At 39.9% G+C, this 243,793-nt stretch overlaps 13 protein-coding genes and 1 non-coding gene across 23 annotated transcripts in view; 8 read left to right on the top strand and 6 right to left on the bottom strand.

The window, feature by feature from the left end:
- Nucleotides 1-202: 202 nt before the first annotated feature.
- On the bottom strand, nucleotides 203-3,102 carry tomt (transmembrane O-methyltransferase). The gene is made up of 5 exons (XM_074679105.1): nucleotides 3,037-3,102; nucleotides 1,982-2,244; nucleotides 1,697-1,893; nucleotides 1,065-1,187; nucleotides 203-953 (listed from the first exon to the last, which is right to left on the bottom strand). The coding sequence occupies exons 2-5, from the start codon at nucleotides 2,241-2,243 to the stop codon at nucleotides 756-758; spliced, it is 780 nt and encodes a 259-aa protein (XP_074535206.1). The 5' UTR covers nucleotide 2,244; nucleotides 3,037-3,102; the 3' UTR covers nucleotides 203-755.
- Nucleotides 3,103-3,949: 847 nt separating this feature from the next.
- Nucleotides 3,950-6,624, bottom strand: sfrp2l (secreted frizzled-related protein 2 like). Its single transcript, XM_074680090.1, has 3 exons — nucleotides 6,075-6,624; nucleotides 4,731-4,811; nucleotides 3,950-4,535 (listed from the first exon to the last, which is right to left on the bottom strand). Exons 1-3 carry the CDS (start codon nucleotides 6,589-6,591, stop codon nucleotides 4,102-4,104), a joined length of 1,032 nt encoding a protein of 343 aa, XP_074536191.1. The 5' UTR covers nucleotides 6,592-6,624; the 3' UTR covers nucleotides 3,950-4,101.
- Nucleotides 6,625-8,316: 1,692 nt separating this feature from the next.
- lamtor1 (late endosomal/lysosomal adaptor, MAPK and MTOR activator 1) lies at nucleotides 8,317-12,520 on the top strand. The gene is made up of 5 exons (XM_074680302.1): nucleotides 8,317-8,566; nucleotides 9,651-9,790; nucleotides 9,890-9,967; nucleotides 10,459-10,582; nucleotides 10,822-12,520. Exons 1-5 carry the CDS (start codon nucleotides 8,525-8,527, stop codon nucleotides 10,912-10,914), a joined length of 477 nt encoding a protein of 158 aa, XP_074536403.1. The 5' UTR covers nucleotides 8,317-8,524; the 3' UTR covers nucleotides 10,915-12,520.
- Nucleotides 12,521-12,698: 178 nt separating this feature from the next.
- lrrc51 (leucine rich repeat containing 51) lies at nucleotides 12,699-15,285 on the bottom strand. 3 transcript variants are annotated; one of them, XM_074680301.1, is made up of 5 exons: nucleotides 15,106-15,285; nucleotides 14,665-14,724; nucleotides 14,068-14,273; nucleotides 13,830-13,978; nucleotides 12,699-13,206 (listed from the first exon to the last, which is right to left on the bottom strand). In XM_074680301.1, the coding sequence occupies exons 2-5, from the start codon at nucleotides 14,714-14,716 to the stop codon at nucleotides 13,071-13,073; spliced, it is 543 nt and encodes a 180-aa protein (XP_074536402.1). In that variant the 5' UTR covers nucleotides 14,717-14,724; nucleotides 15,106-15,285; the 3' UTR covers nucleotides 12,699-13,070. The 3 variants fall into 3 exon arrangements, with proteins under 3 accessions (XP_074536402.1, XP_074536400.1, XP_074536401.1); XM_074680299.1 differs by lacking the exon at nucleotides 15,106-15,285 and adding an exon at nucleotides 14,891-15,095; XM_074680300.1 differs by lacking the exons at nucleotides 14,665-14,724; nucleotides 15,106-15,285 and adding an exon at nucleotides 14,891-15,095.
- A 186-nt stretch (nucleotides 15,286-15,471) lies between these two features.
- On the top strand, nucleotides 15,472-31,499 carry LOC141797696 (uncharacterized). Of its 3 annotated transcripts, none has more exons than XM_074679326.1 (25): nucleotides 15,472-15,603; nucleotides 15,957-16,029; nucleotides 16,138-16,223; nucleotides 16,354-16,427; nucleotides 16,912-17,000; nucleotides 17,084-17,158; nucleotides 18,251-18,344; nucleotides 18,468-18,627; nucleotides 18,984-19,123; nucleotides 19,333-19,444; nucleotides 20,893-21,010; nucleotides 21,223-21,363; nucleotides 21,465-21,578; nucleotides 21,673-25,476; nucleotides 25,598-25,807; nucleotides 25,976-26,157; nucleotides 26,537-26,662; nucleotides 27,030-27,105; nucleotides 27,369-27,567; nucleotides 28,167-28,303; nucleotides 28,636-28,932; nucleotides 29,344-29,445; nucleotides 29,551-29,868; nucleotides 31,062-31,098; nucleotides 31,344-31,499. In XM_074679326.1, exons 2-24 carry the CDS (start codon nucleotides 15,991-15,993, stop codon nucleotides 31,092-31,094), a joined length of 6,726 nt encoding a protein of 2,241 aa, XP_074535427.1. In that variant the 5' UTR covers nucleotides 15,472-15,603; nucleotides 15,957-15,990; the 3' UTR covers nucleotides 31,095-31,098; nucleotides 31,344-31,499. The 3 variants fall into 3 exon arrangements, with proteins under 3 accessions (XP_074535427.1, XP_074535425.1, XP_074535426.1); XM_074679324.1 differs by having other exon boundaries at nucleotides 27,030-27,129; XM_074679325.1 differs by lacking the exon at nucleotides 31,062-31,098 and having other exon boundaries at nucleotides 27,030-27,129.
- A 662-nt stretch (nucleotides 31,500-32,161) lies between these two features.
- Nucleotides 32,162-41,918, top strand: nlrc3l (NLR family, CARD domain containing 3-like). Of its 2 annotated transcripts, none has more exons than XM_074678817.1 (12): nucleotides 32,162-32,508; nucleotides 33,243-33,440; nucleotides 34,140-34,232; nucleotides 34,581-34,749; nucleotides 34,860-35,007; nucleotides 36,699-36,791; nucleotides 37,119-37,471; nucleotides 37,573-37,776; nucleotides 38,029-38,204; nucleotides 38,336-38,606; nucleotides 39,036-39,251; nucleotides 40,943-41,918. In XM_074678817.1, exons 1-12 carry the CDS (start codon nucleotides 32,483-32,485, stop codon nucleotides 41,333-41,335), a joined length of 2,340 nt encoding a protein of 779 aa, XP_074534918.1. In that variant the 5' UTR covers nucleotides 32,162-32,482; the 3' UTR covers nucleotides 41,336-41,918. The 2 variants fall into 2 exon arrangements, with proteins under 2 accessions (XP_074534918.1, XP_074534917.1); XM_074678816.1 differs by having other exon boundaries at nucleotides 33,240-33,440; nucleotides 40,943-41,916.
- Nucleotides 41,919-44,168: 2,250 nt separating this feature from the next.
- On the bottom strand, nucleotides 44,169-58,670 carry naalad2 (N-acetylated alpha-linked acidic dipeptidase 2). Its single transcript, XM_074679606.1, has 20 exons — nucleotides 58,517-58,670; nucleotides 57,792-57,912; nucleotides 56,212-56,398; nucleotides 54,119-54,220; nucleotides 53,830-53,955; nucleotides 53,575-53,655; nucleotides 53,202-53,307; nucleotides 53,033-53,126; nucleotides 51,838-51,933; nucleotides 51,146-51,231; nucleotides 50,567-50,686; nucleotides 50,381-50,463; nucleotides 50,146-50,209; nucleotides 49,970-50,037; nucleotides 48,801-48,892; nucleotides 48,542-48,632; nucleotides 47,679-47,943; nucleotides 47,457-47,538; nucleotides 47,153-47,245; nucleotides 44,169-46,373 (listed from the first exon to the last, which is right to left on the bottom strand). The coding sequence occupies exons 1-20, from the start codon at nucleotides 58,596-58,598 to the stop codon at nucleotides 46,184-46,186; spliced, it is 2,229 nt and encodes a 742-aa protein (XP_074535707.1). The 5' UTR covers nucleotides 58,599-58,670; the 3' UTR covers nucleotides 44,169-46,183.
- nox4 (NADPH oxidase 4) lies at nucleotides 56,398-86,360 on the top strand. Of its 3 annotated transcripts, XM_074679607.1 has the most exons (19): nucleotides 59,752-59,786; nucleotides 61,287-61,562; nucleotides 62,511-62,606; nucleotides 67,867-67,977; nucleotides 69,275-69,359; nucleotides 70,789-70,886; nucleotides 72,006-72,033; nucleotides 72,379-72,451; nucleotides 73,985-74,065; nucleotides 74,496-74,655; nucleotides 75,746-75,910; nucleotides 76,120-76,182; nucleotides 77,081-77,141; nucleotides 78,832-78,913; nucleotides 82,102-82,221; nucleotides 82,326-82,434; nucleotides 82,955-83,023; nucleotides 84,743-84,843; nucleotides 84,925-86,360. In XM_074679607.1, exons 2-19 carry the CDS (start codon nucleotides 61,506-61,508, stop codon nucleotides 85,043-85,045), a joined length of 1,680 nt encoding a protein of 559 aa, XP_074535708.1. In that variant the 5' UTR covers nucleotides 59,752-59,786; nucleotides 61,287-61,505; the 3' UTR covers nucleotides 85,046-86,360. The 3 variants fall into 3 exon arrangements, with proteins under 3 accessions (XP_074535710.1, XP_074535708.1, XP_074535709.1); XM_074679609.1 differs by lacking the exons at nucleotides 59,752-59,786; nucleotides 61,287-61,562 and adding an exon at nucleotides 56,398-56,471; XM_074679608.1 differs by lacking the exon at nucleotides 59,752-59,786 and having other exon boundaries at nucleotides 61,124-61,562; nucleotides 72,385-72,451.
- Nucleotides 83,676-83,747, top strand: trnad-guc (transfer RNA aspartic acid (anticodon GUC)). Its single transcript has one exon. It is a non-coding gene; the product is annotated as a tRNA-Asp (tRNA).
- A 411-nt stretch (nucleotides 86,361-86,771) lies between the features above and the next one.
- Nucleotides 86,772-91,789, bottom strand: tyr (tyrosinase). The gene is made up of 5 exons (XM_074678926.1): nucleotides 90,962-91,789; nucleotides 89,801-90,017; nucleotides 88,466-88,613; nucleotides 88,143-88,324; nucleotides 86,772-88,053 (listed from the first exon to the last, which is right to left on the bottom strand). Exons 1-5 carry the CDS (start codon nucleotides 91,787-91,789, stop codon nucleotides 87,806-87,808), a joined length of 1,623 nt encoding a protein of 540 aa, XP_074535027.1. The 3' UTR covers nucleotides 86,772-87,805.
- Nucleotides 91,790-99,577: 7,788 nt separating this feature from the next.
- grm5b (glutamate receptor, metabotropic 5b) lies at nucleotides 99,578-180,129 on the top strand. 3 transcript variants are annotated; one of them, XM_074678924.1, is made up of 18 exons: nucleotides 99,578-99,666; nucleotides 107,515-107,901; nucleotides 108,452-108,901; nucleotides 109,039-109,153; nucleotides 122,011-122,085; nucleotides 122,490-122,664; nucleotides 156,694-156,929; nucleotides 157,765-157,886; nucleotides 158,022-158,146; nucleotides 158,261-158,429; nucleotides 158,693-158,819; nucleotides 163,371-163,488; nucleotides 163,643-163,829; nucleotides 165,256-165,414; nucleotides 165,792-165,917; nucleotides 167,484-167,666; nucleotides 169,191-169,357; nucleotides 171,416-180,129. In XM_074678924.1, the coding sequence occupies exons 2-18, from the start codon at nucleotides 107,749-107,751 to the stop codon at nucleotides 172,482-172,484; spliced, it is 3,756 nt and encodes a 1,251-aa protein (XP_074535025.1). In that variant the 5' UTR covers nucleotides 99,578-99,666; nucleotides 107,515-107,748; the 3' UTR covers nucleotides 172,485-180,129. The 3 variants fall into 3 exon arrangements, with proteins under 3 accessions (XP_074535025.1, XP_074535026.1, XP_074535024.1); XM_074678925.1 differs by lacking the exon at nucleotides 99,578-99,666 and adding an exon at nucleotides 100,975-101,092; XM_074678923.1 differs by lacking the exon at nucleotides 99,578-99,666 and adding an exon at nucleotides 101,053-101,215.
- An 8,167-nt stretch (nucleotides 180,130-188,296) lies between these two features.
- On the top strand, nucleotides 188,297-195,308 carry ctsc (cathepsin C). Its single transcript, XM_074680403.1, has 8 exons — nucleotides 188,297-188,578; nucleotides 189,260-189,411; nucleotides 190,083-190,237; nucleotides 190,900-191,055; nucleotides 191,437-191,555; nucleotides 192,784-192,915; nucleotides 193,312-193,544; nucleotides 194,207-195,308. The coding sequence occupies exons 1-8, from the start codon at nucleotides 188,419-188,421 to the stop codon at nucleotides 194,471-194,473; spliced, it is 1,374 nt and encodes a 457-aa protein (XP_074536504.1). The 5' UTR covers nucleotides 188,297-188,418; the 3' UTR covers nucleotides 194,474-195,308.
- A 541-nt stretch (nucleotides 195,309-195,849) lies between these two features.
- Nucleotides 195,850-203,759, top strand: rab38a (RAB38a, member RAS oncogene family). The gene is made up of 3 exons (XM_074679938.1): nucleotides 195,850-196,133; nucleotides 200,384-200,664; nucleotides 203,498-203,759. Exons 1-3 carry the CDS (start codon nucleotides 195,932-195,934, stop codon nucleotides 203,651-203,653), a joined length of 639 nt encoding a protein of 212 aa, XP_074536039.1. The 5' UTR covers nucleotides 195,850-195,931; the 3' UTR covers nucleotides 203,654-203,759.
- A 35,824-nt stretch (nucleotides 203,760-239,583) lies between these two features.
- Nucleotides 239,584-243,793, bottom strand: part of fzd4 (frizzled class receptor 4) — a 9,342-nt gene continuing 5,132 nt past the window's right edge. The window contains exons 4-6 of the mRNA XM_074680069.1: nucleotides 243,635-243,780; nucleotides 242,829-243,076; nucleotides 239,584-242,651 (exon numbers count right to left, since the gene is read on the bottom strand). Of these exons, the coding sequence (XP_074536170.1) occupies nucleotides 242,233-242,651; nucleotides 242,829-243,076; nucleotides 243,635-243,780 (813 nt within the window). The 3' untranslated portion in view covers nucleotides 239,584-242,232. The remainder of the gene's footprint in view (nucleotides 242,652-242,828; nucleotides 243,077-243,634; nucleotides 243,781-243,793) is intronic.

Here is a 243,793-nt window from a genome sequence, read left to right as displayed (position 1 = left end):
TTCAGGTAAATATTTTAGTATCTTCTTACTGTTAAGTGAAAGTAAAAGCAGCCACGTCTTTTCTGTTAACTGAAATGTGAAGACAGCACTAAATCCATCCTCTTTTCTCATGTTGAAATTGAGTTTTTGCCTACTGGAGCTTACATTATTTATATTGAATCATACAAATAAATTCTTTTAATAAAACTTCCTTAATCATTTTTTTGTAAAATGCATGTTTTGGAAAGGAAAAAGGTTTGCTGTTTATAAGTCAACATGTCGAACAATGGCAGATTTCAACAAGTAATAGATGGATTAAACAGTTCTTATAAAACATTAAGAACAGACGTGGCCCAAGTAGCTCAATGTAATGTACTGATGTTTGTCTTTTCTTTTGAACAACGCCTTGTGTTGTTCAAATGATGTATGGCCCTTTCTGATACTTTTTTTTACCAACTAAATAATTTCAAGAATTAGGAAAAGGAACAAAGATCCCAAGAATAGCTATGTTTGGATAGAGTTTCTCACAGAGGTGATCAGCTGTTTCTATCTTCTCACAATTCCCTGTTCTGACAGCAGGAGGTGCCGGCAGCGCGGGATCTCAAGTTACACTATATTCAATTTTTGAAGCGTGGACTTATCAGGGAATACTTCTCTTTTTTAATCAAAGTTTCCCTTAAAACAGTTTAATATGACAAATTCTTTCCTCGCCGTGACACTCCTCTAACCTAACTATGCATAATGCTTGTTGTGTGTAATATTCTATCCAACGCTATCTACTTAGTCCCCAGATACACCAGTTCAGCCATTCCATCCCTGATGCCTTTGCTGTACTCCAATGTGGCCCGATGAACCTTCCACTCATACAGCCCGCTCCTACGGATGTGTCTCAAGAACTTTGGTGCCCCAGGGAACAGCACATTGTCAGCTACAATCATAGTCCCTTTCCCCAGGAGGCCAGAGCCTTCCAGCATCTGTTTCACACACAGGAAAGATTACTGGAAGGTTATGATGGAATGGATCAGGACACACATGACAACAGCTTCAGCATAAACATGTTATACTGCTTCCTAAATTCCAGTCACCTGCAAATCAGGTGCATAGCATTTCTTCCAGTGGTCCATGAAGATGAAATCCAACCTTTCCAGACCATAGTCAGAGCGTAGTCGGGGTATAACCTCATCAGATGGATTCACAATAAGCTCAACCTGGAGAACAGAGCATGTATGTTACTAAAGGGTTGGACATGAAATACATTATATCATCTTGTGGTAGATTTGTGTTAAAGCCCATAAAGGTGGGGGCCTGTTAACTGCTTTCTTATTCTATTCTTTTCTATTCTATTCTATTGAGGGGTGTGCCGAGATGCACAAGGCATACTGGAGATGCATGGACCCACAGTGCATCACTTCATGATCCTAAACTATGAGTGACTCTCAGAGGAGGGACTACTGTTTAAACCCTCCTGTTGGGCAGAGCTCCAACAGGCTGCTAATGTAACCATTATATAATGCCACTCTGATGTGCCATTTTGAATTATACAGCAGAATGGTCCCAGCAGATACTTCTTAGGTTAGTGCCCCTGTTGTGCCATCCTAGACAAAAAACTTAGGATGTCTGATGGTCTTTGTCTTTGACGTCCAGGGGGGCTTCAGTCAAAACCCAAGTTGTATAGATCCTAAAATGTCTTAAATTAATAACATTATGTCTTTCTCACCGTGTCATCATCAAAACCTGCCAGGCGGATGACCTTCTCCGCGATTACAGCATTCCTCTGGTCCATCTCAACACTGTAGAGCCTGGCCCCTAAAGGCAGAGCTCTGGCGATCCGTACAGTGCTGTAGCCACAGTGAGCACCCAGCTCCAGCACTGTCAGGGGCATCTGCTCCATCAGAAGCCTATCAAGGATCTTTCCTACAACAACAAACACCCACAAGGAGAAAGTATGTAAAACCATGTCTCTAAAAAGTGGACTTGTCATTTCAGGTTATTTTCCTCCCACCTTTTTTAGGTCCAATGTTGCTGATATACTCCACCTTGCTGCACCAGCTATCAAAAGCATCTAGGATGCTGTCAGGATCTCCAGGGGTGGCATGAGTGAGGACATACTGGAAAGCTCGCTCCTCTCTACTCAGGCCAGTGACACAGTCCTTCCAAATCCTGACCAGGACAGCTCGATAGAAAAGCACAAAATAGTACCGGTACCTGATGAGCAGTGTCAGCAGGAGGGGAACAAAGGCCAGGGCGATAGCAGGAGACACCATTCTAGTGAGCAAACACACACCATGAGAATTACACCACAACTGTTGCCAGTTATTCTCTGATAGGTCTTGACTTCACGAATTTTACACAAATGTGGTAGCTGCACTTTATTTTGCAGAGGTATTCAGCAACGAGGAGTAAATATGTCTCAGTTCCAAAAGTGACTTGAACCAGCTTTTTTAATCCAATCTTTCATTCTGCAAGTCCATCCAGCTAAATGCCTTGTGTGTGCTTCTTATACTTGTATCTATACTGATTCTGATACCAAAAAACATGTGAATTCACTGAATCTTACTTATATTAAGAGACAAGATCCTCAGTAGGCTATTTCATGAATATGTGCACTTAAACTTAATAACTCTTCCTATTGTTTTAAAAGCTTTGCACAAAGTCTTGTTCATTGTAGGTTGTAATGATTGAAGCCTTGGATACTGAAAAAAAAAAAAAAACCACTCACACGAGCCCTTATTAATGCAGTACACAGGAAGAGAGTAGTAAAAACAGCCTTCATGAGACCACAGTGAGAATTAACACGATAGTGGGGTTTTGTAGAATGAACAGTCATTTCTTTTTAAACACACATTAATAAATAAGCTATTCTTGTTTGTGTAAAATTAGATGAGATTTTGACAGGAACCATCTTTCATGTTTATATTCTTCCTGCAGCGGAGCTGGCAAGTGCTGTGCTTCTCTTAACATTCCCTCTCCCGTGGGTTACTCTATACTCTGCACAGGTAACATATTTGAACCAAAATCAAGTTTATACAAAAGCAGTACAAAAACAGATGTACTCACCTTGTTTGGCGATCTAAGATGATAGTGGCAGTTCAGCTGAGGTGAGTGAAGAAAGGTAGAGTGGCTTCATACGTGTGCAGGAGAAGCTAAGAGAGCTAAAGCTTTGAATAATTCATTCACCACGTGCATGACGGTGAACATAGGGTATTTATTTACAATTAACATACATAAACAATACCATGACTAACACTGGCTGTGGAATAGATGTTATTAATGATTAGGCAGCCTTTGTTCAGATATTAAAAAGTTTAGTACTGAAGATAAATGAAGAGACAGTGAGACAGTGAGGAGCAGATGAAACAGACATTTGATGTATCAAGTTAACGTCAACAGGTGTGTCTGTGTGGTTGTGAGGAGTCAAGTTTCTAATTTTGCAGTGTCATGGTGGAAAGATCCCAAATATATTCCAAAAAGAGAAAACAACAGTGAGAATAATAAAAAGTGTACTCATACATTAAAGCTTTTCTTTGCCTAAGCTTATTTAAATCATGATACTAAAAACCAGAAAACCTTGAGTAGAAGTATTTAAGTAAAAAAAAAAACATCAAAATGCAGAAATTCAAAGAAACAGATCTATATGATTTATCATTCACATCACAATTTAAAAGAGATACAAAACATGTTGGCCTTGGTCTCATCATCTGTGTATCAAAGAATATATGATATGGTTTTAGAACAGCGGTGAATAAATATAGAGGTGTTTTTTATTTCTGCATAGACAAATGTACAAAAATGCCTAACCCACACAACTGCACAAGTATTGCACCTGCAGGGTTCATCGTATCACATACACACCCTGTTCAGCAGTAGCTTTCTATACAGCTTTGCCATGACCTCTTTTTCAGGATAATTATAACTAATCATGAAAGTGTTCTTTATGCAGATGTACAGCTGTATGAATAATTTCTTAACAACATTTAATTCACATATATCTTTCTTAATTTGTATTTCAGAGGTTAACTGAGTTTGGTTCAGACAGAATTCCCTGATGTGGCCCCTGTTACTTTCCTATTTTGTGAGTGTTTTTATTGGCTGCTCTTGTCCTTTGGGCATGCTTGTTGTGGATTATTTAGTCCCTGCTGACAGTTCAGGGCAGGCCTGTTTCAGCAGAGCTCTGATGAACTTCTTCAGCTCTTTGTCCCCTCTGCTCCACCTCACCACTCGAGTCAGCACCAGTCTTCCTTCTTCAGCCTGTGCCAGGGCCAGGAACCATCCAGCCGGAGCCTTGTTCCCCTCCTTTCCACTTTCTTTCTCTTGTCTCTTATCCATCTGATCTTCCTCCAACCCTCTGTTTGAGGTTACCTCCACAGAGTCTAAGCCAGGACAAATGCATGTGCCCCCTTCTTGGAGCCACAAAGCACTGTGAGCCATTGCACCTCCGACTCCTTCTGCCCTCTCTGCACCTCCCCCTGCCCACCTCAGGATGCGACTACGGGCCACAGGCACCAGCTGACGGTCCCCTCCCACTGTTGACACACTGCCCAGACGCATCTTGAAAGCTGTAGCAGACAGAAGAGTGCTTTTTATTAGGTGACACTTTAGACACATTAAAAAGCAACCTCTCTATCTCTAGAAAAGTCTGTTTGATTGGAATCAATTATGTTGTTTTTCATAGAATTGATTACAGAGGTTTTTGTTATTGTGCTCTACTATATGGTGATAAAATAACTGGGACTACATCAGTGTGTCCTCACCATATGGACTGAGGCAGAAGTTTTCCTGGATGTCAGTCTCTCCTTCAGCAGCCAGACTGCAGGCATCACAGATAACACTGCCTGGGGGGAGGAAACAGGGAGAGGATTGGCTTATGCAAAGGAGTGTCTGCAAAATCAACAAGGTAGGCCCAATAACTTCAAGATAAAATGAGATAAATTGGACAAACTGAGATTCATAAAAGCTAAGTTTGGGATATTTAACTTTTTAAGCTTTTGAGACACCAGGCTTGGAGAGATTTTGAATGTCTCATGTTAAGCTAATGTCTAAATTGCTTGACCTTTTGTCATGGTTTGAACCAACCAGTAAAGCTACAGAAGTATTATCACATGAACAAAAAACTTGATACATGAGCTGTGATGGAGATATTGAGTTACCGAGCCAAGATTCTTCCCAAATAAAAGCACAACACATCTATCAACAAGCAGACACAAACCCTTTTACCAAAATGTAAAGAAATCTAGAGTTATAGGTTATAGAACAGGCTGATGGTGTATTGTTGTTTTATTCTCAAGTATCTTGTTTACTGTAACAGGACATGTGTGGGCCCACCTCAAACTTTTCTTTGAAAAAAAAAAAATATATATATATGTATATATATATATATATATATATATATATATATATATATATATATATATATATATATATATATATATATATATATATATATATATATATATGTGTGTGTGTGTGTGTGTGTGTGTGTGTGTGTGTGTGTGTGTGTGTGTGTGTGTGTGTGTTAGAAGATACCCTGTCTTTATGAAATGAGCAACGTTTGGCATTTTTTAGCCTGTTGGTAAAAAAATATGGCTCATTCAGCATTGTGTTATATGGATAACACTAGAGAATGATTTTTAGGAAGGACTGTAGTTTTTTTGTCTTTTATTTAACTGTAGTTAATGTTGCTGCTCTTACAGCCTATACTACATAGAAAGTTGAGGAGGTGCAGCCCATTGGGGTGTTAGAGCACTACTTTTTGGCTGATGCCTTTGAGAGCCATTGCTCTGATGCACTACAACTTGATCAAATCTTAAAGGATCAAAAAACAGCCAAATCTGTTTATAACATACACAGTAACAGTACTAGTATATCTATATAGTAATAGTTATTAACTAACTTTTGTAAACTAAGGCCCACCCAAAATTGGTTTAGCCCACCCAGTATTGAAATCCTGGCTCTATTCCCAGACCATATCATTGTGAGAGGCTTTAAAATGAAACTGACTGCGACAGGAGAGAAAATGTTTGTCCTTCATACGGTTACAATTTAAAGCACCATAATTCTAGGAAAATGAAGAGAGATCGAATATTTTTTCCTCTGACCTTTCCGTGCCTCCTCGTCCCTGACCTCCTCAGCTGTCCGTCCCTCCTGCTCTCCTGTTGCCGCGATGCAGAGCTCGGTCCCGCGCGGGAAGCGGCTGCAGTTAAACATCTCCGGCCAGGGAAACCCGAACGCGCTCATGACGGGCAAGCAGCCATCACGCACCACCTCGCACAGACTCCTGCATGGGCTTACGGGCCCGCTGAGGTCAGGGACACAAACCGGGGCAAATAGTGAGCACAAGAACTTCTTGGTGTCCCGATGGCACAGTTTGGAAACGAGAGGCAGCCAGGCGGCGGACTGCTGCTGGGCCTCCTTCAGGGTATCATGACCGAGCAAGTTGGGGATCCGCATTTGTCTGTAGCCGATCCCGTGGCACAGAGACAAAGTACTCGGAATGGGTTTACACACCGAACGAACCGATGAGCTGAAGCCGAGAGACTGTGGCACTACAGCCACGTTGTCGGATGCAGAAGAAACTCCATAAAAAAGAATACAGCTGAGCAAATGAACAAACATTTTGTTGTTGCCACAAGAACAGAGTGAGATCTGCGGAGCTGCCACACTTTTGCCTGGACTTGACCGGCCTGAAGGTGTAAACAAAGGGGTGTGGAGGAAACGGGGGGTTAATGAGAGGGCAGGCGCCTCCCAGTCATCATCCTTTCCCATCAGACTGCTGTCTGCCTCTGGTGCCAGAGGGGAGGGGGGCGCATGTTTTTGTGATGTGGTTTTCATGCTTATACTGTGGGCTATACACACAATAGAAAAAAACAAACAAACAAAAAAGAACTGAATAAAATCACAACACCAGTCAACACTTTCTTTGTTCAGTCCAGAGAAGCATGTCTTGCGGGTCAGAGCTGATAATGTTCAAAGTTAGTTACTGAGTCTCTCTGTGGTCTATTTGTAGAAACACTGGAAAACATTGTAGTTTCATCGTCTGCACGTCTTTGGAAAACATTTGAAACGAGGGCAGTGGAAATGAAAAAAAAAAACACCACTTGTGTTACTACATCATCTTACTCAGCCAGAGGCATTGGAGACTCTTTCATCCTAGCTGAGTGAAACATGCCTCATCATGCTTACTCCTGCTGTCTGCTGGAATTTTGTCAGTACTATCATATGATTAACTTAATCTTCTATGAAAATAAAAAGTTACACTGCGTAAGTAGAACTGACATTCCAAGCAAATATGGTCAGGGGGGTTAATGTTCAGACTTGGATGAAATATAATCCATGTAAGTTCCTTATTAACCTTATTAAATCCTATGATAGTACTTGCAGATTGATGCATCAGAGAGCCAGCACTTGACGCAATTACTGTTAAATTGCCTTATAGTGCAAAAGAATGGAGATCCATGCAAAAGTCTGACGTTGGTCACACTTGCCCATATTACACCACACCGTAAACCGTGTAGTTTGCCTTACAATGACTAAGTTTTCAGCAACCTTACTCTGAAGCTTTATTAACATACGTCCATATTGAGGACCTGGTCATTTATTCACTCATGAAATGATATACTCAGCTGTTTTGTTTCTGTTTTAAAGTATGTATGCATGCAGTCCAAGTCCTCCCACCAAAGGCTCCTCTTTGAAAAGCTGTAAAACCATTCAAGTTTTTCAGCTTTTCTGTGAAAACCCTAAGCAGGTATTCAGCCAAATGTTTTATTTACCCAGTTTTGTGTATTTAAGGATAATTGCAGGCTGGCCCCTCAGGATTTAGACTTCACTCCAAATGATAAGAAATCACATTTATTTCATTCACTTTTTTTGTTTTCTAGAGTAAAAGTAACAGGTCTATCTATATCATAAGAAAAAGGATATATATTTTTTTTCTATATCAAGAGAAAAGCCATTCAAAGTATAATGCCCAAATGACTTTTTTTATTCATAGATATCAAAAAAGCACACCAAAATCAAGTAATGTATGAAACTTTCCTCTCTTAAAATAAAGGATTAAGGCATACTTGGAAAGCCAATGGGAATTATTTCTGTTTTCTATGAAAAGGAAAAAAAACACACAAAAAAGGAGTAACTCAAATGTTTGGGTCAGGTTTGTCAAGGGCTTCTGAACTTCCTGCCTTGTTCACTAAAATACCAGTGTAATGAAAAAGAAAAGAAAAATCAAATTCCTTATCAAAAAATCACTAAACACTATTTTCTTCCCCTTTTTCCCCGGAGCTGGTGTTTAAAAACTCCCCCGTCACGTGACAAAGGCCACAGTAGCCTCTGAAATAGCGGAAGTGGTCGTTTTGTTGTTGCACCAGAGTTGCTGTCATGTGATAGCTCGTCTGAGGAGCTGCTGTTGACAGTAGCTTCCTACTTTTAGATGAAGCTAAAATAAAACAAACCAGGAGAGAAGTTTTATGTTTTGGCAGAAGATAAACGTGGCCTCTATCTGACGGTGAACAGGAGAGCTGGGGTTGAGTAGTTTGGCCCCTCGGACGCCGTCATGGGTTGCTGTTACAGCAGCGAGAACGAGACTCCCGAGCAGGTAGTTAGCTGCTAGCTAGCTTAAGATGTCCCGTTAAATATGCGATTGTTATTGTGTTACAAGCTATGATATGATATTTCATCCGTATGGAATACTTCTTATACAAACTACATTTAAGTTTACGCTGTTAAGCCAACAAAATATTGTTATGGATGTGTTTTTGAGATATGTCACCTTAATGAAGTAGCTTTAGCTTGCTAGTTTTAGCCTTCGGGGGGGAGGCCTGACTCGAACAGGCTTTAAAGTTAGCTCATGAATTTAAAAAGCGCTCAAAGTTAGGAAGAGGGGCCAAATTGTGTTTAGATCTGTGAACAAAGACTCACAAATAGGCTCTTCATAGAGATTTTTTGTAGCTCTCACCATTAAAGCGTCCAACGACATTATAATCTTTAGATCAGCTAAATTCTTATTTTATGCCAAAACTCTCAGAAGTGTCCTTGTAGGACACCAACAAATACTCAATAATGACAAATTGGCCTGTCAATTAAATGTGTTTGACATTCTGGATACCACGGTCTTGTGTGTTTTTCTGTCACATGACCCTTAAACTCCAAAGCTATATTTAGAGTATGGAAAGACGGGAGTTCTTCTTTTATGCTGAATAGTTTCCCTCATTTGAACTCCGTCTTATTTCCTACAGAGGCGCAAAGACTTTAGGAATTTAGTACTGTTATACTGAAATTCTAACAGTTAGGCTGATAGCAAAACAATTTTTGTGAGATAATCATCAAGTAAACAAAATTATATTATGTGGTCCTAAGCAGTGAGGAATTGATTAGTTTTGGAGGTTTACTTAGAAGTCAAGCTTTACTGGGAACAGGTCACTCTGTATTGGATAAGAGATTAATGTTGGTTTTAGCTGTTAGCTGATTGGTATTACAGATATGGTGTGAGTGGGTGGTTGGGTTAAGTAGTATCCGAAAGGAATGTAGCAACATGTGTCACCATTTTTACTATTCACTTGTACATGGCTGAAGCTATTCACTGGAGCCTTCTGTCACATCCATTTAAAGTTATTTCTGTGACACAACTTACTTGTTGGGCTGTCAGACTGAAAACTGAAACTTTTGCTGATCTGTTGTAGGACCATGATGAACGAAAGCCGCTGATCCCCCCTCCAGATAGCAAACCCCCAAATGGGACAGACTGGATCACTACCAGCGTCCCCTCAGCGCGAACAGATGAACAGGCCCTCCTTACATCCATTCTCACCAAGACAGCACAGTAAGACACTCCTTCATGCACTTATTCATAGTCAAGACTTAGCATGTTTTCTATAAGAATAAAAATGATATTGATGCTCTTTTATTTCCTTTCTGTTAGGAACATTATTGATGTCTCAGCAGCTGACTCTGTCATGATGGAGCAGCATGAATACATGGACAAAGCTCGGCAATACAGGTATGAAGGTGTTGGGTGATAATTATTATAGTGTACTGTTGCTTATTGGCTGGACTACGTTTCTTTTGAAGTGTTGGGGTACGGATAGGGTGTCAGTTTGGGTGGGTTCTGGCCTTTAAAGTGAGGTTTCAACTGATCTAAAGATGGCTGTCTCTAACTTGCTAAACATGCACGTGGAGAACTCTTCTACTCTGAAGATAGAATGGGTGCATTACTTAACAGAGCCATTCAATGTTAAGGTTCACAGTTTACAAAGATGTCAATCCATACTTTAAACTTTTTAGAGTATTTGGAATTGGTTTAAAATAAAATGCTTCCTCTGCATTACACAACAGTGATTAAGAAGCATCTGGAGGCATCAAGGGACCTGTGTGTACATGTTGAAAAGTGGATAAAACTTTAGTTTTTCAGGACACAAGAGCATTGTTTAATGTGTTTTTAACTTCAACTGCAGCTTAGCTCAGTTAGCTTGTGTTTTCTTTTTGTTTCAGTACAAAGCTGGCTGTGTTGAGTAACAGTCTGCCCCAGAAAAAAGCCCTTGCGCTCCCCTCCCTTACCAGCCAGCCCCACCAAGTGCTTGCAAGTGACCTGGTGCCATACTCAGATGTTCAGCAGGTAATCCCCCACCAGAACACATGTAGAGCGGTGTTAAAATGACTGTGTATAATACCATTCTGTACTGTGCATTGTTGTCATTTTTGGCTACATTTTGCACCTGAGAGCTAATCTTTAACAGTGAAGCTGGGTGCCATTTTAATGTGATGCTGGGTCCAACTAAATGTGTGGCTTAAAATAGATCCACAGATGTCTCATGCTTTTATATTGATGCTGTTTTTGTTCCTTTTCTTTTCCAGGTGTCCAAGATAGCTGCATATGCTTACAGTGCAATCTCCCAAATCAAAGTGGATGCTAAAGAAGAACTGGTGGTCCAGTTTGCCATTCCTTGATTTTTTTTTTAGTTCTGACCTGCCTGCTGTTCCTCCCATCCTGCTCTCTTCATGTCACTGTGCATCCTCACCTTCCAGCCCAGCTATATTATAACATCTTGGTCCTTGTGAATCTTAGCTTTGCCTCAAACTGCTACAATGACAAAGATGAAGTAGGATTGCACCATGTGGCTGTCCTGATGTGTATTGGAATCATCGGTCATCAATTAATTGACATCATAAGCAATCATTGAGGTGTGTAATCATATTTCAACAAGGCTTCTATATGCAGCCTATGCATCCCGGGCTTTGTTATATCCAGCGGTGGGAAAGTCTTCAGTCATCCCTCTCAGTGATCTCATTTTAAAACAGAACAGCCATCCTCTGTGTCTTTATTCTTTCCCCAGGCTGTACTCAGACAGGCATGGCATGTGTGACGCCCAGAGTGTTCTCCAAAGCTTTAGGACTGTAATGGCTCTTGCTGCCAATACTTGATTCGGTCTCAAGTGGAACAAGAGAATTGTGGAATCTCTTAGGCATGGAGGAATACAAATGATCACAGTTGCAATTCTTGAAGTCCTGTACCTGGTTAACTTGCAACATGACATAAAAACTAAATTTTCCGTCTTTCATTCTTTTCTTTCATTCTGAATTGACACTGCTTATTTTCTAGTTTTTCCCCTTGCACAGAATGAAAATGTTGCTAAAAGAGGGTAAAATATCTTGTCTTCAATGAGGAAGATCATGACATGAATGAGGTGGTTGTAATTTCATTTGTGCTGCACCACAAACCAACGTGACATTACAACCTTAACGTGAATAAGTAAATCAACACACTTGATTTTATTGATATTTCAATGTAATATTGTGAAAAAAAATGTCCATAAAACAAGCACTCTGTTTTTCCATTTGAGGCCAAGTTAAGTAAGGCTGTCCATGGCTGGTGTCTTCTGGTGGGTGATGATGCAAAACATAAACCTTGAGGGGGATGCTGGATCCTGCAGATGTCACTTGGGGGCAGGGAATGGAGCTTCTTTGAGACATAGGTTTCTGCTGTTTACAGGCAGTCATGTGTCTTCTGCAGTTTTCAAGCACTAACAAAATGAGTTTGCAGACTCTTTCAATCAAATCCAAGTGTGTCACATATTCGATAGCAGCATAAAGAGATGAAGGGGCGGGTGGGTGTGGAGAGTGTAAGGATTCTTGCATACTCATGCCTTTGTACAGAATTTTCTGATTGAATATAATGCAGACGTAATGTAAGAAGTTCCTCTTTTGTTGAGAGTTCATTGTTCAGGACTGGCCAAGATCTTGTGATGATGAAAAGTTTTTATGAAACACAAGAACACTTTTAAGGCTCGCCTATGTTAGCTCTTCAGATTGCATTTTGTTACATGATCAAGTTGTCCATATTAATCAGAAACTAACCGCTGTAGCAGAGTGGGGGAGCATTAACAATCTATGTACCACTGCAGATAAAATGATTCAAGACCTTTCTGTGATTATTTATTTGTCTTTTTTAAATGTGTATGTGCTCTTTGGAGGAGTGCATGTGACAGTGAGTGGCTCTTTAGTCTCTAAGAAGGGATAATCTGCAAGGCTGTGATTATTTCAACCGCGCAACTAATTTGAGCTTCTTTTTTTTTTTTGCAATGGGTTCTTGGCATTTTTCTGTTTGTTATTCTCTGATGTGTAATACTACCTGAAGTATGTTTGTAATATCTTAGGCTAGTACCAAAAAATTTTAAGGTTTTGAGTTTATTTTTTGTTTGTTATTTGGTTTAATTTCTTCATTAAAGATTTTCAACATAAGCGGTTGTGTCTTGCCAGTTCATACACATGTTCAGAAATAGACAGTAATCAAATTAATTGTTGATCTGACAATTAACAAAGTTTTTACATCTAAAAACCATCTTAAGATGAAATCAGTAAAGAAATTTAGAGAAATTTTATCACAATTCTTTAGTGACCCATGTTTCATTTCAAAGCCTGCTCGTGACTTATTTAAGAACAAATCATCAACATTATTCCATTTTAGATCAACTGAAGCAAAATCACATTTATAATAACTGATGAATTCACCACATGCACATGGGCAAGCACATTCAACTCTGATCTGCAGGAACTGATATGGTGCAGAGAGCATTTGGGTAACTGTGGCTCCAACCAGCTTGCTGTCATTGGACGGTCTCCTTTCTGCCCCTGGTGCGGCTCTTGTTGTCATGCCAAATTTTTGCCAGCTCTCGCTCCTGGCGTGTCACAGCACTGAAGTCCATTGTTTTTAATCCCGGAAGAGCAGAAATCACATGATTCCTAGATGTAGAAAAAAAATATTTCAGTGTGCACAAATGTTGCATAAAAATTGATCATTCTCGTGGCCCATATCCTGTACTTACAGCTACAAGTTGACTTAAAATTGTGATACTACTCAAGAAACAAAATGTCAAAAATAAAACAATTAATTAGATTAAAAGTTCACATGGATCTTGTCCTGCAGTGTGTGTGTATGTGAGGTTGTTTTCCTCCACATTTGCGACTGGTGTTGCTATGCAGACAAGGATATGAAACATGAACTTGTGCAACATTTTAGCACCTGTTGCGGTGTTATCCAGCTCCAAGCTTGCCAAGTATTCATACCTACCCGAGACACTCTCAATGTCGGGTCACTCTTGCAGCATGAGATTAAACCCGCCCTCCGAGTATGGGAAATGGGTGGCTCTTTGAGGTGCTGACAATGTGTTAAGTCTCTTGTTTTGTACCCCTCAAATTCCCTGCTGTCTTAGAATAATACAGAGTACCTACTATTGGAATGTTAATTCCATTCAGCTTATTGGTTTCAGCTTTTACAAAGACCAACACAACAAAGACCAGTATCAAAAATACAAACATATCACAGCTTAAATTACTGTGATTAAAGCTGTCTTTTAACACCACACCTGTAAGTCTTGTTGGTTTCTATTGCATTCCCATGCAGAGTGATTGTGTGCAGATGCGGGAGCACCCCCAGCCTGTCTACCTCAGACAGAACAGAAATGCTGTTGCAGTGCAGATACAACACACGCAGCTCTTGCAGCTCACACAAAACCTGGAACATGAGCACACATATAAATTGCAGGCATCCTGTGACTGTAAAAAGTAAAGACAATTTGTAAGCTATGGAGGGATGATGCTCACATGAGTGATGTGCAAGATTCTATTGAAGGAGAGGTCCAGCCAGGCAAGCTGTGATGGCTCAGCCAGGAAGTGAGTGACAGTCATCTGGAGGTCATGAAGATCATTAATGATGTTGTAACTCAGACGGAGAGAGCGGCTTTCGTATTTCATCTCAGGGCTTCTCTTTATAGGCCGCAGACCCCTGTTTGGTTCCTCTGCCCATGTGTCTGAAAAGTAACACAGAGGTGATTACACTTTGAAAGTGATTCAATTTTATGCAGTAGTGAATTTCTTAATTACACTTTGCCCAAGAAAATATGAGGGACTTAAAAAATGAACTTTGAGAAGGTTGAATATAAATTCATATGTAAAACATTTCTTTTCTTGGCAGAAAAGTATCTATAGCCCCTATGCAGAGGATAACCAGAACTGCATGCATTGAAAATATCTTTATAAGGTGTGCTTGTCGATTAGTTAAATGGACTACTGCAAGCACACTGAATATTGAGAAATGTACACATTTTGGAAAGTACAGTTAGTCCAAATAACCATCAGATTTATGATTTGTAAGTAGAGTATCAAGCCTGGATGAAATGTAATGGAGAACAAGTTGAATACCTGCCAAATTGGTGATGTTTTTGAAAGATAAATCCACCGGAGGTCCATACATAGTACTACCTGTAGCAGACAAGCATGATCGTTTATTTATAGATAACTTATTGTTATTTATAAACAATAACACTGCCAGTGAAGAAAGTGTCTACATTAACATATAACTAAGAACGTAATGGAATAAAATGTAATGACAATAATATCACCCAAAGTTCATGAAAGAATAACTTACCCATAAAACTGTCTTGTGTTTCCAAATACACTTTCCATATTTTATTTATTTGTCCATTGTGACCCGCTTTAACGTACGCTTCAATATACTTTTCCCCTGGTGCAAGCATCAAACAAGTATAAGGAAACTAATATAAAAACAGGCTTGTTAGCTAGTGTTAACTCAAACATCCGTTTCTTGATCCTAAACACTCTTGATAAAAATAAAACACCTACCATCTAACAAATCGTTTCCAAGGTAACGGCACGTGATGGGACCCTGTAGATGGGACTTGTAGTTTAATTGCGACTGTATCCATGACTGTATTGTGAAATAGTTATGATATCACGGTATCATTGTAGACATGAAGTATAAGACCAAGAATTCTATATGAAACATATGGTAATTATAATAAGCTCTAAACCAGTAATAGTTCAAACACGAATGCATTTTGAAATCACTGGGACCTCCTCTTTTTGCATCCGATGTACGCATATTTCATTTCCGGCTTCTTAACCAATCATTTTCATCCCTTTTGAGACGCGCCGATACGTGCAAACGGATTGGCTGGTTCAATCCACTGCATCTCTTTTGAATTTCGTCTGGTGCGGTGGCATGGGACTGTTTATTTCTTAGCGAACACGGGCATACATAGTCGAAGGAGCTGCGCTTCTCATACGAAAACGAGTTTTACTGTACAGGAAAACTGGACTAAGTCTTACAAAGCTTTTACGGTGAGTCAGTGCTTGGGAGCATTGTGTTTCATAGCTAATCGAGTAAAGAAAGGCACTCACCTATTTAACGGACAGTTCGTGTTGGCGTAAACAATATAATAGCTGTTAACTGATAGTACAGTTTAAAACTGCATTCGTGTAGATTTGTTCACTCGGGCGACAAGTCTGTTAGCAAATTGAGAATAATGTTGGGTCGGAGGTTTATAATGTAATTCTTAATTTCCACAGGTGGTTGTAGATCAAATATGTCGACGTTAAGGGGTAGTTTTAGTAGGTTGTGGTCACTCGTTAGCTTGACCTCGTTCTGCTCTTGCTGTTGGCTTCTATTCTCACACCTTGTTTTACTTTTCCAGGTTGAAATCCCTTTGAGATAAAGGGTCAGCCAAAATGATTATAAACTTGGGCGTTAAGGCTCTCCTCGGCTGGGTAAGCCAATTAAGTTCCAACTGAAGTTTCGTTAAGCTAATTTTAGCAATACTTAAATGATTTCTGGTCCATTTTTCTAATTTTAAACAATGCTGTATTTGTCTGCAGGTTAACAGCCTTAATCTGTCGAACAAGGAACTAATGATCGAGGATTTACAAGATGGATCAGTCTTGCTGAAAGTTGTCCATATGCTGTAAGTACAGCAGGTTTGGCCCTTGTTGACAGGAGAAGGACATTGAGTTTCCAGCAACCGAACCCGCTCATACATGAATTTATGGAGATACCCACCTCTCTCTAATCTATTCTTGTTTGTGTTATCTCAGGAAGAAGGAATCCAACTCCAACCTAAGCGGTTCTGTTGAGGAGCCCTTACAAGTTGTTGCAAACTTTATAGAAAGTAAGTTTTTGCTCTGCTAAAAGAAGCTTAAGCTTTGTTTTTTTGTGTTTTTGTATGATTTTATTTTGGGCTCAATGGAGGATTAATTGAAGAATGTTACATTTTTGTATTTCATAACTGGAAAATGGAACCCTGTCAGATCTTCCCACTGTGCTACTTACAGTCCTTTAGCTCAGAAGAACACTTTGCTCCACTCTGAACACTGCTTACTGAAATTACTATTATTTTAACTTGAATGCCTCTGTGGGATTTGTTTCTCTGACTTACATATGTGTTGCACCTTTTGCCACACCTACACTGCTGTTGGGTGTGTCCTGTTGCAACTGTCAAGATGCCAGTAAATGTTAAGTTTTTTTTTTTTTTTTTTTTTTTTAAATCTAATCAATAATAGCTTTATGTGAATGTGCTTTAAAAGTTGTGACTGCATGTGTTCAATGCTGCAGTGTTTTAAAACTCACTTCTCTTTATTTGTGTTGCCCATCAGGGGATTGCAGATTTAGGCCATCCAATGGTACTTCATTATCCTGGAACAACATAAGAGATGGAGTCAACTTTTCTGTAGAAATTGCAAAGGTAAAAGGCAAAGAAGGAAATAGTTTTAAAAACCTCAAACTTTTACACAGATCTGTTTTAAATCTTCCTTTTGGTACCACCAGGTGCTTTTGTTGCTGGTGTACCACGATGTAATGAATGACCGATGCACTCTCAGCACATTGGACTGTGATGTAGAGGTAACTATGAACTGCTTTGTGGATTCTCTTGTCCCCCAATGTTATGGATCACATTTCTATCATTGTTGCATGTCTCTTATTACTGTTTAATTATGTTGAAATGCTGACTCAGCATTTCAACATATTGTTATCCTGTGACTTTATTCCACTTCTTCTTCTTCTTCTTCTTATTCTTCCGTACGTTTTTTGGCTCTTTTCACAGCCTTCAAATTTTGTCCGATTTTCACCGTTCAACTTTTAAACTATTCAGCTTGTTTAGGAATAGTGTGCTATATCTTTTCACTTTTCTAACTATTAAACTTTTTGATTTATTCAGCTTTTTCCAAAAAAATTTCTCTATGTTAAACAGATGGGAAATTTCAGCTCCTCTGACTAAAATCTGCTTCAACTTCAACAAGCTCTAACTTCAGCTTACTCCCACTTACAGACTTCATTTTTGCTTTAAAATGTTCACTGATCTTTCCACTATTGATATCTGTAATAACTTTTTTAATATCTTCAACTGTTTTTGAGATTTCACTGTATAAGCGACACAAACTTTTCACTCTTTTCACCTCTCCTCCTGCTCTCAGAGGGCGGAATGTTTTCAATTTGACTGAGAGAAGCAGCTGCTGCTACTGAAAAAAACTGCCGATTAACCTGCCATAAAATTCTCAAACTTGACTCAAATCAAACAAAAAAGGCTGCTACTCCTTCAACTTCAACTGCTTCTACCTTTTGCAGACTTTGACTCGAGACTCTGTTCACACATTAAACTGGTCCTATTCTCCTCATCTCATTTACACATTAATCATTAATTTCTGCTTTCTTCTACATTTTTGAGATTTCACTGTTTGGTTTCTCTCTCTTTTTATTTAATTATTTTAACTTTTGTAGGCTGATTTACATTTCCACTGTATCCACTTTCTTTATCCACTCATTGTCTTTTCCTCATTTCTCTTAACATTTTTTTTTCCTTTATTTTACATTTTCAGTTTTTTCCACTTTTATTCAAACTTTTCCAGCTTCAGCATTTCAACGCATTTGCTGCAAGGAAATGCAACTTCTCTAGTTTTGTACTGATGTTTGTATTTGCTTACTTTTTTCTGTTAGCGAGAGATAGCAAACCTTACTGCATCTTATGTGATGGAGAGTGAGGGCTATGTTTATCTGAGCACTGGACTTGATGCCTATTTGGCAAGAAGACGTAAGTCACAAATTTATAAAATCTTTTTACCAGTGATATGTCATATTAATAATCAGCGGTTGCTCTGTTTAAGGAGAGTTATTATCTTCAGTTCCTCTAAGAGTCACTCTTCTTATATTTCAGATTTGTCTGTGTCTCGGGAAGTATTTACGCTATCTCCAACCACCTCTACCTCCAGTGTGTCATCTACTTTGTCCCTGTCAGACGATGAGTCCCCCGTCTTCTCCCGCAAACAGAAAATCCAGTTTTTGGACATGCACACTGTGGCTTCCTCCTCGGTCAGGTACTTGTTCAAGTAAAAATCTTGGGGCTTAGTGATGTCTGAATATAGCAATATCTGGACAAGTGTTGGTATAAATTCAAACAGTCAGTGACTTGCTGGACAAAGATTATCTAAAAAATATTATTTTAGCAAATATTATCTTCAAAGGTGTTAACAAATGACAAGGGATGGTTGTCTGCTTTTATACATTATTTTTTCCTTATATATGTCTATCCTTGTATGCTGTTGTGTTATAAAACTTTAAGATGCTTTACATGAGAGTCATTCCTTGCATTATTTTAAGGTTATTGATGGTTTTTGTTGGATTTGTTTCTAATCCTTTGTCTTTTCTGATTTCAATTGTCTTTCCCCTGTAGCAAGTCTCCCCTGCAGGATATCATGAACACACCCAAATTTCAACTCAGGAAAGTCCAACGACAGATGATCAAGGAGAGAGACTACAGAGATGGGTTGGAGAGGGAGCTGGCCAGCAAGCTTGCACTCATTGCTCAGAGAGGTGGAGTACTTTAGTGTTTGTGTCTTGATAAAAAAGGAATCATTATAGTTATGGGTAAAAGAAAAAGGGTGAAGCTTGTTTAGTTCTTCAGTTCTGCATCATTTTTATACACCTTAAAGAAACAAATATGAAGTGTTCCACAGTGAAAAAATGCACATATCTGTCCCATTTGTCTTTTGTAATGAACTTCTCTGTTTTGTTTTCTGTAGAGTCCCAGATCAACCAGTTGCAGTACCGTCTAGATAAACTAAAGGAAAACCAGGGAGATCAGGAACAAGCGATCGGGGATCAAATCAATGAACTTGAGACCAAGAACAACATGTAAGTACCCAAAACAAGGATAAAGAAGTTGTGATGATTTTTAAAACTTAGTTTGGCGTATTTTTTTAATGCAGAACAGAGAAAGAATTTATTAGCAAAAGACATTGTATTTGTTTACTTTGATTGCTCTGACATAAATTCTGGACCACTTTGTAGCAAGAATATTTGTCTTGATTAAGGGGCCGTTTACACGACAACGGTTTTAGGGTGAAACGCAAAAGTTTTGTTGCGTTTCAGCCTTGCGTTTACAAGGAAACGGCGTTTCAGCCGACCTAAAATGCAAACTTTTGAAAACGGCCCCCAGAGTGGGATTTTTCTGAAACCCTGCCGACACCATTGCCGTGTAAACAGTAAGCTGGCGTTTCCAGTGGAAACGCTGACGTCACACTCTACCTCGTGCGCGTGCATACAACAGGACAGGAGTACCGTTGTTACGATCGCCGTGAACTACAGTGTTGTGCTTGTGCTGCTCAATCTGCTGAATCTGCTGACTGTCTTTAAACAAAATGTGCATCTTTTGCTCCACTTTTTAACTTAGTATTGTATACAATACACCAGACGACAGACTCAACTGTACTTCGGTGGAGATCTCCCAAAAGCGGCTTCTGGACATGACAGTTATAGCACCACCTACAGGCCTGGCGTGCTTACTACAGCGTTTTCAGTCCATGAGCGTTTCCGTGTAAACGCGGATTTTTTTTACTGCGTACTAGTGTTTTCAGATGAAACGTTGTCATGTAAACGGGGCCTAAGAAACGGTGCTCAGGCAAAATCACTCTAAGTGAAGAGCCACTAACAGGCACATCTACCCTATCTCGCCTCACCAGCCCTAGACACTGGAGAGAACTCAACCCCTCCTTCAATTCAGCTCCCTTTAACACTTTCCCACAACAGTTACTAATAACACAGACTCAGAGTTTAAGACACATAGATAAATATTTCCCCACTAACAGACAGGTGCCCATTCTCACATTCTTCCAAGTGAGATACATGTACATATAACTTAATGCGCTGTATTGATAAAAATGTAACGATAGATCAACGTTAACAGCAGGGAAAGAGTAAAAATGATTTGTACACTGATTTACAATCCAAATCCAAAACAAGTTACAGCAGTCCTTCAAATTTACCCAATTTCATGTCCCTACTCATAGCTCTACATCATTCACAAAAGATTACCATACCTTCCACTTGTGTGTCTGCTGTGTGTTAGACAGGGCAGCAGTCCTGTGCGAACCTTCCTTTGCATACAGGCTGTGATATATTTACATAACATTTTTTGCCTTTCGAATGTAGCTTAAAATTAGAAACTGGTGTGTACGTAGCATGTTTGACAAAAATATAATAAATATCATTTTTTGGTTTAGAAGAAAGCCATGCAACCTTACAAAAATTATAAGAACTGGATATAGACAGGATATAAGATGACTTTCTTTCTGCTGTCTTAGGCTACAGATGCGTCTTAATGAGATATTGAAGGAAAACAAAGACTTCAGGAGTAACTCTTCACTTATGGAGCATAAAGTGGATGAGCTGACTGAAGAAAATGGTGTGCTGTCCTCCCAGGTAACAACAGTAGTATAATCAAAAAGTTTCCAGCTCTTTAGTTGAATGTTTGTCTTCTAACCCATTAGGGGATTAGCAGTTAAAAACAGTTATGTGAAATTACTGTGTCCTTAAAAGTTCATTAGCAGCTAGCCATGTGTAACGTGTTTATGTTGGAACAAATCTTCCTTCCTAATTTCATAATGTAAGGCTTTATTTTATTATTCACACAGATGAGGGCAGTCTGCTCACAGCTAGCTATCTTTGAGGCAGAAGTTGGACAGCTGACAGAAACCCATGCATCCGCTCAGGAGGAATGGAAAAACAAAACAGGACTCTTGGAATCTGAGCTCAACCAAGCCACTGCTCAAAAGGTAGATATGACCTCAGAATAGGAGTTAAAGTTGGAGTTCATTTGCAATTTTGGTTTTTATCCACAACAATGGGCCTTTAACGTATAATCCTCATTTCTTAGGAGCTGCTGACTGAACAAATTCAGATCCTTCAGGGGAAAATTTCCTGTTTGGAAGACGAAATAAGTAAAGCCACTAAGGAGGAAGTTGGAGAGAACATGGGGCCAGTGATTGAGGTAAAGTTTACAATATATTCCAAGAAATATTCTTGAGATTAATACAACAACTTTAGAACAGATGGTTGCTCATGTATTTTCTTTTTGTTATTAGACAGCAAAGTTTGAGGCTGAAATAAACAGTTTGAAAAATGAGCTTGAGAGCACTGTTGGCTCCCTGAAAAAGGCAGAGGTGGAGATCCAGGCCAAAGAGCAGCAGCTGGCAGATTATCAGCAAGAAATGACTCAACAAAAGGATCTTTTAAAGCAACAACAGTCTTATACTGAAGAAATTATTCTGGCAAAGGATGGCATTTTAGAGAAGTTACAAAAGGAGGTTGCAGAGCAGAGAGCCACCCTCCAGGAAGAGATCCAGCAGCTCAAGCTTCAGCTTGAGCAAACGGAGCTGCAAAAAAACGAGCAAATGGCCAGACTGCAGCAACACATTGCTACATGTGAGGAAGAAGTTGAAAAACTAAAGGAAATAAAGAAAGAGAAGGAAGACCTCCTGCAGCAAACAGAACAAAAGGTTAAAGATCTTGAGAAAACGTTATCTACCACAAGTTCCCTCTTGGCTGATAAAGAGCAACATATAAGCAGTCTCAGGGGAGAAGTTGACCTCCTTATGGATGAAACCAAGAAGAACAAAGATGAAATCCACGCCAAAGAGGAAATGCTTGCTAATTTACTTCTGGAAAAGTCAAATGAGCAAGAAGCCCTTCAACAGACAATCCAGACATTGACAGTTAAAATGGATGAACTAAACTTTGCTCTCAGACAGGCTGAGCAGGAAATCCAACATAAGCAAGACCTCCTGGCTAAAACCAAAGAAGAGAACGTCCAACAGAGAGAGGAACTCCATCAGCAGATTGCTACCTGTGAAGAGGACGTTCAGAGGTTAAACCAAGAGATTCAGATAAAAAATGAGCAGCTTGTTACTCTGAAGAAAGACAGCTCACAACAGTCTGAATTATTGGAACAAGAGATAAAAGGTCTGAAAGGACAACTAGATAGTCTGAATGATTCACTCAAGAAGGCAGAAGAACAGATTCAGGCTCAAGAAGCTATGCTCACAAAGCAAGCGCAGGAGAGTTCACACCAAAAGGAGCTGCTGCAGCAACAGCTTTCTGCTTCTGAAGAAAGGGTGCAGAAAATGAACAAGGAGATCCAAGTTAAAGAGGAACAAATGAACATGTTGAAAAAACAAAACTCAGAGCAGTCAGAGTTATTACATCAGGACATCCAAGATTTGGACAAACAGGTTGAAAATCTTCGCTCATCTTTGAAAAAAGCTGAGGAGGATTTACAGTCCAAAGAAAATCTGTTTGCTGAACATCAACTGCAAAGCACCCAGGATATTAAAGAGCTCAAAATACAGGTGGCAGCATCCCAGGGTGAGGTGAAAAGGCTGGAGACAGAGATTCTTGAAAGAGAGCAGCAGTTCATTCTGCAAAAGACTGAGTCTTCTGCACACTCTGAAGGACTTCAAAATGAGATCCGAACTTTGAGGGATCAGGTACAAATTTTGACTGAATCGCTGACTACCACAACGGAAAAGTTACAAGCTAAAGAAAATGTGTTGACCGAGAAGGAAGCAGAGATTTCTCAGGAGAAGAGAAAATTTGAAACCATGATGACGACAACTGAGGAGGAAATGAGAGGGCTTAGGGAGCAAATACAGACAAAAACGGACCAGCTTGTCACACTCAAACAAGACAGCTCTAAACAATCAGACATGCTGAAGGAAGAGATACAAAATCTAAAACAGCAAGTAGCAGATATGACCGAGTGCCTCTCAAATGCTGAGGGACGAGTTCAGGCTCAGCTGGCTGTGATTTCCAAACGGGAGGAAGAGAGTGTACATCAGAAGGTGCTTCTCTCTGCTTCTGAGGAAGAGGTGAGGAAGATCAAACTGGAGATAGCGGCTAAAGAGGATCTGATGATGCAGCTGAAAACTAGCAGCTCAGAGCAGAAGGAGCTACTGAATCAAGAGATCCAAGATCTGAAGACTCAGACAGAGAATCTTAGTTCCTCTCTGAAGGAAGCCGAGGAGAAATTACAGTCCAAGGAAAATCAGTTTTCTGAACAGCAACAGCAGAACGCCAGGGAGATGGAGACACTCAAGATGCAGATAATGACATCCCAGGAGGAGGTGGACAAGCTAAAAGCAGAGATCCTTGCAAAGGAGGTGGAATCAGCTCTGCTTAAAACTGAGTCTCAAACACATCATGGAGCTCTGCAGCAAGAGATTGAAATTCTGAATCAGCAGATAAAATCTGTTAGCAGTTCTCTGGAGCTTGCCAAGGACCAGGCTCAGGCTAAAGATGTTATGATGGCAAAACAGGAGCAAGAGAGCACTTTGCAGATTGAGGCACTTAAAAAGCAGTCTGCTTTGCTGGAGGAGGAGGTTAGTCAGCTGAGAACAGAGATTCAAGCTAAAAAGTCTGAGATGGACTCCCTGAGGACTGAAAGTTGCAATGAGTCACAGAAACTACACAATGAAATCCAAACCCTGAGAGACCAAGTACAAAATTTGCACGAGTCTTTAAAAACAGCCGAAGAACAGGTACAGACAATGGAAAATCTGCTAACCCAGAAAGACGTAGAGATCTCTGAAGAGAAGAGCAAATTTGAAAACATGTTGACAACCACTGAAGAAGACATGAGAAGCCTCAGGGAGCAGATCAAGGCTAAAGAGGACCAGCTTGTTGCTATTAAACAAGAGGGCTTCAAACTTTCAGACATGCAACAGCAAGAGCTACAATGTCTGAAGAACCAGCTTTCTAATATGCAAGAGTCCCTCACTAAGGCTGAGGAGCGGGTTAATACTCAGCAGTCTGTGATTACTAAACAAGAGGAAGAGAGTGCCCATCAGAAGGAGCTTCTTTTGGTTAAAAACGAAGAAGTGAGAAAGATAAAAGAGGAGATTCAAACCAAAGAGGATCAGGTAATACAGCTGAAGACTGAGAGCTCTGAGCAGTCGGCTTCACTACATCAGGAGATCACACTTTTACAGACACAGGTAGAAACTCTGGGTTCCTCTCTGAGCAAGGCCGAGGAGGCAACGCAACTCAAAGAAGAACTGCTGGCTCAGCAACAACAAGAAAATACTCAACAAAAGCAGGCCCTCCAAAGCCTACAGGAGAGAGTGAAAGAAGTGGAAATTCTGCAAGGACAGATTATTTCACACGAGGAAGAGATTCAGAAGCTTAAAGAATCAAAGAGTGAGAGAGAGAGCCTCCTCCTCACTGCAGAGCGGCAGCTCCAGATAACACAGGCAGAGTTTTCTGCTGTCAATGCACTATTAGCTGAAAAAGACCAAAATTTGAGCACACTAAAAGAGGAGGTCGCTGCCCAAGCTAATTTGGTCTTGAAGGCAAAGCAAGAATCCGAAGCCAGTGAGAAGCTGCTGATTGAGATAAAGGAAGCGAGTTCCATACAGACGGTTTCCCTTCAGCGTGAAATACAGGATCTTAAAGAAGCGTGTGAAAACATTTCTCACAAGCTTCTGGCTAAAGAGCAGATGTTAACTGAAACCCAGCGGGAGTCCTCTCAGCAAACAGACCTCCTCCAGAAACAGCTTGTCTCACTAAAAACGGAATCCCAAGCTGCACAGGAGCTGCAAGTTGAAACTTTTAAGGAGAAGGAAGGGCTCATGGTAAAGGTCTTCCAGTTGGAAAAAGATCAGAAGGCACTTGAGAAACAACTTGAAGCTTCAGTCTTTGAAAACGAGAGGCTCACTCGAGCTATCCAAGCCACGGAGAGAGAAAACATTGCCTCCAGCAAACTGGAATCAGCGCTACACCAGAAGCTGGAACTATTGAAAGTGGAGAAAGAGCGAGAAATCGAAATGCTGAAGAGAGATCTGCAGGGACAGCTCTCAGCGAAATCAGAGGCCGTAGAACACTACAAAGCACAGGTTAGTGTGACCACATACATTGTCACTGCATTAAGAGCTCAACGTACCATCAGATAACAAATTTAAAACACCTCTTTTGCTGCTGTGATTGATTTTTTCTGAATGTTCGACTGCTTTACAGATGGAGAAGGCATACAGTGGCTATAACAGCAAGAAGCAGCTTCTCCAGGAAAGCCAAGGTCAGGTGGCTGAGCTGAAAAATTCTTTAGAAGTCAGAGAGCGGGAGGTAAAAGCTGTTACCATGGAAAATAAGATACTTCAACTGGATCTGGAGAAGGCCCAAACCAATGAGAAGAAACTGAGCAGCATGGTGGCCAGTTTAGAGGCACAGGTTGGTAGTATTATATTATATTTGTTAAATGTTATAACCGAATGTACTGAAAATGAACACACAATTAGAACACTGATCATCTCAACTGCAGCAAAAGAAAATTCTGATTCTGACTTTTTTATGCATGTCACTGGGATCATTCTCACTGTATTTTATGTTCACCTTTAGCTGGCCTTTGCTGATCGTAAACTGCGGGCACAGGACAAGATTCATGGAAATGAAAGAAGCGCTGTAGAGTCCATGTACTTGGAAGTTCCCGGTGGTCCCCTTAACAGAGTAGAGGTGAAGAGGGCCTTAAGCTCTGACAGCCTGGACCAGAGCAGTTTGGAAGACTCTTTAAACAACACAAGGTAAAACAGATCTCTGAACAAAATCTCGACTTTACAACTATTTAGGCTCATGAAAATCTCAGTATAGTATCTGGCAAGTAGTTTGATTTGTATGAAGAGCTGCGGTGTATTGAAATCATTACCAGAAAAATTTTGAAATGTATAATTGTTGTGATCAACCTTTTCTTTTACATCACAACGTAGTCTTTTCTCAAATTGCTAAACCTAGAGTCAAAGATACTTTTTAAGCAACTTCCGGTGCTTTCATCTGCCAGGGTTTGTGATTTTGGACCTACAAAGTCAGATTAATGTCTTTTCACAAGAGTTAACCATAAAGGAAAGAGTTTTAACTCTTGATGTGACATATTTGTTTATCAACACTTAATGCTTATTTTTCCAGGAAAATTTCTGCGCCTGATGAATCAAGCACCCCACTTGTCCGCAGTTCAGAGCGCTTGGCAGCCAAACGTCGAGGTCTACAGGCTGAATCTCTGGAAACCCTTTACTTCACACCTATAAACAACAGGTATGTTACACTGTAAGGACTAAAATGATAGTTCATGGAAACGCCAACACCAAGTTATCTGTCTAGCGAACAAGTAGTTTTCAGTTTGAAATTAAACAAATAAGAGTCAAGTGTCTTTGAATTTTCTGAGCTGTGTTCATTCAGGTCAGTTGAAGCTTATTTTAACATGTATGTATTCAGTTTCTTATACACTATCAGGATTGAAAGGCAGTGCGATTTCATTTATCGACTTAAAACCTGTATTCAAGAAAGGATTTTAGCCCCCTTCCTGCTAGATTTTTCAAGCTAGCTCCAGATCTATATGAGATGTTTATACTTTGAAGAGAAATATAAATCTGATTCTTCCTGTGTTTATTTCATTCCATAGGACGGACACAGCAAACAAAATGGATTCATCACGTAAAAACCCAACTTCATCAGTCAAACGTCGCAGGACCACGCAGGTTATAAACATCACCATGACCAAGGTGGAGGAAACTCACTTGCACACTAGTTGCATGTTTTTGCATGTTCACAGCTGAACTCACTGTTGAAAAGGCTTCATAGATAACTCAAAATGGTATCTGTCTTGTTATATTCTGCTAGGTTATTGTTGGCTGAGTTTTCAACAGACTTCACTCTGTGTTATGCTCTGATTATTAAGCTGTGTAGATAAAGATTGACATAGCTGAACCGTAACGTTTGTCGTATTAACGCTGATCTGTAGAAGACCCCAGGCGGCAGTGATGGTGACGAGTCTTTCTTTAGTCTGGCTTCAACTCGCTCCCAGCCAAACCTCTCCAGCGCCAACTCTGCTCGGCCCGTGTCTGCAGAGCTGTTTGACACGCCTGCCAGGATGACTGGCTCTGCCAGCGACCAGCTTATCGGACTACCTGGGTACAGAAGGAGCACAATCAATTCCCAGCGTAAGTTAAAACCACTGCATGATGGTATTATGGAACTGGAGCTGCAGCCAACAGTCATTTCCACTAGCTGTTGACTTTTTTTTCAATAAGTCAATGAATGTATTGGGCTGTAAATGCACAAGGAAATTATTTAACAGTTATTTTGTTGATAAGTTCCTGCTGTCAAAGCACTTTGTAAACCAATGATTTTAAAAGTGCTATACAAATAAAGTTTATTATTATTATTGTTATTATTATATAAGTTGACATTGCAAGCATTTAGTGTTACAGCTGCAAACTAAGCCAGCTTCACTACCCTCCATTCCCCTCTCTGTAACATGTTTTCAAATAGTTTTGGCGTCAAATGACACGATTCAATGCTTGGGTTTGAAAATGCTTAAAGCCTGCATCAGAGTTATTTTGTGGGTTAAAGTGGTAAAAAACATGTTGATTCCTCTATAAGTTACAATTTTACCCCTAGATTTCCTTCACTTAATGATAATTTTTAAAGGGGGAAGCTCCACTAAAGAGTTGTTTAGTGCAACAGTTGATTGCTGATAGGAAATACAATGAGACTAAAGGTTTGTAATGACTCCTTTTATCGTTGGTCTGTTCTTTAGCCACGAGCACATTCTGTGTGGGGGCGGAAAACGAGCCGGAGAGTGGACCTGATGATTGGATGAGGATCGCTGAGCTGCAGGCCAGAAACAAAGCCTGTCTCCCTCACCTCAAGAGCAGCTACCCTGTTGAGTCTGAGGTAGGTGGAGTGAGACAACTAAAAAAAAAAAACAATAAAAACAAAAACAAAGAAGCAGTTGCAGTCACACAGTTCAGATATTTTAAATCAGTCGTCAAACAAGGCCTGAGTGCAAACTACTTTGGCACCCATGAATAAAAATCTTGAATCATTTCTGTTCATTTTGAAACATGTTTTGCGGAATAATGAAATATTCAACCATCCCTCTAACCTTTTGAGTCTGAACCAGGAGGTGTTTTAACTGTAAAAGATGTTTTGAGTATAATACTCTGTTTGCCTTCCTTCCCTTTGTGTTTTTCCTGATGGTGGGATTAATTTCCTCTCTCTGTCAGGTGGCCGGCTTTGGTGGTGGCTTCCGGTTCACAGATGAAGAACTCCGCATGGGCGATCCATCTGATACAATCCGGCGAGCGTCGATGTTACCAGGCCAGCTGCACGACTCTCTGGCTTCACATCGTTACTCTCTCGCACCGGGACGCTCGAGTACAGCAGCCAGTACTTATTCCAACCGTCTCTCTTTGATGCCAGGACAGCTTTCATCAAAAGCTGTCAGCTCATCTCAGCTGAGGAGCCCAAAAGGCTCAAAGCGATCTGCATCCACGCTGACTGTTCACCAAACATCACCTGAGGTTGGTTTGCATTGGAATTAACTGGAATATGTGCTGCATCGTGACCTGCACAATGTCTGACCCACCATGAATGAAACTCTTACGAGCCAATTTATTTCCTTTCGAATAAACTTTTTTTATCCACCTGTAAATGGAATTTAGTTGTAAGATATTTAGCTTAAATTTGGCTTAAATTACAAAGAAATTTCTGAGATTAAATGTTTTCCAGCATTTAATATCACTGCTATCATAAAAAATTAAGTTAATTCTGCAGGAGAACACAAATCTGTAGCATACACTTTGAAGTTATTAGACTGTAAGAAATTTAATGAAAATATCAACCAAAGCAAATGTTATTCACAGAAATACCCTGTTTACGAGTTTTGTTTCTTTGTTTTACCATCTCTCTCTTCCTTTGTTTTTTAAATGCAGAAAAAGGTAAAGGCCAGCTGCTTCCCCCGTCCTCTCACTCCCAAAAACAGAAACGTTGTGACTGGACCCTCCAGCTCTCAGCTGCACCCTGCTCTCAGCCCAGTAAGTTTCAAACAGTGACAAAATAGTGTTAATGGTGTTGTTTGCTACTGAACTGTCAGGTATTGTAATCGTTCTTCAACAATAACACCTCATTCTTTTTACTAGGCTGACCGGAGGCAGTCTATGATGTTCACTATCGACAACACCCCAAAGAACAGCAACTACCTAAAGAAAGGGCTGAACAAACTGCGCAGCTCCACCCGAAAGTCTCCTGGCAAAAACTCTAAGAAATCTCCAGCACAGAAATCTGCTCACAGGTACCAGGAGAACATTACCTCAGGAACTGCACCTACAATGGCTGGACGAGCTGGCAGGTTTGGAAGCTCGAAGTCACCGCAGGCGCCAGCTAAAGGACTGAGGAAGTCTCCTCGAGCAAACAGCATGACTGGAAAGTCTCCTGGACTGACTTCGAGTGCCCGCAAGGTACATACAAGATAAAAACATCCAAAGAATACAAGGACAGACTTAGGGGATTCTTTTTTTAGGTAGTCATAGAAAAGGCATGTCTGCCTCATTTACAGTGGCAGCAGGTTGACTGCACTAGCGCAAACAGCTGCCACTTGTGTGGGTGTTGTATTCTATTATTTGATCCTTTTACAGATTTAAAATGTTCACAGAGCAAAAGTTAACTTTCCTTTTGTGTCAGAAACTTCATGTGAGGCATGTAATAGCCAGTGTTGTTTCCAGTTTTGTAGGTTTCTCTACCATCACATGGTGACATTTGTCAAAGTTAGCTTTTGAATTTGCAAGACTGAGGAATTAGCAGTTTCATCCAATTAGCACTTTGTAAGGTTTTTGGTGCTGAGCCATAGAAAAGTCATTTTTAAGTGTTTCAGAGACTGGCAAAACTTTTTTTTTAGGATTTTAAAATGTTTTGTCTGATTTGTGCTTTTGTGCTGACTATGCTACGTGTAGGTTTTCAGTCATTCAGGCCATGGTAATTCACAGCTTAATTCAAAACGACAACTGGACATAGTGGAAAATTCTGGCAGTCATTTTTCCTCTCTGAATGGCATTACCATGTTGAAATGGACTAAAGGACAGAGCTAGAAAATGTAAGCCGGTTTGTTGTCACAAGGAGCGTTAACCAATGTCTTTCAGGTCACATGACCCCTGATATAGTAAGCATTTGTTTTTTCAATAGAGAATTCACAGCTGTGTTATATGTTGGTGATATTATGTGTGTTAGGGCAGGCTCTCTACCAAGTTATGGATGTTAAAAGTTAGAACACAAGATAACACCTCTTTCAAATCAAGTCTCCTCTGTTGACAGTTTGGACTTCGCTGTCCTCAAGAATGTCTTGTTCTTAAAATTCACATTTTTAACTGAGTCCTAGATAAAATAGCTGGCTCTTCTTTGCTTGGCCATGCCTCTGTGGAGCGGTTGCATAGTTTTACAAATGTGCAGTTCCCTGCTGTTTACATTTCCCTGTTTATGAAACAGACAACAAAGATCTCTCTTTGGAGGACACCAGCTCCAAACAAAAAATGATTGCAACACTTGATTTATTCTTTCATTATTACAGTATAATTGTCTGGACCTGCTGTATTAATTGGTACATGATTTGTCTTCTATTATCACTTCTTAGTAACTTGAGGAAAACTTTTCTTTTCAGAACATAAAAGTGGAATCTGTAATGGAGATCTAAACAGGTCACTGCTCATTGAAAGTCATTTTGCTTTTGTTTTTGGGGGTTGGTTTCTTCCCACTGGCTGGTTATTGGTTGTCACCTAAAGCTATAATAACCATGGTGAAATTTTTTTTTCATAACCACTCAGAGGGTGTCTGCATGTGTGTTTAGCCACACTAATCTCAGCTGTAATAAAATATCATATTGATGTTTTCATTGAAATCTTTCAGAGATCCTAAGTTTAATCAGCTTTGTTTTACTCCACAGATGATGAGGAGGATGAAGGTGTGAGGACTGGTTCCCTGACTGGAGAAATGATCATCATCGGTTCTACTCAATCATTTTTTCCCCCATGATTGCAATTTTTTCCTTTCAGATTTTTTTTTCACAGTCTTGTCTTAATCTACCTGTATTATATTTACATGTGTGTCAATAAACAGATTTGAATGACACTCTCCTCCTGGTCGTGCCTTAAATTGCAAACATAGTGCAAACTGCTTCAAGGAAGGATATTCCACAAATCATTCCTCGAGTCAAGGATCCCTTTTAGTGGTGGTAATGGTTCGAGTCAAGGACGGTTGGGGCCCCTCATACTGGAAAGTGATCATCCAGCAGCTTTGAGGGATCATCTTCATGCATACTATAATGTGTTAAAGTATATTTTCTCTAGTGTTACCTTAACCCCCTATGCTGATCTTAACATCGATGAAAAGTAACTGCTGTTTACACAGAATACGATTTGGATAGAATATTTTTTAAGGGAAAGTCCTGTTTTTTATTGGGGTACGGTTCTCTATTTTTTAAAATTAAGTGACTTACTTTTTCAATGAGCCAGTTTTGCGGTTTTTTTAACCTGGTGGAAGCTAGCTTCTCCCTATGACGTATGCAATATAATGAAAGCATTTGTATGGTGATACTCGTGTTTCAAAAAGCAAGCATTTATTTGCATTTGACGACAGGAGCACATCGTGTTGCCGCATTATATTTTCCTGTAATAAATATGAAATATTTCATCTCCGGGCATCTATTTTCTTTCATGGTTTTATTGTGAAGGGTTTTATCCGGAAGTTACGTTTCGACCGACGGAAGAGCATTTGGGTCAAAACCGAAAGTCCGCTCCAGGAACTGTCAACTTTCGGAACGAAGTCGTTTGTTTGTCCTTTAAGACTGAATAAGTGCTCATTTTACCACTTTTTTTAAACAGGTGTAACATTTTAACCTCGTATAGTAGTTGTTACGCAAGGAATGTGTACGTAACATTACGTTTTTAAGATGACGCTCGACAACAACGCCTCGAGTGTGTGACAGCCAATTATTTTTGGATGTCCATCCTCTTCAAATCATAATTTCAGGTGTAGACAAATATACTTGACGGATAAAGTTTCTTGAGTGGTCTACACAAAGACATGGACTCTGACAGTGAAGAACGGAGGTTGGTGCATCATTTTTGTAGCATTTTTCCTCTTAACCGACTTTCCTATCTGTAACTTATGCGTTTGTGCGTGTAGTTTGTTTTTCTGTTGGTGTCATGTTATTTTATGACAGTTTAACCATTGTTACCAACTGAAGAATCAGTCCCATCAAATTGTCTAATGATGTAACCACTAAAGTACAAGTATTAAATATCCGCATGTTATACCCATGTACAGTGACAATCACAAAAGCCAAAGTCCTTCCTTTGTGGATTCTGTTGATTAGGTCATACCAAATCAACCTTTAACTTTGTTAAATTTTGACCTTTCAGGCACATAATGCCCCTAGGCACCTGGATGTAACAAAATCTGTTAGCCCTGACAAGTTGGGCCCTATTTTTCAAATTGAGCTGCTGATTTTATCGCCCCACCCTTGATGCACATTTTTAACCTTTCTCTTGTGGCTAATGTGATTCCTTCAGTCTGGACTGATTGTAACATGTTTGTCTCATCAATCAATTTGCTGGTTTGTGAACTACCTCTGAGATAAATTGCAGTTTGTGCCGGCTGGTGTGGCTTTCTAGAGCACACTTTTTGAATCCAAAGGTGTGGTACAGTTCTAAGACCCCTCTTATTCATTGTTCACATCAGTAATATAAAGCTGTTTCTCTTTTTAATAACAACTTGATGCTTGAATTTTGAAAAGATTTAAAAGCAACTGTTTTCTCACACATTTTCATTAACCCCACAGCAGAATGGATGATGAAGAGGAGAGGAAGAAGTGGAATAGGCCTCCATCCAGCTATGGTTCAATGAAGAGTGACAGTGAGGAGGAGGAAGAGAACGAAGAAGACAAATATGCAGATGGAGAATATGATGAAGAGGTTGCTCAAGCCAGCACTTCGTTCTGTCCTGTGACACCACCTAGCGAGCCTTCTGAAAATGCAACAGGGTATGGTTATCTGAAGTAAATCATTGTATCGTTATGGTGTCCTGGCTAACCTCAATCTTAAACCAAACAAGTCTTCACTTAACAAATGTAACTGCTTGAGATGCATTCATGTACACGATGCATCATGGCTGTGCTGAGGGAAAATGATAAATGCAGTCCACAACCAAGGAAAGCTTGTGTGGGTTCTCTCCGGGTACTCAGAGTTCCTCCTACAGTCTAAAAACATGCTTATCAGGTTAATTGAACACTCCAAATTGTCTGTAGGTGTGAGTGTGTGCATGAATGGTTGTCTGCCTGTGTGTCAGCTCTGTGACTGGCGACCAGTCCAGGGTGTACCCCGCCTCTCCTCTAATGACAGCTGAGATGGGCTTCAGCCACCTGCGACCCTGAAAAGGATAAGTGGTTCAGAAAATGAATGAATGAATGAATGAATGAACCAAGAATAGCCGTTCTGAGTTTCTAATGTCAAATCAGCTGGCAAGAGAGTAAAAGCCAGAAGTCTGCCTAGACAAGCTTTTCAGCAACACGAGCTGTTAGTACAGTTTTATATGTGGCTAACCAGGTTTTATTCCTTGGTTTTCTGAACAATACAGCTTGCTGTCTCACATTTCAAGAATCAAATTTGCTTCTATGGCTTAGAAATTGCTCACTGTAGGTAAACCAACTTTATGTGGTCTATTATTCCCTATTTTTTTCTAGGGTTCAACTGAATCGCTCATACTCTCCAGAGACTCTCTGCACCACTACCACATGGCAGACCCAACCACAAGGAGCTATTGTCATTGAAGACAGGTTGGAAAACATACAAGCACCGTAGTTTTTGTTGAAACTGATTGAATCAGAGGTAGCAGCCGTGATTTCTTTGGATACTTTTTGTTGACACCACATGTTTTGTTTTATTTTTGCTCATGGTAACAGCTTTGATCATAAGGATTTAGTAGCATGGGTTATACTTATCTCAGTACAGGAGTATTATGATACTTACTTTCACACTTAAAATGGATGGAATAATGGAGCAACACATGATCTATATCTATATAGATCATGTTCTGATACATTATTCATTTTCCACCATCTTCATCACTATCTGCCTTTGCAGTGCACTTTATGACTCTGCTGTGGGGTTTTCTTGTGTTGCAGTAGTGATATTGAGATTGACACTGAATCAGAGGAGGCCGAGGATGAAATTCTCTTGGATCATTCCCCCGAACCACCCGAGCCTCTTGAGCTAGAAGATACAACGCAGATGGATGAAAATGGCCAGCCAGGTAGACTCCACCCAGAGCAGGACCTGCCCTATGTATTTAAGGTTGGTGCAGCTGTTTTGGTCATCAGTAGAATTGCTGATCTCTGAATACCCAAAGAGCGCCTACATAAATCTTGTGCAACAACGTACTTTGTTCTATATTTTCTCTGCAGAATATCCAGGAAACTGTGTCAAGACTCTCCAAGGAAGAGCTTTTTAAATTCAAGATGGCGCTTTATCAATGGGAGTCAAACCTAACTCTGCAGCAGGTGATGGATGGAGACATTCTTGATTTCGTGGACAGGATCATTGAGATTCTTGGTAAGAAATCACACTGGATGTTAGGACTATCTGGAAAAAAATTGTGTTTCTGTGGGATAAAGACTCAGTTTTTTTCATGAGCACTTGCACACACTGTTGTGAGGACATGGCTCTTACTAAAGTGTATGTTTGTTTTAAACCAAATGAATATGGCGGAGATTTTCTTTTCAACACTACTTTTCTTTGTTTATGGAAACTTTTTGCCACGTACATGACAACAAGCAAACTTTGTAAACTGGTTTAGGACGCGGTTATATTCTGCACTTCTCACAGCCCGGTGCTCTGAGACATGTCTGTAACACTTAACACCAGTGGATCCTGGTTATTTCCTTCCAGTGCTCATCTATTAACTCCAGCCTCACCAAGCAAAGCTAACATGACCTCACTCTTCATTTTATTGATAGACTCTCAAGTTTTAACAGACCACTACAGAATAACTGCTGCATGTGGGTTGAAATGAACATTATCAAAAACAGCATTACACTCTATTACTCTCCTGTTTAGCTTTCTTCCGCTCTTCTGTCCGTTTTTCTTTATGTCACTCAAGCTCCAGTGTTTATTTATTTATTAGTTAGTTATTATTTATTTATTATTACAAAATAAATCCAAGAAATCATTTTGTCATCATTTATAAGTGTATCTTAGGTCTGTTTCTGTCTATTTCCTCAACCACATTGTACAGAAAAATACAGAAACCCATAACCTTTGTTAACAAGATCTTAAATTACTGTCTGTTCTAAGAGGCAGTACTGAACATGTGATAAAAGCTTTCAAGTTTGCTCTCGCTGGAACGACCTACAAATAGCATTGAAACTTGATGAACTATGTTCGTTGGACACTTGTAAGCGAAACTTGAATGCTTTGAAGGCAGATGCATCTGTCTGCAGATGTTTTATGTATTATGTATTTTATGCATTTTTTATGTACACTTGGTGTTTTGAGTGTGATGTTTATATTTGTGTCTATTGTAACTTTGTGACTGTGCTGCTGCCATAGACTGTAAAAAAAATGGACGTCCACTTGCTCGGCTCAAAGTGAGTTCTCCACAAAAACTGCTCCCCCTAGCTGCTGGCTGCAGTATAGGTTAAAAAATCTGGCTTTCCAGCCATTCCAGATGGGCTGTGGTCAAACTTTAAAAAATTAATACACCTAGTAGAAATATTTCTCACGTCCGATTATTGTGGTGATTTGAAGATATCATTTGGCTTCCTTGTATTCAAGTCCTCTTTCCTCTGAAAAGTTTCATTTTCATTAGTTATACAAGGTTAAAAACGAGGCTTTACGTAACGTTTAACAATGATTGACAGCTGCCTTTCTCGTGTATTTTTTCTGGGGATTGTAAAATATGTTGGGAGGTAGAGTCAAGAAGTGATTAGACTCTCAAAAGAAAAAAATAGTTATTATTTTTGTCCCCCAGCTCCACTCAGATTCTCCCAGAATCCCTCATCGTCTCTACTGCACAGACTCTGGCTGCAATTGCTACCAATGACTGCACTTGTGACGGGGGTATTTTGGCTTCAAAACTGTACAATGATAAATGGCAGAGCCATGCTGTCCACTCTATATACAGTCTATGGCTGCTGCCTGTCTTGACCAAGACACTCTTAGAAAAGAGATTTTTAATCTCACCCTCTTGGTTAAATGAAGGTTAAATTTAAAAAAAATTAATATATCTGAAATTCTTTCTACAGGAATGGATCGCTCTTTGTTCCATACAATAAGTACCCTCAAAAGCATCGGCAAGAAGGAGGAGGCAGAACAACTGCAGCAAAAGTGCAAGAGAGGCAAGTCACCATTGGTTTTATCTAAACACTGGTAACAATTGTTTGTGTGAAAATAGTCCAGTTAAATGTAAATTCCTCATAAATTATATTTGCCATACAAGTTATTTTTTACAAGAGGCAAGGATTGCTGATATCTTTCTGCACAAATTTGAGTGAATAAGCTTTTCCTCTGCTCTGAAGCTCCATGAATAGATACTCAATGCTTCTTAGCACTAGTTTTGTGGCAGCTACTAAAAGTGCCTCCTTGCAATACCAAACTTAAATAGGAATGAAAATAAATAAATGAGTACTTTTTTGACTGTTTTTTTCCTCTTTCTCTGAAACCAGCATTGATCCGTTATCATCTGAAGCAGCATTTGACCAGGAAGCACCAAGTCATCCGCGAGGGGGTGGTTCGAGCTGGAAGGCAGAATCTTTTAAATACCGTCTATGTTGAGCCCCAGATATCAACCTGTGGTTATGGAGGAGTTGACCCCTGCCATGAACTCAGACCCCACCCTCCATCCCCTCTCCAGGTCCCCAGCCCTGACACCTTTGTTGGCTTAAACAATCTGTTCCGACTAGAGAAAGAAGATGGCACACCGGTGAGGACAGTAGTGACCACAGGGATCCCAGGAATCGGCATGTCCGTGTCAGTGGGGAAATTCTCACTGGATTGGGCAGAGCAACGTGCGAATAAGGTGATTTCACAAATTAAATGTCATTTTAAAAGTCAAGTAAACCACATATGCTCCACATGTCCTGCTTCACTTGACCCTTTTCCCTACTTACCTGCTTTCAGGATCTGCAGTTTGTCATCAAACTATCGTTTCGAACTTTCTGGCTTCTGCAAAGCAAAGGCCCTGCACCGACAATGTCCATCATGGAACTGATAGAACACTGCCAGCCTGAGTGCAAAGACTTAACATTTCTTGAGGAAGAAGGCTGCAAGTTTCTCATCATTATGGACTCATTTGATTGTTACCTAGGTCCTCTGGACTGGAAGGTATCCCTCCAGCACATACACTCAAACACCTAAAGTGATGTATTTAATCAATCTCATACCTGAATTTTAAACATAACCATGCTCAAAAAATATAAGAAAAACTGTATTTGGTGTGTGCGTTTGTGCGCAGGCTATATTAACTGACTTATTGCCAGTTAACTCAACAAATCGAGATCAAACACTTTACAACAATAAAAAGACGTGTTGAAAGGAAAGTGATTAAGGTTTTTTATGTCTGTGCTTTCTCTCCAGAATGCTCCAGCTATCAGTGACAACACCACCAAGGCACATCTCGACGTGTTGATTGTAAATATCATCAGAGGAACGGTGCTCCGTGGTGCTCGGCTCTGGATCTTAGGGCGTCGTGCAGCTGTTTCACAAATCCCATCCAAGTTCATCGATGTTGTCACAGAAATACAGGGGTTCAGGTGTGTGTTGACAAGTGTCATTATGAGGGTTTTTTTTTTAAGTTTCTGTAAAACTGTGATGATATCATACAAAATTCCCTCTCATCTCACAACTATGACATTCTCTGTTCATCTTTCCCTCTTTTCTCTAGTGATGAGATGAAAGATGACTACCTGAAAAAGCGCTTCAATGCAGAGCTGGCAGCAAAAATTGTGGCACATTACAAGCGCCTCCCAACACTGAGGATCCTCGCTCACCAGCCCTTTGTGTGCTGGATGTTGGCCACAGTGTTTGAACGCTGCTTCCGTTGTCTGGAATATGGGTCGCACCCGCCCAAGCTGACACTTTTCTATTCCAGCATTGTGATCGTCCAGATCAATCGGAGGCTGCAGTTCTACTACGGGAGGGCGGAGAACGAACTGGTAATGACCTTTTGTCATAGACTGTTTAAAAATGGCTGGTTTAAAGCCTAATTTTGTTTTTAAAAATAGCTTTTTTTTAAAAATGGGTGGCTAGCTTTTCCTGTACTTTGTTGTTGTTGTGCCAAGGCGAGTCAACATACTTACCACAGATTTTCTTTACTTTTACCTCTAATTAATTGTAGTGAGCCTCTGGTTTGTTCTTTCATTTTGGGTAGAAGATGCAGTGATAAGAAGAGTATAGAATCATGGATTCCCAATTACCTGGTGCAATTTAAGACAAATATTTGTGTAACAATATGAATATCTTCAGAGGCTGTAGTATTCATTGAGACTGTTCTTTTGCCACACTCTTAAATCCAAGAGAAAAAAAAAGCCAACAAATGGTAAAATTTCAATGATTTGCAAATTTGATGTCCTCTCTTTTTGCAGAAATGGTCCAATGACGAGAGGAATCTTTTGACAAAGATGGGTAGGCTGGCCTTTAAGATGCTGGAGAGGAACACTGGTGTGTTCTTTGAGGAGGACGTGAAGGAGTGCGGCCTGAAGTTGACGGAGGTGGCTGTGTATTCTGGCCTGTGCACTGAGCTCCCCACTGCTGCCCCAGATGGAAGAAGAAGATTCTGCTTTGTCCACCTCTCCTTACAGGTAAAAAAAAAAAAATCTGATCAGAAGACCCAAGACACTGTGGAGAGTGGTTGTATGAGGTAACAAAGATAGTATTGTAGATCTAGTGTTTCAGAAGAGAGAGGCCTCACGATATGATAGTGGTGGGAATTAAAGTTGTTTTTTGAGATGTGTGAAAGTTATCATTTTCTCTTTTTCAGCATCATTTAAGTTTTTCACAGCAAGGATGAAATTCCCCTCAACATGAGCTCACCTTTGAACTTTATTTCTTTGATACAACTGTAACAAAACAGGTACTGCGATGTGGTGAAAATGAAATGGAAATCAAACCAACTTTTGACCCCTCATGAAATGCATTATTGAGTAAAAGCGAGACTGGATGAAGTTCCAAAATAATATTTATTCTTCTTTCCATGTGATAGAGTATTATTTTATTGCCCAGGATTGGGTGGAGTGTTGTGAATATTGTAGTGGTTCACTCCTTCACTTACTGGTGATGAGGTAACTGCATGTAAAATGTAGCAAGCTAGCCTACCACTACTTTAAAACTGAGCTATGCTTTGCCTTGCTGAAACTACCCACCAGACGACTGTCTCTAGATGAGGAGGATTACATTCATGCAATAAAGCACAAGTTGTTGAAAACTACTGATTCAGAAAACACTGATACTGTTGACTCATTGACGGCACATAGTAACAGTACATTAAATATTTTTGAAGCCCCCTGCTGCTCCTTTACAGAGTTGTTAGATCAGGGGTGGCCCACCTGCGGCATGTGGGTGTTTGCCTTTCCGTGTGTGGCTCTTTGATTCTTTAAACCATTCATCAATAAATAAATAAATAAATAAATATATATATATATATATATATATATATATATATATATATATATATATATATATATATATATATATATATATATATATATATATATATATATATTTAGATTTATATATTTAGATTTATATTTATGCCAACATTGGGATCAGTATTGATCAATCAATACTTGGGTGATGAGATTGATGCTTGAGTTTCAGTTTCTCTTCTCTACATGTGCCCCTCTCAATCTAAATGTGCTCATAGCTTTCTTTCTAGATATATCGGGTAGATAGATATACAGGTAGACATACAGAGATAGATAGATAGATAGATGGATAGATAGACAGATAGATAGATGGATCTTTGTGTCTTCAGCTGTAAAAACAGAAATTTGTCTTTGACACGGCTTTAAGTAGGAATTGAAACACAAAAACACAATTAATCTAGCTTTGAAAATTGGAAATTTTCATTTTATATCATTTTGTTGATGTGTGAGAGGAAGTGCATTTGTGAGACCACATGTGTGATGTGGCTCTTTGTTGTACCACGGTAATTTTTGTAACTCTTTGTCTCTGACTGGTTGGCCATCCCTGTGTTAGATGGTGATCAGAGAGTTCAAGGTAACATAGATCTATCCAAGGTCCTCCAGAGTTTTAACTCCCTAAGGTCACAAGACACCACTGAGGCATCGTGTCAAGTGAGGTTGTGTTTTCTAAGCAAGTTTACATTACGTCTTCATATTAGGTTTTATTTGATTAATGTTTGTATATACCAAAATACTGTAAATGTTTGTGAGACAGGCCAAGAACGCCAATACAATAATCCATTCAGTAACAGGAAGACCATCTGTCTGCCTGCAGAAATCCAAAAGCAATGTCTTTTCTTCTCTTTTAGGAGTTCATGGCTGCTCTTTACGTCTTCACCATGTTCCGCACAGAGTCGAAGAATGTTCTAGAGTCGGGGGGTTTGCCCATGAGGCTCTTTGCATCTAGGGATCAGAACAAAACAGCAGCAGGCTTGGTCCATTGTGCCTTGGAGCGAACCTACAAATCCCAGTTTGGCCACTACGACATGTTCCTGCGCTTTCTGTGTGGCATCATTTCCCCATCCTGCCATGACAACCAGCTGAGACGATATCTCTTCCACCATGATGCACCAAGGCTCGGTGGACAGGACGAAGTGCAGCAGCTCCTGGAGCAGACGATACAGACCGCTGAGGAGAAGTACAGGGACCGGGTGGACAACTTAAAGGAGTGCCTTCGAGAATTAACCCAGGAAGTGGAGTGAGCTAGGGGTGGGTTAAAATCATGCAGTCACTTTTTGGGATGTGATGGATGTAAGAAAAGTACCAGTGGCTTTGAAAAGACACCAAAGATTCAGTATTCTGTTCTACTCTGTGCTCAGGTAACGTCCAGTTTATGCTCTTGTTCTGCTTGATGTTGATCATGTCTTACAACGAACCCTGGTAATTCTCCCTAAAGGATTTGCTTTATTTTTGATTCTGTGAAACTTTTATCAGACTTATTTTTCCTCCTTAATTCAGAGAAACGAAAGAATAACTATTTGAAGTTATTCTCTCAAAGAAAGGTGTGAATTTTAAGTTTACAAAGACTATCATGGTGCAAAGTATTGTGACAAATGAATGATGAATTTTACATTTGAAACTGTTTTGCATTAAATCATATTGTTTGTACCTGTGTCTTTTGGTATGGCTCTTTGAGAAGCTTTTAGAGGTTTTCTTATCTGCGTGCCACTACAACCATTCATCAGTGCAATGTTGATTGTTTTCTGGGCATTCTGTGATGACTTCTTTGTTGAAGCACATGCAGAGTTATCAATCAGTTTGTCAACCTGTTCTATAATTTTTTTCCCTTAAACACTGTAGTCCTGAACTTTCACTTATTAAAGCGTATTCTTTTTAGGATTGTCCATGATGGGCTTCCTTATCAAATGTGTGACTCTTAAAAATGAATGATGCAAAACAAGAAGAGAAAAGTTGTTTATTGGTATGTTAATAGTAGTGAACACATCTTTAACTGTTTACAATGTTTGAACAAACTGGTGTTACAGAAGGAATAAGAATAATAATCAGCTGTTTAAGGACAAATGAAAAGAGAAAACAAAAATTCAGAAGTTCAGGAAGAAGTCTTTGTAAAACTGGAAAGCAATCTATTATGATGATGAACTATCATCCTCTTCACTGTGTGTAAAGATAGGGAATCAACAAAAGGAAGTCATCAAAGACAACGTCATAAAAATAATTTTAGGTTGGATCTTAAGAATCGGAATGGCTGCTTTGGCAGATAAAGGGCAGCTGAACTTGGCATTTCTCATCTTGAAACTTGAATCCCATTTGGTTTGTATCCCAAATGATTTTTCCACAGTGGTTGTTGTAGGGGTCTTTGGGGTGACTGTTCAATGAAAAGTTGGGTGGAAGTTTTTCTCCTGAGATCCACATCCAGGGAGGGGAGCAGCCAAAGATGGACCTCTCCAGACCAATCCAGACCCCTTTTAGAATAGTTTCTTTGGAACATTTTTCAAGGATTTCTTTCACCTTGTCCTGGTTTTCATCAGAAATTTGGACCAGGGAAGATTTTTTGTTGCGGCAGTACTCAAAGGCATCAATCCAGCTTTTGGTTTCACAGTGAAGCTCAGGACCTGCATCAATGGGAAAAAAAGATGAGAATGAAGGTTTGCATGTCGCTGGGAAACACAACACATATACTCTATCTGCATCCTGTATCTCTACATCTGCCTCTTATTTTGTTTTCTTTACTACAATAATAATCGTATAATGATAATAATAAACTTTATTTATAGCACTTTTTAAAAACAAGTTTTCAAGTGCTTTACATTTAAAAACAAACAGTAAAAAGAAATAAAACAGGTAAAACAGAAATGTGAGGAAAATACATAGAAATATATAAAAAGGCTAAAGACTACCACCAAATGAAGGAAAAGAAAGCATCCAAACTTTAAAAAAATGAAAGATTAAAACAATTACAACAACAAAAAAGGATTTAAAAGCCTGCCCATCAAAGTGTCAAAGAAAAAAGTAGAAAGTAAAAAAAATAAAAGCTGTATTTTGATGATTAAAAAACGCTCAGCTAAAATCTCCATAAAAGCATATTGATAAAAATATGTCTCTGAAAGAGATTTAAAAACTGACAACTTCTGATAGGGTAAATATAGATAATACATAACTATGCTGGCTGTTAAATGAAATTACTTGCCATGGTCACCACTGTTGAAGTCGATCAGAGAGGAAAAATACAGACCTAAAAGAAGTCAGGTAACTGTTAGAGTTTGGATACAAACAACATAAATGATTTCAGTCTCAAAGAAAAAAGAGCCAGAGCAGAACATACCGAGCAGCAGTAGATGGATGAAGTGTGTCATGACTCCCAAACTGAACAAAACATTTGAAAAATCAAAAAGTGCTTAGCCCGGTTCACATGAACTTATTTCATGGTTATCAGATATAAACATTAATACTGTTGAACCCTGCTGTCTGCATTGCAGGGCTTCAACTGTCAAGTACTTTAATGCCCCAAAGCACCAAAACATAAAACTAACAACACTGATGTAAACTTATTTAAGGATCATTCTTTTGATCCTTTCCTGACAGTCATACAGCTTTCCATACATGAAAATTAGAGTTTATTCATAATAAAACACTGCTTAACTACTTGTTTCATAATACCTTTCCTTATTTCTACAAGTTTTTCCATTTACTGAATGTGTAACCTATTCAAAAAGCAGTCGCACAGAAACACCCAAACAGCTTCTTCATTTGTGTCAGTGCAGACAACAAACTTACCTCATGAATGATGAGCTGTCACACTCTTGAACTATTATGGAGAGTTGGGTGAGACATATGATTAACAGCCTTTAAATCAAACAGTTTACCAACTCCACCCTTCACCAGTAAGACACACCCACCTCAGTTTTATTAATTTAACACTAACAGTGACTTTCAACCACATAGACATTTAGATTCATTGATGACCCAGACTGGATGACCTTAGGTCAGATATATTGAACTTGATATGTGTTAAGTTTATTTTAAGGACTCAGCAAATGTGATGTTATATAGTGATTATTTTTATTATTATTTTTTTTATGATATTGAATGTCCAGTATACATAGTTTGATCTTGATCTGCAATCATTGATGATTTTTACTGAAGCTTCTGATGCACATCAGCCAACCTTACTTTTTCTAGTCTTTCTGTCTCTGTCCCACACACCGTTTCCCTCTGAATTCAGTGTCAGAAGCAGGAAGGCCATATCAAAAGTTTATGAACAGAGGCCTGTGTGTTCAAACAACAACTTCCTGTTTCCTTGATTGCACATTCAAATCCTAGTTTAGGGCCATGACAGTGAGAAGGGGTTGGTAAGCAGTGTAATATGCAAAAAGCTGTTCTGAGGAAGATGCATGTAAACATGCCGGAGTATCAGGTGATGTGAGCAGAATACGCTAGAAATTACTGATTTTATCACCAGTGTTGACATCAGCAGGACATTCAACCTCGAGACACAGTGTGTCTGTATTTTCTTTGTACCTAATGTTTATTTCAATGACTGATTCTTCGAAGGCCTTTGAAATTGAATACTCTTTTCTTCATCACAATTTAAAAATGCAGTGATCATTTATGAAAGTTGAGTCTTTTTATGAGGAGAGACCTAAGTACATACTCAGCACTGACATAAATAACAAAGAGACAAGATTAAACAGAGTTACCCCAACCCCCAACAAAAACAAACACAAAAAACACATTCCTTTAAAGTTTATAGTGATACCTGAGTCATATGTATCAATGTTAGCTCAATGAGTATGAAATGTGTAAAAAATATGGTCCAGGTCCATTTCTATTGCAACCCTGCTGAAAAAGTGATACCTGTAAACATTGGCTGAAGTCCTGTATGCATATGTGTGATTATTTGCATTATCTCATTCTTCTTCTTCTTCTTCTTCTTCTTACTATTATATTTTTCCATTTTTATGAATATAATATGGGAAAATTTTGTTGAAGAGGCAGTTTATTTCTTTGTTTGACCTACCCTTACAACTTTTTCTGTAACATGTTTTCTTTTCTTTTTTTGGAAGGTCACAGTTGAGGTGGTTGTCTAACAAGAGTCTGGTTCTGTCTGAGTGATAGGGAAATGGAGTTGAAGAAAACAAGTGGGGGAGATTCACCACAGGTGTGCACTCTTTCATCTCTGAGTTTAGACTTTGTGACAGCTCCTTCAGACATTTTTATCATCAATACCAGTATTTTTTTAAACTCTTTTTGCTTCTAACACGATATCAGTGTATCAAACATGTGTATATATCTTATCTACAACTTAAAAATATACATATTCTTCTTGCATAAAAACACTTTTGTTTTTAATATTCCTAATATCATTCTGATTCTGCTCATTGAATCATTTTAATGGTTAATTTTGTATGTATTAAGTTATGTGAAAATTCTAAAAAGATCTTATGTAGTTTGAAATTTGGTTTAGAAACCTACTTTAGAAACTATGACTATGATCCAGGTCAAAACTGACCCATACTATACTGGGAATGAATTAAAATATTAACAGTATATAGAGGTAATAAGTATCTGTATATCTTCATTATAGTAAGGCCGGATGTCTCTAGTGGTTTATCAAGCGTGCTTGATGTCATACATTATAAGTCACCCAATGTTTGGCGGCTTTACTTTTTCATATTTACAAGTGAGAAGGCTAAAGCAAGAATAATAGATTTAAACACTGACATGTAGGTATGTTAAACTCCATATTCCATGTATGGCATATTCAGTATTATTCTCAGATCATTACATGGAGAAGATATTTTTTTCTGCTGCATGTAAAGGAATGATTGGTTTTATTTAACAGTTTTTCGCAAGATACATTATTTAAAAAACACTATGAAGAACAAAAAAACCTTCATAAATTATACCTAACCACAAGACAAATAAGACATATACAGACAGCACTTTTATGCTGGTGATGAGACTCAGAAATACTGGGAAAAAGCTACAATAAAAAATTGGATGCAATACTTCTGTTTTTTTTTCTGCCACTGTTTGTATAGCGTTATTGCCAATAGGTGTCAGCCACAGACCGTCAGACTGTCTGTGCGTCACGCAGGTGGTGTTAGAGTCATAGCAGCAGCGTGGACGGTAAATGCTGCGATGCTGATTTGACGCTTCACTTCCTTCCAGGACTTCTGTGGGTCAGCTGAGTTCTGGATGTCAAACAATGCATCGTAGATCCCTGGGAAAGACTCTCCTGCATATTTATTATGGCTGCTGGGAGCGAAAATCACATGTCTGAAACAAAGAAGGAGATTTGTTAAAGAATGCACAGGAGGCTTTAGAGTAAATATCTTTATGCAGGAGTCTATCTAAACAATGTCATTGTTATCTTTAAAAGGTAGCACGATGTCTGAATGGTATTCTACAGGTACCTAAAAGGTCACTGGTTGAGGGACTATTTAATTTTGAATTCAACACTAAAACATCTAAAGCATTTATACACGAGGCATCAAACAACAGTACACAGTGCCACATGCACTGGATGGTACTTGTTTACTCTTAACTGTCGTCATCAAAACCTAAAAAAAATCTTGCTGTGTGTGCAGCCAGTGTAAAAATCTCAAACTTTATTTTTTAGCTGGATAATCTGAATCTTCATCTTTCCCCCTTACATGATAAACAGCCGAAACTCTTTGAGTCAGGTGCAAAATCCACAACAAAATTCTGCCATGTTTGAATTATTAATTAGAAGATAAGTGAAATATTTTTGTAGTTATGAGGCTAGTTACTAATACTTTTTGTGGGACAAACAGAGAGGGTGAAGTAGAAATACAACATATCAAATTAATTATGTTTTTCAAGAGCTACTGTACCGTCATTTTAAAATTCACCCAGAGAATTTTTTGCAAGATTAAAACTATTCTGTAAGCAAACTGTTACAAGTTTGTTTGCGCTGAACTGGATCATACTAAAAATTTGAAGTTGAACACTGCACATGACAATGATGAGCATGTAATTGGCATGACAACTATCTGTAGTGTGTGTGTGGTTGTTGAAGTGCATGTATCACTTACCTATAGAACGGTCGACCAGGTAAGCCCAATGGGTCTATGAAGGCTCTCTCCAGATACATGAGCTGGTCATTCATAATACGGACCTGCAGAGGACTGTCACACACACACACACACACACACACACACACACACACACACACACACACACACACACACACACACACACACACACACACACACACATACACACACACACACACACACGCACACAGAGTTAGACCTCTCAGTGAATATCATCATTTTTGATTAATGCATCTCTTTCAAAAGGCTAATACATGAATGGATAATTGTTAAACCCTCTTACTCTGCTCTGTTAAAGGTCTGTAGGCGCTCGTGGAAGTCACCAGCTGCAGCTGTGAAGTTTTCCACAGCAGAAAACAAAGAATCTAAAAAGAGATGGGTGACGTATTTTAATGTTACTTTCTCAAATGAGGGATTCATGTATTTGCAGGATTTTATCCAGAAAACAGTTTAACCACTGATATTTGATTTCAGACTAAAAACACAGTGACCAAAATCCACCCACCAAACGACACGTCATACGTCTCCATCTCTTCTGGGTGTCTCTGTGCCAGCTGTGAGATACTCAGTGCGTACTTCCTCAGTGAGTCTGCATACTGGTTAACATCGAGAGGGAGGAGCTGGGAATCAGCCAATAGGAAGATCAGGCCGCCTCTCACCTGGGCCACCGCCCGTAGCCTCTTGAATGACGGGTCGTAATGCTTCTCCACTACCTCAAAGGTTTCATACACGCTGTGATAGACCGGGTAGCTGCTGTAACGCTCTGTTTTCTATGCACACAGACACACAAAAGTCACATCAAACTCAACACATTTCGGTCAGGAACACCAAGGCCAATGGCAAAAATATTTCCCCAACAATCCTCCAATTGATGAGGGATACCTCAAATCCCGCAAACAAAACTTAAACATTCTTAGAAAAAGTAAAACTGCTGTTGTTTGAGAAGGTCAATCTTTTCCTAGATTAAATTACTTGTTATATTCAAGGTAAGTCTAACTGTATGATGTGGGATTACTTTAGAATCTGAAACCCTAACATAACAGACAAATACAGTGTTGTAGATTTTTCTTTAAACATACATTTGATTTAAATCTCAGCTTAAAGTCAGAAGAGTACACAAATAAAAACTAACCAAAAAACTCCTCACATGTGCAAACTTTTATATAGCACATGAGTAAGCCTAATAAGTTAAACTTTTTGGGCTGACTACCGTCACTTAAAAACTTAACTTGAAATGTAGTACATAAGATGAGGTCAGCATAGCAGCCATGATACAAACACAATCTTACATAGATAAAATAATACCTCAGGATCAATTAAATATACGCTGTCATATGCACATCTAAATTTAAGTGCAGCATGACTCACCTTGTTTTTGGTGTATCTTGCTCTGCCTGCAGCGATTCCCAAACGGATAAAATAGGCCTCAAAGTCGCTTCCTGACCCCAGTTTACTGATTCTACATAACAATAGGGTGACAAGTAGAAACAAATAGATTTAGTTGTATGTTGTTTGTTTCTTTCTACATATTTTGCTTGATTTGTGTGGCTGGATCAGTAAGTTATACAATCTGAATTTCTTTTACACAGCAACATGAAAAACTGGTCACAAGGTTTATCACACGTACCTTGGTGCATCACGGTCATTCGTCCAGTTGTCTCTCTTATGCCAACTCTCATACAGAGAAACTCCCTCCTCATGTTCTTCTGGACTGTCTATCTACATCCAAACATGGAGGGACAGAAAGACAGGAATGCAGCATGAGAGTAAAAAAAAAAAAAAAAAACTTTCAGCATTACTTATTTCTACGCTCTATTTCTTTAGTGCAAGGGTTTGCAATCTGCAGCTCTGAAGCCTCATGTGGCTCTTTGAATCCTTTGCAGTAGCTCTTAGTAGCATTGAAAAATTATTATTGAAATAAAGAATTTTTATTTTTCATGCAGAAGGTATTGATGGTTGAAGATACTGACACAAAATAATCTTGCGTTAACAATATGTTAAACTAAGGATGCATCACATTTTGCAAAATTTGTAATTTCGAATGTTTTTTTGAAACATTATTTTTTTTAATTAACTTTTTTTATTGACACTTGTAAAAAAAAGTATATAAACCTCATATATGTACTTAACTTAAATGTCACATTAATTTTTCCTTTTTTTTTAAACATAAAGGACACAAGAACCAAAGATAGAACAAGGTGGGGAAAGATCATGTCTTGAACAGGAAAATCAAAAATTTAGAAAAAAGTAATAAAGTCTGGCCTGAGAGGCTTTATATAGTTTACCCAGTTTTCCCAGCTTGAGTCAAAAAGTTCCAATTTCTGATTAACACATGCTGTAATCTTTTCCATTTTGTAAATATCTATTGTGATGTTCATTCATGTTTTTAAAGAAGGGCTCTCCTGGGATAACCAGTTCTTTGTTACTGCCGCAACCGTCAGTGTGTTCAGTAAATATTTATCTTTTTTTGGCAGATCTACAGGCATAAGACAGAAAACAAGGTCTGAAACTTTAGTAATTTTTTAAATAAAAAAAAATATGTATATTTTTTGCATTTTTTGGAATTATGAAATATTTGTAAATTTTTGCAAATTTATTTAATTTAAATTTTTGAAATTTGCCTTTTTTTTCCAAAATGTTTGCATCATCAAAAATCATGTACAATTTCATAAATTCCCCAAAAACCTTCTTGTTCACATAATTATTCAATAGATTTTAACTATGTATAGAATTTGAAACATTTTGTAGTCTTTATAGTGAATATAAAGTAGATTTAGTGTTAATACATCTGCTCACCTGTTTAGTGAGGTCATACACTAAGGTGTGTAGTGATGGTGTGCAGTCAACCCTCAGAGTGTACATGCCTGAAAATGGATATAGTCATTCAGTAGGGTAAAGTAGTGGAAAGAGTAGTGTAAAAATTTGACCTGAAAGTTGTCTGTAAATTATCGGGAATAGGAAAACACACTCACCCTCTATGGCAGAATCAGCATTGATATAGGCAACAGCTCTCTCCTGCAGCAGCTTCGCATTGTCCTAGAGAGGAGAGTGAAGTATGGAAGTATTGTCTACCAGTGTGTGTGTGTGTGTGTGTGTGTGTGTGTGTGTGTGTGTGTGTGTGTGTGTGTGTGTGTGTGTGTGTGTGTGTGTGAAAGAGAGAGACAGACAGACTGTGTTAACATTTAAAGGTTCGAGGGATCTGAGAACCTCTGCCCATTCAGTAGATCCCTGCAGTCCAAACTCCTCTGCATCCCAACTTGCAAATATGATAGTCCTCCTCGGCCTCCAGCCTACAAACACACACATGCACAAATACATGGAGCACAAAACACATTATGACAGCCACTTTTCTATATACCACAGGTCTCTAGTTACACATTTGCATTGCTGTACCTTTACTTAGTAGCTTCCCAGCACTCCTAACAGTTTCATGGACCACTGCAGCACCAGACATGGGATCAATTCCTCCAAATACCCAAGCATCCCGATGCCCTCCCAGGATCACATACCTGTCTGCACAACAAGCAACAATACATGATGGAAGCAGAGTAAGAAAACAGAAATATAAAAACATCCTCACATTTATTCAAAAAGTTTGGATATTTTCATTTTTAATATAAAAAGTTGCCTCTTGAGAATGGAATCGTCATCAAGAAAGAAAAGTATGAGGTGGTCACTACGAGCATCCATTTGTGCCACAATGCAAGATAAGTTAGGAGTTTTTCTATGTTTGTTTCTGCTTTTCTTTAAAATACAGGTCACGACTGTCTGTTGTTAGGCTGAGATTTTAGTGACTAATAATTAATAACAGTGGGAAAACAGAGAATTGTCGGCGGATACATGTCCGCCTCTAAGTCTTGTATGTTTTTCCCCAATTATTGGAGGATTTGTGTCTATATTTACAATATCATTGATATCATAATGTTGTTTCAAGTTTTCCTAAAAGGGTTAGAGCAGGCTGAGTTGTCCTACCTGGCTCCAGAGCTCCTCTTATCCTGCCAATGACGTTGTAGATCCTGGATACCTGGTTGTTTGTGTAGATATTCATTCTCACCTTCCTTTTTGAGACACAAAACACACAGGGGAGAAGAGACAAATAAAAGGCGAAAGAGAAATAGATGATTATGACTTTTACTTTTACTTTAGGACATCAAAAACAGAATGCAGTATTTATTCACTATTTAGAAAAGTAGCAAAGAGCAGCCTCAGCCCAGCTTCATACTCTCTCAACTATCACAAAACCTTGACTCAGTTTGTTTTAATGAAGACTGTTTCTTTAGTAACTACCCCCAAAAAATCTGTAATTAAGCAGTGAAGGATTTAGCTGTTGTTCTGTACTGGTAAATGCTACAAGCTTCATTTGTGCAGCCTCTGTGTGTTTGGTTGTGTATCTACATATATCTCTCACACGCCAGAGAAACAAGGCTCTCCATTGTTCCTCTGTTGGCTAATTGCCACATGGGCCATTGAAGCTTAACAAGAAAAAGAAAGAGTAACAAAAAGGAAGCTGCTGTCCAAATACTAAAACATAACAGAAGTGAAGGAGAGGTGAGAGAGGCTACTGACTGTTGGGTAATGTTTGAGTACATTAAATGACAGGTTAAAGTGAACACAGGACATAACTTTGACTCTGGGCGTGAATAAAGGCTCATGACGACACCTACTGGCTGTTGAACTCATCTATGAAGCCTGGACCAATCCTGTAAGAGACATTCAAAGCTCCTTTCCAGTTGTTTGGTGGGATTCCTCCTCCCATGTTCCTGTTGAAAAGTGAATGATTCAGTTACTTAATTAATACAATCTTTCAGCTTTTGATTTCTTTCATTTTTATGTTCTTCCTTTTTTCAATTTTCTGTTCTTTATTCTTATCTTTTCAACTTTTTCCTCTTTTCTCTTCCTTTCTTATTAGCAGTCAAAAATTATGACATTATGACACTTAAATATCCTGCAGGTGACAGATGTGGTAAGGGACATAACTACAACCATTTTATTTCTCTTTTCTTAAAATCACACTCATAATACGCAAAACATTTTAAGATGATCTTTTTTGGCTTATCACATTTGAACATTTCACCTCCTGACACCATATTTGGCTTTTTTCTGTTGTTCAATGTGTATGCTGCACTGATGGCTGTTTCTTTAAGAAGACACAATGGCTTGGCCTCAGTTTTTGGTGTCCTACTTTTTCAGGGGGTACACACTTTGAAAGTAAGTAGTGCTGTTGGACATTTATCAGTGAATCCCAAATATATCACGATAGCAATTTTTCCATCCCTCATGCATGGACAAATTATAAAAACAGTTTTATTCAGGTCAATACAGTATTCATTGAATTCTTTACATTAATGGTTTTGTGTCTTAGGTCTAAAGCTCAAGTGAGGGACTTGGAGCTGACGTGGAGGGACAGCTCTGAAAAAAATTAAGAGTCCACTGCAAATTTTTCCTGAACCACCATCTCTACATGTGTCTGTTAAATATCACATAGGCACACCGATCTAAGGTCTGAATGCCTTGCATCTTGTTGGCAATTTTGACCATTTGGCACTAATGACAATATCTTTATTTGAATTTTGGGATAAATGTAGTCAATAGGTAATTAAATAAGAAATGAATGTTCATTTTACTCAAACATATACCTATAAAATGTAATATCAGAAAAATAGAACATTTTGTGGTGGTCTTTTAATTTTTTTTCTAAGAGCTGTATTTTTTGAAACAGACACTCCCTTTAGTTAAATCAACAAATGTGTCAAAATTTGTATCTGTATTTTTCTACACAGATTGACCAAATTATAATGTAGAAGGAAACCTTATAATATAACAAAGAAGGGTAAAGATATGTTGATATGTGAGACATACTTCAGAAGGTGAACTGCATCATGGAAGCCAATGGGATGAACAGGAATCTTGGGAAGTCCCACTCCATCCTCTGGGCTCAATCTGTAGGTATACTCTGGAAATGAGGAGACAGGTAAACTCACACATGTAATCACTCATACAGGCTGTACAAGCTTACAAAGACACACACCTTTAGCGGGGTACCCTGGTGTTAGTGGGTCTCCTGCTCCATTCAGGTTGAGAACATTTCCTCTCTGGGCTCCCCCTCCTGGTAGATTCCAGCCATTGGGGTAGGGCTGCACATGGAAAGACACAAATACTCTGTTTGAATACCCAGATTCAGTTTTTGTATCATCTACGATAGAAACTGTGGCTGACTCTCTTGTAGAATATGCTCCTCTTTCTAACAATAACATATGGAAATACATTTTACTTTATCATGATTCTTATTTATTTTTAGATATACCCACTGATCAAAGCATGTTTGGTAACAATATTTTGCTGTTTCAGTGCAGTTTTATCGCCCTTAAATGCTTCAGCTCTAGTTTCACAGGCTCTCTTACCTGGACTCCAGCAGCCCAGTAGTCTGCAGGGTCTGAGAACATAATGATCCCTTTTGCTCCAGCTAATATGGCGTTCTTCACCTGATAGTTTAAAGTAGAGACAGAGTTAATCCTGAGAGCAGTTAATCCTGTTTTTGCTTATCCTTCTGTCATTTTAGATTAAAAACATCGTTTGAATTTGAGATAAAAAAGCATCTTCCTCATTCATGCGATTTTTCTTTCAAAAGCAACACAGGACGTCCTCCACTCTCCTACCTTATTGCCTCTGAATATTTTCCCATATCTAACGATAACAATCTTCCCAGTGGCATTGATACCCATCTCCCGCTGTAACTGTAAAAAATCTTCTGTACGACCATAGTTCACATACACCAGCTCCCCCTAGAGAGAAAGACAAAAAAAAGAGCATTCCCGGGATGCTTTACTATGAGACAGACATGAAAGGGGCATGACAGGAGTATTTTAAAACTATGATGATCTCTTTACGCCTGATATTGTGTGAAGTATAAAGAGGCTACTTCAGTGTTTGTGTGTGTATGTGTACCTCAGGTTGTCCTTTGGAAGAGAAAGCACTGTAAGGAGGCACAATGTTAGAAACATCTTCATACCCCTCTGGAACAGGCTCAGCCAAAGAAGTGTTAAACACCTGTCAATGAGATGATGTCAGTGATGATGATTGTTTATGTTTTAAATCTAAAAATCCTCCTCAGCTGCAAAAAAGAGTGACATGTCTTAACAGTGGATCATATACTGTTGCTCCAAGTACAAGTTAAATGATCTTTATAGTTACTTGGTCAGTAACCATAAGATACATTTTTTTCTGAAGTCTGGCTGCTGGTTAGTTTTCAATGTAGTGTCTATGATAAAAGCAATGCCTATAATTAAACTATACTACAGTGTTTATGTAAAACTTTTAAAGCTGGAAAACTAACTTTTTTTCTTTTAGCAGTTTTTTTTATTTTTTTTTCTAACAAATAATAAAGTATCTTTTGCTAACCCAGGTATTTGGAAAGGGTTAGCTTAAGAAAAGTGTTACTTAGGGTCAAAGGAAAGTGTGATGGCATATCTCTGAAGATTATCAATGAATCAAACTCAACAACTCTTGAACTGATATCATAAAATACTAAACACTACAACCTTAACTACCCTCAACAATACAATGTTTCTGCATTCATAGTTCAAATTAATTGCAAAAGTCCAGTGCTTAAAATTAATTTTCCTCATCATAGTCCCATAAAATTAGGAGTGCAGTTGCTGCTGTTGCTTGGGTTATTTTTCAAGTCTAAGTTGTGTAAATGTTACCAAATGAATTCCAAGTCAGCGCAGATATGAACTGGTCCTGCTCTTTGATGATCTGTGTCCCTGTGTGCAGTCTGACCTGGTCACTGGACGAATTAAAGCAACTAAATGAAAAGTTTTCAGCTGAATGTGACACTGAATTAGCTGAGGACTAAACTGAATTTTAACTGCACCCAGCATGATTCAAAAAGCTGTGTAAACCCTGCTCAGTTTCCCTTGTTTTCTCTTGACCTGTACTATTATCTAAATTTATAGGTTTTATCTCCCCACAGGGCCATAAAATGACCTTGGACTTGAAGCAGCTGTAATGTAGTTCTGAGGTTCAGGAGATAGACATGAGCTCTGGAGCAATATTCAGCTTTTTAATGCACTCCAGATGTCCACATGCAAGCAACAAAAGTAGTTGTTGTTGGTGTGTGTGAGAACATTTTAAGTCTCTTGGAAATGATCTTTTCTGGTAGGGAGAATCACACATTTCTTTTCAATGCTCACTGTGAAATGGGATTAGTTCCACAAAATGTTTGGCATTAATAAAATCATTATTTCATTTACTCAATGTGACCAGAATGGTGAAGTGCATCTGTATGAGGCGACAACTTTCATAATGTGCAATAGATAAACAGATTACAGAAGCGTATTACATTCACTTGAAAAAAAAAAAAAAAAAAAAAAACTCAGGTTTTTCAGAGTAATTTATTCTTCGGTGTGTTTTTTGTGGTAATTAATTTTGTTTTTCTGATTAATATTTTTTTATTGGTTTGTTTTTTGTTATAATTATTTCTGTTTTATGAGTATTTTTTGTGGTAATTAATTTTGTTGTTCTGATTAATATTTTGTGATTGGTTTGTTTTTTATTATAATTTTTTTCTATTTTCATGATTAATTTTTTTCCTCCTGTTTTTAGGAGTAATTTTTTTCCTTAAGTATCGAGCTACTTCGAAATCCCGCGAGAACCTCGAGTAATTTTTTTTTCCTGAAGTATCGAGCTACTTCGAAATCCTGTGAGAACCTCGAGTAATTTTTTTTTCCTGAAGTATCGAGCTACTTCGAAATCCTGTGAGAACCTCCAACCTGCAGACGACTCCCGTGGATGTGTGGTGGCCCCCCTGTGTCCCGCACATAGGCTATATGCCTTATCCTCTGAAAAACCTGAGTTGTTTTTTTTTCTTCAAGTTAATGCAATACGCCTCCGTAACTACAGATACTATCAAGTTAATAATAATGTATTGAGCATGTTCCCAGAGGCTGCCGCCTAAAAGAGGCTGAAAATACATGTGGGAAAAAGTTAGGAGCCTGACAGGGTCAGTGATGTAATTTAAGAAAATTAGGTAGGCCTACCTCGTTGCCGAGCTCATCCACTATGGAGATATAGTTCGGCTGTGATTTGTTGGGATAAGACAACAGGACATCATAGGGCACCATCTCCACCGAGTCCAATCCAAACTCCAACCACTCTTTCTTGATCTGTTCTGCATATTTCAGGTTCTGCTCGGTACCAGCCAGGTGAGGGAGCCGCGTGAATGTCCTGAAGAGATGACGTCAACAGGTAGTGACAGGGTAGCAGTCAGTCACTTGCAGGATGGAAAGATTCAGCAAAGGTGAGAGAGAGCATATACTCTACATAAAGTTGGGTTGAATTAACATTTTTGCTTGCACATGCAGCCTACCCAAAACATGAAATGAAATTATACATATAAAAATCGTATGTAAGATGGGTCAGTGAGGCTCGTATCATGCGAGAACAACGAGCTAAATGGTACACAGCCATTAAAATTTGACCTTACACACGATGCTTTCTGTGTTGTCCTCTATGAAAGTAACTTTTTAGTCAGACTCACATTTGTTTGTATCATCACTAACTTTTGAGGTCCTTGTAGAACTAAACTGGGATTCTGTGGGTTCAATAATGAATCAGTGAGGTGAATGGCAGCACCATCTGTGCTGCCATACTCAGGGGTCTGCAACCTGCGGCTCTTAGACTCCTTTGCAGTGGCTCCTTGTAGCTTTAAAGAAATATTATTGAAACAAAGATTTTTTTTTTCTTACAGAGGATATTGAAGATTATGACACTGACACTAAATGAAATCACGAGTTAACATTGTCCTAAACTAAATCTGCATCACATCTGCTAGTAAAGTCTGCCACTGCTCTACTTCACCCCCTCCAACATCAACAGCCCACCAACTTTCCATGCACCTGTTGCTAACCTCAAGTCTTACCACCTTGGTAAGATAACTAAATCTACAAAAAGGGCAAATCTGGAAGAAAATAGAGATTTTAATTGTGTGGATGAATTCATTTAACTGCCAATGTGCTGGCTCAATACACATGTCTGCTATGTGGTAAAAATGATCAAACAACACAAAAATGATGAGTTAAACAACAATTCATGTTATCAAATTTAAGTCTTCTTTGTAGTTCTAAAATTTTATAAAATCCCCCCAAAATCTTGTTCAAATAATTATTCAGTATTATCTGAACTGTGCATTGAATTTTATATACGATGTTGGCTTTATTGTGAAGTTAAAGTCAATTTTGTGGCTCCAGAATGACTTTAATCCAGGTGAGATGGGTCAAAATGGCTCCTTTGGTTTTAAAGGTTGCAGACTCATGACCTAACTGATTCATCTACTATGAAGCCACTGGGAATAAGAGGTTGTCACCGGTTTAAATTAGACCTTTGTGTGAAAAAGTTTGACCTAATGCTTGTTACAAGAAAGATCAGGATAACAACAATCATTCTTGTGCCTATAAACATGTCTTGTCTACAACTGCTGCAGAGATCTTACTGTGATTAGAAATGCTTTGTTTAAGAATAACCTGCATTAAATAAAGACCACTATTAGCTATTACAAGTTATCATTGCCTGTAGGAACAGAAATGGATGTTTAGATTCAGTTGGTGTCTCGTTTTAGTACCTTAGATGCTCCCTGATGTGTTCTGGCTTCATTTCATCCAGAAACTGTCTCAGGTACTTGACGGATGTATCTGTGCTCGTATCCCAGTCATTTGAAGACTGTGTTGGCTTTGCAAACCAGCCTGCAACACACACACACACACACACACACACACACACACACACACACACACTCACACACACACACACACAGACACACAGACACACACACACACACACACACACACACACACACACACACACACACACACACACATGAAAGTCAGTGTTAGTTTTCTCAGTAATGATGTTACACACTCATGACTTCATAATGCGATTAAAATGACCTCTTACAGGAACAAATTACAGTGTTATACACTGGAAAGAGGATGCAACGTACAAAGTGTCTGCACGACTCATTTTGAAATCTTCCCATTATGGCAAGGCATTTTCAAGTTGTGGTTATAGACAGTGTGTTAACCTGCTGTGAGCGAGCAGATGTAAAATGTGCCAGAGTAGTGACAAACTGGGACTCATACACTGTTCAGAGTGAACCTTCAGGATTATATATTAACAGCTCTGAGTGGATTTAATTTACCATACTACCTTGTTATTTTCATTGTTACAATGCAGCTTAACAAGAGTCTTTCACTAAAACCAAACATGTAAGCATAATATATAACAGTTGTGCCTTCCTGTCAAACATCAAAGTCCAGATATGGTTTCTGTGAGGTTAAAATTACTCACCTATGGTAAAGCCAAGAAAAAACAATGCTGTAACAACCACAATCCAACAGATCCACCGGATTAACCTGCTCTCTTTTCTCATTTTAAAAACAAGTCTCAGAGGCTCCCACACGATCACGCAGCTCAGACTGACGAGCACAATCCCAGAGATACTGAGCAGTTCGTTTGAGAAAGCAAGAGAGTGGGAGAAGGAGATAAAAAAAGAGAGGGGCGGGGGCTGGTGACAGTCTGTGGTGAAGAAAGAGGCAGTGAAAAGTTGGAGAGGACTACAAAGAGGGAGCTGGTCATTAGTGCTGTGTTTGGCCTGTGTGAACGGATGCCTGTGTTGTGCACCTTGGCTGCTCCTCTGCTGACTCAGTGTTATTCAACCTGAGACTAGATGGCAAAGGATCCACTCTAAGCCCTAAAAAGCAGGATAAAGATGCATCCATGACTTAGATTTATTTGTGGAAACCACGTTCAACAGGTTATACATGCTTAGCAGAGCAAAACATAATGATTGAGAGTGGAGAGTACCATGACCAAAAAAACTATTGAAGTCATAAATATTCGTTATTATGATTGGACCCAACGAAAAGACGAAATAAACTTAAATTGGAGAAATGAAGCTCCAGTGTATGAAACTATGATGGGATTTTTTTCTGATACTTTAATCTGTCTCTGTTAAAGTTAAAGTTTGGCAGATTTCCTGAAAAAAAAGTGCATGAATACAAGCAACATATCTATATGGAGCATACTGATCATTAGGAATACTTGAGTTATTGTTGCCATCCATCTCTTTCCTCTAACTGAAGCAGGCCTCCATACATCCCCTTTTCCTCTTCTTTTACTACCGCTTCAGGTGACATAAAGTGAAATTTTATGAAACAAAACAAAACAAAACCAAAAACCCAAAACACACCCCCACACTACAACAACAACAACAACAACAGAAAAAAAAAGTTTCTTATTTGTATTGAAAAAATAATCTAGTGTCTATTCAGAACTAATCAGAGAGTGTTAACCACTCAGTTCAGGTTTACAATCATCTTATTTTTGGATCTATTAATGCTCTGTGGACATATTTTCCCACGCCATCAGACATACGGATCCTGTTTTTTCCCACCCCTCCTAGTTCTGTGAGCAGCTGTGTGGGGTGAAGGACGCCTCTTTCATGCGGTGGGCTGAAGCGTGAATGAGGAAGGGGCTCTCTGCTCTCTGGAATGTTTCTGCACAAGGGCAGATCATGTAGCACTCTATCTCATCCTCAAAGCTCTGTTTATCTTCAGTTGTAAGTGGAAGTTACTTTTTTTTTTTTAAGTTTGAGCTCTGCTGTTAGTGTTCCTCAGTTGTTGGTTTTACCTATCTAAAAAACAGTAAAACACTGTAAAACAACTAAGTTATAAAATCTTCAAGCAGGTTACTTCAGTGGCATTCAGAGTAAAGTGATTCATGCGTAGACTCCATACTCCATGCTGATGATGTGTTGATTGACCTCCCCAGAGGAAGCCAATCAAGTTTGGCCAAACCCCCCCTCAAATTCCAGTTTCTGAAAGAGCTGGCTCTAGAGAGGGCCACCTTAGCTTTGTCCACATTACTGGAAGAAAACCTTGGCAAATAAAACAGAATCATCTTCAGGGAACATTTTCAGTCACAGTCCCAAAGAACAAGAATTAACGTTATAGACTAAACCTTTGATACAAAGTTATATACTTTACTTGCAGGGTGTTTCAGGATTAACACAAAATACAAAGTAATGCACAGAGGAATGTAATTTCCAAACTAAGATAATGCACATATGTCTGTCAAGTCTTTTATTACTGGTCAACTATAAGTCTCTTCTCCTTTTTCTCCTCTCGAGCTAAAATACATTTCTTATCATCAACACAAGGGGGAGCTGACAGCCCAGAGAGACATTCAGTGTAGCTTCAGATGCACTTTTAAACAGCCAAACTTGCAAACTCTTCTCCCTGAAAATAAGTATATAAATCCAGATGTTAATCAGTTCTCCAGTGGTGAATTCTTAATCCATTATTTTTGTTACTGATGTCAGAAATAGAAATTGCAAACAGATGGACAACTAACTAAACCTTAACCAAGTTGCTTTAACCAAGATGGATTCATTAACAGACTGTTTATAAGAACTTGTTTTAGTTCAACAGGTTGTAAAATTCCCTTTGGCAGGTTGAAACTCAAGTTCAATAGGTTATAAGTGAGCTTAAACAGCCAGGTTTTTTGTTAACAAAGAGTTATAAACATCAAATCTGCACTTTGAATCTTACTACAGATTTGATGCATTGTTATTTATAGCTCTTAATTGTTTTGTGGCATTTATTTCACGAAGTGTTGCTTAAAACAGGTTATTAAGGACATTTTTAATGGGTTATTAGTTATTAAAATGGACATTAGCCAATGTTTACACAATGGTTGTGGCCAAGCTAATAGAGTAGTAGCTTATGGTGTCATGTAAAATGAATTGTTGAACAGCTAAAACATTTGACTTTAATCCTCAGTTATTCATAACAGTGCCATCAAGTCACCTTAACGTATTCACGTAGGTGCACTTTAGTAAGAAAAGCTAAACTCTGGTGCCCTCTACTGACAAGCTACAGCAATGGGAACCCGGTGGAGTAACGTTTATTGTTCCTCTGTCTTTCTTGGTGGTGAACTGTACTCGGACAACTGTCATTTTAAACACTCTTTATTTTATGCTAACTACCCATTAAGACTAGCTAAATGAGGCGTTAAGGGGAGATCGTGGTGAGTGTTTCAGATACTCCTCGCTGTTTAGTGTCGTTTTGAAGAGGGGATGAAAAGTCGCTCAGGGCAAACAGGAGCGGCGTAACGGGGGAGTGCAGGAAGGACGGAGCAGACACCGGCCGGTCTGCAGACGTTGCACGCACAGAGACAGTCAGAGACAGGGCTTCTGGCAGGACAAGTCTTCAACCGTCAGCAACACGCCGAAACCTGGCTGCTAAGTTCGGACGGCTGCTGAGCTAGTGAAGGCATCATGGTTGGGTCGATACGGAGCTGGGTCGCCAACGAGGGAGGAAAGCACTTGGTCCTGGTGTGTGAAGGTTTTTTTTTCTGTTAATGCTCGTCGACTTCACTTTAGCGTAGTCTGTGTAACAGTTAAACTTTGTAAGAGCGTTAAAATGTGTTTTGAACTCTTAAAAGAAAGGTTCACGATTATATGTAGCACTTTTCATCCATCCTGACAAGTTTGACAGTGTCTGTTGTTTGTTGTATTTCTTATACAAGCCTGATTCAACTAATAATGGCAAGGTACTTTTACTTACTTTTAATATTTTACATTTTAAAGTTGAAAGCCTCTAGATATGAAATGTAAAAAAACCGGAAATACTTCCTTGAGGCAAGTTGAATAGTAGTGTAGAAAAAATGCATAGAAGATTCTGTTATCAATTTTTTACATTAATTTTATTCAACAGGAAAGTTTCCTTTATGTTCACAAGACTCTTTCTTTTATTCTGTTGTATATCAGATTAGATTAGATTAGATAGGAACTTTATTAATCCTTTGGGAGGATTCCCTCAGGAAATTCAGATTCCAGCAGCAAGTAACACCATAGTACAAAAAAAGATGTGCAGAATAGATAAGAGTAGAAAGAAGATAAATAAAAACACAGGTTCTATACAGCAAAATACAAAAAAATACAAACAACAGCAATAATAATAATAAAAATAATGACAATAATAATGATAATGATAATAAATATAATAATAGTGATGATGATAATAAAAATAATAATAATAATGATAATAATATCAATAACTACAACAACAACAACAAAAACAACAACAACAACAATAATAATAATAATAATAATAATAATAATAATAATAATAATAATGATAGTTATGATAATAGTTATAGCAGCAGCAGCAATGGGGATTTCCAGTGTAAACCACAAGTAGAAGTCTTCTATCTTGTGTGTTTGTGTGTGTGTGTGTGTGTGTGTGTGTGTGTGTGTGTGTGTGTGTGTGTGCCCGCACAGATGCTGTGGTTGGGAGCAAACACCTGGCTGTTTCTGAAAACCTTCCTCCTGTACTCCACTGGAAAACAGTACCACTACCTCTACAAGATGCTTGGGGTAAGTCCTGACATAGCAACTCTTCTGAGACCAAACTTTATTTGTCAATCTGGTATCAATCAGAAGTGGAGACAATGCATTAATGTATAGATTTTTTAAAATACCCAGTTATCCAAATTATATACTGAAAAGGAGTTCAAATATCAAGATGGGGCTTGATAGTTCACTTCAAAATACTGTGTCTTATGTCACTGTCTTATTGTTAAGCACTAAAAATCAAAGTGCATCTTGGAAGTAGTTTTTTGTTGGGTGGTGTTGGACTTCTCCATCTTGTTAAAGCCACTTCACACATATGTCAGTGGACCACAGATGTGCTGACTTTTTTCTGAACAACAGCTCAGCCCTTAAGCTCTGCACTGAGTCATCAGCATAAAAACTTTTGTGACACATTGTGTGGATAAAGGGGGAAATCAGACTTTAACTATCACGAGTCGTATTATTTGCTGTGAAACAGAGAGAAAATTTTAAAAATATGAATTGATAAGTACTATGAGCGACTGGTGTCTTCATCAGTGTGGTAATAAAGGGACCTGCTGCTTCAGGCCTCACAGACTTCTATTTATAACACAGGAGCAGGCTTTGCGATGGATGGCCGACTGTCACATGCAGGTTTAATGAGTCTAAGTTGAAACTTTAAACTCTGTAGTGGCACTTACCAGTATGTGTGTTTTTACAGATTTCTAATACTGTGCTGGCTATTATTGACATGAGCCATGGCATAGAGGCAGAATCAGGAATTTCATTTTGCCCGTTGATTCACATGAGGGTTGGTTTAATTGGTGTCACAAGTTTAGGAAGGGTGCAGTCACTGAGAAAGTTTCTCTTTATAAGAAAAAAAATCACTAATGCAACCAAATATGTAAGGCTTGTGTATGTTGAGATCATTTGTTTTAAACTATATACAAACTAATTTGACAGTTTAATATGGAAATATATAAATACACATTTTTTTAGAAGATACTCTCTAATACTGGCATGTTGAGTCAGCAGAAAATGTACTTTAAAACAACACAAAGAGATGCATGCTGTATGACAGAAGACAGAAAATAGGATGTGGCAGAGAGCAGCATGTGTGAACTATTCCTGCATTGCCCGTACAGCAGGAGGTGCAGGGAGAGAAAGGGGCAAGTGTGGGCACGCCACTGGCTTTGACTGAATGCCTTGCCAGAGGGCTTAAGTTTATGTGTCTGTGTATGTGTGTGTGTCGATGGATGTGTGTGTGTGCAAGATGGAGATGTATTTCAAAGCTTTTATGCAGCTTCAGGGAATTAGATTAAACTTCAAAAAGTGTCCGATGCACGTGTGTGTGTGTGTGTGTGTGTGTGTGTGTGTGTGTGTGTGTGTGTGTGTGTGTGTGTGTTCTGACATTTCATAGTGTTTAAGATGTACAGAAGCAGGATATCAGATCTCCTTCTTGTGGTTTTGCCATCAGCTGCTGTTTTGTTCAGGCAGTGTGAGAGTATGTGTGTGGTAAGTTTTTAATAGTTGTACATGTGTTAGCTTTAACTAGCTGTGTGAAAATTCTGTGATCTGTTTTTTTACTTTTTCATTCTGTGTAAGTATACTTAACAAGATGTCCAAGCCAGCTTTAAAGGAACCAGTAACTATACAACTAAATACATTCTCTCACTGACTGTGCTATCTGTCCCTCAAGTTCCTGTGAGCACTTGACCAGTTACATTCATGTAGATAAGAAAGGGGTGACAGCACGCTTGTTGTTCATGCATTTCAGAGTTCAACCCCCTTTAAAAGTTCTTATGATTGAATGTTTCATAATAAGAATAGCCTTTAGAGAAGTTACACCTAAATCTTTTACTTTGTTCAGCTTTAACCAGTGGACAGGTAAGGGATAATGTTCAGAGAGAAATGGATTTTGTGAATTAGAATTTCATAGTGAGGCAGTTCTGCTCAACATGTCAGGATTGCATAACCACCTGCTCACTCCCTATTGTTACCTGGCTGCCTATGAAATATTGATGTGAAATGATTTCAGGGGTTTTGAAGTGATTTTTTGAAGTGAGAAATAGGGATGGGTACCGAATTAGGTACTTTTATAGGTACTGACCCAATTCTGTTAAAAGTACCAGGTATTGATTCATGTAAAATTGAAAGGTACCATGTTAAGGTACCTAAATGCAGCCTTGTGACTTTGGGGGAGTGGAAGAGTAAGTGATTTTCCATGCTGGGAATGATCACAGCATTGCAAGGTTATATATTGAAGAATAAATATGTTAAATTGAAAAAGAATTATACTTTACCATTAACAAAATTGATATATTTTACCACATAAACACACACAAAAGTACCAAAATTAGTACTGTCGAGTACCGGTACCGGTTGCCGGGTACCGGGCATTGGTACGGTGTTGTTTCAGATGTGAAATGTACCCATCCCTAGTGATTTATATATACAACGTTAAAAATTTTTCCTCGGTAATGCTTTGGGGCAACCAACCAACCAACCAACCAACCAACCAACCAACCAACCAACCAACCAACCAACCAACTAACCAAATCCATCCATCCATCCATCCATCCATCCATCCATCCATCCATCCATCCATCCATCCATCCATCCATCCATCCATCCATCCATCCATCCATCTATCTATCTATCTATCTATCTATCTATCTATCTATCTATCTATCTATCTATCTATCTATCTATCTATCTAGCTATCTAGCTATCTATCTATCTAGCTAGCTAGCTAGCTATCTAGCTGGTAAGCTTTAGAAAGTTTCCAAAAACTCCCAGATTAGGTTTCTATTGCTCTGCAGAATGTATAATCTCTCCCTGATTGGAATATCAGTTGTGACACTCGTGACAGCTAAGAGAAAAAAATCTGTTAGCACTATTTAAACACCTTAAACAGGCCTTAAGAGACAAGTATAGTATAGAATTGAGCATTGTAAAACTGTCATGTACCACTGTCAAAAGTTGGTAGAGCCCAAAAGTGGAAGTTTTTTGAAATTGAAACATACATGGCTCTAAATTATTCCCCTAACTGCTGATTATGGTGTAAATCTCTGTGTAAAACTAATGGGATGTGTTTTCACTACCACTGAGAAGCTGTGTTTTTATACAGTTAATGCACAGGTTATCAGATTTAGTGAATTAACTGATACTTAAAACTAAATTACATTTCAGTTACTGCACTGAAAAGTAAATCATTCACAAAGAAAAATTTTTGACAGTCAACAAAGGCAAAGGGTTTAATCCTAAAGGATTTACCATTGGATTATTTCTAAAAATATGGGATTACAGTTTGCACATGACTTCTTCTGCTCTCTCTTTGAACTATACACTCACACACCTCCATCTCTAACACTGGATGTTTCACTGTACGAGGGATGATCAGATCAGACGGCACCTGTGGTGCTCGCAGGAGTTAGCCAAGAAGGATCTTGAATGAGTTTAGTAGACCTCATAGAACATGGCTTTTTTCTGTGTGATGAGCTGAAGTTCAAAACTTCTATGTTGTTGGATTACATAATAGAGGTGAGTATTGGCAAGAACCTCAGGATACGAGGGTCACGATCAATAATATCACAATATTGGGATATATTGCAATATTCTACACAGCTAACTATTTAATTGAAAACAGATTTTCTATAATGGTTGAAATAAGGACAGTCACATGCAGTGTTTCATACATACATACATACATACACTTTACTTGAAAACATAAACGTCAGGTTTGTCCCTTAAACTGCTGTTACATTAAACTAGTGTTGCAAAAAAAATGTTGGATTAAAGACGTGGTCAGTTGATGAAACTGATAAATATCACTTGGTGTACCCATTGTTAGTCATAAAAATCTAATATTACACAAATCATGACTATGGATATTATTTTATCAGTCTACTGCACTGTAAAAATTAAACTTAAAATCATTTTAAATTAACTGACCCACGAATAGAGCGAAAACATTGATGTTTACGGCATCAAAACCCACATCAACAAGTTTAAGAATAAAATATTTTGAACATGCTTTTAGATTATGTTTATTATACAGTGTATGGGCAACATACAGTGGAATAGCTCTTTAGCGCCATCTACGGCAGAAGGACATATTGTATTTCCATCTGGGCTAAAATATTAATCTTTGTTTTAACAAAGTATCAATATTAAGAGTTGAAATATTGATATTTCTATCACAGGTCAAATTGTTGCGATATATTGCAGTATTCATATTTTTTTCACACCTCTATTACATAACAGGTACCTCTTCTACTTTAGGTTAACTGGTGCCTTTCCTCCTGGTGTCTGCAGCTCCATCAGCCCGAGGATGTTATAAGTTACAATATTTCTGATGCTGTCGATTAAAGTGTGGAAAAGTAAACAATTATAGAGTCAGATGAAGTTAGCACTACCAGAGTTATATTGAAGTACATCACACACAGTTATTTTGTCAGAATTACCCGGGAGCATTTGTGCACAGAAAGTAATTAGACCAAAGAAAGTGATAAAACACCTCAGAGGATGTATGTCTTCAAAATATATGTGTTGTCAAAACTAGAGCAGTTATTTTCTACTTACAGATCTTGTCAGGGAGTTTTTTTTTTCAACCTGGATGAGGAAATTTAGGGAGGCAGCACTGAACTAGCGACCACTTTGGAGAGGAACACTACAACTAAACCAGCTGGAAACATGGAATGACAAAGGAAGGTGAACAAGGACATTGAATTGTTGGTTGACTGATAACCAAACTAGATTCTTTATCGAACTTTTCTGTGCCTCAGGAGTGGAGCCCAAAAAATATGACAGATATCCAAAAATTAAATGAACAGTGAAAATATTTGGCTGGATGATCAAAATTGCAGATTTGCACAAAATATTTACTGCTACTAATACTACTTATAATAATAATAATGGTAATAATAACAACAACAACAACAACAACAATAATAATAATAAGATAATAATAATGATGATAAAAATAATAATAAGATAATAATAATAATAAATCCTCAAGTATTCCTTAAAAAAACTAGTTAATACCTAAAGTAGTGCAAGTCTTACCTTCACATCCTGAGGAGGACAAAGATGGCTTAAGCAGCGCTGTGTGGCAGGGAAGTTGTGCTTTAAGCCTTCATTGCACTCATTGAATAACCTGAATCTGAGTAGAAAGCTCAAAAGATTTTATCTCGCTCCACAGGAGATTTATCCCTTGACATCCCCTTAATCAGGGTAGATCTCACAGTAACTGGCAACAATGTGTGTGTATGTGTGTGTGTGTGTGTGTGTTTTCTCTCTCCAGCTAGGGTTGTGCATCAGCAGGGCCTCTGCATCAGTGCTGAACCTGAACTGCAGCTTAGTGCTTCTGCCCATGTGTCGCTCTCTGCTCACCTTCGTACGAGGAACACACACGGTAAGAAAGACCCAGGCAAGTGGAGGGGAAAAGGAGGGAGGGAAGAGAGAGAGAGGAGTGACAGGAGGAAAGAAAAAGAGTAATCAGGTGGTTTGTCAATTTCTTAACTTAATGATAACTGAACTGGAGTAGAGTGAAAGCATTAACATGAAGCATTATACTAGCTTCACACTTAAGAACAGAAATTCAAGATTCAAGAAAATTGAATATGATATTGAAAAGCGGATGGTAGTGGGGGAGCGAGTATAGCCTTGTGGTCTAGGTTGCGCACCCACAGGGGAAGCTCATTTTTTCCGGCCTACATCCTAAATTTGTTTATTTATTTATTTAAACGTAAATTCAACCCTCCGTTCCTTTTCAAGAAAATGATCTGGGACCCTGTCGTACCAACCAGGTGTTTTTTTTCAGGGATTTTACCAGTGTTCTCTCAACGCTCGTCGTTTTTGAGAAAGTTAAACTTGCTAGGGATCGATGAAGCCTCCGGATCAGTCTTGAACAAATGAGAAGATGCTCCGGTGGAGGGTTATACTTCAAGATCCCTGGCTGGTTCATTTCACTCTGTCAATCAAAAAAAAGGATTCGGCCTCAGACAGATCATCCAATCATCATGTAGAAGCCCAGCGTCCAGGCCAGCCCACTGCCTCATAGACCCCCAGAGACGCTGAGCGTCCGATGGGCGGGACAAAGCCCAGGGTTTATCCAATTACTGTCCAGTTTCCACAGTGGAACAACCCACTCTACGCTTTCCCGCTGAAGTCAGAAGACGCTAAGCGTCCGACTGTGTCAAAGCGCTGAGACGCTGCGGGGATGAATGAGAAGGAGGTGGAGACAGTTACCTGTGATAGGTAGCTGATTCTGAACAAAAGATGAAGGAATTCTAGCGCATGTTTTGTCAATGAAATGCACACACAGCAGTACATATCACCACTTTTTTTGGGAACATTTTAGAGGAAGCTGAGATTCCCTTGCAGTCTTAGAGCTTACCCTGCTGTACCACTGTCCTATCCTCTGATTATAGACAAAAACATGAAAAAATAATACTTCAAAAGAAGAAAAATCCAAAGTGGGGACCTTGATTTTCTTCATGAAAACTTTATTTTTTATAAGGTCCAAACATCTGAAATGTTCTACTTTCCTTGAGGAGAATACAAACTTTTGATACATAAGAAGAGGATTGTTGTGGTGTATTTTTAATTCAGATAAATTCTCTGTGAAGGGACAGAGGGGGTTGAGTCGAGATGATGTGTGTTAGTAATTTTCTCCCTGTTTCTGTATTTCAACATGCACACTCTTTTAGGTATCGAGCAGAAAGACCCGGAGACTTTTGGACAAGAGTAAAACCTTTCACGTGGCATGTGGGGTTGCAATCTGCATCTTCTCTGGTAAAAAGTGTCACTTATCGCTACAGTTCATAGGTCCTCATGTTTCAACCTAACTGTGTGTGTGTGTGTGTGTGTGTGTGTGTGTGTGTGTGTGTGTGTGTGTGTGTGTGTGTGTGTGTGTGTGTGTGTGTGTGTGTGTGTGTGTGTGGAGATAAATGGACCCAGGCTGGCTCAGCATTCCTGGGGTACCAGCTGTGATGTCTGTGCAGCTGGTAGTGTGTAGTTGTGTGTGTGTGTGTGTGTGTGTGTGTGTTATTGTTCCTCTGATGACATCATGAGACCCTCGAGCAGCTGGCTGCCTACCTGGTCTTTGGTTTACAAGCTTCCTCTTCTTTCTCATTCATGTCAAGATTTGAGAGCACAAAAGTCACTTTGCATGGTGAAATCAAAACACAAATCTTTTTTGTGAAGGCTCTAGTCCTTAAGGTGGACAGCTCTTTGCCTCATCATTCTTCTCCAGTCTCTCTTTTCCAAGTTTCCTGCTCTATCCACTCTTCTAAACTCTAAGTTATGGTACAGAAAAGCTTGAAATATGCCCTCAAGTGTGTCAGGTTTACTATCTTCAATTCAGTGATCATTGGGTTTAGTTGTGGAGAGTAGTAGAGACCAAGAGTCAAGGATTTTTGATCTCTCAAAAATGTCACATGACTTGAGTGGAAATGGTTAACTGTGGTGGATGGGCAGATGTAATTCCCAAGCATAGAGTCAGTACCACCACCACAACATCAATAAAGTATGTTTCATCATAAGTGTTAACATCCCCACCCACACACACACCAAAGACTCCTTCACATCAGACAAAGCTCTCATGTAACAAAGTTCCAAAGTTCTGACGCAACAAACCACGATGAAGACAGAAAGACAGCAGGGAAAGATGATAGATAAGGGAAAAAGGAGAGAGGAGGAGGAGGTGGAGGAGGGGGGAGGGGTGGGAAGCTGTGGGAGTGAGAAAGGATGTGAGTGAGAAAAGAGGACCCTTGTGTCCCATGATTACACCCTCTAATTCCATCAGCTGTCCAAAGCCTGCATGTTTAGTCTATGATGTCAGGAGGAACTGTGTGTGTGTGTGTGTGTGTGTGTGTGTGTGTGTGTGTGTGTGTGTGTGTGTGTGTGTGTGTGTGTGTGTGTGTGTGTGTGTGTGTGTGTGTGTGTGTTTGCGTGTGTGCGCACCCCCATGAGTCAGGAGAATGTTTTGCTGACTTTCTGCTGAATGGACAAAGAAATGTTTGTGAGAGTGTCTGCCAGCAGTTCATTTTGACCTTTATAATTAACTCTGTGTGTGTGTGTGTGTGTGTGTGTGTGTGTGTGTGTGTGTGTGTGCGTGTGTCACTGTGAGGCAAAAGAGATGTTCTCTTTGTGTCTGCTGGTGCGTTTGCCTCGAGATGTGTGTTTTCAATCAGTATTATTACCCGTTTCCTCTCTCCTGCAGTTGTGCACGTGTCTGCCCACCTGGTGAATGTTGTCAACTTCAGTGTGAGCTACTCAGACGACTTTCCTGCTCTGAATTTAGCTCACTACAGGGGAGAGGTGAGGTTACTTCATACTTGTGAAATCATTTAATGACCTAATGCTTTGCTTAATGCTTAATGCACTTCTTCTTAATCAAAATCATTTGAATTTAATATCACACACAAATTCCCATGATGCCATATGGTTCACGACAGCTAATGTAGACCTAACCCATATCACATTATTGTGTGTGCCATTGTGTTGACTATCAGCATTGTTGTAACTGTCGAAGGGGGCTGCTGCTACTGTCCATTAAAGTGATACTCCAGGATGGAACAAGTTGGGTCCTATCACAAGGTTTAGGGCAGAAATTACCCCTACAGCAGTGTTTTTGTGCAGCAGAAGCCCAGGGGGCTTGCACCAAACGCCCCCTCCCTGCTCCTCTGCTGGTTTCCTCTGCACTCAGACGGGGCCAATTTTTACTTGACCAAAAACACAAATAAACGGACTCCCACCGAAAAAATCTGATATCGGTCTGCATTCACGATTTATTTAGAGAATTTTCAGCGCATTACATTCACACAAAAACACCGCTAAATAAGGCTCTAGTTCTCATCGTTTCTCTTCGTCCTGGCAGACTACATGCGTTTCTTTGTATCTGGCACGCTGCGCGTGGACTGATACACTATGCTGCGAGCGCCTCGTAGCCAGCTGTGGCTCTGCAGCGGAGGTAGCGCCGTTTTACGCCATGATGAGAACTAGAGCCTTATTTAGCGGTGTTTTTGTGTGAAAGTAACGTGCTGAAAATTCTCTAAATAAAGCGTGAATGCAGACCGATATCAGGTTTTTTTGGTGGGAGTCCGTTTATTTGTGTTTTTGGTCAAGTAAAAATTGGCCCCGTCTGAGTGCAGAGGAAACCAGCTGACGAGCAGGGAGGGGGTGTTTGGTGCGAGCGCTCTGGGCTTCTGCTGCACAAAAACACTGCTGTAGGGGTAATTTCTGTCCTAAACCTTGTGATAGGACCCAACTTGTTCCATCCCGGAGAATCACTTTAAGTCCTAAAGGTAGTCACAATGTGCTGATACTTTAAACAATAGGACGTGTTGCCTGATATTGCTTTATACAATAGTCTTATAACAACACACCATAGTTTATGAGATCATATAACATTTAATCAATTCTGTGTTTCTATCCTAGGACCCCAAGTTGATCATTTTGACTACAAGTGAGAAATGCTTCTCTTGCTTATCCACTGTTTGTGTGCATGTATGTGCTGGTGTGTTTCTCCCCCTGAAACAATGTCAGCAGTAAATGTGTTACAGATTAGAGTGGCTTTCTGCCAGTAAGACAGACAGAAGTCATGCTGTGTTTAGTCCTTTCTGTCTTCAGTTTTTCCTTTCTGTGGAAAGTCTTGAGTCTTCATTAAAACAAAAAATCAGGATGGCTAACAGATTCAAGACACATTGTTAAAATGAGCAGGCATTTACTGGTAAACTTGTGTATATGTTTATCTGTGTTCTGGTATTTGAACTCATCTCTTTCTCTGTTTTTTTACTTTTTTTTTTTTAAGTCCCAGGAGTCACTGGTGTCCTGTTGGTTCTCATCCTCTTTCTCATGTTCACGTCCTCCTCTCACTGTGTGAGGTAGGTCAAACTGAATCACAATACACATTCATTATCATTTGTAGCCTAAGAGCAATTCTAAACTTTTCTAAGAGATAATCTATGTTTCCCTGCTTGTCCTTTCTTGTCATGTCTTTGCTATTGTATTTCTGTCTGGCCTCACCCCGTGTGTATGAGATGTCAGAGGGAAACCATGTGGAGACATGCTAACAGGGGCTGCTTGCAAAGAAAATCCTCACAAAGTGTTCTCCTCACAGCTCTGTCATTAAGCAGGTCATGGTGGGTCACCCACTCTGCGTTTCTGTTTGTGTTGCGTCATGCAGGTGCAGGACATGTGCGCATGTGCTTCCTTTGCTTACTTAGGCAATTGCACAAAGGATAGGGGGCCTTTTAAGACCCCCTGAGGCTAGATAAGTGTTTGGGTAAGTGGCCTGAGACAAGAGATGAAGGCGACTGTGTGGTTAACCTGCTTTAGTTGACACCAGAATTACAAGTGGCGTTAACGTTATTATTGTTAGCCTGAAATGATGACCGGTGCAAGCACAGTTGCTAGCCAGTGTTATAGCTTTGGTTGAATGATGACGATGCAGTTGTAAAAAGGAAAGAAGCGCTGGCGTGTCCTATCATGACTTGGTTTGGAATTTTTTTTGGAAAATGAAGTTTAAGTGGTTTCAAATTGTAGATTTGTTTTTCTCTTGGTGATAATTTTTGTGATGTCTGAGTTTCCTTTTTTTCTGCACTCCTTGTAAATATTTGAGTTATTTATAGATATCTGATTTCAGTTCAGATTGATGAATGAATGCCTCTAGTTTTAACTACTCAACCTATTCAATGGAGTTGTATTGAGGTTTCACTTTTAACTTATTTTATTAGAAAAGATGATTCTTCCATAAGTTACACGCCAATCTTCCTTTTTTACTGTTTTTTTTTAATGGAGGATAATTTACACTGAGAATAGAACAAGTACTAAGATTGCGCTGGGAATTAAACTTGTTTTAAAAAACATTTTTGGTTTAGAAAATTATTTGAATTTAATAGTTTGTTAATGTTTAAACTACAATATGAAATCATGTTATTCTTAATCAAGATGTAAATAAATGAAATGGCAATTCCTCCCACATTTGCCCTGCTTGAAGTCTCTGGGTTATCAGGCACTGACCTCTGAGCCAGGTTGAAGTTACACACTCTGATATATAGTGACGCTGTACAGAAACTGGCTGAACTTAAAAGAAACAAACATGAAAGAAGTTGCAGTCAAAGAGGATGAATACAGGGCCTGATGATGTTCCCCATTTGCAGGGTCTATAGAGAGGGTTAATCTGTGTAAAGACTCCTTTGATATTGCCCTCTGATGTCCTGCTTACTCAGACTCTGAGGTGGGAATCTGTCTGTCTGCTGTCCCTGGACCAACTCCTCTTTTATTAACCCAGCTCTCCAGTTCTTTACCCTCTTGTTTTCTTACACCATATTGCACATGACTTCACATTAGCATATGTGTCTTTTGTTTCTAAGTCTTCAAATAAGATAATCATACATGTTGAATACTTTTTTCAGGGTGTCCAATTACGAGATTTTTTGGTACACGCACAACCTCTTCATTGTTTTCTACATCATCCTCATGGTGCACATGGTCGGGTAGGTGTGGGGCTGCAGAGGGTGTGGGTATGTCTGTGTGACAGTAGAAGTGTCTTCTGTCCAATGTTTCACCAATTAAACACAAGTTCTTGTCATTATTTGATTTCAAGAAACATGCAATGTTTTACTGACATTCATCACCTGAATGTGGCATTATGACCTGTCCCATGTAACATCAGTTGCTTAACACTGAGTACATTTTCTTTTGTTATTCCATATTGGTCTAAACATATGAGACTATCAACACTGCAAACTGCTATAGGTTTATTTGAATCTTTCCTTCCAAGTCCTCATGTGGTTGTTAAAAAGGTATCATCAGTACCCCTTAATGTGTACAAACCTATGAACTGGGTTTTGCTTTTGTTGTCTTTTTCACTCTCTCAAGCTAAACCATGACCCTGATCACCTTGATTCTTTTCTGTACCACTAGAGGAGCTCTGAAGTATCAAACTAACCTGGAAGCCCACCCCCCTGGCTGCCTCCATGCCAATCACAGCAGCACAGAGCAGCAGGATGAGGAGCTGAAGCAGAGTAAGGATGAAGAGAGAAGATGCAGAGAGGAGGCTCACTTCCAGCCACACAGCCCCCAGGTCTGTCTCTGTCTCTGTCTGTGTGCATGCAGGCAGTGTGTGCTGAAAAGTAACGCATTTGCATGCCTGTTTGAGCTGAGAGTAGTGCTCGTGCCTGAAAGTGCGTGTCTGATGTTGTAGGTGTGGAAATGTTGTACCTGTGTTTAAGTATCTGGGAGGTGATGGAGGGAGTTGGTCCCATTTATTAGAGGTGTTGGGCTGAAAGGGAGGGGCAGGCATCCTCTTTCTTCTTCAAGGCTCGCGTTTGTATGAGTTTCTTCCTGCATGTGTGATTATGTGTTTGCACATGGTCGTTAAGCAACAAGCTGGGTCCATAAAATCCCCCTTAAACCTGATGGGGCTGTGCAGGCTTTATGGAAGCTGTGAGCAATTAGTCAGCTGCAGGTTACTGCCAAAATAAGAAAACAGGATTACCACACATGGCAGGGGAAAAGAAAAGAGGCAAACCCAAGACTTATAATTATTCTCTCAGTATGGCAGAGTTTGATACACAGCCCTTTGTGTTTTTATACCCTCTCAAAGCTTCTTGTTTGAGGTCTAATGCTGAGTGCTTTTCATATCACAAAGGCTGCCATTACAACAATCCTTATGCAAACCAAGTTAGCAAACAAGTTGACCATTTTGGTAAGGATTCAGGTATCTAAGATGTGCTCAGTTTGCAGAAAAAACATTTAACTTAACATTTTATAGTAGTAGTGTGTTTTAACCCTTTGATACACGTCTGTGACTTTCTAAAAAAAAAAGAAAAAATCAAAAACCTTTTTTCCATGCCCTAAGTGATCACTATGTGCTATACGATAAAAGGAAGACTATGTTTTAAAAGATTATGAGTCACTTTAGTGTTTGAAGTTGTCACTCTCTCCGTGTATTACCTTTTTAACGATACTGAGAATAACCCATAAAGAGATTTTATCAACTGTGGTTTTTTATAAAATGTGATATTTAAATATGTGACGTTTTTCTCCTTTTAACACTTGTCTTTCTGTTTCACACAATACTCTTACATGATTTCATAGAACGCCTCAGAGTCATTACAAACTTCCTTTGGTTTGGATTTATGTCATGTTCGTTCTCCTGTATGTACTTGCAGACTTGGCTGTGGGTGTCAGGTCCTCTCTGTTTATACTGTGCTGAGCGTCTCTATCGCTACATTAGGAGCAGCGATCCTGTTACCATTGTGACAGTCATCAGGCACCCCTGTGATGTCTTTGAGTTACGCATGCTGAAGAAAAACTTTAAAGCTCGTCCTGGACAGGTGAAAAGACATACCCTCCTCTCAAAATGTTTGGAACAGATTACTCTATAAGAATGTTATTTGCAAGTTGTTTCGATATTTTTGAGAAGAGTTGTCAGTGTTTAGTTTTAAAAGTTTGTCTTGTTCCTTATTTGCCTCCACATGCTTCCTTTTAACCCTTATCTCTCTCTCTTCATCTTTTCTCCCCATCTTTGTGTGCCCCTCCTCAGTATATTGTTCTTAACTGCCCAGGTGTCTCTTCATTTGAGAACCATCCCTTCACGCTGACAATGGTAAGATGTTATGTAACACATTCCTTACTTATGACAAAATGTATGTGTATATCTATACACACAGGCATACACATGCACGTGTCTATTTATATATGTAGACACACACATACTTTTACAGTTTCCTGAACTTTCAATCCCCCTTGGCTAGGAACGTGCGGTTCTTTGTCTTTCAAAATGTCCCGCCTCCTTTGTTGCTGGAAAAGGCTTGGCCAACAGCTTCAGTGTCCATTAAAAGCCTTTTCCCTGTTTATGCCAATATTCAGGTGTTCAGAGTTAAGCTAGAGTGTACAATATGATAGATTTAAAAAAATGTGTGAAAACTTTGATTCAAAAACATAGACTCATGTGTACAAGTTTAGTAATGCACACACACACACACACGCACGCACACACACACACACACACGCACACACACACACACACACACACACACACACACACACACACACACACACACACACACACACACACAAACACACACTGCAGAATGTGCATGCCTTTGCCTGGTGTGTTATTGAGCTTTGAGGAGGACGGCAGAGAATCACACTGACAGAGAGCAGACAGACCCCTGAGGCTAGTAACGCTGTCTGCCAACAGGAAGGCCCTGTGTGTGTGTGTGTGTGTGTGTGTATGTGTGTGTGTGTGTGTGTGTGTGTGTGTGTGTGTGTGTGTGTGTATGTGTGTGCGTGCTGTGTATGCGTGTGTGTGTTTGTGTGTTAGAGAGAAAATCTGTGTGTTAGCGTGACCAGAGTTGAAGCTAGTTTATGTGTTTGTGTCGTTGTATTAGACTCACGTGTATATCTTTCTGCTTTTCAGTGAAATGTACCGTGTATGTGTGCTTGTGTGTGTGTGTGTGTGTTTTGTTGTGACTCACTGTCTGCTCTCTTACTCATCGCAGTGTCCCACAGAGAACAAGGCAACTTTTGGCATCCATCTCCGGGTCGTGGGAGACTGGACTGGTGGGTTTGCTCACAAGATTACACACACACACACACACACACACACACACACACACACACACACACACACACACACAGATACTGAGAATGCTTACATGTGGAAAAACGTGGATAAAATGAGACGTGCAGAGTTTTTCCTTTATATCAGAGTTGACAGTTAGGGAAGTTATTTTGTGTTGTTATCCTCATTGCTTCCTCTCCTGTCTTGAGATGAGGCGTTAATGAAAGAATACATTTTTGCTGTTTGTTTTTTTCAGTTTTTTGCCATGCTCTCTGTGTTATGTTTTATTCATTTTACATATGTATATATTCATTCTCTCCTTTACCTTGAGGCTAACACTGTTCATACTTTTTTTGCCATTTGGCTGAAAAAAATGTGTTAGATCCTGCATTCTTAATATATGTCAGTAAAGTACGTGTGATTCCAAAAACTGCAACCACCTTATTTTGGTGGAGTGTTTTTTTATGCCTAAAGGTAGAGAAACAATTTTACCTTTGGGCCTCTACCAATGGCGGACTGGGACTGAAAATCACCCCTGGATTTTAACCCGGCCCAGCCCATAACAACGGGACGCGGACTCTGGGAAAGAGACAGTGGACCCAGGGAAGGCCAGTCTAGCTCTGAGGAAGATGAGTTACAAGGACATGGAGGGCCCCATTGACTGGGTTTGCCTTTGGCCCCCAAACCACTAAATACGCCCCTGATTTCTGCTTGATGGTTGTATCGCAACTTTTCTGGGTGGAGAGCGATGGAGAGTAACTTTGTTTACCTCGGCCAATCACAGCGCGCCCAGTGCACACGTGACTTTGCTTGTTTATTAGCGAGTGGAAGAATCTTTCCCGAGCGTCTACGTAGTGGTAGCACGACAAGCCAACGCAATCTAAAAACTCGTTTTGGGCACATAGAGAGCAGCACGGTACAAAGAGCGACGCGAGTTGACTTTCTACTGAGCAGGTATGTGTCATATAACTCAGTGGTTCGCTTGTGCTTATATGCTAAGTCCGGTGCGCTCTTGAGTCCCTCCCACTTAGAAACGCTATGCTGCAGGTGGTTGCTAGTCGAGCGAATGTGTTAGCGTTATCACGGTCGGAGGCTGTGGGTGTACTTTGCCACAGGCACTGAGCCAAGGAGGAGAAGCCCAGTTTGAATTTGTGTTCCCTAAAAAGTAACAAAAATTCCTACAGACCCTTTACTTTGTAGAGTGAAGAGAAAAGAAGTCATTGATTTTATTCCACTTCCCTTTGTTTTGAACGTGTTTTATTGCATGGCTTCAGTTGCAGAACGCCTCTGAAGAGAATGTGACAAAAGCAAAAACACAAACACTCATTTCCACTCGCTACTGTACACACACACACACACACACACACACACACACACACACACACACACACACACACACACACACACACACACACACACACACACACACACACACACACACACACACACTTTTAGAGCACAGGAAGGGAAATGGGTTTGTTTGTATTGGCCCCTTAATCTGCCATGAGTACATGCTGTAAGTTGGAAAACATTAAACTGGAACATATAGACACTCCCCCTTTGGATGTATATGTAGAGAACACATGTTTGCATTAAAATCTGTTCAACGTTGTTCATTTTTAAAGAGTTAGATCAGCGTTTAACGTCATGCTGAATTAAAACGATTCTCCCCTTTTCTCCTCTGGTCAGAGCGGTTCACACAGCTGTTACTTCCTGGTCTGAAGGAAAACTTGGAGATCCTTCCCATGGTGCACCAGAGGAGATATCCCAAGTATGTTTCTGTGTGTGAGTGTGTGTGCTTCTTGAGCGAAATTGGCTGACATGATTTCTCATGAAGGCGTAGAATCACATCGGGGTCAAAGGTTTTGACCTGCTGGCCTTTGACCCTGTGCTCTTCCTGCTCTCTGTTGTAGGGAGAGAGATAGACAAGAGATAGAGAAAGAGAGGGAGAGCGGGAGGGGTGGCTTTGAAAAGAAGGAAAGTTTGTTTTGTGACAGTAAACTGGAGTTAAACAAACCATCAAACCCCCCTCTATAACATCTGAGTAATGTTCACTCCTGGTTTCTAAGTAGACTGCTGCCAGTGTCCCTCAAAAAAAAAAAAACCCACAAAAATCTACTTTACTCTTACTTTTCCTGAACATGAACATGAACAAAAGCTCTAATAAGTACTCACCACTGCAGCATTGAACTGATGAAATGATAGAGTAGATTTGGTAAACTGCTATTAAAGTCTTAAAGGACTAGTGTGTAAGAAATTGGGGGATCTTTGGCTAAAGAGATAAGTAGTTACTGCCAAAACTTGCTTTTGCAGGTGGATAAGCAGCTCGGAGGCTTTTTACAGATGGATTATGTGACCATCATTTTTTACTGTCATATTTTTACAGTAGCTCCAAAAAAATATATATATCTCTGGCTTTTTGTGTTTTAATGAGTTTTGGGGCCACCATCTTCCTTCTACTATTTGCTCTCATTGAGATGAAGAATGAGGAGGCAGCTAGTTTGGTTTCATTCTCTAGCCACGGGTTGCGTCCCGTGTCCTTTTAAAAAAACATTATTCTAAAGGTTAAAGTTGCATTTTTTAGCAGATCAGATAAAAAAATAGGTTATTTTGTACAGTAAAAAAATAAGTCAGCACAGCTCCTGTTACAAAAAGCCAGCTTCAGATCCTATCAAGAAGCTAAGTTATGTACCGCTGCAGACTGGGACTACATCAGTTTGATGTTCTTATTAAGAATCCTACATTTCACCTGAAGTGTACACTTTAATCTTGCTGTTCAGTTGTTTTGTAAAAATAATGTACTTTCATTTATTTGTTGTCTCTTCTTTCAGTTGCCAACCTGAACAGCTGCTCTGATACTGTGTGCTGACTGAGAAATTGTGAAGGAATGTTTGCAGATAGTTTCATGGTCCAGAGGAAAGGGTTTTCAGAGCGCAGCGGTGAAAATCTTTGAAAATATGAGCACGCTCTCATGCTGAAATGTTGGATCATTTGCAAACTTGTGGCAGGTCTGTCCCAGTCTACTGCAGTACATAGAAATTTTCTGTGTAGGAACTTCATCTGACCTCTCAAAACAGGAGCTGATGAGTTTTATCTTGCATAATATATAACTCCATTCCAAAATTCTGAACAATCCTTTAGAGGGCAGATTGTAGATACTTTTTTTTTTTTTTTTAAATTAACACTTAACATTGTCTGCTAATGTCAGTAGAATAAGTCAGTCATTGATTTTCATATGTTAGTCAACCAACCAAGGGCATACACTTAGAGGGAAGAAGGCTGTTTTAAACGCTCTTTTTTAACATCCCGTCATATGATGTTGTATAGACAAATCGCATCCCCTTACTCCACCTTAAACAAATGTGAATCAAAGGTGGTAGTGAGTGAGTCCGGACATTTTGAGTCATGTTTATTGTGTTTCTCCCTAAGTATTATTTAATTAGACTGTTCATTATGATGAATTAGATGCATTTGGATGGATGGAAGCTGAAATACTAGCTTAACAGGAAACTGATGTTTCCTGTTCTCTTCTTTCAAAATGTTACTTTTAGGTTCTTTTACTATCAGTTGCTTAACTGTTATCTCTAACCTGCAAAATGCCTTTCACACGGATTTGACTCATTTTGACATTTGGCAGCAGTAACAATATCTCAAAGGTCATCATTGTGACCTAATATGTGATGACTGTGACCCAAATACAGAAAACTGTACATATTTGAGGTTTTAATCTCATATTCAAGTACTACAAACCCAGATCTGTTGAAGTATGGCTTAGATCATCCAGTGTTTAAATCAAGGAAAATGGGGGTTTTAGGAAAACATTGAAAATCTGAAATTGCATATGTCATGTTTGTTGGTTTGCTTTTATAGGCAAATGTGACAGAGTTCTGGGGGGACCTTAACATTGGTCCACAAAGAGATCAGAAATCATGGTTTGTTCCATTTACATTGGAACTGGGACACATTTTTTTTTTATGTACTAACATTGAACAATACTATGCATTCGGCTGATTTAGTGTGACAAACACTAGTCAGAAATGCTCAAATAAGCTGAATATTACAGGAGCTTAATTACCGTCTACACCAAGGGCAACTATCTTTGATTGTGGATCCTGGAACATCCTGGTAGTAAATTCCAACCTCAGGGGCCCTTCCGGTTGAAATTTCCCACAGGTAACTCGTAACACCTGACTTGCAAATGCAAATGGAATGCAGCAACATACTGAGGTCACTGTCATAAGACCTGCGCCTGCAATGTAGAAAAAAAATCTAAAAATTTACTCCAGGGAGAGGAAACCCAAAGAGCAGACCTGAATGTCATGATGAAGACATCGCATACCAAAATCATTTAAGGTTTGAGTTTTGTTCACATGCAAACACTCAGAAAAGAAAGTCTGTGCTAGGGTGGCTAGGTCTTTACAGAGAGGTTCCCAGATATGCTTAGCACAAAGACTGGAAACAGGATGTTGGCCATGAAAAAGAATAATCACAAAAGTGTTCCTGAGATCACAGTGTGTTATGATGTGTCAGCAACGCTGAGCCAGACCTAACTTGGCCTTGTGGTGTGTGTCAAGGTGTGTAAACTGTGCTTCAGTGTTAACGACCATTTCAGAATATTGATTTTTAGTTTCATGCCAACGTTTGTCTGAATGTGTTTTGGAAATATTTTATTAATACAAAGAAATGTTAAGGCTTGAGTCTGCTTGGTGAATGTGTGTGTGTGTGTGTTTTGTTCATTACACAAGTGTTTGAGCAGCTGTTGAGGAGATGACGGCTGTGTGTGTGTGTGTGTGTGTGTGTGTGTGTGTGTGTGTGTGTGTGTGTGTGTGTGTGTGTGTGTTTATGTGCAGGATGTTTATCTGCTCACGTGTTTGGCCTTGAGGGGAAAGTATAAATATGTGAGTGTATATTTCTCCAGTGTCTGCTGTAATTGTGTTTTCCTCCACACTGTATATTCAGGCTTTATGTCGACGGCCCATTTGGCAGCCCATCAGAGGAAGTTTTTAACTATGACGTCAGCCTTTGTGTTGCTGGTGGGATAGGAGTGACGCCATTCGCCTGTGTTCTTCACGCTCTGCTGTGAGTTGTGAGATAAAAAAAACATACAGTGACTAAGTGCTCACATTTCTGCATTAATGCTTGAATGTTTTTACTTTCCTCCGTCCCCCCTGCTGCACATTCAGAGATGGCTGGGCCGGTTTCAGGTTGCAGCGTCTGTACTTTGTGTGGGTCTGCAGGGAACTCCAGTCCTTCTACTGGTTTGCTGAGCTGCTGTGTGCCGTGCACCACAAGGTCAGGGTGAAAAGATATAGAAGTCTTTGAAATATAACCCAGTGGAAGCATCAATGGTGTCATGCTGTCTGTAGCTTTAACCCAGAGAAACTGATCTTGTGTGGTTTGCAATTAATTTGATGGCAGTGTGCAAAATATGGGGGGTGTAAGGGGGACCTGAGACCCCTTATTGACATAAGAGCACCCCTGAAAGCCTCGGCGGCAAAATTTGGGGGTCTCTCCAGAAATACATGTTGCCACACATCAGTTGGGTTCTCTGCTCCTAAATAATGTAACAACTCTGAAACGTGCCCTATTGGAGACAGGTATCTTACACACTGTTTGTTGGTGATTTGAAAAGACAGACAATTGTCTGTTTTGCTCTTATTGTAACTAACGCCATCTGGTGACTGTTGGCCCAAATTACCTTGAGATGTGATGTGAAGAAGTTTTACATTTTATTCTTTAGTTAATATTATTGAATCAAGGGATTGCTTTACAGCATCAGACACCAAAATCTCTGTATCTGTCTTTCCTTCAGCTTTGGAAAGAAAACAGACCCGACTACTTTAATCTGCAGCTGTATGTCAGTCAGCCAGACAACCAGCAGGTAGGTAAAACACACAACCACAAACCCAGTTTGACTCAGAGTTGATTTTTTATTTTTATTTTTTCTTTTGTTCACATTCATTCTTCCAGTATCTGGCACACTCTATTTTTCACTCTTTCAACACTAGAGGGCAGCATATGCCTGAGACTGAATGAGGTTTTATATTCATCTCTTGATTTATTTTCTAAAACATACAGTATGCATTATTATGAGTCAGAGTTTTTTAAATGTGTGAACTTCTAAATTTATTTTTCTGTCTCATACACTCTTCAAATACATTTTAAAAGTGTCAAACTGCTTTTCTGAACCAAGATAGAAGATCTTGTACATAATCAAATTAACATTCAAAACTACATTTTCTCTCTCACTCTAAAAGATTTGACTAACGAAAGCTTAAACGTAATATTTTTTGTTGTAGGTGGTTCAATATCATGCTATAATGTGGGCCTTCTTTTATAATAGCAGCTAGCCTATTCTCCAGTGTTTATAAATGAATGGATATCTGCGACATTAACCAAACCATGTTACCCTTCTTAAATGTCAGGACTCAATTAGATGAAGGTAAATAAACATAAACACTTCCACTAAAAAAGTCATGGTGTGTCCTGCAGATGTTCCTATTTCTACATACCTAAATTCCTTACACTACCACTCCTCGTTAGTATAGTGGTGAGTATCCCCGCCTGTCACGCGGGAGACCGGGGTTCGATTCCCCGACGGGGAGGGAAAATCCTTTTCATGGCTCAGGGCTTGTTCACAGAGTGTGAAAGAAGCTTTGCGACTGCTCTGACACAACATATGGGCGTGTCCAGGAAAGCTCACTCCTGCTGGTGAACAATGCCGAGGATTCCTTGAGGCACTTTGACTTTTCTGTGCTTGTGTTTCTTATTTGCAAGGGTTCCACGCTCTGAAACCTCTCAGCTCTTCAGAACAGACCCCTGAAGAAGTAGGAAACCAGCTGATAACTTCTACTGTTTCCTCAGTTTTTGAAAGACATCCTGATCTGTTGGCTAGTAATTTAGGGTCAGTTTAAGATTTTAAAGGATAAGTTCAGTTTATATAGCTTTTACATTGTTTATAGAATGAATTAGAACAAAATACTCACTCAGAAGTCTTTCCTGATCCAAGCAGTGCTTCGGGAGATATTTAGATCCACAATCGTGCAGCGGATGTCCGTATAATGGGATCTATCGAGGCATAGACAGCACCGCTCCTAAAACTGCATTAATCGTCCAAAAACTCATGTTTTTCACCAAAATTTGTAGTAATGGTATACACAGGAGCTGGACTGGCAAAAAGAAAAAGGAGAGAAGAGGAGGAGAAAGCTAAATGGGAAAGTGATAGAGCATGAACTAAAGGCTAAAACCCTGGCTAATGGCTGAGACATGGGCTGTTTGTGATAATGTTTGTTCCAACCCACATCTCAGAGCACCGGCCTATGAGTAGTGCTAAAAAAAGCCTTTGCTTTGTATGTGGTAAAAAGTTATCTTGGACAAAAAGAAGAGCTGAAAAAGGATCTGCTCTTCATTCATTTGCTTCAAGACAAACACACTTTGGTAAGAGTCACATCCTCATAACAGTAGGTGCTAGTGCTCATGGGAAACAGAGTCTTCATCACAGAAAAATACTTTTTCATGTAGTCCTCACAGCCCGCTTTACATGATTATCTTTAAAATACCCATTTAAAGAAACCTGCCATGTGGTGTGTTTTGTTCTTAGAGCATGTCCGAGGAGAGGTACCGTCCGCTTACATCAAGACTGCTGGTTGGTCGTCCTAGATGGAAGTTACTGTTTGATGAAATTGCAAAGACCAATAGAAAGTGAGTAAAGCCGGAAAGGCCAGCAAAAGAAGAGAAATCAAGTTTCTATGTTCACCGTTACTTCTCTCTTTCTGGTTTCAGTAAACGGGTTGGGGTGTTCTGCTGTGGACCAAAAGGCATCTCCAGGACTCTGCACAGACTGTGTAACTCTGGTCAACCCACTGGTACAACATTTGAATTCAACAAAGAGTCTTTCAGCTGATCAAGCTCCAGGGCTTACACTGCAAGCCAAAAAGACTTGAAATATTTCCAGAATACTTTTTCACTTGTTTATGTGCATCCCTGCCCACCAGGATGAGACCTCATGATTGAACATGAGGCTGTTTCCTCTTCAGGGACTTTTTCCCACCTGAGAGCAGCCTGATGACTTTTGACGAGGCCCTACAACTTCCAACCAACCTCTGAGAAAAAAACCAAAGACTGTGATACTCTAACTTAATGTTCAAATTCTCTCCTTGATGCAACAGTTTTAACTTTTTGCCTTTGGATCACAGTGGAGCAAATTGCTCTCTCTTCTCTTCCAGTTAAACGTGGAAAAGGTTTCACGGTTACCCTGTGAAAAGAAACACAACAAAGTACTGATGTATCACAAGAAGGGATTTAGCTACTTGTTGCCCACAGCTGAAACATCATGGCTTTATGAACTTTTTTAATGTCAGTAGTAACTTGATCTAGCTGATCTCATCTTGACTCTAAATAATTATCACGTGATCAAATGATCAAACTTTTAAGTCAAAGTGTGAACTCCCACCTTGATTTACCACAGGGTAAATGCTGTCTCTAGACTTTGAATCCAAACACTGGACAGAGTATTTGGTTTGTCTGTTGGACTGCCAGTCATTAGAATCTGAGGGAAGCTGTCAAACCAAAATGGACTTATAATGGACTCTTGATTCTGGTGTTAATTTTTAGTTGTAAGCATCTCTTCTATCAAATACATGTGTTAAAGCAAACCTACACTACACCTCACAGCAATATTTTTATTTAGTTATTGCAATTTATTTATATGACTAAAGTTATTGTATGTTATGTAAAAAGAAACTGCTGGGCTTCTGCAATTCCTCAAAAAGTCTGTTTGGTGATATCTGAAGAAAATGAAGGTATTTACTGAAAAATGAGACTAAGGATGGAATAACAAGCAGTTAATTTTGATTTCTTTTTACTTTGATGTGTTCTTGTTGTTTTTTTGGTCTGCTATTGTTTAAGAAATGCACAAACTGGAAACAACAGGTTCCCGCAAAAAGAAAAAAACCACCTTAGACACCATAGTTCTAATCTTTTTGACTGAATTACCAGTGTTCCCCAAAATTTTGTTAAGCCACAGTGTATTTACTTTTTTTTCATTTGAAATGTATTTATAATTTGAACTGTACGTCTATTTTCAGGGTTGTCGTCTTCTTTGAAGAACAAGACAAAGCCTGAAATAAAACTGGTTTTGTAATTATGGTACCTTGAATTCTTATACTAAGGTTATGAGAGAGTCATTCCTGTTTATTATCCTGTCATTTACATTTTTATTTCATAGATTATTTAATAAGGATTCGTTATGGTTCATAAGACCCATAATGAAAGTGTTGTTTTGACATGTGACACTGATAGTGTCAGTACCGCGCACATTTGTTATTCCTTTGTTAAACTGACAAAAACTATCAATCAACGGTACATTCAGACTTGGTTTTACAGGATCAAAAAATATGTCAGTGCTGGTGTGTGTGGCCCTCGAGCCGGTAGGGTAGTAACATAGGCATACATTTATTAACAGTTGGCTCTTATAAGACAAACTCAGTGTGTACAGTGGAATGTCAGTCAAGTTTATAATGTCAGACTCATGACTCCCCACACAAAATAACCACAGAGAAAATTCAATCAGATCTTCATTTAATGCATTATGTACAAATTCATGATTCATTCATGTCTTCATTGCACTGATAGTAGCTTTACGCACTGTTCACTACACACAGTTGTTCTTCAGCATCAGTGACAGCACGACAGAGAGTTGCAGATTTGGTCTACGATCTCACAAAAGTGAAATAGAGGTTTACAAACATGTAACCTAATACCACCTAGTGTAACATCTATGAACTGTCTAAATTACACAAATTCAAAACTGAAGCAAACAGACGTACCTCTCAGACACTTTCTCCAAAGAATCTTGATGTTTCTATAAGAGCTAAAAATGTATTTTGGTTCTCAGCTAATCCTTGGATTATACAACAATGTGTTTTTGATCATCCATCTGTTTTTATTTTGTTCTTTTTAAATTTGTTACACATTGATTTATCAACTATGCAGGTGCAAATAATGTCACTCTTACACCCTGAGTTGTCTCTAATTCTACAGTATGGCAAACCTGGCCGTACTTTAAATGATCTTTAACTCTACCTTTGCGTCTTACTTTCTTTAACTTGAGACATTTCATTTACTTCTGTAACAAACAGCGTTCATACAATATGTTATTTGTTAAGAGTATTACAGATAGAGTCCCAAACAATGAATTAATAAATTATATGATATAAATCTGTGTTTTAGGTCAGAAGGAAAATACCGGTCATATCTACTTTCTGGATGATCAAAACACGACTGCAGTGAAGCTCCTGGCAGTATCTAAACTTTGTTGTGGGTGATTTGACCTGCCACAAGTCAGTTTAAAGATCCATATTGTTTGATGTTTGGTTTTGAACACTTGGTGGCTCTAGGATCCTGTCAGTGTATATGAATATATCCAAAAGATGCATCATATAGATAGAAACTAACCTGCTGTGTAAAGATGCTCACGTGTTTGTGCCTTTATTTATTTTTCAAAATCAAAATATTTTTTCATATAGTTTTAATTAGTTTTGGGAAATCATTGAGAAACATAGTCTCATAGCTGTGTTTATCTCATTCACTCTTCATGAATAAACCCAGTGTCCCTAATAGTTTGTGCATCCACATACTGCTGTATTCTCAGTATCTGTGTGTTTTACAGAGTATTCTGGTATGAGGCTGATCCATCGTCTGAGCTGCTGTGCAGAAGAGGCTGTCTCTCTCCGAAGCTTGGCACCCTCTTCCTCCTTTGGCTTCGTTTCCATTTCTTTCTAACGACAACAATTATTCCTGCAATGATTGCAGCAATCAGAGCCCCGAGCATCCCGGCTCCCAGCAGCCACTGCCAGATCCTCTGCGCTTGCTCAAGGTATGGTGTGATGAACTCCTGTAGGAACCTCTGACCTGTGATAAAGACACACGTGGTGATGCATTTTCACTGAATGAACATCTTCAGAAGCATTTGCATGCTGGACATTATGTTTTGTACGGACCAGGGTCCAAAAGGTAGGAATATTCAAATCCTAGGGCCTTGTTGGACAGGAAGTAGTCTCCATTTCTGTAGAGAGGCAGGAATGGCACCATGTAGTACCCGTCATTGTGGCCAATGGGAGCATTTGCAAGAGGATAGATGTTTCGAACTGGTTGATGTGTCCTGAGCCAGCGCTCAAAGATGCTGTGGGGGAATTAGAAAAAAAGATTAAGGAAAAGGGCAGAGTAAATATTTAAAAAAACATTTCACTCAAAAATTTCAAAATGCTTTAAAGGACCCAAACTGACCCAGAGGTTACATTTGTGTGTTTTTAAATCACTGTACCTGTCAATGAAAGCATGGTGTAGTAGAAATATGGGGTCATTGGCTGACCCCTGAACTGAGGACATGGTTCCATTCATGAAGAGGTGCAGGGCGTTGTGCATGGTGCTCTGGCCTGGTACTGCCATACCAGTCTCTGGACTGGCAAAACCTGCAGGATAGACAGACAGTGAAGAAAACAGTGCACAAGAGAAGAAACGCAGGCAAAAGAGTATTAATTGGTTCATTCTTATTATTTATCTCTAATTATGTACACAAAGAAACTCAAATATTGTGTAACTCTCCTCGGGTTAAACAAGATAGACAAAGAATAACCAGTTTCAAGACTTAAAGGTCCCATATTTGCAAAAATCAGTTTATTAAGTCTTTTAGTGGAATTTGTGGATCTTTGGCTTTCCTTCCAGCCCACAAAATGTGATATTTAATGGCAAAATCTGTACTTAGTAGAGCTTGTGAATGTAAAATCCTGACCTAAAACGAGCTGTTTGGATTTTGGGGATTTGCTGACATCAGCGATTCCCTTTTTTGACCAATCAGGAGCAAGTCTGACCTGATTGGTCCACCCCTGAAGCCCCTCCCGCCCACTCCCCCCCCCCGCTGCTGCTCCAGCAGCCATCACTGCTCTGTTTTGGGCTGTAAACAGCCACATAGTTCCATGCACAAGCTTCCCATTTTGGAGAAGACAAGATTAAGTGGCTAGAGTTCATTTATGAGGGAAATGTGCCAGCTACACTCAGTAAAACTGTGCATGTGTGTGCTAGTCACTTCACAGCCAACTGCTTTTCCAACTTTGGACAGTACAACAGAGGGCTAGTGAATAGACTGGTCCTGAATCCAGGCGCATTACCAACCATCTGTCAACAAATCCAGACCCTGGAAATGTGAGTATTTTAAATGCTGTGTGCTGTGGAGCAGATGTAAGAGCTTTTCCTCAGTGTCCCCCCTGTTTCTGTGTTAGTTTCAGGATGCTAACTTTAGCTGTGGTTAGCCTGTTGTTTTAGCCTGTTATGTTACGGTAAAGGAGCTTTGCTGTTTTCTAAACATTGAGCACTCGGAGCTCGTGGTGCTGCTCTCAGTGACGCGGAAGAGCAGGGCGGTATCAGCGGTGGCTCATTTACATATGAAGGTCACGCCCATTAAATCAGACCGTTCTGAACAGAGGGGCTATGAGAGCCTGGAAACAATGCTGCTGTGCTTGATTTATTGGCTTTTTGGACCAAAACATGTTACTACCATTTCATGAAGACATCAATGAGCCATATTAAACTGCAGAAAAGGAGCAGAATATGAGAACTTTAACCAAAGGCAAGCATGAATGTACCAAATTTGAGCACCTACCTTCTAGAACATTCCTAAAGCTCATATTAGCAAAACGGTCCATGGGTCCCGTCTCATACATGGGGAGCCCCACGGTGAAGTCCACATCCGGTGACGTGGGGATTCGTGGAACACGGGCCCGATCGTGGTTTCCAGGGTTACGCAATAGTGGACCCTCCCCAGAAGCGTCACACAGCACCTCTCTGTTGTTGTAATCTTCTGGCTGAGTGCAAATCACCTTAACACAGTGACACATCACAAAGATACAATAATCACAATCTGTAGATCCAGTCAAACAACAATCATCCTCAGGGACCGAGTAATGTAGATTACATACAGGAATATAAACCTCTACTCACTCTAGGACTTAAAACTCATAACTATGTTAAACTTTATCAATCTAGGCTGAATGCTTTACAAAACACCTTGCTTTGTATTTGTTTTAGCATGTTATTGATGAAAATGGAAACCCAATAGATAGTAATTACTGTTTTAAGAAGCTTCATAATACAACAAACTGTTAGATAGATTGTTTCAGCTGCTCACAGTAAAGTGTCTGTCATAAGAAGATTTGCTGGGACATGAATACAAAGCCTCTGAAGCAGGATTTTCTCTCATCTGGATCACTTGAGAATAAATTCAAAGCTCCCGTTTCTTAGCTCTAAAGTGGAAATACAACAAGCCGTTGTTTGTTTGACAGGGAAAAGAATTTTCAGTCCCAGACTTGAAAAAACTGAAATCAGTAGAAAATGCCTTTTTTGACTTATTATGTGCCACATTCACCCTACCAATTTGGATTTTTTTAATTATTTCAAGACATTTAAAGACAGAAATGAGTTCTAAATGTCTTAATACAAGTAAAAAATCTGCCAGTGGAACAAGAGAAAAGTTACTTGTATCAAGACATTGTTCTACTTTTAATCAACTTTCGAGCCAATTTTTCTTGTTGCATTGGCAGATTTGTCTATACTTGTTACTAGCAACTCAGACTTAATTTTTGTCTTTGAATAACTTAAAACAAGACATTTCTCTGCACAGGCCAGTTCAATGTGGCTCATGTAAAATATAACAAGACAATTTTTTACTTAAGATAAAAGATAAACACTTGAAAACAATTCATTTTTTTGCAGTGCATAACAATACAGAAGATCTGCACATACAAGCTTTATGAATTTTTCTTACCTTCCATGAGGAAAAGACAGAAGCAGGGCTGATGTGGTTGGGGTTAAAAGGGCTGCGCGCACCCATCAGGGAATCGGTGCACACCTCACAGGTCTGGGCATCCCTCCAGTCCCAGTATGGGATGGTGAAGTTGAAATCTCCTGTCATCTTCCTAATCTCATTCTCCCACATCAGCAGGAAGACTCTGTGCCAAGGCAGAAATGCTGCAGATTCATGAGCAAAGTCAATGTCTGCCCAAACATTGCCTGCCCCTCCCAAGAAGGCATCGCGGGACACGTAGTAGTGCATCCAGACAAACAGATCATAGGTGTTAATGTTAGCGAACATGGGGTTCTCTCCATTTGGACCCATCTCGCTTCTTGTTCCTGTGGTGATGACAAATTCTGGGCTGATGGTGTTCTTGGCCAAATTCAAATAAGAAATGAATTTCTGCTGCTCAGCAGTTGACATGGTCAGGATGTTCCTGCGCACAGATACCCTGTACTCAGCACAGTTTGAGCCCCAGTAGCCAAACTTGCATTCTCCACAGTTATAACCTCCATAGTTTCCAGCACAGCGACATGTCCGGTTGAAAAAAGCCAAAGGCCAGCGCTCTCTGTCATCAATCCCTCTGTGTGGGTACTGGGGCCCATGGGGTTCATCTGAGACCACCACATCAGCGCAAAAACCACGGCCTGTGAGGGCTCCGCAGGCTGAGCCGTCACCCTGCCACACCGGGCAACACACCTTGGTCCTTAGGGCCTCTGAGTTGGCACATGCTCGGGGGAATTGGCAGGAACAGATACCAATGAGCTGCAGCAGAACTGCAGAAACACACAGGATCCTCATGATGAAAAGTCACAAGTCCAATCTTGAAACTGAGTCCAAACACTTTTAAGGTCCTGCTTAAAAAAAAAAAACCTGACACAACAGTGTCTGCCAGACTCAGACTTCACATATGACAGCTCTTGACTCGACTGGAGATCCACCTGTAGCTTGTGGAGGGATGAAAAGGTTGTATTTTCTGACAAACTTAATCCAGTAACGGCTTCTATGGTTGACTGAATGCAAAAAACATCTAAACACGCTTTTGTTACTAAATTTAAGATACAAAAAAACTGTTAAGTTTTAAAAATACAGCTTGTAGGTTTTTGAAGCTGACTAATCCTCTATTTTATCTTCTAACTCAGTAGAAAACCTCCTTCCAGCTCTTTCTTGCACCCAGCCAGCGGTCTCCAGCTCTCCCCCTACTCACTAAGACGTTTTAGGGGCTGTCCTCTGACAAAGTGTGTGATCTGATTGTGATTGCACACACACACACACACACACACACACACACACACACACACACACACACACACACACACACACACACACACACACACACACACAAACACACACAGCATGTGCACTCACAAACCATCACATGCTCAGGATAATATTCCTGATTCCCCTTTCATTTTGTCTTGGGACCAGCTGACCTCTGCTCCACTGTACCTCAGGGAGATGTGGGTTTTGTGTTTGTGTGTGTGTGTGCGTGTGTGTGTGTGTGTTCTCTCAGCCTGCCTGGAATTTCTGAATGATCATGTGTGAAGTTGGAAAGATGATGAAACAGACAAAAGTAAAAAGATTAGGAGGTTGAAAAATCAACATTCCACAGTCAATTAACCAAGTTCATGACGTGCGCCTTGTTAATCAAAAGTTTTTACTAGTTTGTTCTTCTCCGTTGAAGGAATATTGATCAGTTTTATTTTATTTAGTCATTTTTCAGTATGTGTCTCATTGGGCTTCTGGACTTTTTAGTTTCTTTTCTTTTTTTTTTTAAGAAAGTTTGAAAGAAGTTTCCCATAGTTTTCTGGCTGTGGTTGATTGTGTGAAGCGTATGCAGTGGGACACTTAAAATATCATCCATTTGCTTTTTTTTTAGATTTAAAATGAAGCTTTTATTACAAAAGAGGATCAAAATGCACTAAATGTGACCTGTAAGTCCACAGAGACCAGATCAGGCTGGAGCATAACATTTTGTATCATCAGTGTAAAAAAAAAAAAACAAGCTGGTACTGGGAATGTTGTTCATGAATTCTTAAGGATAAAGAAAAGACCTTTGTAGGATATTTATGTTAAGATTTGGAAACTTTTGACTGATTTCTTTCAGAGAGAGGATTGCAAGACCTTTCAAAGACCGTTTTACTAGAACAGTCTTCTGAGAACAGTGTTTGGACGTGCAGAAAGAAAGAGTTGTACCAGGGAATAGAGCAAGAGATGGGCAGGAGTGACAGATAGACAAAGATACCCTTTGTGGTGTTTAACAGAGACATACTCGCCAGTAGGTGGAAGAAAACTGGATAATGAAAAAATATAACATTATTAATTGGCATCTGAGCTCAAAAAGACAACTGTAATGTACCTTATTCTCAGTGTGGCTTTACAGATATTTACAGATATTTACAGGATGAACATCACTTTGAATATATAGGGACATTTTGAGATGCAGGGAACACCTGTTTAAGTCCATATGCTTTTATTGGTCGTGTTGATATAAAGCAATCCACATTCAAATGTGCATGTTTTTTTCAGTTTCACTCTCATGTTATGCCAAGTTATTGAAAATCAGGTGCATCTGTCTTTTGCTGTTTTACAACATAAGCAGTGTCAGAAAATTCCCTATTGGTTTGTTGACTCTTTGGCTGCTGCTGTAATGAACTGACAACAGCAATTCAGACATTATCTTTCTCCTTCATTGGCTTATCTTTAATGATTCTGTTTTAACTTTAAACCCTAAGTTAGAATTCCTTTTCTTCTCCAATGAAACTCTTAATAGCCAAGCACCATGATGTCTTTCAGAGCTAATAAAACTTTGCACTTGCAGAATGTAGGCATTTTTATTTGATCAATTATTTTCTCTAATGATAACTACTTAACTTCACGTTGAAATTGAGATGTCACATTTGACAGTATGAAACAGACTCGCGGTCTCCTGCACATTCAGAAATATAAAACATGTGGAAACCTAGCTACTAAAGCAAAAGAGTGAGAACAAAGAGAGAGCGATATTCTGCTCCCACAAGCCCTGTCTCCTCAGGCTCTGCCGCCTTGTACAGTCCGGCTCAGGGGCAGACAGTCATCTGCGCAACCCTGTGGATCACAAGCCGGTCACATGCTGCCGTAGCCAGGCACGGGTTGCAGCTTATCCCGGTGCAGGAACGCAGTAGAGCGCACAGGAATGACCATCACAGGATGAACCTGTCCGCAGGGCTCCTCTGCACAGACAGCGCGCGCGCATGCGTGAGTGACAGATAATGAGCTTTTTCATTGAACTCACTGAGAAATTCACCTACTCTTATGATCCCAAGTTACTCATGAATAGTTTAAAAACCACGTGAAACCCAAACATAAGCAATCACTTGTTAATCCTTTCCTCTGTCATCTCAGCTGGTAGCCACTAGAGGGCACTAGAGGGTTTGAGGAGAGGTATAACTGTGAATGGATGTCACAGCATGGTTAGTGCACCCAGTTCGTTCTCATCATTTGTAATGAGATAGCAGAAGAGGAAGAACACTGATTATCTTACCAGCTGGTGGTGTGTCTTGTGGTTATTTCTGTTTTTTTTCCTCATCTAAGAGAGATCATTCAAAATCCACCCAACAGCCCTGAAAGATAAAAGGTAAAATTCTACCACAGAGAAGAGACATAATTTCCACCTTGTTGCCTAAAGAGATAATTTGTTTCTTAGCTCTAAAATCAGCTTGAAAATTGCTTCTCAGCCAAAGTCCTGTAAACAGGTGCAGCTGTGTCTGACTGCTTCTGTACTCTATGAAAAATCAAGTTAGCAGCTGGCTCACAGGAGTGATGGAGAGGGGGAAGTGTTGATACAAGTGTTGATCAAGGGTGTGTGTGTGTGTGTGTGTGTGTGTGTGTGTGTGTGTGTGTGTGTGTGTGTGTGTGTGTGTGTGTGTGTGTGTGTGTGTGTGTGTGTGTGTGTGCGCTAGAGAAAAAAAATCATGCTTTAGATGTGTATTACACGTGTATTTGTGGCTCAGGATCAAAGACGTTCAGAGGATACAACCTCACCACCCCAGACTGGACGCTCTTCATGCATCCAGACATGAGTAAGAAGATAGATTACATCAGCACTGGCTCTGAAAATACTTTAATGGGGCTTTTAAGGGGGTTAATGCTATCCTTAGACTAAATAAATAATCTGTTTAAATAAGCAGATAGATATTTTAACTAAAATAATCATTTACACCCCCAAGATTAAAGTTCTAATGGTGTCCTTCTAGTCATTTCTGCAGGCTAACATTGCTGCAGCATCCCCAGTTTGTGTGCTGTCCCTGATATCAGGGTGTCTAGAGACAGCATGGCAGCTTGTCAACCTGCACTGACAGTTAACATCGACACAGAGGCAGCTTTTAGTTAGTATGCGTCCAGACTCTGGAACAGCCTGCAGAAGGATATGAGAACATTCTCACTCTACAAAATGCACCACATTTACATTTTTGTACTTGAAATGTGATAAATAAACAGAGGAATGTTTGGCATTACATACTTGATACATAAGTAGGCTTCTACTGGAAATCTTTTCAAGCACTGTCTTTTAAAGTCAGCTATAGAAATAAGACTTTTCACTTAATTACAGTGCATTTCAAGTGGTTTTAACAAGTCATGCAAACAATGGTAGAGTAGGTGGACTGATTTCCCTTTGTGTCATATTGCAAAAAGTGTTTACAAGCAGCATTATTTCAACCCACTGATTCTGAGACTTTTCTCATGATGAATGTGTGTAGATGGTAAGTAGATGACGTAAGCAAAACTATCAAGCAGACTGAAGATATAAATAATAAAACCAGAGTGGATCTACCACTTTTTGTGATGCAGCTAAGCAGCATTTACATTCAAGTTTTTACATCTTTAGTGAAAAATGAATCACATGGCACAACAGTGACTCTTTCATAACCGTTTCTCCGTTGGCATGATGCAGCCGTAGTGTTTTTTTCTCCTTCATTTGTCCCACTTAGTGTGGGAGTATCACAGTCAAATGACAACCCTGTAAATCAGCTGTGTGTCTATGGCAACCATGGGCATCCACTGTTATTTTGAAATTCCATTGAATAATTGATTTGCAGTCTGTGACACTGACTCTGTTGTGCTTGTGATTTGTGGAGGAGTGTGGTGAAAAGAGAATTTTACCCTATAGATGCTGAGATGCGTGTGCTTCACATTTGTAATCTGGCTGCACATGAGCCACGCTCACACATCCACAGACACACAGAACAGTAATAGTGTGTGTGTGTTTTTTGTTGCAGTTGTGTTGCTGTAATCTTGTTTTCCTCCTAACCTACAGACCTGTCGCATTGTGATGAACTCCACTTTAGCCCACACACTCTGCTTGGCAGTGTTAGATTACACACACTCATTGCGCTAACTGGATGATATTTATCTCTCTCACTCCAAATCTCCATGCTTTGACACACTCTACTCTGTCACATGTTTCAATATTAATTCAATTATTGATCCTAATTTGCATCAGTCAAGCTCCAGATGTCCCTACTGATTGATGAGCCCTGTGTGTGAGTGTGCTTGTTGATTTTGTGTTTCAGTGAGAGGTTTCCATGGAAATGTGACCCCAGATCATTTTGACATTTCATTAGTCCTAAACGGCTCAGTTTAGAAAATTAAAGATGGGATGTGATACGACAGCAAAAGGAATCCCTCTATATTCAAGTCTCTAAACTGAAAAGATTGTGCATCTGTTACACTTATGACCTCTGCATTTGATCATGTGTCACAACACAGCAACAAACCTGTTACATTTTAGAAACATCAACCCCCTTTTTTCTAAATTAACAGGACACAACGAATGAACGACTGCAGCCAAATGAAGCACATAATCTGTATATTAGCTTTCACAGTGTATGCAAGGTATGCTTTTGTTCCTGTGGTCATTAGTCAGCTGTGAGTGTGTTAAATAACCCTGATCAATACGATCAATATTAGTAATAAACTCAAGTGTTCTTGTGAGATCACTCACAGTAATGTTAACTGAAGAACTTGACAGCCAAGTGAGTTATTATGAAAATGAAGAAGCAATAAATATACTATAGATTGGCTCCTTTAAGAATGTCAGTGCAAATGAGTGAGCTGTTTGCTGCTTTCTTTGTCTTAGTTAGATGCAGAATGGCCACCAGGTCCCTGGAAACATGACCTCTGTGAATAAGTGTCTTATGCACGTCTAGATTTTTGACCAGGGTGGCTCCAGTGCCTGAAGTAAAGACACCCCATGATGGTTACCTGGTTGCAAACACGGTAAAGACGCTAAACACACCTGATCAAAATATACTGCAACTGTTCCTCTTGTGTTGTTGCATTTCATTGAACCATAAAGAGGATTTTTTAGGTAGTGTAACATTATCTGAAGGCCCTGATGTACTGCTAATCAGGAAGTTTGAGTAACAGATGGCTAATTGGCAATTAACTAAAGATCATCCAAGCCACAAGCATGAAATCATAATGGATTTTGACACCTAACCCTATGAGAGGACGTGTAAGTGAAAAAGGTGTTAAGCTGTGAGAGCAGTCACTGCCCATTGGGTCTTTTTTTATTTAAACTCCCACCAACAAGTTAAAAGAATCAATAAACTTTGCCAAAAAGTTAGCCTGGAGTCTTTCAGGGCCCCTGGGGGAAATACAGCTTTGAGGATTTTTTAGCTCAGTTTTACTCTTGGAAATGTAAAAAAGAGTTACTACTGATCTAATTCTTAGTATTTTGACCAGGAGGTGCAAATTTACACACGCACCTTTGTTATTACATTGGGTGGTGGCCAAATTATTACAGTACTTGGCATATTTACAGTTTTTCTCAGTTGCTTTGGTTCATTTCCCAGATCAGAATAGAAATTCTCAAAACTACTAGTTGGATCTTCACAACAATGTGTCACTTGTGCACACCCAAAAAAAAAAGTTACTTATTTCTTTGATCAAGTTGGAAATGCTTTGAGACATCCATGTAAATGATTATTTACAATTCTCTGCTGAGATGAGGACTTGTCATTCTGATGGCACTGACGTGTTCACTGACACTGATATTTACTTTTGAGAGATGAACTAGGAAATTTGAGAAAGAGACAGGCTTTTGCAGGTGATACATGGTGTTTTGCTGTTTGTACAAACTGTTTTGAGAAATGCATTTACTGTTTTGCAAATGGCGAGGATGATTTGAGAAATGTACCAAAGCGACTAGGAAAAAACTGTAGGAGGTTTCACTGGTTTTCATTGAAGTTTCCCTTGCTGTAGAACAGGGGTGGCCAACCTGTGGCTCACAAGCCGCATGTGGCTCTTTGCCTTTTGGTGTGTGGCTCTTCGATCCATTCATAAAATATATGTTTAGTTATAAGTAGTGGTGTGCCGATCAATCTAAACTATATATATGGATGCCAACATTGGGATCAGTTGGGATTGATACTGAAGTTTCAGTTTCTCTTCTCTTGTATGAATTTCAACACACAAACAGTGAATCTCACTTTGAAAACTGGAAATGTATTGATTTTCATTTTATGACATTTTGTTTATGTGTGAGAGGAAGTGTGTTTGTAAGACCATGTACGTGACGTGGCTCTCTGTAGTACCATGGTAATTTTTGTGGCTCTTGGTCTCAGTCTGGTTGGCCACCCCTCACCATAGAAGTTTTCCTTATAAAGAACATTGAACATGATGGACTGGCCTCCTCAAGTCTGGACCTTGACCCCGTTAAGCACATTTGAGTGGGTTGTACAATAAAAGTGGACAGATTGTACATTCAAAGGAAAGCTTAAGGCTTGAGTTGCAGAAGTCATGAAAACATAAGTGTTGAAGTTCTCAGGAAATACACTGACACTTTGCCAGAAACATGTGCTTCTGTAATTGCTGCAAAAGGTGCAGATACCCAATATCAAAATTAAAAGTAGATAGAAACAGCAGGACTGACTTCATCAGATATTTGTTGTGCAAATAAATCTGTATTTTCGGAACCGTCAGGGTATCTAATAAATCTGGCCACCACTGTATGTTTATTGAATAGGTGGACTGGTATGTCTGCCTGTTTGCTGCATGTGCTTGTGTCAAAACTGGCTCAGAGAACTGAAACAGATCGACAGACAGTGAGAGATATAGAGGTCAGGGTTAGTAAGGCTATCAGCTAAAGCTGCGTGTGTATGAGAAAAAGGGTGTGTGAACTTGTGTAGTTGTGTATGTGAGCAGTTGCTTGGGTATGTCTATGCTCTTTTAATGGCCTGCTAATCCCAAATGCATTTGGCTGGCAAATTAATCCAAGCCTTGTCATAGCCAAGCCCTAATACCCCCTCTTCTATCCCAAAGCCTGCATGCTCCCTGTCTCCCTCTCCATCTCCTACTCTTCCTCTCGGGCCACTCTCGATCACTATCTTTCTCCAGATGGTATCTTGGAGGTAGGTGTGATATCGAGAGAAAGACAGAGACAGGGAGTCGGAGTGAGTGTGTGTGTGTGTGTTTGTGTGTGTGTGTGAGAGAGAGAGAGAGTGAGGGAGAAATGGTGGCTGACCTGTGACGAGAACGAAGCCTCCTCATTGGAGAGACAGAGAGGGAGAGAGAGAGCAGGGGGTTTATTTGTTGCCATAGTGAAAAAGTAGATTACCCGCCGCCAGCATGATGCCCTGATGGACGCGTGAGGGATGCTGCTTCTTCAGGAACAGTCACCTGTTCTGCATGCTTAGGTATGTGACCACGATCTTTGCTTTACATTCCTGCAGGGAATATATCTAGTGGCGCGACCGGGTGTTGCAGACCAATTCTCGGGCTTTTCTGTTTTTCCTAGCAGCCAAGTTCGTGATCGGGAATGCACCTCAGAGTGACAACAGTGAGGGACCACTGCCTCAGATAACTGCCTTTACTGAGCCGATTACTGATATGTAGGAGTAAAGCATTAAAGTGAAGGGTTCTGTAGAAGCTGTAAGAGAAGAAAGTGAAGACCAAAATTATGAGATGATTGTACAGTGCTATCATTCTAACTTTTGCAAAATTTATGCAACGTGACATGCTTTTTATGGTCAGATTTTTAGTGGCCTGTTGTTTCCCAGAAGCATGATTTATTTTTGTAATGTACTATCTATCTATCTATCTATCTATCTATCTATCTATCTATCTATCTATCTATCTATCTATCTATCTATCTATCTATCTATCTATCATATTTATTTATTGAGTTTTTATTTATTTATTTTGCAGGGAAGCAGGATTAGATTTGTATTGAGTTGCAATATTTCATGATTTGATATGTGAGGGTTTTCAAGTTAGGCACCCAGGAGCAGCTTCATAAATTAAAGGCTCCTCACTCCTGTAGCTTCTCTGGAACTTAAGATGTTATTGATCCCTTCTTCTGACGCCTTATTCCAGCACTCAGTGTTGGTCTGGGGGCTGAGGGCAACCTCAGTCATGCAAGAAAACCTACTTTTACAGCAGTTACATGTTATTGCACCATGCTGGGTTACCTTTCACTGGATGGTTAATTAAAAAGTGGTGTACATGGTGGTGCACTTGAGAGAAATGCACACTAAGGTGGACCAGGTCACTCAAATCATTAACTTAGTTGGACACTCACACTGCATGTGTCCTGCTGTTTCTGCGAGTGTTTCTGTTGTGTTGGAGAAGCTTTGGCCAAATTCCACCAAACAGTTTTCATTTCATCATGTCAGTTAGTCAGACTGGACTTTATAAAACTGAAAGGGACATGTCTTCAGCTCTAAATGGCTGAATCATGATGACAGCTGTGGTCAGTGGTGTGAAAAGGTCTACAAACAGATTTTAGTCCAGGTACCTGTCAGAGAATAATGCTCATTTGATGGCTGTGAGAGTGAAGGGGGTTTAGGTAGAGAAGATTGGGCAAAGTTGAATTCTACCACATCTTGGTAAGGAAACGAAACTAATCAATGAGCCTCCTCCGCACCTGGCCAGTAAATGTGGGATAGGGGACGTGTGGGGAGATAAGCGGAGGGAAAGCGGGGAGAGGGGCTGAGAAGAGGAGGAGCAGAGAAGAGAGGACAAGGGGGTGGGTTGAAGGAGAGAGAGGGAGATGTTTGGAGAGAGGCTCAGGTGTGCGTGACTGGAAAACGGAGGAATGGGCTCGGAAGCTACACAGCTCCGGTGAGATGACATTGGATTAGCCTACATAGTCTCTGCATTGTCTTATTTTCTGTGGTACTAATTTGAAACCAAATTATCCAGCGGCACCTTTCAGTGACGTCAGGGGGAAATAAATCCTGTAAGGTAAGACTCAGAGTGAACATTTGACTGAATTATACCCTTCATTAAAGATCATCTCAATCATTTCTGATGCCTTTCTTATGAATTTGCTGCACTTTATCATTTTATGTCCTTGAAAGCTTCCTAAAAAGACGCACTTGCAGCGACAAGCTGGTTATCCTTGAATGATGCTGTGAGGTTATATCCCGTAACTGTGTAACCCAGTTAAAGAGGGGCAGCCAGTTGCATAGTTGGAAAGGATGCATACATTCATGCCATGAGGCAGAGATGGCTTAGAAACGCGGATCTCGTTGATGCATGCTTTAGTCATGTTAATTTTAGACGTTGTCTCTGTCATGTTTTGCACCGGACGTTTGTAATCAAACCACGGGTGTTTCATTATGTGCAAATGATAGACGCCGATCTCCCATTGCGGTTGACGGATGCAGCGCTGCGCCAGTCATTGTTGTTGTCTCCGGGTTTTATTTCTCCTTGGAGAGAGGCAGTTTGACCAGGGGCTGAGCGAGCATTTCAGTGATGGAGTATGGGTTTACAAATATCTGATATTCACTGTAATGCCAGCACTGTGAAACATCAAGGTAAACAGAACAGATAAAGCAACACCGGCACAATGGGGTCGTTGAAATCCCATGATTGACAACGCTCCCAGTGTATGCTGCAAGTCCTTGTTAAAAACATTGCAGGGTGAAGTGATTTAAGGTCAGATCTTGTTTGTGGGACTTGTGCAGACTCTGTCACACCTTGTCTGGTGTGTGACTGCTGCAGGTCCGTTCCTGTGTTGGCACTCTGGCAGCAGTATCCAAAGGTGCATAGAAGACAGTAGTTAACTGCAGCACATTTGCAGTGACATACTTGTTGGTGATCTGCTGTGGGTAATAGCTTTTTCTCCACAGTGCCATGGTTAAAGAGAGATTTTGATGGTGTTTGACATTGTCATGCCCTCAACTGTCTCATAAGGTCCTGCAGTATCACACCACATTCATTTTGTAAGACATTTTTAAAAAATGAATGTTGTAAATATTTGTATCACTTAGCTGCCCTTCACCAGTTAAGGTAACAGTTAAGGATGATAGAAATATGCATGTTAAAATTCTATTATATTTATCCTAAATATATCTATGGAATGACACAAAAACACATTAATGATGCCTGTATGCAATGTGAGCAGAAAGTAGCATTTTTAAAAAATAAATAACAAATTCTTTGTTGTAGTTAGCTTATAGTACCTGTCAAAACTGTAATGCTGACACCCAATCAAGAGGCAAAAAAAGAAGTATCTACACCGCTCCTTATTATATGTGTTTAAATGCACATTCTTGCTTGTGTTTGTCTGTGTGGGTAATCAGGTTAGTATTTGTCTGGATGTAAATTTACCCTGAAATGCTTTCCTCTCCCTACATTTTAAAAAACACAATACACAGTCTGTAAAGTTTCTGATAAGCCAAAAAAGACAAACCATTGCAATGTAGTCCAGAAACTGCACCCCTCTTCTCATGTTATTGAAGTCCCTGAGAGGAATTTGAAAAGTCTCACTTCTAGATATATGTCTGATCGTGATCCAAAATTTAAAATGAGATTATCAGCCCCACTATAGGTTTTTTCTAAATGCTATTTCTCATCTGCCCAATCAGGATTGGTTTATGGTACATAGAAGTCCCCTAACAACACCACGCTAACCAACAAAGTTTAGCATTAAGACTAAATATCTGTTTTTCTGCTGAAATTTTTTTATTGGATTCATTTTGGTGTGAAGGTGGACACTGAAGCTGTTACAAGGAAAAAGGACATAAGGGCAGAAGAAAGCTAAATGGGAGAGTGATAGAGCACGAGCTAAAACACAGGCTACACTGTTTGTGATAATGTTCAGTCCGACCCTCATGCAATAAAATGAAGAACTAGGTTACGTTAGCTCTGAGGTTGTAGTTGAAAGATGTTGATGAGATGTTGGTGAGAGTCACATCCTTATGACAGTGGGCGCAAGTGCTCATGGGAAAACAAATCTTTAGTCCAAAGTCCAGGTCGTTCTCGCAGCCCCTTCATTTTAAACAAATATTTTTATGAACATAGATGTTTGTCTGTGTCACACAGGTCAAAGAGGAAACAGATATCTTTGTACTTTAGGGATTATTCATATCTATCATACTTTCATTTTAGTCCCCTGTCATTGTGTCATACATTAAATGCTCTCCAGTGAAACTTACTAACTCAGAAGGGGGAGCCATAATGCCTTTCTGCCTGTGCTGTGTGTTAAGGTTGATGCACAAGTTTACCTGGAGGGTTTTATAACATCATTGTGCAGTTTGGATGGAGCTGTAGATATAAATGCCTAATGGCGTGTGCTAAATGTTTGCTCCTAGAATGAGGATTTGATTTTCTTCTCCTTACAATGAGAGTTTGGGCCTACGCAACCAGAGACAGACACAGAGGGGAGTACGTGACTGAGAGTGTCAGAGAGAGACATGCTGCAGGGCTGCAAATGAATTGGTGGCTGATCTCAGGGAGAGGAAACATATGGTAAAATGACTTCTTATGATTGAGAAGAGAAGTGACATTTTAAGTGAAGGGAGTTTGAAATATTTGTAACTTAACATGAATACGGCAGTAACTGTCGCGTCACAGTGAGCACACTGTGTGTCTCTGTGTTGGAGGGAGCTGAGTTTGGTTGGATTTTTTCATTACTGGAGCAGCAGTTAGCCCTGTTGCCATCCTGACACTGTTGTGTTAATTATGTTCAGTGAGACTCTCTGTCCCTTGATGCTTTTTTTTTCACTCTCCTTCTTCTCTTTCTTATCCTAATTCCTTCTCCTCTGTCTCTTTTCCTCTTCTCAGAACTTGTTTCCATCCTCTCCTTCTCCCATTTTTCTCTCCTTTAATTTTTTTCTTTTTCATAATCTCTCTCATCACATCTTCTTCTGTTTTCACTGTGTTTGTGCTGGTTCCTTCCCCTCCGAGTGCACTAACTAACAAAGTTAACTGGCCAGCTCCCCTGTCACGACCTTGATCCTGTTTTGCATAAGCAGTGGAGGCCACCCTCTGCTGTTTAAACTGTAAATTGCTCCATTCCAGTTAACTTGAGCATCTGTGTTGCTCCGAGGTTTAGTAAATTACAAGACTTGCTCATTAATGCAGAGGAATGGCTGCTTGAAACTTTACTTGAGGGAGAAAAGTGATGCCCCCTCCTCTTGTTTGATGACTGTTAAACACCAAGTGCTTGGTGTAACTCTTCTTATATTGTAGCTTGTTGTGTTCTGTGTGTGTTTGAAGTGTTCAATGAGTGTCTGACCGGGCTTAATTTTGCAAAAAGATGTATCCTAAAATTCACAGCACATACAATGAAGTGGAATACAAAATACCCCAGATTGAACTTTCTCTTCCAAAAAAAAAAAAAAAAACCTTCAGCTTAGTTTTGATCTTTAAAATACTTTTAACTCTAATTTGAACAGTGAGGTGTTATGGTTAGTCCTGTTGCCTTACAGCAAGAAGGTTCCTGGTTTATTTAGGAGGGTTGCATGATCCCCTTGTGCATGTGTGAGTTTTCTCCAGATACTCCGGCTTCCTCCTTTTTTTCAAAGACAGCCAGATTGATCACTCCCAATCTCCCATGGGTGTGAGTGTATGAGTGAACGGCTGTCTCTGCATGCTAGCCCTGTGATCGGATGGTGACCTGCTCAGGGTGCACCCTGGGATATGCGTCAGCCCCCACCCTGACACCAAGAGGGAAAAACAGAAAAGATAATCCATGGATAGACAGACAGAGCTATGCACAGTGTCTCATTAATAATAATAGTATAGGATAAAACACAACTAGTTTGATTAGGGTAGAGTGGAAGAGTAGATACTTGGGGAATAATATTTGGTGCATTTAATTCATTTTTAGTTCCCAAACTAATAGATACAAAAACAAAAGTGTGACTACCAGCAGTTTTATCTGGCCTGGACAGTTTCACACATTCATGCCTGGGCGCTGTGAGAACTTGTCAGACCACCAAAAGATTCTTCATAGCAGCTGTGAAGTTTGTTTCAATGTTGAGCTTATGAATGGGAAATGGTTAAATTTTATTGATACTTATACCACCATTACTTCTGCTAAAAAATACACTTCTGTATCCACTCCATCATCAGCTCATGTTAACACAGGTTAGGTCATAAATGTCTTTATGAGTCTGCTCTGCTCTGAGAACACTTACTTGAGGGTCTTTGTTAGCTATTGAAAACTCTTGCGAATTACTTTAGGTTTTATGTTTGTTATCACATTGGAAAAGATAAACTCGGATGTCGTGGTGAGGATCAACAGCTGTTGTAAGTGTCAACCACTGATTTAGCTGTAAGTGACTAGATAACAGGGTCACTGAACTAAAACACTGGACAAATGTTGCTGATATTTCCACCCTTGCTTGATACCACACAGCCATAGACTTTGCGTGTTGCTTATAGTCACATATTTTTTTTGTAACATAAATGTCATGGTTTGGGTTTTTGGTTCATGTTTCTCTAGGTTTTCTTGTGTTTTTGTCCTTTCGTGTTTCTTTGTAATTCTTGTCCTGTGTCTCTGTGTTTATCTTAGTTATTTTTGTTGAATGTTCAGTGTCTCTTGTTTTTGTCTTAAGTTCATGCTTCTTGTGGTTTTGGTTTGGTTCTCCTGGTGTTTCCCTTGTGGTTGATTACCCCTCAGTGTATAAAGGCCATGTCCACACGTAGCCTGGTATTTAGGAAAACGCATATATCTTTATACGTTTACGCCTGTCATCCACACGAAACCGCATTTTAATGTCACCGAAAACAATGTTTTCCAAAAACTCTGGCCAAAGTGAAGATTTTGGAAAACAGGTTTCATGGTTTTGTGTAGACGCCGGTATACAGAGTTTTTATGGTTCTTAAACGTCAGAAATTAATGACGGGGGCTCATTCTGGTTGGCTGACATGGGTTTTATGTCTGGAAATCACTGCCCATTATGGGTTCGGCATGCCTCAAGCCGCACTCACCGGCGGATTTACCCACTGCGTGTGGAGGTATTTTTAAAAAAACGAGGGGGATACTCGTTTTTGAAAATACCCTAATACCCTGCTAAGTGTGGACATGGCCAAAGTCTCTGTTTCCTTTGTTCTTGGTTGGTCCATTGTTTGCTGTCCATTGTTTGCTGTTGCCTCGTATCTTGCGTATTCAGTGCCTCTTGTTTTTTTCCTGTAAGATTTTCTAGTGTTGTTGGCTTGTTTCTTTTGTTGGCTTTGTTGATTTTTGGTTTTTGAGTTTAGTTAAAATAAAAGCTTTTTTAGTTTCAATCCGCATTTGGGTCCATCTCTGTTGTTTTTTCCCCAGGTTTCATGACAATAAAGGTACACTCAAGACTTCTTCTGTCTGCCATACTTGTACCCAGGACTTCTTGATTGTCCTTGCTTACTGCCTCTCACAACAACGTTTTTTTGCAAAGCATCCCAGAGTTAAGCACAGATAAGGGAACTATTTAGCTTTAAAGAAATCCCAAGTTGCCATCATAGTACTGCTTTTGCATCACTTCTGTGTAGTGCTTTTGTTTCTTTGCCACAGAGGTGGTGACTATGGTTTTTGGAGCCAGTGCTCCAGTCATCACATTAAGCTTCATTAGAGAGCAAACAGTTACTGCTCATTATGTTGGTCACCATTATGGCTGACTCTGCAATCATTATGTTGATTTCACTTGCACAGTTTGCATTCCCATTTTGATTAAACACAAAGTGTGCCGCTGAGATTTACACTTTCAGTGAAACAGGTGCACACGATGCCTAGTGCGAGTTAACAACATGGACTAAAGCTTTGATTTACTCAGGTGGAATCCTCCGGTAGTAGACTAGAATATTAGGTTCAAGAAAAAAAGACACAGAAATGAAAACTTTCACGAATTTTGGCTTATTTTGATTTATTTTGAACTTTGCAGAAGTTGAAATATTGTATGCTTTACAAGAAACAGCTCTGCATTCAAGGTTTGCATTAGAATCCCACATAATCTGTAAAGAAGCATTTACATCAGTATAACCTTCAGAGAAACAAAATAAAATGTCAACATCAGACTAGAACTGATGTAATTTGAAGCTTATTCATATCATTATAAATGCTTTTGTGAAATGTATGATTCAAGTAAACATAAGGAAAGGGGATTTTGTTCACGGACTGGTTGCGCAGAACCTGTTGAATTGCAGAAAAGATCGGAAAATTCTAACAAAGTGTTTTCTGCTCACAGGCTCATGTGCACGTACCATGTAACCGGGGAAGCCTGAAGTTATCTCAGCCACTGAGACTAAGCCCAGATTTTTTTTGAATTCCTCAGGTTGCACTGCTGCACCTGTCTCAGCTGTTGCAGCGATGGTCCCACCTTGAACCCTGAATGCAAGGAAGTTGGAAAAGAGGAGGATATTGAAACCATCCATTCTTGAGATCTTCTGCGTCACCAGCACTTGCCCTCGCCATGGCCAGGAAAAGTGTTTTTCAGACATGTAGTTTCCTGTGACGGCTAGAAACAGCATACCTGTGATCTTCCTCTTTGATACCTCAACGGACCAAGATGATTCCTCAGCTGCTGCTGCTTCTGTCTGTTTGGTTCTGGCCTGACCCGGCTGACTGTGCGTCCAATGAGCGGCGAGTTGTAGCACACATACCTGGTGACATCATTATTGGAGCATTGTTCTCTGTCCATCATCAGCCTCCAGCAGACAAGGTGATGCTGAAATTTCATGACTGTCAACATGATTTTTATGACTTTAACATGGAAACCTGTCTGAATTTGAAATAAGTGCTTTGGAATTATTGCAGAGCAGAGCCAGAAATGGGAAATTTTCCATTTGGTTATACAAACTGTCGTAATGATCCGCTGCTTATTAAGACCTGAAGAACACATTCAATTTGTAGAATGGGTCTATGAACCCACAACCTCCATTAGCTACCCCAGGAACCTGCAGACACACACTGACATTTTAGATTTTTTCCCATCTCATTATAGATAATTGCACACTCTGGAAAAAAATGTCTTTTTCGCCATGGCAGCCATGGATATAGAGCCAATAACAGTTCACCAATGAACCACCTATGTTGAGAGTGTGTCATTTAAAAATGTGGTTATCCAGTTTACTCAAAAGTAAAAATGTTAATGCCTCTGTCCCATAATGACCAGGTTTTAACAACTTTATTATCTAAATGTTAAATCAATTCACTCAATTTCTTTTTCTTTCCTTTGCCCCCTACCCCAACACACCCACATACCCACACAGGTACATGAGCGCAAGTGTGGCGCAGTGCGAGAGCAGTATGGCATCCAGAGGGTGGAGGCCATGATGCACACGCTGGACCGCATCAACACTGACCCGCACATCCTTCCCAACATCACCCTGGGCTGCGAGATCCGGGACTCTTGTTGGCACTCAGCCGTGGCTCTGGAGCAGAGCATCGAGTTCATACGAGATTCCCTGGTGTCTTCTGATGAGGCCGAGGAGTGGGGTGGAGGAGTTTCCTGGGGAGGTGGGGGAGGAGGAGGGGGAGGGGGAGGAGCAGCAATGAAGTGCTCGGATCCTTCAGCCACTCCAATGCGGGGAAAGAAACCTATTGTGGGTCTGATTGGACCAGGATCCAGCTCAGTGGCCATCCAAGTCCAGAACCTCCTACAGCTGTTCAACATACCTCAGATTGCCTACTCTGCCACCAGTATGGACCTCAGTGATAAGGTGAGGCCTTGCCCTTTGGACGAATATCAAGTTGTACAAACTTAGGCCAGTGCAAGGACAAGGAACTCTTACAGAGGATAATTGAGCTGCTTTAGTGCTTCTGTGTGTTCCTGATTTTGTCTCCATTGCCTTTCCAGAGCCTTTATAAGTACTTCATGCGTGTGGTGCCTTCAGATGCCCAGCAGGCACGAGCGATGGTGGACATTGTCAAGAGATACAACTGGAGCTACGTGTCTGCTATCCACACTGAAGGTACAACTTCCCACTCTCTTTTTCTAAACTTTTTAACTTTTCTTCAGACGATGCTCACACCCACTACCTCCGCCTTATTATGCTGCGTTTCAATCCTTTTTTACTTTTATTTACCCAGATCTGAAAATTAACAGAGCTGTGAGTCAGAAAGCCATTGATTGCTCTCAGATGATGAATTCAGCAGATGTTTCTTACGCTTCACAAAAGGGAACTTTGTGAGGTTTCTGAGCAAGGCAGAATAAATGTGTTTTTTTTTAAGAACAGAGAAGCATTCCTGGCCTCAGGACAAAGAGAAAGAGTGAATAATGTTTCAGACAGGAGTGTTGATGTCAAGAATGAAATGAAGATAGAGAGGGAAGTGTTTCAAAGAGATAGGAAAAGGGAGTTTTCAGCTTAAAGTAAATGGGATTTAAAAAGGATTCATGGCAGCCAAGGTAGAACTTGCCAGCTGCCAAGAAGGTGATGAAGCAGTGGTGTCCCAAAAACAGCCATGTAGCCCAGCGGGGATGAAGGGGTGAAGAGAGTCATAAGAACAGGTGGTGGCCACACTGCTAGAACATCTGAGCATCTCAGAGGGAGTCAGATTGTGCCAGTGGGCACAATCAGAGGAAGATAAAGTGGCTGGTAACCTTGTGTTATTGAGGGTATTCAAAAGAAGTGTGGTAACTTGCCTGAAATAGCCTGCACTGTTGTTGCAGGTAATCTGTCAATGGAATTAAGTGTATTAGACAAAGCGTAGAAATTAGGGATGCACAATATTGGATTTTTGTCGATATCTGACATGCCGATATATCGAAACCCCTTTTGGCCGATACCGATAATCACAAGTTTGTTTGTTTTTTTTACTGTAAAGAAAGCTAAGTCTATCCTGTACTGGCATTTATATGTTACTCTTATTGTGACTGTCTTATTTGTTTAAGAAACACATAAAACAAGACAAAAAACATTTGATTTGACCATAAATAAGAAATGTATTGTTTTTTCTAACTCAAGACATTCAGTATTGAAATACAGAAAAATAGTTTCTTTAGATCACATGAACTTTAAATGTACAATGCATTTTTAAACATAACCAAGTTGCATTTGATTATTTTAGAGCTACTGTAACAACCTGGTGACAGACACAGAGCTCTGCAGTGCAAATAAATGAAGTGCTACATTTTATTTAAGGAGCTTATTTTTCAGATAGAAAATAATAATAATCTTAACTGAATAGCACCTTATCAGCTGTGCATATTGGCAGAAATTTTCATATCTGCAGGTACCCATAAACGTGTTATTAAGCTTTTATCAGCCGATACCGATATTGTGCCGATAATATCGTGCATCCCTAATAGAAATCCACCTTGCTCACTCAGTCATTCACACACTTGGTCTCAAAGTGAGGCCATATGTTTTGTGTGTGTGTGTGTGTGTGTGCGTGTGTGCGTGTGTGTGTGTCAAACATAAAAATGTGTGGTTAAGAGCAATAACCACGCACTTACACAAGCTTGCCCCCTTGCATGCACCCACGCGCATGCTGAAGACCTTAGATCCCGGCCTCGGGTGTTGCCTGAAGGCTTAACTTCAGTGTATCAGTTCAGTTATGAGCACTGTGTCAGTGGTGTGTGCATTTAGCATTTACATATAAGTGTGCATATTGAGTATGCATGTCTATATTTAGCATTAGTGTGTCGAACGTGTGTGGAAGATGTTAGTTCATGTATAATTTTAAGTTTATACAGAGCATACAAAGAAACGGACAAACCTTACCACAAGCGTACCGTAGTGTTTAATTAAAATGAAATTCTGGCGTTATTTAACCAAGTAACGCTTGGTCACATACAGGTGGGACATGTGTTTCTAGGAATTTGTGCCAGTGAGAGTGGTTGTGCCTCTGTGAGTGTGTGTGTTTGTCACGAAAGTATTAGTCTTCGTATTTCACCAGACAGGCAGGTTTCACCTTGGAACTGGTCTTCAAGGTCGGCAGCTGCCTTCTCAAATACAATCATTATCAAACACAGAGAGCAAGAGAGGGAGGGTGGAAGAGAGGAGACAGAATTAAGAAGGGATAGAAAAGGGAGAGAAGAAGAGAGAAAGATAAGGATGAGAGGACAGTGATAGGGGTGGTATGGCAGAGAGGGCCAGCACAGAGGGCTGAGAGACAGAGGAGGGTGGAAACTGAAGGAGGGAAGGATGAATTGTGAAAATTTTGGGTTATAAAAAAGAAGAAGAATGTTGGATGAGGGACAAGTGCGAGTGAATCGGGGGAGCTATGATAACACTGCCAGAAAACCAAAGAAGATGGAGTTTAAGGTGTGTGTGTGTGTGCAGATAGAGATAGATGTGCCCGTGCTTTGGATAGATAAGAGAGCAAATGGGAGCTGCAGAATTACTGAAAGATGGGAGGGAGTGGGGGGAGTTTATAGAGACTCATTAATTCTCTGCATTAACATTTTGCATCTGGAGGCAAGAGGCGACGGATACTGATATGCAAGAAACTGAATAATACATGTAATATCAGCCAAGTAATTACACTGAAGTGATGAAGTATTATTATTGGAGGGAGGAACACACTGAATATCACCTTCTTATTGGGAGATAGTAGCTTTTTACAAGCACGGGTCTGATTATATGTATGAGACGTTTGGATGTTTCATGGAATACAAAGAAGTCTCTCAAGGCTTAACTTAAATCTGTCAGACACAGGTCATGATGCAAAAATACATTCATTTCCCAGTTGAGCAATTTTGGTTGATTAGGTTGATAGCAACTTTTAACAACTTGATTTCCAGTATTAATATTTTATTAAAACAAAAACTCTTCATATTTTATCTGGAGCAACCTAAATAGTGAGAGTTTAGTCGATACATCTTGACTAACAACTTAAATTAACTTAAGTAAACAGCATGTTTTATGTTGTGTAAGATATTTTTAACCTTGTTCTGTTGTTCTGGAAAAAAAAACCAAATGACTCAGAGCTGACTGGCACACTTGCCTGTCTTCATATTGTGAAAATAACAGTCCTTGAACTGGTGACCACAGCGCATTCCTTTGTTTTGGAATAATAAACAAAATTAATTGCTTTTTTTCAATGACTTATTTTTAGAAAAAAACAATTAGCAGGACAAACTCATTCAAGTGTAGTGTCTGTAGGGAGAGCTACTCTTAAGGTTTTGATCAGACTGACCTCAAAAACATGAAAACTTAAAGGTGTTTGTTTCAATCACCAACAGGAAAGTCATGAACATGTTAGATTAATCTGAATTATTAAACAAAAAAGCTTATTAAGACTAATGCAAGATACACAAAATGAATCTGATATGAAAAACAAGGCTTTGGTTTTTGGACTGTTTTTAATACCACTAAGCTCAAAACTTGTTCCAATAGACTCAAAACAGCTGAGCAGAATGAAGCACTGCACTATAGGAGGTTTTTTTAAAGGTTATGTAAGAGGTTATTTATCAGAAACTTTTTGAGGTGCATGCCTTATTCAAAAAAAAGTATAACAGCTCTCCTAAGAGTACACAGGCCTGGTATCTACTACCATAATGAAATGAGGTCAATCAAAAACTATGGTACAAAATGTAATTTATGTTCAGAATTTCAAATTGTATCATTGCAGCCAAAATGAATTAAACGTAATCTAGAAATTGGATATCTAAACAGGTGCACAATCATTAAGGTTGGGAGCAGTTGAGGCCTGAATCCCCGATATCATTGTATGCAGCAAACACTCTGGGGTAGACCTAATAGAAAACCAAACAACCTGAGTATTGTGTGCAAGACAGGGTTCCCTGGACTGGTTGCCAGTCTATCAAAGGGCCAGCAGCATGGAGGAACAGAAAACCAATCATGCAATTCAGAGAAGCCAATCAACCTTTTTATTAACATACTTTGTCTTTTAGGCCATAATGTCAATTAACATGAGAGAAAGACAGATCGATGGATCGATGGATAGATGGATAGGTTAGAGCATTAATACATGCCATAGACCCATTGCAAAGAAGCAGCAAATACACATTTTGTACAATAACCATTATAAAGTCTGAAAAAGGATCAACATTGTTGCCCTCAACAGCAAATGTGAATTACCTTGTTTCACTCCTCCTCCGTCTCCTCATCTCATCCCTCCCAGGTGTTCAGTTCAATTTAATTCAGCTCAATTGGTTTTATTGACATGAAATTTGACATGTGTTAACCGAGCACGCTCCGACAGAAATTGATCAGCCTTTCAATAACTCAAGATGTCAACCTCTTCTCCGCCTCTGCCTATTTACTGCCTCTTTCTTACTTTCTCTCATTTCTTTCTAACCACTTCTAACCGTTTCTCCTTTATTGCCTCTTCTGACACCCCTGATTTTCTCTCCCCTCCTTGTCTGTTCCCTCTTTGTCTCTTTCTTCCATCACCCTTCTCTCAGTCTACACAAGGAAGATGACTTGCTCTGTGCCTGTTTAACTACCAGGCTCTCTACAGGATTGAGGAAGATGAAAAGTGGAATGGGTTCAGAGAGAAGTGTTGAGAAAGGAATAATGAAGGAGGGGAAAGAGATTGACGGGATCTGTACAGATTTTCCCTGTCGTCTCTGGCAGCGCTGCCAAAGGGTGCAGGATTCAAATGGGTCAGGGACCAGTTTCTGATGGGTCCCTGTATAACAAGAGTTGTTTTATGTTTTAATGAGCCTAGGTTGTAGGACTGTGTTAACTTGGATTGGCTTGGACTTAGATTTAAGAATGTATATTCTTGGAGTAACAGCTAAAGCTGAGATAGAGAGATGGATGACTCCTGCTGCCAGGGCTCTATCCCTGCTAATAGTGAGGGAGTATTAAACAGAGGTTTACTATTGGCACATTTTAGTTCTTAAAGGTAGGGTCTGCAAGAATTGTCGTTACTTGTTAGTAAACAGAAATTCAAACTGGGCTTCTTCTTCTTGGATCAGTGCCAGCAGCAGCGCACACCCACAGGCTGCAACCGTGAACACATTCACTAGCCCAGCAACCACCTGCAGCATCGTATTTCTACGTGGGAGAGGCTTGAGAGCCGTGCACCTGACTTGGCATGTGAGCACAAAGTTATGATGGGTATTTGACACATACCTGGTTAGCAGAATCCCAAGTCGCGTCGCTCTTTGTCTGAGCTGCTGTCCAAATGCCCAAAAGAGAGTGAAAGTCAGGCTAAGCTTCCCCTGGGTTTACTAAAAAGCTTAATCTATTTGGCGTTTTGTTTCACTTTGTTGCGTGTTTCTTGCTCCATGCTACGTTCATTATTGTAGCCGCTCAGGTTACATTCTTCCACTTGCTAGTGTCAACATGCAAAGTCACTTATGCACTGGGCACACTGTGTCAGGTTGAGGTAACGACGCTTACTTTCCACCCAGAAATGTCCCAATACAACCAAAACATCAGCATGCAGGCAGAGAAGAGGGTTCGAGGCAGACACTGACACAAATGTACAGAGGCCCAGAAGTGATGACTGAGCAGATAATTTTTTAAAAAAGATGACATTGTATGTTTTAGAAAAAACCCCACAGACTCTAACTTTACCAAAGAGCGGTGTCAATACTGTCACACTGCAAAAACTGAAATCTTATCAAGTGTTTTTTTCTTATTTTCAGTAGAAAATTCCTTTGTAGATTCAATATGAGCCAAATTCACATGACCAATTCAGAAAAATGTCTTGTTTAAAGTTATTTAAGGACAAAAATGAGGTCTGAATTGCTCGTAAGGAGTAAAAAAAATCTGCCAATGGAACAAGAGAAAAGTTACTTGTATTAAGACATTGTTCTAGTCTCAAGGAAATTTTCAAGCAATTTTTACTTGTTCCATTGGCAGATTTTTTTACTGGTTACAGGCGACTCAAACCTCATTTTAGTACTCCGATAACTTGAAACAAGACATATTTCTGGATTGATAAATTGAAAGTGGCTCATATCGAGTATAATAAGTCAATTTTTTCTTAAAAAAGACAAAAAACACTTGATAAGATTTCAGTTTTTTGCAGTGCAGTTAGAGCATATGTTTGCAGAAGGTGAAAAATGGTCAGAAAAACAAAAAGAAAAGATGCAGGATGTTCTCAGGAGCCTGTTTTTGAACTATTCGTGCTGGGCGCTTCAACCCAGCTGCCATTAGCCATGTTTTTTAAATGTCATTTGATGTCATCCTAAGGTTGATGAGTGAGTTTCAAATGAGCTGGCAGTCATCCCGCTCAGTGGAGAGTTGTTTTTGACCTCTGATGGTCTGTAGTTTTAATATTCCCAATGTTTGCTTTTTAAGCTTGTTCTAATGAGATGACACCTTAGAGGTTTGGATGGAAGCAACCTGACGCTCACTTTACTCCTCTGCCAGAAAAGCCAACATTTAACCCTTCTTTGGCTCACTCAGAAACTTTCTTTTCAACTCTTTTGGCATGATCAATAGTTGCTTTTTGATTCCTAATACTTTTGAGGTACTTCTAAAACGGTTTGTGCCTTCCAGCTGGCCCTACTGCACAGAGATCATGATGACCACAGTATTGTTTTTAATACTTTCTCTCATTACCTGAAACAAATCTCTTTTAAGAAGAATAAGGTGTGCCTCTTTTGACATGTGGAATGAAACGTCTGACATACATGTAGATGATGATTATGAAAGATTTTGCTTAATTTATCCAGAGCTTTATTAAAAACACTGAGGCTATGGACATATTTAAAATTTCTGCTTGCTTTTTCGAAGACAAGATAAAGGAAGATAAAGGAAGATAATGAAACAGTTAAAGGTTGATTTGGATTAAAACCATAGAGAGAAAGGAATACCAGGGGTATGGCGGCAACACTATCTGTGGTTTTCAGCTCTTTGTGAAGACAAATTTGATGATGAGACAAAAGCAAAGAGTCTTCAACATGAAAAAATCAACAGCTGGCTCCGAACAATCCTGTAATGTGAATATCCTTTGATGTTTTAAAACTCAATTATAGTTTTATAGTTTGTTGATTGGACTCAGGAAGCTGGGAGTGGTGGTTTTCAGTGTAACTTTCTCAGTCTGTTCATGTCCAAGTGCTACTAAATGTTATGTATGTTTGTGGTCTGTGTCAGCCATGTTGTTCTCCACCTTATTTCACTCTGTGTCTGACACATTACATGTGTTACTGAGCATCTTCCTCAGGGTATTCCTTTATTTGACAGTTAACGGTGCCTTGTTTGATAACCGCAGATGATACAGGAGGCGTGGTGTGTTTCCTGAGGAATGTGGAGAGCTATGGGAAAATGTACTAAAGTGCATAATAAAACAGGGAATAAAAGGTGGATTCCCTCCTTTACTATTGTTTAGATTGTACTGCTGTAGGGGGTGCTGAGGAGGGGGAGCATCTACTCACTGGGAGGACAGGGAAATGGGACAAAAATGTAATTGTATGTAGTGCACCTGATGGGAATGATAAGAGGGTGAGGATGGTAATTGAGAAAGATGGAGAAAACGTGAGTAGGAGAAGAAGGAGATGGAGACGAGGGTGGTGGTGGTGTAGGTGGTAACAGGGGGCTGAAGAAATGTCTATGTGAAATGTTTCTGCCATATTGCTGCTAATAGATCTGGGATTTAAGAAGTAAGGGGCTGGAGGGGGCTGAGAAGGACCAACATAGAGGACCCTTCAGCTTTGCATTTGATTGCATGTGGTAAAGTGTTGCAATGTCCTGGATCAGGAGGGAGAGATCAAAGCAGAGGAGGGCAGCGGGGGGCATTAATGTGAGGAGCACAGGGAATTTGGCTGTAAGCTTTCCTCCAAATTTTACTGTAAGCTGTTTTTGTCTGTGTTATTTATATTTGAGATTATGATTTTAAATACAGGGATTAAAGAGAAATACAGTGGTGCAAAAGAGGTAAAAGGACTGATGGAATAGAAATGAAACAGACAAGCTGAAATGAGGGATCTGTTTCACCGGTGGTTACATTTGCTTTCATTTGTTTGTGACAAAGCAAAGAATGCCATCCAGAGGTTGAAATTAAGCCAGGACAGCTTTTTTAAGAACATCGCCCCCTCTATTGTAATCTCTGGCCCATGGACATTACTTTTCATCCATAAAATAAGAGTCAAGACTTGGGTACCCCATTCAGACTGACAGGAGGGCATACAGGCACAGATAAAAGAGAAATATTATCATGCACGATCTGTTTGCCTTTTTGTGTCAGCAGGTTTATGTAATGGTTGGGTAGCATGTTGGATTACACTTAGGACACGGTAACACTGGCAATCTGTATTGCGCTTAAACACGCTTCAATCCTTGCAGTCCACATCGTTTGACCAGTGTGACTGCAACTGTTCTGTGTTTGAGCATGATTCACTTCTCTGCTTTGGCACGCTTCGGAGAGGTGGGCTTCAGCCCGGTTCACTTCATGCACAAGCACAAGCACAGGGACATGAGGTATGATCATAGACTGTAAAAAAAATGGACATCGGCTTGCTCGGCTCGAAGTGAGGTCTCCTCAAAAACTGCTCCCCCTGGTGGCTGGCTGCAGTACAGGTTAGAACATTCGGCTTTCCAGCCATTCCAGGTGGGCTGTGGTCAAACTTTAAAAAATTAATACAACTCGTAGAAATGTTTCTCACGATTGTTGTAGTGATTTGAAGATACCATTTGGCTGTCTTGTATTCAAGTCCTCTTTTTTCTGAAAAGTTTCGTTTTCATTAGTTAAACAAGGTTAAAAACGAGGCTTTACGTAAGGTTTAACAATGATTGACAGCTGCCGTTCTCGTGTATTTTTTTTCATTCTGCATGTCGGGAGGTAGAGTCAAGAAGTGATTAGACTTTTGAAAGAAAAAAAAAATATATTTTAGTCACCCAGCTCCACTCAAATTCTCCCAGAATTCCTCACAGTCTCTACTGCGCAGACTCTGGCTGCAACTGCTACCAATGGCTGCGCCTGTGACGGAGGTATTTTGGCTTCAAAACCGTACAATGATATATAGTCTACGGGTATGATCCATGATGTATGATTGCTGCGACTGCTCCTCTCAACAATCATTTTAAATAATAGTGAAGCTGTTAAAGGGCTGTGTCAGACCAAAAGCACTTAAAATAAGCCAAAAGGTCACTCAAGTTGTAACAGTGCTTTCTGATTCTCATGGCACTAATTATGATGAGATTGCACTGCATGTAAATAGACACTTCATGATGACGTAGGCGGGCCATGCGTGTGCCAAAAGTCTGGTTCCTGTTGGAGTAGTGTGACCACTGGCTGTACTCTCCAGCAGGGGAATGGTGCTGTGGGGGGTAATCATGCTTGAGTATGGCACGGATCAAATGGCCAGTGAGAAAATGATCCTCAACATCATTAATTCTGTAAAATACTGTTGTCTGAATTTGCAGATTTCTACAAACTGTGAGCAAGACTACTTTGTCTTTTCTATACTCAACTTACTTGTCCGCACATACAGGCACAGACTAACAGAAGACCACATTCTTAGCAGCATGACATTCCAGCCAACTCAAGGCGTGTGACTCTACTGGTGGTGATTTTCTCTTCCTTACATGTTGACTTTAACCAGGAACCAGTGGTTTTGAAACAAACCAGCTAGGGAGAAAACTGACACCACAGCCAACATCCTTGTATAAACCTCCAGTGTAGTGAGAACATTGACAGCAGTGAAGCTGTCGGCACTGGCTCCATTCAACTCAAAGCTTGTGAAACAAATTCTGAAGCAGTGATTAACTCGGTGACAAGGACCACTGCGGAAAAGCCTTCGGATCACAGGAAAATGACGTTAGCAGGCTAGTGAAACGTGTAATCAGCTGGCCTGGACTCTGTCAATCATGCACCCAGGCCAGGGGGCCACTTATGGTGTCAAGCTCTGCCTTCGAATCTTAGAGGGCAGCTTGAGGTTGTAATGATAATAACAGCAATAATAATAGTAAAAATAACAATAATTCTTCAGCCCCTTCCAAAGAGGGGACTGCATCAGAGATGGGGGTCAGAATCTTGAAATCCTTCTGCTGAAGGACGGAGGGGGTGGTGTGATCAATGGAGAGGGTCCTGATGATGACATGGGCAACTAAGGCCCTGACCGGTTGAAGTTTATGGATGGATTTAAGAGAGGCACCACAGGGAATAAGAGTAATCAATGGGGTACTGTTGGGTGTGAGGGAAAGGTGGTGGCAATTAATGCCACATAGATGGATATGTGTAGACCGAGTGACATTGACGTGGGTTTGGAATAATAGTGCTCTGTCAGGGATGACCCCCAGACTCTGAGATGGGAACGGGTGAGAAGCTGAAGAGTTGTCAATTATAAGTGGAAAACTGTCAAGCTTTGATGCAGAGGATGTAAAGGTAGATGTAGTCTGTGTTAGAGCTGAAACGATTCCTCGAATGATTCGAGGTACTCGATTACAAAAAATACTCGAGTAATTTTCTCCGCCTCGAGGAATCATTTAATTTTAAAAAAGATCAAAGAGTGGTATTTCAAATAGAGCTGAGGCCATATTAAGAGAGTTTTCAGACCCCTCAAGCTAACTCTTATACAAAATGGCAACTAGCAACAAATCTAGCTTCTTTTCTGGAGTTTGGAGACTAATGGGTCATTCTTCGAAACGAATGCCATTTGGGTCGGCAACATTTGATGAGATGTACAAGGCACAAAAAATGTGTCAAAGTGTGTTTACAGATTTTGGAGCTACCAAAGCAAGTGCTCTTATTGACATGCTGTATCAGAAAATTTATTTCTTGAAGAGAAAAATTTTCACTTGAAAAATAACTGCTCTTTAACTAAACAAAAAATGTATTTCAGTAGATTACTCGATTAATCGATGGGATTTTCAGTAGAATACTCGAATACTAAAATATTCGATAGCTGCAGCCCTAGTCTGTGTATATGAGGTGTTATTCTCCATGTGGAGCTTAAGATAGCTTTGGACAGGCGTAGATGTATAAGAAGTAATAACCCAAACAAAATATGTATAGATTTCACCTATGAGACAACACACTCAGGGTGAAGTGTGTGGATGACCATTATTGAGGTACTGAGGCAATGCACTGCAGGTGGGTGAGTTTAATAAAGCAGGGTGGATAAAAATAAACTGCAGGAGCAGAAAATTGAAGGAATTCTTTTTTTGTCAGGCTTTAAAGATGATCATCCTTGGGGGGGATGTTCAGTGCTCTGCTTTGTGTTAGTGTCTTTTGTATTTAATCATGACCATTTAGATATTTTTTTTCCCAAATCATTTCACATAAACATACAGTTAATATAATTTTTGTAATACTATCATGTCAAACACTATGAATTCTTAACTTATGAGTTACATACAGAGGTTTCAAACCAAAGCACAGATGTGTCATCTTCCATGATATCACTCCATATAACAGAGACAGGGAGAAACGCAGCGCTGACAGAGGAAATGCAGACCTTGAAACGCAGCATTAATCTATATATCATCTTGTTTGCAATACATCACAACACTCTCCTGTGTGTTTGCTGTAGCTGGAGACTGGCAAACACCCCTCTTCAAGTGACTTCCTTGAGAAATGGCCTCAATACCGTCATGTCTGGTCGGTGTATCTCCAAATGTGTACACATTTCATTGTCACAGAGTCAAGTTAATTTGTGGTGTAGTAGTGAGGAGGAGAGGATGGGCTGACATCTGTTTTGTTTAGCTATCGCCTAGAGAGGATCTCAAATTGATGAATACTTGTAAGTGTGGGTGGTTTTTTTTTGTGAAATTCGAGCACAAGTGTGTATTTGTGTTAGCATTTATGTGAGAGTGTGCTGGTGATGTAAAGTAGCACAGTGAACATGCATGTGCGTTTGAAACGGAGTGATGAGGAAACACATGTCAGGCTCGCTGAGTGATGGAGAGACAGAGAGAGGTCTCACACATAAATCCCTGATGAGACCAGAGTGAAGTAGGTTACAAGCTTTATCGATTCTGATGATGGTAATAGTATGAATGTGTGTGTGTGTGTGTACACGTGTGTGTGTGAGTGTGGGGAGGGATGGTCTGTACCATCTGTCTCCCAATCCTCTCACTGAGACACTAATTACAGGACTTTACACTTTGCTCCAACCACACTCATCATTGGCTTGACTACGCACACACACACACAAATTTTCTTTTTCTTTAAGTGCGTACTGTCCTTCCCTCTCTTTCCCTGATTTTTCCTCCATTCACTCCTCTTTACTGCAATGGTGCACCAAACCTCTGTCCTTTCCCTTACTTGTGTCCTCTTCACATTAAATGTTCTGTTATTTCCTCTCTTTTGACCTCTTCTTTTTCCTCATCAGTTGAGGCAGAGCCCAGATCAGTGATGCCTAATTAGCACTCATTCTATTGTTGATAGCGCCATCAGTACAAAGGAGGAAACATTAGAAGACACAGCAACCTCATTGAGGGAAAAAGAAGAAGAGAAAAAAACTGGCAAAAACTGTGAAAACCAGAGGTCTTTGATCTTTTCTTCAATCAACACACAGAAGGGAGAGAGATAAAAGGGAGAGGAAGGGAAATTAAAAAGGGGAATCCTATCATGTTCTTTGCCAGTGTGTACAACCCTTCATTCGCATAAATTCCAGGTCACCCACTTTCCCTGGCAGAGAAATGGGTGCCACAGTGGGGAGACGCTTTCTCTGACATAAATTCACGAGTAGTGCCGTAGCAAGTGATTTACTGCACTGGGCATTCTTATAAAAATCCGAAGGGGGAAGTCTTTGAATGTTATCATTTTGATTGGAGAAAGTCTGGACATTTAAGATAAGTTTCAACTATTCAAGTCAGTTATAAATGAGCAAATCAAGTCAGTATTGTTCCTTCCTTTTATCTACTTGTATTCACATTCATCCATGTTTCTTTCAAAGCTAAGTGAGTAATTTAAAAGCAGAATAGAGTTCATTATGTACCCTCATCTTCATCTGTTCCAGGCAACTATGGTGAAAGTGGGATGGAAGCGTTCAAGGACATGGTGGCCAAGGAAGGCATCTGTATTGCTCACTCTGGTAAGAGACCCCGGTTAAGACAGCTGCAGTGAAAGAAGTGACATGGATCTCATGATAAACAGCAACAAGCAATGTACAAATTAAATTACCCTGGACATTTTGTCAGACACATTGCAGCAACGGTAGTAAAATGAACTTACTCAGCTGTTGTCTACGCCTGCAGACATTCATTAAACAGGTACACATCCTGTACAATAGGTTGGCCTCTTGTTTAATTACCTCGCAGAGACTTATGTTTCACACATGGGAAGTCAGACGGTAAACACTCAAGCATATGAAATTATGAAATGGAGAAACTGTGGAGTATAAAACACATCTGAAACTCTATGATACACAACAAAGGATCAATAATAACAGAACCGTCACAGTCTGTGTCCCTGTTTGTCCAAAATGTTTTCTCACAGGCAAAATCTGGAGCAATGCTGGAGAACAGAGCTTTGACCGTCTACTGGAGAGACTGAGGGCCCACCTGCCCAAGGCTAGAGTGGTGGCCTGTTTCTGTGAGGGCATGACCGTCCGCAACATCCTCATGGCCATGAGACGTCAGGGACTGGTTGGAGAGTTCCTCCTCATTGGCAGGTCAGTGGAGACATGAAGTCAAACCTCAGCGTATGATGGTGAACAGTGCTTCAATGTGTTTTCCCTGTGAAATTACATATTAGGTGAAATGCTGTAGCTGACACGTGTCATTGGGCTCTTTGGTCTACATTAGTTTTGTACACACTGTCATTTATGGCATTTCAGTCAGATTGGATTACTGGGAACAGTGAAGACTGTTTTTCTTACTCGTGTACTCCACATTAAAAAGCGAAGCAGCTGTACTCACTGCATGATACATTGGGGATTTCAGCCGCTGGATGTTTTTGAGGGCAGATGGAGATGAGGAGCTTTATCTCTGCACTGCAAAATATCCTCTTGCAGTCTTTGGTTAGAAACACACAGCACTTCTCAGCTCCAGCAAATTATCTTCATGTAATGTGTGAGCAGCTGGTGATCAACAGTCTTAAAACCTTAAACCTTGTCTTTTTTACATATAGTGCATTTTGCCCAATAATAACAAGTACGTTTAGACTTTTTTTTACCATTTACATTTTCACCAGGACATACAAACACACACAGACACTTGTTGAAATGTTGGAGGTGGTTTTGATTAGACGTACACTGATCGATCGGCCTACCGATCAATTGGTACCAATTTCCTTAATTTTGGGGGATCTGTGATTGGCCCATCCTTACATATGAAACTGATCTTCTTTACCTCTGGGAAGGCCTGACAGCCAGCCATTGTTGCTTTTTGCTCTGAGACCTAAATCTCAGGACACTTTATTGGTTGTTTAAGTTAAAACATAAAGATTTTATTGTTTAAATGATTTTTCATAAAATCAGATTGGTACATTGAAAGTATATGCTGTTAGTTATGAAAAAAACAAAAAAACAAAAATCAGTATTGGCCCAAATTGGTATTGGCAGGTCAAGCTTTTTTAAAGATTGGTGATCAGTGATCAGCCTGAAAATTGTGATTGGTGCACCCCTAGTTTTGATATACAGCTTTGCTTTTGCTTTGATTTATTTGTCCCATTGATCTTGTTCAACAATAACTTCAGTCCATTTGTATCTTGCATCTTTGCATCTTGGTTTGAGTCCGTGTGTTTTTTTTTTTTTGCATGTGAGTAACAAAAGTTGTCTCCAAATTGATTTGAACTATTCTCATGTTATCATTAAATGCCATCAATATGTTTCTGTTTCACTTCCCCACAGTCATCTATGTTGTGTTACTTAAGTGTAACCAGCGTCAAGTTTTGTCATCGCCACCATGATGCTCATACTCTTCATCCTCATCCCCATAATATCTTCACCATCATCATCATCATCATGCTGAGATTCAGGTAAAGTTAAATACAAATTTTTTCATAGCTGAAATCCTGAGAAAAAGGCTCAGTCAGAGGGAAGAGCGGACAAGGAGAAGCCAAAGTCCAAACCATATCACGTCATGTGTTGTGCTGTTTTTTCATTGTCTCCATTCATAACACAGAGGGTTTGATTGATTGTGCCAATTGAAATAGTATCACACCACAACACATCTATTTTGAGTGTTTGCCCGAGGCTAAAAAACAGAGGAAAAGCCCACAACTGTGCTCTCCCCTCTGCTAACAATTACTATCAATTCTGCCTTTAAGCAAAATGCCTAACCTCCAGCTGGTCCAGCAGAGCTTTAGATAAATGAAAGCCCCCAAAAGTGAATTTATGAAATAGATAAAAGTCAGACCGGAAAGATAAACAAATCATTATTTGTAGTCAGAGTTAAAGAGTCTCAACACTGTCATCCGCCACACAGAATCCACAGCAGGTTCCTGCAGCAGGAGGCTTTGGCTCATGAAGGAGGCTGTGTATACCAGTTGATCATTTTTAGATTTCTCAGACTTTCCACTTGTTTCTGACGTTCATGAGAGAGGGGATGATAGGGGAAAAAAGTAGCTAATTCAGATTGAATCAGCCTAAGTTTGTAGGAGGGTGACAGCCATTTTTGAGCTTGTAAGGCCGCCAAGCAGTCTGGGTTGGTTCAGTACGGTTTGGCTCGGTTTGGTACAGTTAAGCCGGATCCCGTTTGCATTTCCACAGCAAACTGTGCCCTCTCGTGGTAGGCAGCATGTAAGCTGGTTGCCGCAAGCCCCAGCTGGTAAACAATAGTGTGACGCTGTAGCAGCACGACACAGTTTGCTCCGCTAATAAACCCAACGAAGAAGAACAACGCAACACAGTAAACAAAGAGCATAGATAGAAGACATGCAGCATTTCGTCCTCTCTGTGATTAGCATGTAGCGCTTTGATACAAAGTGCAATCAAGTTTTGTTTCAGAGAAGTCTGTTTCTCCGCCAGGAGAAATGCAGCTGCCAGGGGGTAAGTGACGATTCTTTTGCCCAATCAATGGTCTGCAGTGTTGTAGCTCCACCTTCCGAGAGTGCTTCGGTTCAGTCCGGCACCCCTACGGAAGGGTCCCAAAAAAGTAGGCCGGCTTGTCTCGGTTTTTGGGGATCTGTCCCGGGATAAGTCAGTGGAAATGCCACAAGTTCGGTACGGTCTGCTTGGTGGAAACACAGCTTTAGTAGTGGGACGTTTCCATTAATTGATATACAACCCGAACTGATAAATTCTAGGGATGTTCAATACCACTTTTTTTTAGATCAATACAAGAACTTCATCTTGAGTACTCACCAATACCAAGTACCGACACCACTAGTATTTTCAATGCATAACATTTCAATGCACAGTGACAGATCATTTCAAACAAAGACACCACCATCACACGCCATTCAGTCCCAAATAAAACACAAACAACTCTCTCTGAGTTTACTTTTTGTTTTTGATATGGTCATGGTGTCACACCACAATAATGTAGCACCATTACTAGCAAGGACGACCTCCTCAACGTAAGATTTTTTGCCTTGTGTATCAGCTGCTGGAACTGGCAGCCTCGCAAGTACCGATACCTTGAAATAAGGCTGGCATTGGCCCGACACCAATACCAGTACTTGTCCATCCCTGAAAAATGCGAACACTGAATAAACGGTGTGTTAAGATTGATGTATTTCTTTGCATCAACACCTGCCGTCCTCTGCCGGTCTGTTTTGATTAAAACACTTAATTGAATATCAGCCTTCCTTAGCATCAGCACCATTAACAGACTGTAGTTGTAAATTGGTGACGGTCATGGGTCAGTGCTCCTCTCACACAAGCTCTGTAAAAGGAAGTTCTGATTAGCTGAGCTGGTCAGACACTGGTCTAACATGATAATTACATTCCCAGAGGAGCATACAAATGATCATTTAGTTATCTCAGGATCAGATCTCGACAGTCATTAGCTGAGCATCACACTATCTCCAGGACCCAAGATTTTATTGTGTTACTGCTGAGATAAGCCTGTTGTATCAAAATTTAAGATGCCTGTAGATCTTAAACCCCCTTCGTCTATTTTATCATCTCTTTATTATCTCTGCCACTCTGTAAATTTATCTCTGAATTGGTCAAGACATTTTATTATGAATCCCTTGGTTTGATTTCCTTGACTTTTATATATCCTTCAACCTGTCCTCACGCAGCATCTCTTTCAAAATGAAGCAATGAAAAGAATAGTCTGAATTAATTTGAAACTCTCTTCTTAATCCATGGATAACTCTCGTATTTGTCTTGGCTCTACTAAAAAAATGCTTGAATTATTTGCTGTTTAGAAATATCGATGTTAATGCAGTGACATTTCACTCTTAATTGACTCATTAATTCAGCTAGTTTAAGTGTTTATTATGCTTTGAGTTGTTCAATCCTATCTGTTAGAAGCATTTTCAATGAACTTTTAGAGTTAATAGTGTAAACATGATGATTGAACAAATCTTGTTTTGCTTTTAAAGAGGGTTGTACTGTATATTGGTTGAGCTGTGATGTTGCTTGGTAGATTTCTGATGTATCAAAATCTGACACCAGCACCTTCTGCTCAGCTTCAAGGCCCTGTCTCAATGTGGATAACTGCAGCAGACAGAGGGGGCGTTTCCTCCAGTGTATATGTTTCACTTTTCCCATATTTCAGGTTCTTTCTTCAATTAGACAGTTTGCCTGTTGATTGACCTTTTCTTTGCAAAGAAATAAGACCTTGCTGGCCGGCAGAAGTCTCTATTTTATTCTTCACCAGTAACAGGACAATCTCCACAACAGTATCCACAGTATTGTTGTTGCAGGTTGCATTGATGCAGTTATGCTGCAGTTTGTCCATTGAAAAGCCTTAGAGGGCATTAAATGTCAGAGTGTGTCTAGTTTTAGATTTTTATGTCTCTCTTCTAGAAATAATCCTAAAAACGTGCACCAGGGGTAACTACTTCATCACAAAGACCCATGTCAGTTCGTCTCTCTCCTTCACACACTCATACACACACACACACACACACACACACACACACACACACACACCATTTACAACAAATATAGCACACAAGCAGTCTGGATCTGGAGCCTGCGTATTGATCGCTTCTGTCCCATAATTCCTCATGGTGCCAGCAGGCTACAGACCTGTTCATGAATAGCCGGGCAGAGATAAATATCTCACGTCTCCTGGGACGCACTAACACACCCCACACGAATGCATCTGCACATCCATGTATATACACACTTACCTACCAGAACAAATCAAGCCCTCCTGTGTTATTAAATTTTCCTGAATTATCTTAATTACCTGTGTTTTTGACTCAAAATGAATAAAAAAGCTCCTTTTGAAATGGTTATAAATAATGACAGACTAAAATGGTTCTGTTTCTGCTGCCACTTGTAATATGTTGCAGTTCCTCCTTCAGTATTTTGCATTTGTTCATAAGAAAGCCCCCATATTACATAAAAATTGCAGGAAATTTAAATCCAGACAATGTAAGAGCAGCGGTAAAAGCTCAGATTGATTAATTTGACTATACATCTGTGTATTTCATGGTCAGCCATCATAGTTTGAAAACTGTTTCCCCCACAGGCAGTTTAGTCCCATAGAGAGACCACAGCTGCAAAAAAAAAAGGTAAGAACATAAGTAGGAAGATAAAGTTTTCAATGGAAAAACTAAACAGTATGTTTAAACTAACCCATGGAGTTAAAAACCTTTGGTGTAAAGAATTTTAAGTCCAGCCTACATGCAACCGAGGCTTGTTTTCATGGTGTCACTAAAAGCACATGTTTACGCTGGGCTAAACAAAAAAAGACAACACTAGTGAATGAACTGAAAGAGAATAGTTTGAATCAAAAGTCAAAAAGCAGACTCTCTGGAGATCATCCAGCACAAGTCTGCACCCCTTCTGCCTGCTGTTGCCATGGAAATATCCCTACCATATTTGGATGACTTCAGCACGGCAGCTGTGGTGAATGTGGCGCATGCGCACGTGTTTATGTGAATAGCTGTGTGCATGCGTGGGTGCACCAAGGTCTGTGCGTGTAACTGCCAAGGAACGTGTACTGTATGCTGGGTTTTTATGTCATTTTTAGAATCAATTGAAACCATTGAGTCGTGTAAGATGAAGGGATTATTGATGATGCTAATAGCCATTTCAGTGAAATACAGGATTCCCATGCTAGGACTCCCTCTTCTTATCATATTTCTCTTGTTCTTCCTCTGTATCCCTCTTTTCTTTCTTGCCAGTTATGTCCTTTACCATTCACCCCCTATTTTTGGGTCTTTATCTCATCCTCTTACTTTCTGCCACTGTGTCAAGCTGCTTACATTTTGTCAGCTAGTAAGAGTGTGATGCATGAGAACAGAGACCCTGAACTGATCGTTTAACATGGTTCATACCCCTGCGGTGTCCCACTTCACACTGCAGCTGCCTGTTAAGGCGGCACTTTCTTATGAATTCAAATTGAAAGAGTTTGAAACAGAAAGGTTAAGCAGCGTCTCATGGCAAAACATCTGAGCAACTCAGGATGTCTCAAAGCTGACACCTTGAAAATTGATTTTTTGCACCTGCATCGTAGTGATCAGGGATCAAAGACATGGTGAAGGCGGAGAAGAGGGAACGGAGAGGAGAGGGGAGGGGCAGGAAAGCTGCAGAAAGGCGAGGAACAGAGAGGTTGGTGGAAGATGATGAAAAGAGCAGAGATTAGCTATGGAGGGCAGAACATGTAGTGTGTGTGTGTGTGTGTGTGTGTGTGTGTGTGTGTGTGTGTGTGTGTGTGTGTGTGTGTGTGTGTGTGTGTGTGTGTGTGTGTGTGTGTGTGTGTGTGTGTGTGTGTGTGTGTTGGGAGGGGGGCTTCAGATAGTAGATTTCACTTCAGACAAAAAATTGAGTCTCAGGCCAGGGGACAACTTTACAAGCCTGATTTACATTTCAGATGTATCAACACTTAAACACAAAGAAGTGCATTACACACACACACTTACATGTCCTGAAGATGCTGAACACTGAGTCTGAGTTGGACTCAAGTGACAAAAGGAAAACCAGAGTGGAGTCCTCCTTGTTACAACAATCATTATTTGTTTCAAAGATAGCTTTAAAGGTCCCATATTCTGCAAAATTCACTTTATTAAGTCTTTTAGTGAAATTTGTGGGTCTTTGGTTTTCCTCCCAGCCCACAAAATGTGATATTTAATGACAAAACCTGTACTTAGTAGTGCTTGTGAATGTAAAATCCTGACCTAAAACGAGCGGTTTGGATTTTGGGGATTTGCCGACATCAGCAATTCCCTTTTTTGACCAATCAGGAGCAAGTCTGACCTGATTGGTCCACCGGAGCAGATACCCCTGAACCCCCTCCCTGCCCACTCCCCTCTCGCTGCTGCTCCAGCAGCCATCACTGCTCTGTTTTTGGCTGTAAACAGCCACATAGTTCCATGCACAAGCTTCCCATCTTGGAAGAAGACAAGACTAAGTGGCTAGAGTTCATTTATGAGGGAACTGTGCCAGCTACACTCAGTAAAACTGTGCATGTGTGTGCTAGTCACTTCACGGCCGACTGCTTTTCCAACTTTGGACAGTACAACAGAGGGCTAGTGAATAGACTGGTCCTGAATCCAGGCGCATTACCAACCATCTGCCAACAAACCTCGGACCCTGGAAATGTGAGTATTTTAAATGCTGTGTGCTGTGGAGCAGATACAAGAGCTTTTCCTCAGTGCCCCCCTGTCTCTGTGTTAGCTTCAGGATGCTAACTTTAGCTGCGGTTAGCCAGTTGTTTTAGCCTGTAATGCTACAGTAAACGAGCTTTGCTGTTTTCTAAACATTGTGCACTCAGAGCTCATGGCGCCGCTCTCAGTGACGCGGAAGAGCGGGGCAGTATCAGCGGTGGCTCATTTACATATGAAGGTCACGCCCACTAAATCAGAGCGTTCTGAACAGAGGGGCCAGAGAGCCTGGAAACAATGCTGCTGTGCTTGATTTATTGGCTTTTTGGACCAAAACATGTTACTACCATTTCATGAAGACATCAATGATCCATATTAAACTGCAGAAAAGGAGCAGAATATGGGACTTTTAACTCAATATAACTGACTCTATGAACCTGGACTGACTGAGTGGGGCCTTCGGGATGTTCAGAAATCAAGTTGAAACCACTATCAACATTCAGTGTAGGCTAATTTTAGCATCTCAATTTTTTTGTTTTCACATCCTTGACAGACGTCTGTTGAAATTTGCAGTTGTCTCTGTTGCCTCCTTTTTTTTCATGTCCAACTTGTTGCACAGCTCGTTTTTGTTTTTCACAATCTCATAATGTTTGATGGCTGAGAAAAACAACATGTGAACATCTAGCCCTGAACATCCCGTAAGTCATGACTAAAACCTGATGACTCATATTCCACTCAAGTCCTAATTTTCAGGACTCATGTCTTAATTTGAGATCAACTTAGATTCACTTCTGTCTGTGTTAATACAACAAATTCACACGCGCAAACAAAAGGAGTCTATTACTGCTTGTGAATCAAGATGGGGTTGTGTTATGTTTCCCAGTTCCATGTTAATTAACCCTTAATTAAAACAAGAAGTACTTTGTGTCATTTAATTGGCAAAATGATGGAAATTAATTCTACTGTCTTTTCATAGCTTTGCAGTGAAAGATTCAGATAATTAAACACAGGGGAATATGGAAAGGAGTATGATGGATGGATGGTTTTGAGGGGAGGAAGAGAAAGACAGTGGCGTGTGAGACTGGGAAAGAATTGTATTTCATTTATTCCAGTACATTTGTGCGGTAATAGCAAGGGGTGATTTGTCCACACACCAGTTGGTACATTTACCTTAACTCTACAAGGGGGAGTAGATATGAGACACATTGACTGAGTGTGTTTAAGTGAGGGATTGATTATCTATAGTGTGGTCTCAGATGTAAAGGTAATGAAATCAATAGATCGTCTGCAGCTGTGGGTTTCCATGTGAAGGCTTCATTCAGCTGAACACAGACATCTCTGCTTTCATACTGCATGTTTTTAATTATCTGTACAAAGAGGTTTGAAGTAGTTCTTTTTAAAAACTAACATGGAAAAATCTGATTGATGAATCTTATTCTGATCTGTGTGGACATGGACTTCTAGCTTAAAGACTATTTCTGTTTTAAGGATGCAAATTTGGATTTGAAGGACATGCGTTTCTTGCTCTTCAGTGGGTATTTGCTCATCATCATTTTAAGTGTGTTGTTGTACTTTACTTTTTAGAGAAGTGGGACATATTTTTGGTCAAATAATAATGATTGATATGAAGAGAGCCAAAATCCTGATGTTATTTTCCCCTTCGCCACAGTTTGACTTTTGTACTTGGCCCAGTAACTCAGTCAGTCTCTTAAATCTTTTTTGTCAGGAACCAAAGAAACTATTGCTTTAAAAAATGTCAGAGCATCAGAATAGAAACACACGAATCGTCAACAGAGACAGGAGAGGAAATGTGGAGACTTGAGGATGGGGGAAGGGTCGGGGCTGTCATCAAACCATTGACTGTTGTGATCAAACCTGTCGCCTCTGTGTATGGCGTAGGTTTTAATTGCAGGGTCAACCAACTTGGCTCCGTCTTGATACAACCGCATGGATTAAAGTTGCTTTCAGGTCAAAGCTTTATGGGTTGAACCACTGGCCTGATTCAACACGACTCTTTGTTACAACTTAAAAAGCTGATTTTCATCTATTCGAAGTCTGGGTTGAATCTGATTTGTTTAAGGTGTTTTCCATGTTGGCCCTGGAGTGTCAAGTACGGAGATGTCCATTTGAGATGAGGACAGCTAAATTGACAACAAAATTGAAGACACAGCAGCAATCAAGAAAACAAAAGTAAGAAAGTGTATAGAAAGTGCAAAAAGGTCCATAAGAAAACAGATGATGACAGCTTGTCCATCATTCTCCAGTTCAGCCAGCCTCCACCTCCACAGGGTCCAGGACTGAGCTTCTTCAGTCATGCTCCATCTCTGTCTCCTGGATCCTGTCTGCTCACAGCAGGTGAAGCTCTTCCAATGTGGCGTTGGTGTCTGATGTTAGCTCCGTTAGCCATGTCTGTGAATAGCATGATGCTACTCTGCCCTCTGGTGTTCCCTCTGTTGCTGGGTTAGCACAGCTTGCTCGTCCATCTTATAGGAGATAGATCTTACGTTCCCAATAACGATGGATGGAAGGACAGGTCCATGTCGTCACTTCTTAGCTCACATCTGAGAACCAGCACGTCGTCCTCACCTCCTTCTCCTCACCTTGAGGGAAGACATCAGGCCTTATGCCAGTTAGCATTGACATGCTACAGACTGCTAACAGCTGAGTTCACGTGTAAACAATGCAGCCATGGTTACATGTAGGATCTCCAGAGAAACACAGGAGAAAAAGTAGTAAAAATATCACTGAAGACACAAAAAGTTTGGTGTCCATGACCAACAAATGAGCCATACAAAGTAATGATCCACTTCAAATACAAAGATTATGAAAAAGAGACAAAAAAATCACAAGAAATGGACAAAGATAAGAGAGAGCTGCTACAAAAGGCAGCCATAGCCAACAGGGCGGCACCTAGCAACAAACACAGTTACCTGCTAACAAACACCTACATGAAGAGCGATCTGAAGTATATTCAGATCCATCCAGACTAAGTCTACCTGCTCCATGGGTCATGACGGGATAAATTATTCAGTGTTTCCATTTTTTAAACTAAGATGGGTTGTAACATTATAGTAGAAACCTTAATAGACACTTTATTGACATGATGGTGAATGTAACAAGTTTAATTTGGCTCCTACTTCCTCAGACTTCAATTTTCTCTCAATATAAGAAAGATTTTGTGGTCAATGGAAAGAAAATATTTTAATTTTACTGGTATGAAAGTATCTGCCAGCTCATCATATACTGACCCTTTAGAAAACAATATACGTTTCTGATCTTTGAGAAGTCTCCGTGTGAATTTCCTCTGTTATTAAAACTGGGTACGTTGGTGATGACCACTGCTCTGCAGCATCGAACAGTGAAATTTGATGTGGGAGGATGTTTGTCACTAAGACTTGGCCCCTTGCTCCCACTGGTTTTCCTCCTCTCTCCTCAATCTTTTCTCCTGCAATTTGCATTAAGAGCTTTGGGATGCTCCTCAGCAACAGCAGATCTGTAACTATCACCAGATTTGCTGAGGAGAGAGGAAATATTTTAGAGAACTGAAACACACCTTTGGTATTTCCAAACTTGAACTACCGCCACTCATTTTCTTGTTTTGTTCCAACATGATGGGTGAGTGAATGCCAAGTGTTTTTTCGCCAACCAAACAGGATTTTGTACACTTATAAGACATATCTTTGAAACTCAGAACAAAACTCTGTATCTCTGAGGCTGTGGGAAATACTCAGTTTTGTTTTGTTTTTTTGTTTTCTTATGACAGTAAAGGAGTTATCACCTTTCAAGTGATGACAGTATTTTCTTTTAAAGACATTGTTTGTCATTGCTATTGGCATTCTTTTGTTGACAAAAGAAGAAAGTTATGAAGCAGGGAGCCTTGGATGTCTCTCTTCCTTGGTGTCAAAAGCATCAACCTCTTATTAAAGAATTCTGTCAGTAGGTTTATATCTTCACATTATAAATCCCAAATGAAGGCTAGCACTTTCATTTTTTTGTCGTCAGATTTTGTGAAGTCCTCCAAGACAGCCGATCAAAAGACTGTTGAACTGAAACAACCCAAAATCAAAGGCAATTTTATTCAACTCACAGGTTTTTCTGTCAGAAACTGTCTGTCTTTTCTCCTCCTGCTCTTTTCTTTGTGACATTTTACCTTTTTCCTGTGCTGTCATTACTTTTTAGTGTTTCCTTTCTGGTGCCTATGTTAAACTTGAGGAGGCGGTCTAGTCATGAATGTTTCACAGGAAAGACTCAGGGAATCCAACACATCAGCTTTCTGTTGCACATAGACCCCTGTATTACTGTAAGCGTGAAAACACTGGTGTTACTAAATCATCCTTTTCTGTCTCAAACGGCTGTGTGCACTGTACTGGTGTTTTGGTTCACAAGGTCAAAAAACACAACACTCAAAATAGCTTAACCATAAAACTAAAGCCTCATTTCTTCCAAATTAAAAAAAGAAGTCTTAAAACCAGGCTCCTAGGTCCTAACTGTATTTTGTATATTTATCTGTTTTTGCCTATAGTATGATTCTATTTACAACTTATTTTTCTTTGGTGAGGATTGCATTCTTTTGTATGGTTGCTTGGTTGCTGTAGGGAACACTCTACTATATTAAACAGTAAAGATAAATTCTGTGTAATCACATTTTAATTTTAGCTGACACAGTTGTAAAACATGTTGCTGTCATCGTGCTTATTTCCAGCTGGTTCCTGCAGAAGGACCATAACATACCAGTGAGCTACTCTAAAAGGACACACAGCTCCAAAATTTGCAGAATGTTAAAGCTGTCACTCGTGGAGCATCTTTGCACAGTGAATGATGCAAGAGCTTCTCCTTTTGTTTTTGTTTGTGTGATTGAAGCTCATATATAAGCATCAGCAATTTCAGTCCTTATCATAACCATCCAGTAACACTCCTCACTCAAGTATAAATGTAGGGTCTGCAGGAATTTTTGTCACTTGTCAGACCATGACTACATGAACACACTCACTATCCCAGCAACCACCTGCAGCATCGCATTGCTAGGTGGGAGAGACTCCAGGGCTGCGCATCTGACTTAGCATGTTAGCACAAGCTAATCACTGGGTTATTTGACACATACCTGCTCAGTAAAAAGTCAACTCTCGGCGCTCTTCACCCCATACTGCTCTCCAAGTGAGCCAAAATGAGTAAAAGTCGAGGCAAGCTTCACCCTCATTTAGGAAAAAGCATCATCTGTCTGGCGTTTTGTTTCACTTCATTTGTGTTTTTCTTGCTCAGTGTTACGTCCATTATTGTAGCCGCTCAGAGTAGCTTCTTCCACTCCAAGCAGCAACCTCCAGTCTAAGAATATGAGACAATGTGGAAGTGATAAAATCTGCTGTTTCTCGAGAGTTCGCTTGAGGCTGGCTCTGGAAGTACCAGAAGTCACATACACAAAGCAGAAATTAACCCATTTACAGCCTGGTTCAAGTAACGTCTCCTGTCTGAGTTGCTAATTTTACCATTAGCACACACTGTACGGTGGGTGAATTTTTTTTCTAACTTGGCGGTTCAAAAGATATTAAGGTCGCAAAGCCCTTGCCACTAGCAATATGGCTGCCATAGTCGATGTTCTTCATTTTCCGTTTCAAAAACAGTTAGGTGACATTGGGGAGACTACGTCCATGTTTTATACCGTCTATGTTCCACTCACTATCATCAGCACACAACGTCACTTGTGCGCTGGGCCTGCTGTGATTGGTTGAGGTAGCCAAGTCTACTCTTGGCCCAGAAACGTCCTGATACAACCAAAACATCAACAAACAGGCAGAGGAGGGATTCGAGGCAGACGCTGACACACAGGTAATGAGCCCAGTAGGAGACGATTGAGCAGGACTGTTCCTGAAAAACAAACAAACAAAAGAAAAAAAAATATATAAATTGCTTCATGTGGACATGTCAGTAATTTTGCTTATGTTTAATGTGGAGTATTTCAGGTTGGCACTGCACACAGATACAGTACGAGGGGTTAGACCTTCAAAGTCAAACTTCTGTCATAACACAAAGCAAAGATCAATGACTGCAGTCCCTTCTGCCTACAAGCTCACCATCCCCTTCTATACACAACACCATGAGTGATTTCTTCAGCAGTTTTCTGAAAATCAAATTGTTTGACTGTTCTGTTACACATTCTGCGTCACTTTCCCTTCATCTTTCCCCTCTCTCTGCTCCTGCTGTTGGAGTCAGGCTGATTAATGACTGTTAGGACTCGCTCTGCCGCTTCAGCTGAAGAAAACATATGGTGATTCAAGAACAAAAGAAGAATTTAGATGAATTTAATGTATTTCCAACTCTCAGAGGTTCTAGACAGGGAATTAAGAGGTTTTCCATATGTAGGGCATACCTACAGGCACACACACACACACACATGCACACTTAACCTATGCCAGCATGCAAATAGATGTACAAATGATTTGAGCAAATTGAAAAAATGTATAAGCCTGTACAGTGATGCACATGGTTACCACTGTGTGCATCATACAAGAAATTATGCATGTCCACAAGCCACACACGTCGGCATGGGCTGACACACAAACACATCTACATACACATATTCATCCTCTTATTGCTCTCACAGGGAATGGCCTCATCCTCTTACAGCACTCCAATGGGAAAAGTGCAGCGAATTAGAGGGGGTAGGAGGTGGGGACAGACAGACAGGCAGAAGAGACCGGGACACAGCAACAGTAGGGAAAAAAAAGAGGAAGAAAGGAGGTTATCCACTAAATATATGTCTGTGCTTGCGTGAGTGTCTGACTTTGTGTGTTGGTAAAACAAACTGTTGTTGATGCAGTTAGGCTGATGGAAGTTCCCAGTTTGGCATTTTACTGCTCATTTTCTGAGATTTACACTGTGGGATTAAACCGACTGTTACGTCAGTCAGCCCAGTGGCTCAGCAGACTCAAATGCAGACACGAGTAGACATGTACACACACATACATGAGCAGATGCAGACAAAGTAAGCCTTCTACAGTTATTGATATATTAGTCACACAGGGATAAAATAGGTTTCTTTCATTTCAGGATTTTTTTCTGATCTTCTCAACATGAATTCATATGTACTTTTAGCTCGCCGTTACCGGTTTGAGATTGATCAATAACAACAGTACAAGCGTAGTCTCATCAGGATGCAAGGAACCTTGTAGATTTTTTTCTTAGTACACTTTCAGCTCTTCAAATGTTTTCAGTTTCAGCCGTCATTTTCTTCCTCTGCATTTTACATAATAGTCTGAAGAACATTTTCTTCCTCTTTTAATTCTGATAAATGCACTTGCCTCTCATCCATCACGTATCTGAAAGGCCATCTGTAATGAGTAGCCTTGCTGTCTCCTCTAACGTAAGGACAGGGAATGAATAGGCCCTTAATTTAGCTCAGACACTGAACCAGGCAAAGGTAATTAAGAGAAATATGAACTGTGATGATGGGCTGAGATATGTCAGACCCCTGGTAACCCAGGAGAAGATGTGAATATACCCACACATCGAACCTTTCTTCTTTATTGAGTTTTTTAAGATGTCAGCTGTTTTTTGAGCGAAACAGATGCTTGTACTGATTCATCAGGCATTTTGTTCAGTTGCCTAATGTGTTAATGGGTTACAGCAAGAAATGGGTCAGAAGATTTAATTAAATATTAACAGAAAATGGGTTGCCTTGGCTGGTTCTTGCAAATATATGAAGGAAAAGATTGTGTTCTGTTGGTTTCTGAAGTTGTTCTGATAAAAATGAACAACTCTGTCATGAAAAAAATTGCAAGATGTTTGTTTTTGGTTGAACAGAATGCTGATATTTTTTTTTTCAAATGCCCTAACATTATAGTCTGAGCTGCATTAATACATTAGCCTCACATAAATGATTACAGTGAATAATAAAATCAATAGAAGAATGCATGAAATCTCTGTTCAGCAGTCCCAATTCGTTTCAGTACAAACACACACTGCACACAAGAAGCACGAGATGTACTAACACAAACCAAGCAGGACTCGAATAAGGAGAATTGTAGATAGCACAGAGGACGCAATCTTGGGACTCATTAGCAATCATCTGAGGATTGTGTGCAGTCTGGGCGAGACTACCAATTTTCAGGCATCCATTGCAGCCAGAGGTTACTCAGATTAATGATGAAGGGTATTTGAGCCAAGATTTTCTCTTCTCTTGACTCAGAATTGATTTCAGTCAAACGAGCAACTTGAGAAAAAAGAATCTAGGATGAAATGTCAATGATTAGATCATGAGAGGGACTTTAATGCAAATGTGTAAATGCAAGGATAAAAAAGCTAAGTTGTAGTTGGATGACAGCCAATGTGTCCCACTTCTTTTGCTCTGAAAGCTAATTATTTTCCTCTGTAGATTGTCTGCAGGATAGCCACTGGGCATGTGCCCCTAATGATGCTACATCCACCTCAAATGGAAACAAGACCACTAACAACTGCAAAAATCTTGTCCCTTGAACACAAATTTACATTTATTTTTAAATCAGTCCCTTCAGGACTTAGTGGAGTTTCAGTGATTGTTACTGAATTTCTGGGGTGTTCAGCTAAAGTGAAGATTAATATGTTGCATCGCTGTTTTTAATAATCCACTCACACTGTACAGGGGTGATTTTTTTTTTTTTTTATAACTCAGTGGTTTTAGCCTGGCTTCTACCATAGGTTTCTCAGGGTTATTTGACTCTGATTCAGCCCTCCTGACAATCAGTGGAGAAAACTGGTCCCGGACCTCCTCATTGTTTTGATTGCTTCTTTTTCTGAAATTTGGCTGACTGATGGTACTGCTGTTGTTTATGTACTGATTTGCAATAGGCTGCAAGAGGGTTGCACGGTTTTCTGAAGAGGAGGTTTGTAGAAAGGTGGAAGGAATGTCAAGAGCCTTTCTTTAAAATCCCATCCACCCTCAGAACAGTATCCAGTTTGGTTTTAGACATGCCCCTCACTGCGGGAGATCTTTAAAGACAATTAATTATCACTGTGAAGCTCAGTTTTTTTTAGGAGGGAGGGTGTTAAATGCCACTGTCTTGTTATGAACCAACAATTTAGCAGTTTTAGACCAGAGATGGATAGATTTTACACACCCTTAGGCACAAACGCTCGCATTTAAAATATTTTTATGATCTTTTGGATGGAGATAACATTTCTAGATCTATATGGATCCTATAAATCTTTGTCCTTGCTTGGCAGAGGGGGGTGCTTTGTTAGAGCATGCAGAAGGAGTCATTATTCTTTGGTAATTTCATCACAATGTATATAAAGAAATGTTTAAATGTACAAGAGTCAAACTGTATACCATCAAATGAGGCAAAGCATATAAACTGTGCAATATAACTGGCACCCAAACTCTGTTGTTGTTACATGACCAGGACTACTTCCTTTGCTCCCGCAACGACTCTTGGACATTAGAATAGAATAGAAAAGAACTTTATTATCATTGTAACAAGTACAACGAAATTGAAGTCACAGCAGCAATCAAGAAAAACAAAAGTAAGAAAGTGTATAGAAAGTGCAAAAAGGTCCATAAGAAAATAGATGATGACAGCTTGTCCATCATTCTCCAGTTCAGCCAGCCTCCACCTCCACAGGGTCCAGGACTGAGCTTCTTCAGTCATGCTCCATCTCTGTCTCCTGGATCCTGTCTGCTCACAGCAGGTGACGCTCTTCCAATGTGGGGTTGGTGTCTGATGTTAGCTTTGTTAGCCATGTCTGTGAATATCATGATGCTACTCTGCCCCCTGGTATTCCCTCTGTTGCTGGGTTAGCACAGCTAGCTTGTCCATCTTATTGGAGATAGATCTTACGTTCCCAACAATGATGGATGGGAGGACAGGTCGATGTCGACACTTCTTAGCTCACACCTGAGAACCAGCAAGTCATCCTCACCTTGTGGGAAGACATCAGGCCTTACACCAGTTAGCATTGACATGCTACAGGCTGCTAACAGCTGAGTTCACATATAAATAATGCAGCCATGGTTACATGTAGGATCTCCAGACCAACACCGGAGAAAAAGTAGTAAAAATATCACTGAAGCCACAAAAAGTTTGGTGTCCGTGACCAACAAATGAGCCATACAAAGTAATGATCCACTCCAAATACAAAGATTACGAAAAAGAGACAAAAAAAATCACAAGAAACGGACAAAGAAAAGAGAGAGCTGCTGCAAAAAGTAGCCATAACCAACAGGGCGGCGCCTAGCAACAATTAGCAATTAGCATGCTTTGTGAAAGGGTACACCTTCAGAGTCTGGAGGAATTAATTTGAAGATTGGTTTTCTCACACTGGCAGCCTACTTGGATAATGTCAGAATATTTTGGAGAATTCACTATAGAAACTTATATGGGCAACATTTTCTTTGTCACCAGATGTTCCACATGTATCAAATGATCAGTGCAGGCTTCCGTCCATACCTCTTTGTATACACCAGGTTAAAACTTTGTATTGATGAGGATAACTTTAATTTCCTCAGTTAAATAACTAGGAGATGCCATAACAGTTATTTAAACTATCATTATGATCTTGTCAAACGAGGTAACCTGCTCTGACTCCGGAGCTATTTTATAATTAATAACCATACCTGTGTTAAATTACATCATCAAATTGAGTGGCATCAAGATGTAGCTTTTGACAGTGATCTGCAGGATATCTGTGGGTTTCCAGCCGTGCATACACAAACCTTTCCCCCATTGGTCTTTGTCTCCCTCACTTTCTCTCTTCCGGTGAGCTCAGTGAGATGGGTGTGATGTGAGCCGCATCACAGCCCCCGCACTTCTTGTTACCATGGCAACACAGGAGACAGAGAGCCAGAAAATTATAGAAAGTCAGAGATTCAGTGAGACAGAAGTTAGTGTGTGTGTGTGTGTGTGTGTGTGTGTGTGTGTGTGTGTGTGTGTGTGTGTGTGGGTGTGTGTGTGTGTATGTGTGTGTGTGTGTGTGTGTGTGTTTGTGTGTGTGTGTGTGTAAGGGGGAGGGATCAGGATGTTTATTTGTGTGCTATTTAAATGCCTCCATCTGTGTCCTCTTATTATAATGAGGGCAGTTCCCAAATTCTTTACCCACAAATTTACTTCAGGTCCGGTTGGAGCCTGGGGCTCATCATTTTGAGCCAGATGGCCAAATTCACAAGTACCAACCTGTTCAGGTGTGAATGAGTCAAGCCCAGTTTGGCTTTGAAACAAAAGTCATTTTCCATTAGTTAAATCTCTGGGCCTGCATTCACAACGCTTCTCTGAGTCCTCTCAGAGAGCTCCTAACTTATCCTAAGAAATGCTAACAAGGAGTCTTAGCTTAAGAGTGACTTAGAAAGTCTCTGAGAGCAGCCCTGAGCAAGGAGGGGACAGAAACTTTGATCTCAGTGAGAAGGTGTTGATGACCCCGTTGCTACAAATGACATAGTCTGCCAAAATCTGAAGCAATCCTGGTAATGAATGGACAGTAAAACCAACGGATCGCATAACTCAGACTGTATACAGAAATGTTTAATCATGACATTAATTTTGTATAATCATGATGAAACTCAGCTAAATTAGATTAACTGTGACAGCTTCAGTGTTTGAACATACCTCATCATACGTCCATTGTACTGATTTTCTTATTGTTCTGTTTCCTGTCTATCCTTGTAATGTTACAACTCAATGTATTTGATTTTAATGGTGGGCACGGACTCAGCTGTCAGCACTTCCTGAGATTAGTGATGTTCTTTTAAAAAGTGGTTTGATTTGGCAGAACAACCAAAACAACAAATGACATGGATAAAAAAAAGAACTACACAGAGTTCATGGAGGAGAATAAAAGAGTATTAAGCGGGAACTTGGGTCTTGGGATCAGGGCACAAGGGAAGGGGCAGACTTGGGAGCTCATTGCCCAACAAATCAATGCATCGTTCTCCCTCCTTGCGCCCACATTGTGCTTGGCTGTGAGAAACGCTGTGCTGCAATCCCAAGTGAGAGCGGAGATTACAGCACAAAGTGAAGTTCTTCTCATACAGTGTTGGAGGCTACCATTTAGGTTATGGCTGCTGACATCGGATTCTTTGATATAATTGTTTGATTGTTATAGAGTTTTGTATGCTCATTTACTGGACCGTTAAGGGGGTGGATCTCCAGCTAAACAGCTGTCTCAGGTGGCAGAAATTGTGTTTAGTGGGTTGGGAAACTCCAACACCATTATGAAGCTTTAGGCTTTTTAAAAGTCCTCCTCTGTCCTCTGATCAGTTCTTCACCTTAGGCTCTCTTAAGGCTTAAGACGCTTTGTGAATAACTTTTATCTTACCAAGGGAAAATTTGTACTTCATTTATCTGAATCAGAATCAGGTGATATGAGGAGTGATACTTTTTATTTACTGTGTCCTCTTCATGAAAAATGAACTGTATCATCTTGGCTTGGTGGAAAGAACAGTATTATCTGGTAAACTCTCTTTTCAGTCGAGAGTTCAATCAATTTCCAGTGCTGCAGAGGAGCTTTCTGTTGTGAAAGGGCCTTTTACGTAACTGTGAAATATGAATTACATTTCAGTTTGATGCAACCTAAACTTCTTTTAAACTCTGGCAGCCTAACCACTTACTGTTGTACCATTTCAAACTATCTGTTGGACCTAAACTGCTTCACTTAAAAAAAAAAAAACCCACAAAACTGAAAAAATGGTTTGTTCTAAAACTTTTAACAGTAGTGTAGGTTTTTTAAGTAAACTAATTACATAATCTCAGATAAAACTTTGTATTCTTTGTGTTCATCTCTTACTTAAATTTTGAGTTAATTATTTGTTGCTTTTTAACATGTCGCATCACATTTAGGGATGGGTACCTTTCATATCTGAAGCGATACGGTACTGATTCCTGGTGCCTGGCAATTAGTATCGGTACTCACTGATACCAATTTTCGGCACTTTTTTGTGTTTATGTGGTAAAAAATATTAGTTTGTTGAAAAATAAAATCTCATTTTTTTACTTAAACATATTTCCACTTTAATGTATAACCTAGCAATGTTGTGCTCATGTCCAGCATAGAAAATCACCTACTCTTCCCACTCAGTCCCTTACAGTCACAAGGATGCATTTAAGTACCTAAACATGGTACCTTTTGATTTTACGTGAATTGGTACCTAGTACTTTGACTAAATTCAGTCGGTACCTATATAAAAACCTAATCTGGTACCCATCCCTAATCATATTTGTAACTATAGCTCCATTGTTCAAAACAGCACCTTTTCTGGTATTAACTCAACAAACACAGACAGGAATGACTAAAGAGAAAGAAGAGAGCAGAGGTGGGAACATGTGCCTTTTAAAGATATGAGGGAAATCTACAATAACATGAAGCTCGAGATCAAGATCTGCACTCTCTCATTCCTTCTCTCTACACACACATACATGCACACACACACACACACACACACACACACACGCACACACGCACACACACACACACACACACACACACACACACACACACACACACACACACACACACACACACACACGAACACACACACGAACACACACACCCGAACACACACACTAACACAGACACGATTCTGTGGGCGATAAGCTGGATGTCTCGTTACTGGGCATTAGCTGCACCTCTCCTGTCTAATCCCTGCTGTCAAACAGACAGGCTTGTAGTTTATGTGTATGTATGTTAGTGTGCTTAAGTGTGCTCACACAGCACATCCAGTATAATTATTGCCATTGTGTAAAGCAGAGAAAAGCTCTGGCTGCTGCTTCTAAGCCACCAGTCCATCATTAGGTTACACAAGACTGTCCATTAAGGGCTGTGTATTTGCATCTGTGCAGGAAGGAGTGTGTCATGTGAGTGTGTATGTGTTTGGTGTGAATGGGGGTCTTTACATTTCTATACAGAGGTGGCGGCTTTGAATTGAAAATCTTGAAAATTCCTTTTTTTTTTAAGTCTCGATTTTCTGTTTGATTTTTTTTTTATTCTGTGTTTTTTTGTGTTTCTACCTTACGTGATTATTTACTAAATTCCCTTTTTTTCTCTCGGGTTCAAAAAATGGAATGTGTGTGTTGTCAACTATAAAGCCAGCTGTTTAGCTTCTAGTAGTATCCACATGGATGACAACCTGAAGCTGCTCTGTAGTTATCAACACAGTACATACCGGACATATTCTATCAAAATAGACTTTATCTTAAAGGGGCTGTGAGGAGTTTGAAAGTGATCTTCAAAAAGTCACAAAAGTATTTTTAATTGCTATTTTTCAGCTTCCAGGTCGGTTCGACCAGGACTGGATTGATTTACGGCGCGTCTAGGTCTCTATGACAACACCACGCCGGCTGACAAAGTTTAGTAGTGAAAAGAGATAAAACAGAGATATTTGTATTTTTCTCTGCTAAAAATGATTTCTGTGATTAATTTTGTAGTGATGGTGGACACAGGGGCGTAACTGTCAGACAGGAAAATGACAAAAGAGCAGAAGAAAGCTAAACAGGAGCAAGATACAGCCTGAGCTAATGGCTAACACAAGGCCAAGCTGTTTGTGATAATGTCCGTTCCAGCCTACATGCAGCAGTTATTCTGCAGTGGTCTGTTTGAACTTGAGTGTCTATCAATAAAATGAAGATTAATTTTATTGGTATTAGAAATCTAAGAACTGACTTTTGGGATGAAGAGACAAGCTAATTATCTTGCAATGGCCCTTGTCATTTTTTGCACAACAAATTCACATCTCCATAGACAATATTTCTTTCAATGAACATACAACATTTAGCAGATAATAGACAAAGAAAAATCCTGACTCGAGCCTGTAATTTTTTATTCTTGGCTGATATGCAACCTGGATGACTTTCCAGAGAATACTTCTTTTTCACATTCAGTTGCAGTGCAGCTCCAGGCTAGGGCAGCGCCTTTAAAGTTCAGCTACATGATTTAGGTTTGGCACGCTGGTCTTTGAATGCAGAGATAAAGAAGTAAGGGAGAGCCGGGAGAAAAAGAAAATGATAGAGAGGAGGTTTGAAAAGCTGCAGAGAAAAGGATGAGAGAGTGGGAGATCAAAAGGGCGCCCTGGTGATAAAGATAAAACAGAAACAATAGCGACGGGGGAGAGAAAGTGATGTTGTATTGGTGGCGCATTACCTCAGCGGGTGATATTACAATAGGTGCTGTGCTGAATATGAGAAATGACACTTTTATGTTTGGAGCAATAAAAAGTGATGAGGCCAGACCAGGAGGAATAGACAGAATATACAGCCTCTATCTCTGTAACTCATTCCCCCAAACATCCTCCTTGCTTTTTCTCTTTTTATGGGCCCATGTGCGTTGCTTAACTCTCTTCTTTACCTCAAACTCTCCTCTGACCTCACCGAAAACGCAGCTGTCCAACCTTACGAAACACTGCTGTCTCCTCCCTGATCCTCCTCTCTCTTTCTCTGTCAGTCAATCTATCTCTCCCCCTGAGATCATATCGGTGTCACTTTATCCTCTGCCTGTCTGACTCTCTCAATCCTTTCTTATCTCAGTGGATTTAGTTGTCTTTAACCTCACCCCCTCTTTGCTGTGTTCTTTCCAGGCTCTCATTGTCTGTGACTTGCTCTGCTTCTTTTTCTTTAATCACCCCCCACCAGTCAGTTTTTCCTTTCTCTGTTACCTCACCTGATGTTTTCTTTTAGTGTTTTGTTCTCTCTGTAGCCGATACCGAGTTCTGTATGAGGAACTAAAATAAAAGAAAGAGTCACACTTCAGCAGCTGTTTTCTACTTGAAGTAGTGACTGTGAAGACATACACTGTGCTAAACAGTGTATTTATTTGCTGTTTTTCAGAATATATGTGTATTGTGATCCTTGATCCTGATCAGTTTGAAAGAGATTGTAGTGCCGATTGGTGCCGTGTTCACACCATAGACTGTATAAAACATCGACGTAGTCTCGCCGACGTCACCTGTCTGTTTCTGAAACGGAAAATTAAGCACATCGGCTATGGCGGCCATATTGGTAGTGGCAAGGGCTGCGCCATATGGCACCTCTCGGTCACATGACCCTCAGCTGTGCCTCTTATTGGGGGAGCTTGCAATCTTAATATCCTCTGAATGGCCGAGTTAGAAAAAAATTCACCCCCTGTACAGTGGGTGCAGGTAGTAAAATTAACGACTCAGACAGGAGACGTTTTTTGAACCAGGCTGTAAATAGGTTAATTTCTGCTTTGAAAATGGCTTTTTTGGGGGCTTGGTGTGTATGTGACTTCTGGTACTTCCGGAGCCAGCCTCAAGCAAACACTTGAGAAACAGCAGATTTTAGCACTTCTGCATTGTCTCATATTCTTAGACCGGAGGTTGCTTTGAATCCACACTGTGGATCACTTGCTTGTATTACCCCTCTCCTTCTCCTGTCAGTTTTTCTGGGAGTGAATCTCTTACCTGTTTCTGTCATTCTTTTGACATCAGTGGAGAAGTGTTTTCCTGCTGCTTTTGATTAAGAAGCTTGATAGCTTGATAACATACCAGTCCTCTTCTGTAGAATAACAGATAAAATGTGACAAATGGGGTTTAGGGTAGAACATAACACACACACACACCCTTTACTGTCCCTCTGTCTTTTTCCTCTGTGCTTCTTCTGCTCTCTTTTTGTCAAAGCTGTGATTAATACCTTATTTCTCCTTCTGAACCTCCTCTCTTTACCCACTTGGCACTTAAACTGATTGAGATTAAATTTGTTCAGTATGAAAACAAAGTGAATTGGATGTTTTCTCATGTGCTGCCTTCAACACTGTTCCACCATAGCATGTCCTCGAGAATAAAAGTATGAAACCCCAGGGGGTCCCTCTTTTTTTGCTGCAGCTTATTCTTGAAAACAAGTCATCCCCATTGCTTTTAAGACATCCAGGACATTTCCAGGTGGAGTGAGTTTAGAGAGGTCTTTGGACCTGCTTAAGAACTGCTACAGTTAGCATGCTAGAAATGGAACATTTTGTGTAAAGAAATCACTTTCACCTCTAAGAAAGTAGAAAGTAGTCTTTGTTTCTGCCACTTTATTTCCTCTCCCTCTTCCTAAGTGGACTTCACTGAGCTACAGCTACTTCAGTGACTCAGTACAAAATGAATGAGACTGGGCTGTCTGAACATTGCCGCCTACTGTTCAATAAAAAGGAGTATAACAGTAATCTAGGGAAAATGTTTTACTTGCTCAGAACTGTGAATGGTTTTTCTTTCTCTTCCATCCTCTTCTTGTCCCTGCAATAAATTTGACTTTTTTTTCACACCAATTCATCTCCCATTCTCTCCCCCTGTATCCTTCCCTGACAGTTTTTTGTCTCCCATGTCATAAATCAAAGATAAGTCAGCTGCCTGAAGCCTGAGGAAAATCAGAAAAATCGCCAAATTTTGAGAAGCTCTGTTTGCCTGAAACAAGTCTGAACAAAATGTGTGTGGGAGACTGTGAGAAGGATTGGGATGGGGAACTTTGACTGTATGACCCATCTTCACAGACAGTTGAGAAAGTCAGGGCATGTCAAATGTTATTTAGCATACTGTTTCCTTTAGAGCTATGGTCTACGATCGGAAACCCAGTTTGGCTGATGAGACACATTTGAAAAACGCAGCTCCAATATTCAGTCTCTGTTGGCACCTGTATCGCTCATAATTCTTCCTTACTTCAGCCTTTTCCTTGAAACTTTTTTGTATTCTTTTCTTCCCTGTGGAGGGTAACAGTAACAGCTTCCTGGTTTTGGTAATATTTTGCAATCACCGGCCCATGAATGAGACATCTTCAAGGGCCTGTGTCCACTGGCCGCATAATCTGGTGATGGCAGAACCTAGGGTCTATTTGACATCTGCAGTTCAGTTTTTTCATACCTCATGTAAGAGTCAAAAGACTTTCAGTGGTTTTTGTTGTTGCTGTGCTCTTAATTGAAAATAGTTTAACTTTTGGATTGCCACTCTTCCCTCACAGACTAGTAAAATCAAGAAGATGCTGGGCCTCTGTCATCAACTTCTTCACACCAATTTGTAAGCTTTGTTGACAAAGAAACTGACCACACTGCTGTTTTTTAGAAACAGTTTCCAGGTCAAGAGCTAATACAGACTACATTTCAGTCTATTTTTCAAAATCTTTTCAAACCCGATTGAACAAAGGCAAAAATGAAGCATACAGAGCATTTTGACCTAACGGTAAGGTAAGTAAAGGAAGCAAAAATGCTCTCAGATAGCTTTCATATCCTGGGAAAATAATAAACACAGACAGACAGATGGGCAGGCAGACCTATCTATCTATCTATCTATCTATCTATCTATCTATCTATCTATCTATCTATCTATCTATCTATCTATCTATCTATCTATCTATCTATCTATCTATCTATCTATCTATCTATCTATCTATCTATCCATCTATCTATCTATCTATCTCTTAGTGTTTTGCGTGCGCATGTACACACACACACACACACACACACACACACACACACACACACACACACACACACACACACACACACACACACACACACACACACACACACACACACACACACACACACACAGTGTTAAGTGTTGCTCTGTTTGACATTTTGCTAAATGGGTTTACTCGCCATCATCGTGACCTTTGACCTCAGTTTTTCCTGGCTCTTGATAGATGTGGTCTCCTGGCTTAGTAGAGGTTACTACTTTCTTTTCAGATTACAGTTCACTCAAACCCATTAACCCTCTATTTTATTTTTTTTAACTGGTTCTCTATGTCATGACTGTAACTTTTTTTCCAAACTGATTTAACAACATTACAAAGCCTTAGTTCCACTCGAGGGTTTGAAGCTTTGCTTGGAGAGCAGTGATTCTGATAATATCAGCTTCTTTTGGACACTTTGAGACCATCCTGTCTTTCTGTTATGTATCTGTTGTGCACAGTGCTAAACAAATCTTTTAGACCACCTGTTGCAAAAACAAGCAAACCTCTTAGCATCATGAAGTGCTGACTCTTTATTTTCCAGAGTTTCAAACTGATGTTATGATTTGCACCCAAATTTTAACCAGATAACTGAAATTCCCTGAGAGGTCAGATATGAATCAAAAATAAATAGAACCACTAAAACACACTTTTCTTTTCATGAATGAAAGTAAATAACTGTAATTTTTGAATCAGTAATATTAATAATGTGCTTGACAATTTTTTTTTGCTTTCTTGCTAAACAGCAAATTTGGAAATTCATGGATAACAACAATTATTATGTTTTTGCTTTTAAGACATTTTGATTGAAGAGCTTGGATACTGCTAGATAAACTGGAAAAAAACATGACGGATATTTGGGTGATCATAAAATTACTGTTAATTCTGTTTTGCTGCCTGGAGAGTCCTTACCTATAACCCATTTAATGTTGGCCTATAGACACCAGCTAATATTCATGCCATCCTCTGATAACGTGCAAAGCAGAGCCGCATGTGCCAGAGTTTGATGTTCAAGGACATTCAGAGCCACAGAGTGGCTTATATTTCTTGTTTTTCCATCCATTATTCATTCTTTCTGCTTGTAACTGTCCATGTGTGTTCTTTGTGTTGTCTGTCCAGCTAATTAATGCTGTCAGGTTTGGTTGGTGGACTGCTGGTGTGTGTATTTGTTTGTGTGTGTGGCTACAGTATGGTTGTAAGCAGCAGATGCTCATCTAGAATCTCTGCCAGGTTGCCATGGCAGCTAGAGAGTGGGTGGGTTGGGGTCGGGTGGCATGTTATTATTGAACCCCAGCATTAAAATCCAAAGTGACCCATTGACAGCACAGCTTCATATCAGATTCTTACATTTCACCAACACAGAATTTCTGAATGTTGTTTTTTTCAGACCTGGACTAATATACAGTTATTACAAAAACAAGCAAATTTGTACCCCAATGTATATTTATTTAATAGCTCTGAAACAGAAACTCATGTTTCCATTCACTACCCTCTCATTAAACACTGGCAAGCATTCGTTTGCCACAGGATCTGAAGCTGTACTGTGGCTGAGTGCAGCACGACTGAGGTCAAAGGAAAGAAGAACACAAATGAACGTTTGCTTTAATCTCCAAACACTGCAGTTCATTCACTGATCACATATAATTGACTAACTTTCACTTAAATAAAGGCTCATCAGGGGTGGCCTTGCTCAGCTATAAGGTTTGAAATGTACTACCAGATCTTCTTTTGAGTTATCTATAATACAAGTGTCACCATGTAATTCTTTTGTACTTCTTAGTTTACCTTTTGCTCGCCACCCACAACCAGATCCAGACATTCTTGGTTTGTGTTATCCAGACAGTCTTGGTTTGTGTGCAACAAACCATGTTTCCTTATTTTCTAATTGAAGAAAGACTTATTTTCCACAGTCTTCACTCTGCAGTAGGGATAGGTACTGAATTTGGTACTTTTATAGGTCCGACTGAATTCTGTCTGTAGTACCGAGTACTGATTCACATAAAAATCAAGTGGTACTATGTTTCAATTCCTAAATGCATCCTTAATACTGTGAATAAGTGGAAGAGTAGGCGATTTTCCATGCTGGATGTGAACACAGCATTGTGGTACTGAAAAATTGTTTTGGAATTAAATGGAGATTGGATGGAAGCAAAATTTCTTTGTTGAAGACAACTTTTTACTGGATACAATGTGCCAGGGTAAGATATTTATCAGAACAGTACATAGTGATATGGTTTGAATAGTGACATCAATTGAACGTTGTTGTAGCTGGCCACATGTAGTGCTATCAGCAGCCTGGTGCTCCATTGTATCTGTAGGCTATCTGTAGGCTGTAGCTGTATCACTCTCCCATTTAGCTTTCTTCTGCTCTTCTGTGCTTTTTCTGTCTGACAGTTAGGCTCCTGTGCCCACCATCAGTACAGAATTAATCACAGAAATAATTTTCAGCAGAGTAAAACACCGATATCTGTGTTTTACCTCTTCTCACAACTAAACTCTGTCAGCCGGCGTAGTGTTGTCATAGAGACCTTGACGTGTCGTAAATCAATCTGGTCCTGGTCGGCCTGAACTGAAAACTAAGAAGTTGTAATTTAAAATAACCTGTAACCTGCAATATTGGTGCTGATAATCTCATTTTAAAATGTGGGTAACGGTCAGGTATAAATCTAGAAGGGAGCCTTTTTTAGGATCACTTTCAATCTCCTCACAGCCCCTTTAAAATGCTTAGAAATACAGACTTGAAATCAAGCTCTGGTTTGTGGTTCTCACACAATTTTTGTAAATCCTCTAAATGAATAAAACAGTCTCCCTCATTTATTCACTAATTCATTTTCCAGATGAAATTACTACAAAACTAAATTTAAACAAAAGAGAAGCCTACCAGGAATACAAATAAGAGACATGAAACTTAAACACCTGTTTTAACATCCTGTTATGCAGAAAGAACCAAGATCTTTATTAGAAAACAAATAAATTAGAGCACAAAGAAAGAAGTTACCATTTAAAAGACAGTCAATTCAACCAATGAGATATGTAAAATAGACCCCCCTGGACAGAAAAAAATCCACTGTGAATCACACTTCTGAGTTAAGACAGACTGCATAATAAAGAGCGAACCAGCCAAAAACTATTAATTATCCACAAATGACTTCCACTTTCTATTTATACAGTAATGAAGAGAGTAGGAAGGCGATAGCCTCTGGCCACAGTGTGCAGAGCTGGCTTTCTAAAGCTGTGCTTAAGGTAGTGTGTTGGCCTCTAACACTGGCATACTGTACTATTATGCAAATAGCGTTTTCAATATTGGTTGAGACATCTACTGTTAATTGGATAATGAAGTTAAAAAGTCAGTCTGTGTGTGTCTTTCTGTGCATGTGTGTATGTCTGTGTGTGGGTGTCAGTGTGTGTGTGCATACTCTAACGAGACACAAAGTACAGACAGCAGGTTGAGCGTGGGCTGGAAACCATGACAACGGCCTTGGGCTTGGAGACATAGAGAAAGAAGGGGGGGGGGTACTAGGATGTCATTAAGGACAGTTATCTTGATCAAAAAAGAGTGATGTATCAGCTTGATTAATGATCTCTTTCTCTGTCTTACACACAAACACACACACACGCACGCACACACAGATGTACGCAGTTGCTTAGCTCTCCCATAAACACTCTTTCCTCTAAGATCTTTTCGTGCTGATGCAATACCCACACAATAACAAACTGCGGCTGTCTGTAGATCTGTAAACATGTTTTTCTATACCACCCTATAGGCGGCAGTTGTTTGTATTGAAGGAGTGCAAGTCTGACTTCTCTGCATCATTTGCAGATGTGTGAGGTTGTTTGCTTGTGGTGTTTGTGAAGTTGGAGTAAGATCAAAATTGGGTCGGACAACAGACCATCAGTTCTCATACATTACGAGTGTGTAAGTCAGACCCATTAGCTCCTCTCATCTCTTTTAAAGCCGTGTTCTCTCCACCTCCATGTACTGACACTTTGTAATTGAACACAGAGTTCATTGTCCAGAGAGGATAATAAATACTCCTGTCCTTGAGGTGCTGAGTCCCAGCTTGATACTCTGCAACACATAATGATGAAAAAGGTGAAACACATCCTCAGTCTGGAACAGGTACAACAGCCGAAAGTTGACTTTGATTGTTCAAAGATGCTTTAAGATTGGTATTCTTCTTGCACACTTTTTAAGTTATGTTTTGAGATGCTCATGAACTATAAGCAGTTACTTTTTCTAGGTCAAGATCATGAAGACTTATTTTGAGCTTTGTGATAAACTTTGACGCTAAAATGAAAGCTTTCTATATAAAAGACTAAAAATTTAATGTGTTATTCCCTAGTGATGCAAGGCTAGTCAGCGATATAAAAAACAAGCCCAGGTGAAGACAGACCTCTTTGAACAAAATAGTCTAATTCTCTAACATGAAATCATCAGCTCGTCACTAGGTACTTACTAACGATAATGAAATAGAATTATTATTAATAAACTCCTTTAATAAACAGATACCATTGGGTATCTTTAACACTGCAAACACAGCAGGGCGTGGGAACCAAAACAGGAACAAGAAAACAAAAATGGTGGTTTAATCATGAGACAGATGCTGTAAATAAGATCCAGAAGGAATGGGGTTGTTTTTGTGTTGTCCCAGCATTTCAGTGCCACTGTGTTAACCTGGCAAGGATCAAACCCTCATTGTGGGGCTATTTTTGCAAGACAGAGAACAGGAACAATCTGGCTTTTACAGCTTGTCTGGAAAAAAGTAAAATCTGTTAAAATTTAGATTAAACGCTAAATATATTTTTGCATCATGAGTGCCTTCACTTGTTTTTTTTTCTGATTCCTAATCACTGGGATCATTGTTCTCAAAATACTTTTGCAACACATGGCTGATGATTAATTGATGTGGGGTTGTGAGTGTGCCCGTGTTGTTGTCAGTGTTGCTTGTCATACATTCTGAGGAGCTGCAGGTGCTAGTCGAACAAGCAATAACTGAATGAAAGAAAGAAAGAGAGGAAAAAAGATTTCAAGAGGAGAAAGAAGGAGGAAGATAGAAAAAAAGGGAGCAAGGGAAGTTATGAGAGACAGAAGGGAAAGAGGAAAGACGGAGGGAAAGAAAAGAAGGGACACAGACAGAAAGAATATGAAGGTTGGAAGAAATAAAGATGCAATACGTTTTTTTAAGTTTTTTTTTTTAATTCTTGCAAATGTATTAAAAATAAAGAACTAAGTAATCACATGTACATAAGTGTTCACAGCCTTTGCTCAATACTTTGTTGATTCACATTTGGCAGCAATTACAGACTCAAGTATTTTTGAATATGATGCCACAAGCTTGGATCACCTATCTGTGGACAGTTTGGTCCATTCCTCTTTGCAGCACCTCTCAAGCTCCATCAGGTTGGACGGAGAGCATTGGTGCACCTTCATTTCATATCTCTCCAGAGGTGGTTGACAGGATTCAAGTCTGGGCTTGCAAGCTACTGCTACCACCATGCGTCAGTGTAGGGATGGTGTTGGCCAGGTGATGAGCAGTGCCTCCAAACATGACGCCAAACATTCACATCAAAGAGTTCTTTGTCTCATCAGGCCGGAGAATTTTATTCCTCGTGGTCTTGAGAGTCCTTTGGGTGACTTTTGGCAAACTCCAAGCAGCTGTCTTGTGCCTTTTACTAAGGGTGGCTTCCTTCTGGCCACTCTACCATACAAGCTTGACCGGTGGATTGCTGCAGAGATAGCTGTCCTTCTGGGAGGTTTGTCTCTCATCGGACGACTGCTGGAGCTCTGACAGAGTGACCATTGGGTTCTTGCTTACCTCCCTGACTAAGGCTCTTTGCTCAGTTTAGACGGGCGACCAGCTCAAGGAAGAGTCCTGGTGGTTCTGAGCTTTTTCCATTTACTGATGATGGAGGCCTCTGTGCTCAGTTGGATCTTCAAAGAAGCAGAAATCTTTCCGTACCCTTCTCCAGATTTGTGCCTCGGGACAGTCTTGTTTCACATGTCTACGAACAGTTCCTTTGACTTATTGCTTACCGTCTGCTCTCACATGCACTGTCACCTATGGGACCTCATATAGACAGATATGTGCCTTTCCACACCAATGCCAGTCAACTGAATTTACCACAGGTAGACTCCAGTGAAGCCATAGGAACATCTTAGGGGTGATTGATGGAAAGAGAACACACCTGAGCTCAATTTTAAGACTTGCGTCAAAGGTTGTGAATACTTGTATAGGCAATTTTTTAGTTTTTTTGAATAACTTGCAAAAATACAAAAACTTTGTTTTCACCTTATCATTATAAGTGAATTTACTCCATTTTGGAATGAGGCTATAACATAACAAAATGTGGAAGAAGTGTAGTGCTGTGAATTTGCTGTGTTACTTCATAGATGCAGTCACTGTGCAAAAAAAAGACGAGAGAAGCTTTTAAAAACCAGGAAGATGTATTTCTGGATGGAGTACAATGGAATTCAACCCACCTTGAGGATGAGAAGAAGGGAAACAATCGACAACAGTTAGAAAGTGAAAGAGAAAGCAGAAGATGTTAATGACAGAGGGAAATGAAGGGGAAACAGGGAGAAAATGTGCAAAGGAAAAGGAGGAATCTATTGACCAGATGTGAGTGTTGATTAATGATCATTGATTGTTTACCTCTGAATGTGTCTTCAGCCCATCTGCCAATCTCTTTGATTTTTCTTTACTTTTTCTTCTTTTCTCCTTATCCTATCTTTTTTCTATCTCCTCCACCCACTGTGTCCGAAAGTGTCAATAACAACACTTCGATAATGACAAAGTCCTCAGTGTGACTCCAGAGACTGAAATGGTCAATGGCTTGGGCAGCAGTGTGGATCTTTAAAAGATTCAGCAGTCACTGTCAATACTTCAGGAGGAGACGCCTAGTTGAGGCAGAATGTAAAACTAAATGTGTGAAGTTGAGACTGAATTCAGTGCTTTTTTGAAGTATTGATATACGCATCTACAAAAGAGGTGTGATCTCAGATGTTTATTCAAGTTTTTCTTTGAGTTACATGACTCTGTGTATCTGAGATTTTAATACCTCCACAGCCATCCTAAGTAAATGACACAGTTCATTCACACACATCACGTGCAAACAGGCCTTTGGATTGTTACATGTGTGCCCAGTCATGTCACCTTTCTGCAGTTTCCATCTTAAATTGTGGGCACAGTTCAGACGGTGACAAAGACAGAGTAAGGCAATGTTACAGAAGCACATATAGTGGCAGATACACACACACACACACACACACACACACACACACACACACACACACACACACACACACACACACACACACACACACACACACGCAGAGTTTCTAATCAGACTAGGGCTGGTTGCACGCTGTAGAAGAAAATGAGTTTTGTTCTCTGGAGGCTCCTGGAGAGAGAAAGAAAGAAGAAGAAGAAGAAGAAACAGGAGAAAGAAGAAAAAGATTGAAAGAAACAAGAGTTTGGATTGGAAGAGCCGAGAATCATTGTCTTGCTTGAGGCCATGTTGGCAGTAGTCATGAAAGGAGGACAGAAAAATAGTCATTCTCATCCACTCTCCTCTCTTCCCCTTCCCTTCTTCTTATAATCGCTCCTCTTCCCTCTCTCATACACACACTGTGCAATCTGTGCTTCCAAGAGGAGAAGTAAACCCTGATTTTACCCCCTAAAAATGACAATTACTGTTAAGTTTTCTGTGTGTGTGTGTGTGCGTATTGTGGGGTTATTATATCCGTCTTGCGAGTGTCTGACAGGGCATGGCTGCTGAGCTGCAGCCAAAACACTCCATTTGACCTAGATCATCGCAGCACACGGCTGGTGTGTGTGAGTGTGTGTGCGTGTGTGTGTGAACAGTGTTTGTGCCTTTTTGTCAGCGATATGATGAAAGATTTTGGACTCTGCTCATAATGATGTAAGAGTTCCCTCCCACATGTCCTCTGACTCTCTGCTAATCACTCTGTTTGTGCCTCCTTCCACAGTATCTGCTCTAACTGCTGCCTCTATCTCTGCTCCACTGCTTTTCTCTCTATCATTATCTTGGTGTGTCTTGTCTAAGGAAAGTGGAGCTCTCATCAAGTACATGTGTTAGTGTTTGGGTGATGACTGTGCGTGTGACAATGAACATACATCCTTACACAGATGTTTAAATCCACACAGTAGCTGACATGAGTAACCATCATCTCTGCATCCCAGCACATTTCAGTTTGCATGAACTTTACGTTTTCTACAGTTCAAGTTGTTGAATAATTAATCAATTAATCAGATAAATTAATTACTATTAGAAGTTCACAGCCTCTCTTAAATTTTTGCAATAAGGAGCAGCACACCTACTAGAGATTTGATTTTTGTGATCCATAGTTTGATAGAAACAGAGACTCTGTGAGCAGAAATGCTGACTGGCTGCTTTTTGTTGTAGTGGTAAGACCAAAAAATACTGCTGCCCATGCAGCGGTGCAGACACCTTGTGAATGGGAGTATGATCAAGCGATTTTGCACTGTATTCAGACAGGACCAAGCAGAGTTTATTTAGACTGTGGACACTTTTCATCCTCATAGATTAACATATTCAATCCAGAGTTTGCTGAAATGGTTGTTTCTCTTTCTTTTCTCCTTGTTTTTTTGCAGTGATGGATGGGCAGACCGGTATGACGTAACAGACGGCTATGTAAGGGAAGCTGCTGGCGGTATTACCATCAAGCTCCAGTCGGCTGATGTGAAATGGTTTGATGACTACTATCTTAAACTCCGGCCTGAAAACAACCACAGAAACCCCTGGTTTCCAGAGTTCTGGCAGCATCGTTTCCACTGCAAACTGAAAGGCCACCCACAGGAGAGCAGCAAGTACAACCGCACCTGTAGCAGTGAGTAAAGAAGTACACACACAAGACACAATGTCGCCTTTTTTGTGCACTCAAGGTTTCACAGTAGTCTCTTTCATGGCAGGTTGATTATAAGCTTGTTGAGTTGTCAGGAATATTATGGGATAGTTTGTGAAATGTTGATCACCTGTAGCAGTGAGTGTGGGCTGAGACAACACAAGGTGTCTGAGTTACAGCTGTAAAGTGTTCCTGTTTTGACTACAACCATCTGCAGTGGACAGAAAAAGAGGAGGAATTGTTTTGGGTCAACAAAACCGGTTATAATACCAATCTTCATTTTGTGGACAGAAGATGATACAATGAACATGCACTCTCAACATGTACAAACAAGCTGGCTTAGCACAACCCACACACCTACACACACACACCACCACATATGGATACACACAGCTTTCCGGTTCATCTGCAGATATCCCTTGTGGCTGTGAGTGAACCCTCCCTTTATTTCTTTGTGTTGGTTCCCAACCATCTCGCTCTTCCTCTTTCATTCCCTCCATTCATACGCAAAGCGTTGTGGGAGAGCAGCATCAAAGAGAGGCATGTCTCATGTATTCTAATGAAATGAGACATGAAATACAAATGAACAGGACACAAAAAGAGGCTGAAAGAAAAAATGTGATAGGGAGGTGGGAAGTGGCTGATGAGAAGAAATGAGAGAAGGAAGAGTGCTCTTTGATGTCAGGGAGGGAAAAAAAGCATTCTGCGTGTCATAAAACTCAAAGAGAAATTAAGAGTTTCTCTGATACACCTGCCTTCCTCTTTACAACCCAATTCATCCCCTCTCCTCTCCTCTCTCTGCCCAACCACCTGTCTGCAGAGCGAGAGTCACTTCGGCAGCAGTATGCACAGGACACCAAGATGGGCTTCGTCATCAATGCTATCTACTCCATGGCTTATGGCCTGCACAACATGCAACGGGCACTCTGCCCAGGTTATCAGGTAAACACTTTGCTGATAGATAAATGATGGGACAAGGAATGCTCACAGGTGTATGTAAGACCTGGTGGTTTCACTGCTGCAACAATGTTTTTTAAACTGTGGGTCTGAATGTTACTGACTGCTGATGCTCTCCAGGGCCTATGTGATGCCATGCGACCTATAGATGGTGCCACGCTGCTGGACTTCCTGATGAAAACCAACTTCACTGGCGTGTCAGGGGAAGGTATCTTATTTGATGCAAATGGAGACTCACCTGGCAGGTATGTGTCATCAGTGAAGCTGCCATGGATTTCTCATTTAGTTCAGGTTCATATGGCAAGATTTTTTGTCTTGATGTGTCTTATAAGTATAATAAGAACACTTTTAACCAACAGGTATGAAATAATGAACTTCAAGAAGATGGGAAAGGACTACTATGACTATGTGAATGTTGGCAGCTGGGACAATAGCGGCTTGAAGATAGATGATGACGAAATCTGGCCCAACAAAGACTCAATTATAAAGTCAGTGTGCAGTGAACCTTGTGCCAAAGGACAGATTAAGGTAAGATGAAAAGTACTGATTAATAACCTGGTAACTTTTTTAGGTGTTGATGTTTAATATCAAATTATCCACAAAAAAATGGATTTAAGTTTACATAAGCAGGATAGTGATCCCTTATTCAGCTTTCTGTGGAGTGTTCACTGCTCTTAGCTAGTTTTCATACATGAAATGGACTCTATACGACTTTGTCCTTCAAAGGTCTATAAAACCTCCTACACAAAGGTACAGCTTCACTCAGAAATTGCTCATGTTGTTCCTTCCAGGTGATCCGTAAAGGGGAGGTGAGCTGCTGCTGGACGTGTACTCCCTGTAAAGAAAATGAGTTTGTGTTTGATGACTACACATGTAGAGCCTGTGAACTGGGCTCCTGGCCTACTGATGACCTCACAGGTCAGTCACTTTGTGTGTTTTCATTTTTGTGTGTGTGTGTGAGTACATGTGTGTGTGTATTGATTCAAAGCATCTTTGTGTAATATTAGATCAACTTTCTCTCCTCTAAGAAAAAAAATTAATGAGTAGTTATAAAAACCATAGACTGTAAAAGAAAAAAAAAAAAAGTTGACGTCATTTTACTCGGTTGAAGTGAGGTTGCCACATAGATAGACGAGGCCTCCGCGACGTCACCCGTCTGTTCCTGAAACAGTGAAATGAAGCCAATTCGTGGACGCAGCCACATTTGCTATGACACCATCTGTGAGTTTTTCTTTGGGGTGCCCGCTGGTCACGTGACCTGAGCTGTGCCTCTGATTGGAAAATCAAACAATCCTAATAACATCTAAAGCACAGAGATAGAAAAAAAGTCACTCACTGTACAGTGATGTGCAGATGGTAAAATCAGTGTTTTAGACCCAAGCCATTTGTGAACCAGGCTGTAAATATGCTTTTTAATGCTGTAAAAAGTCTGTTTTTATGGCTGGGTGTATACGTGACTTCTGGTCTTTCTGCAGCCAGCCTCAATGAATAGCAACTTTTAGCACTTCCACATAGACCTCATTTTTACTATAGGAAGTTGCTCCTTGGGTTGCCATTAAAACTGCTCCCTCTGGTGACTGGCTGCAGTATACATCAAAAAATATGTCTCCCCAGTCATTCCAGAGGAGCTGTGGTCAGACTTTGAAAAATAAATACACCTCACAGAAATGTTTCTCACATCTGATTGCTGTGGTGATATTAAGGTATTATTGGGCTGCCTTGTGTTCAAGTTTTCTTTTCTTTGAAAAGGTTTGTCTTCACTAGTTATCAAACATTAAAAATAGGGTTTTACGTCACATTTAATGATGATTGAATAGTAACATACGTCAGCAGAGAGAGCCAAGAAGAGATTAGACTCATATATGTTTGTCACCTGGCTCCACCCAGATTCTCCCTCAAAGCCTCCACTGCACAGACTCTGGCTACACAATGGTAGAGCCTGTGGCAGGGGTATATTGTCTTTAAAACAGAACAATTGTAAGTGGCAGAGCCACACTGTCCATTCTATAAACAGTCTATGATAGAAAATTGTGAACATGTTTTTCTGCATCTGTCCCATTTTGATCTTTGGAGTACAGTGTGACATTATAGCATCTTTACATAAAGAAAATCCTGCAGCATATACATAAAAAACAGAAGCTAAGACGATCCATCTGTCCCTCAAATCCCTTTAATTTTCTGCCAACATGCTTACCAATGTTTTAATTATTCTGCATCAAGAGAAGTTTTCAATGCAAATATGTTTCTGTTCATTTTCTTCTCCACTGCTGCTTGAAACGGTTGACTATTGCCTTGTTATGTTCTCAGCTGCTCATTATACTGCTTGCTAGCTTCTCAACATGCTCAATGATTTAAACATGAATCAAGCCCTGCTAGAAATTCAGATTGAGCTCTTTGCTGGAGACAGAAGTACAGAGAGGGAGTTGAGAGCAAGAGTATGATTGAGGTGTTCTGTGCATGTTCACGTGTGTTAGCATGTTCAGCAACTTATTTCATCATCAAGTGCTTCCTGTCCCCACAGCAGAGCTGTACAAAACAGTAATAACAATGTTTAAACAAAGCTGGTTGCTCTGTAACTCCAGCAGATATTTTGATGTCTCCCGCTTAGGCCAAAGAAAGAGAAAATACAAAAGATAAAAAAGAGCAATAAAGAGGCAGAGAGAAAGGAGTAGGCAGAGCAGGGTCTCTGATGGCAGGGGCAGAGGTACAGTCAGTGAAAAAAACATTGAAAGCAACAGAGAAGGTTTGAAGAAAACAGAGTGAGGGAAAACTTAGAGGAAGAGAGAAGTGGTTCAGAAAGATAGAGAGATGGAGTTAAAAAGAAACTCAGACAGAAGCAGCAGCCAGGGAGAGTGAGAGAAGCAGAAAAAGGGGAGGATTAGCTTTGGGATTTGAGCCTCTCCACTGATCGGTAAAGTTCCAGTCTGAGTGTGAGAGAGTTTAAAGAAGTTTGTCTCCAAACTTTATATTGACTGAACCTTCTAAATGATTCCCCAACCCCTAATGCAGCAATTTAGCTCCAGGTCAAACACGACACTATTTTCTGCAGGTTTTGCAAGCTAATTAAGTTTCATAATGCTGGCGTAGTCTCACTGGTTTTCCCACTGTTGTAGGAAAACCAGTGAGACATACTATTATCTGGGATTTCTGGCCTTAACATCAAGACAGATAATGTGAGTCCGAGTTACAGGGGCGAAAGTCACAGCTAGTAAGTTTCCTCACGACTTGCATTGTCACGGGTAGGTGGTCTGTTCCCCGCTGCACCCCAGTCACTGTCGCTAAAAAAATGTTTATAATAGTTTGCCTTTGTGACTTTTCTAATGCTGATTTTATTATGTTTTTATTTTAATTTAAACTTGAGCAGTTTTTTGTTTTTAGAAATAGTCTTTGGATATTTTTCCAAACTGTGTGGCTGTAAATGATCCACCACTTCTGCAGACTAATTCAATTCGACTAATTTTCAGTTAGTTACCATCCTGTTAGCTCCCACTCAGAAATGAAACTTGTGTCTGTGCCTGCAGACCAAACCAAATTCCTGATTTGATTAACTCTTTGGAGAAAATCGTTAACCACAGGTTCCTTGACTGCCTTTGCTCTTTCTCTGTATCGCAAAGATTTGCAGCACTGTACAAACAGGTGTGTGCTCGTGCAGCTCTAAGACAGAAAGATGAAGGATTATTGATGAACTAACAACAAAGAAAAGGACAACGGGACACAAAAAGAAACATGCAAAGATGTTTAAGAACAGAAAGTTCCCCAAGAGTTTGTGTGTTCCTTTTTAAGTACATCAAGACCTACTGCAGAGATAATCTCAGGAAGTGTAAAGTCACGTCGTAATTAGACCTGTCCCTTTAATTAATGACACTTTATCTTTGTGCTTGGGAGGAAGATAGAGAGGCAGGCAAGGAGGAAAGAGAGGGGTAAATTAGGAGTAAAGGTTGGGATGTGGACGGAGATAAATACAGGGGATACTGGTGTGATAAGAGAGGCAGAGTGATGAATGAGGTGTTAACAAAAAGGGCAACAGGAAATAGATTTAGAAATCAATTGACAAGGGTATGAATATAAGGAGTTGAAGGACAAACAGTATTATCAAAACATTTGTGTTTAGGCTGTCAAACAGTTAACTGTGCTATCAGGATTAATCCTATGAATGTACATTGTTAACTTTAATATTAATTTTAATCTCATCTGAATTTACCTAAAAGGGATAAACCACTCACACTTTCACATCCGCAGTAAATGCAAGTCACTGGTCTTGCTGCAACAATGATCTAGCAAGGCTTTGAGGCTAATCTTACCATTCAATAAACCCATCCCTTTATCCATTTCTGCTTATGGAGTGTTTTTTTCTGCTGGCCCTCCTGCACCGTTTCCTGGTTTTCCACAGGATGGGTCATGATCACGTCGCATGCATCTGTAATTGTATCAAAAAGATGGACTCCAAGAGGAGTTTGCATTGATGAGTTATTTTCATGTTAGTTTTTACAACCCTGGTTTTTAACTAAAGCGGACCAATGATAGCTTAACTTAAGTTACTGACACAACATGGGAGCCTTAGCTGCAGTAGTTAAATAATTTTCGCGATGAAGGATGAAGTGCCGCCCCTCGACCAATCAGGATAGAGCCTCAGGGGCTCTTCTGATTGGTCAAAGATACCTGGAGCGGTTGAGAATCCTTGTCAGCTCATAACAGAGACAGATGGAAATGCTGCGACCTCGGGGTAGTGCAATTATACTACACTCATAAAGGGTTATCAATGGATACTCTAACATTTAATCCAAAGAAAACACAAAAAAAAATTAGCATTGACTAGCTAAATCCTGCCTACGGCACCTTTAAGAGAAAATAAAATGTCTAAAAAGGTTGGTATTTTGTCAAACAGAGTTTATAGTGTCCGTTTGCTGAAATTCATACAATTGTAATAAAAGACCTTGTGTAAGGAATCATCAGGAGCAGGAAACAAGAGGGGGCGGGCCCAGTAGCAGATTTAACAAAAAGGTTTTATTTAACTAAACTCGAAGTCAAAAAACTCGTTCAAAAGAAACAAAATCCAAAACTCTAGAAAAACTCACTTAGAATTCCAAGAAGCATTTGGACAAGACACAAGGGAACAGCAACCGTGATGGAGGACAGCAACACACAACGAACTGACAAAGAATTCAAGAAACACCAAGATTATATAGACAGTGGGGTGACCAACGCAACAAGACACAGGTGAAACACAGGAGGGGCAATGAAATGAGAGGGAAACACAAAGCCAGGGAGAAAAACTAGACCAAACACAAACAAAGTGAACAGGGAACACAAGCGACAACACATAGCAAGGAAAAACTAAGATTAACATAGGGAAATAGAGAAACACAAGACACTCCAGAAGACTTGGACACAAGGAAACTTAAACCCAGAAACCCACCGTACGAATCATCACACCTTGATTAATAACGCAGCCTTCACTTCCTTCCTCAGGCTGTGATCCAATCCCTGTGGAGTACCTGCGTTGGGGAGACCCTGAACCAATTGCAGCCGTGGTCTTTGCATGCCTCGGTCTGATGTTCACGTTCTTCGTCACTGCAGTCTTCATTAGGTAACTAATCTCTTAATCTTTCTCAGAAAATAAGAGAAACATTGAAGCAGTGTGAGGCTTAACAAAGATTCATTGTTGTTTTTTTCTGGCAAAGTTTCTATCTCTGTTTTCACTTTAAAATGTGTAAGTCCTATTTCTGACTGTTTGTGTTCAGGTTCAGGGACACCCCAGTAGTGAAATCTTCAAGTAGGGAGCTGTGCTACATTATACTGGCAGGGATCTGCCTTGGGTACCTGTGCACCTTCAGCCTCATAGCCAAACCCCATGTTATCCACTGTTACCTCCAGCGGCTGGGAATAGGCCTCTCGCCTGCCATGAGCTACTCTGCACTTGTCACGAAGGTGAGCACTTTGTGAATGATTCGTGAATATGCATGGTATGCATGGCAAATGCAGCTGAAGATACAGAAGTAAAAGAGTACAATGTGGTTTGACCCTTCAGTTAATGTAGTGTTTATCTGCCTTTGATCGTCATGGGTCCGTGGGGAAAAGCCACAGATATTGTTCAGATCAAGGTTATAACATTTAACTCAAACTGAACTAAAAACAAAAACTTAAATTTAAAATACGTTGCAGTTAACTCAAACTAATAAAAACTAGAAAAGAAAACGGAAACGATAAGTAAATCAAAGCTGTATCTGGTGTTCACAAAACTGACTGAAACTAACCAAAATTAAAGACAAAATGTCCTTCATTATCGTTTCTGACAATATTAATAACCTTTAGGATTTAAATTAATCGGACACATTATCCCAACTAATTTTAGACAGTTTTGGGCAGTTGTCAGTGCCGTACAGCACCATCATAGCGACGTACTGGGACGTGCTTGTTTACTGCACTGACTGCACTGTGCTGCGATGAAACGTAGTGGAGCAATGAATTAGAGCATCTGTAATAGATGTGAGTCTGCCTTTATTGTTACAGAGTCCAAGTTTCTAATTATTCAAGCTCATATTATATTGTTTTATATAATTTATGTTTATATTTCTTATGTTAAGTTTATATTATTCTCTTGTGTTTAAGGCAGCAGCCAACAGTTCAGTTCCAGCCTTGACTGAGCAGTGAGCACTATGTTGGACTTGAAAATAAACAGTATGACAAAATATTTACTCTGACCTTTTTGAATCCTGCACCTGGTTAATAAGGTATGAAAAACTAAAACTAAACTAAAATTAAACTGAAACTAAACTAAAACTAAACTAAAACTAAACTAAAACTAAACTAAAACTAAGCCTTGTTGCAAAAATCAAAACTAAATAAAAACTAGAATACCTGCTCTAAAACTAATTAAAACTAAACTGTAATGGAAAAAAATGGCAAAACTAAGTAAAACTAAACTATAATGACAAGTCCAAAACTATTATAACCTTGGTTCAGATACTGGGGAGTTGGTAGCAGCAGAACTGTGAGCAGAAGAAAAACTTTCATCATGAAGGAAGCAGCTGTTTGATATTCCAGATTATTTGCTTTCATGCTTCATCATGGTCGGAGTGAGACAATGTAGATGCCAAAACAAACAAAGGGGGCATAGAGTTATTAGTTCTCTTCTTTCTAAAGAAACATGAACACAGAAGGCAGCAAAAGTCTTCCTATCATAACTGACCTTAAGTTTATCATCCTAGATCATAATGAATAGATTACCTATCTGGATTAAGACTCCCATGATTTTCTCAGAACAGTTAAAACATCAGTCTAGTGATACAAAAATGTATAGATTGAATTAGTTTAATCAAAAAGTCTTCAATCTATTTGTGATCTAACCCTCCAGACAAACCGCATTGCTCGGATCCTGGCGGGCAGCAAGAAGAAGATCTGTACGAAGAAGCCTCGCTTCATGTCTGCTTGTGCTCAGCTCATCATTGCCTTCCTCCTCATACTGCTGCAGCTGGGCATCATTGTCGCTCTATTCCTCATGGAGCCACCTGAGGTAAGCTGTGTGTGCGTGTGTCTCCATGTAGGTTTTTCAGTGTGTGTAGGAGAGAGCGGCTCAGTGACAGACAAATTACTAGAGAAGGAGACATGAAAGATGAATGAGATGAATGAAAAAAAAAATATTGCAAGATAATGAGGCCTTTTATCTTGATTATATAAGGCTGTTTATTTTAGACCAGTGGAGTCATTTCAAGTTCAAACTAAAGTGTTTTTGTTGTTTTAATCCAAAGCTGATTAACAATTATGCAAGTACTTACCAAGAGAGCTGTTGAATAAACTGCATATTAGCTTTTTGGATTTTATTGAATAAATGTATGATGCTTTGCAAGATTTCTGTTATTGGGATGTCCTGTTTCTCTCCTGCTTTTGTAGGTAATCCATGACTACCCCAGCATCCGGCAAGTCAACCTCATTTGCAACACCACTAACCTTGGTGTGGTTGCTCCTCTTGGATACAATGGCCTGCTCATCCTCAGTTGTACCTTTTATGCCTTTAAGGTACTTGCTCTACTTCATTCCAGCTTGACTACTGTGCATTTCAACTTAAAGCTACTATGAGGAGCTTTGAGTTTGTGTTAAGTTTGGTGCCCCCCAGACGAAGTGTTCATTGCTGATTCTGTCCTGTACATGTAGAATCGGTGTATCTTGACCAAAAGATCACCCACTGCTCTCTTTTCACTGTCTTATATATAACTCATGGAGAGTCTTAGATATAAAATATGTAACTCTTTAAAGGCAGGGTCTGCAGGATTTTCCTAAAAAAAACAGAATGTCAACTTTTACAAGAATAATCCTGCTTAATCATCTCTTCTGGGCCTCTATACATGTGTGTCAGTGTCTGTGTCTGCCTCGTTCCCCCTCCTCAGCCTTGTATGATGATATTTTGATTGCATCATAATGTTTCCAGTGCGCAAGTGACTTTGCGTGTTGATGATCGCAAGTGTAAGCTAATCAGAGATGCTACCGTAGCGGACGTAGCACAGAGGAAGACAAACACAACCAAAGTGAAAAGAGATGCCAAACAATTAAAACTTTTTCCTAAATGAGGGTGAAGCTTGGCTCAGTTTTCACTTGCTTTTGGACACTTGGAGAGCAGGTGGGGACGAAGAGCGACATGAGCTGACTTTCTGCTAACCGAGTTTGAATGTTGTATTTACTAACAAGTAACCAAAATTCCTGCAGACCTTACCTTTAAGCAATGTGCAGTGGTTTGGTCTGACACTTTCTCCAGTAGTGGTTTTAGACATTTAAGATAACAGCTTATTAGTAGTCACTCCTCTTATTAGTAGTGTTTCTTGCTTCAAATTAAGACACCTGTTATAAATTTGTTCACTTTGTAACGAAAAAAAAAAAAAAAAAAAAAAAAAAGAACAGAACAAAACAAAAAAACGTGTAACATGGATTTTAAAAATCAGAGCTTGTGATTACTTTTCAGTTTTTTACTTCAACCTGCCTATGGGTATGCTGGCCATACCGGGTGATAGGATGCAGCCTGATTTTCTCGTGACATAAAGCTAGTTAAGGTTCATTTTATACATTGCTTTTTATGGTAGATGTATATGTTGACATCTTACTCAAAGCTGTTATATAAAAAAAGTCACTCAGACGTGACGTGAAAATCAGTGACTGAGGCACTGTTAATGTTTGGTCCTCTACAACCTTTCAGCACATAAATAACACTTTTTTTATCAAACACATTATAAAGTGAATGTTTGATTATCAGTTGCCTGCAGCCATCAATTTTCTGCAGGATGTGGAAACAGAGTGATAAAAGAGACCACAGCTGAACTGAACTCACTCTGTTAGTACAGAAGCAGAGAAAACACTCCTGCTGGTACGATGTTATAACCCCATTTATTTGCACATAATGATGTTAGGATCAGAGTTACAGTGTTGGTGCAAAGGAATTAGGTTAGCTGTGTTTATTGGGTTTCTGTAAAGGCTAACAGGGTCTTCTCTTTTTTCTTTTTCCTAATTTATGGCAGAGAATGATTGAACTGTTTAGAGAAATGTGTTAACGTATATCCCCACTTAACCCTCTGACTCTGTCTCTTTCACCCTAAGACCCGCAACGTTCCTGCTAATTTCAATGAGGCAAAGTACATCGCCTTCACCATGTACACTACCTGTATAATCTGGCTGGCCTTTGTACCCATATACTTTGGTTCCAACTACAAAATCATAACCATGTGCTTCAGTGTCAGCCTGAGCGCCACTGTGGCTCTCTGCTGCATGTTCGTACCCAAGGTAAGGCTGAAGATCCACAGTTTCCACCTCTCACTCATTCACTGCTTTGATCTCTGTATTTCTTCATGTATTCCAGTCTCCCTGAATGCTAAGCTGCTGCTTAAACCTCTAAAAATACCTTTTTTATAAGTGCTTGTCAGGGATCCATTAAAAGTGTATGTTAGGACACTCTCGTTGAATATATTCCAAAACAGTGCACAGATGAAATTAGACAGCGGGTAACCATGGCAACAGTACTAAAACCTTATGGTTCTCTATCAGGTAAATGACGGTTAAAACATTTTTAATCATGTCTTAAACTCACTACAACCTTTTAAGGAGTCATATGTTCAGACACTTCACTGAGTATTTAGGTTGATCTGTATTTTTTAGTAGGAGCAGTTTGTTCCTCCTTTGAAAAACTTTCTGAACATTTCTGGTAAATTTAATGTTCATCCTGCTTTAAACTCTCATGATGTGAGTGCCAGACACCATTCATTCTGTACGTCCGATACCAAAATCAGAATTCTAAAAAATGACTTTTTCTGTCCATCTGGAAAAAAAAAAAAAAATAATATAATTATAATATAATATAATATAATATATATATATATATTTAATTTTATTACGTTTTTCAAAGGTTTTTTACAGAGTATAAAGAAAAAAAAGTCAGAAAAGAAAAAAAAAAAAAAAAAACAGAACACAACAAACAAATCAGGGCTTCTGATTTTATGTTACATTGCATTACTAGTTCAATATTTCTTGAGACAAGTGTTTAAAAAAAGGTAAGAGGTAAGCGGTACAATCAATTACTGTCCAGCTCTGTCAAATCAGGCCAGATATTTAATAAAAGGCTGTCAAATGCTGAAAAAAATAGTAAGTTTGCCTGTCGAGCCATAATGGATTTTCTCCATGTGCAGTACAGATGTGAGGTCAGTTAGCCAGGTCTACCACACCATGCTATACTTGATTGTACACTACACAGAGAGACTTTGATTACATAAAGATGGAGAATACCTATATGATGCTGTTTCAGGATCTGGTTTGAACACAGCCATACATTCAAGAAAAAAAATATTGAAAGTCATTCTTTTGATAGTGTGGTAACGCTGAGGCAGAACTTACAGAAAAGTCCATGTAATTGAAACTGAGGACTGAAGTGAAGTCTGTGACTAACTCATTTCAAATGCCAGGTGGTATTCTTTTTAAAACCTGCACTGAAGCAGAAAGCTTATTTAGAACAATATCAGGTTTTCTTTTTCTTATACAGTAGCATCTTGATATTTCTGTGGTACTTTAAAGAGAAAGTTTTTGAATTTTAAATCCAGGCAATAGATTTAAGACCTCTACCTTTAATTCACACAAAAATGTGTAAGTCATGATGACTTCACAGAAACGAATGTAGATCGTATAACGTAATATTGTTGGAAAGAAAAAACGTAACAACTTCAAACAACACTGATCACTTTTAATTGTGAGATTTGACAACCTCTGTATTGTATATCTGAATTTAAACAGCATGTGTGATGCTTGACTTCATTTCAGGTGTATATTATTCTGGCCAAACCAGAGCGAAATGTGCGCAGTGCCTTTACCACAAGCACAGTGGTGCGCATGCACGTTGGTGACGGTAAATCGTCCTCAGCTGCTAGCCGTTCTTCAAGTCTGGTTAACCTGTGGAAACGCAGAGGCTCGACTGCAGAGACATTAAGGTACCAGTATATGTTTGTGTGTGTGTGTGTGTGTGTGTGTGTGTGTGTGTGTGTGTGTGTGTGTGTGTGTGTGTGTGTGTGTGTACTCTAGAGGCTTATTGGCCAGGTTAATTCCAGGTTACTCTTCAGTTACAGTCCAAGGCGCCATGTCTGTAATGGCCCCACTCAGAGACCATTTATGTTGTGCGTGTGTGTGTGTGTGTGTGTGTGTGTGTGTGTGTGTGTGTGTGTGTGTGTGTGTGTGTGTGTGTGTGTGTGTGTGTGTGTGTTTAAGCTCTCTGAGAGATTGATTCTCTGAACTCCCCCGAGTCTGCTTGACCGTCTTTCTGACCCTGACATGAACTGCAGACAATTGCCTAATGGAGACATGGCAAAGATGGAGAGAGGGAGGAGTTTACTGAGAAAGGAGGCTGGGGAGAAGTTTGGAGGGACAAATTAAATACAAACATAGGAGAGGATGAATGTAAAGGACAGAGAGATGAAAAGCTGGATGATGGGAATAATAGAGGAAATGCTCATAGGATGGTTTGAGAAGAAAGAACACCATAACTTTCACACCCAGCTCAGTCATCTACAGTGACTTGGCAGCTATCAGAAAACACAAAAGAAGTGACGCACAACCACTTGCTCAAAATGAAAAGGAGGAAAAAGGACAAGAGCACATTTTCATTTGTCAGCAGGTTACTCCAGCTTGCCATGCTTTGCAAGCAAGATTTCGATCACACTATTATAAAAAATGTCAGGAGTGTTTCCATCTTTATTCCTTCATTCCCTCTCGTTGCTCCTGTCTTTTTCTCTGAGTGGTTGTAATTGACAGGGCTGTCTGTTTCCATAGTGCAGGGCTGGAAGCTGCTGCCTCTGAGCTACAGTCATGGTATAGTCTAAAAGGATGCAGTCGAAAAACCAGCCAGAACAAGTGTAAAAAAATATATATTAGCGATGATGTTTTTATCATGAACTACTGAGGTCTGCATGACTTAAAACCACCAGCTTCAAGAATATGATCAGTGGAGATTGACCATGAGATTCAGTACAAACATGTGTCTCAGCTGGCTACAAAATCGTCTTAATGGGATCATGGTCATGTCTGTGCAGGTGATTTGACTTCTATTCACCTCAAGCCACTGTGATGTGAGGTTTAATCAGAGCGTCCTCCACAGATTAATCACACTAATTAACCTGACAAGAGCATGAGAGGAGGGGTAGGGCGCTGTGACTGATGATGAGCAGAAAAAGGTGGAAAAAATGGAAGAACAGAGAGTCTGACAAAGAAAAATTGGGAACATATTTTGGGGGAAAGAATAGATCAGTGAGCTCACTTCAGTGGAATCACTCCACATACACCTCCAGCTGATTTTCAGTTTTTGAACCGCAGTGAATATGATTACATGTCTGTGGCATTCCTAATTTATCTCAATATCTTCGATCAAATGTAGACACAGTTTATAATTTTGTTCCAGTGTTGTGGCCTCATTGCCTCTAAACGAGTTCTCCTCAATTTTCTTCTCTTCGTAACACAACCAAGTGATGTTGTGAAATCTCATTTATTGCGTTGTTACACACTGAAATGCAATTAAGATAGAATTGAAATGTTAAACATCACAATGAAATTATGCAAATATAGGCTGCAGGGCACTAATTGGAATACAAGTTCTGCAACTTGGATTAAAAACAAACCCAATATGGAAAAAAATAAGTTGTTTGTAATTGGAAAGTTTTCTGCGATATATTTTTGATGTTAGTTGAGTGTAAGTCATGTCAGTGTTATCTACGGACTTTCCTGGACCTTAAATCATTTAATAACAACCTTACAAAAATACACTTTTGTTGCACCCACTGCTTAAATCTTCTCCTTTCAGATAATATTGAGTCAGATATGAAGGTTTTCGGAAATGTTAACGAGATATATTTGATTGTTCAGCTGACAAAAAATAAAAGTGAATAACTGTAGGTGTGTTCAAACTTTACATGCTGTTTTCTAACAATACTAGCCCTTTCCTTGTTTTTGAACATCACTCTCTTTTTTTAATCTCTTTTCCCTTTCCTCTTGTTCTCTAGCTCCAATGGTAAATCAGTGTCTTGGGCGCAGACAGAGCGCAGCAGCACACGGGGTAACCACCTGTGGCAGCGGCTGTCTTTCCACATCAAGAAGAAGGAGAACAATCAGACTGCCGTCATCAAGCCCTTTTCCAAGACCTCTGAAGAGCGCTACTGTGGCAGTGGGGACCTGCCCCCACACGAGCCTCTGCCATCCCTCCCCTCCATGTCCTCTCTGCCCACTCATCCTGACTCTGTCACTGACAAGACCCTGTACGACCTCTCGGAAGCTGAGGAGCGCTACTCCATCACCTACCGACCACAGACTCCTTCACCTATCAGTACAGTCAGCCAGAGGCTGGGGGCGGGATCAGTTGAGGAGCCTCAGATGACTGCAGTCCCAAAGTACCCGGGCAGCATTTGCAGTGCTGGCAGTGGCAGCAGTTGTGGTCCTGCCAGTGGCTCTTTCGTGGTTGGAAATGATGGTCACTTGATTGCTGTGGATGATCTTTCTGGGGTGCCACAGAGCAACCTGATGGATCAGATCAGCTGTGTGGTAAACCGCTTCACAGCCAACATCACTGAGCTTAACAGCATGATGTTATCACCTTCTCCAACACACTCGCACGCGCACAAACACACGTCTCCTTCTCCTCACCCGCCTGACCCATACCTGCTCCCCCGAGAGATCCCAATGCCCCCGACCCTCACAACCTATGCTGATGTCCAGCCCCTTCCACCTGTTGAATCCAGCCTGGGTGGTAGGGGAGGCTGTCCAATTCATTCTATTCCTCATTCGCCTTATCCCCTGCCTCCTCCTCACCCCCAGACCTCTCCCACTCTCTCCCCTATTCGAAGGGGCCTGATCAGCTCTTCTCCTCTGAGGAGGGCGGAGTTGGAGGAAGAACTTATCGCTTTGACTCCGCCTTCACCTTTCCGTGATTCGCTTGCGTCCAGTAGTGGCTCACCTGTCTCAGAAACGGGCCTTTTTCTCCCTCCAGTGCCCTCCCATCCTCCCCCCTCCCCGCCTTCGCCAAGGTACAGCAGACTGACACTCAGAAACTACAGTCAGAGTTCATCCTCACTGTGAGCTGAAGGGAGGAAACCACAGAATATAAGAGGAGCACTTGAAACGCTTTGGTCAACATGAGAAAGGGAATGTTCTGGAAGGACTTCCTGCATGGAGTAAAATCCTGGAGTCAAGGAGTCATAGAGGCTGGTTGGTGAAGACGCCAAGTCATGGTACTCTTCTGTGTTTGTTTACATGTTTGCAGTGAGACGCAGGTTTAAAAGCTTGCCCTTGGTGTGTTTTCTTAGTGCTGTTTCCAACAATTGGGACATGAATTGCTGCAACAGTGGCCACTAGTACTGCAGTGTTTGGTGTCTGTGAAGTCAGAGATCATACTCCAGAGGTCTAGAGCTATGTATAGTTTAGGTTTGGTTTGTGGCCTTAAGGTAACATGGCTATCAACTAATTAGAGATTGTGAATGTGTGTGGCTGTGTGTATGTGTGTTTGTTTTTGTATGGGTATGTCTTTGCTGATTCTTTGCTATTGACAAATAATGGTGACATGACCGTGAAGAGTGCTGAAGAGCTATGACTCCTAAAACCTGTAAGGACTAAACAGAGGCTAATAAGGGCACACACACATATGTATATGATCACTCACACAGACACACATCAGTGTGGCACACACTAACAAACTGTAAATATATGAGAGGTTTGGATTTTTCTTTTATGGTAAAATCCATCATGCTTCTATCAAAAGTGCATTTGTTAACATACCACGCTGTATGTTACTTCAAAGAACTCTTTTCACAAAAACATCATTTTATTCACTCAGCTCTTCAATTTTTTTCCTCACCACGGCTTTATTTTCTGAAGTTACTCTTCCTGCTTTCTTTTACCTGCCTCTGTTTTAGTACTTTTTACTCTTTCACTTTCATTTTCTTTAAAAGTGTGAATGTATAATATTTTCTACATGATTCCTGAGGAAGTTGGGACCAAAACTTTTGTACCTCTCAGTCTGTGACTTGAGAAAGGGGAAAGGGAGCAACTGACAAAGCCAGGCCTTTTTTTTCCCATTGTCATCTTAATTGAGGTGGATTCTTGGCAGAAATCATACTCCGGGCTTATTTTTAGAGTGTGACATTTAACAGAGGAACATGTAAGGCTTAGCTGGATCACAGTGATGACATTCATTCAGACTGGCAGTCAGACTCAGGAGTCCCCCACTTTAATAAAGACAGTGCTTTAAATGAGATTAATACAAATCACAATCATGTCTGATGTTGGTGGACATAAGCTGATTGATCCATGCTGGGACAGAGCCCCCCTAGCCTATTCCCCTGTCACATTGATGCTTAGACCTTTTCAAACCTATTAACTGTTTTCAGAGAAAGAAGAGCAGGAAAACGCAGAAAGTCATTTTGAATGGATGGATATGAGAATAGTATCAATCCCATTCTACAGGAAAGTCAAAATGTCAATCCATAACTTTAAAGTAAGGTCTTTCCTTTTGAGACCTACTCCAAATGTCAAATTAGCTGGATTGAGATAAATGTTGTACGAAACATGATTTTGTTTGTATCAAAAAGGTTACTGTGTTGTATTAGACTCAACATGAAATCAATACAAGGTGTTTCTACGTTTTAACATTCCAGTTGTAAATGTCAAGGTAGATTGACAAACAGATTCACTTGGAAGAGACAGCAACACGTAAAAGATTCAATTTAATATTTTTGTCAAAAGCAAAAAGAAAAAATAAGAAAAGAAAAGAAAAGAAAAGAAAAGAAAAGAAAAAAAGAAAAGAAAAGAAAAGAACAAGAAAAGAAAGAGAAGCCGTTGTGCTTACATTTGCATCCAGAGTTCTTGAGTTCTTCAGAGACATATTGTAAATGTGCTGATGAATGCATTCAATGAGATGCTTTTGAGAAATGGGGCTCTGGCTTTGTCTCATCACCCTCCCCTGAGAAAATAACCGCAAAGAAACAAGACAGACAGTGGTCAGAGGGCTGTGATACACACACATTTCTAGATGTTTCATTTGAGGAGTTAAATCAGCAGCAAAGACGTGAAGTGGTTCCAGCTGACCTTTCTTAATAATAATTGGGCTACGCTATCACAACAACAATCAGTACTCCAAAATGTTGCCTGTGTAATATCATTCCTAACACTCTCCATATTTCCTCGGCATATGCATCTGTCTGCTGTGACAGATGACTGGTGGAGATGCAGTTCATGGTCAGATTTCAAATCAGTCAGTGTTATTTTCCTGCTCTACGGTAGCCAGCAAGAACAAATTCAGACAAAGTGATTCTGTAAATACTAAGGGCATGCAAAGACAAGTTCTGTTCTGTTTCCAATGAGAGTAATTTTCTTTACATATCAAAAAAGAAAAAAAGAGATGTTTTTGAACTATGTTATGAAATCTTACAGTACCAATATGTGTTAAGACTACTGAAACTGTGTTACTACGCTGAATGTGTGAGTGACCATTCCTATTCAAATGTCTTGTAATTCAACAATATAATAATTATTGATATTAATATGATTATTGTGCCAAAGGGGTTAGGGAGGGTTTAGCTTATTAGCTTGTGGGTAAATCAGTGGTTTTGTAAAAAAGGAAAAATATTAATGTAAAACTGTTTCTAATGTTTTCGATATTTTCTATATAAATACTCCACTTTTTTCCAGTGTAAAAGCAATATTATCCATAAGTATACAAGGTGCACATGTGAGGGGTTTCTAAAATCATGAACTATGTTTTGAAATGATGTTATTTTTCATCCTTGTGTAATCTTTTACTGGACCTTTCAATGAGGATAGTATGGGAAAATGACATTTTTCTTTGTTTACATAACATTTTGGGCATTTTGTTCTTATTTTTCCCAGTTTAATTAGGTAAAATGTGACTCAGCACGAGGCACCATGCATCATGAAATATATATTTCAGGCATATTTGGATACACATTGAAGTCCTAGAATGGCCACTGATTTAAACCTTAAGATAAATATTGAGAAAAAATCTTTAGTGTGAGATATTTAATGTTTCATTTCTTGTTTTTTCTCTTCTTCAGTACCTTAAAGCTAAGATACAGGGCTTGATTGGTCTACAGAACTCAACTACAACTCAGAGGATGACACAAAACAAATCTAGGCATGTGCACGACTAGTACTGGATGTTGTGCAAATACTTTTCCCTTTGACATGTCTTAGGATTTGCTCTGTCAAAAAGCATTGTTCATTAATGTCAGAAGCAGTGGTCGCTGTCAGTAAGTGCCGTCTGTGCTTCCTTACCTCTACATCTCCTCAACTAATCTGAACAATCTGGTCCCTGACCCGTGCTTTTGTTGAGATGTTCGAGGAGAGTAGCTGGTTTATCTGCTGCTGTCACTGACAGTGTTTTAAACATACTGAGGGAGTAACAGGGAGCTTGCTTCAGCACTTGAGCTGCGTGTTATCAGCCCCCTGGGTGAGGCTCGACAGTTCACTACCACCTCTGCAGAAACAGACAGGATCAGTGCTTTCATCTACTGTTGTATTCTTCACTGTAAGGGCTCAGTCCTGTGACACCTTATTACATTAGAAAGCAAAAAAATGTCATTATTAAGAATACACATTGTAGAGAAATGAAAATGGAAACAGCATGATCAGGCAGAGTAATTATATCCTTACAGATGATTCACTTTAGAAAATAATGCACATATGACCTCTATATTTAAACTAAACTTTCAAAACTGTTACGAGTTTTTGAGGCCCCTTGCACTTACATCTTAGTATGGAGGATTTTAGACCTGTTTTTTATTTCACATTTTTATAGACTTTGTTAATGATAGAATGTATCTCTGTATTTAAAATGAAGAAAGTCTACAGTAGTATTGAAGCCCTCTCTGTTAATGCTCCTGCTCCAGTTTTAGCCCTACGGTAAGGATCACACAAAGCTACGGCTCATTTTAATCTGGGGTGATTTAGGCTCTAGATATTTCCCCTTGAAATAAAGCCAAAACGTGATGAGGGAAGTCTGCGCTCGCCAGGAAGATGACTGCCTGATGTGACTTTCCCCAAAATTCTGTTGGTTGACTTATTTGAAAATGCACTCTAAAGAATTAGATTGATAATCCATGTGTTCAAAAATACTTTTAATCTAAACTCCTTCATCTGCTCGTTCGACAAACAAAGACTCAAGGCTTTTTTATAGATTTGAGATTAAGAGATCCCTTAAACCTCCCAGTCCTTAAGCCATGTCTTAGGACCAGGGGGATGTGATCACAGGGCTGTTTTATGTCCTCCAGTGTTATTTATAACTGCTCTTTTTTTTTTTAGCCCAGGTTTCAGAGTGCCATATCAGGTTACCTTAAAGGTGTTAAAGGTGTTGAAGCTGTCATAGCAGGATGCACTGCTGTCAAAGGCTTCTTTGATAATAGTTGTAAATATAGTGTTATGATGAACACCAGTTGTGGTTTGAGGGTCCAAACATTAAATCCCTTTTCTTGCTTCAACCCTTCTTTACTGATCCTTTTTCCTTTTTCTTGGAGATACCAAAAAGCAAACTAGGCAAAACGCTAATCATTATATCCCCAGAAGTAATGCCTTGAACTTAAAAAAAAGAGAGTTTATTTTAGAGATAAGTAGCTATATTTACTACACAAAAGCATTTACGATGGTATAAAGGCTGTGATTTTGGAAGCATACACGAGCTAATGCTGAGGTTGGCACACTAACATGAAATATTCATTAATCAATGCACTTCATGTGCAGACTGTAGTCTTTTGAGTTTGAATAGCTGTTTCCATGTTTTCTGGGGCTTTACACACGGTTTGGTTGAGGGTTACGAGTAGATTTCTTCAAAGTTATCAGTATTTTTGCAATTTTTTTTTTTGAAGCTGCTAATTTGAATGTTTCTTTTACAGCTATGTAAAAGCCTGTGTTTTTTTTTTTTTTTGTTTTTTTTTTTTAATTAACTGGTTGTTTCTGCAGCCAGTGCAGTTAAATGACAGGGTTTTAGGGTCATGGTGTCAGCTATATCCAAGCAGAGGAGATAGAGTTGAGTAAGAAATAAGGTGTGCATTTTATTTACTAGAAGTAAGAGAGGAATTTGTATTTGTATTTATTTGGTTTTATGGCAGAGGTAAAGCAGATGTCTTAGTGTTATTGCTTTGGATACAGAGTTGCAAAATTTAAGTATTGTATATTAATGGTTTGTAAAAAGCTTGTATGTTTAGTTTAACAGACTCACTTCATATTTCTGTTAATGAGAGAGTTAAACCAAACTTGACTGTGAGCTTACCATGTATCTCAGATGAATCCTTGCAGGGCATGATGTTTATCAAAGACCATACGGTTGATTTCTTTAAGGAATCAGAGGGTATTATTTGATGCCGTAAACTTTCATTTACTTTTCATGGATAATGTAAGCAAATTTGCTGACTATACCCCGCTTCAAATTCTGAAGAAATCCTTCTTTTTAGCAGTGTATGACAGTAATGAATAAGAGATATATAAATAAGGAGGTGAATTTTGCCCAAAACTGATGTTCACGTCGTAGATGATCAAGATCTTCATGTTGAATCATTTATTTCAGTCATGATGCTTTACAAGCTTGTGAGCAAACATTCAAGTTCTGTGGTTTTTCAGGGAGTTAGATGATCTGAGTGGAAAGCTAATTTAATTCTCTCTAAACAAAAAGCAGCTCATCTGCATCTAAACTGGAGCCCTGTGTCATGTTCAAATGTGTTTACAAGTGAGATTTATCAAAATGTGAATTCAGCTGAGCTTATTGGGGTGGTAAGCTTGGGCTCTAGTTTGAAAAGAAGGGATGAAGTCTCACCAGAATTTTAACAGAGGAGAAGTTGACTAAGCTGAATTCTTTCAACCAGAGAGCAGAATGTAAAACGTGTAAAATGTATTTGTATAATTGAGTATTTATTCATCCCAGGCAGAAATTACAACTGTGGAAATTTATAATAAAAGTGAACAACTTATTAATTTTAGAAATAACTGCACTGTAATTTTCCCAAGACTTCTGAGCTGTTGCATCAAAACATTCACAAAAGCTCCTCCACTCAGTGCCAAATTTTCCTCATCTTTTATTTTTAAGTGCTATGGGATTTTATTGCCCAGTTGGATAAGTTTTGCAAAAAAAGAAATTAAATCTGAAAGAGTTTCTGGGGGAAACATCAACTTTTTGTCAGGAGATTCTTTTACAAATTGAATATTTTGTAAACACGATTGAGATGAAATGTTTCATTTCTAGAGAAAGCCCTGAAGTGTCAATCCACTCCGGGGTATTTGATGGTGGAAATTACTTTTTAAAGCTTTGTTGTTTTGCTTTCTTTCCTCCCTCTGATGTGAAGAACTTTAGAATGTAACTTGATGCTTTATATAGATGTGATAAAGGGAGATGGTTTTATATTTGGATATTTCCCTATTTAATATTTTGAGTGAGCTTTGTGAAGTTTGCAATGTGAGAATATAGCTGTATGGAAAATACTTTATGTTTATAAGTGGCTTTTTAGTGAGGAGTGATAATGGGGGATGAAGGGGGCTGTGGTTGTCTACTTTAGTTTATATGTTCAGCTACTGTTTTTACCCATAAATAAGAACTGACTTTTCAAACAGAGATGTTAAGATTTGATCCTAGAAATGTTTGATTTCTCAAGGAAAGACTTCAGATTGTGCTGGGCCTCATTGTTTCCCACTCACTTCTGGGCCTCGTTGATAATTTATTTTGAGGTTTCCCACAGAGCTGGCAGCGACAACAAGAGCAGTTCTGTCCTAACAGAGTGCTCATCTCCCAGTTAATGAATCGTTATCCCTTCACTCCAACTTGGCCCACGGTGAGGGACCTCTCTGGTTTGATCTGTGGTCACTCAGAACCAAAGGAGTGGGCAGTGTTAACAGGATGCTCCATGTACTTGAAGTATAACCCTGAAGCTTTTCAGTTATTAAAGTGGGGGTTCACAAATACATCCTTTGTGGATGTGTTTTATCTTAACTTTTACTGTGGAGCAATAAAAACACCTTCAACACTGTTAAGATTAAAGCACCAGCTGACAAACAAATTTCTGTACTTGCTTTTTATGAATATCCCACAAATCATTCAATCTGACAGTTTTAGGTACACCTATTCATACATATGTTTATACTGTGGGTGAACATTTTTTCAGATTTAAGGACTAAGGAAGATTAGAAATTATCCTTAATGAAGACTGTGCATGCTAGACAGTTTGAATGATAGTGCAGTAATGTAATCTGAGAAGTGAGCACTGACAGCTCTTCCTTGCTGCTTGTCATACGAGAAAGTAACTGTGAAACTATAACAATTTTAGGTAAGGGATGACATTAATTAAACCTAGTGTTGGGTACTTATCCCTGTGGAGACACTGTGCTACTGAAGCACTTTGGCAGGTGTTTGACTCACCTGCTGGGCGCTAAGAAAGAAGTAAAGCAGACGTGTTAGAGTAAATCAAATCTTCCTGGTGTAATCAATAACTCTTACTTACAGCTTTTTATAGTGACCTGATTATCTTTGTGCTATTGACACTAGGTTGTACCAATGAATTTTAAGATCTACCAAACTGTGTAATCACCATAAAGCAGGAGATTTGGTGTGGTTGGGTGACAAAACAACAAGGAATGATGTGTTTCTCTTTTTGTTTGCCATCTGTAAGTGTACTGCAAAGTACCTTTGAGTCATTATTAAAAAAAAAACATGGTTAACCCTCTTGTCTTTCCAATTTTTTTTTTGCCTCATTTGGTTGTCAGAAAGTAACAACTATTGTAACAGGGTCCTGATAAAGCGGCAATCTAAAGCAAATAAGACAATAAAAAGTGCAAAAAACTGCAGCTCTTTGAGTGCCCACCTGAGGTTTCAAAAAGGCCAAGGACACCCCTTTAGACAGTTGTATTAAAACTTGGCTTAAGACAGTCTGCTCAATTACCAGATTTTTTTGCTGGTAAAAACTGCAAAGCAATGACAACTGTATCAAAGATCAGCGTTCTACATAATGAAGGATGTGTCAATTCCACCCAACAGTTGTGCTTATCAAAGATGTTTGCTGTTTCATCACAGGTCCTCCCCCATTTCCTGTTATCAGATTAGCAGGATGTTGATTTAAGTCTGTAGCTGTTTTTGAAACCACCAACTACAAAAACTCAGTTTGCCAGTACTTCTCTGATGTTTTACTAATTGGACAAAAAAAAAAAAAAAAAAAAAAAAAGATCATTATGCAGTGGACCAGTCCCCCTACATATTGTTACCCACAGTGCACCACGTTTAGAGACTTGTTGTTTTCTATTCATGACAGTTGGCATTTGGCTTTTAGGTTCATTACCACTACCTACTATTTGAGCATAGACCAGAGTTGTTACCAATGCTACAATGCTGACGTTTACCGATCAGTGCTAAAGCATGCAATCCAAAACAGCCTATGAGTCCATTTTACTCATTTAAATTGAATAACACTGACGAAACATTTTTACACATTTTAACGAAAACAATATGCATTACTAACACTACCATTCAACAAGACTGACATTGATGATTAAGTAATCATTAAGCTTAAAACTGATCTTTTTAAAAAAATATTTAACTTACTCCAGTGCAAAAGTCAATATCACTATGATTTCCTGTTCCTTTGGTATACACCAGTTTATTCAGGTCTGGACAAAAGATGGTTCCTTTCATTTTTAGTTTCAGTGGGTTTTATTTCATCGAGCTATTGGATATAGTCCCAGACTGATCGCCCACGAAAAATGATCTCAAGCGTCTGAGAGTCTGGCCTACGAGCTGGGCCCAGTCAGTGGAAACTGCTAGACACCACCTTGACGGCTCCTGTGATACAGTCTTTGTTTTCCAGCAACCTTAGTGTAATAGTAACAATGCAGCCAGTATAAGAGAGTGGTACATCTAAAACAACAAGTGATTTCATCAATTTAACTGAAGACACAAGGTCAAAACAATATCATCATCATCATCATCATCATCATCATCATCATCATCATCATCATCATCATCATCATCATCATGCCCTCTTTTAATTATGTCCATGTCTTCTTCTGATCATAAATGAACCTCTGTTCAGTATACCCCGCCAGTTTTTTTTTTTTCTTTCACATCTTTAGTTATTGACTTGATGGCATTAATTGTGTTCCATTTCAATCCAAAGAAATGTTAAGCATGAAAGAAGCAATAAGGAAAAAAGGGACATTAAAGCTCAAGGCCAGCAGGTTCACAGTGGTTAGTCAATCATACATGTATGATGTGATAAGAACTGTATAGGAAATCATAGGAAGCCATCCAGGTATGTAGAATGTTTGATATTTTTGAATTTTGCTAAAAACAAATAAAGATGGATAGTCTTCTTTTTCCCCCTTCATATACAGGCAGATATATTCATTAAAGACTTAGCTTTAAGCTTTCATCTTTTGCCCCCTGCCCCTCTAACTCTGCTTTCACAGGAACTGTGACACATACGAAGGATTATGCTTGAGAAAGAACTAACCCTAAACACTTGATACACTATTATCGAGCTCTGCAACTTAATACTGCAAACTCTAACTTTTTTACATTGTCATGCCACCTTAAACACAAACCAAAGCAATCAATACCGTTTTTTCCCTCTCTTTATATGACAGTAAGGACTTGTTATTTCCCCCTCCCCACAGTTTACTCTTAAAGCCAAACAGTGCTTCAAATGTGAGACTCTTTTGAAGTGAGTTAAGTGGCACTTATAGTGTCATCTGCTTTGTAGAAAACTTCAATCCATATAGGGACTTCAGTCAGCTTCTCCTGTGAAATATACTGTGAATCGTACTTCTCACTGCTCCACTGCAGAACACCTGCACTACCCCCTTTAAGATGAGTTCCCCATCAAAAATAAACTCCTCTATACCCTAAGGCAGTGTCTCAAGTCCCACACTTCTGTACTTGCACTCACCATTTTGAGTGCAGGAGAGCATTCACACTGACAGTATGAAAAAAACGAAGTGATCTTTGATTTCTCGAAACAGTCGAACTGTTGAGTGGGGAATGTTGGACACTTTCACCCTCACTGGTCTCCATCTTGGCTACATAGCCGAAGGGGCAGGAATGGATCAAAGAGGTGGGGGTGAGGGTGGGGGGTTCTTAATCGGCAGTTTATAAATTATTAAGAGCACAAGTTCTCACAATCAGAGGCACAGCTCAGCTGACTGATGGGCGGGCGCCCCATAGCTATTAATGTGGAGGCTCAGAGCCCGCCCCATTTCCAATATGGCTCCTGCTGACAATATGCTTCAAAACTCGTTATCAGGAACAGACAAAGGACATGAACGAGACTATGTCCATTTATTACTACGTCCATTTTGGTCACATGACATAGCAGGGGAAATAATGCATCACCACAAGTCTAATACCTCTAAGGGGTCAGAAAGGGAGGGAGGTAAAACTGGCATGAGGGACCGGCATGAAGGGACAGGTGACAGTGAAAGGGCCAGACCAACCCTGGTTTCAGCTTCAACTGGAATGATTGGTACTGTATTGTGAAAACATTTTTTTTTTACTTACTGAAATGCTTGTTGAGAAAGAGTTGCTTAAAAAATAGCACAGACTCAAACCATGTTGCATTGTGAGCAGTCTTCAGGTGCACCCCTCATCAGCTGTATATTTCTTGTCTTATGTAACGTGCATGCTGCTGGATCACTGCTGTTAGATGGACATATATTACAAAGACTGTGTAGGAAAAGGGTGTCATGGTAACACTGAGAGTCAGCCTGTGATACGTGAACACATACATTTTGTGGTGTGTATCTGTACACAGTGTGCATGTGTGGGTCTGGACATGTGTAAGAGCACAGAAGAAACATTTCATTCCACAGCACTCAGCTTTGTACTGTGTAGGTGTATTCCTACACAGTACCTCCATACGGTGAGCTAACTGACCATGAAGCCACTCAAGAGGACTTAATTCAAGTGTGAAGGATTGATCATTAAACCCCTGGACAGTGGTGATCAACCCAGCTCTGAATGAGTGGCCTCACCTGCACGTTTGACTCAATGAAATACTTGATCAGCTGATCTATTTAGGGAGCAAGCACTAAAAGAAGCAGTGAAGTTACTGTAGCTGAGTGAAGTTTTTTGGACACTGTGAACACATAGGGCTCTAATTTCGTAGACCAGGCGCAAGCGCAGGCGCACCTGCCCTGCGCTGGCCTTCGCCGTGCGGACAGGGCGTGACCGGCGCAAGTTTCCTGCAGTGCCAAGAGAGGCGCAGTCAAGGCGCAGAGGAGCGCAGAGCTGGGCGTCTACGCCTCCCTCCGCGCAGATGGCAGAGAGGAAGGAGAAAAGCCGCGAGTGGGTTTAACACAGCCCAGAGCTGTTTTCATGAGCGCCTCCCTCCACGCAGATGGCAGAGAGGGAGGAGAAAAGCCGTGAGTGGGTTTAACACAGCCCAGCGCTGTTTTCATGAGCGCCTCTGTTCGCCTTCAAATGCGCTGCGGCTGAGGCGCAGCGTCTGATTGGTCTGAGTGATCCCCAGCACCGCGGAAGGTATGCTAAAAAGACCCGATAGTGCAGATGGTCAGAACTGCTGTCCCTGCAGCAGGAGAATGGACAGCGGGGTGCATCGGAGGACACGAAGCGCGTCACTGTGTGGGCCAGCTCCCGGGACAGATTTAATCTGTTCCTTTGTCATTAATAGAGTACAAAATTAAGAGGCAGTTACACAGCTGGCTTATCCATTCAGAATACTTTCGATCCACCTGTACTCCTGGTTTGTCATCGCCAAATAGCAGAACCTTTGGTGATATACTGTATGCTCTCCCGGTGTCTCCACCTCATCCTCCTTACAATAATGTACTCCATCTTTTTATATCACGTTAAAAATAAAGACTTGAACAGAGAAATATGGGAAATCATGGGTATATCCTGAGTGACAAACATTTATTTTGTCTCTTTTTTTCTTCGTCTTTCTCTCCCTCTTTTCTTTGAATTAAATTAAATGAGAGAACCAGATATATACTCAGTATCAGATGTTAAGGCTGTGCATTGTTTGATTGTAAGATATGCATCAAACTTCCAGCTGCCGTCAGGTTAACTTTCCATTATGACAAACGGCTTTAATCTGTCATCAGATGTGACGGGACAGTTAATATAGATACAAATGTATATGCTGGTTCAGATGGTTACATTAAATAGTGATTGCTGGGATTGTTTATTGTGTTAAAATGTGCCTGACAATCTGGAAACCTGCCTCTGAGGCTTTGATGACGTGTGTGCACATGTGCGCCTGTCACCAAATTACAGCTGCGGAGGGTGCGCTCCGCTTTGCGCCGAGAATAGACCAGGTTGGAGCTGGCGAACTTTCAGCGCACTTTTTTTGGCACAAAATTGTCACTGCGCCAACATGAATCTGCCGACACCTCCCCCTGGCGCGCCGTCACACCCATCTCTGCGCAGACGGTCTACCAAATTGTCAAACTGGCAGCGCATGGCGGTGTGCTGCACGGCATTAACACTGCGTGGGTTGCGCCAGGCTTGCGCCCCCTGCGCACCGCCCCGAAATTAGAGCCCTTACAGTCAGAGATGATTAAACCATCATCAAGAGACCATCTAATGGAACCATAACGTTATTGACATTCATATTAAGGTCTTGTTACATGTTGTTTTAACTAAATGAGAGGCCAGGCTTTCAAACAACACCCTATTAGTATAAAAATTATAGATAAATGAAGTCACAGATTCGAATCAGATACTTATAAAATGTCAGTGTGACGAAGCAAGTCTGAAATCAGAAAGCAGTTAAGTGAATAATTAATCTATTGAACATTTAATTTCATCTGTTTCGGTAATGCATTTAGAGTTGACATTTGCACCTCATTTACCATTTTTTTTCTTTCGAAAACACGTTCATTGCATGCATTATTCATCGTTTTTACCTTGTTAGTTTTCTGCTCTTGACATTTTGAACTATTCAGAGTTATTTTACACTGCCAATTTACATTTTCTGCAGTTTCCCAAACCCTCTGGTAGGTTCATACTGTTTTTAATGTGTCATAGAAAATGCATTTGTTTTGTCTTGACTTGATCTGCATGAATTCAGTTGTTGACCCCAGAAGGGATCAAGAACAGTCAAGCCCAAACTGCCGTTACAGGGGCTTAAGGGGCTTTTTATGCTCTAGTGTAGAACCAGGCATGGGAGAAAAATGGATTTAAAGATAGTGTCATGGTAATTCTCACAAACACCTGTACCTGCACACACAGTACAGTAATGACCTGAGAGTTGAAGCAGTTTTTTTCTTTTCATGCAAAGTGGAACCATGGGCTTAAGCTTTTAAACTAGACAATGAGCTGATTTTCTATGTCCTATATCACTGTGCACATCTTGTCTTGACATTTTGAAGGGGTGGCTGTGGATTAAGTGGAGTCATTGATCTCTGAACTGGATGGTTGGGCATCTGACCCCTAGTCCTGCTATCCACATGCCAAGGTATCCTCAGATGTACATGGAATTAGTCAAACCTCATGGGCAGTTTCCATCAGTATGTGAATGCAATGTAATGTATATGCAATTTGAGTAGTCCAGAGACCAGAGAAAGACTATTTATGGATTGTCAATAGGCAAACATTACTCATACAGACCTTGCATGCTACAGTAACTAAACCACATGAGTTGGAGCTGGAGACTATGGAGAGCAGCAAAGGAATAGGGATGATAGACTGAGCAAAAAGGAAAAGAGCCAGTAAGGCAGAGAAGAGAGTGTGATGAAAGGAGTGAGCAGGGAAAAAATCAGTGGGTGCCAATATAGCAGAACTGAAAGTCACTTGAGTTTTAATTTCCTGCCAGTGGAAGCAAGAACAATATCAAGATTGAAAAATGGTTTCAATGAGTCACTCTTAGAGGCAGCTCAGTGGGCTCCGGCTGTTAACATTCATAACATCACCCCTCCATCTCCGTCTCTCTGCTCCTTTAATCCTCTAGTTTGCCATATTGTATAGACTCACAGAGAGGCTGTTACATACACATGTGCATACACTTATAAACACACACACACACACACACACACACACACACACACACACACACACACACACACACACACACACACACACACTCTCTTTAATAGCACTAATGAGACGGCATGACTAATACCTCTTCAGTCCCTTCTCCAGATGAGTGCTTATTATGGTCTGTCAAGGAGATGAGTCAGTTTATGTCATGGTTACTATGGTGATCAAAGCCTTTAGCACTTCCCTGAAGTGCCTGCTAGCTAAAATAAACTCTTAAACCCCTCTAACTACAAACCAATCAGCAGGCATTTACGCATGGACTTACTCCAACAAGCACACTGACGATTTCACTTCCACACAGTTGGAAAAGAATTGTCCCAAGCAAATTAGAAAACAACCACTAGATGGTAAAAGACGACACGTCACTTACGTGTATTGCCTCTTTCCCATTTTCTCAAAAAAGGTCACTATCTGGGCTCAGCAGATCCAGAGATCAGTCTCATGTCACCTCATGTTGATTACCTCAGTAAGTCAAGTGATTTGGTGCTGCTGTACTTGGTGCCACCTCCTGATATGTCATGTCATTTTCTTTTTCCGGCTCTTCACCATAGACTGTATAAAACATGGACGTAGCCTCTGTGACGTCACCCGTCTGTTCCTGACACTTGAAATGAAGCCAATCCGTAGATGCAGCCACATTTGATATGTTGCCGGTTGTGAGTTTCCTTTCAAACAACTACAGGGCACTTGTCAGTCACATGATCTGAGCTGTGTCTCTGATTGGACAATCAAACAATCCTAATAACTCCTAAACCACTGAGTTAGAAAAAAAAAAAAAAAAAACTGACCATACAGTGTGTCCCAATAGTCATATCAGCATTTTAGACCCAAGCTGTTTTTGAACCACGCTGTAAATATGCTTTTTAATGCTGTAAAAATCTGTTTTTATGGTTGGATGTGTATGTGACTTCTGCTCTTTTTGCAGCCAGCCTCAAGTAGATTCTCAATGACCAGCAACATTGAGCACTTCTGCATAGGCTTCATTTTTACTGACCGGATGTTGGCCCTTGCTCATCACACAAGAACACACGACTGTTGATTTTCTCAGGCTCAAACATGACAACATGACCATATTATTATTACAGATTTTTTCCCCCAATACAAAAACTGCCATGGAGAAGGCGGTTGAAAGAGGAATAAGCGGCAAGCAATGGGAGTCGGAGAGTGACTGTCAGAGATAAAATTGCAAGTAAGATCTCAAGATTTGGTAAAAAAGAAAAAAAAAACCAACTTCAAACCTGCAAACCAGCAAACCCAACAACAAAAGTCTGTTTTGAGTCTGTAGTACGTCTGAAGTATGACTAAAGCTACCACAGGAAAACCCAGCTTCAGACTCAAGCATGCTATTAATGTGTGTAGATAGTGTCCATAATTACGTTTTCTTGTTAATGCTCTGAAATCTTGTATGTACGCAGCAGCACGAACATTCAAGGAGACTTTCCATGAGTCCCCAGCTGCACTTGTTCTCAAATCAAGCCTATTGCGCATGCTCCTCAGCTGACGGGTCACATGACAAGGAAAGCGAAACCAAAAAGGAAGAAAGAGACAAAGCATCCTGAGCGAGAGGTTTGATGTGTACTTCCTTTTTCGCTGATAAGCTTTAAATGGGCACAGCAAAAGTGTAGTGCACAGTGCATGCTCTGTGGCTTTTGTCGGGTCATAGCGCCCGTACATGTATGGTTAAAAGAAAAGGCATGGATGAAGTCTGAGATAAAATATTTCTCACAAACCACCTCTCCTTTTTTTTCTCCCGCTAGCTGATCTGGCGCATGCGCGTTGTTCTTTCACTCATCAGCGACCTATCTTGAGCACACGGAAACATATTGTATCTTTGTTAAAAGTTTCAGTTTGCATAAGTAGCTGGCTCTGGTGGAGGTTGACAAAGAAGTCAAAGTTGAGGTGGAAGCTCTTCTCATTAAACGCAGTTTTAGCTGAGTAGCACTTCAGGTGTTTGTAAGCTAGCTCTGGTTAAAGATGAGGCTGAGCAGTGTGGTGGTGTGTGTGTTCCTGCTCTGGGTTGAAGGGTCGTTGGGTGACACACCAGCGAACTGCACCTATGAAGACCTTTTGGGGACATGGGTGTTCCAGGTGTCCAAAGGAGGGCACGATAAGACCATCAACTGCTCCACACAAGGTAAAATAAAGCACGTATCATTGTAGTGCGGAATATAGACACCATCGTCACAAACAACGGTTGTTTCGCAATTTGGAAAGCATGACTTGTTTGGGCCCGATTAGCCCGCACTTTTAACCTCTGGTGATCAATTCCTGTTTGTAGACCGGTCGAAGTAACCGTTGCAACTATCATGCGTTTGTTATTGTGTTGCAGACGAAACGTGTGTGTTAAGCTTTGTTGTGTTTAACTTCTGTTTTAATTTTGTAGCCACAGTGTTAGAATGAAGCTACCGTGTGGGAGAAGTTGTCTTCAGCTTCAGAAGTTAATCTACACATGCCTCATACGCTTGCATCAACATTAAAGATGTTTAAGTTGTTGTCACGAGGACGTTTTTGGCACGTGTCGGTCAATATGGCCGTGGCAAATTGGATTAGTTTGCAGCTGTGAGGGGGTGTGCCTTTGATTCCAAACAGATACTGTTTACTATGAACTGTTTGTAAAAAATTTAAGGGACCAGGAAATATGAAAGCATTAAATTTCAGAGGTTTCGAAGGCAGACTTATCCAAAAAGGAAAAAGGGGATAAATGGAGTAAGGAGTGTTATTGACCCTGTAAAGTGGTTTTACTGGAAACTGTTAGGTAAAATCACTCTCATTCACTGCACTTAGTTACATTGTATGTGGTGATCTCCTTCTACAGCTACAGGTGAGAGTACTACTACTCTGACTGTGACTTTGGACAAACTCTCCGTGACCACAGATGAGCTGGGTAATGCCGGCTTCTTCACCCTCATCTACAACCAGGGCTTTGAGGTGGTCCTCAGCGGCTACAAATGGTTTGCATTCTTCAAGGTACAAAAAATCTCAGAAAAAAACATCAATGTAAAGTCATATCAGCTTCTTACCAAGGGATTTCTTGATATTTTTTTTCTTTTTTTTAACCCCAAACAGTTAGTGTTTGAATGGTCATTGTTCAACTTTCCTTTCCAGGTTGTCTTGTCTTAAGTAGGATGATTTTTGGCTGGCCATAGCACATGTTCACAGCTGCCTTGGTGTTCTTTAACACCCCTAGATGTTAAGGTTAAATGTACATTTTCCTGATTTGATATGACACTATCTAAGACCTTTCTCTTCTTTATTGAACGTCACACATTTGAGATGTGGATTATTTAAAAGCAGCTGCAGTCAAGGTTTGCCACAAGTCACAAGTTACTTCATCACTCACATGACACTGAATAGAAGGAAGTGTCACAGCCTGTCTGTCAGACCCACATTATGATTCATTTATATCCTTTTAAACTTCCCTTTGTGAGGAGTTCAAGTGAATTTAAAGGAAGACTGAAGAGAGACATTTAGTTTTCTTTTCTAAGACACATTCTGGACCCTATATTTTCCTCTCAAACTCAGTTAATGAATAGTCTGTGTTCTGAAAGTTCTCCTAACAAGAGGTCATCAGAGGTTAATTGGTTAACTCTGTTTGCATTCTTGTTTATAGACCTAAAAGTCTGACTTTAATCTTTCAGTACACTCAAGAAGGCCCTAAGGTGACCAGCTACTGTGACCAGACCCTGCCAGGGTGGGTGCATGATGTCCTGGGTAACAACTGGGCCTGTTTTGTGGGAAAGAAAGTGAAATCAGTACCTCCCACAACAAGTTACACACCAGTTTACAGCAGCAGGTATGTAAATCTATACAGCTTGGTACATCCCACAAAATGCAAAATGAAGAAGAGCAAGCTAATGAACAAAAGATAAATGGCAAGGCAGTAGTGGACTTTGGCTGATAAACATTTCTCATAGGAGTTAAGTCTTTCTTTTAGTGTACCACTGACATCTCTTCTCTTGATGAACATTTAGTTCCCCCAGCCTCCCTCTTTGAGATGTAAAGTTAGATGGACTCACTCTTGTGACTATACCTGCACAATAGCTCTGTAACTGAAAGATTAAGAATTTTAGACTTGCAGTCTGTAAGGATTAACCTTAAGTTTCCAGTATGTTTTCTGCAAGACTAAAATTGAAGCCTCTCAAGATGCCCTTCAACTGGGATTAAAAGATGAAGAATCTATATTATGAGATTTTGACTGAATGAAATGTTGGCTGAAAGTAGAAAAGGGGAGAAACTTTTTTTGTAGAATCAGCTTGGTGCTAGTTTTTTTTGTGTAGTTATTGTCATTATCTGTCAACTGCTCAGCCAACCAACTGATGTTTGTAATGCACTCATTCTATGATTAAAGTTAACATTAACTGGTGTGTTTGGTTTTATTTTTTTACCTTTAGACTACCTTCACTTCCATCTTAGATAAAAACATTGTATATGATTTATTTTCGTCCTACCCTCCAGGCTGCTCCAGAAGCCTTACAAACACAACTTGGACTTCATTGATGCAATCAACTCGGTTCAGAAATCCTGGCGAGCTGTGGCCTACCCTGAGCATGAGAAGTACACTCTACAGCAGCTGCACTACAGAGCTGGAGGTCCTGCCTCCCGTATCCCCATGTGAGCTTTTACCAACATTTTCCTCACTGTGCTAGTGCTGTGCTATTTCCAGAAGGGTCATGAAGGAAAAAGTTCTGATTTGGTTTTCTAAAGGGCTAAATTAATGAAAATGTACAATACTCTTTACAGTAAAAAAAAATGGTTTCCCCCCTCTTTCTCTTTAACCACTTTATACGTTTATATTATTTGAGGTGGTGATTTGGATTAACATTTATGTTGTACGGACACGGTAATCCTTGAAATTGAGGTCTTGGGTTGATTACATCCTGTTTGATGTTTTTTTTTGCTGCATGGTATTCTCCACCCTCTCTTCCCTGCTCATACCTCTATCCTGATTTCTGACTTCTGATTTTTTGTTGTTGTTTGCTCTTTTTACTCCAGACGTGTCCATCCTATGCCTGTGAAAGCTGAACTGGCCAAGACTGCGAATGCCCTGCCTGAGCATTGGGACTGGAGGAATGTGAATGCCGTTAACTTTGTCAGCCCTGTGCGGAACCAAGGTGATGAGCAGCTTGTCTGCAGAAAACCTTAAATGTGTTGTTTTTTGTGCATAATAAGTGAACCAAGAATAACTAGGGATGGACTTCTGAAAATCGAAGTGCATATGATTGGGGGGAAACAAAACAATATGAACCTGTTAAGTAGTTGAATAGGGCCTGTAGAACCAGAGGGAGACAAAGCTGTGCTTTTTACACTTGAGCAGCTGACGGTGAGAGCACACACTGAACAGCAGCACCAAGCTACTTTGCTCCCTCTTGGCAGGCCTGGGTCTGCTTTCTACTGCTCTTGTGTTTCTGCACAGCCTGGTGTGTGAGTAGAGAGATTATTCGTGCTGAGTAGTTTGAGTGTCTGAGAGGGCCTCTGTAGGGCTTGGTTTAAGGATCTGGAGAGGGCTGAAGTGTTTCAGTAGGAGCCCTCTAAGTCACTGCACTGCTGGGCAGCTTATTTTCCTTCAATGTTGTTGAGCAGGTGGGTTTTGTAGTTTCCATTTGAATTCAAAGAATCGTTGATTAGGTTTAAATTGGTGCTTTCAGGCTTGCACAGAAACACAACATGCAACATACGTGTTAACTTGTTTAAAGTGAAAGTTTAGTATAAAAGACACCAAAGCAAATTACAGATTTAATGTTCACTCCATGAGAGAGCTGTAACTGTAATGTCCGGTTCCACAAATCGAAGTAATCTCTGAAGTATAGATCCGTAATCTAAATGACTGGTTGTCTGTCTTTAGAGTCTTGGCCCAAACAAAAACTGTTCTGTGTCACCCTAGAATTGAATCATTTACTACAATTAAAACCTCACTGCAAATCCGCACAGCCTCTATTCTCTGACCTAATTTGGTTCTTTAGAGCTTTTTATTAAAAGTCCTGTGTCTCACTTTGGATGGTAATCACTGGCTGTAATCGGTTAATCTGTCTCTGCTGCTCTGCTCCTGTATTATTAATTACAGCTAATGAAGTTGAATAAACCAAGGCAGGAGAATTCAGACAATTTCAGGATTTTGATAAATTGATACGATTTATTCTTAAACCAATAAGACTATTTACATTGAGGCTACTAGCTATCTCCTGTATTTTTCATTTTACTAATTTTAAGGCCAAACTTGATGTTGCCTGAGAAATGCTTTGAGTCTTACTTTAACTAAAAACAAAACTTGAAAGCTTTATTTTCACAGCTCTTTTTGCTGGTACTAGATTGATTTAATAAATCTCTGCTGTTGTGTTTCAGGACAATGTGGTAGCTGTTACTCATTTGCCACCATGGGAATGCTGGAAGCTCGCGTCCGAATCCTCACCAACAATACCGAGAACCCTGTCCTCAGTCCACAACAAGTGGTCTCCTGTTCAGAATATTCTCAAGGTAAATTAAGATTCTCAAGTTTCCCCATCCTCTATACATAATAAAGTAAAAAGTGGTGTGTTCAGAATTGCCATTGAAAACTTGGGTAGCAGTGAGAGAAGCGCAACAAGTAACATAACAACCAAGTCTGGTACTATCAGTGTTTTTAGCTGTTTCACCATGACATGTTGAAAATGTGTGCTCTCTAATCACAAGTAGAAAAGATTTCTGTTTTAAAAATATCTTTGTAACATTTTGAAAGCTCAGGTGTTTTATAAATGTTGAAATTTTAGCTTTTTATGAGTTGTAGTAAAAGTTTCCTCAAAATTTAGATCTCATAAGAAATTGAATATTTAAAACCACCTCCAAAGGAAAAAAGATATTGTATTATTCTTCTTTCAAATATCTCTCTTCAAGGTTGTGATGGTGGGTTCCCCTATCTGATTGGGAAGTATGCACAGGACTTCGGCATTGTGGATGAGTCTTGCTTCCCATATATCGGACAGGACTCCCCTTGCGGTGTTCCCCAAAACTGCGTCCGAGTTTACACAGCAGAGTACAAGTACGTGGGTGGATTTTATGGCGGCTGCAGTGAGATGGCCATGAAGTTGGAGCTGATAAAAAATGGACCCATGGCTGTTGCATTTGAGGTACTATAGCCCCTTACTGGCTCCATATTACTATGTGTTTAATGCGTGAGTCAAGATTTTTGTTAATAAAGCTTTGAAAGGTCATGAAAAAAAAACATCTCTTTAAACTCTCCAGGTCTCATAGATTTCAATTCGGTAAATAAGTAACATCCCTTCCTTCTTCTCAGGTATGACTTTGTTTGCTGCTTCATAGCCTGAGAATATGTTTCACTTCAAAGCCTGGTTAAAGTAAGAGCTGATTACAAAAGTGTAGCAGCTTTAAAAACAGAGCCTAATCACAGTGAGGATCACAAAAAATAACTTCTATCAACTTGTGCAACAAAATGTCTAAATAGATGTCTCAGTGGTAGAAGAAGAACAAGCTCATTTTACTTTGTCAGATATGAAACTTGATATGCCAGCACAAACTCAGATTGAAAACCATTTGTTCATTAAATGTTAATCATTCAACTGAGACTCTTTAAAGGATGTAGACTGTTCCTGTTTTCATTTCAGCCTGAAATGTTTGAGACAAAAAGAGGAAGGAGGAAGAAATAAACTATTATAATAAAAAAATGTAATGTGTGTAATATATTGGTGAACACAGTAAAGGTAACAAAGAGCAGTTCTGTGTCATTCATGGCTGTTCCTCTCCTGGTAAATGATCCCTTTTCTTTTTACAGGTCTACCCTGACTTCATGCATTATAAGGAGGGCATCTACCACCACACAGGCCTCGCTGACCCCTTCAACCCCTTTGAGCTCACTAACCACGCTGTGCTGCTGGTCGGGTACGGCCGCTGCCACATGACCGGACAGAAGTACTGGATTGTCAAGAACAGCTGGGGCACCAAATGGGGCGAAGAGGGCTTCTTCCGAATCCGCAGAGGAAGTGACGAGTGTGCCATCGAGAGCATCGCAGTCGCAGCCAACCCCATCCCCAAACTGTAGGAAACCAAGGTTTTTGGCAAAGGTGACGTGGCCATGACTTCAGAGAGAGGAAACTTAAATCAAATTTCTGTGTACTTTTAACTGTTTTCAATGTGCGCTGTGAAATGAATCAAAGATCTGTAAATCTTCACTGTGGGTGATGACACATGACACAGGGGTAGAAAATGGAGATGGCAGTGATTAATGCTGACATTCATGGAGATTGAACAACATGAGGATTAATACTATTTTTCAGGGAACCACTGAGTCAGTTGGATTTAGATAAATATATTGCATTTGAAGCATACAGTAATTGGGCATCACAGTTTGAGGCCTGTTTTTTAAGTTGAGCGAATTTTTTCTTCTCAAATTGATTAGGATCAAAGGGAGACTTTAAAACAGTTTTCACACACAGATGACACCAAAGTTTAAACTGAAACAACCATGTCATGCTCCAGTGAGGTGTTGCTTTTTTTTTTTTTTTTTTTTGCATTTTCAACATCATTGATTAGCTGCCTGTGAATGATTTTACTACAAGCTGTGAGCGCTGAAAAAGAATAAAGGGATAGCCTCATAAAATGACAAGTCAGGATGGTTGGTCAGTCTCTAATCATAACCTTGAAAGGGAAGCGACAGCTGGAAAAATGTTTGTGTCCCTATTAGATTTCCAAAACTCTCTCTCAGGGAAGCACAGTGGAGATTATAATCTGTGATTGCATCGTACTGATACCATGACTGCCATTTTTTTCTGTGAAGAAATTTAAGGGATTTCTTGATCAATTTCTGAAAGGGATGTCACTGATTATTGTGCCTTTTTTCAGTCTCTGAATCAGTGTTACTTGTTTCCATTCATTTGCACTTTTGAAGGAAGAAAAATTGAATAAAACTTTTAAAATTCCTATCCTGCAGTTTCTTGGATTTTTTTATTTAGTAATTTTAGGTGATCCATTCATGGGTGACTTATTCACTCATGCGCCTTGTGAGTTTAGCTCTTGATACTTGTTCGGATCAGTTGGTAATGATCTTTAATTTTTTTTTTTTTTTTAATATATTTGGCATCTTTGAGGTAAGGTCAACCTGAGAGACAAAGTCAGAGGTTTTATCCTTTCCTCTTTGTTAAAGTGTACATTTCCATCAGATCTGTTTGGAAGGTTGTCTCACACAATCCCCCAAACCAAAGTTTAACATCCAGCAGATACTGTCATGAAACTTTGATATCAAATTTAAAGTTTGATATCCTCAGGGGGGTTAGAAACTGACGTGACACCAGCACGCAGCTGCCCTGCGTCAGTCACAAGGTCCAGACGTCTATGCTCCGCTTCCCTGCGTGGGCCTAGGCGTACCACACCTCCCCTTCTCTCTCTTTCTTCAAGCTCTCTGTAGTTCCCTGTGCGCTGCCCTGTGCTGCTCCCCTTGCCTCTGCTTCGGCCCTTTACAATACGGAGGATTCATGCTCAGCTCTCGCCCTCCTCGGTCGCCATGCAGAACAACCACCAAAAGGAGCATCTCTATAAGATTCTTGTGATAGGAGACCTCGGGGTTGGCAAGACAAGCATCATTAAGCGGTATGTCCATCACAACTTCAGCCCAAACTACCGAGCCACCATCGGGGTGGACTTCGCACTCAAAGTCCTCAACTGGGACCAGGAGACGGTGCGCTTACAGCTGTGGGACATTGCAGGTACGCTCCAACTTTTTACGCACAACTTGTAAGTAAAATTAGATGCCACAGGGCTAGTAAATATTGAAAAAGTAGGGAACAAACTTCCTAAAAAAGAAAGCCAAAGATGCCCAAACGATACCTTTTGTATGGAATTGTTGTGGCTTTTTCCAAATGTTTTAATTTGTTAGAAGGAAGCAGGAAAAAAAACAATTAGGTTGGAATATTTTGCGAGAGATCATAGAAAAACAATCTTTTTTCCGAAATGTTGAATTTCTATTAGTTATAAAACGAATGTGTTGGCATGTATTTTAGTTGAGTATGGCTATTTCTTCTTTGACATCTAAGCTTTTTATCAGAGTAATGCATCTAAAGCCATTTCCCTTCAGGTTAGGCAAATCATTTTCTCACTTCAGAGAGATGCACTGACAGTTCTGGGTTGGTCCTAGAAGACAGAGATGCCGGGAAGGAGCACGGGACCATTTTGTCACAGATGTTCTTTCATTTTTCTGGTTGATATTTAAGGTTATTCAGGGTTAATGTTCCTCATGCGAACCAGCTGACCTGTTGGCATCCCAGCTTTAAATCATAGTTAACATTTCTACACCAACACATTTGTCTTTGTTCAGAGCACAAAGATCACACACATGTCACCTTTAAGATATATTTAATGAATTTAACTCTGCTTCAGCACAGTTTAACCATCATTTGGGTCTGTTAATAAACCTCACTGTTCCAGTCACATGACCTTCTCCAGGGCATCATGACCCCATGTGATGTAACAAGGAGCAACCATGGCAACAGTCGGCCATTATGATAGGTACAGGTCATAATGAACTAAATCATAAGCCAAATATGTCTTCCCTTCCAACTGACAGGCAAATGAGAGCACAGGTTCCAGGTTATCCAGTTATTCCTAAAAAGTTTATCTTGTTATTTTCTCAAATATTCAAAGCTGCAGTATTCAGGGTGCAGTTTAAGTTTCTATCACCTCTCCATCGACATGCTTGGTGGTTTTCTGTCACAGAACAAGCTTTGATAGGATGACTAATTACCTGAAGTGCCATATAATTCAATTACACGTTGAAACTGATATGTTTAAATTTGATTTATGCTGAACTATGTGGCATTCATCATCTGTATGAACCTCTCATTTTACCATATGAACTATTTTTACACACAGTTCTTGCCAAATTATTAATATTTCACTGGGGGTAAAACAGTCTAAGATTTCTGAAATACATTGTCAGACAGTAGAAAAAAATATTTTAATAATATACAATACATTAATCTTTACTGAAAATGGTTAAACACAAAGTAAGTGTGGGATGCTATGGAGTGGATGATAGAACTAATCTAAAGGGCTGTGGCGGTCTCATCTCACATGAGTGTCGGCTGAGGTTTAGAAGAATCCTCTGACCTGCTGCTCTCTCCCCTCCTGTGCGCCCTCTCCAGTAAGCGCAAGCAGTCATGTGTCTCAAACTCATGTGAGGGAGATTTGAGGCCCGAGCTCGTGTATACAGAAAGCTTTTATTGTGAACTCAAGACGAGCGACTCCATCAGAGGAAACCTGCTATGGCTCAGGACTGTGCAGGCCTATGCTCATATAATGTTAATGTTGGTTCTGTATATTGTGAGTGATGTCTGTGTTTAAGTATTGTTGGACGGGACGAAAACAGACGATAGGGTCAAACAAGCAAAATCATATCAGCAGACATAAAGCTAATTCAGCGTTCTTGTGCATCCAAAAAGATTTATTCTGGTTTGTTTTCTTGTTTACTTTTGTAGCTGTTTTTAGAATTTAATGATGACCTAATGTTTTCAAATACCCAAGTTGTAATAAATCACAGGCTTCATCTGTATATTTTCCAATATAATATTGACTTTAATATTTCAATAAAAAAAAAAGCCATGATGAAGACTTCTTTGAAGATAAAGCATTCAGACTTTTGATAATCTATGTATAACCTGTTGAGTGGTGGATGTCTATGCTCGTATGCCAGGTTTTGGTCCTGATATTTTGGGCTTTTATTTTAATTAGTTCTAAGTTACTGCCCCATTCAATCTCTGCTAATGAACCCATTAGGTAACTGCTGTAATATTTTTCTAAGTCAGTTTATACATTTATTTTTTTCTGTGGACACTGTATTCAAATTCAATGAATGAATTTGACACGTTTTTTCATTGTTTTCCCCTGTTCTCTTTCACTTTTGCACATTTCATAAAGTTGTTGTTGTCTACACCTTCACATTAGTTAGGACATATAACTATTAGTTATAGTTGCTTGAACTATGAGTCAAACTTAATTAGACAGCTCCACTTAGTCATGACAGAGACCCATGGCATAATTTCAAACTTAAGTACTCATTATTTTATGAAAGTATAAAAAAAAGGAGACTTTGAAATGGAAAATAGCACGCTTACACACAAATTACGACAGGGCCATGCATGACCCATCATTTAAGCATTTTATAAATTCACACTCTTGGAGCTGTGCCTTAAAGATGTCAACGTCTTGCCTGAAAAGCGTGTGCCATATAGGCTGTAAGAGCTATGGACCCATTCATCAGATTGGGGAACAACCTCTTCCTCCTCTATGTCACTACCTCACTGTGTTATAGTATATTTCATAGTAAATAATGTTAGTTGATTTTAGAGGAACATTTCCTCATAAATGTGACTGCCCAGAAAACATCAGCATGTTTCTACTTACAGAGAGCTAGAAACACTTGGTAGATGGTGATACTGTAATAACACTGTAAAAGTTCCTAATACAAAACAAGGTTATGTCCTTCTGATACTGCATGTCCTTTGAGAAGTCACACCTCCTCCCTGCTGTTCTGCTGCTGACCCTGTGCTCTCATCCACCTGTGCAAGAGAGCTTGACAGGCAGTGTTCTGATGCAGCAGCTTGTAAAATAAATCCTCCTCCCACCCTCTCCACAATAAAAACTACATACATAAGTAACCTGCTGATCCCTTACTGGGGGGTTGATTGTATCCCTCATGTTTGAGACGACTGGTACTCAGAGTACTCCAGCAGAAGTTATGGATGGGAAAATCAGTGTGGATGAAACATTCCAACTGAGCTTATCGAATTCATTTCATCTTCAGGAATGTCTTACAGGCGAGTTCACAAGCAGGCGCCTGGGGACATACCAAAGACACCTTTCTCCTCCTTACATCCTGTCTTTATCTATTTCTAATGCTTGTCTTTACTTTCTGCTCTTTACCGGTACAAACATGCATTTAATTGTGCTTGTGGTGTGTGCTTAAGTGTGTTTATGAGGTGATAGAGAGGTATGACTGGAATGCTTGCATGGTCACACAAATGAGACAGAAGTGTGATAAAACAGAAAATCAGATGGATGGCAGTTACTATTTGCAGACCTTGGAACTGTTTTTGACGTCAGGTCAAAATTATTAACCCCCCAATGAAGTTTCGAGTTTTTTTTCCCCAAATGTTTCTCAAGTGCTGTTAAACAGCCCAATGAATTTTTTAACACAGCTTTTTCAAACACCTTAGTTTTATTTTGCATGCTGACATTACTTTACTTTGCACACAGAAACAAAACTATTTCACAAAATCCAAAAACTGCTTGTATTAAAATCATTAGTTCCCTCAAGTACTGAAGCCAATCCGCGGATGCAGCCACATTTGCTATGACACCAGTTGCAAGTTTTCTTTCGAACAGCTACAGGGCACTTGCCAGTCACGTGATCTGAGCTGTGTCTCTGATTGGACAATCAAACGATCATAATAACTTTTTAACTGCCGAGTTAGTCAAAAAATTCACTCACTGTACAGTATGTGCTGACAGTGATATCGGCGTTTTAGATCCAAGCCGCTTTTGAACCAGGCTGTAAATATGCTTTTTAATGCCGTAGAAGTCTGTTTTTATGGCTGGGTGTGTATGTGACTTCTGGTCTTTTTACAGCCAGCATCAAGCGGATTCTCGATGAACAGCAACATTTAGCACTTCCACATTGGCTTCATTTTTACTGACCGGATGTTGCCCCTTGGCCAAATACCAATACCAAAACACTAGTTAATGACTTGGACAAGTCAGGGGTTGTAGTGTCAAAGACATTCACTAGAGCAATTCAATGATTTGTTTGACAGCACTTGGGAAACATTAAAAAAAAACAAAAACAAAAAAACAAAAAAAACAAAAAAAAAAAAACAGAAAAACTAATCTAACTAAAATTTCATTAGGAGGCTAATAATTTTGACCTTCACTGTATACATCTGTGTCTTTATTTGTCTCTCAGGCCAGGAGAGGTTCGGCAACATGACCCGAGTGTACTACCGTGAGGCCATGGGCGCTTTTATCGTGTTTGACGTCACAAGGCCTGCCTCCTTTGAGGCCGTCACCAAATGGAAGGAGGACTTGGATTCCAAACTGACACTTGCCAATGGAAAACATGTAGCCACTGTGCTTTTGGCTAACAAATGTGACCAGGGTCGGGAAGTACTGACCAATAATGGAATAAAGATGGAGCAGTTCTGCCAGGAGAACGGCTTTGTGGGATGGTACGAGACGTCTGCTAAGGTGAGACACAAAACAAATTTCTGAGTAATTGGACATTAAAGTATTATCTTATGTTAGAACAAAACAGTAAGCATGTAGCAGGTGGGTGCTGCTGCCTCTGTCGGTGCTCACTTCCTGTTGCAACATCTGCGACAAGCTGCTTACTCCTCTTTATAAGATCCAGTTTCTGATCATCCTGTGGAGATACCACCATAGAGACATGTCTTGTGCTGAGTTGAGCAGTTTTTTTAGTCTACCCATTATTTGCATATCAAAAAACCAAGTGAGTGAGCTCTACTGCCTTTTATTTTTGCAAGGTTTGGTCTCTTGGCAGCTGTTAGTACAGATCATCAGCATTTGCATCAGGTGCTTCACCCTCCACACAGCATCAAGAAATGTCAAGAGAATATAGCTGAGTGCAATTTTTATTTTTTAAAACCTAAGCATCCTCTTTCTGCTATAGGTAAGATAAGAAAATCTTGAACAAAGAGAAAGTATTCTCACCCTGGTATAAAGTGTAAGCAGGGAAAATGGTTTGGGACCAAAATGTGAAGCAGTTTTAGTACAACCATAATGAAACTTCAGTTGTTATCTGTTTGGTACTTGGTATCTGATGCACTCAAAGAAAAAGACTCAGCTCATTGGCTAAAGGAAAAGAAAACTTGTGTTTCAGGATGAGTTGAAAAAGCAGATACCAGTAATGATTCTGATGTAAGACTTCAGTTTAATCTCAAGAGGCTTCATGATTTTCAAAACTATTTGTGGCTGCGTATTTATGCTTAATTATTTCTGGTTTCAGTGCCTTTCAATCTGTCCATGTGACTTTTACATCCTGACTTTGACACTTTTTAACTACACACAGATATAAACTGAGAGCACACGAAACCCAAACTTTAATGAAACATTTTAAAACTTCAGGACAGCATGACTCAACACTCACTGGGCTGCAGACAGGAGTGAGAGAAAGTCGTGAGTAGAGTCTGACCTGTAAGGACTCACCCACTTACACACTAACACACAAAGACACCAGCACAGGCGGTGTTTTAGAGCTGCTGGTGTGGAGCGGGAATGTCACAGCAGCATGATAAGAGGAGAAAATAGACACAGACATCCAAAGAGTAGGAGAATCCATTTTTTTTTGACTCTGGCTTTTAGACCAACAAAGGTTAGATGTATGTTGTCACATCTACAAAGTTGATTAATTCAATTAAGTGAAAGTCATTCAAAAATATCAATAACTATCACCAAAGTTAAATTACTTGTTTGGCAAGAAACTGACACGTAAACAAACCAGCAAAAAGGAGTTATTTGACTTGGTAGTGAGAGGCCTAGACTACTGCAAATGCTACATTGAAAAAAAGAGAGAAAGTGACCTGGATTAAATCAGATTTAAGCTGTTGAAATCAAGGCAGTGAACCAAAAGGCTCAATTTAAACTGGTGTGTTGAAATATTCACTGCTTACAACAACAACAACAACAACAACAATCTAGTTTATATGCAGCGTCTGGAGCTGAAAAAAGACCTTTGTGTTTTGTGTTTGTTTTCATGCAGCTATTGTGCAGCACGAGTCCTTGGCTGCAGAGAGTGTCTGGTGTGATATAAGTGACAATATGTGAGCCCACTGCTAAATTACCTGCCAAAAGAAATATTTCAAACCTTAAACTGAAACAACACGAGACACAGTGCATGCACAGCATCACACAGAGAAGCAGTGAAGTTGGCAAATAGCAGAGAAGGTGCTCTTCTGTTTTTGTTTTATTTTTAAAGAACCCTTTGTTCCAGATCTTACAGATATACCGACACAGAGATACTGATAGAGCGAGACGTGGCACACAGAGGGGTTTGTGTGCAAAGAGGACGGCACCGTGTAGCATCCCACTGAGCTCACGGTTAGATCTGATGAATATTCAGCGTCACTGAAAGTGTGTGTGTGTGTAGTCATCTCATCAGTGTTCTCTGCAGGTCCTCTCCTTACGTGAACCTGACTTTATCACACAAAGCCATTCATCAAGTCTATTCAGCTTTCACATCTGGTGCAAGTGGCTTTAAATCCTTTGTACAGCTGCTACTGAGAAGATGCTTTTTATTTTGAAGAGTAGACTGGGTCTGTGAATCAGGAAAGACAGATTTCATCGGACTATCTCTGCTGTGAGATATGTTTTCAGTCCAATTTTACAAATTGGCATCTTGTTTGCCAAAGAAGCACCCTGATAAGACCAGACTTTTGTTACAGGTAAACAGCCCTCACTGTAACCTGCTTACTGTTTGAATCCACTTAAGGCAAAGTTCCTCATAAATACACAGATTATGTGCATGAGTGCCAAATGCTGTAAAAAATGCGCCCAATTAAAATCAGATTTGAGAATAAAATGAGCAGCAGTGCAGACATGTAGATGTTTATTTTATTGTCACAGGTTTCATTGTCTCTTGTTAACATCAAATCTTGCCTGTCTGTTGTCACTGAAAATACAATTTTCTGTTATTCAGAGCCCTAAATACTGTGCAATTTGGGTCATTCTGTCCTTTGGTTCTAAGAGGTTGTTTTGACGTGTTATTCTGAAAACAGAGTCAGGTTTGGAGAAATGAATACTCACATTTCATTGGGTTCAACTTTATGTAGGTCACACCTCTTTTAAATGTAAGTGTTTGCAAAGACTTAGCAAAAATATTTATATTATCATGTAGAATTTTTTTTGCTTTATCTACAATTCATTATTAAGTTTGATGGACAATCACATTGTTTTGAGGTAGAGGGACACAGACCAGTGCCTATTTACTTGTGTTCATACTTCAACTTTACTCCTCCTCTCCCTGCCTCCTCATCTTTCATACACGTTTCTCTCTATTTTTTAGGAAAACATCAACATTGATGAAGCAGCAAACTGCTTGGTGAAACACATCATCGCCAGTGAGAATGACATGCTCCAGTCAGAGGTGCCCGACACCATCACCCCCCAGTTAGAGAAGGACAAAGGCGGGACATGCTCCTCCTGCTTCAGAGCCCAGTAACATCTTCTTTTTTTAACCCCACCAACACAACACAAAGTCTAGCTTGTCTGTGAGCAGGAGATGGAGAGAGAAAGACTTCTGCTGTTTTCTCCAAGCTTTTATGGGTGCCAACTGTTTTCCTTTCTGGCTGGTAGGTGGGTGGATAGATGCTGTGGGGTTTGGGGGGGTGGGGGGGTGGATGACAGCTCGCTCAAGCAATGGGTGGATTGAAACAGATACAGAATGAGAGAAAGAGAGATGGATGCAGCTGTGTGTGCTTGTCAAAAGCAAGGTCACCCTCTGGGCGACATCAAGCCTTGACACTGCCACTTCAGTTACCATGGAGACACAGTTAATGAACACATGCTCAGAAAGATTGCAGCATCTCTGTTTACAACACCCTGTTACCTGTCTGTCCTTCTCCCACCTTCTTGTCCTCTTTTTGCACCTTTTTGCCCCTCATTCTTGTCCTCTTTTTTCTTCCTTCCAGTCACCATCTTGTGTTTTCACCTTACCACTTCTCTACACTGTTTTTCAGTTCTTCACATGGTGCTCTAGGCTTATATGTGGGTTAAAAGCACGTTTATATCTCTAATTCAATGGTTTTATATTAAATTTATACTCCACAGTTCAATATTTGTAATATTTGTAATTATGGGATAAATGCATTTATTAATGCAGTATATGTATACAAACATGTACATATTATTTACAGTATATTGTGACAGATTATAGAACCAAAGATGTATCCAATTTACAACATGTTCATATGAATAAACCATAGCTTTACTGACACATGCCTGGATGTGACTTTTTTTTTGAAAATTAAAACTGCTGGATGCAGTCTCTGTGATGTCACTGGTCTGTTTTTGAAACAGAGTTTTGAAGCAAATTGTCGCATATTGGACATTGGCTGATCGTGCCTCTGATTGGGCAAACTCACATTCTTAACATATAATTAACTACAAGTTCAGAAAACAATCACCCCTGTACAGTATGTGCTGTTAGAGACATTTGCATGAGGACGTAATATGTAGGTGCACATGTGGCTGTGATGTCACTGTTTTCAGAGGAACAGCGTGTTGCCCATTTACATGCAGTGGAAAAAGGTTATGTTTTTAAAACAAAACCTCATTCTGGAGTTCAAAAGTTTTCATGTTCAATCACCAAACTGATGTGTCCTCGAAAATCAATGAGATATAATTTACTGCTCTCTACTGGAAACCTTTAAGTGCAGACATGGCCTCAATTGAGGGGACAGGACAGTGGGTTGAGCAGGTAACCTGAAATTTAAGCCAGTCAGCTTCAGCCTTGCTATTCCTTGCCTTAGCCCAGGGAGCATTACACTCTCTAAGAAGATTTCGCAGTGGAAAATCAAGGATTGCTGTGCCCTTTGGCTCGAAACTTGTAGAATGACGCATGTTTATTTATTGATCTTGTAAACTCATTCAAAAAAGTATGTCCAGGCCAGCTCAACATCATGACAGAGCGAGACTTGGCACCAGTTTTTAAGAGCCAGAGCATAAAGAAAAGCTTGTTTGTGAAAGTCTTTGAAGTCTCTTTTTGCGAGTATTTGAGGTTTATTTTGGGGGATTTTAGAATTTCTAACTGCTACTATGGCACAATGATCAATCAGGCCATTTTTAAAAACACACAAATTAGAAAACTCATGGGGGCTATTTGTCAAGATAGAATCAATAAGGGAAGATCTAAGGGGTTATTTGGGGTTAGGCTGTGTTGAGGTGTTTATGGTTTAGTTAAATTATAGTGAAGTTCAAGTTATCTGAGAAAGAGGTCAGCCAATCAGCGTTTAAAATCCACAACCACGACCAGTTCATTAGAATTATATTTGGCTATGTGGTTTGACAAGATGGTGAGGGCCTCAGTGCATGCTGAGGGTGGCCTACAGCATCCTATGATCATAAGGGGCTGGCCCTGGGACATCTGTGTTGTACGGTAAGCATCAAACTGTTAGCAACAGAAAAACCAGTGAGAGTGGAACAGAAAATCCAGTGAGAGTGGACCAGCACAATCCTAGTCAGCAGCTGGGAGGTTGTCATCCAGCAATTATCCAGCCCAGCCTTATGATGATGATGATGGTCAGTATGTTGCAATCCGGACAGGGACAGAGGCCTCTGAGTCAGGCGCACCTCAGGGATCCAGGTGTTGGATAGGGACCCAGGGCACCAATCAGCTCTGTGACTGTTGGACATCCACAGCACAAGCAGAGCCACACCACTGTGAAGAAACCAGCACGGGAGTAGCCCTGCAGAGAAACCCAAGAAGGACCAAAACTCCAGTAAGTCAACTTAACCCACGACCGTCAGTCAAACTAGTGGGACATGTGCGCAGCCATCTTGGATCTCTGCCGGATCACAGCAGAAGTAATTTAGAATAACTTTCATAAATCAGAATTATACCGTGCTTTTTTTATTTAAAAGACTAATTTACCTTATGTTTTTCATCTTATTCACACGACAGAGTATAATTTGTCTGTACATTGTCTCGTTCATATTTCTCCTCATGCTCTCTCGCACATAGAGAGGTTTCACCCCAACACATTCACAGACACACAAACACATGTGCGCATTCACACACACAGATAGACAAGCACATTCCATCTAGTGGACAAAAAGCTGAGAAAACCACCACAAGAAATGTCTCTTGGCGCCTTCTTTGCAAGATAAAACATTGCTCACCTGCACTGCAGGCTGTCGCCGATGCCCCCACTCCCCCAAAGCTGTAAACATAGGGAAAACACTGCAAGATATACATATAGGGCTTTTTTTGTAAACATCCATTGTACTATATTCTCTGATTAAGTCATGAGAAAAATCAAAGAAATTTAGTGATATAGTAGCAAAGTGGAAAGTGCAAAATTACAGTAAAAAATATAGCCTATGAAATGAAATAAGTACATCCTAAAAAACTGAATGCAACTATTGAGTAAAAGAAATACACAGATCCAATAATGAACTAACAAATAATAAGAGGTAAAACTTGTGAATATATGAAAACAGTTCCGTAGTAAGTTGGTTACTTAGCTTTAGGGACCAATTCCAACTGTTATTCTGAAAAAATAAAATAAAATAAAATGAAATAAAATAATAAGACTATTTAAAGTACATTTGTCACATAACCTTCTTTAGTTTAATGTTATTACTGAACATTTTGTGCAGACCTGTCTTCATTTTCTTGCTGCATAGAATAAATAAGGATGCACAAAAACAGTTAGCCCTATTAACAGATATGTATATAATCATATAACAGATATATACCAGTTATTATAAGGATATGTTTGGTTCAGAAGTTCTCCAAAACTTTAAGATCCACTTTTCAACTATTCCACCCTTTGCCCCACCTGAGGGCGTATTCATACGCATGCGTAGATGAGACAGAGGGGGAGGGGGAGGAGTATGTTGCGTAGCGTGCGCAGGTCGCGTAAGTGCAAAACCAACAGTAGCAATGGCCGAAAAAAACAGTCCAAAAGAAAAAGGACCGAAGAGCATATAATGAAAAGGAGATCTATGACCTTAATAGAAGGGAGATCCGGGTCAACATTGCTGTGGCTTTCCGACGGTGGAGGGAACTCCGGGATTTAACAGGGCTGACAACGGACGCAGATGTCGCCGTCTTTCTGCTGGACAGGTAAGCAAGATAAGCTTTGTGGTGCTTCACATAACAGAAACAGCCGTCGGGCATTCATCTTATTGTCTTATCTGCCTAAATGTGCTGTTGTCGTGATGTTATCAATTATGGCAGTCGAGTTGTGGCTACTGTTGTCTGACGAGTCAGGGTTACCTTAGCTTTGCAGCTTAGCTGTGTGCTAACCCAGAGTCGGCGTCAGACAAAGTTAAACAGGGGGGCATTATGACAGGTGCTGGGAAGCACAAAGTCGTGTTCATTACTGGATTTATAACCATTGTGTAAAGTTCTAATTCACATATACAAGGCACTGTACCACAACGAACGCCACATGCCTCCCTCTCTTTTCTCTCCCTCCGGTGCGCACGCAACCGTGCGCCTTTGAACATCAAACGCCATTCAACAATCAAATAACCACGAAACCCAAACAATAGTAGCGAGCGTAAGATAGAAATACATTCAAAACAGCTGGAGCCAGCAAGTGTTGTAGCTAAATCTCCCGAGGACAGCATGCGAAAGATAGAAATACATTTAAAACAGCTGGAGCCAGCAAGTGTTGTAGCTAAATCTCCTGAGGACAGCGTCCTCCCACTCCGTCCTACATCTGCGGGTCAAGTCTCTTTCAAAGGCAAGCTCAACAACCTGGACCTTTCTATTGTGGAGCATCGCAAGACTTTGATAGGAAAATATTTTTATATATAAATATTATAATATAGTTTGCTCTAGTACTACTAAAGTCGTCACACTACTCCTACTTTTAAAGCAATAAATACAGCTTCACGTATTATAGCGAAGTGACCCTCTAGCGTTCGCTGGTCCGGCCTCCGCCGTGTTGGTCAGCTACAGTTTCTACGGTCGTTTCCATGACGATGCACGTCCATCATCTTTAGGGCGTGGAGCGGGGTGGGGGTCTAAACTCGTTTATCAACAACCTCTCCCAGATCGCTGACTACACCTTTGCAGACAATGTCTATTTCCTTCACCTCATGATGACATCTCGTGTGTCAGCTTAACACCCTGGTTCAACTGTGTCCCAGAGTCAAAGAGTCAGAGTCAGTCCTCAAAGTGATACTCCGGGAGGGAACAAGTTGGGTCCTATCACAAGGTTTAGGGCAGAAATTATGCCTACAGCAGTGTTTTTGTGCAGCAGAAGCCCAGAGCGCTGATATCGGTCTGCATTCACACTTTATTTAGAGAATTTTCAGCGCGTTACTTTCAAACAAAAACAACGCTAAATAAGGCTCTAGTTCTCATCGTGTCTCTTCATCCTGGCAGACTACCTGCTTTTCTTTATTTGGCACGCCGCGCACACGAACTGATACACTAAGCGGCGAGCGCCTCGTAGCCAGCTGTGGCTCTGCAGCGGAGGTAGCGCCGTTTTACGACACAATGAGAACTAGAGCCTTATTTAGCTGTGTTTTTGTGTGAAAGTAACGCGCTGAAAATTCTCTAAATAAAGCGTAAATGCAGACTGATATCAGATTTTTTTTCGGTGGGAGTCCGTTTATTTGTGTTTTTGGTCAAGTAAAAAAAGGCCCCGTCTGAGTGCAGAGGTCACCGGCAGAGGAGTGTGAGCGCTCTGGGCTTCTGCTGCACAAAAACACTGCTGTAGGGGTAATTTCTGCCCTAAACCTTGTGATGGGACCCAACTTGTCCCATCCCGGAGTATCACTTTAATGTGGCAGAGTCTCTACTGGGTATGGGACACAAGCAAGTGTTCTTCTGGCTTGATTTCCTGCATCAATTAAAGAACATGAGATGGAAAACTGTGCAAAGAAAGCAGGGAGAGAAGCTACAACCGTTAAGTAATGTGGGAATCTTCGTTGTGCTGTGTGTCAGAGGCAGACCCTTTCCTCTCCATACACCCACACACACACACACACACACACACACACACACACACACACACACACACACACACACACACACACACACACACCAGAACACTCACATACACAGATGATCAGAAGATTTAACAGATTTATCTCTCACTCTTTGCTGGTCTCTAAGGCAACAAGCTACAGTGTGAGAGGGATAGTTTTGCCTTTTGGCCTGTCTTGTAGTTCTCCACGATTCTTTTCCACATTAGCACAGAAAAAACGAGAGAAAAAAGACAGAAACCATAACAAGGGACTGTAATCACAAGACTTCTCAGTCATACAGGATAAGAAGGGAATAATCTGCACGTGATTTCAGGATGACTTACCCCCCCAAAACCCACACTTGCACACACAAACACACACACATTCACACATTGATACACATGCCTAGAGCGTTAACTTTCACTACTTTAACTATTGTGTGTTTGTAATGTTTGTAGTAGGCGTCAGACTAGCTAGACAAGAGGAGTGTATTTCCTTTGGGCTTTCCTTTACTATCTAAGCTGCTTTGTTCTTGAGTACTGAAAGGACAAAAGATTCTTTGAAAATAAATACTGAGTTTAAGTTTAAATGTGTTTGAATAACAAAATGTCATACAATAAAACAGCCTCCATGCAAATGCAGCCACTGAGCTCTGCCATAGTGCTACTACACAGTCGATAAACATTGAGAGAGGTGTTGGAAGTGGAGGCTGAGGCAGACCGGCTCCGGCTGTGAATTAAACACCCGCTAAAATGGAATCGATAGCAGAAGCCAGGGGAGACCAAGGGATGAATGGAAATAGCAGCAGCACCGCCAACTTTGATCGATATAAGTGTGAGTGTTTGTCTGTGTGTGTGGGGGAGTGTGTGTCAGAGAGAGGGAGAGCCGGAGAAGTCTCAGTGAGATTTAAATGGAGTGCTATGTGGAATATCAAAAGCCTACTCATAATGACTCACAACCAGCACTGTAGGAGAGAGGATCCACTTCAGTTGTAGACTAGGGTCACACACATTCATGGACAATAGTGTGCATGTCTTCAATACTTTGTACTTACAACATTATTTCTGGTATTTGTGCACAGATGAGAGTAGAGGTGATATGTTGCTTCAAAATACAGAACATTCATTCAGAGCTCACCAAACAGGATTTCACAAAATGTCCAGTCCAGCAAGAACATCTCCACATAAAAAGTTCTTAAAAGGTTGGTCCTCACTAAAAATTTGTGCTCCCTGGGAGCAGATAGTTTTAATTGTTTCGCATTTCAGTGACATTATTGGGACATTCAATTACACAGTTATTGTGGAGATGGCTGTTTTGTTTGTTTCCCATGAGGGTATTCATAAGTCAAAACATTTTGTTTTTTTGTGATGACTCTTCATAAAAATCTGGCCCTGGGACAATGGAAATGAACCTTTTTGCTAATGTAAGCAGAAGTGTTAAATTAAAATGAGTTCATATTGCTTCGGAAAAACAGCAATAAGCTGAGCATTTAATTGGTTTTAAATTAAAACAATCTATTTAATTATAGAATTAAAGGAGATTTTTTTTCAGAAGCAAACGGGATGAAACAGCTATTAAACTGAAAATTTCATTTTTCTCTCCCTCTTTGAACCTCTTCTGCCCTCTGATGGTAAAATCTAAAAGCAAAAGGCTGTCAAAGATGTCAGTTTGGTAAAAAAAAAAAATGGCACAGTGTAACCTGAATGGTCCCTGAGTGAGCAGAAAGGTTGTTCAGACAGCAGAGAACTGCCCACCAGGGTCTCTATGACTATAAAAAAGTGTGCTCTGAGAGCTAAAGAGAGCACACATACAGAGAGAGACAGGTGTGTTTCTTTGAGTCTGACAGTGCTGCAGTGCTCCCGCTGTACTGCCAATGTTACTAAGCACCCAAACAACAAGCCCTTTCTCTCTAATGTTACTGCACAAAAGTAGAGGACAGCTAAGCAGGTTGTTTTCCCTCTCTTTTCATGTGTGATGAAGCTGTTTTTTTATAGCCACAAAAGGATTTGGCTGTAATTCATAGCGTGCCTTTGTAAGCTGAGGATCACCATTATTTCTAATTTAGAACGACAAACAGGGTGGTTTTAGTTTTCACTGATCATGTGAAAGAAATATAATAGCTGTCAGAAAATAACATTTTTAACCTTAGACAGAGAGAAAAACAGACCTCCATACTGTTCCAAAGCAACAAGAGCTACCACGACTCAACCCAAAGAAAAAGTAGATGAATCACATCATCTGTTATACAAAGAAGAAAAAGGTTGATGATAAATTTAGTCTAATGTTGGTTTACAGTGTCCATTTCTGCCATTGAGCACAGTTGCTTGCTACATCATTGCCTGAACATACACGCACATTCACACCTGTATCTTTCTGTATCTTGTTGCTCTGATATGGGGGCCATTCCTCTTCATTGCCCAGGTCGTTTGGGCATGTGAAAACAGCAATCGCTCTCTGATGTGCAACAAAGTAAGAAAAGAGCAGAGATTACCAAGGATAGTTGCTTGTGAATCAGACCCATAGTGATGAATTTATAATGAGAGTGCAATCAGAAACTGAGAGAAACAACTGCTTGGCTCATCACACAAGTAGTAGGCTTCTAGTTATAGAGGCAGCAATACAGGTACAAGGCATGGCATAAATGTAGGGATAGGCTAATATCACACTCTGTCTCAATCCAATTTATCCCCACTGTCAAAATGTGAGCTTCTCATCACCACAATCTATACTTTTTTCTAAGCTGGTCCTCAACTTTTAAATTCTGTTCCTTTGTGCCAAGCAGTAAACTTGCAATTTTGGAAATTTCTTTATATCTTTGAATGGTGTCCATTATTGACAAATATGGTCATCAACCTAAATGTTAATGTGTTTGACCTCTTTGCCACTTCAACCCATGACTCATGTTGTTGCTAACTGTTGAACATTATTTGACATCTTTAAGCTGGCTTTTTACAGTGCAAGGTGCAGCCAGTTTTCCCATCTGTTTTCTGATGCAGTGCTGAGTGTCAGCTGCATTCAGCTTTAAAATAAAAATACATATATGGAACCAAGCTTTTTATCCAGTATCCGAGCAGTCAAAGTTGAACACCCATGAAGATGGCTTTCGAGCGTGCCCTTGGGGTTTGAATTTGATACGCAGCAACTTTCCCACATCACTCACCACTCTCAACCTGTTTCCTGTTTCTGGTCTTTCCTGTTATCTCTACATAGAGTTAAAAAAAGCCCAAAAGATAACTTAAAATAAATCTCTTGGTTGGCTATGGCTGAACAATTAATCAGTTTAAAACCGACATTGCAATGTAATAGAATACAATTTTCAAATCGCAAAGGCTGCAATTAAAAAAAAAAAAAAAAAGAGTTTAATATACACAGACCTGGAGGGAATGTAGTAACTTGTACTTGTACTCCCTTAAAACCAGCAAAAGTCAAAATGCTGTTTTTTTTCTGGCAAACACTGTCTACTCACAGCAAGAAAACCTCACTGTACTCACAGTTTACAGGTTTTATTTTTTATTTTTTTCTCTTTGGGTATTTACCTTGTGCTACTGTACCTAGTATTAAAGGCAGCCTGGAAACTATACTGCTCACCGGTCTGTGGCTTACTGACCTTTTCATTAAGTGTGAGTGTGTGTGTGTGTGTGTGTGTGTGTGTGAAATATAGTATTTTATACCTTGTATTTCTCATGCAAAAGTGCGTATGATGGAGTGGTGGCTTGTGCGTTGTAGCCTGGGTGTTTTAATTATAGTTTAGGAATTGCAATATAATGAGTCAAACGCTAGATGAATAGCCCTCAAATGAACCCTTCCTCTATTCCATAACAACAAAGAAAATTAAAGGTTTCAAGTATATTGTATATTTCACAACTTTTTCTTGATCATTTTTCTTCCTTTCACAAAATTTGCCCAAATTTACTGCCTCAACTACGTTCAGCTCTCAATGACAGTGATGAACCTGGACAGCATCTCTACCTATCAGGATCAGCACCTTGGACAGCAGCTGGGACAAATTTAGATGCAGAATGTTAAAAAACCTGCTGGTTTATTGTGCTGTATGCACATTATACTCCCCATTGTTGCTTTAATCTTACTGGGTGCAGGATCTGCCAGTGTTCTGTTTAGAAACACTGTATCACTTTATCATACAGTTGCACCTTATCTGTCCAGTTAACCATCTTTCGTCTCGTGTCCACAGAAGGAGAAAAAGTCTTTATAAATGATGGCAGTATAGATTTTATGGTTTTTAGATCATAACAAGAGTCTGTCCTCAGATAGTCAATCACTACTGAATTGTTTGTCCCCCAAGACGAGTCCTTCAGCCAAGGCCACACAACTCCTTATTGTGCTTGTGTGTGTGAGGGCATGTGTGTGCAGGTGTTTACAGTGTGTCTTTGACTTGGCAGGGTGAAGGCAATGTGGGAAATTTGCAAGCAGTATCCTTGCAGTCTGTGCCAACTGTCCCTCCTCTATAGTGGATATGCAAAGACCAGCACGTGTTGACAATATTCATGATCAGGTAACCTTGCAGTGTGTGTCTCTGTGACTTTCATGTGTGGCCATGTTTTTTCTCCCATACTAAATATGTGCATGATTTACTCCTCTGGAGTTACAGTGAGTGTGGCCTGTGCTCATCACTGTGCTTTTCAGAGGGGTTTAACAGTGTGGAACTGCCTCTAACAACACAAACAGCATTCACTGCACATAATAATCATAATCATCATCAATCTCAACAGAGATAACTAAAGGAAACAACCTTTACCAGTTCTGGGCGAGGATCTAGAAGATGAGAAATGCCCTGTAAACTTCAAAATATGCTTTCCATGCTTGTTGGCGTAAAGAATATGTTTTGCTAGAAGCATCATTTGCACTGTTAAACTTGTACATTTAATACTTGTCTCGGTTTAAGAATTCAAAAGAATCTGAAAGCACGTACGTGACCAAAAGCAGAAAGGTTGCAGACAAAGAAAAGATGTTCATGTGTTTAGAGGCAGACTCCATAAATGAACAGATGCCCCGATGGCTGGGGAGTGGGAGGATGGAGGGAAGGGAGGTTGGCGATGTTTGTCTTTGTGTGTGCAAGAGTGACTCCTCATCCTCTCTGTGTGGGCGAAAGGGAAAGCATGGGACCCACTGATCCCTCGTGTGGAGGCACTGCCATGGCAACAGAAGATGTCGTCCTGTTCTGCAAGATCTAAGCTGCCCCCAAAATCTTGTAGACCTTTCCTTTCATCTATCTGCCCTTCATGGAGTTCTCTCTTTGTATTTTCTTAGAAGCTCATTTTTCCTTGTACTTCCTCCTTTCTCTTTTTTCTTTAGCTTATATCCTACCTCTTGCCCCATTGCCCTAAATTCTCTTATTCCCAGTCCTCCTCTGCAGTAGTAGGGATATAAATAGAGGCAATAAATCGCAGAGAGGCTGACAGGGTTTATATTTGGTATTTGTGGGATCTGGGTGTTTGGGATTTCACTCTAATGACCTGTACAGACTTACTGGTGGGTTATCCCTTTGTAGACACACACACACACACACACACACACACACACACACACACACACACACACACACACACACACACACACACACACACACAGAGTCCATTAGCCTCTCACCTTGGAACGCAATTGTTCTTTAAGGCTCATGACTCTAGAGCATTTTATGTTTCCCACCAGAGCTTCAAGCTGCTTTAGAGCAAACAAATTGCCATCAAAGATTAGCAATGAAAAAATGAATAAGTATCGGAACCAAACACTGACTTACATACTCATTTTTTTCTGGTCATCAGAGGGCAATATTAAATACTCAGCTCTGACATTTTTAAAATCAGGTTCTACACCTCACTATTTTTAACCTAGGCACTATCTCTTATTAATTTCTTTGTAGATAAATGAACAAAAACTTGCCAATTTTGAGTACAGTTAGGCTAAGTTCATGTTGAGGAAAGATGCAGCAGTCCACACCCTTTGATGGTAGATGTTACGACCCTGGCTCAGGGGAGGCAACATAGGAGACATTAAGTAAAGTTTCAACAATCATTTATTACAACAAACTGAACGAAAAGACCAGAAAGGATTCAGAGGAGCTGCTGCCTTGCTGCTGATCCTGGCTGCAGTGTGAGAGAGAGTGTGGGAGGAGCCAAGCAGTGGCTTTTGAAGCCAGCTCACAGGTGCCAGGGATCAGGAGCGAAGCAGGTATGGAGGTCCAAGGTGGCCTCAAGATAAAACAGAAACAAAACATTAGTGGCACATAACAGTAGATCAGTGCCATGTGACATGATGTACCACACGAAAGCCAGCAGCATGTCTTGGAACTCTCACAGGTAGAACTACTAAGCTGCACTTTTGTTGGTTGTCAATAAAGACAAAAAGATGTGGAGTGACATACTTGTAGTAAGGGACTGTCAAATGCATGACAGAGTATTGTTGACCACGTCACATGTCAATTAACCAGTGGCATATGCTGCTGAACTGCTGAAAAAATGGCTTGACATGCTTTTAACGAGCTACTGATCCATCTGCTGCTGCTTTATATTAATGTATTTTTATTTTTGGAAAAACGCATTTAATGTGAAAACACTGAAAGGTTTGATTGAAAGATGATAGAACATCACACTGCACTCTAGTGGTCAGTAATGTCACTTTGTTTAGATCCCACACAAGCCTGTTGACAGTCAGAATACCTGCTTAATAAAAACAACATTACTGGTTGTGAGTGGATGCATGTGATGAGATTTTTCAACCCCGGACTAAAACCTCTTTGTAACCCTGACCCACTTCTCCTGATGATGGTAACAGCAGCTGTACTAAAGGCAGATTAGAATTATTCTCAACGCTTAGCATCACATGCAGGGTCAAGGTATGTGACCTGAACCAGCAAAAAAACATCCAATCCCTCTCCAAGCTACAGTCTGTAAAAACAACCTGGCGCCATGCTTACATTTACATCCTGTTAGTGAATCTCTTTCCCTGATGAAGAAGGCATTGTTTTCTCACGTCTCATAATATTACAACTACAAAGATATAAAATGATTCAAAGCTAATCATCCTGTGTGCACAGCGGTGGCTTCCCTCCAGGGGGCTGATGAAAAAATGTTACATTTTTTTTAGGACTGAATGATGGAAAGAGCTTATTGCACTTGACAAGGTTTATCTCTAATTACAACTTCTTATATTTTAAAAATATATAGAGTATAACTTGACCTCATTTGACTTTCTAAAGATCATGAAGCCTGTTACAGCTGTACTAAAATGACTGGATGATTAAAAATCAGTTGATGAATGATTAATGTAAGACTGTATCATTCAAATGAGCCTCTAAAAACACCACCGCATCATGCTCATTTACAGCCATGAAAAGAATTACTAGACCACCTTTGTTTACTTTGTTTTCTTGTTTATTCTAATGTATGGTATCACTAAAGGTGTATTCCCTGAAGAATAAAATGGATATGACAAAAATGGGGCTGATTACATAATATTTTATGTCCTATTTGTCATAAGCAGCACTGCACATGCAAAGACCAAGACCACTGCCCTGCTTACATTCAAGCTGTAGCACATCTATGTGAAGCCACAAAGGCAGTCAACTTGGCACTGCTGGAAATTGGCATGAGTGAGAGACAGGTACCCAAAAACTGAAGATCTCAGAGACATTCATTCATTAAACCAAGAAAAAGCAAGCCTAACATGGGACCACCAAACTGCTAACTGGTTGAGGCAAGAAACGTCTTTCTACCCCACGAGATGACGTGCACTCATCTGTTCCTGTGTCAGGAATTGTCGGCAGACCTTCAGGTACCTTTAAAATGAGTGGGCACTGTCAAGAATTGTCAATTGTTCAGCCAGGACAGGTCAAAACGACCTTCTTGAAGCCCATCTAAACTTACACAGAGCATGGAAGAAGCCTTAATCAACGACAGGCAGAGGAAGGTCCGGTTACTCTTTGTTAGGGATCACAAGGATTGGACTATTGATGATTGGGTGAGGGTTTCTTCAGTGATGAATCCAGTTTTGAGTTGATTCCCACTCCAGCCAACTTACTGGTTGGGAGGAGGCCAGGAGAAGCCTACAAGCCAGACTGTCTTGCCTCTACAGTAAAACATGAGGGTGGATCAGTGATGCTCTGGAGTTGTTTCAGGATGAGTGGAACAGGGCAAATGCAATTGTGTGAAGGGGGAATGAACCAGGTCACGGACAGGGCTACTCTTGAAAACAGTTTTCTTCCATAAGCTGGAAAACTGTTCCGGACCAAAGTGTTTGGATTTTCCAACAAGACAATGCCCCTTGCCACACAGCAAGGTCAATTAAAGCCTGGATTAAATACCAGAACATTTGGCCAGCTGAATCACCAGGTCTTAGTTCATCTGAAAACCTTTGGAACATCATCAAACTCAAAATAGAAACCCACAAGCCTCAAAACAAAGATCTGTTAATATTTTTGCAACAGGAAAGGGCTGCTGTGACAGCAGAACAGTGTCAGAAGCTGGAGGAGAGTATGCCAAGACTCATGGCTGCAATCATCAGAAACAATGGTTTTGCAAACAAGTACTAACTCCTGTGTGTTTTATGTGACTAAAACAGATGGGAAAAATATGTGATATATAGCAGTCACTATCCTGAAATTTTCTTATTTGTCTATATCTATATTTTTCCATCTTTGCCATCCTCTCTGTTCCTTAGTCTGTTCTTAGCACATTCCCCAGTAGGCCTTTCTCTGTTCCTTATCTCTTTGTTTCGCTTGTTCTCTCTGACACACACACACACACACACACACACACACACACACACACACACACACACACAGACACACACACACAAACACACACACTTATATGTATAAACTGCACATGTATGGAAGAGTAAACAAGAAAGAAATATTACCAACACCTGAGACCTGAGATGTTCATCCATCCACATTTACAGAAAGGAAAGGTGAAAGACAGAGGGCATGAGGTATGAGATTACATATAAACATTCCAGACAGAATACATTAGAAATAATGTCCAAACAGTAAATCCTCATGATGTAGTGTATATGTGGTGTATATGTAGTGTATATGCCTCAAAACGGACATCCTGCCTTAACAGTGTGTGCTCTCAGGAAGCCGTCCTTGTGCAGTGCTGAGCTAATGCAGCAATCAGAGAAGCTGGTGAATGAATTTCCTTTTTAAATTAGCTTTTAAGCAAATACAAGGAAATTAGAAACAAAACATACAAGGGTCATACTCAAGTGAAATTGAATGAGAATTAAGAATAGAGTAATGAAGTGTAAAAAACCTGAAACAGAGTTGTAAAACAAGTCAGACTAGGAAACAAAATGCAAAAACAAACAGAAAAAATAGAGAAACAAACAAAGAAAAAAAACTAATAAGACATCAAAACAAACAAAAAACAAACAAAACCCCCCAAAACATAACAAACCCCCCCCAAAAACAAAAACAAACATAACAACAACAACAAAAAAAGACATAACAAAACATAAACAGAAGCATTAGCTAGCTCCGAACATTCCTCCACTCCCATGGAGACAATTGCACACTCAGGAGGTGTTTGACAGAGCAACACCAGACTGAGTCCAGAGAAAAATAAAAGGTCCTAACTTCTTTAGTCTTCAGTGGAAACCCGGATAAGTTAAGAATACTTAAAAAAGAATAACTAGTAAAGTAAACTGAACAAGTAAATCTGGTTGCCTAATGAAATATGGAGACTTACTTAAAATCTTAAGTGCAAAAGAAATATTTGAAAAAAGAGTCTTCTAAAAATCTTAAAATTTGAAGTAACCAATCAGACTGGTTTAGTTTTCTAGTTACCAGTTAATATCCATCCAATCAAGCCAGGGATCTTCTTGTGGTGAGGCAACAGCGCTAACCACTGCACCACTACATCTTTGCAAAAAGTAAAAGGTAAAAAAAGGAAACCACAAATTAAAAACTTTTCTTTTTATTTTTGAATAAAAAATATGTGCTCCCAAGACTTAAACTTTATTTAGATTGAGTCATCTTACAGTGATGACTGTAATCATATATGCATTAGAGAAAGGGATCTGGTATACTTAATTCCTTTAAGTGGTGAATTAAAACTTCTGTATTTATGTACATAATTGAGAAGAGGGGAAAGTATAATGAACCGAGACTATACAGAAGAGACACCTTAAAGATGACACACAGAGGAATATATCAGCACAATAAAAACAACACTTTATTGTTTTGGGGTTGTGGCTACCATAATGTCTGCACAGGGACCTACACTAAAACCTAGCCAACCACAGGTAGCCATTGACGCTGAGACTGGAGACAAAGTGAAAGTCTGCAAACACAATTTATAATTGTGAGAAACTTCCGTACCCAGTTTAATGTTTTAACCTTTTAAAATTCATCTATGCATCTGTATGTACTGAGGTGCTTTTTGTAAAAGTATGAAGCGTTTGTCTTACTTTTTTTGTTAATAACTAGCAGGAAAACACAAACCACACCAAGTGCAAACACACAAATCATATTTTGTAGCCAAAAAATGTTGAGCCTTCACTTCACAGATACAATTTCTCAACTCAAAAAAGTTGGTACATACACAGGGGGCCACGCTGTAACTCCTGAGAATTGTGAAAATGAGCATTGTAGGGATGGCAAGTAAGTGATGATGGTGATGGAAAAAAAGGAGAAGAGTGAGTATCATTAGTGAAGGGCTGGATGAGCTCTGAGAGTCCCAGCATGCCAGTGTAGCTTCTCTGCACATCTGTCTATTCATCCCATGAGAGGATTGCAATAGCAAGCGCAACAGGAAGTGTGTGTGCACTCACCTCTTCCTTCAACACAGAAACATCTGTCTTCTCACACAGGCCATATGCCTCGTAACACAAGCCCTCTCTCTCCTCCGTGGCCCATCTTTCATGTCTTTTCCGCTTTCTGTCCTCGTCTTGTTAGCTTTGATGCAGTGCCAGATGCTGCCAGACGCTCCTGCTGCACTTCTTCAAGGGGGAATGTCTGTTTCGCTGACTGTCCTTACATGCTAAGGCGTGCTTTCACACAAACTCACACTGAGGGACAACAGATTTGCTTTCATTAAAAACAAACACACACATCTGAATGTAGCTGACATTTGACTGTTCAAATAAATTCGAAAAAAATCACAACCTCTTCAGAAAAACACGTTTTAAAACTGAAATTATGGCTTCAGGCTGATATTTCAAAATGTTTGTCATCACATGATAAACTCATGCCCCTTGATGTGGCCTGCACCTTTTTCTCATTTCTGAAAACATTCATGCCATCAGTCATCAGTGGAAAGCCATGTATTGACACAGACTTTTATTACCTGTTTCTGTAGTTTTCCTCTGATTACTGGACTGTCTCACTATTGTTTATTTTCTGTCATCACTGCAGATGTCGATTTGAATTTTGAAAGCCAAACAATTGTCTAATGACCTTAAAAATCCAAATCAGTTGTCACACAGAGAACTACAAGTGATAAGAATCCCCTAAGGATGATGTGGCAAGAGTTTGTTTAAAAGCTTTTGAATTTAGAACATTATTATTATTCTATTAGTGAAAGTAAAATTAAACCTTTTTTTAATATTTCTGTTGCTTTACTGCTGGCGTTGGAATCATAATGACTGTTGTTTGTCACAAAGTTTTCATGACAACACTTGGTCTGTACACCTGGGCCCTGTTCTACGACGCAAGTTCAGCCTAGCGAGATAGCCTTGGAGCTACCTCACTGAACTGAGCGCGGTAGCCGGCGGTCTCGCTACACGGTTTTACGACGCTGGTTATCAACCTCACAAGTGGATCCAGCTTGGCAATGAGCGCGTGCACGCATATAAAGCGGAGCCCGCTGCATCTGACCAATCGCGAACATGGAGCAGTCTGGAGCGTCAGAGCAGGCCGGAGAGAGAAGGACCGCAGACTTCACACAGGAGGAGCAGGAGGTCATCATGAGGAAGTATGACGAGGTGAAACATGTAATTAACGTTAAAAGCAACACCGTCGCCGCTACTAAAGCATGGAAGGAGTGCTGGCAGAGAATTGCTGACAGTCTAAATGCGTAAGTGTAGTGCAAAAAAATCTTTTGTGCCATTATCATCCTGAAATAGCACTGTTCACCATGCACTTTTACTGTAACATGCAACATACCTAATTTATTTCTTAGATGAATTTATTCATTTGTTCATTCCTATCGTGTTTACATTTTTTGTGTGATATGTAGCCCACATGAGCCCTACATGAATTTCTGTCACAATTTTAATACGGGCAATAAAATATTGTCATGGAACAGAAGTGTTGGCATTGAAGATCTTATTACGGCAATGAGAGTTCTTCATTCCCTTTAACAACCTGTAGAAAGTGTCATGTACTACCAACCCCTCCCTGGAAAACTGGTACCTTCCATTAAGGTGGTCATCCGAAAAAGAGAGTGGGTCGGTGCGGTCCCTGAAAACTCGCGCGCTGGAGTGCTCCTCGGACAATGTGAGCTCTGATGTCCACGGGATCCTCTAAAACGGACAAGCCATTTTTTTGTGAGGGCTCATTGGTCAGTGGGCGGGGTTTTTATAGTCCGCAAGTTCAATCTGGAACCTAACCTGCCCCGGAGCAGGTTAGCCGTTCAGGGTATGTTTCAATGGAGACTCGCCTCGCTGAGGAGTGATCCCGTGTCGTAGAACAGGGAATCCGGAACCTATCCTCAAAGCTACCTCGCTAGGCAGTAATCCTGCTTCGTAGAACAGGGCCCTGGTTGTGTCTCAGCTTGACCAATGACATACACAAGGGTGGCATGAAACATGTCTGCATACACAGAAATAAATAGCTGCAACATATCACCTCAGGTCTTTAGATTTTTAGATTTTTTTGTCCAAAGTCACACCTCTAAATACATTTGAAAATAAATTGGCCATGCTGCAATACAGAAGAAAAGCAGCTTGAACACTTAATGTTAAGGGTCATTTTCCTCACAATGTTTGATCTGGTCTTTCAGATTTTAAAGAAACCCTATGTCCCAGCTATAGATTCAGCAGACAAATCTATAAAGCAGTTATAGTTCATACCTGCTTCAGTTTTAACCTTCTGAGGCCCCACACACTCATTTAGGACACACTTCATTTTTTTTAAACTTTAAGCTATTGGCCACATTTAGAAACACTGCCCAAATTATCTTTTGGTGATGTCACAGTGCATTACACACATTTCAGTAATAAACAAGATGGCAGGATTATCCATCCATGTCACAGAGCATTGCATTTGAAAACCAATAAGGAGTCCAGACCAGTGTTCCTCAGTTCTCTTCTTGTAATAAGATCCTTGCTGGACTTAAATGAGTTCTCCTGCTGGAAAGTATGTTTAAATAAATTGTACCAAGAAACAAGCACACACACACACACACACACACACACACACACACACACACACACACACGCACGCACGCACGCACGCACGCACGCACGCACACACACACACACACACACACACACACACACACACACACACACACACACACACACACACACACACACAGATCTCCAGATCTCTCTGAATCGATGTGAGCCATGTACCTGTCTAAAAGGGATTTAGACAGGGACTCAAGCAATCTGTCACACTCACTGCCCAGCATATGCCCCAGACACAGGTGCTCTTTCTCCCTCACACACACACACACACAAACATAACCTGTCTTCCACTTTCCATTTTTCGCATCATACATAATGCATGAAACCCCTTCGCTGTAACTGGGGGGCTCTGTTAACTCTTCTGATCATCTGTGTGTGTTTCATCTATGTGTATGTGTGTGTGTGTGTATGTGTGTGTTTGTGTGTGCTTCTATGCTGTGACAGAAACATTTAGCTTAACAAGACAACAAGAGAAAAGCTCCACTCTTTTGAGGACCACAGATCTAATTCAAGCGTCCAGTTTCTCTGTCCCCATGGTGTAACCTTGCTCTCTTACACATACACATTAACACTTGTACACAAACACATACACTTCATCCGTCAGTCACCAGTGCCCCTTTACCCTATCACTCCACCTGTCTTCTGCTGCTTTTTCCCTGTGGATCCAATCACTGGTGAGCAGTGGAAGAGTGATTGGGTCCATAAGCAGTGTTTAATAGGAAAAGGACAGGAGCAAAGGGACACAGCGGATGTCTGTGAATGAGGGAGAAGATGAGTACATCAGGGGATTACAGATGTGGAACACGGGGTTGTGGGAAATGGAAGGGGGTGGTAAAGGAAAGGTGAGGGAACAACCTGGAGGAGAGAAAAGGGAACAAATCTGAGGCTTATTAAGATAGAGGAGACAGAGAAGGGTGAACAGTGTTACATTACAGTGGAAGTTTAAGAGTGAGACCAATGGAGTACACACTGCTTGTCCAATATTTTTTATCCCATTTTCTGAGGGGTAGCCTTTTTTGATACCTACATTACACAGCTTTGGGGTTGATAATATTCTTCACAAAAGAAATTTCAGTTTCAGCTCAATGATGAAAGTTGATGAATCCCTCTCTTAGCAAAAAATAGCCTAACCACATAGTGCACCCTGTATTGTGTTTATGAGTTGGTTTGTGTTTTTGACTTTTCATTTTATTGCTACATTCATGCATTTTGTGACTTACGGCACATTTTTCTCTTTGCAGCACAATTCTGGGTTAATTTGTTAACGCCCCATAATGACCTGTGTTCACTAATGCAATATTGAAAGTTTTGAAAGTTGTTCCAAAAACTTTATCTCCTCTGACAATAAGGTCAGCTTTGCGACATGTTGCATGTCGTCTCATAATCAAGGGAAACAAAAATAAAACAAAAAAAAAAAAAAAAACTGAAGAAATTTGAAGGAGACCTATATCGTTAGAAGCAGCTTATATCTTTACAGATTAATATTTCTTGGGCCTCAGTCATTGTGGTTGACTACAGCACTGTTCACACAGGACTAGTTTTTATAGTTTTGAAAGAAGACCTCCTGTAAATTTTCTCTCTGGCATGAGTGTTTGGTGAGGCACATTTTACAGATAAAGCAGTAAATCACACGACATGACTGACTGGCATCTACCTTGGGGCAGCATCAAGCTCTCCAGTTAGCAGGAAATCCATCACCGCCCTCATGACTTGTAACCCTTTGACAAATTTGGCAGAAGTTTGTCAGAAGGAAAGCTGAAATCTGAGGATTTGTTGCTTTTTTTGAATAGGTCACAATCAATATCTAAAAATTTTGAGAGACCGTAGAGGGTTCACCTAAGCTGACATGGAATTAAGAAGGCCACTTTTCTAAATTGTATGATAGATGACAATTTGGGTATTCCTAGGCCTGTCACGATAACAAATTTTGCTAGACGATAATTTTCCAAAATATTATTGCCAATAAACGATATTATTGTCGATATTATTTTGATTTTTTTTTATCCATTTTTTCATTGATGTAATTATGATAAATGGGATAATAAAGTGAGTACACCATATCAAAAGCAAGAAACTTTAATTTCTTAAGAGTATTTAACTGTAATTAAAAGGTTAGGATCTTTTAAATAAAATAAATTAAACAAAAAATATAATAAATTTAACAAATAAGAGAGAAAAAAAATACAATGAAATTGAAATGGACTCTCTTTTAGAAAAAAAAACATGTCAATGACAATAATTAATACTAATCAAAAACAATAAAACAAAGACCCTGTCTCTAAAGAAAAAAAACAAAACTCCAAAAAAATAAACAACAATAAAAACTATAGCCTCAATAAAAGGGAGTTTATGCAGTTCCTGAATTGTTTGTAACATGTACTTTTTCCCAGTCAATCCGTACTGTCTGTCAAACATTTTTAACATTTCTGGCCTTTCAACCGTATTGAAGGGCTGCATTTCTTTGGCAATGTAGCTGTCTTTGAGCGCCCACCATTTTTATTTCTCTTTACTTTGCAGACCAAAAGCCTCAGTAAGAGCGGATTGTCAAAGATCAAGGCTCCGCTGCACCTCCCTCTTCTTCTTCGTCGCCACTATTTTCAAACAAATGCGACATATCAGCTCATTGGTGTTCATGAGCTCACACTTAGTTCATTCTGATAAAAAACAAAATATTCCCACACTGGGACTGTGGCAGGCGGCTTAAGAACCGTATCTTTCGTGCCATCACTCATATTAGCGTGTGTTTCCTCCTTACCCCTCAGGACGCTCGCTTCAGCTCTCTCCATGTGTACGCGCGAGCAGCCTGTCTTCACCCCATAGATTGCATTTTTGACAGATGCTCACTCCGCTATAAATCCGCTAAATCCACTATAAAACCTTTGCACTCTGATTTTAGGCAAGATAGACGTAGTGAGCCATCTTCTCATTCAGCCTCTTTGGTCAAAAGAGAGGAGGAAAACAAACATGCATGCACGTGTCAGTTTATCGAGGCTGGCAAACTTACCGAGGACGTTTTTATTTATCATTCGTTTAATTGATTTATTGATTATCATGACAGGCCTAGGTATTCCTCAGGCACGTAAAAGAAATGTGGAAGAGGTTCGAAGAAATGTGAATGTGGTATGCTGGTGTGTGTGGATCAAACCTTGGAACCACAGTGACTGTAGTGATTTTCCTGACATTTCCGATGACATTCAGGGTTTGTCTGACATTCAAATTTACTATTGATTTGTGCCCACTCCTCTCTGGACCACGCTGCAAAATAAGACTGATCACCTACCTCTGTGTGTGCAATTGGCCGTGTAAGTATGACAGTCTTTGTGCATTCCCAGAGATTGATCCATTCATCGCATGACTGTCTTTAGGTCTAACTGTGTGTCAGTGTCTTTTGACTTCACACTCCCTTCCTACAACTCACAGAATGACTGGCTCAACTGTGTAGTTTCCATGGTCAACGTGTGAAAGACATACCAATGATAAACTGATGTTCACCACTTGTTTGCTCTGCAGGATCCTGCAGAGACTCCATTTATTCCCTGGTTTCATCCATGACTGTGTTGGCACAGGCAGAAAGGATCATATTTACCCAACGTTTTCAGGGTGATGGATGTGGATGATGTCTACAGAAAGTGTCTGAACCTGCATATAAAACAAGGCTGAAAGTGAACTCATATACTAGATAACTAGACTTGGTTCAAGGTGAAGCCATTTTTTATGTCCCACTCTTGGACATCCAGAAGAAACCCACTGTCCTGCATGTGGTGCTTTATACGAGCAATTAGTGCGGCTGGTTTTGAATCACCGGCTGGTGATTAGCTATGTAGATGTTTAATGAGATTTTGAGCCATATGTTTTCAATGTCGGCATGGAAAATGTGCAGTGTGAGTCCAGTGATTACCCTCTGGTGGTCAGTAGATTCAGACAGCAGGGGGGCTGCTGGTCTCAGGCCTCGCTGTAATCTGTAATTAGCATTTTATGCTCCCTATGAGAGGTATCCATCTATGCAGATTTTTCCAATACAGACACTGTGGTGGAAAACATCCAAGTTGTGCACTTATTTACTCTTCTTTTCAAAGGTGAAAGGCCTAACAAATAAAAAAAGACATGCCTGAAACATCATTAAATCAGATCAGAGGAAGCACCGTCAACTCTTAAGGTCTCTTGGTCAGAGAGCGGTCATTTTATTAAGCCTACTACCTCATCCTCATTGGACCAAGACAAAACAAGTGGAAAAATCTGTGGAAAGGGAAGGCAAGGATCTCTCAGAGACATTGTATGGTTTCATGGAACATGATCAAGTTGTTTAGCATGTCTTTTGTAAGTCACTACTTGGCCGTCTAAAAGCTTTTCGTGTGAGATCAGTGGGTTGCTACAGGATCCCACTTTGTGTGGGTATATTGGCCATCCAGGATCAACTTATCTATTAAAGAAAAAGAAAGGCACTGCAGGGGCCAGAGTTTTACAAATAGTGAGGACACTGTTGTATTGTCCCAAAATGAACATTCGTACTCCACCCTTTGAAAAATATAAATATTGGCTTATTGTAATGACTCCTGCATGATCTGCAAATTCCAAGCTTTTTTTTTGTTGTTTGTTTATTCGAACAGTTTCAAGACACAACAAAACAAAAAAACAGAACAGATGTAAATAAGATACACGATGTTTAAGCAGAAATGAAAAAAAAAAACCCAGATTAAACAAAAGACAATACACTGTTTAATCAGAATTACAATTTCGATAAAGCTGTCACACAAACACATTATTTATTTTTAATATATGTAAATGTATAGATCGATCAGCCAGGGATGCTCTTCTGTCTCAGTGCAATAACACTTTACTGCTTGGAAGTACATAAGCACAGATGACAGATGGACTCTTGTAGAGAGGAGGGACTTAACAGTATCTGATCATTAAAATGAAATAACATATTTAGACTGTCTGTTAAAACTGGGGTATAAGAAGCCAATTTATCAATTGATGCTGTGATCCTGTGCTTGGTCATTTTACATTTATTTTGCTTTATGAGCGTTTCAGAGCTGGAGATTGGACAAGACCATATTCAAATTTGCAATTTGTTGTTATATGTTGGGAACTTCTGGTAAGGACAAGAATATGTAAGCTCTACAGTGCCTCCTCCTGCAATACTTCTCCTGTCTTCCCAGCAGGCAACCAAAGACTTGTTGGATTGTTGGAAATAACTACACTTTGATATCCTTTCTGCTACAACTGGATTTCATTTCACCCATTTTTTTTATTATCTCAGCCAACCTGAGCTATCTGTGGTCTCTCCTGGTCTGTCGCAGCTGAGAAAAAGTCTTGGTTGTCAGTCTTCAGTCATTGATATTGTGCCTGGTGATTTCATTAAGGAACCTCAGGTTTTTCCTCAAGCTTGACTGTAATGAGTGGTCACAGCAGTAATATCTTTCTAGGACAGAGTCTTCAATCATTTTTAATACTGGTTATTACCTTGGAGCCAGAATCGTACTGGTCCCCTGAAGGCTCCATGGTGCCATCATTGAAGGATGACAGCACATAAAGCTCTCACAAGTAGTATCTTATTCCTCTGCTGCCAACGAGGGACAGAGCCTGTTGTCAGACCACTCTCAGCCAATTGTTTTTCTGACTGGACTAAACATAGATGCTGTTTGTTGAAGGAACTTTTAAAAAAACCCCAAAACAAAACTGGTGGTTCCCACATTGGAAATGCAGACTCAACCTAACTTTCAATCAAACAGGCTAAGGGGAGATGCTAACAGAGGGATTTTAACCTGATAGCAAACAGCTTGCTTTAATATTTGTTAACTCAGCTTTTAAGTATTTAAAGTTATCTATATCTATTTATATAAATCTTACAGTTTGGGTTGGTTCACTGAGTGAAAAAAGGACTAACCTACCCCTTGGTAAATCATGATTTGAGTATAGAGAAACTCTTTTTTGATATGAACTAATGCATGCATTATCTTTGCTTCTGGTGATTTTCAGTGTTTTCTGAAAGAGTCCAAATTGACAGTCACCCCTCTAAATGCAGCAGTGTTTTGTCTGGAGTTTTATTGTTTTTGCAATTTAAATCTGTACTTGTGTCTCTGTTGCACTCACCCAAATGCTTAGAGCATGCATAAGCAGGGCTAACACACTCAGGCAGGCATTGGTCTCATACTTGCATTAGTTTGTAACTGTGCCTAGAAACAGTAAACTTTGCCACTTGTCTCAAAAAGTTTCAACCTGCTAATTATTAATGAGACATTTTTCATGAATCCACAGACCATTTATGTTTTTTCATGACATGTCATATCTAAACGTATTGCAAAGCAACCCTGGGCTTTGATACTGTATTTCTGGTTCTGATTCTGAAACATGGCATCTTTATCTTTGTGACTTTAAATTATCTTAATAAATGTGCGGTGAAAATAAATCAGCTCTATAAAAAAATGTGCCGCAGACTAATCCCTTAAAAAAAAATCAATCTGTAATTTTTTTTTTGTTTTTACATAAAGTCTGGCATTTTTGGTGTCAGCCTCAAATGGATACTTGAGGAACTGCAACTTTTTACCTTTCTGTATCGGCTTTGATTTTCAGGTTAAGGCTTGGTTTAGGCACTGCATCGGACAGCAGCACTAAATTTTCTCACACCAGAAACAATTCTTTTTGATATATGGTCAGTAGTTAAAAGCTGTTGCATTGTACTGACAGTGATGGTTTTCCCCATTAGAGCTTGAATAGGAAGAAATGATGGATTGTCCTAATGAAATAATGAATGCTTTATCTGCTCAAGTGCACATACATTAACCTCAAGTACACATCCCTTATGGTGTAATTTAACTAGGTTGTTTGGCTAATCCTTGTATTATAGTCTATGGCTTTCTTCCATTATCTTTGCCCAGGGAGATCCAGGTTCCTCAATTTCTCACTGAATTTCAACAATGCAAAGTTAGAAGAAGAGAAAAGTAGAACAGATTTTCCTACCACAATGACCGAGCAGGGCTTCAAGCTGCAAGGGTGGCATGTCTGTAGTTATTTTTGTATATGTTATAAGAATACTGCAAGCTCGGATATTTGTAGAAATGCTTTTGGTGATCCCTGTCCTTAAAGTACAAGTCACTGTATCCCAAATGTGTTACATCACCCACCAACTGCAGAGGCTTTGAAACTACAGTATTTTTTATCATCATCATCATCATCATCATCATCATCATCATCATCATCATCATCATCATCATCGTCATCATCAACAACATTAGAAATGACCTGGAAAAAAAAAGGTCATCACCATAAACATACTGTAACGTCACTTTATGTTACTGGAGGCCAAAGCTTGATGATTTTTATAAAATACTCACATATTTATACAGGCTACCAATTACATATGGTAACAAAGGAGGTCATGGTAATACACTTCTATCCTATACATGCTGTCATTATGTAAATTAAAAACCAGCTCATTCTTTTTAGATCAGTGCTATCCTTACCTTTATGAGAATAATACATTCAGGTTACAGGTGAAACTTTAATTGTCCAATACAATTTCATTTTTTTGTGTTTGCATTTATTAATTTATATATGTGTGTGTGTGTGTGTGTGTGTGTGTGTGTGTGTGTGTGTGTGTGTGTGTGTGTGTGTGTGTGTGTGTGTGTGAGTGTAAACGGATAGGGGGTTGCTAATATTTGTCTCATTAGGGATGAGCTTCATGATCTGGGCTGCTCTAATGGAAAATGATAGGCCTCATCAATCTCAGGTCATTTCCTTTCCTTTCTCCCAGACATTTCCTCTTCCTTTCTCATCTGCATCACCTTGTGTTTTATTACCATGGAGTCTTCATCTTGTGTAATTGGATTTCTAGATGTTTTTTTAATGTGAAGATTGCTCACATTTTCAAATCATGTTTTTATCTGTGCACCATTTAACTCGTGCAAACCAGGGAGGGCAATTGTTATTCTGCCACTTGAAGGTCCCATATTATGCAGAAATCACTTTATTAAGTCTTTTAGTGAAATTTGTGGGTCTTTGGCTTTCCTTCCAGCCCACAAAATGTGATATTCAATGCCAAACCTGTACTTAGAAGTGCTAGTGAATGTAAACCTAAAACAAGCTGTTTGGATTTTGGGGATTTGTCGGCGTCAGCGATTCCTTTTTTTGGCCAATCAGGAGCAAGTCTGACCTGATTGGTCCACCGGAGAAGATACCCCCAAACCCCCTCCCTGCTGCTGCTCCAGTTGCCATTACTGCCATCACTGCTCTGTTTTTGGCTGTAAACAGCCACATAGTTCCATGCACAAGCTTCCCATCTCGGAAGAAGTCAAGACTAAGTGGCTAGAGTTCATTTATCAAGGAAATGTGCCAGCTATACTCAGTAAAACTGTGCATGTGTGTGCTGGTCACTTCATGACCGACTGCTTTTCCAACTTGGGACAGTACAACAGAGGGCCAGCGAATAGATTGGTCCTGAATCCAGGCGCATTACCAACCATCCACCAACAAACCTCGGACCCTGGAAATGTGAGTATTTTAAATGCTGTGTGCTGTGGAGCAGATGTAAGAGCTTTTCCTCTGTGTCCCGTGTCTCTGTGTTAGCTGCAGGATGCTAACTGTAGCTGCAGTTAGCCTGTGTGTAGTGTTATGGTAAACGAGCTTTGCTGTTTTCTAAACATTGTGCACCCGGAGCTCTTGGTGCCGCTCTCAGTGACACGAAAGAGCAGGGTGGTATCAGCGGTGGCTCATTTACATATGAAGACCACGCCCACTAAATCAGACTGTTCTGAACAGAGGGGCTATGAGAGCCTGGAAACAATGCTGCTGTGCTTGATTTATTGGCTTTTTGGATCAAAAATGTTGCCAACATTTCATGAAGACATCAATGATCCATATTAAACTGCAGAAAAGGAGCAGAATATGGGACATTTAAGGAGATACTCATTTCAGGCAATATCTCTTGTTACAATCAGGATGTTTAATGCCCCCTGTGAGACAACTTTACATACTTCAAAAGTCAAACATTAAGCCTCTGGTAATTTTTATGTGATGATGAAATATCACTCAATATCAGCATTTAAACTGTTCTCTAAAAACTCTTCAGCAAGTAAAACAAAACACTTGTAATTTCAGTTTGTTGCTTCATCTGTTGGTGTATTTGAAGCTGAGTGTAACAGCTTGCTTAATTAAGTCATGTGAAAGATATTGTGAGCCTGTTGGGAAGCTAACAGTTCAGGATGGGACCCATTCCGAAAATATATAAACTCAGAGGCAATAAATCTTCAGTCTTCAGTGACACAGTGACTACTGTGTGACTGCTGTGCTTATTGAGGTGAATAAATCAAGGATTCCCCTCCAACATTTTCAGCTTCTCTACCAGCTGTTCAAATGCTTTCTGAGCCTCATACATACTATGAGAGGCTCCTGTGTCACTGCATGCAGTTAATATACAAACCAGCATCGCTGTCACCAGGGGAACACAAGCGGTTTGTTTCTTTGTGACGTCCTCTCCACACTTATTAGCATATAAAAGCACATCCGCTGCACAAGAGTCTGGATTTGCATCAGAGCGTAAACAATGAAATATGCTGATTAATTGTATAACCCACTTTTTTGCATGTGGAGTGCATCTTTGAGTGGGTTAAAAACAGAAACAGATCATTTTTGTTGGGGAAACCTTCAGCATTCTAATTTTATTTCACGTAATAGGTCAGTGTTTCATGGTTAAATAATCCTTTAGCTGGCATCAAAAACAGATTATTCATCCAACATCATTCAAAAGTATGTTTTCTTCCTCAAACCCTTCTAGGTCCTCTCCAGATGAATTAAACTTACATTATCTTATTTCTACCCAGTTTTATAGCTATTCAAATTGAAAACTGCCATTTTTACCATAGCTGCTTTGCCTGAGGCAACTTTTGTGACATAGTTATGAAAAATGTCCTCATGGATATGTGCCACAGGTTAAAAATAAGTGATCAAGTGTCCCAAATCCTGAAACTATGTTTCACTTCATGTGTCAGGGTTGATGTATAATGATGATTTTATTCTTTATTAACCTTTTTACATGAATCCTTTTTGTAGGTCTGAATAAAATACTACACATAAGGTTTATATATCAACAACTTTATTACTCGTCCAAATTTAACGATACCCCTTAAAGATAGCTATAGTAGTGGTAAGCCCCTAACCAGAACACTATTTTCCAAATGCAATGGGTTTCCTATCCGTGTGCGGATAGTTTTCCTTGCATGTTTCTTATGTGATCCTCAGTCTACAGCAAATCCAGGACTTGAATTTTAAACCAAACAACTTCAATCAGATTACAACAAGTGCCCTCAGTGATCTGTACTTTCCCTTTAGATATATTCTTCTGGACTCATGATCTATTACTCAAAACCAGTGAGTGAATCAAGCATTATTTTTGTTCTTATGCTGTGGAGATTTAAAGTTGTGTGCAGTCATTTATCATATCTTCAGACATAGACTACGTTCACAGCGATCCTGTGAAGAAGGTTATCAGCAATCTGTGATGATTTCTCTGCATTGTATTAATTTGGCTTCTCATTTTGTAGAGCACAGCCTCTTGGAAACAGGTCAAAAGTTTATTAGTCATGTGGCTGATAAAACATTTAAGACAGATTCCATCATTACCCTCCAGGCCCCTCGTCCTCCCTCGGCCCACTGTCCCCATATTCTTTCTGCATTTCCACTATCTGATGACTTTGGATTTGTCACTGTGTGTTTTTGTGTGTTTGCATTGTGTGTGTGTGTGTTTCCCCACATTTCCATAATGGTGTGACAGAGAAACAGCAGCAGAGTGTTGGACCATATTTGATAAGCAGGGTGCACAGAGTCCTGGATCATAGGCTTTAGCTAACTGTCTCATTGATATTCAGACATTCAGTTAAGTTTGAAATTGTAGTAAAAGGTCACTGACCCATGTGCATAAAAGCACAAATACTGATCAGCATCATGAGAAGACACACAACAATTCAACATTAAAACCAGATATATTATAATTTATAAGATTTATTGAATTCAACCATCTAATGAAGCATTGTCAGCACACCTAAAAATCCCACACAAACCCAGGGATCAATTTACAAACCTCCTGGATGCAAAATGATATTTTAGAAATACTACATTTCTAATATAATTTTGGCCTCATGTTTGCCCCACTATTACTCCAACATTTATTCATTTAAATTTTGAAATACCCCACTTTGCATCTGGTTACAGGTAGGATGGGCTGGAGCCCACTGTGACCTCTAAAGCAGAAAGCAGTAAGGATGGCACCTCCAATGTCTAAGCCCTTGACTTTTCAGAGTTATTGGAAGACATAAGACTTTTGTCAAGACATGTCTTTAATTTAAAAATTAAAAAACAACAACAGCAAAAACTAAATGTTTGCTAAAGTCATCGAGAAAGTTCCTTGCCCCTTAAAGGGTTAACATGTTTTGTTTTAGAAAAAACATTTGATGAGCCAGGTCTGTCTATGTCACCCCTGTCTGTTTACCCTGCACACAGAGGAAGAAACTAATAGGACACAAACCCAGACGGGCTCTTGGAGATAGATTGTATTTGTATGAGTCATTTCCAGTCATTTGGCTCGCTAAACAGGCTTTCCGACAGAGGAAAAACAATAGATTCATTTACGTTATGCCTGTCAGACATTTCTCAGTCTCTTCTTCTGATTTCTCCCCATCTGATTTTCCTCTCTTTCTCCACTTTCCTTTCCTGTTTCCTGTTTCTCCTCATCATTGTCTCTCTCTCTCTTCGACTTATTTATTTACAGCCCCCCCCCCCCATACACACACACTTCTTGTGAGAGGTTGAGGCAGGAGATGCAGTGTCTCTATTGACCGGCTGACATTTCTAAAGTTGACAAACGTCCTGCTGCTGAAATAACACGGAATCACTCAGCCTTTCTTCCACATGATGGTTATTTATGTAATAAATTTCCTTCAGCTTTTACCACTAGGGATGAGTACCTAAGTAGGTACTTTTTTAGGTATCAACTGAATTAAGTCAAAAGTAACGGGTACTGATTTACTTAAATCCAAAGGTACCATGTTTAGGTACCTGAATGCATCCTTGTGACTGAGAGGGACTGGAGGAGTAAGTGGTTTTCCATGCTGGGCATGAACAGCATTGCAAGATTATATATTAAAGAAAAAATATGTTAAATTGAACAACTTTGAGATTCTATTAAGAAAAAATGTATATTTTTACCACATGAACACAAAAAAGTATCGAAAGTTGGTACCATGGAGTACTGATACTGATTGCCAAGTACTGGGCATAGGTACCGTATTGTTTCAAATGTAAAAGGTACCTATCCCTATTTATGACACCGTTTCTAGACATGATACATACCATGTCTTTGGTTGATGTACATGATTTTGTCCATTTTGATGATGCAGCCACTTCAATGATCATACATCATCTAACTTTGTCAAGCTACATGTTTGCCATTGTTTTTTTTGTTATCAAAAAAATTGTATACTATATACTATAAATGATAAACTATAAATAAAAACTGTGAAAAACTATTCATTGATGATACTTATGTGTTGAAGCTTGTCCACAGTTACAGCTGGCTACAGTAGAGAAACCACACAAGCACCATTTAATCTTAGGATTATATATTAAGTTTTGTTATCATGTTTTGTATACTAGAAAGCAGCTGTATTCATGGTTCACCCAAGTTGCTACTTGAATTAAATTGCTTAACCAGTCTCTGGACTCTCTGAAAGCATAAAAACCACATTGATTTACATTTAATCACTCTTCATCACTGGGTGGTTCAAAAAATGATAAGAAGAAACAGCCTTCAAACAGTTTTAAAAATGATTTTGTGAAAGTAATTTTGAATTTAAAATGATAGGAGTCATATCTTCGATTAAATCTTTGTGTTTATCACAGCTTCACATTAGACTCCCCTGACCTACCAGAAGATAATCTATGCAAAGATTACATTAATGATAAAATATGTTAAAAGTACATGAAAATTGGAAGTCAGATCTGTGTAAACCAAAGGTGAAATGGAAAAAAAATAATGTTTTTTGACCATAACTGGTTAAGATTAAAGTCAGACCAGAAGTCACTGCATTGAAAAAGTCCCTCAGATGATGTGATGTGACTTGTGAGCTGATCTAGACAAAGAGTGACATCTAGTGGTGAGAAAGGGACACAGCAGTTCAACTATGGACATGCAGCACCAACTCTGTAATTAGGGTCCTCGGCCTGAGCCAGGGCACCTTCTAGCAGGAGCTAGAAGGTGCCCTCGTTAACAAGGTTTTCTCATATTCATTGTTTTGGTTTTTGTGAGTAATTCTAGTAATCTAGTCAAACAGATGTTAGAGGCATGCAGGCAGAATTGCAAAGTAAGAAAACTACCCGAGCTTCAAATTGCAGAGCTTTATTGCTCTACAAACCATAATAAAAGTGACTGCTCACGTTTCTTAGCTTATGAGCAGATACTTCTCTGATTTGACCTTTGACAAACAAACCATCCTTGTGTTGCATTACATAAATCCAATCTTTAACACCCTCTGCCATCTATAAAGAGCTCTCTGTTTCAGCAAGGGTGAAAAAATTCTCCTCCCTCTCTCTTGACCAACCTTGTCAATTCCAGTCTCTAGTCGTTAGCTCGTTTGGCCCAGGAACCAGGATTTACAAATCCTTCTTGCACCAAATTGGCTCTCAGGCCAAGACAGCTACGTCACACAGATTCTCTGGTGGTGGCCATTACTCAGAACTCCTCATACAGCATGGAGGCCGAGCTGAATGGGAAAACAGTTTCGACATTGCTGAGAGGGAACAGCTGCGGCGTTCTGCTGCTGGAGGATGACAGATTTCTATTTCTTTGTTCCTCTCCCCCTAGCCCTCTGACAGACTCTCTCTTCTCTATTTGTTCTTTCAGTTCTTGTTTTCTTTTTCTGGATTTTCTGTCTCCCGTTCCTTGTTCTAGCCCCATCTCCTCCTTTTGTCATTTCTGTGTTTCTTTTCTTTTTCAAATTTGGAATCTCTCTTCTCTGCAGTAATACTCTTGCGTACTCATATAAATGTGAAAGAACCCTAGATCTGGAGACACATTCCCAGGAATATTAGTCCAAGGAATTTTTATAGGGCCCCAGTCACTTTTCAGTTTTGGAAAAAAAAAATACCATCATGCTGTTTGCCAACAGGGTAGAATTCTGTGTTTGAATCCAAATGTCATCACTTAAATGGATATCCAGAGGTTATGTTTGCAAAGCTGTCAGTAATAAGCATGACTTAAGGTTGGAATAACAATCCTCTCTAATTTGGGGGTTTGGAAAATCAGAATTTGGGGCAAGTTGTTTGGCGTTTCAGACTTGTGTGTGACAACTTGTTATATCTCTAAATAACCACAAAACAGTTAAAACCGCTGGTGCAGGAGTTAAAAAAAATGACCTGATGAAAATGACATTCAGAGAAAAGCTGTAAGTTTGGAATTGGAAGGAACACTTCCTTTCATACACACATAAACACTCTGGTGCATACAAATAATCACTGAGGGAATACATTTTGGAGTATTGAACCCTTAAACTCCTCCCTTTTCTGTCTGTGTTTGTGTGAAAGTCACCAAGTGAACATGCTGCATGTGTGTGTGCTGCTGTGCCTTTTTTGGAGGGGGGGTGCGTTTAAGTGTGTTAGTGGAGCCACATCTGGAAACAATAGAGCGGTAGATGCTGTCACTTTCTCTTTACCTCAGGCTTTTGAGTGAGGTCTTAAACAAACACTCAATTCACTCACAGTAAATTACAGGAAGGCAATCTGAGCTGCAGACTTTGGATACTTGGCCTCTCTTTTTCTCCCTCTATTTTGTTCACACACACACACACACACACACACACACACACACACACACACACACACACACACACACACACACACACACACACACACACACACACACACACACACACGTTCAAGCATGCCTTAAATTGATCAGTTTTCCCATGTGCAATTTTCTCTCTGTGCTGGTAAGCTACAGTCAAGCGTGCCGTAAGTGTAATTGTAAAGCCAAATCACAACTCATTTTGAAGTGAAAGGAGGTGTGTGTGCTCTGTTGTGAAACTTCTATGTGTACTTTTGAGTGTGCGCTGGTCAGATTGTTGGTTCATAGCTGATGAGATGTGATTGACGGTACAGTCATGTTTACATAGCATAATCAGCGTGTTTCCTCTGCGGATTCAAAACAAATTTGGTGGTTATGGTGGATTTCTTATCCTAATGCAGAGTTACTGCTGAAAAGAAAAATGTAAAGTAGTCAAAACTGAACCATAGCTGTTTGGATATGTTTAGTTTACAAGGTTCAAAGACTGAAAACAATCATGCAGCAATGATGGTACAAGTAGTTCATTTATCTCATTAGACAAGAGGTGGCAGCATTGTTCAGCTCATTCAACTGTCATGATAGAAAGAGTGAGCAGTTCAAACCAGTGGGTTAGTTCATTCATTTTCTCATTAAAGCACACAGAATACAATGACCATTTCTGAAAGTTTTATTCTAGGGTATATTCTTTACAGTCTAGTTCTCAAACCAATAGTCGAGCTGGTGACCATGTTTCTTTTCAATTTTTTAATGTTGTTTTAGTTTATTGATGCTTCCAATCAGGCTGCACATTGACACAACGGTTAGTGCTGCAGCCTCACAGGAAGAAGGTCACCGGTTTGATCCCCAGTTTGCCTGGTGGGCCTTTCTGTGTGAAGTTTGCATGTTCTTCTCGTGGGTTCTCTCCAGGTACTGTGGTGTCTTCCCACAGGCCAAAAACATGCTCATCAGGTTAATTGGTCACTTTAAATTGTCTGTAGGTGTAGTGTGTGCATGTCTCTGTGTTAGCCCTGTGATTGAGTGGCGACCAGTCCAGGGTGTACCCCGCCTCTCGCCCTTTGTCAGCTGGGATAGGCTCCAGCCACCTGTGACCCTGAACAGGTTTGTGTCGTATGGATAATGAATGAACGCTTCCAACCAACAATGGTCATCAGTGCCTTTTCTATACAATACTGTATGAATTTGTCAGCTCACCTGTCATAAAAAGTTTCATAAAAACTCTGACTCTTTGTTTTTCAGAGATTGCTACTGCTTTGAACAGAAGTGAGGAGTTTCAAACTAGTTTTATGTTTTGTTTTTTTTTTCCGAAATTTGAGCCAAAAACTGGAATCCACTGAGAAGTCATAAATAATAATTAAAAAAAAACATACAAACACTGAAACACCTTTTGTCTTTTCAGGATCATATGTGCATAACTGCAGTCAATCAAAATAAAAAATTTGTAAATTACTTTTTTTCCGTTTTTTTTTTTTTTTTTTTTTAAATTTAATTTTATTTATTTATCTTTATTTACTTTGTAAAACAGTGCTATTAAAACAGTACAATTCCTGTATAACAACAAAAATTATATTTATCATTGAATATAATTTTGATTAAAGAGCCTGATCATTCTGGTGGGTTAACCATTACAGATGCATAGTAAACTGTCAATTCAGGGCAGTGGTGGCAAACATCTTACACTCTGAAAAATGTACTAAAAAATGTTTAGAACTCTTTACTCCTGTTCAAATTATGAAGGGGGAAATTTCTATCAATAATAAATGAAGAAAGAAAGAAATAAACAAATCTAACAGATAAAAATCTAACCTCACTCATCACTAAATCTACTTTATTTGAATATGTTCTATAGATATTCATGATTTATGTATATTACTACCTCAGGGGTGGGGAATCCCAAATCCCTGTTGTAAAGAATCATGTCCCTGTGTACAGTGTGATAGTATTATAAACAAGCAATGAATACTCAACTCTTTGTTTTGTGTCATCTATCTCAGTTTGAACACTGATACAAGTTAAAAGATTATTGAAAAAGTTGAGGATAGCAAGATATTTGATGGATATTTTCCATGGTTAGTTTCAGGAAAATAAAGATTTCCACTGGTAAGAAATCACAGTTTGTGTATTTGTAATGCAAAATTGGGAGCATTCAACACACATGCAAACAGGACACAAATAGAAAACAGCATCACGAAATGGAAACCAAAAAGTTTTATTCATCAACTTCTGATACAAAAGTGTTTTTAAATAACAAACAAGTTTTAAAATTTTGTCAATTTTTTACAAGGATAAATTAGCAATTTCTTTAACATACACTGATCATCAACACAATGAGTTTTTCCTCTACACAGAGCAACAGTATAAACCTTGAAGGCTACAATCAGCGACCCCAGTGTTGATATCCATATCTGGGCTTCTATAAAGGATTTCAAACACCTGTATAACCAGTGGTTCTCAATCGTTATTATATGTGGAGCACACTCACCATGTTTCAAGCCACAACTGTGCAGCATTTGTTTGGAAATGTCACCTGAAGCTCAGCGTGGTCATATGAGAGCAGAAAGCCAACATACTTGGGAGTTTAAGCAGGGAAACTGCATTAGCTCAGAAGGGAGGTGGTCAGAGGTTAATTTAATTCACTTTAAGTCAATGTTATGTTTGTTTGACTTCAGAAATGTAATAAGTGTGCTGTGGTATGCTGCTTTGAGAAACACTCAGTTTTTAGGGTTCTCAGCTCACCACAGCCACCATAAGTATTCTGAATGCAATAAGGCTGCTGTTACATTAAACATATGTTGGGGGAGAAGGTGGCCCACACTTTCAGCACTAGTTCCTTTCTCCTTTCAAACATTTATTTATAAAATACCTATGACAGGCAGTGGGAGGCACTATCTTGTTTCACATGAGGGCAAAACTCCAAATGACTCAAGCTTTTGTTCATTTCGACTAACCCAAAACCAAAGTTGTCCTAGCTCCATAGAAAAGTAGAAGCTGTAACTTGACCTACAACTGTTATAATGTACATTCAGAAACTCAGTGAATCTCAAGTCCTTTGGAAGGCAGATTGTCAGGCAAATATATGGTACACCGAATCAGATGTAGGATTTGGTAAATGCAGGGGTACGCCGAGATGAGACAGGACCAGGAAGTATGTATTTTTTGTCAAGATATAACGGGATGGATAAAGAAATGGTAAGATCCACAGATTTTGACATGTGGAGTCCAATACTACCAGGGGTTGACCTGATTGTCTGGGATATGTGCCATGATGCAGCAGGTTAAAAGGAAACAAGCAGGCAGCGGGCCAAACAGAGCATCAAATGGACACACAGACTGAAGGAGACAAGTTGAATCCATAGTGCCAAATCCAGTCTGAATAAAAAAAGTGGATTTATATAAAAAGTCTGCTCACAAACCAGCTCTGAGGGACACTCAATTTTGCTCCTTCATATATATCAGATTGATATCCATGGGAACTTTGTTGTCCTATGTGAGAACTTTAGTTCATGTCTCTGTGACGGCTCTTTGTTATTGCATAATGTGTCCTTTGGCAAGTGATTGTCTAATAACTTCTAATTCCATACCCCGCCTCGGGTCCCATGTTTGGAAAAGAGGGCAGAGGCAATCATTTAATTTCCTGGACTTCATGGTAACTAGAGAGCATATACAGTACAGGGACTCCTAAAAGGCTGCACACATCATTGGAAGTTAGCTGAGCTTCGCATTGTCTGCTGAGGTAAAACACACAAGCCTATATTTCCCAGAGGCCTCACTGCTCAAGCATTGAAGGCAGAGCTGGAGGTCATCCAAGATTCATTGCACTGTGACTTCATTGCTACCACAGACTTTGATTTGTAGACCTTTATAATCTACTAACCATATAAAATAATCTTTGTTTTTCTGTCTGCTTTTCCAAACTAAAGTCATTGTGATTTTATTTCACCCCCTTTGGAAAAAAATCCACAGGACATATTGCTTTCTGCAGCAGTTATGATAAAAAAAACTGACAGACTCCTTGTATTTAAGGCTTACGGACATGTTCATATCATGTATGTGACAACTTGGAACTCACCTAACAGCTGTTCCTGATAATGCACCTGCGACTTGCACCAAAACTTCACATATCGTGCATAATTGAAGTGCATTATCATAGCTCAGGGCTGCATCCCCTCAAAACAACTGGGCCTTTAAACCAGCTGCTCTTTTATATGATAAAAAATGAATCATTTAAAAGGTGTAAAATAGTTTTCAACTATTGGCAGTATAAATTTAAGGCAGCATTATATATACGTTCCTTTAGACTTTGGTTATTTTTGGTCTGATTGCCTGTTTTGTTGCGTTCCATTTTGCTGTGCAGACTTTAAAAAATGTGTACTAAAATTTTTAATTAATTTGAGAAACCTTCATTTATCTTAGGTCTTCCCCACAACACTCCAGTGTAAAATGAAAAACTTCCAGAGTCCCACAAACGATACACTGGTGATCTGCTGAGGAGAAGTGAGAGGCAGAGAGGTAGACGTGGTGCTACACAGTTTTGGTGCGTCTGGTCTGCATATTGATGCTTCTGCCCTTCCTGTCTCTCTTTCTCCTTCATTTTTGTTTTCTCTGTTTCTCTGGGCATCAGTCCAACAGAGGTAGAGAGGCTGCTGTGGCCACTTATGTATGCCCAAATCCTCAAGTTTTCACCTCAACTCTTGACAGAGACACAGAGTCACTTGGAGGAGGTCAGGCAGCACACTTTTATGATGCCAATACATCCAGTGGCTTATCTGCGTGACTGCTGCATTCCTTTGTCACATATTTCTTCTCTTGCTGGTGTCTCTTTCCTTTGTGTGGCACTTTCCATAAGTGAAAAACGCAGGCAGAAGTCCATTCTTCTCTGATCTATCTTTCACTTCTCACACCACTGTCTCGTTTCCTTTCCCTGGTTTGATCCATCCCTCGCCCGGCGCCCTCTTGCCCCCTCTGCTCGCCCTGCTGTCCCTGATCAGGCGGGCTGAGCAGCGCTGCCAGGTGTGGAGAGTTTTTGCTGACCAGATCCACATGCCTGATGTGATGCCAACAAGCAGTGACATGAAGATTCGAAGCATCTCTGATGCCACGTATGAGTCTCGGGTGCTGGCTTTGAACTCCCCCCAGTTGGAGAGCTGGTAGAGGTAACAGCCAATCACAGTCGATGCTGGGACAGTGTAGAGAACAGAAAACACCCCTATCTTCACCATCAAACGCTCCAGCTTGTCTGTTTTGGCTCCATCCTTCTGCAGATTGGAGCGGATCTTGAAGAGAGCCACAAGGCCAGCACAAATGAACAGAGTCCCTGTGGTGATGACAAAAAAAACGAGTTTCACAAGTCATGGATAAAGCAATAATACAAAGGGATGACTTGTCTGATGGACAGTACATTTTGAAGAATGGATGGATGGCCTGAGTTTAAAGGAAAGAAAAAAGCACAAGTAGAAATAAGCGCTAGTAAAACTAGATTAATGATAATTACCTATGAGCAAATACGTGGCCAGTGGGGCCACTACAAATCCTGTCAGCGCCTCTTGCTGCTGGTTTCCAACGTAGCAGAGTCCTGTCAGGTCATCCGCATCAACCAGTCTCATTATTAGTATGACGATGGTTTTTACAGCAGGGATGGCCCAGGCTGCTATATGAAAGTAAGAGCTGTGCATTTCAATAGCCTCATGGCCCCACTTCAATCCAGCAGCCAGAAACCAGGTGAGAGTCAGGATCACCCACCTGCAGGCAGCAGAGAGAGAAAGGGAGGAAAAGGCGTGAGCTCATGTGTCTAGGTATCACACTGTCTTATGTTTCCTGTAAACAAGATGCTGGGGCAGTGTTGGGGACTACCCTCTGGAGCAGAATCCAGTCTAGTCTTCAAATGATTAACTTGTTTTGAGTTACATAACAGACTGCTGTGATCAGATATGAGGGAAGGGTGAGATCCTTGGGTTTCAGTGCGTTACTTCTCTTAAACGGAAGTGTGAAGATAAACAGGGGAACAAGGGCAAAGTGAAAAGGAAGAACAGTCTTTCTACTGCAACTTTAGTCAGCATGCATTGAAAATGTGATCCCTTTTTTATAAGGCTGTCTTTGTGTGTGGAAATGAATCCATATAGCACAGAGGTTATGAGACAGGATAGTTGAAGAAAACAGGATGCAAATCTCGGGTTCCAATTGCTCCCCCTCCTCAAAGCCCATTCACAACACTGGATGACAATGAAACAAAGAAACGAAGGAGTGAAAAGATCAAGTGTTTGACGGGTTGTGAGTTTGCGTGTGTGTGTTTGTACTAACCATAGTGAGGAGGCCATGCCAAAGAAATAGAGAAGGAGAAAGACTATGGCACAGCCAGTGCTCTTCAACCCCTCTTGGACAAGAACTGGTACGGCTGTTGCATCCAGGTCACAGGAAACGCGCTCCCTCCCCAGAGTCAACCGCACCTGTTTGTGTGGA

This window comes from Halichoeres trimaculatus, unplaced genomic scaffold (assembly GCF_033239565.1).
Source record: "Halichoeres trimaculatus isolate MK-OKI-2021-1 unplaced genomic scaffold, fHalTri1.1 fHalTri1_scaffold_9, whole genome shotgun sequence".
Lineage (NCBI taxonomy): Eukaryota > Metazoa > Chordata > Actinopteri > Labriformes > Labridae > Halichoeres > Halichoeres trimaculatus.
Note: the sequence above shows the minus strand (reverse complement) of the source record. Positions and strands in the feature narration are given on the sequence as shown.

Bases quoted from the DNA above. Each gene is read 5' to 3' on its own strand.
- tomt (XM_074679105.1), bottom strand. From the start codon at position 2,243: ATGGTGTCTCCTGCTATCGCCCTGGCCTTTGTTCCCCTCCTGCTGACA. The intron at 1,894-1,981 runs GTGGGAGGAAAA...TTGTTGTTGTAG, and splicing joins CAACATTGGACCTAAAAAAG to GAAAGATCCTTGATAGGCTT. The intron at 1,188-1,696 runs GTGAGAAAGACA...TCTGTTCTCCAG, and splicing joins CAGGTTTTGATGATGACACG to GTTGAGCTTATTGTGAATCC.
- sfrp2l (XM_074680090.1), bottom strand. From the start codon at position 6,591: ATGTTTGTTCATTTGCTCAGCTGTATTCTTTTTTATGGAGTTTCTTCT. The intron at 4,812-6,074 runs GTCAGAGGAAAA...TCCTCCCCCCAG, and splicing joins GGACGAGGAGGCACGGAAAG to GCAGTGTTATCTGTGATGCC. The intron at 4,536-4,730 runs GTGAGGACACAC...TGTCTGCTACAG, and splicing joins CTTCTGCCTCAGTCCATATG to CTTTCAAGATGCGTCTGGGC.
- lamtor1 (XM_074680302.1), top strand. From the start codon at position 8,525: ATGGGTTGCTGTTACAGCAGCGAGAACGAGACTCCCGAGCAG. The intron at 8,567-9,650 runs GTAGTTAGCTGC...GATCTGTTGTAG, and splicing joins AGAACGAGACTCCCGAGCAG to GACCATGATGAACGAAAGCC. The intron at 9,968-10,458 runs GTATGAAGGTGT...TTTTTGTTTCAG, and splicing joins GACAAAGCTCGGCAATACAG to TACAAAGCTGGCTGTGTTGA.
- lrrc51 (XM_074680299.1), bottom strand. From the start codon at position 14,999: ATGCTTGCACCAGGGGAAAAGTATATTGAAGCGTACGTTAAAGCGGGT. The intron at 14,725-14,890 runs GTAAGTTATTCT...TGTCTGCTACAG, and splicing joins AACACAAGACAGTTTTATGG to GTAGTACTATGTATGGACCT. The intron at 13,979-14,067 runs GTGAGCATCATC...CTCATGTTCCAG, and splicing joins GAATCTTGCACATCACTCAT to GTTTTGTGTGAGCTGCAAGA.
- LOC141797696 (XM_074679324.1), top strand. From the start codon at position 15,991: ATGATTATAAACTTGGGCGTTAAGGCTCTCCTCGGCTGG. The intron at 16,030-16,137 runs GTAAGCCAATTA...ATTTGTCTGCAG, and splicing joins TTAAGGCTCTCCTCGGCTGG to GTTAACAGCCTTAATCTGTC. The intron at 26,158-26,536 runs GTAAAACAGATC...TTATTTTTCCAG, and splicing joins GACTCTTTAAACAACACAAG to GAAAATTTCTGCGCCTGATG.
- nlrc3l (XM_074678816.1), top strand. From the start codon at position 32,483: ATGGACTCTGACAGTGAAGAACGGAG. The intron at 35,008-36,698 runs GTAAGAAATCAC...TTCTTTCTACAG, and splicing joins CAGGATCATTGAGATTCTTG to GAATGGATCGCTCTTTGTTC. The intron at 38,607-39,035 runs GTAATGACCTTT...CTCTTTTTGCAG, and splicing joins GGAGGGCGGAGAACGAACTG to AAATGGTCCAATGACGAGAG.
- naalad2 (XM_074679606.1), bottom strand. From the start codon at position 58,598: ATGAGAAAAGAGAGCAGGTTAATCCGGTGGATCTGTTGGATTGTGGTT. The intron at 53,656-53,829 runs GTAGGAGAGTGG...TTAAACTATCAG, and splicing joins AAATATTCAGAGGCAATAAG to GTGAAGAACGCCATATTAGC. The intron at 47,944-48,541 runs GTGAGTCATGCT...CTGTGTGCATAG, and splicing joins CAAGATACACCAAAAACAAG to AAAACAGAGCGTTACAGCAG.
- nox4 (XM_074679607.1), top strand. From the start codon at position 61,506: ATGGTTGGGTCGATACGGAGCTGGGTCGCCAACGAGGGAGGAAAGCAC. The intron at 61,563-62,510 runs GTGTGTGAAGGT...GTGCCCGCACAG, and splicing joins GAGGAAAGCACTTGGTCCTG to ATGCTGTGGTTGGGAGCAAA. The intron at 69,360-70,788 runs GTAAAAAGTGTC...TCTCTCCTGCAG, and splicing joins TGCAATCTGCATCTTCTCTG to TTGTGCACGTGTCTGCCCAC.
- tyr (XM_074678926.1), bottom strand. From the start codon at position 91,789: ATGAGGATCCTGTGTGTTTCTGCAGTTCTGCTGCAGCTCATTGGTATC. The intron at 90,018-90,961 runs GTAAGAAAAATT...CACTGTGTTAAG, and splicing joins CTGTCTTTTCCTCATGGAAG to GTGATTTGCACTCAGCCAGA. The intron at 88,614-89,800 runs GTAGGTGCTCAA...TCTATCCTGCAG, and splicing joins CTTTAGGAATGTTCTAGAAG to GTTTTGCCAGTCCAGAGACT.
- grm5b (XM_074678924.1), top strand. From the start codon at position 107,749: ATGATTCCTCAGCTGCTGCTGCTTCTGTCTGTTTGGTTCTGGCCTGAC. The intron at 108,902-109,038 runs GTGAGGCCTTGC...TTGCCTTTCCAG, and splicing joins GTATGGACCTCAGTGATAAG to AGCCTTTATAAGTACTTCAT. The intron at 163,830-165,255 runs GTGAGCACTTTG...CTAACCCTCCAG, and splicing joins ACTCTGCACTTGTCACGAAG to ACAAACCGCATTGCTCGGAT.
- ctsc (XM_074680403.1), top strand. From the start codon at position 188,419: ATGAGGCTGAGCAGTGTGGTGGTGTGTGTGTTCCTGCTCTGGGTTGAA. The intron at 188,579-189,259 runs GTAAAATAAAGC...CTCCTTCTACAG, and splicing joins CATCAACTGCTCCACACAAG to CTACAGGTGAGAGTACTACT. The intron at 193,545-194,206 runs GTACTATAGCCC...TTCTTTTTACAG, and splicing joins CCATGGCTGTTGCATTTGAG to GTCTACCCTGACTTCATGCA.
- rab38a (XM_074679938.1), top strand. From the start codon at position 195,932: ATGCAGAACAACCACCAAAAGGAGCATCTCTATAAGATTCTTGTGATA. The intron at 196,134-200,383 runs GTACGCTCCAAC...TTTGTCTCTCAG, and splicing joins ACAGCTGTGGGACATTGCAG to GCCAGGAGAGGTTCGGCAAC. The intron at 200,665-203,497 runs GTGAGACACAAA...TCTATTTTTTAG, and splicing joins GGTACGAGACGTCTGCTAAG to GAAAACATCAACATTGATGA.